The 249,736-nt window shown below is 32.7% G+C and overlaps 5 protein-coding genes and 2 long non-coding RNA genes across 9 annotated transcripts; 3 read left to right on the plus strand and 4 right to left on the minus strand.

Moving 5' to 3' along the window:
- The first annotated feature begins 5,790 nt into the window (after positions 1 to 5,790).
- LOC140435123 (probable enoyl-CoA hydratase echA8) lies at positions 5,791 to 18,737 on the plus strand. Its single transcript, XM_072523843.1, has 5 exons — positions 5,791 to 5,962; positions 6,213 to 6,463; positions 8,179 to 8,320; positions 9,432 to 9,581; positions 18,400 to 18,737. The coding sequence occupies exons 1-5, from the start codon at positions 5,884 to 5,886 to the stop codon at positions 18,696 to 18,698; spliced, it is 921 nt and encodes a 306-aa protein (XP_072379944.1). The 5' UTR covers positions 5,791 to 5,883; the 3' UTR covers positions 18,699 to 18,737.
- LOC140435125 (uncharacterized) lies at positions 13,232 to 14,117 on the minus strand. The gene is made up of 3 exons (XR_011950108.1): positions 13,891 to 14,117; positions 13,610 to 13,832; positions 13,232 to 13,375 (listed from the first exon to the last, which is right to left on the minus strand). It is a non-coding gene; the product is annotated as an uncharacterized lncRNA (long non-coding RNA).
- A 1,032-nt stretch (positions 18,738 to 19,769) lies between the features above and the next one.
- On the minus strand, positions 19,770 to 27,639 carry LOC140433528 (uncharacterized). Its single transcript, XM_072521514.1, has 5 exons — positions 27,427 to 27,639; positions 24,382 to 24,543; positions 21,709 to 21,828; positions 20,850 to 20,929; positions 19,770 to 20,092 (listed from the first exon to the last, which is right to left on the minus strand). The coding sequence occupies exons 1-5, from the start codon at positions 27,449 to 27,451 to the stop codon at positions 19,949 to 19,951; spliced, it is 531 nt and encodes a 176-aa protein (XP_072377615.1). The 5' UTR covers positions 27,452 to 27,639; the 3' UTR covers positions 19,770 to 19,948.
- A 4,486-nt stretch (positions 27,640 to 32,125) lies between these two features.
- Positions 32,126 to 186,460, plus strand: Cep290 (Centrosomal protein 290kDa). 2 transcript variants are annotated; one of them, XM_072523835.1, is made up of 21 exons: positions 32,126 to 32,327; positions 37,718 to 37,884; positions 38,276 to 38,361; positions 41,669 to 41,854; positions 42,374 to 42,509; positions 48,345 to 48,499; positions 48,554 to 48,940; positions 57,204 to 57,388; positions 57,466 to 59,403; positions 60,496 to 60,790; positions 63,605 to 64,189; positions 65,813 to 65,985; positions 67,379 to 67,588; positions 71,086 to 71,299; positions 73,536 to 73,717; positions 80,107 to 80,372; positions 90,159 to 90,430; positions 157,992 to 158,158; positions 163,050 to 163,245; positions 163,918 to 164,193; positions 186,323 to 186,460. In XM_072523835.1, exons 1-21 carry the CDS (start codon positions 32,191 to 32,193, stop codon positions 186,407 to 186,409), a joined length of 6,300 nt encoding a protein of 2,099 aa, XP_072379936.1. In that variant the 5' UTR covers positions 32,126 to 32,190; the 3' UTR covers positions 186,410 to 186,460. The 2 variants fall into 2 exon arrangements, with proteins under 2 accessions (XP_072379936.1, XP_072379937.1); XM_072523836.1 differs by having other exon boundaries at positions 48,363 to 48,499.
- On the minus strand, positions 91,693 to 147,089 carry LOC140435118 (probable cytochrome P450 6a14). Of its 2 annotated transcripts, none has more exons than XM_072523833.1 (8): positions 146,897 to 147,089; positions 136,843 to 137,068; positions 131,789 to 131,949; positions 126,450 to 126,745; positions 120,657 to 120,866; positions 116,527 to 116,761; positions 113,250 to 113,501; positions 91,693 to 92,036 (listed from the first exon to the last, which is right to left on the minus strand). In XM_072523833.1, the coding sequence occupies exons 2-8, from the start codon at positions 137,058 to 137,060 to the stop codon at positions 91,858 to 91,860; spliced, it is 1,551 nt and encodes a 516-aa protein (XP_072379934.1). In that variant the 5' UTR covers positions 137,061 to 137,068; positions 146,897 to 147,089; the 3' UTR covers positions 91,693 to 91,857. The 2 variants fall into 2 exon arrangements, with proteins under 2 accessions (XP_072379934.1, XP_072379935.1); XM_072523834.1 differs by having other exon boundaries at positions 146,970 to 147,085.
- A 9,887-nt stretch (positions 186,461 to 196,347) lies between the features above and the next one.
- BckdhB (Branched chain keto acid dehydrogenase E1 subunit beta) lies at positions 196,348 to 236,838 on the plus strand. The gene is made up of 7 exons (XM_072523842.1): positions 196,348 to 196,628; positions 205,974 to 206,254; positions 209,656 to 209,811; positions 213,422 to 213,593; positions 214,784 to 214,929; positions 227,245 to 227,331; positions 236,679 to 236,838. Exons 1-7 carry the CDS (start codon positions 196,499 to 196,501, stop codon positions 236,817 to 236,819), a joined length of 1,113 nt encoding a protein of 370 aa, XP_072379943.1. The 5' UTR covers positions 196,348 to 196,498; the 3' UTR covers positions 236,820 to 236,838.
- A 5,452-nt stretch (positions 236,839 to 242,290) lies between these two features.
- Positions 242,291 to 248,441, minus strand: LOC140433529 (uncharacterized). Its single transcript, XR_011950001.1, has 2 exons — positions 248,322 to 248,441; positions 242,291 to 242,477 (listed from the first exon to the last, which is right to left on the minus strand). It is a non-coding gene; the product is annotated as an uncharacterized lncRNA (long non-coding RNA).
- Between the last annotated feature and the right edge of the window lie 1,295 nt (positions 248,442 to 249,736).

Here is a 249,736-nt window from a genome sequence, read left to right on the forward strand (position 1 = left end):
TATCTGAGCGTCGCTGTGAGTCTTTCTTGGATTGTAATGGCTTTGCTCATGCGGGTGTCTTGTGTCAGTATGTATGGTGTTACCAACTCTAGCAATTGACAATAGGCTGAGATGTCCATTTGCAAATAATTGCGTCAGTCATCCGGTTCGCCAGTTTTTTCAGTAACGAGAGGTGAGAATACTTACTTCTTTTCAGAAACATCTTCCTTGACCATCTTATATTTTCTCTCTTCATTCTTTTACCCCTCAATTGTTGTACCTATTAGTTAAAAAAATAAAAGAACGCAGCCAGGGTTCACCCATAATTAAAAAAAAGTTTCTGAAAAATATTCACCAAACAAACTTCAAACAACTCAAGAATCTGGATTGGAACTGAGGTAGAAAGTGGAAGAGAAAACAGGTAATGTGTATACACTGGACGAAACGTACATTTTGTCGTACGTTTTGTATACCCGACAAAACGCAGCATGAAAACCGTCCTTAACGTTGGAATAACTCGTGTTCGCGCAATTCTTTGTGAGTCCATTGACTTAACAGGCATCTTTCTGACATTTGTTGCAAAATAGCAGGTCTGTACAACATGAAAAACACGCTTGGCTATTATTAATAAATCTGAGGCCAAAACGTTTATTGTAATATTTTACATGGAATTGTATATCTAAGTATAAGACGTAGCGAAAGTGATTCATTGTTTACTAAAAGACTAAGATATCCTCAAGAAAGTATAAACCATTTATAGAATAATTTGTTTAAAATTAAAAATATTTAAAATACTTTGAAATTGTAATATTTTGATATTGTAAGATTTATTAGGTAAAACAATTTCTATTAACAAAGTCTTCAACATTTTAAGGTTAAGATATTCTCAAGAAAGTATATAATATTGCTATAGTAGAATAATTAGTTTAAACTAAAAAGTAGTTGAAATAAGTAGGTATTTTTATATTGTAATGTTTTGTAATGGTTATAGTTATACGATTTATTAAAAAATTTCTACTTTTTATTAACAGTCATCATAATTTTAAGGTTAAGATATTCTCAAGAAAGTATAAATTATTTTATAAGGTATTTGAACTAAAAACCCGTTAAAATACTTTTACATTTTAATGGTTTGTGATTGTTGTACGATTTATTATTAATCTTTAGGTTAGGTGCATTTTATCGAGTATTAAACTATAGCGATCTAACTGCTTTTCGACAAAAAAAAAATATCTTGTTATCTAGTTTTGACTAGGGTGATACACATAATATATAGAAAATGTAGTGTGACCTAAGAAAAAATCCGCGTATGGAATAAAATTTATTATAATATAAATATACGTGTATTAATCGTAATATATATTTAATACTTAGGTACATTGTTAATCGGGTAAGCGTACGGTAAAAAAAAAAAAAAAAGCGATAGGTATCTAATGACGATACCTTTTGTCTTCTTTTATTGGTGGAAATTCTAAAACGTCGACAATTACTTTTATACATATTTATTTTTTTATTATTGGGGAATAATGATTTGGCGTTTTCCATACCATTAACATAAATTATATGGCTACAACAGGTGTTATTTTGTGGTCTAACATTTTTATTTTTTTTGTTTGATGGTATTTAGTACCAGTGTCTAACGTAAATCTGAGATTTAAATATGTCAAAGGAAGGGACAAATGAATACAGATAAAAAACGTGCATGATTTTTATTAGGTAGGACCGTTTACTGAGGTCTTACGATACTTAGACCACCTAAAGAGGATTATCCAGTGCATCATAAGACCCATATCTGCCAGTTCTCTTTTGTTTACTTACCTTTGATAGGTAAGTCCTCATCATTATATATGACATATTGGATTATTTACCAAACCGAGTGACTAATCATCATGCTGACCATTAGGGAACATTTCTTACCATTAAGTAGGATGAGATGGGGGTGGCTTGTGTCTCATATTCTGATTATCAATTCAATAATCAAAAACTGAGCTCTTAGAGGCTATCTTGATCATTATTCAAGACTATAATGGCTGGTTTGGAGCTCCCGTTCTTTAAAGCCATTTTGAACTGAAAACTAGCATAGAGGCAGCTCTGCGTGCTTCCAGGGAGCTATATGTGATTTTCGGGGTTTTCTCCGCGTTGAATAAATTCTGTTTGTAGAAAAACCATTGTTTTGCCGAAGTTTCGGCAAGGTCACACTGGCCATTGTCAAGTCAGATCAGGTCCGTTTCTTCTAGATGTTCAAAGAGAACATATCTAAGACGCCGTGTGCGCAGCAAAGTATTTAAGCGAAGCATATATATGTGTAGGTGAATTAATCACTGAGCATCGTTCTATGACTGTCTTTGTTCATGAGTAATGTCATACTTTGGTAAAGATCCATCGGATAGACTACTTAAGATTAGATCAAAGATAAGTTCTGACCATAAGTTGAATTGTTAAGGTTATAGTTAAAAATTTTGACGTTGTCCTCGAATTTTATAAAACTTTTTATGAAACTATTGTATTGTATTGTTCTTAATGTACGTTTCAATTGCCCGTATGATTAATTTTAAGGCTGAAAACTGGTTGTTTGTGATTTGATACATATAAAACGAAGGTATTGTGATAAAAGCATGAATCAGCTATTTTTATAAACATGTTATGTGATTTTTAACTAATAAAGGTATACTGTTTACCTTTATATTCATACTGGTTTAAAATAATATGTTATTTGTAAATTGTAAGTTAATTTTTTAAATACATACATATATAAATTGTTATTTTGTTTTATTTTATATTAACATTGACCACTTTAAAGGTACAAATGGTCTTCAGGATCAGAAGGTTTAAACTATCAACTCTTCAATATTGCCATATAAATCATTCTCATTTATTTTTGTCTACATAGAGAAAAGAATGCCAAGATCAATTAAAGATAATATAACAAAATGTGATTGGGGAGCATATCAATAAATTTATACTAGATCAATACCAAGTTAATTCCAGAACATATACCTACCAAATCAATCTTGGATTATGGTGGCTTCTGGGTTCAGTACCAAGATCTCACTTAACTAAAGTGGATCTCAGTCTCAGTTCAAATGAAATAAGCCTTCCTTGCACGTAAGACGTCTATTTCTGACGTAAAAGTATATACTTAAGTGTCAAGACTATATTCATAATCATTTACTATAAAGGTGTATGTATAAGTATTTGCCTACTTATTACAAGCCTGCATACTAAATTCAGTGAATTTCATGAAAACGCGATTGGGGCTGTCAATTGTCTAAGATGTCATGTCAAAAATAAAATAAATAAATGAATGGCACATTTTCTAATATCGTTCTGAAGCTATTTTCTTGTGGCATTTTAAAGTAATTACTATTTAAATGTGAATTAGCCATAATTAAAGGTTAAAGTAAGTTTATTGACGTTTCAATTTCCGAAGTGGAAATTGCAACGTCAATACACTTACTTTACCCTTTATTTGTGGCATATTCCCATTTAAATAGCACATTTTTTAGTTTTATACTGATTAAATGCTACAAGGTGACAGCTAGAAGATTTTAAAAAAATATTAATACTGTGTCCAAAAGCAAACATTACTATGTCGCAACTCGACATCTCCGATCGGTACTCGCCGATATGATACTCACCATTGCTAATGCAATTTCACCTGTATATCACATCCCTGCACCTAAATAGTTTTCCTTCAGACCAAATGATTGGGAAAAGTGGCATTTTAGATTTAGGAAGTTTAGATCCGCCTTGGGAGATACAATAATCCTAAAGAAAATCAAGTAAATTTCATAATTTATTTGTTGGGCCTCAGGCTGAAGCTGTTTTTTACTCGTCGAAAATGTCTGATAGAGAATCAAAGGACAATGATGTAGTCACTACTAAATTTCAAAATCATTTTTGCATCGAGAAAATGTCATTTATAAACGTTATCTGTTCTATAGTCGCTATCAACTAGAAGAGGAGACTGTGAAAGATTTGATACAAGCACTACATTTTAAGGCTAATGACTGAATTTCAAATTGGTTTTAAAGACGAAGCCATAAGGGACCAAGTTGTTGTAGGTATCCGTAACAGAACATTATCTGAAATACTTCAGGTTAGATTATGGGTTAGCTTTAAAAAAGGCGGTTACTTCAGCAAGACCGTCAGAATCAATAAAAAGACAACACTATGATTTAAGATGTAACTTAAGCTATATTGACATGCAAATCAAAGAAATAGAGTCGAAATAAACGCAGCAGTCATGTATTATATTAAAACCTGTTGTGTAATAATTGACTACAATGTATTGAGAGGAAGAAAAGGCACCATAGAAACATAAACGGAGAAAATAGAAATACATTGTTCAACTTAGATAGCCTAGACAATGAAAGCACACATCTGCTCTATTCCTGGATATTAACACAAAAATTTAATGAAGCCCAGAAATCGATGAAAATCCGAGAAGAAATAAAGCTAGGTAATAATATAACTAGGTTGAATATGAGTTTATAAAAAAAGCTATTATAAAAGAGGCAGCTGAAGCTCTAGGAAAACAAGATCCAAGAGCAACCAAACCTTGTTGGTGGAACAGGAAATGGAAGAGAAGATCAATAAAAGAAGAAACTATCAAAAGGTATTTGAAAAGGGAGATAGATGAACAAAAACAATATGTAGTTGAATAGAGAGGTAAAATAAGAAGTAAGCATAAAAAATAAGGCATTAGAACAAGTGCGAATAAATAGACAACCATCTAGGAGGCACAAAGAGTTCGAAGCATGGAGAGCCTTACAAACTGTTAGAACAACTGATAAAAAGCATTAGATTAAATATGGTATCTGACGAAACAATGGATAAAGCACTTTGAGGATCTGCTGACGGAGAAAGAGAAAAGTTTCTACAAACAAATGAACAAATACAAGCTGAAAAAAATAGAGCTAAAAACAGACTAGGTGAGAGCTGCAGTTAAGGGGATGGAATTTAAAACAATCCCAAATCCAGGTGGAATACATCCAAAGTTATATAGTTCACAGAAAATGTTTAAATGATTATTTGAAAGGCGTTTAAGCGGCGAAGTTCCAGAAGAAAGGAAATAGTGCTACATCTCTGCAATACATAAGAAATACACAGAATCTGCTTCAGCAAATTAACAAGTAATATCAACAATAGGCAGATTATACTCCAAAATATTACAAAACCTAGTAGAAGTAGACATTAAAGACAAACAATCTAAAGAACAAGCAGAGTTCAGAGCTGAACAATCTATCATAGATAATTTATTTACACTAAAAATCTGCATAAAAAAAAGAGTACCGGGAAATAGAGAAACTCATATAGCCTTAATAGACTTAGAAGACGCATATTATAGTCTGCCGATTATACAGTTGTGCAAGATAGTGACGAATTTGAAAGTAAATCCAGTTCTTATGAAATCCGGAAAAACGACGATGTCATAATTCTCCCGACAACAGTGTACAAAAGGTAGCGAATGAACATTTAAATCTAACTTAGATACGCAGAAAGGTACTACTTATGGGTCAAAACAGGTTCATACCATACTGAATGTCCACAGGATAGGCGTACGAATATGTTAAAATGGAAGGGAACTTGTTAAAGAAATAAAGGGAATTGTTAAAGAAATTACAAGAATAAGATAAAGTTGATAAAAATGCTTATTTACAGCTAATAAGAACAATAATTATAAATAGTGTAAAAGATGAGTATTTCAGTATTTGTCAAAGCGATTGCTCAAAGGTCGTGTCAAATACATAGGATAGACAAGACATCGTGAAAAACAAAAAAGAAGCAGGAAGCAGGATTACCTGTCAATTTTTTGACATATTATTTGAATTATTATTTTCTTTAAATCCAAAATATTGTTTTTAATTTACTATGTTATAATTTTAAAAAATATGATAATAAATGAGAGTAATGAATACATTAAAAATTTTAAATTTACGGCTTAATACATTGATTAGGAACATGTGTACGTCGAAAAATGGTGAGCTAGAACAAAACCTCTAAATTTATTTAAGTATACATTTTTTTTATTTATTCACAGAGATTATAAAAAATTTGAGGGAATATTTAAAATCCTGATCTAAATACTAAAATAAAAAAATTAGATGGACATATTCAAAAAATTAAAACAGTTCAAATATGTTGAGTGTTCCTTATATTAAATTCCTAGACCTTCACATACCTTTTTCGAAATCATATATGCGGTATTACAAATGTTGTCTCTATTTTAGTAATATTAATAGAAAAAATGGGTAGCATAACTACAATAGGCATAAACAGACCAGAAAAACGCAATTGTGTCGATTCTACAACAGCAAAACTTCTAAAAGATGCCATAGAAGAATTTGAAAATGATAATGATTCTTTAGTTGCTGTTCTTTATGGTACAGGTGGAAATTTTTGCTCAGGTTTTGATATGGAAGAATTAGGTAACTTAGAAAGTAATTCGAATGTATATAATGTGCAAGAAACAGGTTTAATGGTAAGTAAAATGAATATAAATATATATTTATATATTTAAAACATATATTTTAACTATTTTATATTACTTATCAATAAGTAACTATTAGAATAAAATTTCTCAAGAATATTTACTTTTTAACCTACGCTTAAGTACAATTATTATTATATAATGCAGCATGTTTTATATAACACAAATTACAATAAAACCAGATATCGAAGATGTGGATAGATAATCTTCAATAATTATTGGTTATACTTATAAGAAATTTTTACAACAGCAACCATCTCAAAATGAATGGAGAACTGAAAAGTTTATGATAAATGAATCCGCAAATCTAATGTTAATCTCTTCCATTTACTTATCTATAGTTCTTTCACAATCTTTTTTTCTGTGTCCCATTTCTTTCTAAAACATGTAACAGATAGCAACATAAAAATATTCAGAAAGAGTATTTATGCACATATATTTAATTGGTTGGCATTGAGAATATGTTAGTCCTTAACCAATCAAATCATGAGTATCTTCTTAGTGGATACCCAGTATTCATCAAGTCCCAATACTAGCTCTTGATTAAGAGAGGGAGCACTTGTGTCTCATCATCAAACCATTTTTCGTTGCTCAAGAGCTTACTGCTACTGCATCAATAGATCTTACATCCTAGCAAGATTAGACATTGAATATTACTTAACACACTATACAATTGAATGTATTGCCACTCAGAATCCTGATTCAGCACTCTACTTACTTGGGGATTATAATTTGCTGTAGGCTTCATAGGCTCAACCAGATGAAGATGTTTTATTAACACATTATCTAGTGGGATATTCTGCTACTGTTATATAAATATAAAATGTATATTTTAATAAAAAAACGAATATTTTAGGTTTAAAACAAGTTAACGGTATACACAACTCTCAGAATGTATCCTTAGATTTATTATTTTGTAATCATTCCCAATTAGTAACTATAGTTAAATCTTCTTTCCCATAGTGACCCTAATGAAATAGAAACTATAGTGACTTTTTTTTATTAGATGTTAAAGTATGGCAAATTATATGCCAGTGAAAAGTTTGTTTCTTCTAGCTTTTCCCAGATGGTACCTTCTCAATCTCAGGCATACAATATGGGATAAAAAGAGGGCTCACAAAAACTTCAAAACTCACTCTACCAAAATGACAATATTACCTTCCAAATAAATTCTGTCAATTCATTAAGGAAACACTATGGTATTCTCATGATATCTCATCTCATTTTCTCATAAGGTGTATTTATACTTTAAGTAAACTCATTTACATGCTGTTTAACCCATCACCAGCCAGTGAAAGTTTTTGTAATGTATGGAAAACAATTTTGTCATCCCAATAATAAATCTAGTGATAAGTCTAATGTAAAAAGCTATTGTCCCATCAGCAAGCTAAGTGTGATTCTCAAACTATTTGAATCACTTGTAACAAAATTCCTTTCATTTGAATCGCTTGTAAAAATATTATCATTGCTGAGAAGCATGGTTTTACAGCTGGTAAAAGTTGGTAGTGTGTCAGTGATCTCCATCGCCTTATTATTTACAATAAAAGTATATTCGTCATATGCTAAAATTGAAAACATTAATACATATGTAATTTTTACTTGATGGGCAAGAGTTTGTTTTAATTTTAATTTTAATTTGTTACTGTGTATATTATATAGATTATAGGTAAATAATTATATATCGATTTAGATGTCATTTGTTATAGGGGCTTCCATGTCATGTTAAAAAACCCACAGTAGCTGCAATAAATGGCTACGCTGTAGCTGGTGGATTAGAATTAGCCTTAATGTGTGATCTAAGAATTATGGAGGAAACAGCAGTAGTAGGATTATATGGTAGAAGATTTGGTAAATATTTTATTTTTTTACAAAATATGAATTTTTATTTAGGAAAGTTGTTTTAATGTTATAACAAGAGAATACATCCATATTCAATAAAATCTATAATACATTTATTGCTCTTTTGAAGATATCTAATGCAAAAAAGTAAAACGAATCATTAGCTTAACTAGACATTTACTCAAAATCTTCTTAAAATAATTCAAAAAAGAATTTATAGTTTCACATAACTATATAGTTTGTTTAAGGATGCTGTAGATACAAGGGAACAATTTTTTGTTACACAAGTTGTGTTCCAGGCTGTGGAGATGTCAACTATGATATATATGGATATTTGATAGATAAAATATGATAAAGTATTATTTATATTAAACAGCACTGGAATCGAGGACAGAGATCTTAGAATAATCAACAAACTGTATTATGGCCAAACAGAAAACATCAGGACAGACAATTAATGGGGCGAAAATTTTATGACAAAGAGAGGTGCCAGACAGAGGTGAGTCTTATCACCTCTCTTTTTAATATCTACTTTTGGAAGATATTAATGAGGGCATACTGATAAATTTGGAAAGTCTGAATATTTCAGATATGCAGATGACACATCTTCGCAGATATTAAGCAAGGTCTACAAACACTACTTACTAAGGTAGTAAAAACGAGTCAATAGTAAGACCTCAAATTTAACACTAAAAAAAAACAAGTTTATGATTGTTAGTAAAAACCAAACATTGCCACAACAGTTAATAATCAATTCATAGCCAATAACATAGCTTACATACATACAGCTAAGGTAACAGTTACATTTATTTCTGTACCAATATAAGCAGTCAGTGGGATCATTCACGTGAATAGCGTCTATAGATGGCTCATTAAGGAATGTGAATAGAATATCTGCTTCACATAATGAGAAATTAACAGTTATATGGTCTACTGTATAATAATACTGCAACAAAAAGTTCAAGGCAGAGGAGCACCGGACAGACAAAGAATTTCCTTACTCTATAATGTAATAATCTTAATAAAAAATGTGTAAAATTGTGTAAAAGGGAAAAACTATTATTTATTGATAATAAACACATTGTAATTTTTTATTCAACATTATATTTGTGCTATACAGGTGTACCTATAACAGATGGAGCAACAGTAAGGCTTCAAGCAATGATAGGTTTATCTAGGGCCTTAGATATGATACTTACTGGAAGATCTCTGAATGCCGAAGAAGCTTTCCAGTGGGGTATGGCGAATAGAATTGTTGCATGTGGTACAGGTTCGTACATAAATTTTATATTATATATTTTTTGAACACTCACCGGTAAAAAGTTATCATTAACCTGTTTTAGTCCACTGCAGGGCATAGGCCTCTCCTGTTTGTATCCTGAGTGCACATTCTTGTGCAGTATGGATCGAATTTTTCCGCCGAAAGGTGTGTCCACCTTTCATCCTTTATCCATGCTACGTGGCCAGCCCATCTCCATTTCAATCTGCAAGCTCTCTTCACAACATCTTTAACTCTTGTTCTGTTTCGTAGGTCTTAGTTTCTTGTCTTATTTTTACTCCAATCATTGAATGTTCCATCCTTCTTTGTGATTTTTTTAGTTTTGAGGCATTGTTTTTTGTTAGGGATAGTGTTTCCGCACTGTACGTTATTACTGGCAGAACACTGATTGTTTCACATTAATCTGTATGTAACCGCCTTTAAATATGTTTTTAAGAGCTCCCTATGCTGATATAGTATATATAGCAAAAGTAAAAGACATGATACAAGGAATTACGACACTAAAATGGAAGTGGACAGAACATGTTGCAAGATTTAAAGACAACAGGTGGTCATTAAGAATAATAAAGTATCCCGTGCAGACAAGTGAAGCAGAGGCAGATCACCAACATTGGAGTGACTATATAAAGAGTAGAGGGACATAGGATTAGTGCAGCTTAAGACAGAGCCTAGTGGAGCAGTTAAATGGAGGCCCATGTCCAGCAGTGGACTCAACACTAGGCTGGGAGTTGATGATATATATATATATATATATATATATATATATATATATATATATATATATATATATATATATATATACTCCTGGTAAAAAAATCGGGACACTTACATTTTGTATGTTTTTTTAATTTTGTCAGGGAGTGGTTATAATTTTTTTTATAACAGCAATCTATTAGTTATAAACATTGTAATAATAAGCGTCTTTGGGATTCGAAATAAAAATTGACTTGGGAGAGGTCAGTCCAATGACCGGATCTCTAGTATGGAAAAACATGACATTCCGATAATAGGGTATATACATACATTTTACGTTTACAAACAATACATATCGTCCCTTGAGAGCAGAACTATACTATGTCACAAAATGAAAATTTTACAGGAGAGGTTTTTTTTTGTTTTTGAGATCTCCTTACGTAAAATTGTAGTAATAAATTAAATTGAAATATTTTTTTAGTGCCCAGATACATGTTTCTTTACCTAACATTCTCTAAAATTACGAAATTATGAAATAAGTGGACATAGTATACTCACAAGTTTTTTAATAATTCTATGTAAAGTATCGGTATAGGTTACTACTTTTGTAATGTGACATAGAATAGTTCTGATGTAATAATAATAATTAATAATAAACAATACCCACTAGTTTAAATCTTTTATTTGAAATAAAACACATTTTTAAAAAGATCTTTACAATGAATAAAGAATTCGAACTTAAAAATAATCCAAAATACTGTTACTAGCGATAGAAATAAGAAAAATCCTAATTCAATTGTCATTGTCTGAATCTTTTGCTGTTTCTTTCTCAGAAAATGGTAAATTTTTAAAAAAATTGTGATAAGGATTCAATATAACTCTCTTGTCACACAGAAATTTTAAATGGTCATACTTTTTTTTGGATATGGGAAGTAATGTTGTATTAAGTGGTTTTAAGCAAAAGTCTCTGGCATTGACGTTGAGTGACTTTCTTCCTTTTTTAGATATAAATATTTTTTTAAATGGATCATCGTTACTGTTAGAATATTTTATGAAAACTACATTTGGGATATGAAAGTCTGTTTCAACAATTTTAATTTTATTCCACGTGACTTTTTCATTTTGTTCATCCTTGTCCCAGTTGATTGTCGTTTTTTCTTGTAGACTTTTTAAATTCAGTATGTTTGCTTGCTCTAGTTCAATTACAACGTAAGGTCTTTTCGCAGACCTAACGATTGTATACCATTGTTCAGGAGTATAAACAGATACATTCCTCGCAGCCTTCTCTATAACACTATGTACTGAGTCCCCTTCAGACTGTGTATGGCCTTTTTCTAAAAATGTATGGCGAATTTTTATTTTGTCTTTTTGGCACAGGTAATTGTATAACGAAAACAAATATTTGTTTCTGTTTTGACCAGAACAGTTGTCCGAATAGAACGAGAACTCTCTTACACCTTTTTGGATCTGATTTTTAATAAAAAGAAGGAGACAGCTGCCAATTTCTGAGGATCCCCTTTTTGCAATACATTCATACCACATGTAGCAAAATGAATCTTTAGTTGCTAAGTCGAAGACCGTGAAATTATACGTACTGAGTTTTAATTTATAGTACGCAAGACCAACGTCGGATTTCGGCGTTGAAAGCACCTGTTGTAGATCAAACGCGGCTGCGCAAAATGTCGTATTCTCTTTAGCTTTTTCTTTGTCGATATTTTTCAGATCCCTCGCCATGTTCTTGTTTCGAATATGCAATTGAAATGTTTCTTCTAGTTTTAATTTTTCTTCTGCAGATGAATGTTCGTAATCGTGACAAGTATCACACAAATCTTTTTTGGGGCGAAAAAAAGACATATTGAACTCGGTATTAAATATTGTTCTGTATAAACTTTCCATCGCTTTTTGTTCGATATTGTTATTTTGACAATATTCTTCATAGAGGCTATACATTTTGGATATATTTAAAGTCGCAGGTAAATACAAATGTGTTGTTTTTTACCGACAGTAGTGACTTTCAACAGTTTCGAAGCAGTTAATATGGTCGCGAATGGATTGTTTAACCGATTCATCTAACATTGAATTTTTACAAACTTTACCTCTTTTGTCTTCACGTACAACTCCCGTGGAACCAATCTTATTAATTACAGTCCTAATCATCTGAGCGCTAATACTTAAAGTATGAAGAAAGAAAAGTTTGCAGACTTGAACTTTCTTAGTGTCGACTTGAAGGTAATAGACGAATGTAAAATTTCGTCTGGAAGTTAGGTCCTCGGTTGTTTTATCTGCGTTATTTCGGATTCGTGTTCTTGCCTTATTGTTACATTGAACAAATTTTGAGATATAATCTCTTTGTCTGTTTATATCTGCAAGATTCCAATATTCCAAAAATATCTTTTCTCTGTCTCCTTCTTTTATTTTATCAGAACATTTCATCCTGCATTTACACGAAACCTTAATTTTTCTTTCAGGTACTAGATTTCCTTTCCAGTTTATGTAAGACTTGCCGCTGTTTCTCGATGCTTTGATTTCAGTTCTTCTCCAGGTGTTGTATTTGCGTTTTCGTTTACGGTATTTTTTTTCTTTTCCGCTTGTGTCTTCCACATCGGAACTATCAAATTCAGAGTCATTAATTGGAACTTGATTATGACGGCCAACAGTAGCTTTTAATTCATAATTGGGGTCATTATCTTCGTCATCTCCTCCAAACGGGTCCGATTCTGAAGAAGATAGACTTAAATCATCAAGCAATACATTTGAAGACGGACCAGGTAAATTCATTGTTAACTTATCTTCCATCATATTATGTGATGTACTAATTACATCAACTGTGGTTAGCAATGGCTCCTTCACTTGGCTGATATGAAATGAATCGGGATAAACTGATGACTCAGATGTACAAAACTGACTTGAAACAACGTGCATTGAAGACAACAATGACACATCTGATTCACTAGTAGATGTTTCCCTTAATAACAGATAAGATGGAGGTACCAAGTTTTCACACCTGGTCATTAAAGAACGGACATCTTTTACATAGTTTGCCACATCTGAAGTTGATTTGTAGGGAGAGTTTTGAACAGTTATTTTCTTATCTGAAATGAAAATAATATGTCAGTACCTACTATCTTTTAATTCATTTCAGATGAGATAAATTTTATGTTATGAAATAATTATAATTAAGTAATGAACGACGAAATAAAGTATGACTAAGAAACACATGCTATCTACTGAAAAAAGTATTTTTTATAATTATATAAATTCGCATTACAAAATATTTTTAGGTAATAGTTAATAGGCACGATTTTTTTATTATCGATTTTACTTACCTAAACACCTATTCTCCTTCCCTTTCATATTTTGAAACATTCGTTGAATCCTTGGATTATTCATATTTTACTACAGAAGAAATGTCGCAGAAAAAGTGTATCTCCAATGAAATCCTATACTAACATACCAAAACTAGGTCAGAACAAGTCGATCTCCATTAAAATTCTACTTTATTCATACAAAATATAGGCAGAACAAGTCTATCTCCACCACTGCAATATACTACTAAAATGAAAACAGATCAGAACAAGTATATGTCCATTAAAATTATTCAACGCACACTCATTAAGTATACCGTTGCCTACATAGCATCCTTCTGCACTGAACTGACGTCGCTTCAACACATAGACTAGTTAGTAAGGTGTATTTTTTACTGGTCTCCCCTCCCACTTGGACTTCGGCTGATTCTGCTGCAAATCAAGCATCCGTTAATGGATACGTTCGGCGTAAAATCGCATAAAATGAAATTTTGGACATACAATAGTTCTGCTCTCAGGGGACGATATATTATTTTACAATTGCGGTGAGTTAGAATACTTATTTATAAATCAGGTCTAATGTATTTTTACGTTTCAGTCTATGAATTTTTTTATTGTTATCAAGCAAGTTTATTGCCAGGGCATTTGGATGGTTTTCTTTACCGGATAGTCGATTTAATGGGGCGCGTGACCATGAAACAAAAATTTGACATTTGGCAAAAAAAGATTATTTATCGTGTTTAGTAGCAACAGAATTTTTGCATTTTTTATTGCATTTACGAATTTTCACGTTTATTCTGATAAATTCAAATCATTGTTGATTAGTGTTTTCAAACCATGTTAGTATGACTTCCGAAAATAATGCAAATGTTGTGGCATTAGATGAAGATGTGACAGTATAAGTTATATTGTAAATCAGCTGAATATTGCTAAAAGTACCGTATATGATGCTCTTACGAAGTATCGTCAGGATACAAAATACACTAGAAGCCCAGGATCAGACAGAAAAAGGTGCAGAGATAACGTTTTTAAAGATTTCCGCATTACGGACATGCTCTTTACCGTTAAGTGTTAGTTGTTTGTTAGAAACTCGAGGAACTCATATTTCTGCACGAACTGTAAGAAGAGTCCTGTATGAAATTAATTTACGTTCTCATAAGCCAGTAGCATGCCCTAAATTAACATCAGCTCATCGAGCTAAGAGGATGAGATTTACGAATGATCACAGAGACTGGACTGTTCAACAATGGAGTGTTGTAATGTTTTCTTACGAATCCCATTTTTTGCTTATGATCTTTAGACAGACGCGAACGTGTATGGAGGAGACCCGGAGAACGATTTGCACCTTGCTGTTTTTCACCCAGAATGCTGTTTGGCGACTGAGGTATTATGGTATGGGTGGGTATTTCTTTCAACAGACGCACCGAATTAATTTTCACCGAACATGGAACTCTAACAGCAGACAGATACATACGACAGAGTCAGGAGGACGCCCTACGCCCCTTTCGTTGGGGATAATTTCTTATTTATGCAGGATAATGCGCATCTATAATAATAATAATGACTGCATAGTACTAGGCGATTTCAATGTTTCAAGGTTTATAGATAATGATATGTCTGATTTCAAAACTTCTGTAGTTTTAAGTTTTGCGGGCTCTACTGGCCTTAGACAATTTAACAATGTTGTTAATCACTTGGGTAGACTGCTAGATTTGGTCTTATCGCATTTCAGTTGTGAAGTGAAGCATGATGACTCACCTTTGGTCTATGAAGACTCTCATCACCCAGCTCTTCTAATAACATTTACGGATATATTTGTAAAAGAGCCTAAATTTAGGTATGGTTTGGAGCAATTAACTTTAAAAAAGCAAATTTTCCTGCTTTATATCGAGAACTGTATGAAACGGATTGGAACTCTCTGGATACTTCTAATGACGTTAATGAAACTTTAAATAACTTTTATGATAAGATTTTTTCTGTGTTTAATAAGTATATTCCAGTTTACAAAAACTTTAGCCATAAATACCCACCCTGGTTCGATGCTGATATCATTCACAACATCAAATTAAAAGCAAAGTTTAGAAAAAAGTTTAAACGATTCAAAAATCAGTGTGATTTGCTTGAGTTTTAACGGTTAAGACACCTTGTCAAATGTATATGTCGAGAATATCCAAATTGCTTTATCCATCAACCCCAAGAAGTTTTGGTCGTACGTAAATTCGAAAAATAATATTTCCAGAATTCCTGGTGTGATGAAATATAATGATATTACTACCTCCGACCCACAAAATATTGTGAATATGTTTGCAGAATTTTTCAAGAATGTTTTTCTGTCATCAGATATTAATTTCAAGGTTAACTCTTCCTCAATTAACGCAGATTACTTAAATTTTTATCCCATTTTAGAGTCTGAGATAATTTTGGCTAGTAAGAAATTGAAAGACAAAATGACGTGTGGACCTGATAATATTCCATCCTTTTTGGTTAAGGATTGCATAGGTGCCTTAACTGTGCCACTATTAAAAATTTTTAATTTATGTCTTTTTAACAAGGAATATCCGAGTCTCTGGAAGGAGTCAAAAGTGTGCCCAATATTCAAAACTGGTGAAAAGGGTCAGGTAGAAAACTACAGACCAATTTCCATTATTTGCAATCTATCGAAAGTCTTTGAAATAGTTTTGTATAATCGTATTTACTCACGCACTCGTAATCAGCTGTCTCAATATCAACATGGTTTTGTCTCCAACCGGTCCACTGTGACAAACTTATTAATGGTCACACAATATATCTCAGCGGCCCTAGATAATAGAAGTCAAGTTGACGTCATATATACTGACTTTACGAAGGCGTTCGACAGAATTCACCACGGCGTATTACTTTCTAAATTGTGTCTCTTTGGTCTTTCTGAGGATGCCGTGACTTTTATGAGGTCTTACTTGTCAAATAGAACGCAGTTTGGTGCTTATAATGGTTACAAATCGGAAAAGTACCTAGCTTTTTCAGGGGTTCCACAAGGTTCTAATCTAGGTCCATTATTGTTCTTGTTATTTATTAACGATCTGTGTGAATCAATTATGCACCATGTTTATGTTATGCCGATGATTTAAAGATTTATTCATTGATAAGCGACCTTAATGATTGTCATTTTTTGCAGAGTGAACTGAATCGTGTACATGAATGGTGTAATGCAAATCATTTGAATCTTAATGCCAATAAGTGCAAAGTAGTTAGTTATTCTAGGAAACAGTCTAATTTATACCATCCTTATATTATCAACGGCAATGAACTTGAACGTTTAAATAAAATTAAAGACCTTGGAGTTACATTTGATTATAAACTCACCTTTGTTGAACATGTAAATTTAAAGGTTAAAGAAGCACTTAAATCTTATGGATTCATAATTAGAAATAGTCGAAATCTCACTAATACTAAGGCAATTAAATTACTTTATTACACTTTTGTACGCTGTAAACTGGAATATGCCTCTGTCATTTGGTCACCTTTTTATGATGTACATATCCAACTTATAGAGCAGGTGCAGCGTAAATTTTTAAAATTTTTGTCTTTCAAAATTAACGGGATATATCCTAAGAGGGGCATCAGCAATAGTGAGTTGTGTAGCGGTTTGGACGTAGTATTATTAGAATCTAGACTAATTAATGCCTCCCTAATATTCCTGTACAAGCTACTACATAATCTCATTGACTGCCCGGATATTCTTCGACAAATAAATTTTAACGTTCCATCTTATCCAGTGAGAAATTCGATTACGTTCAGAAATACACAAGCTAGAACTAATCTTATGTTAAATTCTCCTCTATTTCTCATGTGCAACTATTATAATTCCTTAAGTGCTTACTGCGATATATTTCACTGCAGTTTAAAGCAGCTTACTAGGATGGCTGAGATCTACCTAGGTGATTGAGTAGTTTCTTTATGTTAAGGTAAAATACTCGATAAATGTGTTATTTAATTAGTACTTATGAATTATTAATATATCATTTAACTTTAGTATTGTATTTTGTCCTATAAATGGATTCTGTTGGACAATAAACGCTATTATTATCTACATACTTCGCGAATCGTCATGTAATACCTAAATACTGTCAGAATTCCCGTTTTGGATTGGCCCGCTTGTAGTCCTGACATGAATCCATTAGAACATTTGTGGGACATTTTAGGAAAAAAGAGTAAACAGAGTGCCAGAAACGATTCAAGAGCTGAAAATAGCGTCAAATAAAGAATAGAAACATAGTCTGCAAGAACACATACAGCTATAACTAGGCGTATTGAAATCCTCCGCAGATGTAGGGGAGGCAATTAAAATTTTATTTTTTCTTTTGTTTAATTTTTTGAACAATGTTAATTTTGCGTTATAATTGTAATAACTTGCGTTAGTTATTACTTTCTTTTGGGTTACTTATTTCTCCTATTATTATTTTTTTAGTGTTTTCAATAAACAATTTCTATTATTAATGTTTACTTCCTCCCAATTTATCCAACAGATTTAAAAAAAAAAAAAACATAAAAAGTGCAAGTGTCCGGATTTTTTTAACCAGGAGTGTATTTGGCCACTTGAGACTTTGACTTAAAATTGATAAGGCAGCTATCTCAATTAACTTTATTTTATTCCTAGACCTTACTCCTTCTTCTTTTTATTCTTTACTGTGATTGATGATAATTATGGTTTATTCTATCAGCGGCTTCACACAAGAAAATTCATTACATTAACATTAGATTATTAGAGAAATTATTTTATTATTAACTTTTTTGTGTTATTATCTACAACCACATTGGTTTTTATTTTTTAGCTCTGGGCCAAGCCATAAACTTGGCAACATCATTGGTAAAGTTCCCTCAAGAATGTTTAAACGTTGATAGAACCTCAGCATATAATGCAGCCTATAACAACGTGTACCAACAATTATTGCATGAAGAACGCCAAAATTCACAGAAAGTTTCAGTAAGAAATATAGTGGACGGCGCCAAAAAGTTTTTATCGGGACTAGGAAGACACGGGAAGACCTATAATTTAACAGAAAAGACTATTTGTGATTGGGAAAAGGAATTCAGAGTTGATAATTACAGCAAACCAAAGAGTAAATTATAATATTTGTTATTTTTAATAAACGGTAAAGTGTTTTTGTTATTTGGTTTTTTATTCATTTCTTTCCACGAATTTCTGTTACTGTAGTTCAGTTTTCATAATGGTACAATTATTGGAAAGCCAATATTGTAGCACACCTTACGTTAGTTCAACCCATGATCTATTAACAGCATGATAACCATATGCTTTGGAGTATGCATGTGCCTCTCCTTATCGGGTACAAGGAATTTTAAATAATTGTTTGTGTAAATTGTTTATTAACCCACTTACTACACAAACACACTGTTACATAATCAAACCTCAGCAAAATAATACGTCCGAGACCCTGACCCATTAGTAGATATAAATTGAACACTGGCGTCCGATGAGGACGAATATATTTAGATTTAAATCATGATCATGAATGTGTTGCTTGTGGGAGTCCATTTCAAAAGGTAAAAGAAATAATAAGTTAGACTTACTCACAATCAATTTAATTTAACTAATCGGACGACCGGTTTCGCTTTCTATAATATGCAAAGCATCTTCAGGTCACGATACAAAGTTAAAATGCTGAAAATAATAATCCCATATTAGGGTGTTGTCTATATTTAGATTTGTCGATCTCAGTTAGGTGTCCGACCTAACTCAACAATTTCATATATATTGGAACGTAGCTGAAACCAAAATAAAACGTATTTTTTAAATGTGTTTGTCTTCTGAAAAGACGTTAAAAAGGTGTTTCTACCATCATGCCGCCCGGTCCGAATGTACTAAGAAGCTAGTTTCTAACATCGCAATGCATCGTAGGCTCACTCAGCATGGGAATATTTTTACAAAGTTATTGTCGGAAACAATACTAAATTTTGTACCACACCTTATTAATAGCAGGAATAAATTTACTGTTACAAAATGTTTTAATCATAATCATGAAATAATCATAATCAAGAATAAATAGAAGTTCATAGGTATTAATTTTGATTAAAACTGTACTGCAACTAGTCATTTCAGGTGCATTATTCACCCGTGGTGATCTTAACAAGGTAAGTGAGTCTGGGACTATTTATGCTTTTGTTCTTAGGTTTCCAGAATACACAAAGCATATCAATCGAGTCCAGAAATGTCACCAGACATCTTCTATGTCCTTCACGAGAATTTACAATACCACACACGTAGTGTTATCGAATAACTTTAAGAAATATCAAGGTTATTGTATATATTACAAAAATATAATATTCGTGAATAATTAACCACAAAATTTGAACGGCTTACTATCAAACCTTATTATTTTCAAGTTTTTTGTCTAGACTTTTGCTACTGGATCTCAAAGGAATAACTGATGCGGTTTTGTAACTTTTGTGAGATGTCTCATTGGTTTTTCTTGAGTTTTTGCTTAGAGCACTCAAAGTAGAAGATCTCTAAAAAAAATTTGTCATATATCTAATAATATATTAATTTATATTAATTATTATTATTAATTAATATTAATCTTATATATATATATATATATATATATATATATATATATATATATATATATATATATATATATATATATATATATATATATATATATATATATATATATATATATTAGATATATCATTATAAGTGAAAATAAGTACTTGGAACTGGTCAATAGGCTATGCCAAGGCCATAAAAAAAAAAAAAAAAGTACTTGGAAAATGAACTTCGCGTAGATTACCTAATTAATGAAGAGTTAAGGATTGGTACCTAGATCTGATTATGAAAGTGAATAATATAGTTTAACATCATGATATGATATAATTAGTTATTCTGGTACCTAGTAATACTAAAAATAATAACGGTTTGTAAATTTAAAGAAATCTTAATTAATGAATAATAATATTGTAGTACTTATGTAGGTATCTTGTTTTAAATACATAAAAATGTTGCCAAATATCTAATATTATCTTTTAATATATTGTGTCCACAGTTTTGTCTTTGTTAGGTTTGGCATCACTGCTCCGAGAAATTCTCGTCACTGCATTTGAAACCAGCTCTAATAGGTATACATTATATGCTAAGATAGAGAGAATAGAAGCACAGAGAGGGTGGCACAGTGAAATTGGTGTTAAAAACAAAAGTATTAAATTTATTATCTTAAATATAAGTAATAGACAAGTCCTAATACTATAGAACAATAAATCTTACCCTAGATCTTCTTTTCATCATAGTGAAAAATTCCTGATTTTTAGTAGTTCCAGGTGCTAAGAAAGGTATTATGTGGTGATCTACAGATAAAAAATAAACTTTTATTGTAAAACAATTACAGGATGGATTCTATGGAAACAATATACATAATAAAACAAAATCAAACGGATATTCTGAACGGATATTCAGTTCATTTCATAATTATCTTTTTTCAGGATCATCATATCTAAGTTTCCGTTATGGTAAGTTTGTTTTAGAAAATAGTTATTCTGGTTATTGTTTACGTTCATTATTTTACGCTATATTAGCGATTAAGCTTAGCAGTCTTTTCGCAAAGTTACCTCCTAAAAACGAATACTAAACATCCTAAAATATTTTTAAATTCTTAGTTTGCGTATATGACTAACAAGATAATCCTTACATTCAGCTTTTAATTTTCTATGTACCGTCCCGAATTTACTTGCAAAAATTGTTTAATTAAGTATTAAGAAAAAAAAAATGACGTGAACTTAAAGTAACTCATTACTATCAGGTCAATTTTAATACAATACTCATGCAATTGTCTACTACATAAATCAAAATATTTAATGGCGCAGTTCTAATTTGGCTCCTAGTGAACCCTGGGTAGAGGTAAAGAACTAGAACCAAAAGCCTCTCATACTATCTACGGTATCCTGGACCAACTACATACTCTTGACATAGCGCCATGTTGATGATTTTTTTTACCTACCTTTTTTTCTACTACAGATTTTATCCACCAAGTACGTACCTTGCCCTATTTTACGACTAGTATAGTGTGATCAGTAAAATAACTTAAAGTAACACCTTAATAGTAATAGCTTAAAGTAATAAAACTTACTTTCTTTATAGACTAAGTAATACTCCATTTTATTGTTAAATAGTTCTATACCTTCATAGTTTGGGCTGTATAAGTGAATATTTAAAAACTTCATTTTTTCGTCAAGCATGTCAATGTTTTCTGAAAATTTAAAAATATATTTTTTGTTAAATATATTAAAAAATGTCCAATTAAATAGTTTAGTTGAGAACATCACGAGCATCGACACGAAGCGAAACAAATCTGACTTGAGAATGGCAAGTGAGCCCTTGCCGAAACATCGACAAGAAAATGATTTGGATGAAAGTAAAAATTATTCAAGTCTGAGTCAAACTCAGGAAACAATGTTGCGATTTGCGCAGTAGATGTCACAACACCGCTTCAACTGAGGGAACAAGAAATGCACATAAACCACCTGTCTAAGCAAGAATAAACCTCTGCATGAGCAATATCTCAATGAAATCAGCCAAGTCAATATGTCAACAATACAGCATTGAACTCAGTCCAGGTGCTACGGTATAAGGTAACCGCTTGCGAAACTTGTATAATTGTCCTTCGTTTTTTTTAATTTAATTATATTTATTTATTAATAAATTATATTTATTTATCTTTTGGCAATCGTACAAAATTTAGTATTTAACTAAACGAAAATGATAACTTTAAAACAACAATTTTATGCTTGTGCAGTAATGTGAAACCGCAATTTAATAAAAGTAAGCAATATACAACCAGTAATAAAAATTAATCTTATGTGACAGATTGCAAATTAATTTTTGTTTTTCTCATTACCATAACAACGAAAAGTATACTGATCACAATCATAAATTCAACCATTTTACATTATTAGCTCTTATTTCAATTTTTTGTAGTAATAATACATGATTTTAAAGTGTACCAATAAAGAAAAAATAGCGTAAAGTATTCGTGGATAACTGGCTACGCCGTCGTGTTCGAAAAATCGCGATACATACAATACTAAATGCTTCTCATAAACTAAATTTTATATAAAATGTTTATTTTACTACAAATCATGCATTTACACTCCCTATCTGTTGACACAAAACCTTTAAACAACTTTGAAATTTGAAGGAAATGAATTTCAAATAAGTGCAAAGTTGTTTGCTTTTTGAAACATAATATATTTACCAATAAATTATATTATACTAAACCCTATTCATTTTACAAATTCCCAATCGTCAATAGAACCACGTGTAAGCCAAATAGGGTCGTACTAATGTACGACCTATGTATCATATGATTTTTAAAAATATTTACGTTTGAAACTGTTAGTGTAAGAATTTCTTAAAATTTAATCATTATATCACAATTAAACTAAACTCTAAAAAATAACATGACCAGTAAATAACTTAACAATAACTATAACATAAATATAACACAATATATTAACTTAAAAATCAACACGATACAATTTGAATTTAAAATGCTGGCAAGTCGGGATCTGTAACATGAGAATCTGTCTCGCTTAATTAGGAAAGATGTTTCCTAAAACGGTGTTCCCTTATCGCCATTCAGGATCATGCCAACCACAAATTATCTGAAAATATATCGTCAATGACCTTCAGATGCAAAAGAATATTGATGGCAGGCCAAGAAACTATCCAACATCTTATTAAGGGATGTCAGGCATTTACTTCAACTGCATGTAAGACACGGCACGACTCAGTATGAAAGATCCTTCATGAGGAGATAGCTAACTAACCAGGATTTCTCAAAACAAACTAGGTAACTCCCTTATAATCCATACATTCCTGATAGTATGCTTGATAATGATAACTACCAGCTATTTATACTGAGACCCACCAGTAGTGGCGCATAATAGAGCAGATCTTATATAAGTTAATAAACTAAACTAATTGATGTGGCTATATCTAACAATAATCTGCGTCCATAATTCTGGAAATTTAAATACTAGAAGACGATGTAGGATGAAAAATACCCAGACGATACCTATTAATCTCCCTACTACTAAATTTATTCCGCAGAATCTCCTAGAAAACATAAAAAAGTTGGGTCTGAACGAATATCTCTAGAAGGCCATGCAGAAAGGCCTACTACTCTCGGCATCCAGATGTGTACGAAAATGTTTGGGAGACACTCCAGCATATTAAGTCACCCAGGGCTCGATAACACAGAAAGAGCCCAACCAGAGCTCAATCCTTTTGATACCGTAGGTATTGTCACCTCGGGGGAACAAATAAGGGTCTAACCACCGCAGTCGAGAGCTCCTCTACCCAAGGCCATTTACTGGGTATGGACTTGTAAATATTTATCTTCGGTGTCTTGCCTTGAAAAAGGCAAGATATTTCTTACATGACAATTTCTTCTCCGAAATAAAAACACCAAGTTAAGTTGAAACAATTCTCAGCCACAGAGTATGGAAAATAAATGCAGGAAGCAGAGCCCCGAGAGCACTAAGCTCTCGGAGAGCCCGTGAGGGACTGACTTGGCTGACCTGAAAATCGCCAATATTTATATGCGCTGTTCGAGAGATAAATAGGGATTTCCAGGTCAAGAGCCAATGGGAAAATTCGAGGCGGGGCGATGCGCATCGAAATGCGTACTAGTCCACAGACTATCGCATTCGATGACAGTATCTGGGATGGGTGAATTTCGCCTTAAAGGAAATGAGAGCTGAATAGTTTAAATCTGGATAATAAAATAAAAATGAATTACCTTTTTGATCCCTTGGTATGCCAACAATTTCAAGAATATAGTCTAGAATAATTCCAACGAAACAGTCTGGATTAAATAGAAGTCGTTTGTTTTCTATAACTGCAGACACAGTATCTTCATCAGCTTTATAATTTTTACGAAATTGACAAAAGTCAGTGTAAGCTGAAAAATTATTATTTAAAAATCGTTAAAATCGTTCATAGGTCCTAAAAAAGTAAAATTTATTATTACTTTTTTAGGACTTATGGCATACTTTATCTTAAATCTTAATGTTCTGAATATAACTCTTACTTACACATCATTATATTCAATTTAATAACAATAATCTACAATTAATTTGTTGTCAAATTGAGTGAGTCGCTGTATTATTTTATTAAAACGGTGCTATCTGTACAAATTCAAAAATTCGTGAGTTGGCAATAAAAAATTATTACCGCAATAAAACAATCCTTGAAGTAGCTGATAAAATAAATATTCCTAAAACTACAATGTATAATATAATTAAGCATTATGAGGAAACATGAACCATCTAAGGTACGCTGATGACATCGCATTGATAACCGATAAAAAAGAAGAATTATTTGAAATAATGAAAGAACTGGACGTAGAAGCTGGAAAGATAGTCCTTAATATGAATTTCAGCAAGACCAAAATCATAAAAAATACAGATGAAGACATCACAATGAGGATCGGACAAGAATAAATAGAACAAGTTCAGGATTATATATATTTGGATCAAACTATAAAACTTATGGACAGACAAAGAGCAATGGAAAGACAAATGTTGCACATAAGACTAATGGATAAAAAGAGAAACGAGTGGATAAGAGAGAAAACAAAAGTGAGAGATGTTAGACAAGAAGTTGCAATATTGAAATGGAGATTTGCCGGACACAATATAAGATAAAAAGAAGACCGATGGAACAAAATTCTTATAAGTTGGAGACCGTGGGAATATAAACGAAGCAGAGGAAGGACCCAAATGAGATAAGCAGATGATATCAAGTAGCACGTGGGCTCTAGGTGGATGACTGTAGCAACAGACAGAGAAGAATGGAAAGGTTTGGGGAGACCAAAGATGGACCACCATGGATGGACCATCATTGGACTATGTCCAAAGATGGACTAAAGAAGGCTAATTAGATAGATAGATGAAGTATCTTAGATAAAAAAGGTAAAAGACTGGGTCGTCCAAAACTGTTGACCAAGTTACAGCTGAATGAAATCACGAAACTGGATTAAATATGTTAACTGAATGCTGTCGCAAGTGGAAGCATAACCGTTTTTTTGCTGGTTATAGCATTATTCTATACTTAGCATTCTAATATTTAATCTATGGATTAAACTTGGATAGCAAATAGATATTCTTCACTTTCTCAGAGAAATAATATTCTAACATACAAAATCCTATTAAATTGTCCAAACCTTCCTTGAATATTGTATTCACTTATGAGGGGCAGAAGCAATATCAGTACCATAATAAGGCGTATAGTCCTGGACTTGCTAATCGTTGGATAATCTGATCTATGTGTTGATGGTTACCGCAAACGAGTTAGTCGTATTAAGCATGAGGCTTTTTACTAAGACTATTTGAAACAAACCGTAAAACTTACTAAATGAATGATGACTTGGGGTTGCATGGCATTTTCAAGGTTAGGATATGTTTAATTTATTGAGGGTACCGTAAATTCTGCGAAATATCAACAAATACCTCAAAATAGCCTACTACCAAGTACTGTGAAATTAAATGCTGGCGGGAATTATGTTATTCAGCAAGAAAGCGGCCTGTCATGCCAGAATCACAAGCAACTGGTTTGGAAACCACAATATAAGTGCCCTTTCTTAGCTAAGCTCTAACAGTTCTGACTAAATGTCATTAAAACAGTATAGCATAAAATGAAACAGACACTAACGAATAACCCACAACAGACATTACATGTACGTAAAGCACAAATAAAGCAGATTTGCAATGAATTTACCTCTGAACAATGCAGATCCTTAGTCGAGTAAACGCTCAACCGAATTTGAGCGGATATAAAGTTCAAGGGCGATGCTATTCCGTTTTAAAAATAAATATTCTTTCTATGTCCCAATATTTAGTTGCCAACAAAATGAAAATTCTTTATTATTAATAAGTATAGTTATATATAGTTAATATAGTTATAATATTATAGTAGTTTACTTTGTTTTGTGTTGCTAATTAAACTTATTAGTAATTAACTAATTACATAGTAATACATTAAAAAATACGATTAGAAAAAATAAACTGTCAACTAGCTGAATTTTGTATGCACTTTAGTTTTTATTTCTATTATTATAGTTGTTAGAACTCGTATTGAAATGGACTAAAAACCGACACTTTGAACCCCTGTAACTCAAAAACAATTGATTTCTGAGTCTTGGGGTAGTGAGAACTTATAATCAGCATGGCCAAAGGCCAGCTGCAAAATTTAACCCAATTTAACTGAAGCCATTTTTACATAAGGAAAGTTCTGGGTTCCTTTATGTTTATTATATATAATTATTAATATTTATTAATTATTTTTAGCGGAAAAATTATTAGAAGGAAAGTCATCTCCTGAAAAAATGTGCGCTTTGTTGCTTACGATGTTTTGTCAAAAACCGAGAAATAGTTTAAGTTCATTAGAACCTATAATGGACATTTTTCACTAAGAAACAAATGGTTTAAAAAACTTGTCGATTGAGAAATAAATTGCAAACGATCAATATAAAGTTCTTTGAACGGTAAACTGTTCTGGTAACTATTAACAGAAAATAATGGCAAACTCCATTAACATCAATGGCTCTTGTACTTTTTCAGGCGTAAACGGAAGCAAAATACAGGAGAGGTATTTTTCAATCAGTCCAAAATTTTCAAAAAGTCGTAAATGTAAAAGTGTAAACGATTTTTATATTGACAGGAATTTATTTTGACAATTGGGATATACCTAATCTCGCATATGCTCAAAACAATGTTAAATATTAGACACTGATATTGATTGTATACTTTAGAATAAATTAATTTTTGTTACTTAAATTACTTACATATGTATTGGAGATAGCAAAACATTGTACACTATAAATTCCGTATTTATGTTTATAAAATTCTATTTAAAAACACCAAGTTTGCACTAGAAAAATATAGCTACAAACGTCAAAACGACAATTATTTAAACGTCGTGTTTAGCCGACTGTAAATAGGTTATCACTAAAAAATATTATTTAATTTAGTCACATGTCATCAGGAATTTCACGGCCAAGTCTCCCAGAATACTGTTAAGCCGGAATGGTACTTCTATACCAGGGCTTCTTAAACTTTTTTATATAGCTACCCCCCTCAAGCTTAGGAAATTTTAAACGACCCCCTCCTCCATATAATGAAATATATATTAACCGTAGATGTAGATGTAATATCGCACTATTTTACAATGTAAATAAAATAAGGATTAAAGAATACGTACCCATTCATTTCACATATATATATATATATATATATATATATATATATATATATATATATATATATATATATATATATATATATATATATATATATATATATATATATATATATATATATATATATAATTGGAAACGTTGACGGGATATCGGTCGTAATAAAACACAATAAATAGAATGACATAAAACTATATCTATATATTCAATAGAAAAAATAAACTTTTGTAACAATTTTTTTAATAAAAACATATTATTAACATCAAACTATCAAACAATATTAATGTGACGGATGTGATTGTTTATTTTTACACAAATAATTAAATCTAGGCTCAATTTGAGTTAGTGCAGATCGTAATAAATTTTCAACGTTTATTAAAGTTGAAAGGTATTTTAATTTTATGTAAGTTAATGTGGAAAAGGCTGATTCACATAAATATGTTGTACAAAATGGCAGTAATTTGTTCATTGCCATTTCCGATAGTAGGTGATATTCTGATTTGATTTCTATCCAAAATTCATGCACAGGCACTTGAGAAAATCTGAGTCGCAAGGTAGTATCACTTGTTAATTCGGCAAATACTTCTTGTGCTTTTAAGTTTAAAAAATTAATTTCTTCCATTTCAATTGAAAATGGATTGGAAATCCATTGTTGTGTATCGATATCATTGGGAAAATACCTATGCATGTAAACTTCCATATTCTTCAAATGATTAACTATAATTTTTGTTATAAGAGTATCTTTTTTTGAAATATTGTTACTAATTATATACTCGTCAGTAAATTGAAACATTTCGAGCGATCCACTTTCCACTCTGTTCTTCCATATAAGAATTTTTTTAACAAAGGCCTCAAGTTTATTTTTTAACATAAACATATTAACGCAGACTCCCTGCATTGATAAATTCATATCATTGATTTTATCAAAAATATCTGCCAAATAGCATAGCTTGAGAAGTCATAAATTATCGTGAAAATAATCGGCCAAATTAGAATTTTGCTGTTAGAAATATAAGAACTTCATCTTTTAAAGTTAATAATCGTTTAAAACTTCGACCTCTTGATAGCCACCTAACTTCAGCATGTAGCAATAAACTTGTATAATCCGAATCCATATCAATGCACAAATTTTTAAACAATCGACTATTAAGTGCTCGAATTTAATAAAGTTAATGATTTTGACTGCATCAAAAAACACAGTGTTTAATTCTGGTGCAATTTTTTTAACAACAAGTGCCTCTCGGTGAATCATACAATGTGTAAATGTAATATGATCATTTCCAGCTTTAACAAATGTTGTAAAACCAAGATCTTGTCCGGTCATTGCTGCAGTACCGTCCGTGCACACACCAACACAATTTTTCCAATTTAATCCTTCTTTTTCAAAAAACTCATTTACTTTTTTATATATATCTTTTCCACGAGTATGACCTTCCAGAGGACGACAAAACAGTATATCTTCATGGATGCTTCCCTCATAAATATATCTTACAAAAAGTAACAACTGTGCCATTTTTGAAATGTCTGTCGACTCGCCCAGTTGTATTGCAAACTTTGAGCTGTCTTTAAGCCTCATAAGAAGCTGTTGAAATTGATCATTGCTAATGTCTAAAATTCTTTTGGACACAGTGTCATTTTATAAGGGAATTTTACTAATTTCAGCAGCATACTGTTTTCCATGAACAATTTCAGACATTCTTATAGCTGCAGGAAGTAAAAGTTGCTCTCCAATAGTAAAAGGCTTTTTCGTTTTTGCTATCAAATACGAAACTTCATACGATGCCAATAGATATCTATCATTCAAAGTAACATACTTCTCCAAAGTGTTCTTTTCTTTATTTGATGTTTGCAAAAGACGCTCAAAATATTCTATTGGCTTTTTTGATAACGTTGCATGTTTAGTATTCAAATGTCGTTGCAGTTTTGACGGTTTCATGCTTTATGCGGCCAAAACTTCTTTGCAAATTAAGCACACTGGTTGTTCTTCATTGTTGTGAGAAGAGCATGTGAAGCCATACTGCAAATATGATTCGTCATATTTTCTTTTTTTTTGTTTTGCTAGAAGTCGGATTTGAAGCACTGCAATTTGGTTGTGACGGCGTGGCAGACTTATTAGTTGGAATTTTAATTAGCCATTTATCCATGATGGTTAAATAATCATAAATAATTAAACAAAATGTAGTTGAACTTTAACGTAATAATTAAAAACACCAACTGAAAATTACACAATAAATACACACATGTCACTACGAAGACAAAGCTGAGTCCAAACTGAAGTACAAACAGAAAAATAACTACACTCGAATCTTTACCAGTGCAATGACAACAAATTACGATCAGATCAACCCCGACGCATGGCGTGTTCAAAGTGTGCAGCGCACAAAGGCACCGTATCACAAAGACGCCGAAAAAGAAGCTTTCATTTAATTTTTTTTATTATTCTTTTATAAAAATAATATGCCGATTCACCTAGCCTAGATTGATTATGCTTCCGTATTGTATGTGTAAGCTGTAAGGCGACGCGGCGTCTGGGTAGTTATAATCACTAAGTTATCTTGCAAACACTGGCGCCGGCGGCCAGACATCAATGTCGAACGTTCAGTTGAAAATCGAGGAGCGCGTTGTATTTATTATTTTAAATGCTACTTCCATATTTTCATTTATAGGCCCTACATAACAGTTTTGCATTGCCACTTTTTTCAAAAAATAGTTATAATAAAACTACAATAGTATTTTGTATGATTTTTATTTGTATTTATATTTGTACGTAGTGTGTATACTAATTTTAAAATTTTAAAATTTTATTTATAATGATTGAAAAGTATCAGATCTCTGCGACCCCCTTTCAGTAGTCTCGGGACCCCCCTGGGGGTCGCGACCCACACTTTAAGAAGCCCTGTTCTATACCATCGCATAAAATGTAGTTACGTAATTAGCTGCCGCGTTGTTTGAGTGAGGGATGGTGCGAAGATTCTTGATAGTTGGAACTGAATTAATGGAACGAAGCGACAGCGTTTTACTGTGATAGATTAGGAGTGTCCAATCTAAGGGTACTCGGGTATAGTAATTTTTTTTATTAAGACAGATAGGACGTTTTTCTATCTCAATGACTTCTCGAATAATCCTTGATTTTCTCCATTCTTTGTCCTGTTTCTTAGTGGAAACCATCCATTCTTTTAATTTTTTACTTCTCATTTATTGTGAGCGCCTTCTACTCGTGGAGTTAGTTACGTTACGCTCGTCTCAACATTTTACTATTGAGAAAAAGTAATACAGCGCCAGTATAGAAGCTTCGCTTAAAAAAAATGGGTTTTTTTCCAGTTTCTGGTTCTTTTTGAATGGGTGTTTTTTAGAGCAATGCCAAGCAGAAAGGTGCAGAATTTTTGCAACTCAAACATCTTAATTAATCTTCTTCTGAATAAACTTACAAAGAACTGAGAAGCTTATAGTATAAAATGGTACATATTTAAGTATGCGAGGGGGGTTTTAGGGGGAAGCCCGGGGGTAAAAGTGGTAAACTTTTTTGCATCCTTTTTATGGTCCCAAAATTAATATTCTCGGCAAAATTCAGCTTGTTCGTGTGATTTCTAGAGATTCAGTGGCATTTTCCTCTCTGACGACTGGAGTAAATAGTGACTTATTGAGCCGAAAAGGTTATGGCTACTGTATTTTGGGATTTCAAAGTCATAATTTTAATTGGCTCTGTTGAAAAAGGTAAGTCTTTCAATAGCCAATATTGTTGTGCATTATTGGATAAATTGAAACAGGAACTCAATGAGAAACAGCCTTATTCGCAGAAGAAAAAATGAGGATACCGGATGAGAAAGCAATTCGAAGCCCAACTTAAAAATTTTTTGCTATTGTTATAACGCTCGTATGAGCCGCAACGCACCGGCTGATAAGAGCGTTATGAAAATAGCAAAAATTCATGAATTGGGCTTCAAATTGCTTTCTCATCCAGCTTATTTTCCTGATTTGGCCCTTTTCGATTATTATATTTTCCCAAATCTGAATAGACGATTGCAACGTCTCAAACTGAATATCAAATTTCAATTACAATTAATTGGTTAATTCTACCTTAGAAATATCATTATATATTTGCGCAGATATTAATTTAATATTTTCAATAACATTCCACCCTGTAATTGAGTCATTTTTGTTATAAACTTTTTTATTTTAACCCCCTATTCCAATTAAAGCTAACGCTGCACTGGTTGGCACCTTCATCCCCATTTGTTTGTATTTTTCTTGGTTTCTATGCAACGTATGAACTAATTGACCCCTTAATGTCGATGTACTGACAGATACAAATATTATAATTTCTTATACAGTTTTTCTTCAAAATATTTAAAAATGGACTGGAAATATTTGCAATCTGTTGATTTAGAAGACTTAAATGACGACGAAAAAGACGATTTGTATAACAATGTTACGTGGTTTGATGTTGATAGTGAAAATTTGGATGAGAACAGATATAAAGTTTTAGTTAGGTAAGTTTTGTGTTTTAGCTTTTGTAGATCAGTTTTATTGTAACATAATTAGTATTTAAAATACCAAATGATGTATATGTAAAATGCAAAAAACGGACTATTCCTAGACTGTTTGATGTCATGTATGCTTATAGTCAGGTAATTTTTTTCGATTATCAATCGCAGACTTTTTCAATTATATGTTTTTCTGTATCTGATATCCTACATTTTTAACGTTTGCCATATTATTCTTGGTCTACTCTGTTTCCTTTTTTTCCTGTTATTTTTAACGATATTATTATACTAACTTATTCATTTGTGCATCTCTCTCATCGGTTATCGTTATTTTGGCTTACTCTTCTTTGTTCATGATCTATACTTCGTACGTAAAATAATGTTGATCGTGTAACATCGATTTTTTTATATTTTAATTCCTTTAAACGGTTTAATAAGCAACTCGTAGAGAAAAATGTAGAATCGTTATGAAATATAGTAGGTTTTCAGTCTATCTTTTGCGCGGTCGTTTGATACTTCTTCTGCCGATTGGTGACTTATCTCTTGCTATTTTGACAGCACGGATCTCCTCCATTCTGCTTATGTGGTTATTCCATTCTTTTTTTCTATTTTGTGTCCATTCATTTATATACTGTACGGTACATTTTCTTCTAATGTCTTCACTTCTCTTTCGATCTCTCATCGTATTTCCTGTAATTTTTCTCAGAACTCTAATCTCTATAGTTTTCAGTAGCCTTTGCATTGTGGCTATATCGGGTCTTGTTTCTGAGGCATATGTCATTATTGATCTTACACTGGCTTTATAAATTCTTGACTTCCTCTCAGTGTTATGTGCCTGTTTCGCCATATCGCGTTATTAAGGCATCCTGTCAGTCTATTTGCTTTTTATACTTGATCTCTCACTTCTTTGTCCAGGTCTCCATAGCTAGACAGTGTAGGTATATTTTTAATCTTAGTAGTATAAAAGTATAAACATTCAAGATGAAGTAAACATATTTTTTAATTGATGCTTGTTTGAAGAAAAAATTCCACAAAGTTAGAATAACATCGCTACACTGTTACAATCTTTATTATCCTTAAATTCCTCTTCTAACTCGACCTGTCTTAATTTTAGTTACCAATTTGTATTTTTTTGTATCTTCTCATACCTTGGTTTTTTTTTTCTGCTACTTTTTCCCGTTCTTCATTTGTCAATCTGCTTGAAATCATGAGTAAACTATTGTTTTTTGTTTGTATTTTATTTTTATCTGTTTTGCTTCGTAGGTGTTTCGATAAAATAATTTTACATTTTTTTTGTTTTCCTCAACCTTTTAAAATTTTTCACAACTTTTATTTTTCTCATTTTGTCTAATCAACGTTTAAGCTCAGGAGATTGTATTGCTATCACTGTTGATCTTAAACTCGGACAAAGGAGAAAGGTTCACAGGTGAGGCTGGTAACCTACCTGTGGTATAGGAGGACTTTACTCACAGAACTGAATAGATCAGATCAGAACATCCTCGGAGAATGGACTGATAAAACATGACAAAATTACACGAAAACGGAAACGACTATGGAAAAATAATATACTAAGATTAGGAAAGTGGAATGTCATCCCCTGGAATACCAAAGACCAAAATCATCTTTTATTCTCCAGTAGAGTTGAGAAAGATGCTCAAGCTCAGGCAGGAGTAGCAATACTACTTCAAGAATATACTATATGTATATATATATATATATATATATATATATATATATATGTATATATATATATACTATATATATATATATATAGTAATAAAAATAAATATAACTTATTTGTTATCAAAAGTAAAATAAACTCCTTATATTACCTGTGTTCGATGGATTCAAAGATTTTCTAGTTGTCTTTTATCGGGATAGAGAAGAAAGGATAAGAATAAAAAAAATATTATATTACAAAAATTTACGTTTCTTTATTTTATATGAACGAATAAAACAATTATCAAATTCTGTCGTTGTTTTATCAATCAGCATACAAGAAAATAAATCAAATTTTTATAATAATAAGATTTTAAATCTACATACATTTATATTAAGTGAAAACCAATTTTACTTAAATTTTTCTTTACTTGAAACAAGAAAAAACAAAACTTTAAACTTTTGATTAGCCTAACAAAACCTCAGTTCTTAAATTTGAATGCTAATGACCATGATGTCAAAACGATCCTTCACAGATATAAAATTCAATTGTACAAAACACTTACAGCTTATTTTCTTATTGAGTTGTATGTTGGAACATACCCAGAAAAATCCAGTCTCCTCAACGATGTAGTCTCTCCTTTTTGGCACCTAGGCTCCTTCCTAACGTCTCTGCAAACCTGCTGCACTAACCAAAAACACCTGATGCACTTCACCAAAAACTCAACTACTTATTAATGACACAAGGACCTTTTGTCAACTTGATGCCGTAAAACTACTTTCACAAATCTTCACAAAATGCCAACGGTAGATACAAGGACCTCTTTCAATCTACTTGCTATCTCCTTCTGCAAAACTATTCAATTCTTTTCACAATGCCGGTATCCAACTCACGAACCACACCCTATCTTGAGACAAACGACTGTTTCCTTCGATGACCAAATTATAACTGACTTCTCCGGTTCTCATGATCGGCTCACAAATTCCCATTTAAAAACGACCGTCCAATCAAAAGCTCAAATTGTGTTTACCATGATTTTGGAAAAGCCTAATTTCGGTTTCAGAGAAAAAACTAAATAGCTTACTTTAAAATTGGTTTTGTCAATACACAATTTATACATATTTCAAAAGATTAGAATATGGTCATTTAATACTCGATTATACAAACAATGAAAACTCGAGTGGAAGTTCGAGTGGAACTTCCACTCGAACATCGACAAGAAGCAGACCATCCAGAGAGACTTGAAAATGGCAAGTGAGATCTTGCCGAAACGTCGTCAAAATGGTTTTTATCAAAACCAACAACATTTAACGCGGAGTCAAACCCGGAATACCATTGATGTAACATACAGCTCCCGCGGAAATATCAAAACTAACATATATATATATATATATATATATATATATATATATATATATATATATATATATATATTAAACCTAGAGCTAAGATTAATACTATTACAGGAATTACCCTCACCAGTGTTCCGGGTTGAAACGAGTTGATTATCATTACGCCGAGCTTTCGACATCCTCTTCGATGTCTTCTTCAGGGTTTCCGAGCTATGCTTTGATTAGTGATCAGTGTAGTAGTGTCTGGAGACTTGGGAGACTGAGACCTCGGAAGCCCTGAAGAAGACATCGAAGAGGATGTCGAAAGATCAACGCAATGATAATCAACGTTGTTCAACCCGGAAGACTAATCTTAGCTTTAAGTTAAATTGTGATTCTTAACAAGCTAGAGCACATACTAGACAACATTAATAATCAAGACAGTGTATTCGCAGTAGATGATATAAATTCAAGAATTGGAGAACCACCATACGAGGAATTATGCAGAGATTCAACGAACAAATAAATGTGATGTTAAATATACATCACCAGAGGCCAAAAGTCAATGATTCACTTTGTAATCACTAACAAAAAACTGCAACCTAGCCACATACTTGACGTAAGAATGTTAACGTCAATAAATGCTATCATACAACCTAGTTTGGTCTTATGCAAAGTTCGAATTATTGCATATAAATTTACCACAAGAAGGGAACCGAACTGTATTGACTAAATTGACAAAGATATTTCAAAAAATAATAGGGTATGTATATTACGACAACTATAAGAGAACTCCATAGAATTCAACAAACCCGTTTCCCTGTGTTTTGTGGATCTCACAAAAGCGTTTGACAGAGTCCAACTGAAAGACGCAATCCAAATCATGAAGTAGAAAACCATATAGCAATAAACGGGTAACTTAACAGTCATAAAAAAGCAATAATAAAAACGGAACATGGCAGGAATCAAGCAGGGGATAGCCTCAGTCCTAATCTCATTAACACGATTATGGACAAAATAATAGAAAGCGTAAATGAAACCAACATTGACTACAAAATAATAGACGTATGTATTAACATACATATGTACATAGACGTCTGTTAATATATACGTCTATGTACAAAATCGGAAACTGAGCTTTGAGTGTCTTCTGCTATGCGCATAGACATAATAAGATAGACAAGGTAAGGTATGGGCCCCTCTGTGAATATAGATGAAACTACAATATTCCCTTTCAGTGGTCTACTATCTTTGTCTGTCATACGCTTGTGATTAACCAAACTAATATAGGTGGGAGTAATGGAACGTTCGAGATGGAAGGTGCATTTATTATGCTAGGTGCCAAAGGGAGATAAATAAACCACCAATCGAATGCTCCGCGTTTCACTATTTTGCTCATGATGCCTAATCTATTCTTATTATGTCTATGGTTATGCGGATGATGCAGTAATCATGGCAGAAAATGAAAATGACCTCCAGAGCCTACTTTACAAAAGACTTAGTCAATGTTTATAGCCAAGAGTTCCATCAGATATAGACTCGACATCAGATGATTAATGAACACATAATAGCCAGAATATTAGAATACTTGAGAGAAATCATATGGAGAAACAAATATATGAGCATAGAGAACATATATACAAATCATAATAAGCCAACATTCGCAGCGGAAGCAAGAGCTGAAACGTCACTTACAACAAGATGACAACTACAGAAACGAAAGTGTTAAGAACCATAAGAGGAATGTCTCTCAGAGATCCAATTAGGAATGAGGATACATTAAGAGAAACTGAAGTCCAGGATAAAGTGAGATAGGCAAGAGCACGACGTAGTAAATGGAGAGATTATGTCGACAGAATAGACTAAGGATGAATCACGAAATGGGCATAACACATAAATCCAATAAAAAAACACTAGACAGGCCCCCGAAAAGGTGGTATTACAGCTCGACATCAACATCACAAGAGCTGAGATGACTGCACCACTGTCCTCTTAGGTATTACCTTAATAAGAATGACAAGTCAGAAATAATTATTGTTTCTGTAAAATAAAAAAAGAATCGGGAGAACATATTCTATCTGATTGCATCACATCATTCTACAAATGACTTAAGTTCGTAGAAAGGATTAATCATTCTAAAATAAGAACCAGTGCCTGTTATCGAACTGATCGATTTTGCTGGAAGTAATAAAATTCTACAATTTAAATAGATTAGGGTTATACACAAAAGATCTTCTCAAATCAATCTGCAGAGAAGGTTTCAAATCTTTTTAGTGAGCTAAACGTATCGACATTATAAGGATTACCTCACGGTGTTATATTTCATCTAGCATAACTTATAATCACAATTATTTCCTTACAGAATTTCCTCTAACTTAATAACTTACTAAATAAAATATATTTAGGGCCTGTCAGGAGATTTTAAAATACAAGGGAGAACAAGTAGAAACTCTTTTACACGAATTAGAGGAAATGGCTATTAAGCAAGCAGAAGAAGAGGCTAGAAGACAAGAAAGTGAAGCTGATGTGAAAAGCTCAAAATCGAAAAAATCGAGTTCGTTAGAATACGAAAGTAAGTAATTATTTTAAAATTGCTTTTAACATGAGTTTTGTTTCAGAAATATAAAATTTCCAATTTTGGCCATACACACAATAAAAGATATTTATTGCGAAAAACTTTTATGTTTAGAAATATATTGTAATAAAAAAATGATTAAAATTTCAGTTTATTCTTGTATTATCAATCTTTTAGGTGGTCGATATTTAATTTAGGCCATCTAGAATGGATTCGGAAAAAAATCAAGAGATAATTTAAAATATTTCAAGTCTTGAAATCCATTTTGGAATTTTGTTAATATTCCTTCTAGCTTTTTTGTATACTCGTTGAATTTTTCTTGCTTAATATTTAAAATAAAGATACAATTTATTTCTTTTTTAATTACGTTCACATATATTTTTTGTAGATTTAGAACACAAATATTTGGAACTAAAAGCGAAACATAAAAAGGCTGTTAAAATCAATGAAAAACACGAAGGTGAACTGACAAAGGTAAGTATAAATTTAAAAACAAATCAATAGAGGAGACGTGAGAAAGTTTTAAAGTTTTATTCCAAGACTTGGACTTTAATAACAAAAGGTAGTATATGTGATGCCGAGTGACGTGGATTCAGTTGCCACTACACAACAAAAAATCACAAAGTATTTTAAAAATTCTGTACCGATGTTCTACCAATATATGATTTAGGAATAATTGTTCACTTTTTGTTTTTATTAATTTTTCATGCAATAATGTTTGTAGTTTTAAATGGTATATTATAGAATTGAATATGTATGCTTGGGAGTCAGTACGGCTCTGTCTTTTGTACAAGAATTATGCAATATATTACAAACGGTGACTCACTCTCAAAAACGAATTTTGACACCGTAAATTATTGCAGAATTCCTCAATTTCAGTGGCGTGTTTACTCCATTTTTTTTTAAGGATTGAATTATTTTATTAAGAATTAATTCCACCGTGACGCCTTTGTAGGTACCTTTGTTATACCGTGAATTTATTACTTCTATATTTTACATTAGTTTTGACTTTCGACCCCCAATACGAAAATCTTTTTCAAAAAATTTATAAATTAAGATATTTTATTTATTTTTAATTATTTGTTAATAAAATAATTAGATCCCAAAAAATAATGAAACAAGGATGCCCCTGGAATTTGTCAATAGTTCTCATCACAATCCATTATAGGTTACCTAATTCCATAGAAATTTAATATTTAACTTAATCATGCCACTACCAAACAGTTTCAGAACCTCTTCTTCTTTTTTACTTCTCTTTATATTACATTTTGGTTAATGGTTGAAAATTAAATAAACTGGTATTACTTAATATTTTATTGCAAATTAAATATCGCATAAATGACCAACCGGCAACATTGTTAAACACAACACAGTGTTAAACTTACCATTAGTGTTAAAATATCGGTTGGAAAATTTGTTTATAATTGCTTCGTCTTGATAATTTTTTAATTCTTCATTTTAATAATTTCTCTTTTATTGTCAAGTAAGACTTAAAACCCAATCAAATATTGAACATGGGAATATGACACGTGAATAACGTGCATGCTGCATCTTATCACAGCCGCCTTGTTGAAGACATTATAACGATAAATAATAAAAAATTTGACAATCGGAGCTGACTAGGAGAAAAAATGCATTCCATTTACAGAGGGTATGGCCAAAATAGAATTAATGACAATAATCAAGGAGTATCGTAGTAGATATCTTCAATATACTGTTAATTCAATGTTGAATTCAATTGAAGTAAATTGGACTCAAATGAGGAGATATGTAGCATGCAAGAATTGGGAGAACGCTGTCTCCAAAGTATTAAAAGTAGATTAAAGTAATGATTTAATAGATTATTAATTATCTGCTAAAAAGAAAATCTAAATTAACACTGTACAAGTCGATTATTCGCCCAATTATTACATATGGCAGTGAAACATGGACTCTCAACCAGCGGGAAATCAATAAGCTTCTAGTATTTAAAAGAAAGGTTCTCAGAATAATATTTGGTCCTAAGGAGATGAATTCACAGGGGATTGGAGAAGACGCCGCAATGCTGAATTGGTGACTCTGTATGGAACTGAAAACATAGTTAGATATATCAAGGCAAACCGAATAAGATGGGCAGGTCACATGGTACGATCAGAGGATGACATAGTGTTAAAGACAGTGTTTTTTGAAAGATCAGTAGACCGACCGAGAAAAAGGTGGAAGGATTATGTTGAAGCCGATTTATCTAGAATTGGTGTATAACAATGGGAAATAGAAGCGCAAGATCGTAGAGAATGGAGGGCGATAATGGATGCGGCGAAGACTCACCCCGAGTTGTAAAGCCAGTGAAGTAGAAGAAGTCCATTGAAAGAGTGAGTAAATTTAAATACCTGGGATCGTGGCTTTTTGAAGACTGGGCATCGGACAGGGAAGTAAAATGTCGCATTGAGCAAGCTCGACAAGCTTTCGTAAAATTCAAGAAGGTACTGACTTATTCAGAGTTCGATCTTCAACTGAGACTAAGGTTTACTAAGTGCTACGTGTGGTCAGTGCTGTTATATGGCGTAGAGGGCTGGACACTCAAAACGAGGGATATAAACAGATTAGAAGCTTTCGAAATGTGGCTCTATCGCCGTATCCTAAAAATACCATGGACAGCGAAAATCACAAATATAGATGTCCTTAAAAGAATAAACCAAGAACGCCAACTTTTCGAAACCATCAAGAAAAGGAAAACGGCGTATCTAGGTCACATCATGCGAAATGAAAAATACCAGTTCCTCCAACTTATAATCGAGGGTAAAATTGAAGGCAAGAGAGGAATGGGACGCAAGAAAATGTCCTGGCTCCGAAACATAAGGCAATGGACAGGGATTAACGACATACAATCTCTGATACATATTGCAAGAAATAGAGAATTAATGGAAAATGTGATCGCTAACATCCATTAGTGGATTTGCATCTAAAGAAGAAGAAGAAGACTCACCCCGAGTTGTAAAGCCAGTGAAGAAGAAGAAGAATAATTAGCTACGTAATAATTAATAATTAATTAGATTTAAATAATTTAAATCACAAATTCATTTTTGGATTAATTATTTAACTATTTCTTTTTTTAACAGGACTATTTATGAGTAGAATAAAGATCGTTTTTACTAACAATGGGTGTATTTAGTATTTGACAATTAATTATCTAAATAAATTATTTCACATAATGTTATCTATCTATTTTCATTTTTTTTAAATAAATTTCTCAAATTAAATTTTTAATGTAGAAATTACTTTTAAGTTGTCCTCATGAAACGCCACTGATAATCCTAAGAATTTGGATAATTTGTGCTGACCAAATTTTAATTTGCTAAAATACATCGTGAATACGTCTGTTGTTACAGCTGGTTTGCTGTAAAGGACCTCATGTTACCTATTAAAATGTACGAGGAACTATAAAAGTGTTGTGAACCGATAGTATTTTGATTTTTTTATTAGCAAACGACGTATTTAATTTGCACCTCGTACAATTAGTAGATTCAGTTAAATTTATGGGCCACCCTCCACAATTTCCTGTCAAGGTATAGTCTATCATAGGGATAACATTAAAATTGTTCACGTGACTTTTACTTCAAAAGTCCAAAAAATAAATTTAAGTTTAACTTATTATCTCAAGCTACTTACCTCATACATGCATCAAACCTAAACCGCTGTGAATACGGTTAAAAATTAGCGAAATTAGGATGCAATATTCTTAGTTAGTATTATCAATTTCATTTAAAAATAATTCAAGTGAGAAAATTTTCTTTATTTACAGCTAAACAATAAGCTAAAAGTTCTGGAACAAGAGAACAAAAGATTACAAAATGAGTTACAAACGATGCCGCACGATGCTGGTAGCGAATCCGATTATTCAGAGAGTATTAGAGACCGTCAAAAGGAGTTGGTGGAAACTTTACACAATAAAAATATACAGATATCCGATTTACTTCGAGATATTGAGGTAAGACTATTTAACGTTTAGTTAGGGGTACAAAGAAATTCTTATCACTAACGCACAAAAAGAAATTTTTTCGGTTTTCACACAGTAACACGATTTTCGAAAATTCATATCTACTAACCAGTAGACAGTATTTTCGTAGAGATTTATCCTAAAAACGCATATCGCATTTATAGATTTTGAACAAGCGGATAGATGACACTTCAAACCAGTAGGGTTGCGCGTTAGCTGTCTTTTATTTTATCTTTGATACCTCGCCTTTTTAACAGCTGACAACCCTAATTTTAGACCATTTTTTCTAAGGTGAACTTATATCATCACATTAAGAAAAAATTAGCTTTAATTTGATATAAAAAACATGCATATACGTCATGAGCAGCGTATTTTGTTTAAAAAATAAATGAATTAAAATAAAATTTTTGTCAAAAAAGTAATTATTATTAATTGAATTAAAAATATTTGCGGCCACTTATTTTTAAAAATAATTATTTAATATTCTTAAATGTTTCCTACTTATTTCAGGAAGTAGAACAGGAGAATATAGTTTTACGAGAAAAATTAACTAGAGTCAAGGATGAGTTATCATTGGCAATGAAAGATTTAGAAAATCTCAAAGATTTGCTATCAGGAAAAGATGAGGAAATCAAAGATCAGGCGGGTAAGTATGACCAGTATGACCAGTATGGTCAGTTAAGAAATGTTTTTGTAACACACTCTCTAACACGCTTTAGGTCATAAGTAAAATACTTAGCTTTTCAGCGCTTACAGCTGCTTGAGAGTCCGATCGAAGATAGAAATTTTTCTCATGGATATCTGTCCTGAGCTTTTCTTATACTCTGATATGTGTATGGCGTATTCCCACCTGAAAATTAATTAAGGTTCTTTCCAGGGATTTTCTTTATTTAAAATTTAACCCCGATATTTTTACTTCAGTTATTTCATTTGTCTTGGATCCATCCGTATACCGTACAATTGAATTCTCCTCTAGTTTTTTCGGCGTGTCGAATATCGAACTTAAAGATGGATCCAGGCTTAAACATTTTAGCTCAAACGAACAGAACGAACTGAGTGCACAGGAACAAGCAGAACGAACAGTGCAAATAAAAAATCGTGTGGTTCACGAGAATTGCGTTCGCGTAAAAAGTTCCAATTTCTTATAGTGTTTGGAGTCTCTTCTTCTCAAAAATTAGAAGTTTACTAGATAAAAAAAAAATGAATACTGACTTAGCAGAAAATTTTAGCGCCTTTTTTATTATCTGTAAAATGGCAAAAAGAAGAACAAAGGACGTAGTCAGTCGGTACGAAAATTGTATCTACATCTTACTGATAATTTGTTATTACGAGAAATGAACCTAATCTACTTAAATAATATCACTAGAATGAGTTGTAAAGATTTGGGGCGGGAGCAGCCCGAATATGTTATTTTCCCGTTAACTGAATGATTTGGCGAACAATTATTATCCTTTGAGCAATTCCGATTTACCGACAGCTGTCAGAAAACGTTTGGCGCGTTTTGTTCGGCTGAGGCACAGGCACAGTATATTGCTTTATAATGCAATATACTGTGGCACAGGTCTAGACTTGACGAATTCTGGTCTGCGCGGCGCGCTCATTTCGTTCTGTTCGTTCGGGCTAGAATGTCTGAACTCAGCTTAACCCTATACTGCGCAATTTTTCATTTCGTTTTAAAAAAAATCTGGACAATGTAATCGTGTCTACAAAGCAAGGAAAAAAATAAATTTTTTTTTTGCAAAAATAGTTTATTACATACAAAAATGTTATTGTGATAGATATGTTACATTGCGCATCGAAGGGACAAACTTGATTCTCGTGAAAGTTGACAAAGCAGTTATTATTTCTGTTTAAACAAAGATGTACACCACATTTAGAACATTTCATGAAGGAAACTGACATTTACACCTTTGTCTGGCTTCATCATATGTAGGCCAGTGACCAATGGAGTCAGTACCGATGTCTTTTGGATTTACAAAACTTACAGTTGCCGATTTTCTTCTTTTTTGCAACAATTTCTCAATGCTTTTATCAGAAGGTTTTCCTCGTTTCAAGGAAAAATTAATACTGTTAGCCTTGTTATATTGGGCTATCTCGGCCCGAAATTTGGGCCAGCTAAACATTTCTTATTTTGAAGTACCTAACATCTATAGAGGAGCCAACTGTTGACAACAGTCATATCCAAGAGGTGACAAAATAACCGGAGATACCATTTTTTTGTCCGCATCTTTATCTTGTAACGACCAATATAACTGTTCATAACGTCAATTCCACCCATATGAGCGTTATATTCAGGAACCAAACTTAGACATTCAATGACGTACTTATGTTGCTTCCTGCCCCAACGTTTCGCTTCAGTTAGTAGCATTTATCTTTATATGTTGATTGGAATGTAACAGGTTTTTTATCCAGCCAAATTACTGAAGATAACTCAACACCATCAATATCACATAGAAGAATCTTTTTTGAGGCATAACTTCTTTAATCTGGGGAAATCCTAAAGCATCGTACCAGTAACTTCTAACGTTTGGCATTTGTACTTCTTCTTCTTATGGTGCCCTATCCAATTAGTGGTTGTTGGCGACAATTCTGGCATACTCCTCTCGGTCTTGTGTGCCTCTAAAGAGTGCATGGACATCGAGGTTTGTCCAATCCCCTATGTTTTTAAGCCATGAGTATTTCTTTCTTCCGATGCCCCGTTTTCCTTCTATCTTCCCTTCCATAATAAGCTTTAACATTACATGACAAGGAGAACAGTTCAAAAGATCCGTGTGTGTCAAAGGGCGATGGAGCGTGCTATGTTAGGCGTTTCACTACGAGACAAGATCCCAAATCGCCAGCTACGACAAAGAACAGGAGTGGCTGATGCAGTAGAGAGAGTAGCAACACTGAAATGGAACTGGGTAGGTCACGTGGCTCGAATGCCAGATAATAGATGGACAAAACGGATACTGGAATGGAGACCAAGAGATGATGCCTACCGAAGCAGAGGTCGTCCACCAACACGTTGGACTGACGATCTAAAACATTGTCATAGGAATTGGATGCAAGAGGCACAAGATCGAAATAGATGGAAAATTATGAGGGAGATCTATGTCCAGCAGCGGATAAGCGAAGATTGAATGATGATGATGATGATGACCCAGATAAGCAGTTTTTTTCTTTTTATTATTGGCAGCAATTCTCGTTCTCTGCCCATTCAATTTAATACTTCGACATTTGTTGTGTGATCTGTCCAGGGAATTTTAAGTAGTCTTCTAAATAACCACATTTCAAAGGCCTCCAATCGGTTCATCACATTGGCCTTTATGGTCCAGGTTTCTACACTATAATATAGCAGTATGGAGAAAATGTAACATTTTACAAAGCGATATCGAAGCGTTAAGTTAAGGGTGCTGTTGCTTAGCAAGGTTCTCATATTAGTATTAGCATTTTTACTAACGACATATATATATACATATATATATATATATATATATATATATATATATATATATATATATATATATATATATATATATATATATATATGTATATATATATACAGATGCCAACATATTGTTTTATATCATTAGTAGTAAGCATAGCATTTTTACTAGGATTAGTTTGTGTCGAATAGAAATTAGATTCCGTGGTGATTTTTGCAAAAAGATTCTCATCAAAGAAATACTTAAAGAAGCTATAAGGCGTTGAGAGGTTAAGAATATTTTCAAGAAGCTCAGATTTTCCTCTGAAAACTGAAAAGTCTTCATTCGGAATTAAATTTTTCTTATGCCATATTATTCTTGAATACTTTTCTTTCAATTCCTGTGCTTCCTTTTTTATATCTTGCAATGACACAGAGACAGATGGAGGATCGTCAGTATTATTGACGGAATTAATTTCATTATCTGAATACTGAATACTGGTTGATTCTTCTCTATCTTCCAGTTCTACTAGCATATGTGATACATTTAGGTCATGCAAAAAAGGTATATCTTGTTCAAGCACAAGCAATTCAAAAATAACCCACAGATATTTCAAATAGTTATTCTCATTAAAGAAAACATACCTACCTTATACTAAATAAATAAAAAAGGTAAAAGAAATAATAAGTTAGACTTACTCACAATCAATTTAATTTAACTAATCGGACGACCGGTTTCGCTTTCTATAATATGCAAAGCATCTTCAGGTCACGATACAAAGTTAAAATGCTGAAAATAATAATCCCATATTAGGGTGTTGTCCAATAAAGATAAAAACAAAGATAAAAACATAGGTAGGTGATATAAATTATATAAATTACAGTAATTATGCCAATATTACATGTCTGTGGCTTTATAAATGAATAAAAAGTTTAAGCAGACAAGGTACGACCCACAAATTGATAACATAGTCTATTAAACTGTATAAATAAAACAATAAATAAACATTACTTACATGCCGGTACTCTATTAGTTGCTGGTTGAAAGAACATGGTTCAAACTATCTTGGATTATAGATTGGATAGCTCAGGTCAACTATTGTAATTATTTAACAATAAACGGGGAAGTTCTTGAGGAGACAGATTGTATGATCTTCAAAGGATCATACAATCTGTCTCCTCAAGAACTTCCCCGTTTATTGTTAAATAATTACAATAGTTGACCTGAGCTATCCAATCTATAATCCAAGATAGTTTGAACCATGTTCTTTCAACCAGCAACTAATAGAGTACCGGCATGTAAGTAATGTTTATTTATTGTTTTATTTATACAGTTTAATAGACTATGTTATCAATTTGTGGGTCGTACCTTGTCTGCTTAAACTTTTTATTCATTTATAAAGCCACAGACATGTAATATTGGCATAATTACTGTAATTTATATAATTTATATCACCTACCTATGTTTTTATCTTTGTTTTTATCTTTATTGGACAACACCCTAATATGGGATTATTATTTTCAGCATTTTAACTTTGTATCGTGACCTGAAGATGCTTTGCATATTATAGAAAGCGAAACCGGTCGTCCGATTAGTTAAATTAAATTGATTGTGAGTAAGTCTAACTTATTATTTCTTTTACCTTTTGAAATGGACTCACACAAGCAACACATTCATGATTTAAATAAATAAAATTTCAACACAATAACTGGTAAATAAAACCCGCAAAACTAAATTATCTAGATAATAGACTGAGATAAGTGCATTTTTATCTAGAGGGAGTGAGAGTCATATGGCTAAATATGAACCAAAAGATTTACTTATTATACTTTCATAATTTTTGTTTGTTTCTGCATTCAATTCAACCGCTGAACTGTTGGAAATCTATTAAAAATACAGTTTCTGCTTTAATTGCGAGTAAATTTTTTAGATATTGGTCGAATATTTATTATAACGATCAAGCGAAATCTTGGATTGTTATGTGTTCCATTACAGTTTTACAGCTTCTTTTGCTTTGAGTTTAAGTGCGTTTATTAGTTTTTATTATAATCTGTAATTGTTATTGTTCTGAAGCTATTTTCTTGTGGCATTTTAAAGTAATTACTATTTAAATGGCAATAAGCCACAATTAAAGGTTAAAGTACGTTTATTGACGTTTCAATTTCCACTTTTGTTTTTTTGTTACTTAGTGAAAAATTCTTCTAATTATTTAATTTTATCTGACTCATTTATATTGACAATTCAGATATATATTATACATTTTAAAGTCGATGACTTTAAAATCATATTGCCAATATTGTTGAGTTGCGCTCCTGGGACGACTTTACTTATAAGATAGTTCATTCGATTACATGAAATTAACTTTAACTTGAGAATATCCATCAGAAAAGATCATAGCATGTAATTCGTCTTCAAAAAGACAAATACATGCCATGATGACAGTAAAATTCTCCTGTTAGTGATTCCATAGTAAATTATGAGGGTAAAAACAGGAAAAAACCTCATAATACTATCCTGGCATGGTAAGTATTTGGTCGTGCATTTAGTTTACCTTCAATAAACACCAAATTCTGATTTTATATGTTTGTTATTTAAAAAAACATAAATGATGTATCCTCTATATGTTACTGACTTACTAATAATTGTATTTTCCTTTTAATAACTTCCTCTTTCAATATGATCCTAATATGATGTAACCAGATCCTACTATATTCTGCCGAGGAATTTGCGACACAATTGGTCTCATTTAGCATAATTAGAGCCGCTTCTTTGATTTTTCTCTTTTTACCATCCGTTTCTTTTAGGAGTATATTTGAATCATTCTATTGAATCCTATGTTTATTATCCCATGCGTGTTTACATATTTGAGATCTATCTTTAACGTACTTTAACCTTTAATTGTGGCTTATTCCCATTTAAATAGTAATTAATCTGTAATTGATTATATATATTTCTTCCACTAAATCCATTTTTATGTCGGTTAGTGATTGTATGGCCCCATTTTTTGTTATTAATATTATTATGTATATACGTGTCATTTATATGCGTATAATGCCTATATTTATAATTTAAAGATATGGGTTTTCTTAAAGGACATTTAAACAAAATTAACCAAGAATATGAAGAACTTAAGAAAATATTTGAAACCTGCCAAGAAGAAAAATTACTGGCCGAAAAAAAATTGAGTGAGACTATTGAAGTCTTAAATAAAAAGGTTGAAGAATTTAAGGTAGTATTGAAAAAACAAAGTTGTAGTTTTACTTTATATTCAATTATGTTTTAGGGACAACTGCATGCTAAAAATGAAGTAATCGAAAACCTGAAACTACGTCTCAAAGAACCCAGCTTAAATTCCTCTTTATCTAGTCTTCCTAAAGACGATCCTGAACCTTCCCAAACCTTAATCCTCCAAAAGTCTTTAAACGATAAAGATCAACAACTTAGAAAACTTAACGATGTCTTAAGTAGATTACGGAGAGAAAAAGACGATTTCACAGATATTATTAATAAATTAAAAGCCCAGAAGAAACAAGAACAACAAAAATTAACAGGATTACAAGATAATACAGAAGAGTTGAAGAAACAACTCAAGACTGTACATGAGAGATGTCAAAAGCTACACGATGATTTAGTATTTGCAGAAAAAAATGCTAGATGCAAGGACGAAGAGGTAATATATAGTATATTCAAAATTTTAATACACGAAATATTTAAGTATTATGGGCTTTTTTTCCTACTAACTTCCCCGTACTTCCCCCCAAAAAACATAATATTTTATTTATGTGAAAGTATTCTGTCAAATACGGTTGTAGTTTGAAAAATAAAGGCAGATATCGAGCACAGTTTTATTTCTTAAATCTTGCCCAAGTACTTTCGCTCACTAGAGCATCCTCAGGAACATTTCGTCAGTTTCGGGCTATCCAACAATCCCAGAATGTTATAAACATAAAATTAACAATAAAGTTGAACATAACACTACAAGTAGTGTTGTAGTGTTATGTTCAACGTTATTGTTAATTTTCATCATCATTTTGGCTTTACAACCTAGCCTCCCCAAGAATTTTTTTCCAGTCGTCACTATCCATCGCCTTCCTCCGCCAAGCACGTATTTCCATATTGCTCATATCTTAGTCTATGTTATCTAGGAATCTTGTTCTGGGTCTTCCTCTTCTTCTTTGACCAATAGTTCTATCAAGGAGCGTTTTTCTAGCTGGGTCGGTTTGCTCCATCCGCATTACATGGCCTACCCACCTCAGACGTCCTATCTTAATGTGTTGTACGATATCTGGTTCCTGGTATATTCTATAGAGTTTGAAGTTGTATCGTCTTCCCCAGACACCATTTTAATGTACCGCTCCATAGATTCGCCTTATTATTTTTCTTTCGAAACATCCTAACATGTTTTCATTGCTTTTTGTTAAAGTCCAGGTTTCTGAACCATATGTTAGGACTGGACGTATTATTGTTTTGTAGAGTTTTACTTTTGTATTTCTTGAAATAACTGTAGATTTAAAAAGAAGATTAAGCCCAAAATAGCATGTATTAGCCGTGCAAATTCTGCGGTTTATCTCTGCGGTAGTGTCATTTTCAGTATTGACGAGCGTTCCCAGGTATACAAATTCGTTAACTGCTTCGATAACGTCGTTTTCTACAACAAGTGGCCGTAGTATTTGTGGTTGCGTACCTATTTTCATGTATTTTGTTTTATTGGTGTTTATTATTAAACCCATTTTTTTAGCCGCTTTCTTTAGTGCTACGTACGCCTCTCGATAATATTGATATCATCAGCATATGCTAGGATTTGTAGAGATTTGTTATATATTGAACCAGTAGTTGTGATTTGTGACCTACGTATTACTTTTTCCAGAGCTAGATTGAATAGTATACAGGAGAGTGGGTCTCCCTGACGTAGTCCGTTATTTGTTTTAAAAGGTTCAGAGAGTTCCCCCTGGATTCGTACTTTGCATTCAACTTTTTCAAGGGTTAGTTTGGTTAGACTTACCAACTGATTTGGTACTCCTAGGTCTATCATTGCTCTAAACAATTCTCTTCTATTTACAGAGTCGTACTCTGCATTGTAGTCTATAAATATGTAGTGCGTTTCTACACCGTATTCCAGTGTTTTCTCTAGAATTTGTCTCAGGGTTGAAATCTGATGAATTGTTGATTTACCACCTCTAAAACCAGCCTGGTATTGTCCTATTATTCGCTCTGCATATGGTGCCATACGATGGCACAGTATATTGGAGAATATTTTATACGCTGCATTTAGGAGCGTAATTCCTCGATGGTTAGAGCATTCAAAGATATCTTCCTTTTTGTGTATGGTGCAAAGTATTCCAATATTCCAATCATTGGGAAGGGACTTCTGTATCCATATTTTTTTAATAAGCTGCTGTAGCGCTATTATGATATCGTGGCCACCTTCTTTATATAATTCCGCTGGGAGATTATCTATTCCGGGTGATTTGTTTCTGGCTAGTTTGTTTACAGCGTCTTTAACTTTCAGGATCGTTGGTGGATCCTCCTCCCTCTCGTCCGCTTCGCTTACCTCACAGCTTTCGTCTTCCGGGTTTTCTTCTTCCTCTATATGAAGTATCTGGTTAAAATATTCCGTCCATCGGTTTAGTATGTCTGTTCTTGTTGTTAATAGATCGCCATTTAAACTTCTACATTGATTTGTGTTTGCCTTGTATTCTTTTCTGTTGATGTTAACTTTCATATAGAATGTTCTGAATTCTTTCTTTCTGTTGAGGTTTTCAATATATTGAAGTTCCTTTTTGAAGTGGTTTCGTTTCTTCATTTTGTGTATTTTCTTTTCTTCTCTTCTCTTTGTCTGGTAATTCTCCATACTTGTTCTAGTTCGGCGGGTAAGCATTTTTGCATAGGCTTCATTTTTTTTCTGTGTTGCGTCTTTGCATTCATCGTCAAACCAGTGATTTTTTCTGGTACAAGTTTCTGTTCCTATTTCATCTTGTGCTGCTGACTCAATATCTTCCTTTATCCTGTTCCAATAGGAGTCTATATCTCTCTGGTCTTCTTCGCCTAGACTTTGATTCCTTAACCTATTGGTAATATTTTCCCAGTACTGTATTGTTAATTTTATTTGCCTTTATTTTTCAAAGTTAATTTATTCGAGCATTCAACCTCATATCAAAATACGGTTGTACTGAGTTTATATATGCAATGATTTGCTGGCGCCAATACTCACGTCAGTTGAATTTTCACGGCAGCAAATGTTTACACATACAATGACATTTTGTCTAGCCAGTCTCATTTGTGTTAAGTGCAACGTGTTGTGGCTGTATGAAGCTCCTTTTTTAAACGGTGCTAAAGCAAAATGTCAAGTGAACTGGTTCGTAGAAGTTGTCGAATAGTAACAAATTTGGTGCTTAACGATATCATAGACAATTTACAACAGAAATATAATCATAAACGTAAAGATCTTATATAGATAAAATCATGGATAAGTCGGAAGCAAACGTTAGGTGCATCGCAGAATCTTGTTAGAGAACTTTTAATGGAAGACCTTTACGTATGACGAAGGAACATTTTCCCCGTAACTTCCCCGTATCAATAAAATTTTTTTGTTTTATTTCAGCTCGTCACACCTCACCCGTTCCAATGAGGAAAAAATAAATATTTGATGGGTGATTACCATAACGAATGTAGCTGACTTTGTTCTTTTCTCTTTTTAATGCTGCGACTTCTACAGGTATTATAAATAGTCGATATAAATGTCACATAAATAGTAATTTATAGTCCAACTGCTTTACCTATCTATATTTTTTATAGTTCTCGAGCAAGTTTCTCATTTGTAATTTTGGTAACTCCTCTTCACTGGTGCTAGATAGATGATCATCTTCTTTCTTGAAATCAAGTTTCCTTTTCACTAGTTGCTTTCCTTTTCCCGAAGAGATGTCTGGTGTGGAACCGCGACCACGGCTGCCGTTTTGACCTTGACCACGCCGACATTCTATCTTTTCTATATTTTTTTGATACAATTAGTTGCGCCTTGTACGGCGAAGCAGTAATGACTGTAGACTGACAAGCTTTCCGCCCCTAGTTAAAGTTTTTTTTTATTCTCGGGATAGAACATTTATTTTCTAGTGATGTGATACATAATAGTGGAGTCAACCCCAAAGATGTTAACGATTCGCCTGCCTGTGCTGCAGAAGATATCGATGGCTCGCCTGGTTTCAACAGTTGTCTATCACCGCTTTTATACAAAGGAGGTGATAGTTATTTGTTTGCCTCTTTAATATATTTCGTATTTGAGAACAAATTCCTGTTAAGGGGGTATATCCCCGTCACCTTAAATCCGTTGACAGCAATTTGAGCTGTTTGGCATTTAACACAGGCGGTCCCAAATAAGTCCATTATATCGTACGCGTAGAGAGCACGTTGATTTTGAGTCAGATACAACCTGACTTCTTCGCTATAGTAGGTTTTCAAAGGACTCATGAACGTCCTATCCAAAAGCTTCAATTTGCATGAACAATCTTCTTCTTACGGTGCCTAATTGTTCCGGATGTTGGCGATCAGCATAACTATCCTAACTTTGCTTGGAGCTATTCTCTAGTCTCTTTCTCTATATGGAATAGTCCGGTTGTAGACGTATTGAACTACTTCCTTAGGTTTTGAAGCCTAGATATTCTTCTTCTCTCTGGTCATCTCTTTCCAAATAGCTCGCCCTGAAGAATGAGTTACAGTAAGCCATATCTCTGTTCCTTTCTCATAACATGGCGGCCAAGATATTCTAATTTGCGTTCTATGATTGTGTTAGTGATCTCGCATTCCTTGACCATTCTACGTAGAACCTCAATATTAGTCACACGATCCATCTATGAAATTCGTAAGATGCGCCTGTAACACCACATCTCGAAGACCTAGAGCTTTCCTAAAGAAGCTTCCGAGAGCGTTCATGCCTCTACTCCGTATAATAATGTAGAAAATACATAGCATCTGATGATAGAGATTTTGGTACTAAGTGGTAAATCGTGACTTCTGAAAAGAGCCTTCATCTTTACGAACGCTGATCTTGCTTTCCCTATGCGTTGTTTTATTTTAGTAGAGTGTTTCCATTGAAGCTCAAACCGTGAGGCCTTCCAGGTCGTTATCAAGAGAAATCCTCACGAACCAAACTACATTCTAGATGATGGATCTCTAAGAGTATTGCGAACAGTACCTATCTAAAGATAGGTATATGGAACGTTAGAACAATGTTCGAGGCGGGAAAAATCTATAATGCCATTCAAGAAATGGAAAGACTTTCGATTAATATCATGGGAATAAGCGAAATGCGCTGGACAAATACGGGATACCGAGTTATCAAAGATCACAAAATATTCTACTCAGGAAATCTTAAGAACGAACATATAAATGGAGTGGGCCTAATTATGAATAATAAAATCGCCAACTGTGTCAGTCACTTTGTACCTGTATCAGAAAGGATGCTCTTAGTTCAGCTAAACACAACTCCCATAAAAACAAACATTATTCAAGTATACGCTTCTACAGCGGACGCCCCAGAAGAAATCATAGAAGAATTTTACAATGACCTTACTAATATTGTCAAAAGAATTCGGAAAAACGAAATAATACTAATAATGGGAGACTTTAATGCCAAAGTTGGCAAAGGACAAAGTGGAAATTTAGTGGGATCCTTTGGTCTAGGGGAACGAAATGAACGCGGAGACAGTTTGATTGAATTTGCAACTGAAGAACAGCTCGTAGTGACAAACACCTTTTATGATCTTCCTCCAAGACGACTATATACGTGAAAATCTCCCCAGGATACTCCAGATCACACAGTACGAAATCAAATAGACTATATTCTTATTAACAAACGATTTAGAAACTCTATAACATATGTTAAAGCGTACCCGGGATCCGACATAAATTCGGACCACAATCCACTTATCGCCAAAATGAAACTTAGTTTAAAGAAAGTTCAAAGACCAAAAATTATGAAGTACGATATTAACCAACTGAAAAATAAAACAGTAAAGGAAAAGGTACAAAAACGCCTAAAAGAAAAAACGTGGGCTCGTACAGAAAAACCATGGGCCCGTACAGAAACAGATAACACAGATGTAGAACTAGAAAATTTGCACAAAGTAAGTCAAGAAATAACAGAGAAATACTTAAAACCTGAAAGAACAAATAAAAAGGAATGGATGACAGAGGAGATTCTATGTATGACGGAAGACAGAAGAAACGCCAAAGATAATAAGAATTACTACAACAACATAAATAACGAAATAAAAAGGGCTATTAAAATAGCAAAAGAAAATTGGTTTAGCTCGAAGTGTACAGAGATTGAGTCATTACAACAAAAACATGATTCATTTAACCTCCATAAAAAGATTAAAGAAGCGGCAGGCTTATATAAACACAAGAACACTGGATTCCTGACAGATAATCAGCGAAACATAGTACTGGAAATAGAGCATAAAAGAGATATTTGGATTAAATACGTAGAAAAAACTTTTGAAGATATACGAAGTAACACTGGTATTACAACAAACACCAATTGCGAATCTGGACCACCATTTACAGTCGAAGAAGTAAAATATGCCATCAAAAGCACCAAAGATGGAAATGCAGTAGGCCCTGATAATTTTCACTCAGAATTCTTAAAACTTATGGACTATGATGGCATAAAATGGTTGACAAATATATTTAACAGTATATATGATACGGGCGTGGTTCCCCAAGAGTGGTTAGTGTCAACTTTTATAAATCTTCCAAAAAACCCAATTCGAGAAAGTGCGAAGACTATAGAATTATAAACCTTATAAGCCATTTACTTAAAACATTTCTAAAGGTCACTCACAAAAGAATATATACAAAATGTGAGAAACAACTAACAAGAACACAATTCGGATTTCGTGATGCTCTGGGAACACGGGAGGCCCTTTTTGCTGTACAGGTGCTATTTCAGAGATGCAGGGATGTGAATTGTGACATATACGTATGCTTTATAGATTACCAGAAGGCATTTGACAGAGTAAAACATGACAAATTAATGACTCTAATGCAAGAAATTGGAATTGACAACAAAGATCTTAGAATTATCAGAAACATTTACTACAATCAAACGGCCAAAATCAAAATAGAAGACCAGTTAACTGATAATATTGTAATAGAACGTGGAGTACGACAGGGCTGTATTTTGTCTCCATTGTTGTTCAACATTTATTCTGAATGGGTATTTAAGGAAGCTTTAAACGGTTGTGCGAAAGGAATACTAATAAACGGTGAATGGTTGAATAACATTAGATATGCAGATGACACTATAGTTTTTGCCGATAATCTGAATGACTTACAGATATTAACAAATCGCATTACAGAAGTCAGCAACAGATACGGACTAGCTCTTAACATAAAGAAAACCAAATTTATGACAATTAGTAAAAAACCAATACTAAACGCTCATCTTACAATCAACCAACAGAATATCGAAAGAGTCGAGCAATATACATATCTAGGCACCAATTTAAATAGCCAATGGGACCACTCAACAGAAATTAAACAGCGAATAATAAAAGCAAAAGCAGCATTCGTTAGAATGAGAACCATTTTCAACAGTCGAGACATATCATTAAAAACAAAATGCCGTCTATTGAACTGCTACATATTCACAGTTCTGCTCTACGGAATGGAAGCATGGACACTGACTGTTGCATCTATGAATCGGCTCGAAGCTTTCGAAATGTGGTGTTATAGGCGCATCTTACGTATATCCTGGGTTGACAGAGTTACTAATGTGGAGGTCCTGCGTAGAATGGGGAAAGAATGTGAAATTCTCATGACCGTCAAAACTAAAAAGTTGGAATATCTAGGACATGTCATGAGAAATCAAGAACGTTACGGCCTTCTCCAGCTGATTATCCAAGGGAAAGTAAATGGTAAGAGAGGACCGGGAAGAAGACGCATTTCCTGGCTTCAAAATTTACGAAAGTGGTATAACACGACTACCACTGAACTGTTCCGCGCTGCAATAAATAAAGTAAAGATAGCCGTGATGATCTCCAACATCCGGAACGGATAGGCACTTTAAGAAGAAGAAGAAAGTTTCCATTGACTGTTTATGTTAATTCCAAGATATATAGCTTTTTACCTGTCAAGTGGCTGTTGGTTTAATAAAAGATGTGTATTTAATATTTCGCGCTTACTAACTACCATGTACTCTGTTTTGTTCGTATTGAGATCCAGCCCATAGTATCGGCTTATATCTGATATGCGCAAAATTATTGTTTGTAAACCATCTAGGCTATCTGCAAAATCTACTGCGTCGTCAGCATATCTTATGTTGTTTAGACGCACTCCGTTAACTAAGACGCCTTCCTCTAGTTATCCCAGTACTTGATCGAAGATACGCTCCGAGTACATGTTAAATAGCACTGGAGACAGAATGCATCCTTGTCTCACTCCTCTATCTATCGAGATTGTCTCTGTCTGGTCATCCACTTTAATGCTGGCAGTTTGGTTATAATATAAATTATATATAATTCGCAAGTCTCTATCATCCAAACCCGTGTCTTTCAAGATGGATATGAGCCTGTCATATTTTACTCTATCATATGCCTTTTTATAGTCGATAAAACAAATATATACATCACAGTTGACATCTCTGCACCTCTGGATAAGCACTTGTATAGCGAATAGAGCTTGGCGAATATTGAGTGACACAAACGGTCCAATACATAGCGGCGAAAGCATAAATTAATGTTATGTGGTATTCATAACAGAGTGGCGTACATTGGAGAATCAGGAAGCCCCGCTTAGGGGCTAGGGTCCGAATTTAGGTACTTTCCTCTAATTATTTGACAAAAATGACTCGATATGTCTTCAGAGTAAACTCCTTGCCCATTCATTCCTTCATTTTTTGTCTTGTATATAATTTAAAATATAAAATTTGATTCTAGTTAAAAGATTTATTGAAACAACTTCATGAAGAAGGAAAAGACAAATTGGCTGTAAATATACAAACATTGTCGGAACTTAAATCAGAAAACCGCTGCAAAGAGAAACAAATTATTTCTCTGGTAAAGGCAACTAATAAATTACAAGAGGTATCTGATATTTTAGAAAAAGAAAATTGTTGTCTCAGGTATAAGTATATCAATAACAATAATTTTGATTATCACATTATCACAATAAAATGTTTTTTTGTCTTGTTTTTTTTAGAGAACTTGTTGGACTCTCTGAAGAAGACCAAGTTAATCTTTCGAGCTACACGTCTAAACAAAGAAAACTCAAAAAAGAAAATGACCATTTAAAACATCAAATGATAAATAAAGAAGAAACCATTTTACAACTTAAGACTGAATTTCAAAAATTAAATAGAACTAATTCGTCACTTACTAGTCAGTTATTAGAATTAGGCCACAAACCGTTACTTGAATCTAAAGTTTATGTACCAACATCAGACTTTGCCCCAAAAGAAGATAATAAAGCATTAGTTGAAGAGAACGAAGCATTACGAAAAGGTTTACATGAGGTAATGTCCTGTATAAACGAGAAGAAAACCCACCTAGAGATAAAATCTGAAACTTTTGAAAAACTTCTTCGAGCTCTAGATGTTAAGCATATTACTGGATGGTATCACCCAGCCATGAGACTTCAAGCTGAAGTTCACAATTTAGAAGGAATAAACTCCGAATTAAGAGAGCAGCTCAGACTGGCAAGAAAGGAAAATAAAAGTGCTAAAGTGTTTTCAAAAACAGAAGAAATACATGAAATTGAAAAGGACGATGTTGATTGCGTTACTTCAGATTCTGGAATACAAACAGAAGAAATTTCTTCGGATAATTTAGAGGAAAGTGTAAATGTTTTGTTTGCTAAAAGTAAAACTACAAAAGGTAAAGATCTTGAAATGATTCAGCAAAAAGTATCGACTTGGTTAAAGCAAATTTTGGATTCGAAAATTGAATTACAAGAAGCACTTCAGTCCGCACAAAAGAAATTTAACAACCTTAAAGATGAACACGAGCTTGTTCTTGAAAAATTGAAGATCTTAATTAGTGAAACGGATGAAGAAAAGGTTCATAAAATCAATGAAGTGATCGGCTCTAACGTTACGCTTAATCGAAAAGTTGTTTACTTAGAGAATGAAAGTAAAAAATTAGTAGATAAAATAGAGCTATTAGAGAATGACTTCAAAATGAAGGAAACTCTGTATTTAAAAAATATTCAAAACATTCGAAACGACAAAAAAACTTTAGAAAGCAAGGTAAATGAAGCGAAAAATTTAAATAGTACATCAATCAGTTTTGATAATTATAAAGATATGCAAAACCTATTAAATAAAATGACTGCAAAATACAGAGAATTAGCGGCTAACATTCAAAGACAAGAAGAAGATAAATCACTAGAATATACCATCCTTCTTGAAACTCAAAAATGTTTAGAATCAGATAAAGAAGAACTAAGAGCAAAATTAGTAACTTTAATGTCTAAACATACTATTGTTGAAATTAAAGGAACTGATGATAAAACTGAAAAATTATCACAGAAGTTAGCAGAAGCAGAAGTAAGAGAAATAACTGAAAGACAAAGGGCCAATCATATTAACAACCTGTATAAATTAGTAAAGGAACAATTAAATAAATCCGAAGAAAAGTTTAAAGAATTTTCTAAATTTAACGAAGAACTTTTAAAAAAGAATATTAGTTTTCAAGAACAGCTGAAGAAATTGGAAGAAACAACATGCGATTCTATTGATAGGTTACTTTACGAACAAGCCAAAAAAGAAAATAGCGAGCTGGTCAAAGAAAACGAAAACTTATCAATTAATTTAAATAATATAAAAACCGAGCTAGAAATAGAGAAACAAAATAAAGAATTCGAAAAAACTTGGAACAACTCCAAAGAACAGGAGCTATTGAATCTAAAACATCAAATCGTTGATCTAATATCAGTTTCTGATGAGAAAGTTATTATAGCCCAACTAAGTGGCGATGTTCTACAAAGCAGGAAAGCAGTGGAATATTACAAAGTTAGTGCGAATGGTTTGAATGAAGAGTTGAAAAAGATGAACGAATTGTTTCAAAATGAAAACAGGAAGTACCAGGACGGTTTCTCTATGGCAGAAGAAAGAGAGAAATTACTAAATGGGAAAATAAGGTAACATTTTAGCATTTAAAAATTCTTATTTAAAAAATCCTTTATAAAATGTGTAATAATATAAAAAAAACTCTTTCGGGCTACATCATAGAATTTTGTCGGAATGACTATTCCATCATCAGTGTTTTTTTCTAAAATAAGTATTACCACTTTAATTAAAGCAAACGTGAAAGTTTAATTTTGACTAGGATTATAAAAAAATGTGGTTTAATAATTAATAGGTTACATGTGTGAAGCCAATAAATATACGGGTAAAACCCTTCGAAGATAGTTAAACCAATTTGAAATTTTTGCTGATAATATTCTATAGTCTAAGATCTCACTAAAGGATCACTACGTTCATAACGTAGTTAATTAAACACACATTTTTACATACATTTAAAATTGAGAGAATACATTGATAATAGGTTACCAGTCAGAAAATGGCGGCAAATAATTTTAAATTAAATTATTAGTAATTTAGTAATGTTTTTTAATTTAAATTTAATCTAATTTTTTTGTTAATATGATAATATAAGATTGCCAGAGGAAAAATGGTCGTAAATTAGGGTTGTGAGCTGTTGAAAACGCGAGGTATAAAAGATAAAGTGACAGACAGCTAGCGCGCAAGGCTACTGGTTTAAAGTGTCAGTTATGTGATTTTTTAAAGTATACATCGATAGATATATTTTTATTTCTACAGGTTCCGTATGTTGTCCATCTATTCTGGCTTCCATTTTGTTGTTTTGGTAGATGTTTTCGATAGTTATAATATTTAGGGGAACTTCTCTATTATTATTAATCTGATTGTAAATACAATAAAGTTTGTATTAAAGTGAAAAGTAATATATACCTTTCTTTTGGTAAAAATGTTAATGTGAACCGCAGTTGGGACATAACGGTGGAGGCTTAACGCCGCATTGGAACTCATTTCCAAACAAACGATTTCTGAGCAAGAAGTTTAAACGCCACATAAATATTTCTAACTACTTTATATATGGTTAATTTCCAAAAAATACATAGAACAATCAAATTAAAAACTAACATGGTTACATATTTTTATGTACATTCACAAATACGCAGTTTAATATATTAAATCATATTTACTTTTAGGCAATTGCAAAACTTATTAAACAACCAAAAACTTCAATTTTTTGGTTATGTTCCTATCGCATCTGAAGAAACATATATCAATAACCTTATTACAGTAAATAAACAAAAACACGACACGTTTTTGGCTCTCCAAAGGGCCAAACAAGTGGAAAACGAAGCGGCTGTTTTAAAAGAAAAGCTTGATATTGACCTAGATTATCTAGCACAACAAAAGGAAATGGGAACAGATAATTGTAAACAAGCGTATAATAAAATGGCAAATTGGATGCAAGAAAAAAAGAACTTCCAAATAAATGTAAGTATAATTTTTATATGATCATTCCCATTTTAAGGGTCACAGCTACTGCACTTTTTCCTCTTTCTCCCTCTTTTATCTTTTTTAATCTTTTTTTATTTTTACCATTATCTTACTAAATTCTTTTATTTTTCTTTGTTTAATGTTAGTAGCTCATGCCGATTTCTTACCTGATCCATCCATTTATACAGTTATATTTCAAAAGGTTCGATCTTAGTGCAGATCGCATCGGAAAAAGTCCTAGATAGTACTGCTTACCAAGGTACCAGAAAAACATAGAATTTGACTTTTTTAAAATTGTGCCCTTACTTTTGCACTTGAGACTTAATTTTTATAAAATAGTCCCAATCGTAATTAAAAATTTTTCCAAAAAAACGTGTATGTCTTTATTCTTTCAAGCTGTTAATCTGCTACACATATTTCTCCAGGTTGGTTTCTGTTTTTAGATATTATCATATATTTTGCCTTCTTAGTATTTAACAATAGTCAGAATTTGTTACTAGTCTTGGCAACTATTCATATTCTTAAGAGTCTTTAAGACTCCTCTGGTGCCTCCTTGACTTAATAGTTTTTGACAGATTTTACTGAATATTGTTTAAATAATAGATGTGGCAGTACGCATGCTTGTATAACTGTGTATTCCATATTCATATATTTTATAATAGCCAGATATAGGTGGTTTCTAGATGTTTTATTAATTTTCTAGTTTTCTTTATATTCACACGCACACACATAATAGTAATCCCCGACCTGACTGAGACTTGCATATCAGTAGGAATATTTGGGCATACAATTCATTGGGGTGAGGAGGATTGGTCCTCAAGAACGAAATGCTCTCCAGGCACCCCTCCATGACCCCCCTCATAGCACACTGATACGCTATGAGAGGGTACTATCATAATAATGATTGTCATGTGAGAGTCTTGAGAAAAGAGACTCTCACTTAACGTCTTCTCCGCATAAAGTCCAGGAGAGCGTGAGGCGCTCTAATTTCGTAGTCTTCTTTTTTTGCCCTCTTTGTGTATCTGCGTGTCCGAGCGCTTCCTTAAGTCTGCGAGAGCCCTTCGGCTGAGCTCACTCCACAGTCGCAAAATTCGGATGGAAAAATGAGCCCCTCCGGGCCGGTTTTTAATGTTTTGTTAGTAGTTTTTTGGTGGTATGTGCAATTTTTTTAATGATTTTTTTATGATTTTTTTTTGGATCACCTGACGGAGTTAGTCGAGTGTTTAAGAGCTACTTACATGCTATCTCTTCTTAGTCATTGCAAAGCAGTTTCTGTTTGGGGCTTCTGTGTTTCCATCGGTGGAAGACATCATACCTTATGGATGTGCAGGATGTGGTTGGGATGGTCCACTAGTTCGGCAAATTTTGTTCTTGCTTTGTTGTCCATTTGGTCTAATACTATTTGTTGGGTATCTCTGAAAATAAATCTTTCCGCTACGTATCGAGAGACGTTCACTGCTTCTAGTAGTGCTTTGTTGTGGATAGCTTGGATCTTTTTTCTCTTCGTCTTGCAAGTCTGTTCCCATGCGAGAGATGGTTATGTCATTATGGGCAATATAATGCTGTTCATGAGCCTTGTCTTTGTTCTAAATGTTAATTTACTTTTTCTCCTAGTTCTTCTTATTCTTCTAATGACGCTACAACCCTTTGTGCACCTTGGCGTGCATAACAACATTTTCCCCTGTCAGATACTTTTCTTCGACACTGCCTGATGTTCATGGTTTTAATATCTTTCTTTATATCGTCTATTCACCTTTTACGGGATCTTCCTCTTATTCTACTTGCTTCGGGTTTCCATATCTGGATTGCTTTTACAGCTCGATAATCTGTCATTCGTTTTAGTTGGCCAAGACAGTTTAGTCTTTGCAACAATTATAAAGATATCTGCGCTCTGCATTAATTCATCCTGCGCACAGTTTATTTTTATTATCCACAAACCATCGCTACAGTAAGTTGGTCCAAATATATTTCCCAATATTTTGCACTTAAATAATATTATCAATTGATTTTCATCAGTGGTTGAAAGGGTTCAGGTTTAGTATCCATATGTGACTACTGGTCTTCTCCCAGTTATTCTTTTAATATTTGCTTGTATCATTTTTGCCTTCGGTACTGTTCTTGAAACATGTGAATCCTTATCCATGGTATCACGAAGGTACTTTGCTTCGTTTGACCATCCGATGGGAAAGTTAAACATCTCTAGTTATTCGGATTGTACGCTGCGTCTCTTCTTAAACTTCACTGCTTATGTCTTCTCGGGATTTACTGCAATTTTCACTGCGTGCACTATTCTTCAAGGGCGTTTAGTGCTTTTTGAAAATTCCTAGTTACAATGTTGTGGGTACTATGTTTGGCCAATATTGACATGTTGTCTACATAGGGGTTGATGATGTTGGTCATGTCTGGTATTCTGAAGGCATCGGCTGTGTATATATTATATAACAGCGGAGACAGAACAACCCCTGTGATACTTCTGCCTTCAGAATTTCGATTTCGGATAGGACTTCCCCAATGCGAATACTGAATTTTTGGTTTGCAAAGTACGAGGAGAATAGTTCTGTGAACCTGAGTACCTTGTGTTCACTTGAGTGTTTGGCTCCAAAACTTTTTTGTTTCGACTGTGTTCACCTTGTCTACTCTACTCAACGTTGTCTTAACTGCTTGAGTCGTGTTGTTGAAAGAAATTGAGTTTTATAACTCCTCTTTAAAGGGTCTTATCAATAATATTAAGTTTTTTTGTTAAAATTTTGCTCAGATTTCTTACTAAACTAAATGGTAATTTCTCTCTCATATATTTATTTATTTTTATAGGAGATTCGTCTAAAACGCCAGCTAGAATTTAAACAAAGTGAATTACAACACTATGTGGAAAGGGTTAAATTACAAGATGAACAAATATTAAAACTAGACCAAGAACTGTTACAGATTTACAAATATTTAGATGTACCAGATGGAGTCACACAAAAATCATTACAAGTGGAAACTCGAGAAAATATTTCACAGAAACCGTTAACTCCCGAACCTAAACCACGTACCCTAAAAGTTAGTCGACCGGTAACTGTTCAAACAGAAAATCTAGAACCGGTTTCACCTACATCTGATGAAAAACATAGTGTAAACAACTTAAAATCGGAACTATTAACTCTTCGGGAAGAGGTTAAAGTTAAGGAAACACAACTTGATCAACTGAAAAGTAAAATAACAGAGCACGAAATGACGATTAGTATGTTTCGAAAACAACTTGGAGATAAACAAAGTCAGATTACTTTTTACGAGAGACATATTATGGACCTGCAAAATAAGAAAACAGAAGTGACCTCTACCGGAGCCGGCGGAGATAATGTTAATGTTGGTACCGATTCTGTTAGCCAGACGCAAGAGCAAATAGTACTAAAGGTAAGTTCTATAATCGAATTAATATAAGGTATCCAATTTCAGGTAAAGTAATATTTGAAGTAGAGGACAAACTTAAAGAATGAGAAAATTACATAGACCATAGAATTAGTTCAGCTTCGGAGATTACTAACTGCGACGGACCCCTGATAACACGCTCTGCAGTAATAGCCATACAATCATCACAAACTTGCAAAGCAACAGATCCTGAAATTTCAAGTAAAATATACAACTTTATAAATGATAGCAATGTTTTAGAGGCTAAAACTTTTTCAATACCATTTATACCAACAGAACACTACCTAATGGTTGGTCCAATTCATTTTTCATAGCTCTACTTAAGAAGACAACAGCAAAAACCTAGGCTGATGATAGAACTATCAGTTTTTTTAAGCCATTTATTGAAAATTTTTGTAAAGGTAATACATGTCCGTATCTGTATGTGTTAAGCACTCTATATTGATAGAAGTTGTAAAAGCCATGGGCTTGGATGGCAGAGACGTTCACATAATTGCAAATCTGTATTGGAATCAAATAAAATCAAACAAATCAAAATCAGTTTTAGTAGACGGTTTGGAATCACAGGCTCTTAATAAGAAGAGTACAGCAGGGATGTCACTTGTCGCCCTTGCTTTTCAACGTTTGTGAATAATTTGTGAACTATAGAATACTTTTATAGAATACTTCTTCTAAAAGTGATCAACATCGCCTTTATAAGGTGGCAGTAAATAATATTAAGATAGCTATGATAGAAGAAGATCTAATTTCATATGAAACGTAACACAGCCTTCTATGCAGATGACATTGGATAGTTTCTGACCTTTCTGAAAATTTTCACATCAGAGTGATATACCACTTGGATTTTGCCTCTTAATATGGAAAAAGTTTAGTTCTTCATATGACTAAAAAAAACGATGCTGATTCGATAAAACATTGCTGAAGAAAACGATGACTTTTCTAGTCTATCTCGAACCTGTAAAAAATGGATATGGTAGTGTTACTAGTATCTGTACAAAAAATTCTTTCTTGTCATGGGGAGCTTGAAATCGGTGCAAATTTGGGGAATTTGGCGGAATACAAAATACTTTTGTAAAAATAAACATATTAGTATATAAATGAACCTTTTTTATCCCTAAGATCGCGGTTTAATTTATGACCAATCTTTTTTTCGGCACACTGTATTTGGGTTTGTATACTTGTAATAAATTTGATGATACTATCAAGGACGATACAGTTGATATCATATTTTACTTGTATCTATCTCAATGATCGCTAAAAACTCCCAGTTACAATACTAAATGATGATTTAAACGACAGATGGCAGTAGAGGGTTCTCTCATAACAGATAAAAAAGGAGAAATTGAAATGATATTATATGAAAAAAATATATAAGGTAAACGACGTGAGGCTAACAAAAAACTAAAATGTATCTCTATCAAAGAAACCGCGGAAAACCTGGACTGTAAAAAAACAGTTGGACATATTGATAAGCATAAAAAAATACAAAACTTACTTATACGTTAACTATATTATTTGTATAGTACCTATATCACATATCTTAAATGTTAGAAAAATCATCCCTTTCGTTTATTTGTTCTTTCCCAAAATTTATGCTTTTAATTTCAGAATTCATTGAAAAGTCTTCAAGAAGAAATAAAATCTAAAGACGAACAAATTATGAAGTACCAAACTTTGTTAAAGAATGATAGAGATAAACACAGCCTAGCAGCAGCAAGGTTGCAAGAAGAGCTACAAAATTTACAAAAACAATTGATGGAAGAATCCCAAAAGACCAAAAGGTAAGTAACTGTTTTATAATATCCTAGTGTCTATTAGCAAGTATTCTAATAGTGATTAATTTCCTGCGATAAAAGGAAACAGAAATAACAAACTGATTTTTCAGTACTCATCACCATCACTCTTGTACCTTTATTGACCTCGGTTTTATTATATTGCTATCTTAAGGTGCGTACTGACTTTAGCAAATTTATTCGCACGAACGCTGTGCTCGCTAAAATCCTCAGGTCTGTACGTGTGCCTAAATAAAGTTAACCTGCACGAATGCTATCCATCCGCAGTCGGTTTCTGGACGATGTCAAAGAATATTTACGCGTCAATTTGCTCAGTTTTTTACGGTATTTGTGAATGTATCGCTTGTGCCCGTACACTGTACAGATTGATTCTAGTTAAAAATTGTTTAATCCGAAATTTAAAAAAAATGGAGTGGAGTAACGAACAGTGCTTGCAGTTAATTGACAAATATGAACAACATCCAATTTTAAGGAATGCCAATCATCCGCAGTATTTTTTATGAAATGAGAAATTCGATGCATAGCAAAATATTGCAAATAATTTAGAAGTAAAAGAACATGAGCATACTTATGTTAAAAATTGTTTTTTTAAATGTAGCTTTTAAGTTTCTGAATTTAATCAGGTTCATTTATATTCACAATTTTCTAAATAAACATAATATGTGACAATATTACAAATTATTCTTACCTTTTCAGTAATAGTCACATAATAATTTGGATAATCACAAAGAGCCTTGCATGCTTCGGGAATGATGGAAGACATAAATTCTTTTGAAACTTTAGAAAGGTATTGCATACTTGTATACGAATCTCCAGTCGCTAAGAAACGTAGAGTTATAGCTAGTCGTTCTTTGACCGGAACAGCGGTTACAAATTTCGTATCCATGTTGCTTATTTTATCACCTATCATATTGATGCGACAGAAGGGAGATAAGTACAGATAAGTCTTAAGAAAAGAATTTGTAGAACATTATCAACAAGAATATTCCGACATAAACACAATTAATAAAGAAATGCAACGAAAGCTCTTGAAAGCAGGACTGTTACAAAGAAAATGAAAAATAAAGAAGACAGAATAAGCGATGGAACAAAACTGTTGGTGTAAAAGAGACGCACATTTATAAGCGAAGAAAAGCGAAACACCGATGGTTTCAAAGAATTGAATAAACAAATAAAGAAGGGGATCAGCTTTCGGAGACAAAACAAAAGATAATTGCAAAAGCTAATCAATCGATTAATGAAAATGAAAAAAAAATTACACTACGCATCTATTTTATTATATATAAGACCCAACAGACAGGGGGTTAAGACCTATAGTCTTATCTTATGTAATAATATTAGGTATATTAACTGTTATTTAAACTTGTTTATCTATTTTCAGTTTGGAGGAGATTTGTGCTAAAAATAGACCAAATAGAGCGGCTTTGGAGCAGTACGTAAGTCAAGTACATGCATTAGAAAAACACGCTTCTGAGCTGCATACCAAACTATCAACGTTAGAGGTGCAGCTACAGTCTAGTCGACAAGAATCTATAAGATGGAGAACTATGGCCAACGATAGATTAACTGCTATGGAAGACCTACGAAAAGAGTAAGATTCAGTTTATTTATTTTTGGGAACTCCACTCTATTCGAGATGGTACAGTGACGTTTACATAAAGAACCCTGTTCTATATGCATACTATACACAATTTACGATGTCTAATGTGCCTGTCGAGCAGTTTTCTGTGTCTTCAGTACACATGACATCATATATAATTTTTGTACAGAAGGTTTGTAGAAGTATTGAATATATATATATATATATATATATATATATATATATATATATATATATATATATATATATATATATATTGCTGTATACATATACTTATATTCTATACCTGCCACTATGCGGTATCAGTTTTGTCTTAGACTCAGGAAAGCGCATTTTGAAAAATTCTTTTTGCGTCTCTTTTTTTGGAGCGAGGAAGTACTTATCTGAGGATCTTTTAAAAGAACTTTATGGAACCTTATTTTTTGTATTTTGATATCTCCTCGCAATGCCATATTCGAAATTTTTTTGCTCTTCTCAGTTCCTTAGATTCAGTCAGAGCTTTGCGGTAATCGCCTCTGACTTTTGTCATTTTACCAAGGCCCCTTCCTATTGGATTTTCTCACTATTTCTGTATAAATGTCTTTAAACGCCAACATGATAACCTCTTGGAATTGTTTGGCAGCCATCTTTAGGTTTAATATATGCCTTATGGTCACTTTAACCAAAAAACAATATTCCAGTTCAGCTTCATATGCTTTTCAGTCTATTTTACGAGGGTTACCATAGGTTTTCTTGATAGGCTCATTACCTATTATTTTAGAACAGATGTAAGACACCTCGTCTGATACATGTCATTTTTAGCAGTTATAGCCCACTATATGTCATGTCCACTATTATATTAATTATTTCCGTTCGTTGTGAATCTACGAATATTAGTTTGTTTCATACGGTTAGTATGTATAAGTCATTATCCATAACAAACTGTAATAATGACTCACCTCTTACTGGTGTTTGTAATGCTCCATATAGAAGGTATGCTGATTCGATAATTATATCCTTTATATTTCCCCTCCCTGTGATCTTGATCCTTACCGTCATTAAATTCTACATTAAAATACAGAAGTGAAGGAAAAATGTAAAGAAAATAAAAAAGCTTACCTGAAATACATCTTAACCAAAACCCAAAGGCATACTATAATTACAAGAAAATTAGAAACGAAACACATGCACTTGTAAAAAAAAATAAAAAATGATTACTGGGAACGCTTTTCGAAAGAAATGGAAAATGATTTTTACAGTCTGCAAAAGGAAATATGGCGCTTAATAAGAGGTCAAAGAACGGAGGTAAAGGAACTAAAAGAACCAAAACACATAGAAAAGGATACGTGGATTCTTCTTCTTCATGTACCATGTCACGTTTCAGAACGTTGGTTACCATCATAGCTATCTTAATTTTATTCACTGCCACCCTAAATAGCATGCTTGTATCAACACCATACCAATCTCGCAAGTTCTTCAACCATGAGGTTCTTCTTCGTCCTGGACTGCGTTTGACTGCTATTATTCCTTGCATGATATTTTGTAGCAGCCTATATTTGGGACCTCTCATTACATGTCCGAAATACTTCAGCTTTCTCTGCGTGATGCTTTTTATGATCTCAGTAGTCTTGCTGAGACGTTCTAGTATTGTGGAGTTTCGAATCTTCCCCACCCAGGAAACTTTTAAAATTCTTCTATAGCAATGCAATACATTTCGAAAGCCTCAAGGCGATTTAGAAAGATTTTATTCACAGTCCAGGACTCGACACCATAAAGTAAGACCGAGAACACGTAGCAGCGAAGTAGGCGGATCTTCAATGCCAATTTTAGGTTTCTGTTACATAACACTTTGGACATTCTTCTAAAAGTCGCTCTAGCCTGCTCTATCCTAGATCTAATTTCGCCGTGACTTTCTGCGTCTAAGTTTGGTGTTATTTACATATATAGACGGTTTTATATGCTGTTGTTTACTTATTACGAGTGTTTTGGTTTTCAGTACGTTCAGATCCAGACCTGTCTTCCTAGAACTCTCAACGACACTATCAAGTAGTGTTTGCAGATCTTCTTGCCTAGAAGCTAGGAGTACTGTATCGTCCGCATGTCGCAAATTATTGATGACTTCGCCGTTCACAAGTATTCTTTCTTTTTTTTTTTTTCAGAAAGTGCTTTTCTGAAAATTCTTTCGGAGTAAACGTTGAAAAGCAGGGGTGACAAGAGGCATCCCTGCCTCCTCTTTTAATATTAAGAGCCTGTGATTCCGCACCATCTACTAAGACTGATGTTGTTTGATTCCAATATAAATTTGCAATTATTCGAACGCCTTAACACGATAAAATGCCTTTTGAAACTCAATAAAACAATAGTATATGTCAACAGATATATCTTGACATCTTTAAGCAAGTACGTTCACTCCAAACAGTGCCTCTCTTGTTCCAAACCCGTTACGGAAACCAAACTGTGTGTCTTCCAGGTATTCCTCGCATTTATTATAGATATGATCCATGTATTACCTTTAGAAAAATTTTCAATAAGTGTTTTAACAAACTGGTGGTTCTATAATCAACACAGGTTTTTGCTGTGGTCTTCTTAGGTACAGCTATAAACAGCGAATTAGACCAACCATTAGGTAGTTGTCCGCTGGTATAAATGGTATTGAAAAACGAAGTTTTAGCCTCTAAAACATTGCTATCATTTATAAGCTTGTATATTTCAGTTGGAATTTTATCAGGACCGGTCGCTCTGCCATATTTTGATGATTATATGGCCTTTATAACCTCAGAGCGTGTTATTAGGGGTCCGTCGCAGTTAGTATGCAAACCAAAATATGATTTTTAACGTATTTTTAACGTATAAAACATGCTAAAAGCAAAACATAAACGTTTTCATTATCATAAATCAATATTGTAAAATTCATTTTAACTTATTTAAAGTCTTCTTACACTCACACTAAAACACAATTAATTTATTATTTACTTTCTACAAATTTAGATTATCGACTGACTCTCAAATGTCAATTTATCTTTATCTATACTTCATGAAAGGCGAAGGCTTGAGAGGCGAAAGATACGAATTACTTCAAGTTATACTGGAAGGAAAAGTACAGGGCAAAAGATCAGTAGAAAGACGCCAGAAGTCGTGGCTGAAAGACCTGAGGAGATGTTCGACCGCTCATCCGCAGAAATCTTTCGCACAGTAGTTTCCAAAACTACAATTGCCATTTGGATAGCCAACCTTCCAAATTAGACGGCGCCATGAGAAGAAGATACTTCATGAAACGCTTCCAAAACCTCGTAGAACTTTCTCGGCGCCTTTAGAACACCTTGAGAGTATCTTGACAGCGGTAGTTTCTTCGAACATAATAAGCGAAGATTCGATCAGGGGCGTAGCAAGAACTTTTTATAACAATATATCAAAGCATTTCTTGTTTCTTGAAATCCTGCATTAGAATACTTATATATGATGTTTTTTTACTTTTTGTTTATCTTTTTAATGTAATGTTAATTTTATAGTTTAGATAAACAGCATCAAACAGAAATGGTACAATATAAGTCTGATATCGAAAAAATGAGAGACCTCGGAAACGATGAGATAAATACTTTAAGACAATTAATACTAAGGCAAAAAGGAGAATTAACTGGAAGACTAGATATGGATATACAACGACTAATAAGAGAAAAAGATGATAAAATACATGAAATGATTGTCAAGCTCCGACAAGTGAAGGTAATGGTGTTATTTTTATAAAATTAATATATTTTCTTTAAAAGGACCTATTTAATAATTTTTAACTTAATGTTTATACTATTCATATCTTTCCTAGTAATGACATATACTCAATAGAATAATTCGGCGTCAGGTCTTTCTCTATGAATAGAGCGTCCAATTAGTTACATACTAGCCATATATTTGTAGCTTCCTTTTTTTAGAAATATTTATTTTCGTGTTTTTGTTTTGTGATACTTTAAATGTCAAAAATATCGACAGGTGGGACGGGTGGTAGTGGAGTCCAGGAGACCTTTACCTAGAAACGGACTGGTAGGGGCATTGGTTCTGCCTAAAATAGAATAGTTATCGTATCGATACCAAAGCTTTAGCTCAAACTGCTTGCCTTTTCCTTAATGGTAGGTATGTGGTAACCTCGTGCTAGCACTTACCACAGGTTTATTATGTAGGGTTGAATCGTGTAAACATCCATTCTTGCTGATACGGTCTTCTTGAGTGACTATGGGGGTTGGTGAGTTCTTAAGTTAGACTAGCCTTCCAATCCCCTGCTACGTAATAGCTTTTTGTCTGGTCTACTACCATGTTAGAAGATCGCGGGGTGCATAATATTCATGGCTGCTCCTGGAAATCCAAGTTTTCCAAGAAACAAGCCAACATCTTACTGAGGCCTACTAGGTATTTGCTGCAACCGAATATAAGAAACGGCATAACTCAAGAGATAACTCGGTCAAGAGATAACTAACATAGTGGGACGTTTTCAAACCAACTATCTCCCATATTATTAATACATTCCTAAGGGTATGCTTGAAATTGACAATAACAAACTATAATAGGAGTGCACTGTTTTCAGGTCAGTCCCTCACGGGCTCTCTGAGAGCTTAGTGCTCTCGGGGCTCTGCTTCCTGCATTTATTTTCCATACTCTGTGGCTGAGAATTGTTTCAACTTAACTTGGTGTTTTTTATTTCGACGAAGAAATTGTCATGTAAGAAATATCTTGCCTTTTTCAAGGCAAGACACCGAAGATAAATATTTTCCAAGTCCATAACCCGAAAATGGACTTAAGTAGAGGAGCTCTGGACAGTATATTCGAAGCCCTCTACAGAGCACCCGGAGACAACAGAAGGTGTATAGACCCTTATTTGTTCCCCCGAGGTGACAATAGAGGCCCAACGTACAATGCTCGGCCAAAAAAAAACTAATGGGAGTTTAACCTGAAAAACTGTATTATTATATGTCCCATTACATTGTTTAAACAGTTAGTATTATAGACATACATACTCTGTGATTTAATTTATTATATCTCTAGACAGTAGAGTTAAAAAAGAAAATTACTTATCCTAGAAATACTTACTTTTCACGAAATAAAACACTATATTTTTACGAAAGCCACAACCGGTTTCTAATCACGTTCAACAACTAACCATAGAACATCGACGATTGTAGAAGAGCTTGACATAAGAAATGCGGACAGTTCGCGCGCCAAATTAAAAAAAAAATGAGGTGTTCCATGGTACAAACCGGCCCAAGGTACAAGCCTCTCCCCTAATATTGTTGAGATCTGTTATTATTGCTCCATCTTCAATTAAACTTATGTGAATATGGCTTGAATTTTCTGGACAAATACTTAACTTTGCTGTAAAGTTTGCGTGGTGTATTTATTTGCATGCCCAAGTTCTTCTTCTTTGTCTAGAATTTTCCTATTCTCTGAATATATTGTTTTTACCAATCTGTGTTGTTTGTGCGAGTCTAGTAAGTCATTACTATTTAAATGGGAATAAGCCACAATTAAAGGTTAAAGTACGTTTATTGACGTTTCAATTTCCACTTCGGAAATCGTTCTCAAAATTCTCCGAAGTGGAAATTGAAACATCAATAAACGTACTTTAACCTTTAATTGTAGCTTATTCCCATTTAAATAGTAATAACTTTAAAAATGCCACAAGAAAATAACTTCAGAACAATATCTAGTAAGTCAATCTTTCTTTCCGTCATCCAGTGTTTTTTGATTGTTATTCATTTTATTAATTTAATTAATTATAATTAATACCATAATACTTACATCCGAGGTTACGTTTAAATCACTTAAAATTGGAGATAGACCAGTGGCATGTAGTCTTTGTTAAAAAAACTGACCTATCGGATGATGGAAGCTGGTTTGGTTTAATAGAATTTAAAAAACAAATAGATTAAGTATCGAAATATTAAAAATATATTTTCTGTATTTTTTTGCACAGACGTTAAAGAAATCCGAACCCCTAGAATCGGAATCGACTACAAAGTTTTCCGAGATGGAATCTGCCAAAGATTTACTTACCAAAGAACACGATTTGCTGAAAAAACGATACGAACAGTTGCTGATAAAAGAAAAGAATGCTCGAGACGAGATAAGAGAGTTAAAAGCTCAACTGTTAAAAAAGTAAGATTACATGCACAAAATTATTAATGGGTACTGCACCATAATTAGGTAACTTTTTAGATTTTTAGCATTATTTAGCAATGTTGTTAGCATACGTTTTACTAAAATATCAAATATCAAAAGATAAATATAAAAATAACATTAAATGCCAAGTACTGAAACACTTAGTGTCTGAAAAAAATTTCATTAACCATAGAAATAATTTAAATTCTCTATTAAAAACTCTTTAAAAAGGTATTAATAAATATAACAGGATGTATAAATAAAAAAAATATCAATGTAATTTCACATAAAATAAAAAAACAATAGGAGCCTTAAATGCAATAATATAAATATTTCTTCATCCCACCAAAAAAGGTAAGATTCTACAAATTAACAAAAATAAGTATGTAATTAAAAAACCATAAAGCTCCAGGCAGATGTGCTTTTATTTATTTAATTAATTTGTTCACACCGTTATAAAAACCTTTATATAGAAGTGATGAAAATAATTCAATATATGAGTTCTACGAAAATGTTTGAAAGTGTGTTAGTCTTAACATATCATCAATAATCTATTACTCTTTCCTTTACCAAGTAAATACCAGTAAAAAGGTTTCGTTTTTACGATCACAACTGTCTTGAAATGTTTCTTCGTATTTAAAAAACAAAGTTAAAAAGTCTGTTTTTCCAACTAGACACCTTACTTGTAAAATTGTTATTTGACCTACTTACCTTCGCTTAAAGGCAGGCGTTATGTTAACCTGGAAGTGTGTCATTAGTTTTTTATTTTTCTGAATCCTTATTTAAAGGGCAATAAATCTGTTAGATATATAGCAAAATTTATTTTTACTAGCCCAAACTACACGAATCACCTCCTTAACCCTTCGGAGGTCGCGGTCATAAAGTGTACTATATAGGTCGCGGTGTTCTCAGAGATACATTCGTTTAAGTTTAATGTTTCAATAAGATTGAAAAAAAAGACAGATCGAGATCGGAAGAAACGTTTATTTTGAACATAACTAATAAAAAAATAAGCGAGTTTAAATTAATTTATTGTCAAGAAAAAATAAAATAAATGCAGTATTAAGAACATTACAAAATTAAAACATGTACTAACTATTATTATTGTTACTAATCTATAATATAAAAATTAATCGCAAAATGTGTTGGTAAGCGCATAACTCAACAACGCATGGACCAATCTCAACAATTTTTTTTTTAAATGTTCTTTGAAGTCTGAGGATGGTTTTAACGGTTAGAAAAATTTGAATAATTTCCGGGAAAATAATAAAACAGACCTTTTCTTTTTCCCATACAAATATTTTCTAACTAAATGTAGAGTCAATTTGAACTTTATTGCTATTCAATAAAGTTTATAATAAATTACCAGCACTCACTGTTGTCTAAACAATGTAGGTGTGTTCCTAACTTCGAAGAGTCAATTTGAGCTTTATTATCGCTGCACAAAGTTCAAATTCAATCAAATGTATGTGTGTGTGTGTGTGTTTGCGTTAGAGGATCTAATGCGTTCACACAAAAGTAATAATATCGTGAACCCGACCAAATTGAAAAGTCAAAAAATGTAAGAGCTATAGATTTGATTGGTCTCGGAATATTCTTTCTTTTCTTTTAGTTTCGGAAAGCGACATAAATTGCATCAGTTTTCACGTCGTTGCATCTGTCAAACAAACCGCGTTCACAGTTGTTGTTGTTTTTCTTGGATTTTCTGTTACCTTATCTACTCAGTTTTCTTTTGTCAACTTAATAAACGAAACAAATTCTCCAGTTTTCTTCGATTTATTTTTTATTTATTATTTTATATCGTGTTTTGTGAAAAGTGTTTTAATACCTGTGATTAATAATTATTAAGTATATTCGATATGCCTCCTATAAGAGGAGGTAATTTAGGTAAAAAAACCCGAAATGCTACAAACCAAACTAATTATCGATCTAATCACACTGCACAAGAACGTCACGACAGCAATGAACGTAAAAGAATTCGTATATCACGAACGCGGGGAGCGAGAGCGAAAGATTCAACTAATAATAACAAATTATATAAGCATACATAAGAAATACAAAAATTAAGCCAATGGATTTTGTTGCGCAATTTTGAAAGTGAAATTGATACCATTGCATCCACCACCAGAACGATTGTACTCATTGGTTTCAGGAATAGGACCAGATTCCATACACTTTTTGTCAAATATCCAACAATATAACAACTGCTTTCAAATGTCGTCATTTGTGGCAACAAACGTAGTTCGGGAAAATTTCATGCCAACTTTTAAGGTATGTATTATAGCAGTTAATCATTCAAAAGGTGTTTCAAGATGTTGCTCAAAATTACAGAAACCATGATTGGTTTAGCGAACGAGCTATATTGGCTGCCACAAACATAGATGTAAATGAATTAAATTTCAAAATTCAAGAACAAATTACAGGCGAATTTAGGATATATAAATCAGTTGATCCGGCTACTAACCAAGATGATATCGTCAACTATCCGCCTGAATTTTTAAACTCGCTGGATCCAGGATTGCCACCTCACAATCTTCAATTAAAGGTTGGATCGGTAGTTATAATGTTCAGAAATATCAACCAACCGCGTCTGTGCAACGGCACACAGTTAGCGATAAAAAATTATTGAACAACGTGATAGAAGCAACTATACTGAAAGGAAAGTATAAAGAAAAAGACGTTTTGATACCACGCATCCCAATGATTCCGACTGATGTACCATTTGAATTTAAACGACTACAGTTTCAAGTGCGGCTTGCTTTTGCTATGACCATAAATAAGTCACAGGGACAATCATTAGATGTTTGTGGTATTAACCTAGAAAACCCATATTTTTTACATGGTCAATTGTATGTTGCCTGTTCTCGTGTTGGAAAAACATTAGATTTGTTTGTATATTCACCAGGTAATCAAACAAAAAACATTGCGTCTCCATACCCAATCATCATGAGTATTTCAATTCTTTGCTTTACACTCAAATTCATTACTTAAAATTAATTCTAAGCAATAATACAGAACATTCACGAATTAATACAATTATTGTACTACTTAATTGTTATTGAACGTTACTAAAAATAATTCATCATCATCATTGGTGCTACAGCCCTATAAAAGAACCTCGACCTTCCCAAGTCTATTACGCCAGTCAGTTCTATCCATTGCCAACTGTTGCCAGTTTGCTGCGTCTATTTGTCTACCATCCTCATCTACACCATCCCTTCATCTGAGTTTTGGCCTACCCCTACTTCTACTTCCCACAGGTTGTGACATAAGGATTCTTCTAGGAGGTTTGTTCATTTATGTAAAAATTTTCAAATCGGTATGATGTAAGAACTACGTATAACGGGTTGCCTACCTTGATATGTAATTTATCTATATGTAAATGTAATTTTTAAGCTGTCTAAAATTAGGTGCCGTTTTCGCTTTTAGTTAGGTTATGTTATTGTATGTAATTTGTGGAAACAAGTTACTATTTTTTTATAATTATAATAAAATAAACTAATGGCTTCAATTAAAAAGAAAACAACCAGGAAACAATTGTAAGTGATGTTAGACTTCATAAAAATAAATAGTGCTTACTGGCAAAATAGTCAAGGAAAGCTAAGAAAGTAGCCCAATTGTGAGAGGAATTTGTTATCATGGTAAATACAGTAGATGGTGGCCCTAAAAAACAGGAGAACAATGAAGACATGTAAGAAGATTAATTTCTGTTACTATCAAATTTAATAAATGCTAAATTTTTAGGTGTTCAATGAGTGGAAGATTTTGCAACTCATTTCAAAGATTCATCTTGGGGAGCCCCAGATTATAAATACATTGGAGTTTAAAAGTAAAGATTAATTATTGATGTATTATGTTTATTATGGTGTATAATATTTTTTAGAAGGAAAAGGAAGTCAACCTGTAAAAATTAAAAATGCAATAGTTTTATTTAAAATTCTATAAACATATCCTTTATAAAATTATATCTCAATTATGGAATAAACTGAATACAAACATTTTTATTTAACAATTTTATAACTCAAAATTTTTTAGCCACTTTGTAATATGTTTCAGATTTTTGTTTTGTCTTGATCTTTGTGTTATTCTTTTTGATTTTGTAACTAATTGTAACATAAATACCTACATATCATTATGAAATATACTAATTATAAACACTTTTATTTATTTGGTTTTTTTTTATCTTACAACACCAAAGTTTGCAGCAATAATACTTCTTCATATTCTCTAAGGGTTATGAGCACATTTGGACCATTTTGTAATATATTTTAGTTTGTTTTACCATTATCATTAGTCAACATCAATGCAACACAGGAATATATGTTTCCAGCTTTAACAAGGCTATAATGTAAAACTCTGTGCTTGTGCAAATAATTCTTTAGGACAATCCTCCATTCACCCCTGTGTCTACCAACTCTTCTGTACATTCTAACTCCAATAGATTTTAAATCATCGTCTAAATTGTCTTGATACCTAAGTCTTGGTTTTCTTCTGGTTTATTGTCCCATCAATCCTTCTTCCTCTTCTGTTAAAAACCTTTCCGACTGTTGCACCTACCTCTTGCCTGATGAAATGCTCTGCTCTATCCATGTAAGGTATGCTACCTTAATGAATTTTATGTCAGGTTCTATACAACCCAAAGTTGTAATGTTTGTGCTACAAACCTTGTTCTTTGTAGTAGTATATTTTAGGTGTATTTGTAGGTTTACTTTGTGGTATATTTTAGGTTTGCGTTAATTTTTGAAATTGTATTTTTCACTTGTATGTTTTAATTTTCCAAGGGTTTTGACAAATTTTGGACTACTTTTTAATATACTTTAAATTTGTTTATTTTGAACTTTTTGCAATTAATTGTAACATACGGGTTTTATGTTTTTAAACATTTTTATTTAACAATTTTATAACACAAAGTTTGTATAAATATAAATCATATAATTATAAAATAAACTGAGGATAAACATTTTTATTTAAATATTTTATAACAACATTTGCAGCGATAACACTTCTTTATATTCTCTAAGGTTTTCAAAACTTTTGAGCCAGGTTGTAATATATTTTTATTTTGTTAGTGTTGTGTCATTTTTGTAATTAATTGTAACATACATGATTTATGTTTTTGTTTTTAACAATATATAAACATTTTTAATTTAATATGTTATAATACAGTGTGCAGCAATATAATATCTTCGTATTATCTAAACAGTTTAAAAAATTTTTGAGCCACTGAGTAATATGTTTTAGATTGTTTGTTTTGAGCTTTTTGTAATTAATTGAAATATTAACATTTATATCACTAAACTATACTAGATTATAAAACTTTATCATATATATTATAAGATGATGAAATATCACTAAATTGTAAAATTATATTACTAAACTATATTTGATTATAAAACTATATCACTATTTATCATTATGAAATAAATAAATTATGAAAATATTAATAAGTTTTTGTTTCACTACACAAAGTTTGCAGCAATAACACTTCTTATTCTCTGTGCTTCCAACACCCAACCATTGTTTTGATTTGCCTCCTTTGGAATCATTTCTATGAGAACTATGCTGTACTTCATCTTTTTCACCATTTTGGCACAAAGTGTTCCACTATCCCTGCAGCTATTTCTGTTAATACTTTACTAAATGTACTTTGTTCCATTGAAAATAACAGGTTGTTACCAGTACATTTTTGGTAACTTTCATTTCCTACAAAATTAAGTAGGGAGAGAACCTTTAATTCTATTGCAATTTAGTTAGAGTTGGTTATCTATTTCAAATGGGTTACTGGTGTCCCGTAACTGAAGTTGCTATACATTTACATAATTTCTTTCTGCCACATCATTCAATTCATTGAGTAATAACAAATTTATAATACAAAATCCATTTTTTCAAAAACAAACAAGAAGCCAAAAGTTAGGTTAATTTGAATTATCTGACAGATCTTCAGGATATGACAGAACCGAAAATAACGTTTTATGTAATTTTCTGCTGTGGCTTGGTCATTTTACGCATAGCAACGCAGGGCATGATACATCATACCGTTTTTACACATTATGTTTTGAGAACTGTAATCTGATGTACGTTTTCTGAATTTTACACTAGTATGTAATTATTTACGTAAATGATACATCATAGCCCCCAATGTCCTAAAATACAGGGTATTATATTTAAAAAAAGAGCCGATGACGTCATCAATGTAATGTGTATCACCTTGTATATTAAAATTTTATTGTAAAATGTAGAACATTAAATTTAAAAATCGACGTGTTTTAGATGTTTTTAAAAAAGGCTTTTCGTTTAGGAAATATCGAATTTATTCCATACTCTACGGACACACTGTATGTATTATTAATGAAACCTTAATTAATTAATAATAATTATTTTTCAAGACCCATAAGTGCCCGAAGCGATAAATCCGATAAATCCATTAAAGATCAACTCCAGAAAAAAGTTTCTACACTAGAAAATGAAATTATAGATCTCAAACAGAATCTCAGCGAACAAGTTGCCATCAATGAAGCTCACAGAGTACAAGCTAATGAAGATTTCGAAAAATGGAAGAAAATGAAATACTTTCAACAAACAGCCGAGAAGTTGAAAAACAAATTAAAAGAAAGGGACAATGAGTTTGAAAAGTTACAGCAAACTAATACAGGTAAGATTTTAACTTTAATTAGACGTTCCACGAACAAATGTCTATATTTTTAAATTAATGTTAAGTTTTAAAGTGCTTTTTTACTGTATTTAGTGTAAGGCCTGTTTGTGATAATACAGTATGTTTCTGATAATACACTTATTCCAATATACTACTAATAACGTTATACATAATATAATATCGTGGATATCTAAAAATGACATCAGGATTTTGAAACTTTTTCTTTGTGGAATTTCTATTTTATCTATTATATTTATTAATAATATATTGCAATTTTATAACAATCAAAGGAAAGGATAAATTCAAATACCTGGGGTTTATAATCACGAAAAAGGCAACAACAGAGGAAGAAATTACACAAAGATTAGGACAAACAAGAACAGCAATCCGACAACTTAACTCAGTATGGTGGGATAGACACCTAAATATGAAGACAAAAACGCAGATTTATAAAACATTAGTGGTATTATGACATATGGGGTAGAAAATTGGATCATAAACAAGAAAAACAGCAGTAAGATAATAGCAACAGAGATGGAATGCCTGCGAAGATGCTGCAGAGTAACAAGAATGGATAGGAGAAGTAATGACGAAATAAAGCAAAGAGCATCAATAGAAACAGACATACTAACATATATAGAACAAAAAAGACTAAAGTGGTATGGACATGTAAGAAGAGCTAGCGACAGCAGATGGATAAAAAGAATAACCGAATGGAGCCCCATAGGAAGGAGGAAAAGAGGACGACCCCGAAAATCCTGGAGGAACGAAGTAGACGACGCCATGAGTAAGAGAGGACTGAACGATGGAGAATGGAACAACAGAGAGAGATGGAAACGGTTGAGCGAGGGAAGGCAGTGAATACTGTAGAACCCCTAAATATATATATATATATATATATATATATATATATATATATATATATATATATATATATATATATATATATATATATATATATTGCAATTTTAATTGGAAATACGTTATATTCGACGCTTTGACTCCCACCTCGGTAATGGTTTCCAAAATACAAATACATTCCGTGTCCTGATCACTTCTTAATATCGGATACTGCCAATGTTTCTCCACTTGGATGGCATTATCATTAGCTGCCATTAGGAGAAGATGAATGCATGCCTAGGTCAAATCTGACAAAACCAATAGATGTTCGGGAATCTGCACTTCATTTTAATTTGACCTACACCGTGACGTGCCGGTTCTGAGACTATTTAAAAAATCTTCATGTGGGTAATTGATGGCCTGTAGCCATCTCTTCTTTTGATGTTAAAACACCACTAGCACCAGCAACCGACGCTGACGCGACATTGTTTAGACGTGGTTTCGAATGGAGACGTGGTACTCATGACGATCCTACGAGATTTCTACCTTGATGGATGCCTTCGCTGGCCAAACATAGGATGGCGTGAGTCACCCTCTTGCGACTTTTTCTTGGCTTCAAAAATCACTTTTCTTTCGATTTTTGGAGAAGTAATTCTGATCAACGGGTATACGTTATTAATTGGAGCAGGCTTCAATCATACGGATCTGGAGTGGTTCAAAATAGAACTGAATATTCTGCTGCCCCGAAATACAAAAATATAGCTGATGTTCTTAGATCACTTGACTGAACATTCTAACTTGTTCCAGTTAGCTTACGTATTGTTATTTCTTGAGAAAATTTTTGCCTTTTTGTCTTCGCAGTGAACTTTAAATGTGAGAGTGCGGTCCGATTTTACCACCAAGTACTTTGTTTCTATACAGTTCTCTAATAGTTCTCCTTGCCATGTCATGTTTAACTTTTTCTGGCTTGAAGATTGTTCAGACGATAGGTGCACACTAGAGTTTTCTTCGTGTTTGGTCTTAGCGATTATTTCCTGCAGTACTCTGCTAGTTTTTCCAGCGCAGTTGACAATTTGGTTTCTACGTTTGTAAAATCTCTTTCCTATGTAGACCCCGCCATATTATCATCAAGTGCCAACATCGCCAAGCTGCCTCGTATCAAAGTAATCTGGTAATTCGTTAGTGTAAATATTACAGCGAGGATCGCAAACTGGCTTCCTTGAGGCAGTTTATTTCTCTGATTTCCTTAGTAGCCCTTTCTAAATTGTAAAGTAACATGGAACCGACAATTATGAAGGATACATCTCAGAATTTAGAACTAAGACAAAGAATGGTTAAGTGTTATGTTTGATCCATACTTTTGTATAGTGCAGAAGTGTGGACGCTAAAAGTATCGATCATGAAAAAAATTGAAGCATTGGAAATGTGGGTTCATAAACGAATGCTGAAGATACCTTGGACAGCAAGGAAAACTAATGAAGAAGTACTAAGGAGCGTCAACAAAGATAGAGAACTGCTGAAGACCGCTAAACTTAAAAAAATGTCTTATCTGGGACATAGAGTAAGGGAAATTCGATATAAAATATTACAACTGATCCTTAAATGTAAAATAGAGGGCCGTAGAGGTGTAGGAAGAAAACAAGTTTCGTGGTTAAAAAACATTCGTGAATGGACATAGATAACAAATGCAGGACAATTATTCCATATTGTAGAAGATCGAGAAGCCTTTGCAATGGTGATCGCCAACGCCGGATAATTTTGATATGTCACGCGAAGAAGAAGAAGACATCTCAGAAGTACACCAGTCTGAAGTTCTTGGTGATTTTGTATACTTTACTAGCAATTTTTGGTGGTTAGCGGTGTCATACGCGGCGGGTAAGTCAAAGTATGCTACACCCATTATTTTGCTTTCTTCAAAGCCAATCTGAATTTGTCTGCAGCAAGACTTTCCAGCTCTGATATTACCTTCTTATCCAAGATGGGAGATTTTTTTGAGTATCTTTTTCTTAAAATTTAACAAGTCGATTTTCCGATATTGAGTTCTAACTTGTTCCAATGTAAACGAATAATGTTACTTGTTGTGTACCTCCAAGAACAGATCTAAGACCCCTTTATCACGGGTAAATAATTGTGTGTTGATATCAAATAAAAATGATAACGACATAATGATGATCCAAACGAAGTGGCTCTTCATACATTTACAGTAGTTAAAATGACGACAGAAAAATTGATACAAGCTTTCTTGGATATACTTGGGACTACTATACGTATTCTAAAACAAAGGTTTTTTAACAAATGTATCTTCACTGTATTAATAAAAGGCTATATATATATATATATATATATATATATATATATATATATATATATATATATATATATTGTTATGATGTGTTTTTTGTTTGAATGATGAGCAATGAGTATTTTTAATAATATAATATATAGGGTTTTTATCGCGGTTCTCAAAGAATTAGCTTGTAAGTACTTTTTTAAATTATCTTTATTATAACTATTATGAAACACACATATATATCTAACCTAGCCAATGTAAATTTAAAATAAACTATCTTTAAATTGATGTTCTTATAAAACTAATTAAATTCTATAGACAATGTTAAATTTAAACAAACTATCTTCAAAATTGAAATTGTTATAACACTAACTAAATTATATTAACAAAATTTTGTACCTTTCTTTCACTGAATGCCTAAATGAACTGTTTTCCACTATATATATTCTAATCACCACTGAATGTCTTCGTACTTCGGTTATCCTTGTTTTTGTGAAATTACTTTTTCCAATTATCAGCTTCTACCAATTTAAGATATAGTTTTCTTCACCAGCATTTATACACCACCAAGCAAACCAGCAAACACCATTTATATTTATTCTTCTTTTCAATATACCAATATCCAATTATTATAAGTTGATTTATACTAATCTCCAATCATAATATAATTTTAATTCCTTCCAATGTCCATCCAATATTCTTCTAATATACTTTTATAATCTTCAATAATTATTTGTGTATAATTATAAATGTGCATTAAATATATGCATAATTTTTAATCTTCATTTAACTCACTATATTAAACAATTGGACTATTTGTACTTGATTCACTGACTCCAACTAACTTTCATATTTCTTACTAAACTTTTCTGACTGACTTCTTGAAAATTCTGAACAATTTACTACACTAACTAAATGTGTCTACTAACTTTCATAATGAACTGGCCTGACTTCTGACTAAAAACTGCCATCTTGAATCCAAATCACGGGTATTTATATCTTTTTGGATATTCTAGAACCATCTGGTAAGAGATCATGTTCCAATTTCGTTCTATTTCTTCGATATGGATGTTCTCGAAAAAATATCTGTTCCATCCACCGACATAATCATTATTCCAGAATGTTCGACCGTAAACAATGGTCACACTCTGCACTCTGGAGAATTCGTTAATGTTCCATTGATAATTTTGTTGACATTTAGGCTTTTCAGATCAGAATAAACATTCAAATTAGTAACTAACACTCTAATTTAATAAAATTCACATTTCAAACAATATATTATTATAACCCCACTTTATATTCGTATTATGATTAATTTCTATCTGTCAATTCGAGAGTATTTTTGGTTGCCTATGCACATGGCTCACTTAAATATATTTACAACATTAAAATACAACTTTTTACAATTATTATATGAAAATTTCTTAAAAATACCCTCACATAAATAATTTTTATTAAATTCTCTAGTATATAACTTATTTAAAATAATCAAATACTTTTTTATATCTAATATTATGTAGTATATAACTTATAAATTATTTTCTATAAACCCCAATCGTCACAATATATATATATATATATATATATATATATATATATATATATATATATATATATATATATATATATATATTGTTATGATATGTAAAATCGAGAAAAATATTGGTTTGTTTAAAAATATTTCAAAGTTCAAAAACATTAAAATAATTCAGATAAGTAGGATAATATCCAACAAACATTTCGGAGAAGGAAAGTTATTAAATTCTTGGATTACCTGTACTAAACAAAATGTAAGCTTTGCATAAATTATTTCTTTGTTATACTTGAGTGACCCGCATAATTTTAAGTGAAATCCAAAGACAATTGAAATACATTAATGCAGTGATTAAAGACAATAGAAGGGATTATAGAAAGAGGTTTTTGTTAGTTTTTAAGAATTATAGAAAAATATTATTTGTAAATAAGTTTTAGGAAATTTATAATTATAGGTAAAAATTTGTTTGTTATCGAAATGAAAAAATGGGGGAATTGTGACGAGTTTTGATTGGCGGAGATTGAAAAAGGTGGGATAAGTATGTAGGAAAAAGTTTAGCGAGATTGAGGAGAGAGAAGAGAGGATCAGTTTTTTTCCAAATTTGTAAGACGAACGGGGATTGTTCTCTGGCAGTTCCTGAGAAGTAGCAAGCAGTAGTGTTGAATGTTAGTGAGTTTTTGTGGAGTTAGTGTATCTGACAGAAGCTGGAGCAGCAAAATATTGTAAGTCATATTTTCCTACTTATATTCCAAGAGTCACTGTTCAGGCCAACGAGAGATTCAGTTTATCGTAAAGAGAAGATATTCCAAGAGTCATTTTTCACTCGGGCCAACGAGAGATTCAGTTTATCGAGAGGAGAAAGGCTATCATAATTTGAATGATTGTTGCTTTTGAAGGAGATCATTAAGGACGATATACTTGCAACAATTTGTTGTAAGATTGCTGATTACATAGGGAGCGGTTGAGAGGAGATAATATAGTCTACAAGGAACAAGGATTTGGACCACTCATCATCAGAGAGAGATATTTTGTTTTCTGCAGTTTTTCTTTTATTGATAACACAATTTTTACACTTAATTTAGAAAGGATATAAATATTTTGATTAGGAGAGTTAGAATAGTTCGGAATTTTGAGATTTCAATTAATATTGTTGGTACCATTAATTTTGATTGTTCACGTACGTAGAACAAAATTTTTGAGAATCATTATATGAGATTTGTTTATTGAAAACTTTTGAGTGTGAATTATTTCATTATTCTTATTTCAATATATAGTGTTAGATCATATGTGTTTTTTATTATTCCGGTATTCTCTGGACCTTACCTTTCACATGTAATAGCATAGATATTGAAGCACGAATTTAACCCTGAGATAAAAGAATTAAAAATTGTGATAGAGTCATAATCATATCATCTAGATAATTTTAATTAATCAAAAAAATTAATTAGCTAATTATTGCTTGGCGCACCAAGACTTTAAATATCACAATAATATATACAGATTGAACCAATTTAAAACGGAACATACAATTTAATATATATCTGTTTGAACTCCATACCCGGTGATAGACATTGTATAAAATATAGTTCAACTATCAGTCTCCTTTAAAGGAAAGAGGAGCTTGCCTAATAGTCGGAGAGATAGAGCCGAAATTTTGAACTGATCAGTAATATGACATTTCTCTATTGGAATATATTCATTGTAACTGGGTTAAGACTTTGCCTTACAGGCGGACGACCCTCGTGGTACAGGGGTTGGCTATACAGGGATGAAGTTGTAATTTTTTTCGGAAAAATTAACGATCGATAATATGGCTAAAAATTTGCCCAGAGTAAGATCTTGGTATAACTAGACAAAATCCCAAAGGGCTGACGCGAGAGTGGATACATAAGGGGTGGCGGACAGGGGTGAAGTTGCAATTTTTTGGGAAAAATTAACGATAAGTAATATGTCCGCCATTTTCATGGCTCATTATTTAGCCCCTAAAAACTATAAATCCAAAAGGGCGGACAGCTGGGTTGGTACAGAGAGCCATAAAACGGGGTCAAATGTACCACTTGCCTGCGCATTTTAGGTCTCGGCAACAATTTTCAAACTGATTTTATTATGATATTTTTATACCGATTTATTTGAAAATTTGTATGCTCACTTCTGTTACTATACTGAAAAGCGTCAAGTAGAGTTTTCCTCAAAATTTTCCAAAAAAATTTCCGTAAATGAAAATTTTCGTAATTTTTTGAGGTAAAATCTAATTTGTAGAATTCTTTCGATTTTCTGTCAGTTATACCATGATTTTTTTCCAAAAATTTTCAAACGATTTTTCCGGTAAGAAAAAAAAATTTAGAAAAACTTTAAAAATTTCGTCATTTTTCTCACTCTCATTGATGTCATTACATTCATCATCTTCGTCACTTTCACTTTCAATAATATCACATTCATTATCTGCTTCATTTTCAATCACTACTTCTCGAACTGATTCTGGCATCTGAGGTCCACTAAACCATTTGAATTTATATGTTTCATCTTCAAACTCCCAACCATGTTCTTCAACAATCAATTCTGTTGGTACTTTTTTATGAGCATTTGTCCAAATATTTGAAATATAATGAGCTTGCAGTAGATGTTGGTGTAATTCATCTTGACATGGTGGTAAGCTTGAAGCATCGAAATTTTTTAGTTTTTTTTTTAAGGTTCGTTCACATCATGCAACTCATACTGCCGGTTAAATAGTGAAAATCTGACATCGTTTACTTTTCTTTTTGGAATTGTTCTCGTCAGTCCTGTTCCATATAAGTGATATACGAAAGTTTTTAAGGTTTCAAAAACTTTATTACAATCGAATTCAGTTTCACCAAGTTGAATAAAAGCATCTTGATACTTATTACATTTAGTGCATTAGTCTAGAATTACTGATCTAAATGAACGCGCATCATTATTATTTTAATATTTTAAAATAATAATGATGCAAAATTAATGTCCAAACAGAATTTGTAAAATTATAATTAACTAATGAAAAAAAAATTCAATCAATTTGAAAGTTAAAAAAAATATTGAAAATATCTACAAAGTAAATTTCAAAACTTAAAAAATTAATAATTCCACTATTAAATTGATTTTTATTAATAATTATTTGTAAAATGTTAAAGGAATTCTACAAATTGAATTTTATCTATTGATAAATAGAAATAATATATTTTTTATTTGATTATTAATGTAATAATAAATCAAATTTTTCTTATATCTGAACAATCATTATTTATGCAATATAAATTTAAAAACCTTTTTATTGTAATAAAAAATAAGTAAAATTACTATTTGTTATACCAAAAATATTTAATAATTAACATTATAAAATTACTTTAATTTAATAAAATATCAAATATCAAACATTTATTCAATTAAAAATTAATTCGTAAAATATTTATATTTAAGAAAAAAAAATGTGATTTGTAAAGTAAATATGACTTTAGTTTGGAAAAAAAAACATTATCATAATATCATTTTAATACTACAAAATATTCTATAAAAGATTCAGACGATGACGTAGAGTTTTATCAAATGTTTTAGGAAAGTTTTTCTAAATTTTTTTTTCTTATCGGAAAAATCGTTTGAAAATTTTTGGAAAAAAATCATGGTATAACTTACAGAAAATCGAAAGGATTCTACAAATTAGATTTTACTTTTACAAATTTTCAAATCAATCGGTATAAAAATATCATAATAAAATCAGTTTGAAAATTGTTGCCGAGACTCAAAATGCGCAGGCAAGTGATACATTTGACCCCGTTTTGTGGCTCTCTGTACCAACCCAGCTGTCCGCCCTTTTGGATTTAAAGTTTTTAGGGGCTAAATAATGAGCCATGAAAATGGCGGACATATTACTTATCGTTAATTTTTCCCCAAAAAATTGCAATTTCGCCCCTGTCCGCCACACCTTATGTATCTACTCTCGCGTCCGCCCTTTGGGATTTCTTCTAGTTATACCAAGATCTTACTCTGGGCAAATTTTCAGCCATATTATCGATCGTTAATTTTTCCGAAAAAAATGACAACTTCATCCCTGTATAGCCACTCCCTGTACCACGGGGGGCGTCCGCCTGTAAGGCAAAGTCTTAACCCAGTTACAATGAATATATTCCAATAGAGAAATGTCATATTACTGATCAGTTCAAAATTTCGGCTCTATCTCTTGGACTATAAGGAAGCGATAAGTGGTTTGACAGCATAATAACTGCTTGTTTAGTCTAGTTTTTTCAGTGATTCTAGACAACCTATTTGGGTGGAGTTTTGACTTGTTCTTGAATGAGTTCCGAATCCAGCAGCCCGCTGAAGTATTGGATTTTTATAATATAATTATTTGACAACCTTTTGTTGGCCAACCACCTAGAGCGGAGTTGAGGCGAAATACATTGATTTCGTATGTTCCGTTTTAAATTCGTTCAATCTGTATATATATATATATATATATATATATATATATATATATATATATATATATATATAATATATATTCATCATCATCATCATCATCCAGCCTTCATTTATCACGTCCACTGCTTTACATATGCTTCCCTTAAACTCCTCCAATTTTTACGATTTTGTGCTCTTTCCTGCCAATTTCTGGTGATGTCGTCAGCCCAACGTGTAAGTGGTCTTCCCCCACTACATTTGTCTACTATTAGCTGATAGGGAAGTTTCTATAGATAAGCAGTACAGGTACGAATAAGGCTTAGCCAAGTTGATTTAACCGGCTGTGATACTACGAATACTCACCAACCCGTCTGACAGACGTGGTGTTTTAATGCCATAATCCCTTTAAAACTGCGATGTCAGATTTTAAAACAAATGCAGATTTACCTCAGGTAGTTGGATTCCTCCAAAATCTGACTGATTTATCAGTCTGTCCCAAGGATTCTGGGGGACAAAAAACTAACTATACAGAAACCCAAAAACCCCATAAATATATATTATTGAGTAAGAAATATAAGAATAATGATTACAATTATTAGAGTATATATTTTCTCATAACATTTACTAACTCTTCAGTGACTATTGACTTGATTTTTTTTCTCGAAAATCCATATTTTCATATTTTATTACCATTCGGACCTTATTTTTTTAGGATATAGAATGGCGATAGAACGTTTGGAACGGGAAAAACGGAATCTTGAAAATAGGGTCAAGACACTAAAAACTTCTAACCTAAATATTAATTTAAATTCTGAATTAGAAACGTTAAGAACTGAAAATTTAAAATTGCTCAACGATGTAGACATATTAAAGCACAAACTAGAAATGCAACAACACCATGCGGGAGCTTTAGGAGCTACGATGTTGCAGGAAAAACTCGAAGGACAGGAAAGAAAGATTGCGATTTTAGAATTATCGGCTAAGGTAAGAATTTTTTAAGCATATGTTAAAATAAAAAATTAACCTTTTTATATTATCCCCAGTATTTAACAACATTATTCTTATTTGAATGGGAATAAGCCACAATTAAAGGTTAAAGTACGTTTATTAACGTTTCAATTTCCACTTCGGAAATCGTTCTCAAAATACAAACATTATTCTTTGTAGTAATTCTTTTGTGTAATAACTCCAGCGTTCTGGAGTTATTAAAAAAACTACTTACAAGGCGCCATCTTCAAATAGCTCTAGCTCCCTTGGGAAGCATTTTCGGACTAGGTGAATTGGAATAAAACATTTTATAATTCTCTGAGGAATCCGTGGTCTTCGTTTGTCAGGAGAATTTCTGGACACTCTGTATAGATATACATATTTGGAAAAATTTGATGGTGTCATCCATCCCAGCAACAAGGCAATATTGAATCTTCTTACAGCAATAAAGTAAGTTCCATGTAAGCTGTTTTACTTTAAAAAATGTTTACCTGGAAGATCCTGATTGGGGTCATTGAGACATATTAGGCGCGCAGATATAGTCCGCTAGCGGGATCGTTCATTTTCTCGTTTCCTTTATGTTTTTATTTTTGTATTTAAATGAATCACCTATTTCCACTTCTGGGTCACCTCTTTTTGTCCCGTGTTCATTTTATTTCCAAGAGTTGGGATGCAATGCTATTAGTGGTACGCAATGCTCTGGTAGTGCGTCCATATGGTACCAAGCTAGTAATTTCCCAGAATTGGGGAGTGCAGTAGTCACAGAAGACATCTCATCGTATGAGTCCGTATTTATGCGGCTCTCTGGTTATTTTGCCCACGTAGCATGATGTATGGGTGTATGTGTGTGCGTGTGTTTATGTTTGAATGAGTGTATTGTCATGTTTAATCAAAAAATCTACTGTGAAAGACATAGCTCTAATTTCTATTTTATGTTCTCAGTTAATCCGCAGATATTTTTTTAATATAATCTATTCACACCCTCCTGATGATCCTATAATAGCCTTAGGACGTTCCCTACTAGTAGTACAGTCTGTCCTGCGTGGAGTAGTCGAGACCAGACTCAGATTAGATAGAAAGGCACGACAATGACATATTAGTAGGAACCGGTTAAGTAATAAAAAGTAGTAAAAAAACACGAAAATTTAAAGAAATAAAGTTCTGTCATTAAAAAATGGATTTTATTTCATTTTAATGACATTTTGTTTTTTTAATGTATGTTTTAATATAAAAATATAAACATCAATAAAAATACCATATGAGGGTTTAAATCTAAAATTTATTATATACGATGGATTATGTACATTTTATTTTTATGTTCAAACTAATAAGTTCTTTCATATTTTATACATAAATTGTATCGTCACCTAATCTAGTTTTGAACTATATCACACACATTATTTGTAATTTCCGTATTCGTGATTTTAGTTTGGTTTATAGTCTCTTGGTTTTAATTTTAACCATAATCCACCTATGGGTGTTAAAATAATTCCTTTTTTTTCCATCTTCAAAGGTAATTTCGTCTTTTCACTAAGTTCAAAGAAGAAGTTTCTCAAAGTTAGGGATAGAGCAATTTTTGCCTGAATCATAGCAAACCTCATGCCTAAAATTAAAAAAATATATATAAGTATTGATATTTAATTATAATGGCATTTAATTTATTTTTGAAAAATGTCAATATTACTGTAGTTTATTAAAGTTTAAATTTAAGTAGTTATATTTTGCGACGGTCATTTAATAGTTTTATTACGGGGCATACCGAAGTAGGGGAAAACGAAATTAGGCCGACGAATCCTTGAAAAACTATTAGAGAAAGCAAGAAAAACGAGGACACAATAGATCTCTAATGGGCAGTATGACTTTGATCTAAAATAATTAGCAATTAAATGTTGCTATTCAAATTTACAAATGTATATTTGATAAAGCACTGACAAAGCAGGTTTTTAGTTTTTCTCGCACAAGAGCGATTAAGTTACGGTACTCAGTAATATCAACTTTTCAATTTCACTTTGAATTAGTGTTTTGTGTTGTAATTGATTTAGTGGGAAAAAATAACGTTGTCTAAAGATTCACACAGTCTATAAGTTTAATTTTTTTTTTATTTAAACACAAAACCATAAGTTTAAATATATAATTTTTATATAAGTTTAAATTTTATTTACACGAATTTACACGATGCGGTTGTGCATTGATATAATTCAATCATATATTATCTAGAATGATTAGGTACCTACTATATACTATTTTTATAATACAAAGTAAAAGGGAAAAATCTCAGTGGTTGGACTTCTGATGTATGATGATACATTTGAATATTAAAATATTTAAAATTTATTCAAAAGGAATACAAATCTTCAAAACGTTTTCAGTCCAGCCGGACCATCATCAGTGAAACCTAGAAATATTTCCACGTTAAAATGACATAAAATAAGGTTAAATTTTGACTAATTGATGGATTCGACCGTTACTTGATGGAAATTCAGCTGTTTTGGCTGATTGCCTCTCTCAAGTGATCTATTCATTAGAGACTATTTCATTAGAGACTATAAAGTGCAAACGCATGCCAAAAATAGATCACTTTAGAAAGACAATCAGCCGAAACAGCTGTAGTGATAAGAGCTTAAAATAAATTTTGTGGAAGTTTTGAAGACAAAGTTTTCAGTGTTTATTGTTACATAAATTTTGACTGTTAAATTATTAAACATGTGGAAAATTTATACTTATTAATACTATATATTATTTATACTATATAACTATTTATATTTTAAAAGTACATAGTTGAAACTAGCTACCAATATAGGTGTAAAAACCTGTAGTTTACATGAAAATCATATTATATTGTAAAATTATACTGACACAAGTTATATATATATATATATATATATATATATATATATATATATATATATATATATATATATATAAGAAAAAAGAAGTACTTGTGACTCGTTTGGAACAAATATATAACTGTTTTGGATGGGTTGGAGTCAATAATAGGGCTATTGGTTAACTATTTTTTTATTCTCGAGCTTTCAATTGTGTTTACAATTATTATCAAGAGCTAAAAAAGACAAAATACTTACAAGGTTGAACTAAAAAGAAAAAACAATTTTTGTTAACTTACCAAATAAAAATTAGTTTGGTAAGTAAAAATCACTGCTTACATCTTCAAAATATTTAATACAAAAATGTTTTAGTCTAATAAATGTTTCTCCGAAAATTTTTATAATTTTGAAAACATTTTTTTAATATAAAAATAATTGAATTTATAAATAAGTTCAAATAGCAACCAATTACAAATAGCCTCAATGTCATAAATGCCAACATAAAATTTTTATTTTTGACAATTATATTGCCAAAAGTAAAATTTCGTTTAAACATTCTTTTTTGTTTAGTAACAAAAAGAAGAAGATTTATTCACCGTTGACAGATGTCTGAAAGAATGTGACAGATATATGGAGAATTAAATATGACATTTTACAAGTTTTATATATAAATCATAAAGAAAGAATATAATTATAAATTTTGCTTAAATTTTGAATTTCAGATCTTTTGTTTAAACTATTATCATTTTTGCTAATACAAACCATTTCCAAAAAAGTCCTTTTAAATTTATTACTTTCAATACATAAAATTTTAATGTTATCAAAATCCATAATATGGTCTTTATCGATTACATGTTCTGCCAAAGCACAAGATGGTTTTTTAATTCTGCAATCACTTTTGTGAGAAATAATGCGATTTGAAAGATTTCTTCCGGTCTCACCAACATATTCAGCCTCACACTGAGTACAACTAATGCTGTATACTAAATTCGTTTTTTCAAAGATCATTTTTTAAATAAATACTATATGCAAACTAAACTTTTTCTTAAAAACCATCCTGAAATTTATATTGTTAAAAGCGATAAAGGCAACGTAACTGTTGTAATGTACAAAGAGGATTATCTACAAAAAACTGGAGAACTCTTAAATGATACTAAGTATTACACTACACTTAGAAGGAGTCCTGTTTGTACTTTGCAACAAAAAGCAAATTGTCTATAGAGCGTTTCACGTTAAGAAAATAACATTAGGCTTATGGAGATCAGTGTTGCCAAAACTCTCAGGAATGCGGTTTACTAGATTGTCGATATATTTTTCGAATTTCCATTTTCAATTAACATTTAACTGTAAAGTCAGAATAACAACTGAAGAACCACAAAGCCTTATTATCATTATGTAGTCTCAGAGAACGACATAAAATCGCTGACATACGCTCACCGTATTATTTTAAGTTGCAATTAGTAATTAGATATATGCATTCCAAGCGGTCCGTTTATTTGCTTTTAAATCTCTAATAGCCGGCAAAGTGCACGATTTAACTAAGCAATATTTTCTACTGATTTCTATGATTCATGGTATATGATATTCTTACCGAAAAACAAATAAACTGTCGTTACTATAATTAAAATAGATAAAATAAAATTATCTTTTGTAAATACTATTTATTTAATTAAAATCATTTTCCCTACTTTTCATCTCTTGTTTCGAATGGGCACTTTTGGTCAATTACGTTAAAAAACGTTAATTTAATTCATGTCTGTGAAAACGAAAATACAAATTATACAAGCCTGAATCGTGCTTGCGTTCATCGTGGCATCGCTGCGCTTCTATCGTCCATAAGAAATACATGGCCCTATCTCTGCAATGTTATTTTCTTAACGTGGAACGCTGTATAGTATCTAAATTAAACATAAAGAAATTTATTGATAATAAAAAAGCAAAAGAGCTCAAAATTTATAATTCTATTGCTCCACGGTTCTATGCTCTGCCAAAAATACATAAACCAACTTTATCTATGAGACCAATTGTTTCATCTTTATGCCCTCCTAATGGACCAATAGCACAGCTCCTCACTGACATCTTAACTAATGCTTATAATTTAAACAACAATTTTTACATTAAAGATTCATTTAAATATCCTATAGACAAATTTAAAAAAAACGAATTTAGTATACAGCATTAGTTGTACTCAGTGTGAGGCTGAATATGTTGGTGAGACCGGAAGAAATCTTTCAAATCGCATTATTTCTCACAAAAGTGATTGCAGAATTAAAAAACCATCTTGTGCTTTGGCAGAACATGTAATCGATAAAGACCATATTATGGATTTTGATAACATTAAAATTTTATGTATTGAAAGTAATAAATTTAAAAGGACTTTTTTGGAAATGGTTTGTATTAGCAAAAATGATAATAGTTTAAACAAAAGATCTGAAATTCAAAATTTAAGCAAAATTTATAATTATATTCTTTCTTTATGATTTATATATAAAACTTGTAAAATGTCATATTTAATTCTCCATATATCTGTCACATTCTTTCAGACATCTGTCAACGGTGAATAAATCTTCTTCTTTTTGTTACTAAACAAAAAAGAATGTTTAAACGAAATTTTACTTTTGGCAATATAATTGTCAAAAATAAAAATTTTATGTTGGCATTTATGACATTGAGGCTATTTGTAATTGGTTGCTATTTGAACTTATTTATAAATTCAATTATTTTTATATTAAAAAAATGTTTTCAAAATTATAAAAATTTTCGGAGAAACATTTATTAGACTAAAACATTTTTGTATTAAATATTTTGAAGATGTAAGCAGTGATTTTTACTTACCAAACTAATTTTTATTTGGTAAGTTAACAAAAATTGTTTTTTCTTTTTAGTTCAACCTTGTAAGTATTTTGTCTTTTTTAGCTCTTGATAATAATTGTAAACACAATTGAAAGCTCGAGAATAAAAAAATAGTTAACCAATAGCCCTATTATTGACTCCAACCCATCCAAAACAGTTATATATATATATATATATATATATATATATATATATATATATATATATATATATATATATATATATATATATATATATATATATATATATAACTTGTGTCAGTATAATTTTACAATATAATATGATTTTCATGTAAACTACAGGTTTTTACACCTATATTGGTAGCTAGTTTCAACTATGTACTTTTAAAATATAAATAGTTATATAGTATAAATAATATATAGTATTAATAAGTATAAATTTTCCACATGTTTAATAATTTAACAGTCAAAATTTATGTAACAATAAACACTGAAAACTTTGTCTTCAAAACTTCCACAAAATTTATTTTAAGCTCTTATCACTACAGCTGTTTCGGCTGATTGTCTTTCTAAAGTGATCTATTTTTGGCATGCGTTTGCACTTTATAGTCTCTAATGAAATAGTCTCTAATGAATAGATCACTTGAGAGAGGCAATCAGCCAAAACAGCTGAATTTCCATCAAGTAACGGTCGAATCCATATATATATATATATATATATATATATATATATATATATATATATATATATATTGAAGCATGTTCATAATTTCTTTAAATTATTCCCTTTAATAAACTATTTTCACGCCGCCCATGCCTGCATACCTTCGTTTTGTTACGCCTTTTTTTAACAAAGAAATAACTTCGCCAAATGTTTCTTCTTCTTTTTATCTTGTTTTGCTACATAAAAATCTTTCCTAATAACAAAGGAAAAAGGACCTATTGTGAAATCTCCGAGCTACCTTCTCAGAAAATCAGAAGAGTTGTTTTTCGTAGAAACTTTACTTTCTATTGGTAAACGCTACGAAAATGAACCCCAATATCCCGGTTATTTAATGTCAATTTCGCGTGGCATCCTTCAGCCAATATCCCTTCCCTATTTTCAACCTTCGCTTGTCTAAGCCCTTCTAGATTCACAATCCGATATTCATTTCCAAGTTGGTTCCTGTGGCAAGCGGTCTTATCTTCGACAATCGGCGGTAAGTGGATTTTCAATTCACCCTTATTTATCTTTACACAGTGAGTCCTATATTAAATATTTTCTCTTTTGTCCAACAGACGTGTTCCACTTCGAAGGAACGAGGTCACTTCTGTTTGCCGATTAACCATTAGCCATTAACGATTAGCCATTAGCCATTGGCCATTATTTAATATTCACCATTCATTGTGCATTATTCATCATTCATCTCTACTACCGATTATTACCTGTGCTATTCCTGTTTGGCTGTTTATCTTCTCGTCTGCCGAAATCAAACCGTAATTCGTTGCTGTAGCTACCTGTTGCCGAGGACCAAGTGTCAAGTGACTTTATTGAAGGCCTAACGCCACTATCTGTATCCACCTGTGGCATATTAATTGTGAGTAGTAAATTTTATTGACTAAAGCTCAACTTTGATACCTAAACCGTAAGAATTTGATTTACAACGTTTAGTTTAGTGACCTTGCTGTTTATGGTTAAACGGAACGAACTATTATGAGTTTGAACCTACGATATAATATATGTATAAATTACGGACCATTTCTTTTATATTAATGTAGGGTATATTTATGTTAAATTTCATATATAGATTTGAGGTGATCACATTCAATAAAAAAATTTTTGGTAAACGTTTAAGTGTTCTCAAGGCATAATAATAATTTGTTTGACGAATATTGACTATTATAATGTCCCTTGCTTTCTTCTATTCTTGAGAATACTACGTTATGCAGAATTATTTTCCCAAAAAAGATATTTTTTGTTTTTATTCGATTATAAATTAATCAATCACTTATCTCGTGTCATCTAACTGTGCCGTAAAGATTGTTATAGTGTATTTTTTTTATATACCTCAATATAATTTTGTTGACGAACCTTTTGCTTTTTATTTTTATTGTTATGATATGAATATATATTATTGTGCATGGTGTATCTCTTTCAGGCATTTTTACTGATTTATGTTATTTGTTTTATCGTATAATTAGTGTATCTGTGTCGAAATATTGAGTGTGTACCGCACGATCAAGATACCTTTTCTCTCACGGTTTATTTTATTCTCGCGTATCTTAACTGTATCTTATCTTTCTCATTATCGTATTCTCTATGCCTTAAGGTTTCCCTGTTCCTCTAAAAATAGGGTGGTGCCCAAATAACTTTTCTTCTCTTATCTCTTATCTTCTCTTCTAACTTCTTGTCTTTGTGTCGTAAGTACTTCCTTAATTGATCCGTGATATTTGAGCTGTAACAAGAACCCCGACCAAGATACCTCTACCAGACTGAAGCCCGAGCCTAGTACCGTTCTTTGTGTAACCTTCAATCGATCATCAAGAGGGTACACAGAAAAGAATGGCGCCCAACGTGGGGCTAACAGCAAGAAAATATCGTCCAATGTGGTAGCTAAATGGTAAAAAATAGCACCGCAACGCAGTCTTCAAATATAAGTATCTTCTCTTCTCTCGACTATTTTTTATCTAAACGAGTTTAAAAATGGATTCTTCTGTTATCTCTTATCTCAAGGTAAATCAGATCGATTACGAACTGAAAATCAGAGGTATTAAGTCAAATAGAACTCTTTCCGAAAAAAAATCTATCCTTAAGAAAGCCCTTCAGAAAGCCACTCCGATTATCGATCTAACGGAAAATCCCCTTATCTTTGAAGATGAATCAAGCCAGATCGAAACTATCTTTTCCGAAGTCGAAAATCTTATTTCTGAATTTGAAGGAAACCCTAGTGATTCTGTCTACAAAAGAACAAAGGCCCATTTATTGCATCTTTCCCTAAGACTACAACGTCTAACCCCAGATCCACAGAAACCTGTGGAATCGAATTTTAAAGACGAAGCTATCTCTACCTGCCTTCTGTTAGAAGCAAACCTAGATGATAAAATAATCACTACCGACTCGAATCCTGCATATATACCTTTAACTTCACAAGCTCCTATGCCAGCCATTAACCCTATCGTCCATGTTAATACTCCTGTCAATGTAGGTGATTGGAATATTAAATTTTCCGGTGATCCTAAGCATCTATTTAGTGTCTTGGAAAAAATTCAAAATCTTGCTGAATCGCGTGATATTCCCGATGCGATACTTTTCCGATCTGCCGTGGAATTTTTCTCAGGTAACGCAGCTAAATGGTTTAGCAGCGTTAAATCTAAACTTACCTCTTGGCCACAACTGGTCGAATTACTTAAATTCACATTCCTTCCGCATGGCTATGAAGACGAACTGTGGGATCAGATCAAAAGCCGTAAGCAAAGAAAAAATGAACCTTTCGTTCTGTATCAAGCAGACATACTTAATTTAATAAAGAGATTACCGAGACAGCCCTCCGAAAAAACCATAATCTCTTATATTCGTTCAAATCTCCTACCGGAATATTCTACTATGATAGCCACTAGTACGGTGGATACCGTAGACCAATTATCTTCTCTCATTAATACCGTCGAAATAAATGCTGCCTCAGTTTTCAAACGTGACTCTCCTTCTATTTCTAGCGTAGAAAACCAAAGGGATGCCCAGAGAAACCCTCCGAGACATTTTCAGTCTAGAAACAATTTTTCTAGTAATACCTTTCCCACGAACCGTTCTTTAGGCAAGAATTACGTACCTCCCTTAACTTCTAAGCCAAACTCTTCCACTGCGTGTTGGAATTGCCAAGGCAAAGGACACAGTCACCGTGAATGTCGTCGTCCGAGGAAAATATTTTGTTATCGATGTGGAAAATCTCAAGTTACCTTCCCACAATGTACAAATTGTAATCCTCCAAAAAACTAACGTACGGAATAAATACTATCGGCTATTCTATTCCCAGACATCCCAAAAAGTCCGATATCTCCCGATCCTCCAGTTATTCTTCAAATAGAATTCAGAATAATTTACCTCGAGATTACCGTTCTCCTACATCTCACCGAAGTACCTTTAACTCCCGTCAGCGAAAACAATGGAATAAGAACCGAGACTTTTCGCATAGAAACTCCTACCGCTTGACCGAAAATGAGTGGAAAAATTACCTTACGGAAGTTAGAAACTTCTATCGTCTTCCTTCTCATAATAAAGTCTGTCCCCTTGTGATCTCTAAAAAGACTGATAAAAGACCCTACATATCTGTAAATATCTACAATCAAGATTTTACTGTACTATTGGATACCGGTTGTTCCATTACGTGTGCCGGACAACAAGGTCTCGCTTTTCTTAATCAAAATAAAATTCCAATAAATAAATCCGTTAACTCGACAGTTTCTCTAGCAGACGGTTCCAATAAAAAAGTAACTGGTCTCATAGATTTACCTATTCTTGCCGATAATGTCTTTAGAGTAATTCAATGCCTTGTAGTGCCTTCTTTACCGTGTTCTTTTATCCTTGGAAGTAATTTTGCTGAACAATTTTGTCTCTCAATTGATTTTAATACCAACCAATGGAATACTAAGTCCGACAAACCAAATCATCCTTTTCCTATGGCCAATCCAGAAGCTATCTTCCCGCATCTTTGTTCGTTAGAATCTCTTAGTCCAACCGACCGTACCTTAGCGAACAAAATTATTAATAACTTTAACGAAGTTAGTAGCGCTGAAGGTATAGGCCGCACAAATAAAATTCAAATGACAATAGATACAGGCGACTCAAAACCATTCAAGCGACGTCCTTTCCCTATGTCTCCATATATGTCGAATATCTTAAATAAGGAACTAGATTCAATGCTCCAGCTAGGTGTGATAGAACCCAGTTGTAGTTCTTGGTGTTCACCCGTTTTGTTGGTTAGGAAGAAAAATGACGAATTTCGTTTTTGTTTTGATGGTCGTACTTTAAACGATGTCACTAAACATGACACCTACCCGCTTCCAAATATCGATAGGATCCTCTCTCTTTTACGAGGTGCAAAATTTATCTCGTCTATTGATCTTAAGAAAGCTTTCTGGCAAATCCCCTTGGAAAAATCATCTCGTGAAAAAACTGCTTTCGCCGTAGTAGGTCGAGGGTTATTCCAATTTACCGTTATGCCTTTCGGTTTGTGTAATTCAGCACAAACACAACAACGTCTAGTAGATGCAATTTTCGGACCTGAATTCGAACCCTTTATTTTTTGTTATCTTGACGATATAATAGTATGTTCCCCTACCTTTGAAGAACATATCTCTCTTCTTTCTAAAGTTAAAGAAAAGCTAAAGGACGCAAATCTTACCATTAACGTAGATAAATGCGAGTTCTTCAAAACTTCCCTTAAGTTTCTCGGTTATATCGTTGGTGATAATTCTCTTCGGTCGGACCCCGAAAAAATATCTGCTATGATAACCTATCCCAGACCTACAAACACTACCGAAATTAAACGCTTCATTGGACTTTGCTCTTGGTACCGCCGTTTTATTAAAAATTTCTCTACCCTTGTCTCTCCAATAAACGATCTCCTAAAGGGTAAAGGAAAAGAAAAGAAACAAACCATTACTTGGAATCCTGAAGCTGAAAAGTCTTTTATCTTAATCAAGCAAGCCTTAGTATCTGCCCCCGTACTGGTTCAACCAGATTTTTCGAAACCCTTCGTCGTTCAAGCCGACGCCAGTGATACTGGAGTTGGAGCTGTTTTGACGCAAAAATTAGATGATAGCGAACAAGTTATATGTTACGCTAGTCGATCTCTGACTAAAGCCGAGCGAAATTTCTCTGTCACAGAACGTGAGTGCCTTGCCGTCCTTTTCGCCATTGAAAAATTTCGTCCGTACGTTGAAGGAACCAAGTTCACCGTCATCACTGACCACTATTCCCTTCTCTGGTTGACTACCCTCAAAAATCCCTCTGGTCGTCTTTGTCGTTGGGCCATGCGCCTCAAACAACATAACTTTACTCTTGTTCACCGAAAGGGATCCTGCCATAAAGTACCGGATGCACTCAGTAGAATGCACGAACAAGTCCCTCTGGACGAAACTCCTGTAAGTCCCGAATTAGCTTCTCTCGATGTTGATCTAAATAGAATCGAGCCCTGGTATGATAACTTACGGTCAAAAATTATCGCTAATCCAGATAACTTCCCCCAATGGAAAGTAGAAAATGAATATGTTTATAAGTATGTACCTACCTGTCTACCTTTTAAATCTAACGAAATAGAATGGAAAATTTTAGTACCTTCTCCCCAGAAACACGACGTTCTCAAATCCTGTCATGAACCTCCTACTTGTAGCCATTTAGGCTATTTTAAAACTTTATCCCGGGTCAAAGAGAGATTTTACTGGCCGAAGATGAGGAGAGACGTCCTCAAATACGTTCGTTCTTGCCAAGTCTGTGGAGCACAGAAAGCTCCAAATGTTCCTCAAATGGGTTTAATGGGAAATCAGAAGAAAGCCGAGTTCCCGTGGCAAATAATTGCTATTGATTTTATCGGTCCCCTCACGCGCAGTAAAAAAGGTTTCTCTTGGTTACTCGTCGTGACTGACTGGTTCTCTAAATATACGTTAATACAACCCCTACGCAAAGCTACCGCTCAGAATGTCGCTAACTTCCTAGAAAATAATGTTTTCTTAACTTTCGGTGTTCCCCAACACATCATATGCGACAATGCCTCTAATTTTAATAGCAAAATTCTTAAGAATCTTTGTCATGAATACAGAGTTCAAAAAATCTGGTTCACTGCCGTTTATTCCCCCCAATGCAACTTCGTAGAAAGAAGTAATCGTACCATTTGTACCGCTATTCGCAGCTATATTACCGAACATTCCGAATGGGATAGAGAAATTTTTAAAATTCAACAAGCTATTAATACCGCCCGCCATGAAGTTACTCAACACTCCCCAGCTTTTCTGAATTTTGCCCGCAACGTTCCCTTATTAGGAGATTATTATAATCGTCCCTATGACCAGCTCCAAAATATCGAATTCTCTCCCGGTAACAGAGACGAATATGCCTCTGAAATAACTGGACTGTCAACTGTCTTCAAGGAAGTCCAAACCCACCTATCTAAAGCCTATGAAAGAAATGCCAAATACTATAATCTCCGCAAACGAGATGTTCAATTTTCTGTTGGTGATACCGTGTGGCGCAAAAATATTGTTCTTAGTAGTGCTCCAAAACGTTTCATGTCTAAGCTTGCTCCCAAGTATGTCAAGGGTACAATATCTAAAAAATTCTCTCGTCTGGTGTATCAAATAAAAAACGAAGATGGTACTAATGCTGGACGCTGGCATATAAAAGATTTAAAGCCGTGTTATAGTGACTCTTTTGATTCCGAAGTCTCAGAAAATGAGCAAGAATAACTATTTACCATGCTAGAAATATATATATTATACCTTTTGTAACTGTCGTCTAACGCCCACATCTAACTTTATTGACTAGGAACTTTTACCTCCCATATCTATATATGTTATAATACGTCTGTAGTAAAAACGGTTATTTTACTATTTCCTACTATTTCTTATCTGACACTCATACATACATTGTTGTAACAAGATTCGTGAAAACACCTCTCATGTCTTTCTACCGATGTATCTTACCTGTCCATGTAAATTGATGTTTGTTGAGACCCCTATAATTCATGGTTAGTCTTAATTGCTTTGATTTCTACCTATCTATGTCTTTATTTTTACTTTCGACGTCATGCGATTTACCTTAAATTTTTCGTCCTATCTTATAACACACCTTACCTCATTGCGTTGATAAAATAATCGTTATATAGGCTGTGCTGTAGTCCTTACAAGCGAAGAAATCTTATCGTGTGTTACCTTTATTTAAAAATTTTTACCTTATCTTCAAATAAAAATGGAAGGATATCTTACCTGTTGAAAATATACCTTATCTTCCAACAAAAATTGGAAAAGATTTACCTTACCTTCAAATGAAAATTGAAGGGTACCTTATCTGTTGAAAATATACCTTATCTTCCAACAAAAATTGGAAAAGATTTACCTTACCTTCAAATGAAAATTGAAGGGTACCTTATCTGTTAGAAACACACCTTACCTTCCAAAGAAAATTGGAAACATATCGTATCTTGAATAAAACTACCTTGACTCCAAATGGAATAATTAAGGACTACCTTATTTAAGAAAACCTAAGATTTTCTTGCCTTTACCTTCTAAAAAGTACAATTGCCTTATACCTTATCTTTACTGATACAGTGTTTCTAACAAGACTTCCCCTAAATCCCTAAACACACTGTCCGGCTGTGACATCTCTGTCGTGTTTAGAATTCCCAAATCGTGTAGTACTCTCTTTCCTACTTGGTTTAACTTTTGATGTGAGACCCAACATAGAAATAACATCTTCTCTACCCCTTTTCGTCATAGAGATCAGCATCTGCCAGAGATACTAGGCACTGAGGAAGGCTAGGACTGATGTTAGCGGACGTTCGCCAGTTGACTCGCCGAAAATAGTATCTGGATCCTAGTTTCTATTGACCATCTGTGGTAAGAATTCAGTCGTTCTTCAACCGGAATGAGGCCAATTAAATGACTCTCTTAGTGTTAATTTTGGTGCCTAAGAGGTTAGTCCCATCAATACCAGAATAAATACCCTATGTGCACCTGAAAAATTATGTACCATATGTACCCCCTGCTCCTAAACCTCGGGTTTTTGCAACCACATTACTGAAATATAATTTTTAACTCTATTAAATCTCAATCTCTTGTTAATACTGCATAGACTTTTGATAATCATTAAGAGATACTAAGTACGCAAATCCTCATTACAATTCTCCTTGTTAGTTACAAACTCCCTACCTACCTAACCAAAACTTAACATTAGTCTTATTACCTTTATGCCGGGTTACGAAAAACGTTGGCATATTAATCGTCTATTATTACCGCTTATATTTCAATAAGTACCGTTATATGGATTTTTAGCTATCTTCTTACACCACTGAAACTAGGTTAAGTCTATCTTTCTAGTGATGATATCTAAGCAAAATACTCGGACTATCTATTGATACAGTGTTATTTAAACCAAGGTGCCTCACGTTAACAATCTCGCGACGAACTCACTCTCTCGCTCATTGTTTAACGATCTCCATATTGCCTTGTTTGCCTTACGTGTCCTATTTTGCTGTAACAATATCGAGCGGATACCCTCTTATACCTTTTGACACATAAGTGTATATATTAACATAGTTGTATAAAAATATTATATAGGTTAAATAAATTCATTAAGCTTGTACTTTCATACCTTTTGTAAAAATTATAATTATTAAGCATATACCTTTATAACTTTTGTAAAACTTGTAGAATTACTTTTATGTTTTGTCTATTGTGTTAGATAGATACTATGTAGTGTATCGTTTATGTTATGTTATAATGTTACTTGGTCATATTGTACGTATGTGTTATCGTAGTAACGTAAACTTTCCTTGTTTTTCTCAACTTGTCTTTACGATAGTTCTCCCATGCTTCCTTGTTTCACAGTTCCGATGCAAACTCAGTACACCCAGTTTACATCGTGGAAAGGGCTGTGAAGCATGTTCATAATTTCTTTAAATTATTCCCTTTAATAAACTATTTTCACGCCGCCCATGCCTGCATACCTTCGTTTTGTTACGCCTTTTTTTAACAAAGAAATAACTTCGCCAAATGTTTCTTCTTCTTTTTATCTTGTTTTGCTACATAAAAATCTTTCCTAATAACAAAGGAAAAAGGACCTATTGTGAAATCTCCGAGCTACCTTCTCAGAAAATCAGAAGAGTTGTTTTTCGTAGAAACTTTACTTTCTATTGGTAAACGCTACGAAAATGAACCCCAATATCCCGGTTATTTAATGTCAATTTCGCGTGGCATCCTTCAGCCAATATCCCTTCCCTATTTTCAACCTTCGCTTGTCTAAGCCCTTCTAGATTCACAATCCGATATTCATTTCCAAGTTGGTTCCTGTGGCAAGCGGTCTTATCTTCGACAATCGGCGGTAAGTGGATTTTCAATTCACCCTTATTTATCTTTACACAGTGAGTCCTATATTAAATATTTTCTCTTTTGTCCAACAGACGTGTTCCACTTCGAAGGAACGAGGTCACTTCTGTTTGCCGATTAACCATTAGCCATTAACGATTAGCCATTAGCCATTGGCCATTATTTAATATTCACCATTCATTGTGCATTATTCATCATTCATCTCTACTACCGATTATTACCTGTGCTATTCCTGTTTGGCTGTTTATCTTCTCGTCTGCCGAAATCAAACCGTAATTCGTTGCTGTAGCTACCTGTTGCCGAGGACCAAGTGTCAAGTGACTTTATTGAAGGCCTAACGCCACTATCTGTATCCACCTGTGGCATATTAATTGTGAGTAGTAAATTTTATTGACTAAAGCTCAACTTTGATACCTAAACCGTAAGAATTTGATTTACAACGTTTAGTTTAGTGACCTTGCTGTTTATGGTTAAACGGAACGAACTATTATGAGTTTGAACCTACGATATAATATATGTATAAATTACGGACCATTTCTTTTATATTAATGTAGGGTATATTTATGTTAAATTTCATATATAGATTTGAGGTGATCACATTCAATAAAAAAATTTTTGGTAAACGTTTAAGTGTTCTCAAGGCATAATAATAATTTGTTTGACGAATATTGACTATTATAATGTCCCTTGCTTTCTTCTATTCTTGAGAATACTACGTTATGCAGAATTATTTTCCCAAAAAAGATATTTTTTGTTTTTATTCGATTATAAATTAATCAATCACTTATCTCGTGTCATCTAACTGTGCCGTAAAGATTGTTATAGTGTATTTTTTTTATATACCTCAATATAATTTTGTTGACGAACCTTTTGCTTTTTATTTTTATTGTTATGATATGAATATATATTATTGTGCATGGTGTATCTCTTTCAGGCATTTTTACTGATTTATGTTATTTGTTTTATCGTATAATTAGTGTATCTGTGTCGAAATATTGAGTGTGTACCGCACGATCAAGATACCTTTTCTCTCACGGTTTATTTTATTCTCGCGTATCTTAACTGTATCTTATCTTTCTCATTATCGTATTCTCTATGCCTTAAGGTTTCCCTGTTCCTCTAAAAATAGGGTGGTGCCCAAATAACTTTTCTTCTCTTATCTCTTATCTTCTCTTCTAACTTCTTGTCTTTGTGTCGTAAGTACTTCCTTAATTGATCCGTGATATTTGAGCTGTAACAAGAACCCCGACCAAGATACCTCTACCAGACTGAAGCCCGAGCCTAGTACCGTTCTTTGTGTAACCTTCAATCGATCATCAAGAGGGTACAATATATATATATTATAAGATGTCACTTTAAGGGAACGTACATTTTCCCTACTAAATATAAAAATCCCTAATGGTTGGATCCAGCCTGATTTTGATAAACTCATCAGGCTGACAAGTCAAAACTCATCACCTGCAAGCATCTCTTTGTACCTGGTCTTTTAGTAATAAAGACAAAAGTAGGCTGTAGCTCAGGTATGTGTCCAATTTTGGAAAAGGTGGTAAATAATTTGGCTAATATTAGTAAGTTTATGAGTTTTAGGAATTCTGGATAAATGGCGTCTGGCCTAGCTGCTTTACCATTTATTATCCCCTTCAGAACTTTCTCTATTTCTGATGTCATTATACTTAACCCCATTTTTATCTGATGTTGATTGTGAAAAGGGGGACCTCTGTCGTCAAAAACATCAGAAATATAGTTTGTCCACAGTTCTTCTATTTCTTGTGTGACTGTCTTATTATTATTATGAGTTTGTCTTTATCTTTTTCTTGGAGATCTTTCGATCTGTCCAATTCTGAAGCTGCCTCTGGTTAATTTCATGGGAGTTAGACTGCCAACTATCCCTCCATCTTTTAGGTGGTCTTGCGGGAGGTTTTGAACCGAGCGTTTATGAGAATTATTAGTTTGTATGTGTTGGAATTTAACTTTTTTGTGGATGTTACAGAAATTATATTTTTGGTATATTTCCTCTATTTACTTACTCCTTTCTGTATGATTCCTTGGCATATTTAATTTTTGTTCTGTTCTGATATGTTTATACTTTTATATAAAAGTATATTTATATATAATAATTTTAGTTTATACTTTTTATATACAGGGTGAGTCATGAGGAACTTTACATACTTCTACCATATGTAAAGTCCCTCAGGGAGCATATCATGTGGCCACTAAAAAATGTCAACTCCTCTTCTTTATTAATTAACAGGGTGATTTGTGTAATTGACCATTTATTTCATTTTACTGTAGTGTTTATACGGCTCATTTGATTTTTTTAATTTTTGCATGATACAGTACACTACTATCAAGCATTCGACTGGTATTAGCTAAACTAAAAAATTCCAGGACTGGCTTTGGAAAAATTAATTTAGGGATTCGTATTAAATATTACACCCTGTATAAATTTTTTTTAAAATGCAATAAGTGATTTTCAAACTACATAAATAGCCAATGAAAACGACATATGCGACAATGTTGTCGCACTTTTATTAAATTTTTAGTGAACGATCAAATCTTGCCAAAAATAGAACAACCATAATGAAGTATCAAATTATAAGGTATTAATTTAAACAAATGTTATAAATTTCAAACATTTTAATTAAAATGAGTTCCTACAACATAATCTAATACGTAGAAAATTAATATCTTTACTGTCACTTTGTATTATCTCTACGATAGAATCAATTGTTTTTCAATTTTAAATTTTTACTCATAGATCGTATTGGGGCATTATTTTCGATAAATAATAAATTAAATTGATTAAAAAAGCAAACCTCTTGTATGTGTTAGTTTTTGTTGATTGTAAATGATTAAAATTTTATGTCAAATAATAATACATTGCATCAACTGTACTAAATAAAAATAAATCTAAAAAAGTTTAAAATGAAGGTTGGCGTTGAAGCAACCGCCTTCTTAGATGTCAGTAAAGCCTTTGACAGAGTATGGCACGACGGATTGCTGTATAAAATGAACGAAATGGGGTACAGTGAAGCGATGACATGTCTCCTCTCCTCGTACCTAGCCAACAGAAGATTCAGAGTTCGAATAGGGCCCACCCTATCCGAAGTCGGAATCATGGAGGCTGGAGTGCCACAGGGAGCCGTGCTGTCGCCTTACCTGTACACCATATACACTTCAGATACCCCTGGTGGTGATCAACATACTATGCTCAGCCTTTACGCCGATGACACTGCTATAGCTGCTAGCAGCATAAATCCTGATCTGGCCACTAGATACTTGCAAACGGCACTAGACCATTTGCAATCTTGGTGTGTTACGTGGAAAATTGCCGTCAACCCGGACAAAACTCAGGCAGTCATGTACAAAAGACGGCACGGAATCCCCAACAGGGAACTATCTATCTTCGATACTCCGGTCGAATGGCAAGACGACGCCAAATATCTCGGAGTAACGCTAGATAAACGTCTCACCTTTACTAAACACATAAACAGAACAGTTCAAAAGGCAAAAATCCTTAAAAGTCAACTCTCCTCGCTTATAGGGAGGAAAAGTAATCTGAGGTTCAAAACGAAAATAAGAATGGCAAATGCCATCATTCTGCCAACCCTCACATACGCCTCAGCAGCGTGGGGGCATGCATGTGAAACAAACAGAAAGAAAATCCAAACTGTACAGAACTACATGATCAGAGAGGCTCTTAAAATTCCTAAATATGTGCCACTAAGGTACGTATATAGGGATTCGCAGCAAAAGAGCGTCCTGAACATGATGGTCGAACATGCATATGAGCTTTTTGAAAACCTCAGAAACCATCCGAACCGTTCGCTAAGAGAGTTGACAAACTACGATCCTAATATAAGGACAGTACATAGACGGCCAAAACAACAGCTGGCTGGATACAGGGGAAACCCTAATTGAACGTAAAGAAAGATATTCACATGAGAAGCCCTAATCTATGGCTTAGCAGATTTGGCCCATAAAAACACAAAAAGACAAAAAAAAATCAAAAAACAAAAAAGAGCTTAGCTCACCAAAAAAAAAAAAACCCTAAATCCCATCCCAATCCCCCAAACAAAAATCTGTATAGGCCAATAAAGTAAAATCAATAAACAGGACAAAATCCTAATAAGTAAAGCCACAAGGCTGAGGCCCCTCAGGCACGCCCCTAAGGAAAAAGACCCTTCAGGAATAGCCCTTCAGGACTAAGTTGCCACAGGCAACTCGCGAAAACTGAGCATCGAGGTCGTGTGCGACAAGCACGGGCTCGATGGCCAGGCCTATCGATCGCCCAGTCGGCAAGGAGACCAAAACTTGTTTTGCCAAATTGACGACTGTGTGACCGAGCACACAACAACCGAACAGGGGGCCGACAGTTTGCTGTCGACCCCCTGATCGGACACACATTTTTTAGGGTCACAGAGCCCAAAGTAAAGCCATAGTAAACTCAGTAAAGTAAATAGGGAGAAAAGCTACACTAAGCTACCCCTACAGATAGGTGGCCTAACCACAAGTCATGGAAAACGGAGGGTGTTTCTTTTCCCAAATCGCCCGACGTAACAGTTCAAGCCTCCTCTGCGTATGTCAGACGTAGAGGAGGGGTGGTGGAAAAACCTGGGGGTCAGATAGGTACCGAGCCAAAATGACTTGCTCTTTTGGAACGAGACCGGTCTGATCTTCGGACATGGGGGTCCCACTGTCTAGCAGTGGTACACTCATGTTCCATAGGGGTTGGGATGAACTCATGTGTGTGTGTGTGTGTGGTTGGCGTTGACCGTTTGACGTTTCTTGATATTTTATACCCATTGTCATTATTGTCATTATCAATTGTTATTTATGTGTACAAGAATACATATTTCTTCTGTCATATCTACGTTAAGTACATTGTGTTAGTTTTGGTAGAGCTTTTGTTACTTTCGTTCAAAATGCCACATCAGTTTTCGACCACAGAATATGCAGACATAATATTTGTTTATGGATTCTGTAATGGGAATGGTAGGGCTGCTAGTAGAGAATATCGCAGGAGATTTCCTAATCGTCGAACTCCCAGTCATCCAACATTTGGGTCAGTTTTTAATTATTTGCGAGAAAATGGCACTTTCCTAGTGGAACAACAGAGTGACATGTAGATGAAGCGCAGGAAGATGACATTATGGACGCCGTTACTATGAACCTTACAATAGGCACTAGACAAGTAAGTAAGTCGAGAACTCAATGTTACTCAATCAAAAGTAAGTAGAGTCTTACAAAAAAATAATCTATACCCATATCACATTCAAATGGTTCAGCGACTACATGCTGGAGATGAGATCGATAGGTTGGAATTTTGTAGATGGATTAACAATAATCGACCAACGCTATACAGGACACTATTTACAGATGAAGCCCAATTTACCAGAGACGGGATAAATAATTCACGAAATTCACATGTGTGGGCAGAAGAAAATCCCCATGCTATTCGAGAACGTCGTTCTCAGTTAAGGTTTTCGGTTAACGTGTGGATTGGTGTCATAAATAACCAATTAGTAGGTCCTCACTTTTTTGATGGTCCTTTAACAGGGCAGGTCTATTTGAACTTTCTACAAAATATTTTGACGAATTTGCTTGCCAACGCGAACGTTGCTATCCGAGGGATGTATTTTCAGCATGATGGGGCACCCCCACACTTTTTACTGGCAGTGAGACAACATCTCAATAATGTTTATGGCAACAGGTGGATAGGACGTGCAGGTTCTATTTCGTGGCCTTCAAGATCCCCTGATTTCAATCCCGTTGATTACCATATTTGGGGACGATTGAAGCAACTAGTTTACGCAGTGAATATTAATAACCGACAACAATTAATTGATAGAATTATACATTGTTGTAATACTATTAGAAACGATCCACAGAGTATCCGTAATTCAATACGTCAATTAACAATTCGGCAACAAAAATGTGTACAGGCTGCAGGGTTCCATTTCGAAAATCTATTTTGAATTATTTTTATTTTGTTACCATTATTGTATCTTTTCCAGTTCTAATTTCTGGGTTTATCATAACTATGTACATATTTTTAGTTTTTTTTTTAAATTGTTTTTCGTTATTGTTAGTAGTTACTGTTTTTTGTTGTGCAGTGACTCATTTCAAATAAAATGTTTGAAATTTATAACATTTGTTTAAATTAATTACCTTATAATTTGATACTTCATTATGGTTGTTCTATTTTTGGTAAGATTTGATCGTTCACTAAAAATTTAATAAAAGTGCGACAACATTGTCGCATATGTCGTTTTCATTGGCTATTTATGTAGTTTAAAAATCACTTATTGCATTTTAAAAAAAATATATACAGGGTGTAATATTTAATACGAATCCCCAAATTAATTTTTCCAAAGCCAGTCCTGGAATTTTTTAGTTTAGCTAATACCAGTCGAATGCTTGATAGTAGTGTACTGTATCATACAAAAATTAAAAAAATCAAATGAGCCGTATAAACACTACAGTAAAATGAAATAAATGGTCAATTACACAAATCACCCTGTTAATTAATAAAGAAGAGGAGTTGACATTTTTTAGTGGCCACATGATATGCTCCCTGAGGGACTCTACATATGGTAGAAGTATGTAAAGTTCCTCATGACTCACCCTGTATATTTTGTTTATACTTTTCTATATGCATATTTTTAAATGTTTGTCGTTATTCCGTTAAGTCTAATTTAATCTTATTCCATTCCTTACGTTGTTTTTTGATATTTGTAGGTATTAAATGCTCTTGTGCGTTCAGAATTACACTTTTAAGCTGATTACAAGCATGCTCTATAATTTCCTTAGTAGTGTATTAGGCCTCTTGATTATTTTCGGCTTTATTCATCTGTTCATTGAGTATGTTGGAGATAAGCAAATAATTTACCTCTTGTCTTTTAATTAATGCATTATGTTTTCTTAAAATTATAACTATTCATTTTCGTTTATTTTTCTTTGACGATAGTTTGTGCTTTACCTTGAGTTCAACCACTGTATCAATAGGCGCTTAAAAATCTTATCGGTTGCCGAAAGGTTGTACAGTTAAAATAAAACAAAGTTAAATTCCAAGAGAAAATATAGTTAAAAAAATGAACTCACCAATACAATTTCTAGGGCCGTCACCGAAAGGTATGTATGTACCTTCCCATATCTTCGACTTATTTTCTTCTGAAAAGCGGTCTGGGTCAAACAGTTCCGGTTCAGGAAAATACTCTGGATCTTTGTGTAGACCGTAACACGGTATAAGTACAGATAAACCTTTCTCTATGACTATATTACTGTTTGGTACTGGATATGCTTTTGTGCATTTTCTAAGAAATACAGGTGCTGGGGGATATTTCCGCATTGTTTCTGCAAATTAGTTAAACATTATTAGAAATCAACCTTAAATAAAATGTGAAATACTAAGAACTCAATCTAGTCCAGGTGAGATCTGTTTTGAATTGGACACTTTCCATAGGAGTCTATTTTTTTGCTGGAATTACTTTAGGATGTAACTTTAAATAATAATCACTATATGCCAATCGCAAATCTTTTCCTTAATTTTGTATTTAACAAAATCTAAAAAAAATCGAAAATTTTCAGTTTTTTCGTTTATAACTCAAAAGATATTGCTCCTACAAATAAAATTATAGATGGGTCAAATTTTGTTTTTAAATTTTACATACTATTGATAGGATCGGTTTAATAGTTTTGCATAATAATTTTGAAATGCAGCGTCCACAAAAAACTGCAAATTTGCAAAATTATTCTGCAAAATATATACACTCAGATGAAATAAAAAGGCAACGGAGAAAATTTTGGTCAAATTCAAAGTAGGTATTTCAGTTTTTTTATTTTTAGCCCTATTTTGATTTTTTTATATGCATGCTGTGTATAAATTTATAAATTTTAATTTGGTATAGTCAGTTTTTTGATAAAATTTTATATTTGACTTATTGTATGGGGTTAATTCAAACGTGGTTTTATTATCCTAACTTTGAAACTTCCTGTGGAATAATTCCGTTTGAAAATTTTCATAAAACCTTATTTTTAGGTTGCAACCGTGTCTCCTAAGTATTGTGTTTTTTGTTTTATGTCAAAATATGCCTTGGTTCATTTTTTAGAGCCAAATGAATTTGTCACCCACAATTTAGGACTTTTTTAATTATGATTGTTTTGGAGTTATTTTTTAATACGACGAGGTGGCTTTGATGACTGTTATCATTATGTCACATTGACACTTACATTTTGTTTACTTATGATTGATCATGGTTCTTAGTGTCGAAGATTGCGCGAAAGCCGGTGCTCTGGTTGAAGATGGGCGAAATAAAGAATAGGTGGCTAGAGTACTACACACTCCTCGTTTTACCATCCAAGGGGTAGTGGAACGTTTTATACGAACTGTACCAAATAAATGTAAAGCTGGAAGTGGCAGGAAGCGCAAAACTACCGCTTTAGATGATCCTTTTATACGAGTGAACGCTTTGCGGGATCATCATTTAACAGCGGTGCAAACAAGAAATCAGCTTCAAGAGGTTCGAAGCAATAATGTAAGTGTATTTACAGTTCGTCGAAGATTACATGAATTTGATTTGCAAAGTTGCAGACCAGCAACTGGACCCAAATTACTTCCACGGCACAGAGTGGCTAGACTACAATTTTACAGGGAACATTTACATTGGAATTTAGGACCATGTAGTAATGTTCTTTTTACGGATGAGTGGAGATACTGTCTTCACTCACCAGATGGGAGAGAACGATTATGGCGTCGAACTGGTTGCGGAGTGCGCTTTCAGTCCCCGAGTTAGCCATGGAGGGGGTTCGGTGACGGTATGGGCAGGAATATCCCGAGAGGCGCACACTGAATTGGTATTTATTGAGGGTTCGTTGACCGGTATATTGAGAAAATTTTAGCCAATCACTTAGTACCCTTTTCTGAATATATCGGCGATGATTTTCTATTAATGCAAGACAATGCGCGACCCCACTCTGCAATGTGTGTTATGCAATATTTAGAGGAAGTTGATATTAATAAAATGAACTGGCCACCGTGTTTGCCAGATCTGAAACCAATAGAACACGTTTGGGACATGTTTGGTAGAAATATTAGAAGTCGCGAAGTCCCACCAGCCTCAATTAACGAATTTCGCTTGGCGCTAGAAGAGGAATGGCAAAACATCCAGCAAGATGATATTCGCAACCTCATAGACAGCATGAGCCGACGTGTACAGGCAATTATAGATGCTAGGGGTGGCAATACAAAGTATTAAGTTATTTTTTAGTAGTTTTTCTTTGTTATTTGCATACTTAGGTTAAGTTAAATTTAAGTTGTTTTTTTATGTTTTGTTATTGTTATCATTGTTCATTAAAACCAAGATGGTCGTTGTCGTTGCTTTTAAGCATTATTTAAAAACTTTTAAACATTTATTTAATTATGCTTCTGGGATATCGATATGCCATTCCTTCGATATCAGTCACCAAAGCCCCCACCGTTGTATCACAAATTAATACAAAAGATAAATAGGAAAAGTCGTAAATTATGGGTGGCAAAGTCATTTCGCTTCTAAAAATAAATCAATCCATATTTACACATGAAACAAAAAATATAATACTAACAAGACATGGTTGCAACCGAAAAACAACGTTTTACGAAAATCCGCTAACGGAATTATTCCACACGATGTTTCAAAGTTAGGATAAAAAACCACCTTTCGATTAACCCCGTACAGTAAGTCAAATACCAAATTTTATTAAAAAACTCACTATATATATATATATATATATATATATATATATATATATATATATATATATATATATAATCAATAACCCTTCTACCCTAAGGTGTTGGGTGAAAAAAAAAAAACTCACTATACTAAATTAAAATTTATAAGTTTTTACACAGTGTGCTAAAAAATCATCAAAATACGGCTAAAAATACTTTGAATTTGACCAAAATTTTCTCCGTTGCGTTTTTTGCATTTAAGTGTATAATAAAGGCTTAGTATTTCAAAAGCAATTTGAAAAATTAAAATCGGTAAACCAGAAGAGCACAGGGAATTTTTTAAAGTAAAAAAACATTTTTTTTTCAAAAACTTTCAAAATTTGTCCACTTATAGAACTTTGAAGGACGCTTCTTTTAAAAAAAATTGTCCATTATGGTCTGCTTTTCGACAGATACCATCTGAACTAATCTGGACTAATGAAATACTTTAAAGTACTTGTTTTAATAATTTAAGTTTATCTCGCAAAAAATAATAAATTTACGTTAAATAGAAGACATATCAGGGAAGTACCATGATAACAGAAAGTAACGGATGCAATAAAATTCGAAAAAAAAAACAGTCAATTAAAGTTAAATATACTTATTTTATCTAAAATTAAATGTGTATACCAAATATAATTGTATCCAAATAATTCATTTCCATTATAGATTCATACGACAATTCCTGGTATTTCTCCATAAGCTCATCCACTTCTTTCCTTGCTCTGTTTTGAATCGATTTATTCACAGCCATTTCATATAAAGCAAAGCTTATGGTAGTTGAAGTAGTTTCAAAACCAGCGAGAAAGAAAATAAATGCTTGGGCTGCTGCCTCTTCTATGGTAAGAGCTGTTCCAGGAGGTGGCTAAAACAGATGTTGTACAACTAAATTATATGAGAGGTAATTTATTTATTTGCGAATAAATTATTTTACAAAATAGTTTATGTAATCATAATTTCTTGCAAATAAATACAATACCACTTGAAGCAGAATGCTTGCGACGTAATTAAATGAATTCATTGTAATGTAGAAATGTTCTGAACATACACTATCTTTTCACAATCAAAACAATCTTTTACTTATATTAATAATAAGAGAACAGAACACAAAAAGATTACATAGTTGTTTCATATATAATAAAAAAATATTTAAATTACAAAATCAAGAAAAATGCGTCATCCATACGATCTGCTTACTGAAAAATAACAGCAACAAATAAAAAAAAACAGTTTCAATAATTATTACTCGTATGAGTCTAATATCCACACACTTATTTTATTTCTTAATGTTAATTAAATTATGGATTACTGTAAGAGGCATGTCTGTAATAAATTTCTTTAATATAATTCTTAATTTTAAACTGTTTTATATTCCTGACATTCTGAATAAGTAAGTACGTACCATGGTACAATGAATACACAAGGTATGATATTGCGCATGACATTTGACAGCTGGCCCAGGAGTGTGACGTAGTTAAGATCGCCTGAACCACTATTACAGCTTAACGTACACATTAATTTTGAAATTATGGTTAAAAAGTGATCTAATTTTTTTTTAATGTTTTGTTTTGGTTATAATTGAATAAAAAATATATTTTCAGTAGCGTAAAACCTTTACTTCTCCTAGAGATTCAGGCGAAATATTTATTTTTGTTTTCATACATATACTAATAATATAAGTACTCTTTTTGTATGCAAATCCCTTGAAATTTAAAAATTTTCTGCAGAGGAAATACTGTGAATAGGTAAATAGTAGTAGATTTGCTTATTCTGATTCACTGTCACTCGCTTCCAAGTAGTTTTACTGAAATAAAAACAAAATAGAGTACAATAGAGAAAAATCTGTTTTAGAATTCAATATGGTATTTTAGATGAGTTATAATGAAATTTAGTAAAATAAAAAATATACACATTACTATAACCTACCGATTATTATATGCAAAATTTACTTATCAAACAATATAATAATATGAAAATAAGACACAAATTAGTTCAAACGCAAAACACAATAAATATCGACTTCAGACGACTTTACACCGGCAAGACAGAAAGCTTGTATACAAACAAAAGTTCAACAATTATATCGGTTATCAATGGTGACTATTGCAAATTGCAAATTATGAGATAATAAATATATTTTAAAGTATCTCAATACTGACTGATACTATTTTATAATAGAAAATTTAAAATACTATTTTATAATAGAAAAATAATTTAGATATATGCTTATATATGTGTCTTTATACAAATGGTGTTTAGTTACTATTTATTTATACAGTATAGTATTTCTTTGTAAAACTGAAAGTTTTTATTTGCCATTGTATATCTGGTTTTGTACCTTTTTCAAAGTAGGCTGTGCAATTGCTTGTTGCAATAGTGACAATGAAGATAAAATCTTTAGGTTTCATACATTTCCTAAAGATAGTGTGACCAGAAAATTGTGGATTATATCTTGTTGTAGATAGGATAATTTTAATTGTAATACTGCAAGAATTTGTTATACACATTTTAAAACTGAAGATTATTAAAGAAATCTACAACAGGAACTTTTAAATTACGTTTCTAAAAAGGGACTAAAACTCAAACCTGAGGCAGTACCTAGTCTTTATTTGTCTAAATCAACATCGGCTACCCTTTTAACCAACCAAAAGAAACGCGTACAAAGAGGCGAACACAGAGAGTCCAAAAAGTATGTTGAGCAGCTTCTTACTACTTCTAGGTCAACGACGTAAGTCTAAATCTTTATTTTTATTAATTATTAGTCATGAAACCTTAAATGGTTTTTTCATATTGATTTGTTAAGTAAGAAACTAGCCTCAGCCTGCTATGCAATTTGCAATAAGAACTGTTTCGGAGGAAATCAATTTAGCATCTTCCAAAATAACATATTTTTCTTTGTTAAATCATGTTATCATTATTAAAATATACAATGTTATCATTATTATAAACAATACCAAGATAATTTTATGTGTGAATATTACAAAAATGTCATTTTAAATGTTGTGCAATATTGTGTGCCCTCACTACACTCATATTCGATGGCCAGCTAGCTCATTCGATATAAATAAAGTTGACTTTGTCATTATTTATTTTGATTTTGTGTTTAGTTCAGTAGGTATATATACGTACAAATTTTGTGTACCTCCATTACCACTTTTCTGTATCTTTTTAAACATCTGAAATATCGAACTCTGGAGTATAAGTTAATTAACCTGTACCTACGTGTAATAAAAGATAATTAAAACTTGTCTTATAAATGATATTTTATCTATGTTTTATAAAGGATAAATATTATAATACCATAATTTTATCATCTCTTTATAATTACTATAATTAAATTAGCCAAATTATATAAAAAAACTTAAAATTAAAAGTCTTTCCTATACAACTACATTCAAATGTTGCGGGAATAAGCGTTCTTGACTACGTCATGCGTGAAAGCGAACCGATTTTGGAACATTATGTATCATACCTTGTGCATTCATTGTACCATGAGTACGTACGTAGGGTAAGTGAAACAACGCTGTTTAATTGGGGTAAACATTGCTCTATACCTGCTTCTTGTGGAGTATTTATGTAAGGAAAACTGTAGTTTATGTATATTTTTATATTAGTATATAGTAACAGTAAAAGGCATCACTGTTTTCTGTAGGTAAATAGATATTTTTTATGGACAACTTGTTCGGTTTGCTGTTTACTCTAATGTATGATATTTTTTCACTTATGGGTTTAAATTCCATAACTTTATGTCTCATTTTATCCTATCACCATAAATATCGTTCCTCCATATCACTGCTTTTCTTCGCCTGCGTACCATGCTGTACAATTTTTCTTTTCGATTTTTCCATGTCCCCCCCCCCATCTGATTTCCTGAATTCCTGCAATATCTATTTTGTATTGTTTTAACTTCGTCGCTAGTTCTTTCATTTTTCCTGTTTCCAGCAGCGTCCTCACGTTCCATGTTTCAATATTTTTTGTCATTCTCTTAATTCTCTTTCTCCTTTTTTTTTGTATTTTTCTTATTATTCTGAATATACCTAGACTCATTTTCCTATTCGTTTGCAATGTCTGTTTCCTTTTCATCCATCCATTCTTCTTTTTCTAGTTTTTTTCTATCAAATTCGTAAAGACGTATCCAGGTGCTGATGTAGATTCTGATCACAACCCAGTTGTTACTAAATTTAGGTTAAATCTTAAATACTCTAAACAAAGCCAAAATGGACAGAACTCTCCACACTAAGAAAGAATGGCGACTTTTATTAGCGAAACCTGGATGTTGAAAAAATCTGCATATATAGGAACGTAAAATATTATTTAAAAGAATTGATGGTGGGAAGAAAATAGATGATGGTTGAAAAAAAAGAGGTAACGATGAATCATATGACTCATGCCAAGAAATCCTTCACATAGCCATGTTTATGTATCGTAAAGGTCAAGAATGATGAATTATTATATATTATATTATTATTATATATTATATAATTATATTTGAAAAAGCACAGAAAATAAGATAATAAAACAAGTTTTAAACAAGGTAGTGCTAAGGAACAGAGGAAGAGAAAGATGAAAAATTAGATGACAAGACGAAGCATGGAAGGATCTAAAAATCCTAGAGTTAAAAACTGGAAAGTACTGCCAGATATACGAATAGATAAAGAGAAGTTGTACAACAAGCCTTGGATCAGTAGGCCTATTAAATCAACAATACTTTGACCAGTAGGCCTAATTGTTACATATTATTCTAATTTTAAAATTTATACCTTTTTAAACTCATCTGCAACATCCTCTTCTAGTTGTCCGTTACGTCTTAGCTGTATCAACAGCTGAAGAAAATCTGGTCTTGTTACATTATTCTTTTCCCTGAATTCTATAGTGTCTCTTACAACTCGGTTAAAAAAATCTGTTACATTTCCGGAAAATACACCGATACCTAATAAACCTGCTAGGGGTGGAAAACTGCGAATTACTACCTGTAAAACAAAAATAAAATGAGAAAATATAAAAGAGATTAACAAATGACCATAATCAAGTTATACAAAATATTTTAAATAAATTATTTTAAATAACAATATGGAATAACAGCAAGAAAAATTATATAAATACCAAAACAAGATAAAAAATATAATAAAAGAAAAGTTGTATTTGCTTTTTCTTCTTCTTCAAGTTCCTTCTCCTCTAAAAAATTGGAAATCTTAACCGGACTTATCTTATTTAGTGATATTTCTAAAGAATTCTAGTGAGTTTCAATTAAATCATTCTCCTAAATTTTATAGCAAAATCTTTTTCTATTCATGTTTTTCTTTCCTGATTTCTACCTTTATACAATCTTCTGCTTCTTCAAGTGCCATCTCCGTGCTATCATAGCTATTCGGACTTTTGAGACGGCTGCTCTGAAAAGTTTATTTGATGTACATCCGTACCACTCTCTTAGGTTGCGCAGTCATGACCTTCTACGCCTCCCTATGCTTCTCTTTCCTTGGATCTTTCCCTACATAATTAGTTGGAGCAAGGTGTATTTCTCTCTACGTGTAATATGTCCGAAATATTCAAATTTTCTTGTTTTTATTGTATTTAAAATTTCTATTTCTTTATTTATCCTTCTCAAAACCTCTTTGTTTGTGACGTGTTCTGTCCACGATATTTTCAGAATTCTTCTATACACCCACAGCTCGAATGATTCCAGTTTTTTCATTGATGATGCATTGAAGGTCCAAGATTCCGTTATATAAAATTCCATTCCATAAAAGTTGAAAAAACATAGCACCTCACCAACCTAACTCTTAGTTTCAATTTTAAATCTCTTATACATAACACTCTTCTCATTTTGTTGAAATTTGCTCTAGCCTTTTATATTCTGATTTTGATCTCCTGAATGTAATCATTTGTGGAGCTAATCATTGTTTCCAGATATGCATATTTGTCCACTTGTTCGACGTTGGTTCCGTTTATTAAAAGATTCTCGTTATTTCTTTGAGTTTTCGATATTCTCATAAATTTCGTATTCTTGACATTCATTGTTAGACCATACTCTTTTTCATACTCAGATCACAGTGTCGTCCGCATATCTAATGTTGTTAATGGGAACTCCGTTTACCTTAATTCCAGCTCTTTCACCCTCAAGAGCGTTTTTCAGGATCTCTTCAGAGTAGGAATTAAAAAGAATTGGCGACAATACGCATCCCTGTCTCACTCCACATCTTATTTAAATTTCTTCTGACAGCTGTTCGTTAACACGTACTTTTGCTCACTGTTTATAGTATAAATTTGATGTGATCCTGAGGTTGTTGTAGTCAATCTTCTTTGATTTCAGAACATTCATTAAGTTTTTATGTCGTAGTTTATCGAGTGCTTTATTATAGTCAATAAAACAGGCGTGTATATCTTGATTTATACAATACATGTAACATATTTTTCTGTTCTTATTACACTGGGCAAAAAAATACAATGCTTTGTCTCAAAAGTTTTATTGACTGATTCTTATATCCCGTATTTACAGCTATACGGGTATGGGTTTACTAAATTAAAAGATGGTCGTGAGGGATTTTCTTGAGTATTTTCCTTCTGGTGCATTTCTTTATAAGTGTCAGCCAGCATTCTCGGACTTCATTTATTATTGATATCATTTTTATATACTTGAAATACCTTGATAGAAACATTTTTCATGTTCCTCATTAACATTTCCAAGATTTTGTGAAAAAAATCCAAGTGGGAATCAAGAAATGTAAAAAACAGGTTGCATCCCAAATCAACATTAAGTCTGCTTTTGTAATTGTTATTTGTTAAAGTTGTTTAAAACTTTTGTTTTAAATATAAAAAAAAAATTTCTATTCTTTTCCATAGCTTTGACAGTTTTTTAATTAATCCTAACTTGATATGCAGTTGAAATAGGTATACCTTTTAGGATCAACCGAAGACGTGCTTGTAACACTTTTCTTACCAAGTTCAAGGGATTTTCGCTTAGGCCATGGTTTATTGTTATAATAGATTTTGTGATCGCGGTTGTCCTATTTACATAGGAAGTGGCAAAATGAATGTTAGGGGCTAGGGTCTAATACTCACAAACCGTGTTAGTTGTTGTAGATACAGTAGACTCCCTCTATAACGAGAACTGAAATGACAGACTAATTACCTCGTTATAAGCCGATCTCGTTATATCAGACAATAATAATACTGTGCATACATATGAATCTGTAGTTTTATAAACCATTAACTTCCTATAGTGAAGCCATTCGGAGCAATATAAGATGCTAATAAATATTGTTTGAATGGCGTTTTTGAAACAAAGTTATTTACTTTTATTGTCAATGAAATATATTAAAACATAAAAGAGTTGTTTCCTTTTATTATCAATGATATACGTTAAAACAAAAAATCTGTACTAATATTTTTTTCCAACGACATAATGTATAAAGCGTATTTTCAAGGATAACATAAACTATTGCTTCTGCAATTTTAAGAACTCTGTCATTTTTAACTGCTTTAAATGGTCCAGTATCATTCTATCATATTTTCTAAAGATGTGAAACAGTTGTATTTATTCATTGTAAAGAAGTTTATTGCGGGCTGCAGTTAAGTTTACTGAGGGGCTGTTTGAAAAGGTATTTATTTATAGCCACGACCGGACCAAAAACGTAAAAAACACGTTTTTGGATCTTATTTTCTCTCGTTATAACCAAATTTGCCTCGCTATAGACGGTTATAGTTCAATAGAAATTTCACGGGACATCTAATGTATCTGGTTATAAGCGAAATCTCGTAATAACCGTGTTCGTTATAGAGGGAGTATACTGTATATTTTAAGAGAAAGATTGGCCGACCGGTTTCGCTGTTTATAAGTTATACAGCATCATCAGTCCCTCAAGAAACTAAAGGCTGAAATAGATGATATATGTAAGCCAATATGTATACAACCAAAAAATTCATTAAAAGTGGTGTAAGAACTATAGGACTATATCAACAGTCAGTTATATAAAAATATAAAAAATATAAAAGGTGGTCAGCAATATACAACAATATATATGTGACATAGCTAACTACTGTTGTATTATTAACTGATTTGTTTGGACGTATTTGTATATGTTGAAGATAACGCTGGCTGTTATATCTGTGATCAATCCTAAATGCTTTTAAGACCTCAACATTATACACGTGTAACGTCTTCTTAGAATCTATGTATCGTTTTCACTAATACAAATTTATAATCATATTAGTATTGCTATTGAGACTAATTGGTCCATAATGCTCTATTACTTTTGCTTTTTTTTACTTCGTTTGGAAACCTTAATAGAATTTCCAGTCTATCTACCATTTCCTAACAAAATTACATAAAACCTATTAACGCCGAGAAAAGAAAATTCTTTTTATATGCAATAATTTTATTTAAAACTATGTGAAAACAACTTATTTTCCTTAAATTTATGCCGAAATAAAAAAAAAAAATCTTTTTTTTTTGGAAAAAAAAGGTGGTCCCATATGGAGCATTTTGGGGAGCTGCGTCAATGAGGCACCTACGTAAATATTGGCCAGTACCATTTTTTGGAATGAATACCGACTCCAAAACTAAATAAAATTACCCGTATATTTTAGTTTATAGAAATATTGCCCTTTATTTCTTACCGAAATATCTTACGGTCCATGAGATCAGTTCCTCCCATGTTGTTATTATACTGCGATAGAAGATAGGGCCTAGGTACTTGTATAGTATTGCTATTTTTTTAGAATATCTTTCTACATTTTTACTGGCTGAACACCAAAACATGTACTTGCAACAGTTACAAATTTGTTGTCCCTCCAACGAACGTATTGGAACAATATTCCCGTCGTGCCCTCTTTTCCATCGTCTTTTTGCTTTTTGGAAACAAGACGACAATTTCTAGGAATTCTATTATCACTCACAGTAGCCGTAACCTCGTACCCATTAGCTTTTAGAGTACTTAATTTAAGTTTGTATTGATAAATAAATTATCAACGAAAAACTTATATATCAGAGATCCTTTGTCACTCAATTCTTCGATCATCTGTACTACGGAAGCTGTAGCTTTTCCAAAATATTTTTGATATTTCTCATTAGATCTAGGGTTTTTTCCTAATATACTTCAAAGTTTATCATGATATACTTCAAAGTTTATCAAATATTCACTAGATGTATTCATACACCATACCTTATAGCCAAATCTTCAGGCTTTCCTCGGATAAACTGTTTGAGTCCATGGTCCCCAAAGTAGCGGATCATCGATTTATATCTACAAATCGTTATCATAACTTGCCTTTAGGTCTGATTGTACATCTCCTAGACGTTCAGAGTCTGCAAATACAACTTCCGTACCTGAAAGAATTTGATGAGCATTCAAATTCCAACATCTGGGTAACCACCTTCGTCTTCGTCACCTAAATCCTCATCCATAAGGAAATTTGATTCAGGCGTTTAAAATAAAATTTCTGTTACATAATCTTCTTCATATGCCAAGTCTAAAGCTTCCTTTCGTGCCAGTCCACTGAAATTATAAAAATATAAGTTTTGAAAACATAACTGCCTAGTCGGTCCATATGGGTAGAGCAATATTTACATGAATTTTTAACTGTCGCTTGTAATCCTGATACAAAAATATGTACACTAAGTTATGTTTTAAAAAATGTAAAATTGATTTGATCTAAGTATTCCCAAAAAAGGTACTGAAAATATATTTACATAAATCGGATGTCCATTATCAAACACTTTTTACTATTACACAATTTTCTAACTTCCTTTGTTTGAGAAATTTAATAAAACATTTGTGAGTATTCATCAACGTGGGTTCATACAAGTCTAAATAAAGTATTTATGCAGTAAACCTAATGTTGGTTGCTTATTTTATTATAATTTTATTGTGTTAAACCATACCTTTACAGCTGGGTCCATATGGTGACTGTAGGCGCTAATGGGGTGCAGTAGACGATTTCATTTCTTTTTAATTCAAGCTACATGATTATTCGTGTTTCGAGCTATTTACCTTTTATCAGGAAAAATTGCAGTAGCTCGACCAAATAATTGAGAACTGAAATGATATGATCATTTCAGTTCACGCTTCCACAAGTACTCCTGATGAGAAGTGAATACTTCAAAATACGTGTAAACCAAGGTTGGAACTTAAATTGAAAAGAAATGTAATCGTCTACTTTTATTTCAACGTCTTTTATCTATGTAAAAAGTGCAAAATATGGTGTTTGTCAAGGGTAAACTGTAGATTTATTGTCGAAATAAAAGGTTATTCCTAACATCGTTCAATAGCTTCCAGTAAGCTTGGATTTGCAGTTTATCTAATTCGCCATCGAAGAGAAGTCTCCTAATTTCTCGTTGCTTTAAAAACATTAAGGTATTTTTAAAAATATCCAGTCATCTCATTATACATCACATATGTATTTTTAGTAAAATTAGTGGCACTAATAAGCAATTGAGACTTGGTATTTTCCTTGTTAATTTACTTTGTTATAGTTTTTAAACTGTTGTGATGGTATTAATAAAACATTATTTACATATTGGTTTATAAAAGAAATTAAAAAAAAAAAATACTAACTATTTTTAAAACATCCCCGATAGTTTGAGTAAAAGCTCTTTTTCCCATTAATCTAAATTCCGCTTCGGGATCAGTCATACAATGACATTCTAGTCCAAATGCACACGAACCTATTACATCGGTCGTATATCTTGCTAGAATTTCTTTAATTTCCACTTCACCTTTCTCGTTGGCAATTTCTTGTAGCTTTCTTGTCATGGTATGTCCGCACTTATCTATGGTTCCAAACATGTATTTCAGTTTGCCGGGTGAGTACGCTGGAGTTAGTTTCGATCTCAAGTTTTTCCATTTTGTACCTACAATATACGAATTAAAGTATGTAAACAATATTAATAATATTTATAAATCAATTTTTGGTATATTTTCCATAGTTTACACCAAACAAATTTGTGGACATGTTGTATATTACAAATATACCCACACATCAAAAATATCTCAGACACACCACTCTTATTCCACTTTTTTTAATAAAAAAATTAACACTTTTTGGTTAATACGTATCATTTAATTTGAAAACTTGTTCTCTACAAATCAAGGTAAGGACCAGAAATGCGCATAAACCACTTTTCTAAGAAAGCAAAATGCGCACCTGTATGAGTAAATCTGTACATGGGCGAGATTCCAATGAAGTCAATCAAAACTATGTAGATATTCTATCATCCAATTTGACAATTGGTTGACATCAGGAAAGATATTTTCTGAACCAGGCTAAGATTCCATACTCATCATTCAAGATCAGCCAAAATTTACCTAAAAAATATCGTTTAAGAACCTCAGATCCAAAAAGATAAATTTCGATATAGATATCAAGCTCAAGAAACCAACCAACATATTAAGTGAGGCTGTCAGAAATTTACTACAATGGAGAATGGAAAAGACTCAGACGATATTTATTATTCTCTTTACTCCTCTTGTCATCTCAACAAATCTAGTAGAAAACATAAAACGGCTGGGACTGAATGATCATCTCTATAAGATCATGCAGAAAGCTGTACTACTCTCAAAGCGACGTCCAGGTGCGTACGAACATTTTTGGAAGATACTCAAGCGTACCAGGTCACCTAGATCTCGATAATACAGATAAAGTATATCCAGACCTCAATCCTTTTAATACCAGAGGCATCTGTCAAGTTGATTATCTTCTATCAATTTCAATATCTCAGCATATATTCCATCATATCCTGGCGCTTTGTTGTTTTTTAGACGACTTATAGCAGATCTTACTTCTGATTTTGTTATTGTTGGTTAATTCTCGACGTTGTCATATACTTCAATGTGTTGGTTGTCACTGAACAGTTCTGCTATATATTCCTGCCATCTGTCCAGTTTTTCTTGCGTATTAAATAGTATGTTTTCATCTTTATCAAACAGTGCAGTGGGCATTTTTGTTCTATATATTCCTGCTATTTCTTTAATCTTTCTGTGCATATTGAATATATCATGTTTTTTCTGTAGGATCTCTATTTCTAAGCATTTTTCTAACAGCCAGGATTCTTTTGCTAATTTTATTTCTTTAAGTACCTTTTTGTGGTGTTCCTTGTGCTTTTCTGCGTCTTTATTCTTAAACTCTCTTCTTTGCTCCATAAGCTCTAAAATCTGATGTGTCATCCATGGTTGTTTTATTTGTCTTATTTGTTTGATGTTGTTTATTGTTGTTGTTACTAATATATCTTTGATCTCGTTTCACATTGTATCTATATCTTTCCTATTATGTGTTGCAATGTCGTTAAATTTTGTGTTTATTTCTTCTTGCATTTGTTGTTTTAGCTTTGTTTCAGTTTTTGTATGTCCACCGTTCTTATAACGCCCGATTTTCGAGTTTTTTTCATCCCTACTCTCAGTTCAGCAAGCAATAAGTTATGGTCGGAGTTGATATCTGCTCCAGGATAGGTTTATATTAAAGTAACCGCATTACGAAACCTTTTATTTATTTGAAAATAATCTATTTGATTTATAATTATTCGTTGCGGGCTATCGGCGGCAGACCTCCAGGTATTTAGCCTTCTAGCTGGTAGTTTGAATTGGCTGTTCATGATTACATTATCTGTTTCTTGACAAAATTGTATTAGTCGTTCTCCTCTTTCATTCCGTATACCCAATCCATACGCTCCTATTCTGCCTTCTACTGTACCCTTTCCAATTTTGGCATTAATTTCTTGTTGTGCCTGATAATTATTTTTGGGTTTGTTAAAGAAGTCGAGAGACTGCTATTCGGTTAATAAAAAATTAGAAACTGACATTCCTTAATATTTTCAATATTTCACGAAATTTTGCAACGGCAACGCAACTATTTGGTCCATCTAAATTATCGACAACCTGTTACTACTTTATAGTTCTGTTTAAATCACATTTGTACAGAAATCCATTAAGTTGTGAAATCTTTACTTGCCGGTATTACATCCAGGTTACGCGTTTATTACGCAAAACTTTTTGCTAATCACGGACGTTGTATTATTCTTATTTTTATTGCTTAATCTTTTAACATTTTAATATTTGATGGTCTTCTGGCAGCATTGTTTAAACTTAATTACATTTAATATAATATTTAATTTCGCTTTTTGTTTACTTTAATTACTAATATTGTTTTACTACTAAGTTTTTCTATTTGTTTTTGAATATTTCGGCTATCGTCAGAGCCGATCCTAGGGAGTTGGCCGCCCGCTTGCGAAAACCTAATGTGCCGCCACCCTCTAGAGAATGTTTCACATTTTTATTAATTCTTAACGATGGCATAATTTATTTGTCCGTTTAAAAATACAAAGTAAAACATAATTGGTATACAAATACCAATAACATTTGAAACGTAAAAGTTTATTTTTTGGCAAGTGAAAAGTATGTTATTAAAATAGTAAAAAAAAAATCAAAAATTAAATCTCTTATAGTATTTTTCATATAAAAATGCGTGCACGTCATTCAAGATTTATGACGTCAGAACCTCCCAGCGTTGCCAAAACATCAGAATATTTAGTAAGTGAGGAATTTTTAAAATGTCAACTATTTGTCAAACTATTATATTAACAGTAAATACACTTAGTTTTAAGATTACTGCAACACACTTAAATACATAAGAAAACATTTTAATACAAAATTAAATATTCTAAATTTTAAACTTACCACTTTAAGAGCATTAATAATAAAAACGTCCCGCCATTATTTCTTGTTCAAAATAATGGCATAGCACAATCACAATACACAACAATAATTACTTTTTAACGCTATTATTCTAAATTTAATATGTATTTATAAATACAATTTGTTAATACATAATATATTATGATCAAATTGTGTAAGAAATCAAAACATAAACAAAATTCTAACTCTAAAGAAGCGGCAACACTTTAAACAATTTTACCACACGCTGAACTGTCAAAAAATTTGAAGTATTTTCGTACCAGTTGCGTACAATTGTCTAATATATTTAATTAAAATTATTATTTTGTGGAATATTAGACTTAAAGAGTTATTTTATAAAATTTATATTATTAATAATAACAAATGTTTTTGGTTATTGGTAATCAATATAATTCTAAAATTCCCAACATAACGATGATTACATTTTTCTGATTATTATACCATGTTGACGCCTATGAAAGATCGAGCAGTTCCGTATGGGTTTCGTATTATTAGCTGTGTTAGGAAAATATGAACTCTAACGTTGACGTTCTGGAAATTTTAAATATAAGTGACGTCACTTTATATAAATTGTGACGTGAACGCATTTTTATATGAAAAATACTATACGCGAAAATAGACATTTCATAATTAGAAATACAAAACAACAATATTCAGTCAGAAAAAACAATCTGGTAATAAAGAAAACATTTTCTAATAAATATTTATAAATTAAATTTTTTGGTCTTCTATCCGTTTTCGTGTCTCTGGTGGGATCTCCAATTAAGACATTTGATGCAGTAATAATGTTCTTTAGTTCTTGTTTTCAAATTCTTAAAATTCTTAAAGTTCTTAAAATTCAAACAATTGTTCTGTGACAAAAATCTGAATATTGCGCTGAGACTGAGGTTTGTTGAATGTTATGTCTGGTCGCAACTATTGTACGGGGTAGAAACATGGACACTAAAAGCGCAAATAGTTAAAAAGATTGAAGCCTTTGAACTTTGAATATACCGGAGAATGTTGAGAATCCCATGGACTGCCAGGGTCACCAATGAGGAAGTGCTGAGAAGAATGGGTCGAGACAAAAAATTGTTGAGAACGATAAAAGTACGCAAGACTGCATACCTTGAACACATACTAAGAAATAATAAATATAGCCTTCTGCAGGTCATCATGCAGGGTAGAGTCGATGGCAAAAAGGGAATAGGTAGAAACAGGAAGTCATGGCTGCGAAATATTCGAGACTGGACAAACATGACTGTAGACGAATTATTCCACGTTGCAAAAGACAGAGAAGCTTTTAAAAATGTGGTCGCCAACCTCCGTTAATGGGGACGGCATAGGAAGAAGAAGAAGTTCTTGTTTTAGAGGTCTAATAGTATTAAAACGAACTCCCCAGCTTGTTTCACTTGATGGTTTTAAAGTTATACTTTTTACGTGCTCTTTTAGTAAATCGCATCGACATGGGGACACAGACAAAGACACAGGCATAATCCACTTCATATTCCACATCATATTAAAAAACCCAAAGTTTCACTGCTAGACTTGGCAGTGTTATTAATGACTAGTTTTATTGTCTGAACCGCACAGAGCACGTATAATGCTCTAGGATTGACATTAGGAATCCGTTTTTGAAGCCCTATATGTTTCTCTTTGATGTTCCATCCATTGTCATAGCCCTGTATATCTTTAACTTCGAGCTTCTTTTTCATTCCTCTTCTAATGGCGCTACAACCCTTTGTGAGTCTTGGCCTGCTTAACAATGTTCTTCCATTCTGCCCTGTCGGATACTTTCCTTCGCCACTGCCTGATGTTGATGGTTTTAAGATCCCTCTCTACGTCGTCTATCCATCTTTTACAGGGATCTTCCTCTTGTTTTGTTTCCTTAGGGCTTCCATCTTTAACTTCGAGCTGCAGACTAAATAATAACTTGTCTAATAGAAAATTGCACAGGCTTTCTCTAGTAATATTAGTTACTGGAAAAAATTTAAGAAAAAATTCTAAAATATGCATTTTAGAATAGTATCTAGTTTAAAAAATACCGAAAACATAGCGTCAAGCTTCGTGCTAGTCTACTGTATCGCTTACTGTACCATCTTTTTTTTTCTTTAACAGACACGTAAGAAATAATTTAAATTATTATAAATTTTATGTGAATTTATTAATTTATATCTTATACTCATATCAACTCATATCAATTTTTAAACTATGTATATTTTACTTACCAGCGATGGAAAATAAATGAGCACTTAGAGGATCTTTCTTTTCGTTATAATAAATGCCTCTATCGGAAAAGTATTGGAAATCCTTATTGAGAATATCTTTAATTAATATTGGATCTAGTGGCAAAAATGCTTTCCGACTAAAGAAATATAGACCTACAAACCTAAAAATATAAAGAAAAATAATTGATTTATAAAGTAATCTACATCACTTATAAGCGGAGGAACTGGCAAAATAGTTAGACAACAAAAAACTAGTCCTTTTTTGTCAGTTCCTCTGCTTACAAGAGATGAATTAATACAAAGTGCCCCCTTTTTAATTAAATGTCTGTTGTGTCTTTTTGAATGTGTTCTGTTTGTTCTTAAGTGTCCTTAAGTGTTTTTTAATTTAAATTTAATTGACATCACAATAATTTTTGCCCAAATATAGACCAAAATCGGTGTATTATAATTTGATAATTACAGGGTGGAGATATTGCACACCCAAACTTATATCATAAATAGAACATCTACCTTTTTATACATTATAACAGTGCTGCTAAATAAATAATTTCAATAAATTAACACACATTTCCAAAATATACCTCTAGAATAAATATAAATAACTTTTAAATAATGTAATACATTACATTTAATTTCAACAATTTACACAATACCTACAACTGATTGTTCGGGCTGTTAGGCCGTTGTTTTATGAGATTAGTTCTCTCAACTAGGAGAATTGAATTAATTCTGAAAAAAATATATATAGTTCTTATATACAACGAATATGTTAATGCTATTTTAACTAATATATTACATCTAAAAATGTATACTCAATAAACCATAAATATTATTGTTGTATAAGCTTTGTTGACTCTATTTGATAATACAATTGATCAAATGTGTAAAGTTGACATTGACCCATTAGTAACAAATATTAACACTTCATTTCTTACTGATAACATAAACAAACACATCTAAACTTGATTATAAAAAGGAATTAGTCAAGGTAAAATGTGTATTCTCGTGAAGTGGCCGTGACCATTTAATAAGTGAAAACGTCTTCTGATACTTTTTCAGCACCATTTTTCTATGTTGTAACAGTTATCGCACCACCTTCTTCTTGAGGGTATAAGTAAACTCATGACCATTAGCATTAATGCACTCATAGATAGTAAAATCTCATCACCGCAATAAAACCAGTATTTTAAAATAGACCTGACGCGATTTGCAAACTGATTACTGGCCTACCTGCACTCTGTGGTAGGTAGACCATAAAATAACTCTTTACCATCTCTAAAAGTCAGGAAACTGCACTTGAGTTAACAATGATGCTACGAACTGCAGAGCTTTGCGCATGTAGGCAATTAAGTTTCTTTCATATTCTAGTAGGTACAAACACTCAAGTTTATAGCTTTATCTGGTTTTCAGATATTTTACACTTACAAACTTTAAATCGCCTACTGTTTCCAAAAAGTTATATAAAGACAAAATGGCAACACTTAGAAAGAATGTATGCTACTACTACTTTTTTCTTAGAGCATTACTTTGAGTATGAACTGCAGTATCGAATATCTGCTAGGTTTTATTATATGCCTAAAGTATAACAAAAGATAACTTGGTATAACTCCTGTTTCAATGAAAATTTCTTCTGTCTCAATATCGTCTACGAGAACAGAGGCTTTTTAGTCCAAGGTTTTTAACATTAGATGATCTCTTTCAACCATCTTTAGATACTTGAACAGTCTATCGTATTGGATCCTATCAAATGCTTATTCAAAATCTATAAAATATACCATTTCTTTAATCCTCAATACGTGTCTAAATCCAAATTGTCTTTCCCATAGTTTCGAAGCATTTATATTGAAGAAACAATTGAAGAGAGTAACTCTTGAGACTAATTGAAGAGTGAAAGTTTCAAATGAGCTGTATGCCAAAAGCAATATTTTGAAATATTTAGTAACAACGTTAAAAAACGCAAGGAATAATTTTGTTTGTTTATTTATACAAAAAATATGTATATAACAAGACGGAAAACTTAATCTAAAAGTATAATACTGTTATAAAGAAACGAAATAAAGAAAATTATTTTTTTTTTCTTTGTTAAATATGAAGGTGCTTAATGCCCACCTACTTTTCTTCAGTAATAAGATGGAATATATCATTATTTTGCATATCAATGTTTTCAGCAAGGGTCTTCTTGTGCAGTTTCAACTACTTCTAGTAAATTTTTGTAGAACTGTTGGTGCTGAGGATTGTTGAGGTGTGGTAGGTATCATTGATTGGAGGCTCTTCTTTTTGTTCGCTGATACTTTGTGTTCGGGTTCCATTATCACTAATTTATTTTTTTTTTCAAATCATTTAGCGTCTTGTTCCTTTTTAAAATGTTAGTTTCACGCAATGATTCAAATTCTGAAAATAAATGGGTGATTCCTTTCCCTGTAAAATAAATATAATTCTCTTTTTTAACACGTATTCTAACTGATTTGCTAACTTGTAGCTTAATGGTATTTAACATTTTCTCAGCAGCCTCTTTGATGTTCCAAAAACCAAAGCTATTCATGTCGATGAAATCGAAAAATGGAGTGTATCTTGCGGAAGTAATAACGTTGATCATATCCTGCGGCACGAATGTTTTCATAGTTTTTTTCTGTTTTTCTATTAGGGCCAAATACCTCTCACAAGGCGTAACACTGTGACCGCTTACCAAAAATCTTTGCTCTATAGAATCGTATATGCCATTAGAAACCAAAAACATCAACACATATAAAATAAATTTATTTTTATTTTGGCCACCACAGTTGTCGCTCCAAATAATAATGGTTTCCTTCTTGTTAGCAAAGCCCCTATTTAAAAAACGTAGCATTAGCGAAGTAATTTCGTTTACGCCACGTCCCGAGAATCCTTCGTGCCACAGAAAAAGTGGAAGCATTATTTGTGTCCCCTACATGTATTCCAAAGTTGAAACAGGAAAGCTGTGACAAGAAGAACATATCTGAGTGAACTAACGTTGGCACAAATATGACCTGTTTCATATTCATGGATAAGCAGCAAACTTTGCTACCATGTTGTTGTGAATCTACTGTATCTTGCTTGAGTAGTTCTCTTGCCTTTTCGGCTTTCGTTTGGTGAAGTTCTAGCTCACATTTTGACTGATGGCTACTACCTTTGGTTTGTAGGGATTTCACAGTACAATCTATCACATGTGTGACATGTATACATTCGAGGTCGTCGAAAAGATAAATTTGGAAATTCGCGTTTGAAAACAGATCTATAGAATTTATAAGTTTTAATATTTAAGTCCGAGCTTAGGTAATCTTTACTGGACTTTGACCTCGTATAATGACCAACATAGCGGGGTATTGAATTAATGTGCTGTTTCATAGCACAGCGATCATCTTCAGAATATAGCGATTTTTTATGAGACGTTCTATTATATGAGAAAGAAGTTTCGCCAAGGTTCTTTTTATTTACAAGAACTTCCAGCTTTTTGCTTGTTACAGCAAGGGTATTCATGAATGTATTCTTACACACTTGAGCAAAGGCTCCATCTTCATTGGGTAGGGTGTAGCTGTGTAGTTGTTTGACGTCTACTATCTTCCGGTACCACGTCGGCGCCTCCTAACCCACAGGAGCTGTATAAGACCCATCAGATAAGTAACTTGCGTTTTGGTGTTCTCTCGGTGAAACTTTTCAAACAAGGATTTTCTCCAGCGATAACTGATACTTGTACAATTAAATTTAAACTTACAAATCACCTAAAAATTAAAAATATATAGAGTAAGACAGAGTGCAACATGATAGGTTATGCTACAAACCTCCTGTGTTGGCAACAGTTTTGCTGCTATATCTTTACGTTTTCTAGTTTTATATGTTTTGCCAGCCTCCCTAAGTTATGTTTGTTTTTCGCCAAAACTGCCATTACCATTACTTCTTCGGGTTTTCACTTCACTCATTGCAACAAACTGTACGTTTTAATCAGAACAAAATTAATAACAATAAATTCGACAGCCTGGCACATAACCCCTTTGTAAAGCAACAGGTAAGCCACATATCGCTGGTGCCATCTTGCAGTCTCTATACAAAGATAATGGAAAGGAAAACTTATATTAGGAATGGCACCTAGCGCCTTTGTTAGATAAAGCATGACAAATACAACCTTTCTATAGCAATAACTCAAAATTAAAAGTTTTGGTACTTAGCACCTTTGAAACTTCCACTCTTCAATTAGTCTTAAGTTCAGACTACCAAAAATGCCATACAATTTGACGAGAAATTGAAAAATTTAATGCAAATAACGAAATTGCAGACTATTTCCGGTATAAACTTGTATTCTGGTATGCTCAAAAATATTTTTATTAAAAAGTTCAGTATTGAAACAATTTTCAGATCTCAAATCCATTTAGATTGGCAGATACGTCTAATAGGCCGTTTACTATGACACACCCGATATAAATATGTTAGTTAAATTTTAAAGCAATTTGATTAAAATAATTTCTAAAGGCAATAGTGGCTATTTCTTTGCTTTTTTTAAACATATTGAGTGTGTCACTTTTCGCGATTTTTATCTTTTGTTTCATTAATTTCTGTTTTTTCTTATCTTCCTCCCTATTATTTCCCTGTTGTCTTCTCTGCTCTATCTATTCAAGAATTTTGCTAGTAATCCATTGTTGTTTTTTGTTTTTGATTCATTATCGTATGTTTTTCTATTATTTGTAAGATATTATCTTCAAACATTTTTCATATTTTTACACCATTGTTTTCATATATTATTTTATTAAGCTTGTTATTTAGATCTTTTTCTATCTGTTTTTTTTTATCTTCCATTATATTAATTTTGTTGTTTTGGGACTTTTTGAATTTTTTTATGTTGGGTTAAAAGATTAGGGTGAGTTTTTAAAAACGGTACCGTTTCTATGTAAACTTTATCTATCTCAGAGAGTGGTTGACGAGGAAGATGAGTAAAATTTAACAAAATATTTTTGGGAGATGACCCAAGATCAAGAAGTTCTGATTGAAAGACAATTCTGATATAGATAGACAATAATGATATAAAAATTACACCTTACACTTACCTCTGTCCTTTCATTTTGTCATAAATTTCCTTTATTTTATCGCCCATATTCTGTTTTCTAAATATAGTATCGTACATATCTCCAAAGGGAAACTCCGGATCAAGTTGGGGCACTCCCATGTTTTTCCAGTATTTGTAGGCATTTTTGTAGTACATATATATTAAAACGAAAATTGTGAGGAATAATATTAAACCTAAATTTTCCTTGATAACCTCCATTTTGTAATCTAAAAGGAAAAATATGTTGAAATAATTAGAAATTCATTTTTTCTAAAATGTTCGATTTTAAACAAGTATCCCGACACAACTCGATTTTTATTTTTAAATTGATTTTTTTTGCATATATATCATATTAGTGACGTTATCCATCTGGGCGTGAGGACATAATCGAGGATTTTTTTAAATGAGAATAAGAATCGTGTGCTAGCGCTTTTGTAAAGTTATTAAATTCTCTATTCGACGATATTAACACTAACATAATTATTTAGACAGGGTAGCAAAAAAAAATATTTAATAATTTTTGAATTAGAATAATTTCCACAAGCATGTAAGTAATAGAGTAATGATCGTCGATAGAATCAGAAATAACCAGGCAGAGATAAAAATCATAGCAGGTTACGAAGTGGTGAGGCAATTTAATTACTAATATTACTAACAGTGGAGGATGCTAAGACGAGATCCGTCTACGCATCACAATGGCCATATCGGCAACAGTTAAACTCACAAAAATTTGGAAGAACACTGACATCACAAAAAACACAAAATTACTCCTTGTTCGAGCATTGATATTTCCTATCGCCACCTATGCTTCAGAAACTTGGACAATAAAAAAAGCCGATTCAAAGCGTATAATGGTATTTGAAATGTGGGTCTACCGTAGAATGTTGCCCATACCACGGACCGCCATCGCACAAATAACTTAATTCTAGCAGAACTTAACATAAAAACTAGACTTATCACAACTATCAACTAAAATATACTGAGATATTTTGGACATATAACTAGAAGAAGAGAAGGCATGGAGCGAATGATAGTTGAAAGTAACGTAGCGTATCTGAGTAAAAGATCCAGAGGAATATCTCCAGTACGATGGTCGGACCAAATAAAGGACATGAGTGGTTACTCATTCTCCGAAGCAAAAAAAAACACGCACAGGAGAGAGGTAGTTGGATAGAAATAGTCAAATAAATTACATGACGCCACTACATCCTTACGAAGGAGAAAATATTGAGTAGGAAGAGGTTTACATTATCATTTATTGGTAGACTACCATCATTTGCAACATTTTACATTTACACTGTATCTATAATGCTGCTCAAGTCAGTCTTATACGACGGAGAAGCTCAACGGTTTGGTTATCTTTTCCTATGCGAATCTCATGACCTAGGTATTTATAGGCCATTACCTGGTCTATGGATCTTGTTCCTACGCATGTATCTTCGCTGACTACAAGATTTGTCATCATCTGGGTTTTAGATATATTTATTTTCAATCCCCCTTCTAGCGAGGAAAGGTAGAGCTGATTTAAAAGTTCTTTGGCCTCATCTATCCTATAATATATGTATATATATTTAAAATTTCAGTTTTTAAATCTCTGACGGTCATTGCAGCTTCGAGATCTTCTCTACATGACAGTTTTGGTCTACCTCGTTTTCTTCTAGCGGACGAAGTCCTTTTTTTCTATCTCTTTTGGCCATCTATTTTCAAGCATTCTCTGTAGGTGTCCATACCAGTTTAGTCTTTTGGCTTTGATGGTATCTATTATGTCTAGGTCAATTTCCATTTCTCTCGTAATATCTACGTTCCTCACCCTATTAAGTCTAGTGTACGGACAACATCGTCTCCAATAGTCTATTTTGATAATTTCTATCACTGTTTTATAAATTCTTCTTTTATTTTCTTTTGTTATTTTATTATTCCACAATAGTCTGTGTTACTGTCTCTGGCTACTAATTTTGCTTGGTCTATCCTAGAATGTATTTCTTCATTACTTCTTGCTTCTGATGTTATTTAAACTCCCAAGTATTTGAAGGTTTCAGTTTATTTTATAGCTCCCATTTCAATTTGCAGGTTTTCTGGTTTTTCTCCTGTAACTAAATACTCGATTTTTTGTATATTAATTGGAAGTTATTCCTCTTCCAGTTTTCTAAGCATATAGTCTATATCACTCTCGTCTTCAGCTAGAATGGCTTGGTGGTCGGCGAAGTGTATCATGTACAACCTCTCGTCTTCAGTTGGAATGCCCATATTGCACTATTTTCTTCTCAGCACTAAGAGCGCCTCATTCAGATATATTTTGAAAAGTGTAAGTGCTATGGAGTAGCCTTGCTTTAGATCCTTACTAATAGGAATTTCTCTAGTTAATTTGTTTCCAGTTTTAATGTTTACCATCATATTTTTGTAAAGTTGTTGTACTGCTTTTATATATTTTTTATTTATTCCTTGTTTTTTCATTGTTAACCAGAGCATTAAACGTGGAACACTATTGTATGCCTTTGTCAGATTTATAAAGACTACATAAGTTAAAAGGTTGAGGGCTAATCTTTTCTCAATAACCTGCTGTAGAGAAAATATGCTGTCTATACAGGATCTGCCTGCACAAAAGTCATTTTGTTCTTCTACATCTGTCATCTCTTTTTCAATTTTATTTTTTATTATTTTTCCATAGAATCTTGAAAGTGAATTTATGATACATAGCCCCCTATAGTTTGAACAATTCTTTCTATCACCTTTTTTGTAGACTTTGTTAATATGTGCTTTTGTCCACTTTGGTGGTAAGCCATGTCCTTTATAGAATAAGGTGAAAACGTACCCAAATGTGACCAAAAAATTTGTTCAAATATTGCATTCAATGAAGACTAACAGTTCCTTTCAACGACTCTACAGCGCAAATTGAGGATTGTCCTCCTGTAATTTCTGTCTCCAATATACACAGACCTGCGCCGTTCGTTTCCAAGTCCTAACGTTCAGCAAACTGTGCGCATCTGCTCCCACTCTCCAATCTTGCACGTCGCCTTCCTTTTGCTCTTCTGCCCTGCATTTTACCACAGATTAACATGGTCTGTTAATCTGTGATTTTACCATCTAGAGCTCTTTTCAGTCGGATTGTTCATGGTCCATCCTCACTATATGATTAGCGCACCGAAGTTTCTGGAATCTAGCGAATTCTGAGATAGGTGGTTCTTTAAACAGTTGAAAAAGTTCATGATTATATTTAGATTTCTATATATCATTTTCGGTGATTAGTCCAAATATCTTTCTTAGAATTTTTTTTCTACAATTTCTAACTTTCTTTTTGTGTTTTCTGTCATTTTTTTCGATGTACGCTTTTGGGGCGGACTATATCAGTTAACCAGAAACTTTGACAGAAACATATGAAAGATTGCAAAAGCTAAAAATTCAGTAGATTGTCAAGAAAATATAGGAAATAACACGATTATTTATGATTCTCTTGCACAAAGATAACTCATATGCGGAGGTGGGGTTTGGAATTGAATTGGCGAAAAGAAAACAAACTACCCACTACAGAAATTGGAAATGAAGATATCAAAAGAATGCTCGTAATAGAAAGAACTGTCATTATTGATATACTTCAGTACTGGGAATCGGTAGAAAACGACATTCGCTATAAACCATGTTGTATATTATAATTTGATGAGTAGAAGACATCATATTAAATGGAGAAGCTAGGATACATTGTTAATACGGTGTTGATTGCGGACAGCTTAAATTATTAAGAGAATATACTAAAAAATACATCACAACTGCATTAACAATGGGTAAAATATGAATTAAAAGAAACTGAAATTAAAATCCTACGAAAACAATAGTACCCAGAATAACTCTAATAAATCTAATGCAATTAATGGAGAAATGGCATCAAATAAGTCACGTAATTTATAATATATATAAAATATTTTGTAGCATGGTCTATTAATCATTCATTGTGATGTTTTATTGTAGCTTTAAATAGGGAGATAAGTTTTAGACACATAATTAACAATTGCATAATTAATTTCACCTTTTTGAAAGAAAATAACGATTGTTTTACATCAAGCAAGCATAAAATATTTACTTGTCCTAATAAGTTTTATGTCCAGATTAAAAAGTCGTTAAAGCCTTTCCTTGCACTTTCAATAGTTTTAAGTATGTCAGTCACATTGCATTCGCACAATTGCATAATCTTCGAGTTGGGCAATGATTTTGTCGCATACCAGATGGATATTAGCCCACAAAAAATGATCAAAGTATGTTACACATGTTTAATTTATGGAACATTAAGGTAGCTGGATTCTATAAATCAAACCATAATGGAAGACGACGTTAAATTCACAATTTAAAATAATTAATACTATTTAAAATGTACATAATAAAATCGTAAATTTCAGATCTAGAAATATATACAGGATTATTAGTTTTACTTAAATTGTTTAATTTTAAGAATTGGAATAATTTAGTTTATAGGAGTTCAGTGAATTTTTTAAAGTGGTTGATGATATATAATATCCTTTTCTGACAAATATGCTATTACTTCAAACCAGACAAAGATAACCACCTAATCAGTTTAATGAGTAAAGTACTCAAGGCCTTTCTCCTTACTTATTTCCGTGCCCGGAACACCAACAAATTACATCCTATATTTTCAATGATGGTCCACGTAGATGGTCCTATCATTTGCTAAAACAATGGAGCCGATACCCACGGTATCGGCTTCCTGGTATCCCCATCTTCTCAGGCTACTAGCACAACGTGAGTCGCCAGTTCTTAATCTGCTTAGACTTAACGTAGGTTTATTCGGACGGATCTTGATTTTTTTAGAAAGCTTTTTCGAGACCTTAGTCTGCTTGGCTGAGTTTGGTAGTCATATAAGGAGTTTGTTTGATCTATCTACTACTTTTTTTCGTTCTACCTCTGATGTAACATGTCCTCTGATGAGTTGTGATAGACCTGGTCGATGGGTGGCGGTTTCAGGCAATTTGATATTATACGAACTGTTTCATTAAGACCCACGTCGACTTTTTAGCATGAATAAAGTTTTTTCACACTGGTGAGAAATTTTTTTCTAAATTCCGCGGAGGGAAAACACAATGCTAAGACAAAGGTGTGAAGAGTGTGTGGTTTCTGCATTTAATCTTGTGAAATTTAACAATCTCCTAGAAGATATAAACAGTCCAGAAAGACAGAAAACCATCGTACAAGACTATTACCAAGGAAAGACAAACCATAGAGGAATTAACGAAACAGAAATTTAAATCAAAAACACTATTACTGGAGAAGATTGAAAAATGATATAGACGAACATATTAATCTCTGCAATACTTGCCTAATAAACAAATACGACATAAATCCTGAAAAACCGAGGTTTATGTTAACCCCAGAACCAACAAAACCACTGGAAATTGTTCACATAGATACATTTCAAGCAGCAGGTCAAAAATTCCTTACCATCATTGACACATTTTCAATGTACGGTCATGAGCCATGTACTGAAAATATTTCTGAAAATTATACACTCTAGAGTACACAGAAAACTGGAAATGGACATCAATAATACCCAGTTTGGATTCCGAAATGGACTTGGAACAAGAGAGGCGTTGTTTGCACTGAACGTTATGTCTCAAAGATGTCTTGACATAAATCAAGATGTATTCATGTGTTTCATAGATTACAACAAGGCCTTTGATAAAGTGCGGCATGATCACCTAATCAGACTCCTGACAGAAAAGAATTTAGATAAACGAGACATCCGACTAATAGCAAATATGTACTACAATCAGAAAGCAGTAGTGCGAGTAGAGAATAATACCACTGAAGAAATCGAAATAAAGCGAGCAGTGAGACAAGGGTGTATACTGTCACCAACCCTGTTTAATCTCTATTCCGAAGACGTAATGAATAGAACACTCTCTGAGCAATCCGTAGGTATTAAAATAAATGGTGTTAGATTAAAAAACACCAAAATTTATATTTACACAATGAAATTATCGATCGAGTTAGCAAATACAAATATTTAGGCACTTTTATAAATGAAGACAACGATAGCTCAGCAGAAATCAAAATAAGAATAGAAAAAGCCAGATCCATATTCACTAAAATGAAGAGAGTGTTCTGCGGAAGAGATTTGAGCCTTGAAATGAAACTTCGCCTGATGAGATGTTACGTACTTTCTACGATCTATGCACTAGAGAACAACAGAGATACCACCACATGTCAAAACTTCTACGAACACCTTCAGACTGTAATAAACGAGACCCTAAGTGATGAATATATAATCATTATGGATGATTTTAACGCCTGTGTTGGCAATGATATAGTTCCAGGAATAAAACAGATATAATGAAAATATTAGAAATGAAAACAGATACCTTTTGACGGACCTCTGCAGCATAAACGAAATACGTATTAATAATTCATTTTTCCCTCACAAAGAACAATGTAAATACACGTTTGAAGACAGTAGAGGACAAAGATCTATGATAGACTATATTCTGTCGAATAGAGAGTTACACTCCTCTCAAATCTTGGATGTAAGAGCACTAACATCAGCAGGAATAGGAAGCGATCATAAATTGGTATTGTGCAAAATCCGAATAAAAACATATATGTGATAACAAAACACCACCATACAAAACAAAGTTAAGAATCGAAGGCTTACAAGATGAATCCACAGGATACCTAAGAATAACCGAAAAAAATCAGAAACACATATATAACAGAAAGTGATGGAGTCGAAGGAAGCTGGGCAAGAAAGTTTTTGGTGAAGGAAATATAAATGCAAATAAATTGTTCTCAAGCCGAAGAACTAAAACAAGGGGATTCATTGAGCCCCATGCTTTTCAACTTAATCATGGATGAAATCATCAAAAGCGTTAACAAAAGAAGAGGATACAGAATGGAAAACAAAGAAATAAAAATACTTTGAAGGAGACGACGCAATATTGATAGTCCGAGATGAAGATAGTCTGCAAAGACTGGTCCACAGATTTAACATAAGAGCAAAAGAATTTAATATGACAATCTCATCTCAGAAAACTAAAACAATAGTAGTCAGCAAAGAACCAACCAGATGTAAAATAGAAATTAATGGCATCAGTATTGAACAAGTAATGGAAATAAAATATCTGGGAATAACACTGTCTAGTTATGTAGACCTGGACAATGGAGCGAGAGATCAAAAAGCAAATAGACTGGCAGGGTGCTTTAATAACACTATATGGTGAAACATACACATTAACACTGAGATCAAGTCAAGAATTTATAAAGCCAGTATAAGACTAATAATGACATATGCCTCAGAAACAAGACCCGATACAGCAACAATACAAAGGCTACTAGAAATGGCAGAGATGAGAGTACTGAGAAGAATTACAAGAAATAGGATGAGAGATCGAAAGAGAAGTGAAGACATTAGAAGAAAATGTAACGTACAGTGTATAAATTAATGGACGCAAAATAGAAAAAAGAATGGAATAACCACATAAGCAGAATGGAGGAGACCCGTGCTGTCAAAATAGCAAGATATAAGTCACTAATCGGTAAAAGAAGTATCGGACGACCGTTCAAAAGATCGAGTGGCAACCTTCAATAGAGATATTAATCCGCCAATGAAAAAGCAGAATTGCTCATAAAGAGGAGGAAGAAGAAGAAGGAGCATAGATTAAAAACAAAATAGATGTATAAAGAAATAAATAAGAAATTTTGTAAAAGAGCAAACATATATAATAGAGAGCAAAAATATTAAACATCAACCACCAATAAAAACTAAACCCAAAAAATACTTTACAGATGTATCTCAGCAACAGCCCAAGCAGTGAAAATCCAAGATTTTCAAGACAATCCAGGGATCCTTCGTGTTAAGCTTGGAGAAACCAGAATCAAAATTAGCACCCATGATTTCATCCACTATTTCCAATTGGAACCCATAGCACAAGAAATCGAAATATTAGAATCTCAATATCATACTACAATCACGGCTATACATATTTAACTAAGTCAGCCGTACTTCGACAGTCTACAGAACTTCGACAAAACATTGCAATATCTTCTCAAAACAGCCCAAGTGAAACTCGATTAAGTTTATCCAGCAACCAGAAATAAAAGAGGTCTCATTGGATTAGGAAATATTATAGAATTTATCTCCGTAAACTTGGATCAATAAAACGCAGAAAGATACGATGCTGCAATGCAATCACTTGAACTTAATAAATAAAATATTATTTACAACATCAATAACCAATTAAGCCTTAATAAGAAAATAATGTTATAGTTTATTCGTCTTCCGGGTTTGGACCGTGTCATTTGTGAGTGACCCAAAAGTGGGTTCATCTCGACGTTTCGCTACAATTGTATGTAGCTTCTTCAGGAGAACAAAAAAGAAAAAGAAAAACAAGAGACAGGAAGATGGGTAGTTAGCAACGGTAACTCAGTTACTCAACGCAACCAGAGGCGAATACTAACTACCAAGATGGGCATTTGGTCACAGTAACTCAACTACTCAACGCAGCCAGAGGTGAAAACCAAATGCCAGGACAGGGATTCACGTCCAACAGCTCAGAACACTAACGCGTCGAGAGGCAGGGAGTGAATCCGACGATTACTCCGCTACCGCTCTATTTATAGTCGCGGTGACCTGTCGTGTCGGGACGTATCGGCACACTCCGTGGCGCGAACGTCAAGAAGCGCGCGCTGGCCAATCATGTGGCTGCATCGTGGTAGCGGGACCGGACGGCGGCTCTAGACTGAGATTCCAGATGGGAGACAAGTAGTATCCTTCCTCTCGATTGATATTATGTGGATTTTTTCTGGATCTCTAGAGATTCGCGGATTTTCCTGGAATAAAAGAAGGGGCTCTTAGAAATAATATGGGTTTTTTCGAATAATATGGAATGACCGATTTCTTGGCAGTGTTCTGCAACTGCAGAATGGGAGAAAAGACCTGATCGAATGCATCTTTGATGCTCTTGAATACGAGTTTTGACGGAACGACCAGTTTCGCCAATATACACTTGTCCACAGGAACAAGGAATAGAATAGACACCACAGGAAGATAGGGGCGGTAATGGGTCCTTAGGACCCATTACCTAACTATAAATAGAGCGGTAGCGGAGTAATCGTCGGATTCACTCCCTGCCTCTCGACGCGTTAGTGTTCTGAGCTGTTGGACGTGAATCCCTGTCCTGGCATTTGGTTTTCACCTCTGGCTGCGTTGAGTAGTTGAGTTACTGTGACCAAATGCCCATCTTGGTAGTTAGTATTCGCCTCTGGTTGCGTTGAGTAACTGAGTTACCGTTGCTAACTACCCATCTTCCTGTCTCTTGTTTTTCTATTTTTTCTTTTTTGTTCTCCTGAAGAAGCTACATACAATTGTAGCGAAACGTCGAGATGAACCCACTTTTGGGTCACTCACAAATGACACGGTCCAAACCCGGAAGACGAATAAACTATAATTCTGACTCTGGCCGTGGAAGCCTACGATTTCAAGAAAATAATGAACAACTATAACGAGACAGTGACGCTACTAACCCACAATCAAGATATAATAGCCACAGAATTCAACAAAATCCGAACAGATTTAAACCAATTCAAACAAGAATGACGATATACAAATAATACATTATAGAAAGAAAACTAGAATGGATATATCTAAAGTTACATCTAAATTCCACATACTTAAGAGCGGTTTCGATAGAATTGGCAGAAAACGAGGGTTACCTGTCTAATAAAGCTGCCCCATCTATAACGTATGCGAGTGAAGCATGGACATTACAGAAAATATACTTAACAAAAATAACAGCTATGGAAATTAAAAATCTTAGAAGGATTGCTGATTAGATCAAAAAAATTTTTACTCCAATAGAATAATTAAGCGTTTAAGTATCAATATTTTATTTTCCGTCTACTTTATAAATGTATTAACTTTATTATAATATGCATTGTTATCACAAAATAAGGAGTTGGATGCAACCATAAATATAATAATTATAAAACTCATACAATAGTAACATTCCGAGCAAGTATTGTTAATTTTTGTTATTATTTATAAAAAAACCTCTTACCTTTGTATATTAACTCTTTCACATTACACAAACCAAACAAGCAAGTAATTAAAAAATTTAAATTAAAACTCACGCAATGATTATATCGTTCGAGATATTGTGGACACCAATATCTGATATTATAACTACTATAAAGTGGTAGCGCGACTTCTCTTAACCGACAGCAGCACGACCTAGTTTACAGGGCACCACTGTTCTCGCAAGAAGACGAAGACTTTTTTATTTACGCATTTTCCAAGTACAAACTTAATGTGGGTAAGTTGTTGGTAATCATGGATATTACAAAACTAATATCGGAACAAGCCACGCGAGTTGCGAGGTTATATGGTTTTCTTTGCAGATAAGGATCGAAACATAATATTAAAACAATACAAGTTAACATTAAATAAATTACGTACAAATGTACAAGTCGGCATTAATAACCTAACGTTTTAGCAACGTGAATGTTTAAATATTAAGGAAATAACATTTTCCAATAGGAGGTAGGTATCATAAGCACCATTCTTTTTTCAATTAAAATTTGTGAGTTGGCGTCGAAATGGCTCTAGAAGTCATTCAACTAATAGTTCGGAATGCTAATGATCATAATGAGTGCATAAAAGAAATGCATAAAGATACCCTGCAGAGGTACAGCTGGTTCCTAAAAAAACTGGTACGACTCTTAAAGCGTATTTTATAGAAAATTAAGCAGTGTATTTTGAATGATAAATACTTATTATTTACATACTGTCACTGTCACTGTCACTGTCATTGTCAAATCTTAAAATTTGTTAGATAACTTATTCTGTTCAACCTCAGAAAATGGTTCCACATGCTAGCAAAGAACTAAAAGCAAGAATTGTAACGAAATTAGAAGATGGTTGGTCATTATCTGCCGTAGCGAATCATTTTAAAGCAAGCAGAACATTTTTTAATATTAACAAAAAAAGGAGAGAACAAGAAACTCTCGAAAGAAAGCAAGGTTCTGGAAGACCAAAAATATCTACCGCTCATGAAGATCATACGCTTTTGGAGAGATTAGAAGAGAATCCTTTTGAAGATGCGAAAACTACAAGAATTATGTCACAGTTTCCGGGAAGAAACACAACAACTTGGCGCAGAATTAAAGCATCGCCAAGCAATCAAGACTTGTATTTGCTTTAAACCATCAGCTACAAAATCAAGATTTTTGGGACAGGGTAATATTTACAGATGAGAAAGATTTCAATCTTCTAAAAAGGACAAAATTGGGGTGTATAGACCAGATAATAATAGATTTAATCCTCTATATGTTGATAGATATCGAGCAGGTGGTCATTTTAGCGCCAATGTATGGGGATGAATTTCATCTAGAGGAATACGAATGGTATGCCGTATTGGTGGCAGGTTTGTTGACGAGACATGTGAATATTCTAGAAAACGTCATATTTCTCAGTGTAGAATAGTTGTATCCAGAAAATAACAAGATACTTGTCCTGTTTACACTGCCAATATAATAAACCAGTGGCTCCAGAATAACAACATCGAAACCTTACCATGGCCCAACTACAGTCCAGATTTAAACCCAATCGATAATGTGTGGGAGGTTTTTATAAAACAGTTGTATCGGCGTAATTTTATACCTCAAAATGCTGAAGAGCTGTGCCACGGTATACAACAGGTTTGGGAAGAGCTCTCTAAAGAAGACAATTTCATAGTATTTTCACGCAGATGGACCGAATACTGCAAGCTGTTATCAATGCTGATGAAGATTTACAAAATATTATTTGTCTGTCATAAAAAATATAATATAATGTCACACCAATCAAATACACTGCTGAAAATAATCAAATCTTACTAAGAGTTGTATCAGTTTTTTTAGGAACCAGCTCGACCAGATCGACTGAGCAGCTTGTTTTCACAAGCTGCATCAGTCGATCCGGTCGATCGTTGTACAGTCGATCGTCCTCTATGCGGCACCAGTCTGGAGCGGGGCGGTAGAGATAACGGTCTATAGGGGGCTCATGACACGAGTGGACAGAACAAATCTGTTGCGAGTGGCATGTGCCTACTGGACTGTGTCTGCGGCAGCCTTGTGGACCATCACTGGATGTGTTCCGTTGCATGTTCTGGCGGTGGAAAGAAAAGAGCTTTATGAGAGAAGAGGCCCGAATCTTACTATGGCCGAGAGAAGACAGGTAAGGGAAAGGTCAATTGAAAGATGGCAAGACAAATGGCATAACACGGAGGATGTGGCGTTTTTTTACAATATACAAACAGAAAATTTGAGTGATTTTATATTAAAACTTTACCAAGATAAAGACAGAATTTTTTTTTTAATACTAATGCTTAGGTTGATAAGTACTTATACCCCTTTACATGCACTCGGTGATGCAAAACAATATCGTGTAATGTATTAATTAAATTATATAAATAATAGGAAAAAAACAAAAAACAAAAAAATAAATTAAAAACAAAAAGAACAAAAAAAAAAGCAAAAAACAAAAAGCAACAAAACAAAAAAAAAACAATAAAATAAAAGAATAAAAAAAAGAAAATAAAAATATGTATAATATATATAAAATATAAAAAATTTATGTATCCATAAAAATATTAGGTATATGTAGTACTAATATTTGACTATGAATCTGCAATCAATAATAATTAAAAATTCAGTCGATTTTAACAATAAACACAAATAAGTCTGGCTAATTGGCTCTGCCAAAGCCATTTTTCAGAAAAAAAAATTATATAAATATAATAGTGGATATAAAGTGAAATTAAAAGATAAAGTTGATTTAAATCTTTATGGTTGATGCGAACTAAAGAAGAAAAATTTAAACTTCAAATAGATTATACACTGCCGTTAAAGTATTTACGTTGTTTGACCAAATGTACAGTACATAAGGATGAATTAGAGACATTTATCTTTATGCAACTCCAGATAGGGAATACTCGCTACACAGCTAAATAACGACCATAAGCGATTTACTGCTCCCAATCGATGGTATTATTTTTTTTTTATCCTGAGGTCTATTTTATATAGGCTAACTTGTGTTTTTTCTATTTACTATAGTTTATTTTTATGAACGAGAGAGTAATTAGCATAATTTTAACTGGTAGCTCCGACCACTCCATGGGCGTGCTCAAGATTAATTGAAAAATTACTTTGAATAATTGTAAAAAATAAATGAATTATTTCAGTGTTATAAAGTGTTATGTGTATGTAAACAAAAGTGACCTCTTTTATCACACACTATATTAGAACTGACTGGCCTACATTAAAAAGGGTTTTAAAAAATTCACATTTTTTTTAATTTTTAAAAATTACAAAAGAGAAAAAGAGTTTTTAAAACCGTCTAAGGTATGTTAAATAGATGAATAAAAATATTAATATAAAACTTACAGCTACTTGTTACAAATCCAAATCAGATTCAGAAGATGAACTTTCAGAACCAAGATTTATAATAACTGGCTCGATCATTTTATCAGTAATATTGTCCAGCTTCCACATTTTTTCCTCTTCTTTAATAGTGTGATTTACTGCCTTTTCCCAGTTTTCAGGTTTTACATTATTTACGGCCTCCAAAAACAACTGTTTAACATCATGAATTTTAAAAGTGGTATTTTTTCTTGAAACTTCACTCTTTATCTGTGCCCATACCAGTTCAATCGGGTTTAATTCACAATGATATGGTGGGGATCTAAGTACTGTCATTCCACGATTTTTGGCAATTTCATCAATTTCGTATTTTTTAAATTTTTCTTTATGAAGGGCACACAACGAATAAAGTTCCTTTCTTATAGATCCGGGATGGTACGTAATATTTTTTGAACTCAGCCAATTCTGCAAGTCTTTTTTTAACCACTTGGTTGTGGGCAGTCCTTCTATAAGTCTGGAGTGATAACTTGCATTATCCATTACTATTACACAGTTCTTAGGAAGAAGATCTATCATTTGTTCGAACCATTCTTGAAAGACATCAGCGTTCATGTCTTCATGGTAGTCACCGGTACGAGTTGATTCAAAAGTTAATAAACCACCTTCAACAAAACCGTCTGAACTGCCAATGTGTACTATTATCAGCCTGCGTCCCTTTCCTGATGGTGGGTTTAAACCAGTAGATAAGTTATTTACAAAAGCGTGCCTTTGACTTGTAACAGTTTCATCCTGCCAAAATTTATTTGGTGTATGAACCTCGTTGATCCATGTTTCATCAAGATAAAATATTTTTCTTTTTTGGTTTCTCATTTCCTTTATGGTTCTTAGAAAATGTCTTCTCCATATGACAATATCGCTTCTTTCTAATAAAATAGACTTTCTGGGATTCTTTTTCCAGCGGAAGCCTATTTCTTTTAAAAGTTTCCATAACGTACTTCGACTCATTTCTGGGCAATCCTTATCATCTCGAACTGAGACAAGAACTTTATCCAATGTTGGAAATTCTTGTCTAAAGAAGAATTCATGCACTTTCCGTCGAAGTCCTTCTTTAAAATGATATTCTATTTGAAATTTTGGTTTCCCTGGAGCATTACGTGGCATTTGAAAGCTACCACATTTCTCTTCTTTAATAACTCTGTAAATTGTAGATTTCCCAACACCAAGTGTACTGCTAACTAACTCAACGGTCTCATCAACACTTTCACATAAACGTTTGTCTGTAAATGATTTAAAACAATTAAATATTAATGTTTTTTCATTAACTGTTAGAGGACCAATTTTTCGGCGTTTACACGGCACTTCCAAATTTTCCATAACACCAGTATACACAATAAACTGCACCTTGCAACTGAAGTACCTACTTTTAGTGAACTGTTAAGAATTTTGAATACGCCACTTGGACCTTCCTACAAAATGGAAAAACCCACTATCACATTTTCTGTGGAATAAGTTTAGAAGGTAATTATCTAGTCAATTACTGTCGTAGATTCCTGGAATTAAAGAATTAAATGTTTGATTGTTGAAACCCTTACTTCGTGGAATGCACTCATTTCAGATAAAATAAAACGTTTTATTTTATCTAAAGAATTAAACTTTATTTTGCAAATAGGTAGGTACTTATTAAACTTTTATTGGTTATGTATAACCAATAAAATAAACATCTTACATTTCTTGCAAATTCATTAGTACCTGTTAACCTCCATCACTCCGACACTGGCAACCTTATTTAGGGATTAGTAACCCTCACAACTATTGTATTCTATTCTGCTCCAACCTTTATATCTGGTGGTCATACTCAATTTAAAATTGTTTTCCTATATACTTCTGTAAACTTGTTGACAAATATCTGTTTTTCATTGAGTCACCCGTATCAACAGTTTAGGGATTTGCATACATAAGTTATTGTTTTATTACTCTCTCATACATAAAAATACACTATAGGTACGGCTAAAAAGAAGTTCTTATAAGTGTCTAGAAATATTTTCCGTGGATATAAGGTGAGACAGACCGGTTTATCAGATACTTAACGGTACTCTTCCACGCATATGGAATAATCACCCCACACAATAAAATCGAAAATAATATTTGAGTAATAAATTTCTAGCATTAGCTTCACTAAATTTGAATTATTATCAAATAAAATAAATGATTTATCTACATGCGGTTCCTAAATATTTAAACTGTACCAAAATTTTCTCACCAGACGACTGTTTTCATAGTTTTATTTAACTCGAGTTGGCTGAATTCTCATTTAAATATTTCATCATCATTATTTAATTCATTTTATTAATTGTGCCTCTCGTCTGCCGGTTTTGTTTTCTACTTAATATCGTTTGTGTTTATTCCCATCTAGTTCTGCTTCAAATCGCTTGCCAACTAGCACTGATTTTCAACCAACGTTCAGTTCAATAGTTAGTCCGTATAACTATGGTTTTTTTTGCTTGATACATTAATTGATATGGAATTGGCTAAGGTTACGGTAGCGTAGTGCTACATAGGGTTTTTAATTTTGCAAAAATCCTTTGCCCCTTTTTTTCTAAGATGGTCGCCTAGGGACAAGGGTAGCGACCCCAAAAACTTTTAATTTAAGCTTACACTAGCCACCTTCCACATATCAAAAAAATAAAATTGCGTCCTCTTAAAAATGTAATCTCAATGTAACTTTTCAATGGGCTATTTCCATTATTTGTTTTATTGTGTGTATAGCATCTATTATCTATTTTTGATTTTCCTTCTGGAAATCCACATTGCTATTATCCCACTTTATTCTTCGTGATCTTTGACAATCTTCTTAATTTTATCTTCTACAATTATTGATGTCAATATTTTATACGTTGTTCTTGGTAACGTTACTACTTATCGTCCTCTATAATTTTCACAAATTTGTGTTGGTCTCCCTTTTTATGTCTTGTTATTTGGATTTTATCAATCGTCCATTGTTGTTTGCCTTTATTAATAGTTTTTTAATTTTTGTTTTTTCTTGTATGATGGTTTTGGTCTGATTTCAATGGTCTTCAACGTTAGTCGATTGTTGATGTTTTACTTTTTTAAGTTTGAGTTTAACGTCACTGATCATTAAGTTCAGATCATTAAGCTGAGAACAAAACAAACTGCAATATATGATTGGTACACAGACATCATTTGAAATAAAAAATACTGTTATAATTTAAACATGATTCTTACGTCATTTTCATGGAGGCATAATTTACATAATTTGAAGGATTATAATAATTGTTTCTTTAACGTTGAGTATTACAAATAAATTTATCGCCATACATATAAAATACATTTTTGTTATAAATATTCATGATACTTTTATTATAAAATTAACAAACATTATGTGTCTTTTTTAGATGTAATGATTAATATTTCAACACTTCAAACTTTCGTAAAAATATAAATTTGACAATAATTTTAAATTGAATGTGTAGGTGAAAATATTTGTTAAAAAAGTAAATGCGTCATTAAATACACGAATTTGAATGTAAATCAAGACTTTCTTACGCATAGACGGGACCAGATTGTCGACAAACAAACAGGCGGAGGACTTAAAGGCGTATGAATTAAAGGTTAGAGAAAATAAAAACAAAAATAAATATTTTGTGTTTAAATGATAATTTAACATTTTTTTTTATTTTTGTGTGACATATTAGCTTAAATTGTAAGGTGCAACTTGTATTTTAAAAAAAAAAAACATCAAAGTAGAGGTAAAAAAATATTAAATAATTAAGACCTTAATTAAAATATATTGGAATCATGAATTCATTCTTAGTAAATTAAGTCCTTCAGTAACAGTAACCACATAAATAAAAACTAAACCATTAAAACGCTTTTTAGTGGTCCAAGAAGCACAACCCATAGGTTCAATAGTAATAATGGGTTTAATATCCAAATATTATATATATATATATATATATATATATATATATATATATATATATATATATATATATATATATATATATTCGGTTTTTTATAACGTCTTACGACGTTGTCCGACTCACAAACGCCACTGTATTCTGTCTTGAGTTAGGTCTTCGTCCAGATTTCGAGCGCTAATCGATTTCCTAACTCCCAGGGTCCAGCTCTGTGGTGGTCTTCCTCGTTTCCTCTTCTCTGGCGGTTGCCACACCATCGTTTTTTTAGGCAATCTTTCGTCCCCCATTCGGCTCACATGCCCATACCATATGAGCTGTTTTCTCTCAATATCCTCAACTATAGTGCCCTCTATACCCATTTGTTGTTTTATCACTTCATTTCGTATTCTGTCGGCTCTTGATATTCTCATCGATCTTCTGATGGCATCCATTTCCGTGGCTTCGACCTTTTTCTTATATTTTTCGGTTATTCTCCATGTCTCAGCTCCATAAAGTAGGCTAGTTTTAACCATTGTCTCATAGATGTTCCATTTTTTTTTCTTTGATATTTCTTTACTCCATAGAATTCCGTTCAAATATGCTATAGCTCTTCGTGCTTGTACAATTCGATGTTCTATTTCTCGTTCGTCTTTTCCACTACGGTCGAAGATGACGCCCAGGTATTTATATTCGTTGCATGGATTTATTTTTTGATTGTCATCGATATCGAGTTGTTCTGTCATATGCCTTCTCAAGATCTACAAAAGTCATATGTAACTCTCTATTTGTCACAATTTTCTTTTCTATAATTTGTTTAAGACAGAAGATGTTATCTGTACATAAACGACCTGCTCTAAATCCTCCTTGTTCTTCGTCTTCAAACGATTGATAATCTTCCTCTCTCTCCAAATATTAAAGATCTCGAATAAATAAATCTTTATTCATAATATCACTGACATATGATAAAAAAAGGTATACTGATTATGGTACTGGGACATCAAGATCCGACAGGAAAAGACAAGCCGTTATCCAGCGAAACACTTTTCCACTGGCAATATTTTTTTTTGTTAATAAAACACACACAGTAATCTGACCAGAAAGATTAGTGAGCTAATCTGTTCCGTCCTAAATTAGTACTAATAAATATTTAAAACTATAGATGCATTCAATCATATTTCTACAGGGTCTTTCTTACTTACAGTAATTATTTACACAAGCACTCGTGTACACTAAGCCGCACTATACTCTGCTTTTGAACTAATCACTACAATACCTCAAAATGCTTTACACTCCTCAGTCTTCCATATTTACCATAGAATTTTGAAATGTGCAGATCACTATGATTGTGACTGCTCATCCAAGTTGTCATATGTCAGATGAGACTTAAACATTTCCATTAAGACCAGGAACCATTCTCTATTCTGCTGTCACCTACAATGTAGCTTCTATAATTTTTGAAAATGTTTCTGAAAATGAGGCTTATAGCTTCTACATGAAGAGGTTTGTCTGGAGTTGTTTTTATGGTACCAAGACAACCACGTAGGACTGAGTTCTGCAAGATATTTATTTTATTTAAAAACTGTGAAATAGGAGAGCCGTACAAGATATATCCATAATCCAATATGGATCTGACATATAAAGCTCGCTATCGAGTCTTAGTAACCATTTTAAAAAAAATTAACCCTTTTATACATCGGTCTAACATGTAATTAATATGCATTTTCTATGTCAATTTCCTACGAAGTACCATGCCAAGATATTTGAGGAGTCTTTAAGGGAAAAATTATAAGAACCTAGGACAATGTAACTTAATTAAGGTATATTGCTGAAAACCCAAACTTTAGACTTGGAGTAGGACATCTGAAAACCATTTAATGTTAACCATTCATGAACAACACCAAAAATATCTTTGAGAGAATCCATAGCGGTAATAAATTTCTTGTTTTCAATATATATGCAAAGGTCATCTGTATACTACTTTAAACGGAATATCATTGATTAAAACTTAATTGACGTAAATCAACAATATGCGTATAAATTAAAGAGAAGGGCTTAAAACTGAGCCTTGTGGAAGTCCGTTTTTGTTATTTCTTGGACCTACAATTGTTTGATCAAAATTTGTTAAAAATATTTTTCTATTAGTATAGAATATAATAATCATGTTGACTACCTGATTTGGAATGTGAAATAGTTTCAACATCTTATCTCTTAAAATGGGAAGACATGTATTATCATAAGCACTTACTATGTCTACAAAAAGCGCAGAAAGGTAATTGTTTCTGCCAAAATTATTGTTTATGTCTACCACAAGAGTACTAAGAGCATCTAGAGAACCAACCCCTTTTTTAAAAGAGACTTGATTTTGACAAGCTAATTTATTATAAGTTATCCACCATTCTAAGCTAACTTTGATAAATTCTTTCCAAAGTCATAAAAACAGACGACATCCAAGAGATTGGCCTATATGATTGTACCAAGAAAAAAGATCTTTATTTGGTTTAAGGATTGGTATGACAATAACTGTTCTTTCTTAATATATTAATTTTTGCGTCTTTAAAAAGAAAATCATTAAAAATATTAAGTAATACATTTTTCGCTATATTTGGAAGTTTTTTAAGTATAGAATATTTAATATCATCGTAACCCGGAGCGGTGTTAGACCTGTTAGTTAGCGCAAAGTCAAGTTCTATGTAAATTGATTTAGAAGAAAGTGACTTAAAGTTGTAGGATTATTTTGAATATCTATAGCAGTATTAACTGATGGAGGTGCTATTTTCAAATTTTTTCAAATATAGGTCAAAAAATTCTTCAATCATTTGATCTTTAAGATGATTAATACTTGGAGTGTACTTTTTTTGCATTTTCCTTGCTTCATCCCAAACATTTTTAATAGGCATATTTTTATTTAAGGATGAACACTAGTTTTTCCAACTTTTTTCGGCTTTTTGTTTTAGAACTTTTTTGTTTTAGCCATTACTTCCTTACATCGTACATAACTAGCGAAACTAGAGTTAGTTTTTTATGTTTTTAAAGCATCTTTCCTGTCAGAAACAACTTGTTCACATTCGAAATTCCACCAAGGAGGAGGTGGTGGTTTAATAATTTTAAAAGGTTTATATGTCGGAATGGATTGAGAAGATGCATTATTAATACTTTCCATTAGGAAGTCATATTTCCCTGAGGTAGACAAGCTGTCCGAATAGTTAAGAAAATTTTGTTTAATTAGATCAGAGTATTGGGTAAAATTAGCTTTATTAACATTCCATTTGAACTTTGGAAGAATATATTCATTGCAAAAATTAACACAAGAAAGATTCATTTGAACTACATAATGATTCGATCCCAATATGTCATCTAAGACGTCTCAAGTAATTTCTTTTGCTAAATCAGGAGAGAACAACGTAATATGAACACTAGACTGTGTCACATCTGAGCGGGTCAGACAGGTTGGTTTGCCATTATTAAGAACAACATTACAAAAAACACTACAATTAAAAAAAAAAAACAAGCCAAATAAAATTAGTTTTAAATTACGCGATATTGCTTTAAATCGAACGAATTTAATTTTAAAATGGACAATTAAAAATGCGAATCCACACTTTGAAAGTTATTTGACAGCGGGGACAAACTTTATATTAAGTATTATGTTGCCTTTAATAATATACGCATACAAACTATTAAAATGACAAAACACTTTTACACAAAAGCTTTTACCGTTTGTGGTGATTCACAACATATATGTATTCAATTGAAAATATTTCTAATTAATTGGGCTTTATTTCGTCAGAATATATAACAGTGATTATGTTTGGTTTATCATCCACTATTTAATTTGCAGGGAGGTGTGGAAGTACGAACCGAATTAGACCGTCTTCAGACAGCGAATTCGAATTTGCAGAAAAGCAACTTGAGACTAGAAGCGGAGAACTTGGATCTGAAATTAGATCTGGAGAAATCTAATAAGGAAGTGCCTCATTTACATCAACAAATTCAACATCTGGAAAAGTAAGAAAAATATCGGAAATGCAATTTTAAAACAAGTTATGCGTCTCATATAATAAGGTTTAGATGATTAATTTTAAATCTCTTCCATTTTTTTTTCACAATAATAATATGTCTAATTTTATATATTTCTACTCCTTCGGTTCGGGGTTTAGACAGTTGTTGCATATTTCAGTATAAATCTTTGCTTTATTTCTTCAGGGGTTGTCCTATAATTCTTCTTCCAGTTTGTAACTTGGTATTTATTTAGTAAGTCGGTTTTCATCAATTTTCTTAATATTTTGTTTAAATTTTATTCTGTGTTCTTTTATTTTCTCATTATTCCGAAGATGAGGAACGCGTGCCGAAGATGAGGAAGGAATTTCGGTATGTCGGGTCTAAATCTCATTAAAAATCGGTAAAAAATGTTTAGAGTTTAGGGTCCTAATAACTTGAAAACATTGTTTTTTAAGGCACTTATACTGACGAGGATGAAGAGATACTTAAGCAAAAAAGCAGCATTATGTAGATTAATAGAACTGACTTACCTAGTTTTTATAAATCAAGTCGATCCTTTGGTCCCTTAGGGAGACAAATCTATCAATGATATACTCGTAAAAAGGATGCTTCTGCATAAGTTTAATCAATAGTTCTTTATGAAGTGCAATAATAGTTAAGCTGGATAGTCTTTCTTGTACAATAGTATTTCTTGTAAAAGTTTTTAACCTTTTTAAGCAGGAAAAACTTCTTTCTACGGACATGATTGTCGATGGAATTGTCAGAATTAAACAAAACAAATTAGAGGCTTTTGCAAAAATGTCTTTAATTGGCTGTAATTTTATAACCAATTTTTGCAAATTCACCTTTTTGTAATTTCCGTCGGCATAAAGAAGGCAGAGCTCACTTTTGAACTTTGATGTTTAGTAAATTTTGTGCCATAAAACTCAAATTTTAAAAAGCGTCGCGTCGCAAGGAAAGGTCAATATGTATGACTAAAGCTTTGTTGTATCTGCTAAGTTTATAAATTTTAATTTATTACAATCCTGAAAACGTACATCTAATTCCGTTAAAATATGATCATATATTTCAAAAAAGAATGCTCTATATTGAGTTGTTATCGCATTCCGGCTAATACAGAATTCATTATATTCTCAAAAACCTCTTTTAATTTTTGTCAGTCTTCAATAATTACACTGATTAATTTTGAATTAGATGACCATCGTTTCTCTGTAATTATTGGCATACGTCTAGCCGATGTACGATCAAAGCGTAGCCAAAAGCATACGATCGTTTTGCTGAACTATGAAAAAACGATGGTATTCCATTAACAGTTGTAAAAAAAAAATTTGATATTTTCTTAAATGTTGCAAAACAAGATTAAGTCGATGGGCTAATGCACAAAAATTGCTTGTGGAGCATGTGATTTAATTTTTTGTTGAAGTCCGTTTAAGTACCCTTACATCATACTGGCTCCATCGTAACACTGCCCTACAAACTTGTCGGTATTCCAAAGGTTCTAAAACTATCGCAGCCATAGTGAACAAATGCTGTTCATTCAGCTGTTCTACCGGCACTTACATTGTAAAATCCCATAAAACTCTCAATTAATAATCTTTGAGAATTTATACATCTTAATAATATTGAAGACTGAGATGCCTACGTTATATCAGTAGTACCATTAAGTAGTATGAGTAGTTATATCAGTAGTATCATGTACTGTTTTTAATTTTAGTTGTAATATGATCATTTATGTAACTAGAAATGCACTCAATCAATTAATTCATTTTAAATTGTTTTGATTCTCCACTAAAAACATTTTTGATTTTTTCGTAATGATTTTTAGTTTCCAAAGGGCTGTGAACAATTAACAAGTTTAATAACTGCTTAAAATTACCCCTGTTACTTGAGTCACTTTTCTCATCATGTCCCCTAAAAGGGAACTCTTGTTTGCTGAGGTACAAAACTGCGTCAATAACTGTCCGCAAACAAATCCTGTTTAGTCGAACATTTTTATTAAATTTTAATTTATATGATCTAGCGTTTTCTTTTTAGGCATCGGCAATCGTATCTTGATTTTGTTCTAAATTTCTAAACATTTTTTTCACAATTTTCTAAAGATTTTGTGGACAGAGTACGTGACCAAAAACGAGGTGCTGCAAAGAATGAGGACTGAGAGAAAACTCCGTAAATATTGTAAACGACAGAAAAACGAGTTATCTAGGACATATTTACAGAGGAGAAAAACATAACTTTCTAGAAGGAATGGAATGGAATTATAATGGAAGAGGAAGTAGAAGGAAAAAGAGGTCCAGGAAGAAGAAAATGATCCTGGCTGGAGAATGTAAGAGACTGGACAGGCATGGACAAACATTCGATAGTAAGAACAGCTCAAGATAGAGAGCAATTTGTTGTAGTTATAGCCACCCTTCCGTAATGAAGAAGGAACCTTAAGAAGAAGTCAAACAGCATTTTATTTAAATAAGTTTATTCAACAAAAAACATAATATAATTTAAGAATAGTTATTTCTATAATTAGGCATGTTTGGCTACAAGTGAGTGAAATAATTTTTTACTCGGTATTGAAATTTTTCTCACGAATTGTCAGCAACAACCGGCAACGAGTGGTAAATAAAAGTTCAGTGATTAAAAAGACTATGAGAATAAGATAAGTAAATATTATATTCCACAAGGAAACTAAGTTACTGTTAGTTGCTATCATCAAGTCCTCGTAGACACTTCGTCCCAGGACCAGCAACTTCATGTGAAGTCGTACGTTGCCATGTTATCATATCCACTGATAACTTTAACATCCTAATATATAAAACTAAATAATGTAAACTAAATTGTAACATATAACTTTTAACGGATTTTTACCCAGATATTTAGTAGCTCAAAACATGTACACCTAGACACTGATGTTGGAATATGGATGTCGAAAACGTTTTGTCTTCATGACATAGCCCGTTTGGGTTTTTTTTAATTTATATACCTTTTATAAAGGATTTTAACAAACATTTTTTTAATATTATATAATTTTATAAAATGTATTCCTTTCGCCATCCGATTTATCAAATCGCTCTATGATTGCATCAACATCTAGAGAAATTTCAGGATGCACATTGATTCGTGCTAAACCAGTTAACCTTTCCTCCGAAGTTCTATTTCTAAGCCAAGTCTTTAGACGCTTAAGCGTAGAAAAACTACGCTCTGCTGTTGCTGCAATGATTGGCACTGTAATTAATATTTGCAGAAATATTCTGATATTTCAATACATATGAATATCTCAGTTTTCTAATACTTCTAAAATAGAATCAGGAAGTTTTCCATTATTTTGCACGACTCTTTTCCACTTTTGAATCCACAGTAAAAACTCTTGTTTTATTGTGGAATATGCAATAGATAGCCCAATAATATCCTGGGAGGTGTCAACAATTTTTTTAATGCAACTTTATCTTATAGTGTGTTATCAGTTTTTGATAAAACAACTCGAAGATTAAATAGATTCATAACTTTCGGTAAAAGTCCTTCTAAATCAGTTAAGATATAGTCTAAAAGGGGTAAATAAATAGATCTTCGGAAATATTCTTCGCAAGAGTTAGCAGGTTGGTTTTGACGACAGGTTTGTTTGTTTAGCTATTTCCTTTACTTTATAGTAAAGTTTACCAAAAACAGATTCAACATTTTTTGATCTTTTATTCAGCAGCCTTCTTCAAATCTAATTTTGGTGATTAAAGAAGACGACTAAGTGATACAGTTGTACCTAAAACATCACTAAGACAAACTACTGAAATGTGAAGTTCTGGGTTCCTAATAGTTTGCATTAATGAAAATACATCAGCTGACATTTTACTGTCCTTCCACGTAGAAATTGTTTCAAGAGCGTTGTATATTTTGATGATTGGTTCGCCTTGGAACTGAAGATGACCTTCATGCCCTTCAACCTAACGAGTTTCACAAATACCTTGGACAGCAGCCCCCAATTACTTTATTTGTATTCACTAACGTATCAGACAGAGTAATGCAACAATAATATTCACTTTGATATTATTTATTATAGATAAATTATAAAATGTAGCATACAGTCTCAACAATATTATAATACATATTCAGATTACAAACAACCAATTCGTAGACAAAACTGAAAATAAGAAATACCTTATACAAAACAAAAATGTGCTGATTTCGTGCGAAAAGTCATATCATGTACATTGAACGAGCAATAATATGTGGGCGGTAATTTTATCTTATCGATAATCGAACTGGCACTCAAATGACGAATTGACAAAATTTGAAAATCGCGTAACTTTGAAGTCGGGGTAGCGTTAGTAGAGGTATTACTGTATTCAGAATTGTTGATTTTTTTAAAGAGCAATGTAAAAAGGCTTCCGCATAATTCTACACTTACTCCTAGAATAAATGAGTTTGAATCATTTCAACTCCTATTCCAACTTCCTGGTTATAGGGTTGATTGGTTTTAAATTATTTTTTTATCATTATTTGATTTATATTTAATTTTGTTTGGGGGGGGGGTCATGACCCACACCCCTAATGTATCTGCCACTGCAAGCATACTGGACAAGCTTGCAGTTGTGTCTGTAGCCTGTATTTGATGGTTTAAAATATATAAAAGCCAGGGAGGGAGCGTTTGCTAGTGAGCGTGTTGACCAAAATAAACACATCTACAAATTTTTAGTTTTGCCAGTGGCTGTCAATAATGTTTTTTACGGACATGTGTATCAAAAACAGAATAATAAAATTTAACTTTTCTTTTCTACAAAAAAAAGTTGTTAAAATAACTGAAAGAACAGTATAACAAAGTAATGTTTATTTTGACAAAAATGAAGTGTTTAATGAACAAACTGTTGTTTTCAATTTTTGATAATCATAGTGTTTGTAATTTTGAATTTACTTTTAGTTATATAGATGTCCTCAAGAGTGAAAATAGCAAACAGCAAGTTGACATTTCAAGTGATCCGCAAGCTTCTAGTCCTGGAACCAAAAAAGTTTCTGAGTTAGAACGAACTGTTTTTATATTAAAACGAGTTGTAGAGAAGCTTCAGGCAGAAAATAAAAGACTTGTTAGCGGAAAAAGGCCTCTTTCTGATCGATCAGTAAGTATTGAAATATTATGTAAGAATTTTGAATATTAGTTGATCAGCTTATTTCAGAAAGAGAGTAGAGTAGATTTTAGTATTTTTTATCAATTTTCTTCAAAGTTGGAACACGCTTTTCTCGATTATTACTGGATACAGAAAGGTGAAACAAAAATCAACGATTACAGAAAAAAAAACTCTTTTAAGTGATGGGCGTAAAAAGTTTGGTTATAATAGAACGTTAAACAGTATAATCTAATTTTTCAACAGAAGTTTCAAAAAAATAAAAAAAGTAAAACCATTATTTTAAAGGCAAGATAATTTAGAATAACGTGTCCAAATTTCGAGACATTTTGTCGGTAAATAACAAAGAAAACACTATCCCTAGGTTTTGGTGCACCGATAAAACAGCCTTAAGAATCAGCTGTAGAATTCTATATTTATTATCTCTCGGTATATAATTCAAATAGGATATTGTTTCATGTTGAATAGTTTTCACTCTTGCTCTTTCCTGAATACTTATTTGTTGGTCATATGAGCCGTTATTTATATTTTTGACAATTGCTTTCGTCCTACAATTTGTGACGTTGTCTTTCGCTATTTATAAGCAATGGTACTTAATTTTAACTGCATTTAAATTTTTCGGCAAATACTGATTAATAAATATTTCTTATCAAATATGTATTTTAGGCTTCTGCTGATAAACTGAAAAGAGACCACGTTCGCCTAAAAGAACAACATTCAGAATGCAAACAAAGAATCGAAGAACTAACAAAAGAATTAGAAGCAACCAAAAATACTCTGCACAGCCTTACTACATCTAGAAAAGAAGACGACAAATCAATTGTATTAGCGAGGGAACTATCCAACATTAAAGATCAATTGGAAATTAAATCATCACTATTGGATAAGGTTAAAATATTGTTGCATAGAGCCGCTGCGAAAGAAAAGGCACTCATACAAGAGGTAAGTTATACAAACATTTATAAAAGCGTTATTGTATTTATAATTTTTTAACAATGATGTTAATACGCGGGCGGGCAGTCCAGTAAGTGCTTGCTCTACAAAAGAAAAACGAAAATTTTGTGGCAATTTACAACAATTTTCAACTTCTTTAACCCATCTAACAAATACATTTTCTCGAATCCTGCAAAGTAGTCCTCCGTGGCGGCAATGACCTCCTCATTCGACTCAAATTTCTGCCCGGAAATGACTTTTTCAAGTTTGTAGACAAAAAGAAGTTGCACCTGGAGAATACCACGGCTGGGGTAGCAGTCGTATTATTCTAATTTGGACGTTGCGACGGTGGAGGTGAGAGACGGTGCGTTGACGATTTAGAAGAGCAACTGTTTCGAGATCTCTAGTGGATACCAGTGGATACATATTTCGTCGATGGCCACGAAGCTACGCAGAAACTCATTCGGATTGCACTTAAACAACGTCAAACACCGATCTGAAGTGGTGTCACGGTTATGCTTGTTGTTTGGAGTGAGCAAACGCGACTTGGATCTAGGGATCCCACCTTAAATTTTTACCTTTACCATGCGATCTGCGCGATGCTCCATTACGCATATTATGATTTTAAAATTTTGAGATAATAAATTGACAATTTATTTGAAAACTAGATTTAAGCTAGATATTTAATTAACCAATTATAATCTTTCATTTATGTAGTCTTATCGAAATTATGATTAAAATGATGACTAACAAATCTCATAAATAAAAAACTTACAACTAATTCTTAATTTAAAAGAAAATTTTATCCTTCATATCATTCATAATATATTATCTTAATTTCCAAAATTCTTTCTTTCCTCTTTCAAAAAGCCTATTTCTTGTTTTATTTGACAAACATTGAGTACTTCTACTGGTTTTTTGTATGTTTCTTTACATTTTATTCCCACTACTAAATAGCAAAATCTTTTACAATGAAACTTTTTTAAACTTCTTTTTTAATTTAAATATTATGTTTATATGGGATTAAGCCACAATTTATTGGTTGTAATGAAAATCACATTTTTTAATTAACCAAAGTTTGACGTTTTGAAATCGTTCTCAAAATATTTATAGAAATTTTGAACAACCTAAGAAAACGGCCAAGGATGGACCAAGGTTATTTTTATTGGTTATAATTGTGATGAGCATTGATCTCCTTTTTTAATCGGTAAAAGATACAGGATAGGTTAGGAGAAACAAAAATGTCAAAGTCTTAAAATCATCTGCGCAATGGTGCATAGCGCATCTCGCATGGTAAAGGTGAAAATTTAAGGTGGGATCCCTAGATCCTTGTGCAAACGCGTCACCCATCGCGACACCTTTTTCACACATTTTTTTTAGATTGTCACTGTCTCAGCTATCTCGCGCACCTTCGATAGGATATCTGCCAATACGAGGTCGTGATTTTTTTTCACGTTTTCCTTCGTTTTAGGAGAATATTGTTCGAAGGTCAATATCTTTGAGAAATTGTAGTAATTTCGTTACGGCGTTGTTGTTGTCAGGCCATTAGGCACAATTGCAAATCTGACAGGTTGAACGTCAGTAGTTTCTTGAAAAAGAGTGTATTATGGGGATAATAGCATATAATTTTTTAATGGAGGTAGTAATGAACGAGTTGTGTTAATTATGATAGGATTGTTAGGTTCATGTGATTTGGTTTTTTTGATGGTTTGTTTATAATTTGTGTTGGGTTTAGATCATCGGAGAGGGTTGTGTTTGGGTCTGGAAAGTTAAAGGATTTTAGGAGATATAGTGGGTGGAGTACCGAAAAAGCTGTAACTAGATTGAGGTCTTTATAATCAGGTTTTGGAAATGGTATAGTAGTTAAGATGGTAGAAGGATCTAGCCATCGATAAAAGTTTGAACATTGTTAGCTGAGCAGTCAACAAGAGAGAAGGTTAGAAGAGGATTATTGGATGTTTCTTTTAATGGTGAGGATGGAAAGTTAGTTAAGTGAGTTTAAGATTTAGTGGTGTGATCTGGTTGTTTACAATGAAAGCATTCCAATTTATCAATCGATATGAAAATTCAATGAGGAGTATTTTCATGTACGATGAGTAAGGAGGTTTGTAATGAAAATACATTATGTTCTGGTATTTTTTAAATTACAGAAATCAAAGAAAACTTTTTCAACTAATAAATAAAGAATAAAGGGGCTTACATGGGATATTAAAATTCATTTAGATGGTTAAATAAGTCTCTGAATGGGAATAACCTGATTATGCTGTGAATGGTTTTTAAAAGGTTTAATTGTTTTTTTTTTGGAAGATAAGTATATACAATTATATTCTATCTAATATAAATCAGTTAGGAATAGTTGGCATTATAATGGCATAATCAGGACACGGTGTAGAATGTGGGCAGCTTTTGTGAGAGCGGTGCAGCATAGAATCGATGGGTATGCTTGTAGCGGATGATCTCGTGTGGTTAAGATTAATATGTGTAATAGGGTTGGCTGGTGGTAGTAGAGTATATCGTGTGAAGTATTTGGTTTGATATGTTGCGATTCTGCTTACCAAAATCGCAAAAGTTTTGGGTTTGGAAAGATATTTAATATACATCGAATATACCATTATTCATTCAAAAAAGCTTACTTTTTCCTGGACTATTATTATTTCTAATAACAAACAATAATTAAACACTCGTTAATTATCAGCTCAACAAAAACATACATTATCGATAGTCAATTAAAACACGATTGCTCTGTTAGATAGCGTGAACGCAAATTATTTCAAACATGTTTTCCAAATTTGGATTTGGATGTGGTAAAATTGCCTGACAACTAAAATGTGCAGATTTTAATTCAGAAAACAAAAAAAAATTGGAAACATAAAATAAGCTTCACTTTTCTAAAACGGAATGTTTTTTTTTACTAAAAAATTAAAATTATGGCAAAAATTGTAGAATTACTTTGCATTTCTTTTGATTTTATGCGATTTTATTTGTCTCCTGCACAGATGCTATCTAATCCTGTGTTTTATAGCCTCTTCTCTTTCACTTATCAAACGGCCTTTACTATTGTTAATCATTTCGATCTTTGGGTGGAAACCCTTCTTAACTATTCTAACTCTGTTATAAAAAAGAGTCTTATATTTCCACCCATAGTCTTCCAACTCTTCTAAAAGTATTTTTTTAAAGCGAAGCTTTGATACGGGCCATGTATTAATTTTTTTTGTAGTAAAATTCAGAGCAGATCGTCACGCCACGGCAGAGCAGATTCGCACGACACGAAATAGTTGGAAGAGTCGATTTACTTTTATAGGAGAGTCCGTTATACAACATGTGAATATTTTATTTAATTATAAAACAAAACTATATCTTTCTATTATTATTTTATTTATATCATATTAGTGCGGAATATTTCATTATTTTTATTAGAATACTGGATTTATAATAGTATTTGATATCCACCAAAATAATCAATTTTGCTAATGAATATTGTGCTATCTTTATTATGACATTTGCATTGAATTATGGGGTCTGTGCAGGGTTGCCAATTTTTTTTGTTAGTTTTAAACTGTTTAATAAGATATACGATACTGGTCAAATTCCATCGGACTGATTGAAATCTACATTTGTGCCTCTTCCCAAGAAATCGAATTTTAAGACGTGTAGTGAATATCGCCTTATAAGTTTAATGAGTCACACCCTTAAAGTATTCTTGCGTATTATCCATTCCAGAATACGAGCAAAATTAGAACACAGCATAAGTAAAACACCGTTCGGTTTTAGATGCGGTTTTGAAACTCGAGAGTCGCTCTTTGCAATAAAAGTCTTGATTCAAAAATGTCTGGATCAACAGAAAGATGTTTACGCCTGTTTTATCGACTATGATAAAGCATTCGATACTATCAAACATGACGAACTCATAGAACTATTACATCTTGCAGGACTTGCCACTAAGGACATCCAGATTATAAAAAAATCTATATTGGAATCAAACAGCCCACATGAAGAATGGACATATGGTGAGTAACCATTTCGAGAGGGGTTAGACAGGGCTGTATTCTTTCACCACTGCTTTTCAACCTGTACACGGAACAAATATTTCTAGAGGCACTGGAAGAGTACAACGAGGGCATCAAGATTAATGGCGTACCAATAAGTAATTTTCAATATGCAGATGATACTGTTATACTGGCCGATAACATCGAAGATTTACAGATGATGCTAAATGGAGTAAATACAACTGGAAACCAATTTGGACTGAAGATCAATAGAAAGAAAACTAAATTTATGGTGATCAGTAAAAAAAACATTCAACATATCGACCTGAATATTGTGAATATTGAAGCCGAACGTATTGAAAGAGTACACCGATTTAAATATCTGGGATATACAGTAAATTATAAGTGGGACCCAGATGTAGAGATTAAGATCCGAGTTGAAATAGCAAGATCCAAATTAATCAAAATGAGAAAGCTCTTAAGCAACCGCCACTTAAGCGTTAACCTCCGATGGCGCGCCACGAAATGCTACGTACTCTCTACGCTACTTTACGGTGTTGAAGGGTGGACGTTAACAGCAGCAACTATAAAGAAGTTAGCGGCTCTAGAAATGTGGCTGTATCGACGCATACTGAGAATACCTTGGACAGACAGAGTGACCAACACAGAGGTATTAAGACGAATGGGTAAAGAGGTGGAATTGTTAACAACTGTTAAAAGGAGGAAAGCGTCATACCTGGGCCATGTGTTCCGTAATGATAAGTACAGTCTGCTACAGCTTATCGTGGAAGGCAAGATTGAAGGTAGAAGAGGTTTGGGCAGAAAGAAGAATTCCTGGCTGAGAAACTTGAGAGAATGGTTTCAAATAACAGAAGCTGCGAACATAATACATGCGGCACAAAACAGAGAAACCTATCGTTTGATGGTCGCCAACCTTCGGTAGAGGACGGCACATAAAGAAGAATAAGTTTTAAACATTTTAAATTATGTAATGTACAACTTTTTGACAACGTGAAACAATAATTTAAAATAAGTTTAGTTTAGTACCCTTTTTTTCTGACAAAATGGCAGTATTTTCTATTATTGATGTAACAAATATCACACAAACCATGCGGAATTAATCTAATATTTGCAAAATGTTGGATTCATTAAAGAACAATTTAAATGTAAAATAATTCGACATTGTTGACGTTTATGTGGAGTCAGACAAAAAAGGGTACAAATTAAACCATGGTTTTGGTGCAGTAAATGTAAGAAGATGTATCCCATATGCATTGGTACATTTTTTGAAGGACTGCTAGTAAAATTTCAATTTTAAAAATACAGGAAATATTCCACTTTTTTTCCATTTTTTTTTGTTTCCTTGAACACAGCTAGAGATTCTCTTGTTTTTTTGAATATGTAATCATTTGTCTCAATATAGTCATATATAGCCAGTACATATGTTTGAGTTTCAAATTCCATGTTTTCCTACACATCTTTCAACATGTCAGAAGGAAATGTGCTTTGTTTAATATTTTTACCAAATGGGCCTTTTCTGTAATCTTTCGCCTTATTCACCTCTTTAACAGTTTCTCCATACAGAGGGGACATCCAAATGTTATCTAGGTTCCGTCTCCTTATGAAACTGACTACTACTGTTTTACTAGGATTAACAGAAAGCGTTTGCTTGTCGCACCACCTAGTAAGGATATTTAATATTCTTTGGAGTATGCTGTATAGAACATTACCATATTTTCCTCTTGTCATAATTAGCCTATTATATATTAGAATCAGCGTATTTTCCAGCATTTCTTTGATTCAGCTTCATTTGGTAGCAGATATACCTATGGTGATGCTGCATCATAACGAGAATTTGGTAATGCATTATTAAATGCGCCTTCTCTATCTAGAAAGGCGGTTATGTAATCCCTCCATTATTCTGGCGATTTTCTGAACTAGTTTGTCCAGTTGATATTCCTGCTTGATTTGCATGCAGTTTGCCATTGAGAGTATGATCTCTCAATGGCCAATCCTTAATATGTATATCAAAATTTTTTCTATTGTCTTCAACAGAAATGACGTAAGACTGATCGGCCTGTAGAACTTAGGTAGAACGCTGTCTTGTCATCCTTTTTTGTGTTCACTAGCTTTACCTTAGTTGTCCAATTCTTTGGTATATAATCTAGTGCTATGGTAGCCCTAAAGATTTTTAATATTGTTCTGAAGCTAAAAAATAGAGAATTTGATAGATCTCAAATATGTAAACACGCATGGGATAATGAACATAGGGTTCAATGGAATGATTCAAATATAGTCCTAAAAGAAACGGTAAAAAGAGAAAAATCAAAGAAGCGGCTCTAATTATGCTAAATGAGACCAATTGTGTCGCGAATTCCTCGGCAGAATGTAGTAGGATCTGGTTACCCATATTGAAAGAGGAAGTTATTAAAAGGAAAATACCAGTATTGGTAAGTCAGTAACATATAGAGAATACATCATTTATGTTGTGTATTTTTTTGTTTTTTTTTTAATAACAAACATATAAAATCGGAATTTGGTGTTTATTGAAGGTAAACTAAATGCACGATCAAATACTTACCATGTCGGGATAGTATTATGAGGTTTTTTCCTGGTTTTTTCCTGGTTTTTCCCTCATAATTTACTATGGAATCACTAACAGGAGAATTTTACTGTCATCATGGCATGTATTTGTCTTTTTAAAGACGAATTACATGATATGATCTTTTCTGACGGATATTCTCAAGTTAAAGTTGATTTTATGTAATCGAATGAACTATCTTATAAGTAAAGTCGTCCCAGGAACGCAACTCAACAATATTTGCAATATCATTTTGAAGTCGTCTACTTTAAAATGTATAAGGTATGTCTGAATTGTCAATATGGATGAGTCAGATAAAATTAAATTATTAGAAGAATTTTTCACTAAGTAACAAAAAACAAAATTTGTTTAATTTACTAATGTTTGTATTTTGAGAACGATTTCCGAAGTGGAAATTGAAACGTCAATAAACGTGTTTTAACCTTTAATTGTGGCTTATTCCCATTTAAATAGTAATTAATCTAAAGATTTTTGTTAGGATAGTAAATAGGATGTCCAATTCTTTTTATAGTAGGATAATTTTTTTCCGGTTTAATGTTTATTGCATAGATTTCCCAGTATTTTTTCTAAAGACGTTTAGTCATTCTAGGTTTTCAGCCTGAATCTGCTTTTCAATTGTTGAACCTGGAAAGTGGTTCTGTAGTCAGAGCTGTAGAATTTCCCTTTTAGATTTGGCAATAAAGGTGCCATCAGATCTTTTAAGTAGGCTTGATACCTGTGCTGAAACCTTGAATAGAATCTTGTGGATTTTATGCTAGCAGGTATATCTGAAATACTCTGGCAAAATTTCCTCCAAGATTCCCTTTTTATTTATTATATTCTGTATTACAGCTTCATACAAATAATTTTTTCTGTAATTGATGGATTGATGAAATACCTCAGTATCATGAACCCACAGCCTCCTAAATTATACTCTTTCATTAAACTACACAAACCGAAGCACCATTTGTGTCCATTCATTTATATACTGTACGTTACATTTTCTTCTAATGTCTTCACTTCTCTTTCGATCTCTCATCGTATTTCCTGTAATTTTTCTCAGTACTCTAATCTCTGTAGTTTCCAGTAGCCTTTGCGTTGTGGCTGTGTCGGTCCTTGTTTGTAAGGCATATGTCATTATTGGTCTTACACTGGCTTTATAAATTCTTGACTTCATCTCAGTGTTGACGTGTATGTTTCGCCATATAGTGTTATTAAGACATCCTGCCAGTATATTTTCTTTTTGTACTTGATCTCTCACTACTTTGTCCAGGTCTCCATAGCTAGACAGTGTATATTTTTAATAATTGATGGATTCGACCGTTACTTGATGGAAATTCATTTTATGTAACAATAAAACACTGAAAACTTTGTTTTCAAAACTTCCACAAATTTTTATTTTAAATTCTTATCACTACAGCTGTTTCGGCTGATTGCCTTTCTCAAGTGATCTGTTTTTGGCATCGGTTTACACTTTATAGTCTCTAATGAAATAAGTTGAGGAGGGGAGAACTGTTTGTCTCAAGCTGGTCATTCAGAATTATATCTGTGTTTTTTAATTTGTTGATTTCCATAGATTCTAACAAAGATAGCTTAAGGCCTTTATTTTGAATGTGTATAATTTTAAATTCGTCATCAAAAGAATGATTATGATCTAGAAGGTGAAGTGCGTATGTAGAATCTGTTTTTCTATTATTGAAAGCCCTTTTATGTTCTGCTATTCGTTTATTGAAATTTCTACCTGTTTGACCAATGTAAGTTTTTGGGCAGTCGCCACATTTAAGTTTGTACACACCACTGTGTAAGTGTTTTTTATGTTGGCTCTTATTGTTTTTAATATATTTGCCTAGGTTGTTATTTGTTCTGAAAGCTGGTGTTATTCCTTTCTTTTTTATGTGTTTGGCTATTTTTGTTGATATTTTGCCTGTATATGTAATCGAGCAGAAGGTACTGGGTTTTTTCTCTGGTGGTGGAAATACTAAGTTCAGGGCTTTCTTGTGTAGTTTTTGATTTAACATTTTATTAATTGTTTGTTCGTTGTATCCATTGTTTACTGCTATTTGCTTAATGATATTTAATTCTGTCTCAAAATAGTAGTGTCTTTTTATACAGCTCCGTCATATAAACTTTCAAAAAAACTGTTAGAGATTATTTTAAAACACACTAAATTTTCACCTAAATTTACCATCAAAAATACAATAGAACTAGTTAATAAAATACAACATTTTCAGTTACCTAACAACTCCAGATTAATTTCATTTGACGTAAAAAATCTTTTTCCTAGTATCCCTCCTACAGAATCTTTTATTCTAGTAAAAAACCTTTTAGACCAAAATAGTACAAATCCAATCATTACATCTGAAATTTTACATCTTCTTGAAGTTTGCATAAACCAGGACTACTTTGAATTTAATAATGAATTATATACAAATAACAGTACAGGACTTATAATGGGCAATCCTCTAAGCCCATTGCTATCAGATATTTTTATGGATCATCTAGAGACAAAGATTTCAAAACATCCCATATTCAAACAGTTTTTATATTGGTAGAGATACGTAGACGACGTACTGGTATGTTTCACAGAAACTAACAGGCAACTCGACCAATTTTTATCGTATAATAAATCTCTTCATAGTCATATTGAATTTACAATAGAAACAGAACAAAATCAATCCATAAATTTTTTAGATTTAAAAATTACCAGACTTAAAAACAAACATGACTTCTCCATATTTCATAAACCTATCCATACTGACACGACTATTCACAATTCATCATCCCATCCCACACAACATAAACTGGCAGCCTATCATAGTATGTTACATAGATTAACAGCAATTCCTATGTCAAAATACAATTTTGAGACAGAATTAAATATCATTAAGCAAAGAGCAGTAAACAATGGATACAACGAACAAACAATTAATAAAATTTTAAATCAAAAACTACACAAGAAAGCCCTGAACTTAGTATTTCCACCACCAGAGAAAAAACCCAGTACCTTCTGCTCGATTACATATACAGGCAAAATATCAACAAAAATAGCCAAACACATAAAAAAGAAAGGAATAACACCAGCTTTCAGAACAAATAACAACCTAGGCAAATATATTAAAAACAACAAGAGCAACATAAAAAACACTTACACAGTGGTGTGTACAAACTTAAATGTGGCGACTGCCCAAAAACTTACATTGGTCAAACAGGTAGAAATTTTAATAAACGAATAGCAGAACATAAAACTTTCAATAATAGAAAAACAGATTCTACATACGTACTTCACCTTCTAGATCATAATCATTCTTTTAATGACGAATTTAAAATTCTACACATTCAAAATAAAGGCCTTAAGCTATCTTTGTTAGAATCTATGGAAATCAACAAATTAAAAAACACAGATATAATTCTGAATGACCAGCTTGAGACAAACAGTTCTCCCCTCTTCAACCTATTTCATTAGAGACTATAAAGTGTAAACCCATGCCAAAAACAGATCACTTGAGAAAGGCAATTAGCCGAAACAGCTGTAGTGATAAGAATTTAAAATAAATTTTGTGGAAGTTTTGAAAACAAAGTTTTCAGTGTTTTATTGTTACAATTTTTTCTGTATATTTCTGTCCCCCAATTCTGTGACTTTATTCGATAGCCTCCTTGCTTCTATTCTTAGTTTCAGTCTTTTACCCTTAGCAACTGATCAGCAGGGCTGCTCATTATAGTTAATAATCTCAGGTAATTTTTGATAAATTTGACTGCTAATTTTTGTTTCTGTTGACGTTTAAAACCTCAAAACACAAGCTCAGATAAATGTAAGTACTTATGAAACATGGCTTTAAGTTTAACAAGAATCCTTCATGTGTAATATAATCTATTCTAAAATAACTCTCGTTTGCGCCACATTTCATTGACTGCATCATTATTTATACAAATACAGTTTATGTAATGTTTGCATGAAATAGACAAACTCGAACTTGTAAAGTAGTAAGGACTTTCACCTGTTTGTTCGCTGCCTACAATAATATTGTGATTACCGTAAAACAGTTCATAATGAGCAATTGTTTGGTTTATTCATAAGTTTGGTATGTTATATGGTCTAATTTTTTTTATAAATTAAAGAAAGGAAATTATATTAATTATGGTAAACTTTAGAGAGAAAAAACATTTGATAAATGCTTTGGAAAACTAAAATTTAAGCACATTCATCCATTGAAATGAGTGTAATTTATGTATTTTTAATTTAAAGTTAAAATTATTAAACAATATCAATTAAGAGATTTGAGCCGCTCTTAAGGCTCTCACTCTCTTTATGGTGAAAATTCACTCATCTTAGATACCTATGGTATCAAAAGGATTGAACTTCGAGGAGAATATTTACGATTTTTCTTAAGATATCTGTACTTGGCGATCTTCTCGTTGTGTTGAACATGCAGAGTTAGCTGTTAGTTAGTTTATTAACTAAAAATAAAAATTTTAATATGATATTCAGTCTATAATGTGTCACTGGTTGGTCCGTGAGTACGGTCCCAGTACCATTGCTCCTTGCTACCGTATTGCTCAATATAAAAGGATTCTATAATTATTTAGTGGGAGGTTTAGTATTTATTATTTTTAATAACTGATATTATCGTTTTTTTTCTTGAGAATTGTTTATTTATTAGCATTAGTACTTTTGTGTCTGTAATTTTGTCGTTCAATGAAATTCGCAGTATATGCTGGTAGGTCCACAGTTCAAAGGCTTCCAGTTTCTTACACATGGCATCTGTGAATGCTCATACTTTCACTCCATATGTTAGTATAACGGAGAGATACTATCGGATATCGGAGAATACTGAATAGTTTCCTGAAATATAATATATATATATATATATATATATATATATATATATATATATATATATATATATATATAAGCGAGATTCCTACAGCCTTTGCCGCTTCTCGCATTTCGACACCCATCGCTTTCTGTCCATCCATTCGTCTTCTTTGATGGCTCTATCTCTCATTATCTGCCGTACATTTTCTTCCCAGGCAACTGAAGGCCTTTCCTTTCTTCTTCTTTGTTGTGGTATGTAATTTAAACCTTTCTTTGGCCATCTATCTTCATTCATTCGATTCACGTGACCATACCACACTAGTTGTCTCGTTTCAATTCTGTCTACACTGGAATATACAGTATTTGTACTCCTTCTAATATCTTCAATCGTGATATGATCTTTTTTGGATACACCACATGCCCTCCTTAGAAAATCCATTTCTACTACTTCTATTATTTTTTAATCTTTTTTCGTGATCTGCCAAACTTCTGCCCTATAAGTCATAATAGGCTCTACCAAGGTTCGATAGATTGTCAATTACGTTTCTTGTCTAATATCTTTAGACCATAATAGAGAGTTTAGAATGTTTACCGCTTTTTTCCCCTGCTGCATTCTGTTTTCGATACCTCTTTTGGTAGTGCCTTCTTTAGATATTATAGATCCGAGATATTTATATTCATTACATGTTTTTGTGTTTCTAATTTCTAACTATGGATCTTCTTCATCATCTCCTATTTCAAGATACTCTATCTTTGACATATTCATATTGAGGCCCCATTTTTCATATTCTTTCTTTAGTTTTCTAAACATGACATGTAGTACATGTCTTCCTCATCATTCGCTACGACTACCTGATCATCTGCGAAAAATAAACTTGTTAGACATTTACCACCGCCTATGTCTATTCCCATTCCGGATACTTGTTTCCTCCACTGCTCTAGCGATGATTGAATATATATTTTAAATAAGGTCGGAGATAGACAACATCCTTGTTTAAGCCCATTTGTTATTGGAAATGATTCAGATATAAAATTTCCTTCTTTAACGACACTTCTTGCATTTTTGTATATATTTGCGATGGCATTCACATACTCTCTACTAAGGCCTACTTTCGTCAATGTTTGAAACAGTTTTTTCAAAGGTACCGTATCGTATGCCTTCTCTAAATCTACAAACAATAGGTGGGTAGATAGATTCCTTGCCTTTCGTTTTTCGATTACCTGCTGCAGAACGAATATACGATCAGTGCACGAAATCCATTTTGTTCTTCTATGCCTTCGTATTCTGATTCTATTCTTTCTTTTATTATTCGACCGTACAACCTCCCCACTGAGCTAATAACAGTTATTCCCGCATAATTAGAGCATTTGTGTTTATCCCCTTTCTTGAATTTTGAGCTGATGTATCCAACATTCCAATCATCAGGGATATTTTGTCCTTTTAAGCATTTGTTAAATAGTTGAACCAACATCTCATGTAATATTTTTGGTCCATTCTTTACCAACTCAATTGGGATGTCTACAGGTCCTGCTGCTTTACCGTTTTTCGATCTTTTGAGGTCATCGCTTAACTCTCCGGTTGTTATCTCAATTATTTGTGTATGTTCGAATATTTCTTCCATTTCGATCTCTTGGAATTTACATCTATCCTCTGTCAGTAAGATCTCATAATGGTGTTTCCACTGTTTTAGATCTATTAACTGTAAGTTAGATTTTTTCTTTCCTACCCTCCGGACAGACTTTATCACCTTCCACGCTTGCTCAACTCTTTTTCCACCTATCCATATACGTATTCCATATACCTATCCACCTCTGCACATCTTTGATCCCACATCTCATTTGTCTTTTTACATCTCGATTTAATTTTTTATATATCTTGTAATCTTCCTCTTTCCTCGTTGACATCCATTTCTGATAAGCGGTGTTCTCTTTGTTTACTAACGTTTGCATATTCTCTGACCACCATTCTTGATTTTTTGTTTCATGTTTGTCTTTATACCCCAAAGCTTCACTTGCGGCCTCATAAATGCATTTTTTAAGTTGCTGGTATAATTATTCCGCTGATATATTTTCTCGATCCACATTTTGTAATACGGGTATATACAATATACAATACCTTTTTTACTTTTATATAAAGGTCTAGAGCTTGTTCTATTTGGAATATTATCTCTTATCTCTTGTCTCAGTTTAAATTAAATGTGACGCACTAATATTTGTACTACTGAACACACTGTATAGTTGTTTCGTCATATTCTAAAATATCAAATACCTATGCTTGCTTACTACGAGCCACTGTATCTTCTTGATATTCAACTTAAGTCCCACATCTCTACTTTTGTCTGCCACGTAGTTTAACAGTTTCTACAATTCTTTCAGTGTGTTCTTTAGAAGTACAGTATCTTCTTCTTCGTTTTCTTCTGCCTCAGCTTTTCCAAGGATCGTTGTTCCATACTCTTCTTCGCAAATTATTTTTGTTCATCGTGTCTTCCACATTTCAAACTTTTTTTCTCAAGTCCACTGCCACACAGCCCTTCCATCTTCTCCTGTTTTTTTGCTCTCTTTCCCTCAACTTCTAACAGCTCTATCCTTCGTCCCACATAATTCTCATTTCTACGTTTAAAGTGACCAAACCGTTGCAGTTTTTGTTGTTAAATCTTTTTGAGACTGTAGTCACCCTAGTTCTTTCCCCAATTACTTCTTTTCTGATTTTCTCCCTTTTAGTCTTTCTCAGCATCCACTGTATAATTTTCATTTCAACTACCTCCATCTTCTTTTCCTGAACCCTCTTTACAAGCCACACTTCATCGCCGCACATCAACGCCGTACGAATTTTCGTTCACAGAGTACCCCGACCATTCGCTTCCAGTTGAACCAACTAGCCTGTATTCTGTGGGAAATTTGTCGATCTGGTGTTCCATTTTCGGTTATGTAGGAGCCAAGGTGTTTAAATTCTCCTATTCGTCCTAGTTTTTCCTCAAACAATTCGCTGCCCCAACCATTTCTGTTCCTTCCAACCACAAACAACTCTGTTTTCCACATGCTAAACTTAGGTTATCTCTCCCTTCAATAACCCTTTTCAAGCCTCCAACTTCTCTAACATTTCTTTGCTCTACTCCCCTCTCTCTCTTGTTGTTTACCCATTACTGAGGATCGTGATTTCTTTCAATACTTCTAACACATTTTCTCCATTGGTTTCTATCTTCAGCTGCTCTGAGAGCTTCACAGAATGAGTTTCCAGCTGAATTCTTAGTTTGGTCGGAAGTTGGTGATCGTCCTCTTGATCTTTTTTCCGGAACGTTTCCAGAAACAATTAATATCTCCAAACTATCGTCACCTATGCAAACCACGTGACCGAAGAATTGCAGAATACAATGCAGACATATTATGGACAGTCTTTTTTAATCTTGAGTTGGTTTAGAATGGAAACGTTTGTCCTCTGAGCTGTCTAAGGTATGCGCAGCATTCTTCTCCAGCACCACATCCCAAAAGCATTAATTTTTTGGCGCTCGCGTCAGTGAAGGGTCCAAATCTTCAAAGCGACGTTAACTTTATTCCTCTATAGTTCTTACATCCCCGAACGTCTCCTTTACATTTATACAGTGATGCATATCATCATTCTCTCCCTCCATGCGTTGGGCATTTATTTCTTCGTCATATTTATATCCTACTCACCATTTACCACAACCGATCAACCCCTTCCTCTTCTATAGATTGTCTCAATGTGACTAGTCTGTACAGGGTAAATGCACAACATCGATGCCTACTTTGCAAACTTGTATTAAAATAAACGTCACTTCTTACTACTTAGCCTAGTCCATCTTTTGTGGTTCTCTCAGTGGTTCTCAAACATAAATAATATTTGCTACAACATACTTGGGTTAAATTAAAATAAAATAGAAATTAAGAAATGCCTTTTATTTATCTCACACAAGCAGTTTGTTTTTAATTTTACAGTATGTGCTAGCGATACAAATCATTTGTTTATAGATTTAAATAAAATCGAATAAATAAAACTAAAATATAAAGACACATTTTATTTATGTATTGTTCCGTTCAAAAGTTAAGAGGGGAAGGACATTTAAAAACCGCACTGTATATGTTGGCAGTAACAAAACGTTATCGCTATCACATTTAGTCTCTGCTTCACTATAATCATCATCATTATTATCGTCACTGTCATCATTATCTCCGTTATTTATATTTATAATAATTGGTTCGATATCATCCAACAAATTGTCAATTTCCCACATTTTTTTTTCTGTTGCTATTACGTGGTTTACGTAGTTTTTCCATTTCTCTGGCGTAATGACCTGGTACGCTGATGTAATTAAATTTCGCATTTCAACTTCTTTAAAATTAGCGTCGCGTCCAGCTATATACCGTTTCACTTCACTCCAAACCATTTCGATGGGATTGAGTTGACAGTGATAGGGTGACAGAAGCCATTCTTGAATATCTTTTTTAGTGTTGAACTGTTAGGAATTTGTTCTGACTTTCTGCTGTAATAGGAGGCATTGTTCATTACCGCAACAGTTTTTTCTGGCAAATTTAGCATTAAGTTATTTTCGAACCAATCTTCTAAGGTAGGTCCATCCATTACGTCGTGGTGGTCGTGAGTATTTTTCTTTACCAAAAACGTGAGCTCTGCTTCATCAACAAATCCACTGGTAAATCCTGCGTGCAATAAAACGAACCTTGCACCACGAGCTGTTTGAGCTTATAATCCTGTTGTCAGACCACGAACAAAAGCATCGCGATACGATGTAATTGTTTTATCAACCCATTCTTTTTTCACACTGTGCCGATATTTACCCATGATTCATCCAAATACACTATTGGTGAAATTCCATTCCACTTGATATTAATTTTTAACCATGACGATATTGAAATTCTTAGAAGGAATAAAGAAAGATATTTAACGGTACTTTTAGGGGTAGGAGCCCTGCGCTACCTGCCTACATAATTTGGATATTATCAATCAGTTCAGAGTTCAGAACGAGCTATTACAAAAGACGGTCGCAAAATCTCGTAAGCTAAACTCGCTATATATAGCTCGCAAATACTCTCTTCGCTTATTAATATATCATAGGTATTTGTAACTAAGTAGTTACATTCGCATCGCGTTATTCATAAAAATTATCAAGCCAATCATTTATAGTAACCAGTGTTTTCTAAAACCGCAGTTATAGTTTCATATAAATAGTTAATCTATTCAAACCAGCAGTATTGCCAGTAGTTCGCTTTAAACATAGAAACTACATTCCGCTAAGCAATTCTACTTGTAATTATATATAATAGTGAAAATAGCGTCAGTGTAAAGTGTAGTGAAGTATCCCATATTACAGTGTTTTCGGACGGCTAACAAACATTTCTCTTTAATCTTAGCATTAAATATAAGTTAGTGTTGAATCTGTTTTTCATTCCAGCCCCTGGGCTGGTGGTCCTTCGTCCTTTAATTCTTTAAACGAGTCTGTTTTCCATTCCAACTATGTTGTATCATTCTGCAGCGTATTTACGAATTGCACGTAAATAACGATGACGCTACGAGATGATTTCTGGTTTTTCAATCAAAATTGAATTTCTGCCACGTTTTATAAACACAAAATCCATATCACTCAGCAAGCGATGTAGCGTGGCCCATAAAAATTTGGGCAAAGTTTCTTCGAGATTAACAACAGCTAATATAGTGTTTATTGTTGGTGTTATGTTGTCACGAAAAAATTGATGAACTATTCTACGAATTTGGCCCCTGACACCTTCATCGTACTTATTGTCACGAGAATTAATAACCTTTTCCTTCTTGGGCCTGCTCCATTGAACGTTTCCATTGAACAATTTCCTCCATTTTGCGGTAAAAATTCGGCGTCAAATATAACAATAGGCAACAACAGAAAATAACAATAATTGCCAACCGCAAATCACAACAACAGCCACCAATAAATAATAACAATAACAAAACAGTAACAGTACATCCAAGATGGTACAAATAATCGTAAATCGAATATGTTTACGCGCTCCGAAGAACAAATAAAGACGAATTAAGGCCCTGGATGTATCAAGCTTTTAAACATATTCTGTACAAGAATTACTCTAATTGCTTCTTAATTACTGAACAACTTAGAAGAAAGTATTTGCAGTTGATATTAACCAAAAACAAATTCCTTACACATTATGGCAGTAATTAGCACCGCAGGGACATAAATAACATTTTAAATTTGGCAGTTAGTAGAAATTACCGGAATTATTTTAAACTTTGAAACAAATGTTTATTTAATGCACATTTTATTATACTACTGCTACTAATAAAAGATAAAAGTTGATAAGTTACTATTAAAAACAAATAATGTATAGTATTATGTAAAATTATTAGCAAACGATATTTGTAAATTACACAAAATTGTACGTGCGGACATGTTGAGAACTCCTGGTTTATTCCGTTTATTTTGAAAGATAGACAATACAGAACGCCATCATGTATAGAGCCTTCTAAACCTCGACAAATACTTCGTCAGGTCGTACTGCCTTCTACTATATTGATAATAAATGTTTTACTTTAAACTGATCTGAATTATTTGGTTCCTGTATGCATGTATGTTACTATCTGATCGGGCCAACTACTCCTAAGACAAGTTAGCTAGCTAGTAGGTCTCATATTTAAATTTATAGAGATTATAAAGACTCCATATATCTGGAACTACAGGTGACTCTCGCAAAACCACGTGTAGGTACTTAAGCTACTATTGTGTATTTTGTACGCACTAAGTAACTCATTTTTATCTCTTGTATAACAATATTGTTCTAAATACCTATTTCAATAGTTATTTGGAAATAAAAATAAGGTATTTATTAAATTTTAAAATTTGAATGGTCCTCGAATGATGTGCTTACTATTATATAATCATATTCTTTATTGATAATGGTATATTAAGATATACTGATTTTATGAAGGCCAAAATATTTAGATTTATATATTAGAATATTATTCTGAAGCTATTTGCGTGTGGGAGCTTAATAGAATTTACTGTTTTTACTGGTAATTAACCACAATTTTAGTTTATAAGTTTATTTTTACGTTTCAATTTCCAATGATGAGAATGATTACAAACAAAAATATACATTACAAACAAGTATTAGATATGCAGAGCCTAAGCTGACTTAACGAAGACATTTACCACATGTTGTGGTAGCCCTATATATTTTGACATTTTTCGTTTGAATTTTTAAGTCTTTTGCACCTGATATTATGACATATTATATATCTATTTTCAGTCGTTGGAGCTACTCTTAGTAGTGTCTAATAAATTCTCTATTTGACATCACGTTATAGACACTTAGAAACAAAACATACTTAGAATTAATTTTACGAAAATAATAACAATATAAAAAACATAAAAACAACAATATTTAACAAAGGAACAATTAGAATTTATTTTACAAAAATTTAAAAATTACAATAAATAATCAAAATGCCCCCGTTTTGTTATAATAATAATTGACACCGTTTTCTTACAGATCTTACTCAATTGAATATATGCATTGGCTTTATTTTTCTAAATGCTTGCTGAATGTTTTGGAATTATTCTTTCTTAGTATTAAAGCCAGTTTTATAAATATTGTTTTTCTTAATCGCCAAATAAAAAAATTTCATAATAAGTTTTCCAATCCACCAATTATGAAAATTTTCATTTAAATAATTTCCAACGAATTCGACATTATGAGTAGATGCTCCATCTTGTTAAAACAAAAATGTATTCACGTATTTCTCATTAAAAATGTTATTTAAATTCGTTTTTAAGATACCTATATATCCGGTTGCAGTTAGTTTATCATCAAATACAAGATAAACTAAATTATTATCTATGCTTAACAAAACACTAACGTTAAAACCGAATCTCTCAACCTTACCTCTCACCTTACCTATTAACCTTCTGAACTAAGTGAAGATTTGAGTCACTCCAATATAGTTCATTGTGTCAATTAAATATTCCCGTACTGGATATGCGAGCTTTATCACTAAATATTATCTTGACTATTACCTATTATATATATATTTAGGGATTCTACAGTATTCACTGCCTTCCCTCGCTCAACCGTTTCCATCTCTCTCTGTTGTTCCATTCTCCATCGTTTAGGCCTCTCTTACTCATGGCGTCGTCTACTTCGTTCCTCCAGGATTTTCGGGGTCGTCCTCTTTTCCTCCTTCCTATGGGGCTCCATTCGGTTATTCTCTTTATCCATCTGCTGTCGCTAGTTCTTCTTACATGTCCATACCACTTTAATCTTTTTTGTTCTATATATGTTAGTATGTCTGTTTCTAATGATGTTCTTTGCTTTATTTCGTCATTACTTCTCCTATCCATTCTTGTTACTCTGCAGCATCTTCGCAGGCATTCCATCTCTGTTGCTACTATCTTACTGCTGTTTTTCTTGTTTATGATCCAATTTTCAGCCCCATATGTCATAATACTTCGCACTAATTTTTTATAAATCTGCGTTTTTGTCTTCATATTTAGGTGTCTATCCCACCAGACTGAGTTAAGTTGTCGGATTGCTGTTCTTGTTTGTCCTAATCTTTGTGTAATTTCTTCCTCTTTTTCGTGATTATAAACCCCAGGTATTTGAATTTATCCTTTCCTTTGATTGTTACGTTGTCATCAATCTGTAGATCTTCTATGTCTTCTATTACTATTACCTATTACCTTATAATAATTTCACCTTATTAATATTACCTTATACCCTTATTACCCAATACGCAAAATTTCGGGCCAATGCTTTTTAAATGCATTCATTTTTTTCGAATCCTGAGGAAACTAACAAATATTTTTAAAAAATTTAAACGCAGAATCAAAGCTTACATTATTACCGAGGGACGAAAGTCCCTTAGAATAAACAAAAAGTTTTTTTGAACTAGATATTTGAAATTAAAAATCACAATAAATTTTCTATTCTTTTTCACCCCTGTAACTTATTAAAATAAACATCATAGATGTTTTCAGGGACTTTCGGCCCTCAGTAATAATGTATTCTTTCATTCTGCGTTTAAATTTTTCAAAAATATTTATTAGTTTTTTCAGGATTCGAAAAAAATGAATGCATTTAAAAAGCATTGGCCCGAAATTTTGCGCCTACGCTCTTCTACTCTACGAAATGAATATTAATACAAGATGTAATAATATGTTATTTTAGATAAAAAATAATGCAATTTACGGAAATGTCAATGTCAAAATAAACTTATTTTAAAGTAAAATTGTGGCTTATTCTCAATAAAACTAGTAAATTGTATTAAGATGTCACAAGAAAATACCTTCAAAACAATAATAAAAAAAATAGAAGACAATAATATTATATCGGATAACAAAATATAAATAGAAACAAAAATTGAATAAAATACAGTGTGTTCTATTTCGTGACAATTTTTTTTATCAAATATGGAAGCAATACTTTAAAAATAATAATTCACTTTGAACCAACAATTAGCAGTAAGTATTGACTTTACTTTCAAGTTAGATAGGCACTGATTTTATGTTTGTTAAATCAAACTGTCCTCATAATAAAATGTTAAAATGTGTTATTATTGTTGCGAGTGTTTTATTTTTTATTTTATTTTAAGTGCCTATAACATAACACCAACTATAAACATATTATCTGCATAGTAGCTTCAAAAACTGAAAATAGGTGTATAATATGTCATATCAGGTGAAAGAGAATTAAATATGTAATCGAAAAATGTCAAAATATATAGGGTGTTTCATATAAGAAAACATAAGTTGGTATTATATTTCTTAAGTGAGACCTCCTAAAAAAAATTTTTCGTACGCTACTAAACGCTTCCATAATATTTCTATCAAAAATTTTTATTAAATTTAATATTGAACCTTGACATCTTAACTACTTTTTTTCTTGTTTTCTTCATCACATAATAAGTAAAAATATGAGAAAATTGATTTAGTTTGTGTCGATCTCAAAAAATGTGATTACCCCTGCCAAAACCCTTAAGAACCGTGCAAAACATGGTTTTGGGAGGTTTAAAGGAGTTTCGCCCTATTTTTGAATGTTCTAAAGACCTTATTTAATTTAAAATGTATGCACCCTATAAAAGAAACATTGATTTGATCTATTTTGACGTAGAGAAAATGAAGAAAATCCCCCAAATCCCTAAAAAAAATCTGAAAAAATCAGAGATATATTTTTTAATAGAATACACACAAAAATAATTGGACCCGCAGCCACCCCAAAAAAAATTATACGCTTTTTTAAAAAAAAAAAAATGCATTTTTAGGTTATGTACACTCGGGTCTACTTAGAACCTACGGGCAAAGAATATCTATATTCTTTGCTAAGGGGACCTATAAAAATAGAAAAGTTTTGTAAAAGCCTTAACAATGCTTGTGAATTTTTTGAAATTTTTAAATTGATTGCATCTCACCTAAAAAAATAAAAACACAAAATTGACTTTTTTATTTGACGAACTTTATTTTTTAATTACGAAATATGATGTGTATAATTGAACGTAAAAAAAATTATCCTGAGAGTGAGGTCATTTTGGCTATCTTAACGGGGGTACCCTTTATTAAGCACTACTTTGAAATTATTAAGGAAAATAATAACAAATATGCCAACAAAATGGCGTAGTATATCAGACTAGCAACAATGCTTCCTTCGATAGCCGAAGATCACGTAACGATGCTGTCTTCGTAGTCTACTATTTATGTTGTACTTAAATATTTAAATACTTAATTATGGTTTGTCTTGTTTCAGATTGCAGAGTTAAGAAACGAAAAAGGACTAGGTATAAGTCCTATACCAGAAGAATCTGAAGAAACCAGCAGCAATTCTGAAATATAATGTTTTTATACTTTTATATGTTTATACATTAATTTAAGAATAAACTTTTAAAGGAATGTGATTTATGTGTGTCAATAATTTTGGATGATTATCACGGCTGTTGATTTTACCCTTTACGCTAACACTGAAATTACCCTAGTCTTCTTCTTCTTTTATGTAGACATTTAACTGTACCTCCAGTAAGTTGTCGTTCCATCGTTAACGTGGTCTTCCTACTGATCGTCTTCCTATTGGTGAACCGTCTCTTGCCCTCTTTACTACCCTATTTAATGTCATTCGGCTTATATGATCGTTTTATTCTACTCTTCTATTTCTTACCCAGTCCTTGATGTTCTCCATGTTGCATCTACGTCGTATATTTGTAGTTCCAGCTCTCTCCCATAGTGTTTTACTATTAATTTTTCTGAGTGTTGTTATCTCTGCTGTTTCATCATTTTTGTCCTCTTTGTGGTCAAAAATATTTTTTGGTATATGGTTTAAAATACTGCACATTGCTTGAAGGAACGAAGCGGTTTAAATGTTTTTCAAAAAGAGGTTTTTAAAGCTATGATTCAACCAATGGATCAGAATGTCATCCAGAACACAAAACTGTGCTATCGGAAAGCTTTACTCTCCAACATTCTTGCTGACGAGCAAAGTGTAATGGATCTTTTAGTAGCTTTGAAGAAAGTTAATCTCAAGGACGTCGTTTTCAATTTGGCAAGTTGTTGGTCATCCATTTCACAATGTTTGATTCAGCTTTCTTGGAAAAACTTGAGCCCAAATTTAGAGGCTGTTGACGACTCTTTATCCAACGAAAAAGACATCATTTTAAGCCCTATTGTCGCTCAGCTGGCTCAAGACAACACGACAATAATTACTGAATCTGAGGTTCGAGAATGGGCATCAGGTGGCTGTGACAAAGAAATTGACACCCAAGAAATGCTCACGGATAAAGAAATTGGAAGGGCCAATTTCTTCAAAATGAAGAAACGGAAGAAGAGGATGTCGATGATGAACCACCTGCTATAAAATCTTTTGCTGCTGAAGCTGTTAAAGCCCTGGACACCACTGTTGGTTGTATCAATGTAAATCTACCCGTTCTACATCAATATCGTTCGATGGAATAAAAGTCCAAAATTATCAACAATAACTTCTATTCAAAAAATTACAGGCAGTTTTAAAATGAAATATTTCTAAAGAATATATCGGTGGTAAGTTCACGAAGGTATTGATTTTACAATCTTTTAAATTAATATAAACATGCCACGGCTTCTCCGAAATAAAAATATAATCAAAGCGGGAAGTCGTTAAATTTAATCACACATTCTCGACGTGAGATATAAACATAAAAACCACGTCGCCCTAATATTTAGAATAAACATCTTTTGAGTGCGTCTTATGCTTAATAAGCAATAATACTCGACTTAAGCCATAAATAATAAAATAATCTACTAAGTGTCTCTGACAACCACCATCAGTTGGGCAGAAGACAACCTCAACAGCAGCGAGGAGATCATGATACTGAGGCGTATAAGAGACAGAGCGTTTGATCAGCACGTCGAGACTGGCGTCCAGAAAAAAATTACAGATTTTTTTACTACTCTCTATTGAAATTTAAGTAGATAATATGTATGTATTAAATATATTGTATATATATTTGTATAATATAATATTTTACTAATATACATAAAGCATTTTCAGTCATTTTTATTGTGTTTTTGCAGTTTTTCTTCTCCCAATAAAAAAGTCATAGGTAATCCAAACGATGCGATCACCCGAACAACCCGTTTCCTCGATTCCGTTCGGATTAACGTGACCGTAGTGTATATATAATAAAGTTATTGGCATAGCTCGCAACAAAGGGAGGAATATACTTTTCTTTACTGGCCTAAATCCTAAATCTCCATATTCTTTGCGGGTTGGATTGTTGGATATTAGAAGTGTTATAGAAGTATTATACTTACTGAATGTTTTCTTTACACAATAGTCAAAAATTTTGACCTGCGTGAACTACCTGCTATTCTATTGTCTGTGTTTGTGTTCAGAAAGAGAGGATGGAATTATATTAGGTAACCTTTTTGCCACAAATGTTTTAAAATTCTAAAATAAAATCTTTCGGTTTCGTTAATCTAAGAATAAAATATTAAATATATTTATTTTAGAGTCTTCACGGAACTGTGGGGTATTCATCAAGTTTACAATTAAGGATTATAATATGATTTACACTTGCGGTAGAGTTGTTGTCACATAAACAAAAAGAGTTGATACGCATTCCAATTTTAACTAAATGTGTAGGAAAGTTGCCATGGTTTAATCTTAAACGGCTTGGGGATGATAAGTTAAATCGACTAACGGATAATCAAATATATGTGGAATGTTTTGCAGAAGTTGTGAGCATAGGTATGTAAGTGTATGGATTCTTCGAGTTTTGTACAATATATATATATATATATATATATATATATATATATATATATATATATATATATATATATATATATATATATATATATATATATATATGTATGTATGTATATTCAGGGATTCTACAGTATTCTGCCTTCACTCGCTCAACTGTTTCCATCTCTCTCTGTTATCTATTCTCCATCATTTAGGCCTCTCTTACTCATGGCGTTGTCTACTTCGTTCCTCCAGGATCTTCGGGGTTGTCCTCTTTTGCTCCGTCCTATGGGACTCCATTCGGTTATTCGCTTTATTCATCTGCTGTGGCTAGTTCTTCTTACATGTCCATACCACTAGTCTTTTTTGTTGTATATATGTTAGTATGTCTGTTTCTATTGATATTCCCTATCCATTCTTGTTACTCTGCAACATCTTAGCAGGCATTCCATCTCTGTTGCTACTATCTTCCTGCTGTTTTTCTTCTTTATAATCTCATTTTCAGCCCCATATATCATAATACTTCGCACTAATGTTTTATAAATCTGTGTTTTTGTCTTCATACTTAGGTGTCTATCCCACCATACTGAGTTAAGTTGTCGGATTGCTGTTCTTGTTTGTCCTAATCTTTGCTTAATTTCTTCCTCTGTTGTTGCCTTTTTCGTGATTATAAACCCCAAGTATTTGAATTTATCCTTTCCTTTGATTGTTACGTTTTCGTCAATCTGTAGATCTTCTATGTCTTCTTCACTTGTAGATACGTACTCTGTTTTCGCGAGGTTAATATCTAGGCCAGCCTTGTATATGCTTCTTGTAGTTTTCTCATCATGGTAGTGAGGTCTTCTTGATCTTGTGCAATACTACTTGATCGTCTGCAAAGCTTAACGTATATAGGTATTCGTTTCGTACCGGTACTCCCATGCCTTGGTATTTTCTTTTCCATGTAGTCAAGGCTTTCTCTAAGTATATTTTGACTAGGATTGGAGATGTGGAACAAACCTGCACGAGCCCTTTTGTTGTGGTAAAGTCTCCTATGATTCATGTTCCCATTTTAATGGACACTTTATTTTCTTTATACAGAGTCAAATGTCAAATGTATATCTCTATTTCTTGCTTTTTTCTTTACCAACAATTCTTCCAGTGTGTATATGTGGTCTATGCATGATCTTCTTTCCGTGGAGCCTGCCTGATCCTCCCCGATTTTGCCTTTTATCGCTTGCTCTATCCTTTCTCACAGTATCTTCCCATACAATCTTACTATTGATGGTATTACGCTTATTCCCATGTAGTTTTCGCTGAAGATTATTAAATTTTCTATTTTATTTAAATTTACCGAATTTTTTGCCATTTTATCCACTACCTTATTATTTTTGAATCTGGCATGTCCTTTTACCCAGATAAAGACCAAGTGGTTGGTTGCTATTATATTTAAATCGAGCGAATAACTTCTTAATATGGAATAACAACTAATTGATATGTTTTTTGGTTATTGGTTGTGATATTGCCCCAAGAGCAGATAAAGAATCTGATCCTAAAGTCTCGAAAGGTCTGTTCAACCGCGTAAATTAGAGCTCTTTTAATGACATAAAGGTCGGCAGTAAAGATAGATGTAAAGATTGGTAGTTTAAAAGAATAATGAAGCCGCCATTGCTTTTGACTTCAGTATTTCAATTAATTCTAATATTTCTTGATAGAAAAAATTATATTATGATACCAAAACTGTCTCACTCGCGCTTGTGGAGTATGAAGGATAGGAGATATCGTTTTCCTGAAAACAAGCATAAGTAATTGTTCAACGAAACCGAGAACCGATTATCCTTTCCTAGAATATTCTTATTTTAAATGTAAACTATTATAATGTTGTACCGTTTTTAATCCCTAAGAGATTTAAATAGGTTGAATTAATCTTAATATTTGGACAACGAAAATCTGTCTGAGTATCTCTTCAAATACTATCTGCTCGCTTCGGGAATTATTTATATTCTGACTCTGTCGACAAAAACGGATATTCAAAAATTTTTATTACCGTAAGTAGTAAATCCGATTACGCATTCAAAGTCAAATGAAGTACGAGGGATCATCAATAAGGACTATTAGGAATACATTCAGAAATATGGAATATGGAAAGACAGGAGGGATCCAACCTTAATTGTTTTCTAGTATTACATACAGTCTACAGATAAGGTTTTACTTAATTATTTTATATCTGAGATATTTGCAGGATGTTTATACCTCGGCTAAATATGGATTTTGTGCTGTTGTATTATGGTATTTAGAAAGTACGTGAATATTTTTGATTCGACCACACTAAGACTATTTTGAAAGATGGAATGAAACAGAAACTCAAAGACAGAAATATTACCTATTCTGCACTACAAAGGTCGATAAAAGTATGAAGATGAAATCTTCCCTGAGTGTAATAAAACTGAACACATATTTGGATTTCCGAACCTATGTGCTATAGTGTATTTTTATGTATGAGAGAGTAATAAAACAATAAATTATGTATGGAAATCCCTAAACTGTTGATACGGGTGACTCAATGAAAAACAGATATTTGTCAACAAGTTTACAGAAGTATATAGGAAAACAATTTTAAATTGAGTATGACCACCAGGTATAAAGGTTGGAGCAGAATAGAATACAATAGTTGTGAGGGTTACTAATCCCTAAATAAGGTTGCCAGTGTCGGAGTGATGGAGGTTAACAGGTACTAATGAATTTGCAAGAAATGTAAGATGTTTATTTTATTGGTTATATATAACCAATAAAAGTTTAATAAGTACCTACCTATTTGCAAAATAAAGTTTAATTCTTTAGATAAAATAAAACGTTTTATTTTATCTGAAATGAGTGCATTCCACGAAGTAAGGGTTTCAACAATCAAACATTTAATTCTTTAATTCCAGGAATCTACGACAGTAATTGACTAGATAATTACCTTCTAAACTTATTCCACAGAAAATGTGATAGTGGGTTTTTCCATTTTGTATATAGGAAGGTCCAAGTGGCGTATTCAAAATTCTTAACAGTTCACTAAAAGTAGGTACTTCAGTTGCAAGGTGCAGTTTATTGTGTATACTAGTGTTATGGAAAATTTGGAAGTGCCGTGTAAACGCCGAAAAATTGGTCCTCTAACAGTTAATGAAAAAACATTAATATTTAATTGTTTTAAATCATTTACAGACAAACGTTTATGTGAAAGTGTTGACGAGACCGTTGAGTTAGTTAGCAGTACACTTGGTGTTGGGAAATCTACGATTTACAGAGTTATTAAAGAAGAGAAATGTGGTAGTTTTCAAATGCCACGTAATGCTCCAGGGAAACCAAAATTTCAAATAGAATATCATTTTAAAGAAGGACTTCGACGGAAAGTGCATGAATTCTTCTTTAGACAAGAATTTCCAACATTGGATAAAGTTCTTGTCTCAGTTCGAGATGATAAGGATTACCCAGAAATGAGTCGAAGTACGTTATGGAAACTTTTAAAAGAAATAGGCTTCCGCTGCAAAAAGAATCCCAGAAAGTCTATTTTATTAGAAAGAAGCGATATTGTCATATGGAGAAGACATTTTCTAAGAACCATAAAGGAAATGAGAAACCAAAAAAGAAAAATATTTTATCTTGATGAAACATGGATCAACGAGGGTCATACACCAAATAAATTTTGGCAGGATGAAACTGTTACAAGTCAAAGGCACGCTTTTGTAAATAACTTATCTACTGGTTTAAACCCACCATCAGGAAAGGGACGCAGGCTGATAATAGTACACATTGGCAGTTCAGACGGTTTTGTTGAAGGTGGTTTATTAACTTTTGAATCAACTCGTACCGGTGACTACCATGAAGACATGAACGCTGATGTCTTTCAAGAATGGTTCGAACAAATGATAGATCTTCTTCCTAAGAACTGTGTAATAGTAATGGATAATGCAAGTTATCACTCCAGACTTATAGAAGGACTGCCCACAACCAAGTGGTTAAAAAAAGACTTGCAGAATTGGCTGAGTTCAAAAAATATTACGTACCATCCCGGATCTATAAGAAAGGAACTTTATTCGTTGTGTGCCCTTCATAAAGAAAAATTTAAAAAATACGAAATTGATGAAATTGACAAAAATCGTGGAATGACAGTACTTAGATCCCCACCATATCATTGTGAATTAAACCCGATTGAACTGGTATGGGCACAGATAAAGAGTGAAGTTTCAAGAAAAAATACCACTTTTAAAATTCATGATGTTAAACAGTTGTTTTTGGAGGCCGTAAATAATGTAAAACCTGAAAACTGGGAAAAGGCAGTAAATCACACTATTAAAGAAGAGGAAAAAATGTGGAAGCTGGACAATATTACTGATAAAATGATCGAGCCAGTTATTATAAATCTTGGTTCTGAAAGTTCATCTTCTGAATCTGATTTGGATTTGTAACAAGTAGCTGTAAGTTTTATATTAATATTTTTATTCATCTATTTAACATACCTTAGACGGTTTTAAAAACTCCTTTTCTCTTTTGTAATTTTTAAAAATTAAAAAAAATGTGAATTTTTTAAAACCCTTTTTAATGTAGGCCAGTCAGTTCTAATATAGTGTGTGATAAAAGAGGTCACTTTTGTTTACATACACATAACACTTTATAACACTGAAATAATTCATTTATTTTTTACAATTATTCAAAGTAATTTTTCAATTAATCTTGAGCACGCCCATGGAGTGGTCGGAGCTACCAGTTAAAATTATGCTAATTACTCTCTCGTTCATAAAAATAAACTATAATCAATGCAATTTAAGAACTTCAAATCTTTATTACAATATTTGCCTTTAAAATTGAAGGCAGGGTAGCGTCATGTGTGTATAAAAAGAGGTGGATAGAAATGTACATTATTTAAGGTCGTCTAGGTTATTTATGCAAGGAACTAATCCAACTATACAGGGAAATATCAAGAAAAAAAGCAACATAGTCGTAATTTTCCAATCTTTAAAACTTACTGCATCCATGTCAGCGGAGTCACCAAAATTTGTTTTAAATTTATATCGTTTGTTTTCCAGAACTTTTGCATGAAGACATTTAAAGTCCTAAAATCGTTCATTTTTAAATTTTCGAGTACTTCTAAAGCTTTTTCTATTATCAATAGTTCCGATATTGGAATATTTGTAGTTTTGCAACAAGTCTTGCTGGTTTTTGGGAATTTCTGTTTTCGATTTGCATTAACGCCTTCTTCTTCAAAAAGTTTTTTATTTTTGAGAATATCATATCATTTTTTTAGTATAGGTACACTTTCTGGATAGTTTTTTGTCCACTAAATAAGATTTAGTCGGTCAAGGCCAGAAAATAGACGTTCGGGACCGGCAAAAGCTTTTTGTGATTCCTATTTTTCAATCGCTGTTTGATAATACAGTCTACTTTGATTTCATGATTATGATAACATCGTTCCGATATATCCGATATATTATGAAGGGACAGTTGATTTTTAATTTGTTGTTTATCAAGCTTATCAGTTGTATCCAGTATCTAGTTTTACTGTCTTAATCACTTTACTATATAAAATAACATAAAGAATTATGTTTACATCAAAATATCGGATTTAAAAAATATTGGTACGTCACGCGATCGAAAATTAGTGTGTCTTAGGTCTTCCCAGGTTTTCAGGACTCTGGAAGCTGCCTGCCTCGACCCGAAAACACCCCTTTCCAGTCTTGTAACGTAAATTAGTATTACTACTTGTACTACTATTGTGCTTGTGTTTAAACTTGTCCGCCAAGTATTGTGCGGTAGTTCCGTATTTTCCACTTTCCGTGATAATTTTCAAATTTTTCTGTAGAGTAACGTTTCAGAGACATCATTGCTGCTTTTTAAGAGACACAAATTTAACTAAAAAAAAACATAGAAAAATTAATAAATTGTAGGCCTTACATACAATGAAAACAAATTCTATAATTATATTCCCGTATTTAATTCTTAATCTTTATTTTATACCTGCCAAGAAAAAGTCCGACTATACATTATAAAATCATTCTAAGAAATGATAATCAGAAAGTTTACGAGAAAGTTTATGACCGATATTGAAGGTAGAAATTCTAGGTAATTTTGCCAAAAATGTTATTGTTGACATTGACTACTGACCATTTTTTAATGCTCTGCTATTAATAGTCCAGAATATAACGGTTTTCTGCTCAGGATTCTTTTTATATGCAAGGATTTGCTTGAAATTTTTACAGTAGGTAAAAAATAGCTCAAAGATCAAAATCTATCCTATGCCAATATGTGCTTTTCCTGTGGGGTTGGTTACCACTTCAACTCGGAGCCGGAGGGGGAAATTGTTTATAAACAACAACTAAATTGCTACATTGCTAGAATAGTAAATTCTAAGACAAAAATGTTCTTTAGAGTTTTTTCGAAAAGTCATTATTTTTTGAGTTACTCGTAACTGAATGTTTACAAATTACACAGCAAAAAATAATGACTTTGAACAGTTTTTCGCGAATGACTCCAAAAAAATTACATTTGATCGGGAAAACTGTTAAGATATAAAATGAAGTTTATAAAATAAAGAGATTGGTTTTTTTAGAATCAATATAAAATTATTAACAAGTTATGTCTATTTGAAAGTAGACTTTTATTCATCGAATACAAAAATCCAAACATATGATTAAGAAAACCTTTCAAACGATAAACCTATCGCTGGTAAAAGTGATTTGCATAAAAATTAAGTTAAGTTATAACAAAAATAAAGTCCACTTATATTTTTTGTGACCCAAAAAGTAACAAACTCACTCTTCCAAAATCACCCTGGTTGAAACTATTCGTTGTTTATTTACAAATTTTCTTCACTTATATATAAACATTACATTATAAGATTTAACTGGTTTATAAGGTTTAGTTTTGATAAGATCTTATAATCAAAAGATATCGAACTTTTACTGTCGAGTTGATACAAAATTAATTTCGTTTTGTTGAAACAACGAAAAGCATTGTTTCTGAGAGTACGATTTATTCTACACAAAAGTGGTAATAAACATTTTTGTTAAAAAGTATCTCAGCTACATTTTTTATTTGATCCATTTTTCCGTTTCCAAGCCTTAAGTTAAAAGTGGTAAACTTTTTTGACATTCTCAGCAAAATTTAGCTTGTTCGTACGATTTGTAAGGGTCAAATATCTGACGACTAGACTATATAAAAAATCTAAAAATAAGGAGTGAAATAATATTACCGTGTGTAATATGTTACACATATACATGTGTGTGTGTGTGTGTGTATGCCTGTATTAAAAATGTATTTAAGAAGGCATTCTAAGCACAATTTTCCCCATAAATTGAAAGTAATTAATAATAACTAGATTCCAATAAAATGACAGAAATATTTACAAGAATATTCTTACTTATCAAGTCTCCCTCGTAATTTACAACGATCTGCAGTAGGCATTTAGGACGAGAACAATGAAGTGCCTTCTTAATTATAATCCACTTTTACCTGCTAAAACAATAAACGGAGTATACCTACATAGGTACCGCACAAAAGTTAATTAAAATTTTTTATTAATTGGTATTATGATGATGAGTTTATCAAGGTTAATATAAGTAACTTGCTTGACAAAGCTTGTGTTATCAACTTGATAGTAGTAGTCGCTGCGTTTGGTAAGAGATTTCATTACAAGCGAGTTACTTGACATTTGAGCAGGGGACGCAGAGAGTTCTTATCTTAGTAAAAATGTCTTTGAATAAACTGTGTGTTAAGTGCTTAGGACCTTTGAAAACGGAAATTAGAGTTTTAAATGGGTTAGTGAATAAAAGAAGTAGTCATTTCGTTTACACGCCTGACGCAAATAGTCCAGTCAAAGGTAAGTTTAAATAATTTTTTATATATCTTAAAAATATTATACCTATCTTAAAAATATCTATCATCAATACTACGTCAATCTTAAGATGTTTGTGGATATTAATTAACAACGGTGAAATAAAAATTATTGTATGTATGTAATCATTATTTAACATGAAGTTAATAAAAATGTAGATTATTTATTGGTAACAACTATATACCTAACTACTAAGCTACTGTCTTGCATCTTTCAAAAATTGTTCCTCTGCATGTAATCTTCTCTTCTCTTTTATACACTTTTTTTCATTTCATTTGTTTCTTTATTTGTTTATCCAATCATCCTTGACTTAACATTTCTGGTTATTTAGCCTAATACTTAATCTAGAATACAAGTGATTCTGTTTGTTTATTTCTATTCTCTTACATTATTCTTATTCGTTGTGATTTCAGTATGTCTGACCTTTATTGTAACTATTTAATTTTTGTTACATGTAGTATATTGTCTATTGGTGTGTTTACCAATTATTAAAATCATAATAGAATTTGTTAATACAGCGGATACTAAATTGTTTATTTTCTGATAGCGTTACTTATTGCTTTGTTGATTTAAAATCTCTTAAAATAGTTAATATTATTATTCTGAAGCTACTTTCTTAGGGCATTTTAATTTATAATTATTTACTATTTCTATAAGTAAACAAAATTTTAGTCTAACAATTGGATCTCCTTTTCTTCCAATATTATCGAATATATTTGAAGCGTAAGGGGAAAAACAAACGATGTCACAAAAGTAACTTACAGAGAAAAGTTAATTAACGTTACCAAACTGCTTGTTACGATCTTAGAAATAAATAAAACTGCATGAAAATATTTTTAGGTAGTTTATTGCTATTTTGTTAATATCTAAATAAAATAATTTTAACTTAAGATTGTTAGATTGTAGTTGAATTAATAAAAAAACACTTTAACGTCACAAATAACTTGTTAAAAACCAACAATGTCCATTTTCGACAAAAGCTTACATAGAAATTTTTCATTTGTATAGCAATGTTTCATAAAATTATTTAGCATTTGAAAGACAAAACCGTTTTAACACTTGTAAATCGATAAATTTAGCTTGGGAAATTGGTAATCGTTCATAGTATGTTCGACTTGGTAGCTCAAATTCGCCATCTTACATTTTTCACCAGATTTTATTGATCTACTTGATATTTGATTGATTTCCCAAATGTCATTATAAGTTTTTTGGTAGTACAGGTTCGGTATACAGAGCTATTGGACACTTACGAATAAATTTTTCTTGCAGAAGAGTAGTCGCCTGTTTCGTTAATTTCTGATTCACGTCTATAACTTTGAACGGTTCCGGCTTTTTCCTTGCATCTTGTAACTTATTTATCCAATTTACTGGTAGTTCCATCTTACTCTTCAAATTTATCAAGCCCATATTTTTATCACATTCTAGATACGAATGTCCTCTGATGGGGAATGTGACTTGAATAGTATCTAGACGCTTTATATCGTGGACAATGTAATGAAGTAACCAAATAATCGTGAAATTTTTATTTTGTCTGCCAACTGAGTCGCAGAAAATGTAAAGATGACGGATTTCTGTTGGTAGTTCGTTGAAAATGAAGAATAACAGAAACGATGATACCTCGTCGGATGCTTTCCTTGACACATATTCAGGATATGTAAAAAAACAGGATTTTCCTGAAGATAGTACGTGAATGTTAAACGAAAACATAAAAAGTTGTATTCCATAATAAACATCATTAGTGCTGATGTTGGGTAGCAAAATGTTTTTCTGGTAGTCCATGGCGATTGATTCATATTCAAAAGTTCTCCTAACTTTTATTCGGGCAGCTCGTTTTCTCTCATAAAAAACTTGGGCACGAATTTTGTGCAATTTATTTTTTGTAGATAGAGCTTTTATCTGTGCTGCATCATCAATAGAATGAAGAGTCTTGATTTTTTCATTAAACTCATCACACTTGCTACAGGTATCTGTCCTAGGGTATCCAAATGAAATGTTGAACTTGCTATTAAAAATATTTTGGTAGGTGTCATACGAAACAGATGCAGCAGGATACTTTTTTTAAACGTTTGAAACATTTTCATAATATTCAACTCTTCACTTAAATACACTTTTTTGTCGTGAATGATATAATAACTCAACCTGCACCGAAATGAAGCAATATGTAGCTTAATCTGGGTACTCAAATCAGAAGTTAACTGACGATGTTTTGAAGAATGCTTTCCTTTTTTGTCAACAGGAGCAATTTCGGAAGTTTTCAGTGAGGTTTGAATATGAACCAACTTAGATCTAGTGATACCATGCATTGTAGTAATGGCACTACTGCAGACAGATATTTCTTCTACGTTTTCCCTCTTCACTCGTACTCTGTAGAGGTAGGTAGCATCATGATGTTGTTCTCCATCGATTTGTCGTGACCTTAGTCTTATAACTGGCAATACAGCAATCAAGCCAGCTAAATAAAAGTTGTGAGCATTTATTCATCGTAGTTGATTGAATGTGTTAAGCATGTTTTGCGTCTCTTGAGCAGTAGTGTTTTCAAAACACTTGTGAAACTGCAACCTCAACTTTTTCATTACATCTGCAGCTCGGCCAATTTTCTTTCGTTTCTTGTTTTTTTTAAAGATCGTCACACAAATACTCTTCACTCGAACTCATCTCGACACAAACTGCGGCGAAAAGAACCAAACATGGAAGATTATCAAGCCTGGTTAACGGTCGTTGCTAGACAACGTTGGTTTTTATTTAGTATAGGTATTTTCTAATGCTTTGTTATTTGGACACCGTTGATGTAATTCCCGTACAATTTAGCACGTATTTGGGACCGGATATTGTCAACATAATAAGCTGATTACCTGAAATTCTTATAAAATGGATATCGTTTGTTTTTTCCCCTTACCCATTATTTATGGAAGACAAATATTATTTCCAAACAAAATTTAAAACCTGCATTATGGTGGAGATATACACATGTGTTCTATTTATTCAAATAACACTTTATTTGTTTTTTGAACATCATTAACTCAGTCAAGTATTTTGTGTTCGTATATTATATGCTAATTTATGAAACGAAAAATTGCATATGTTAATAAGCTATAGTTGTTAACTCATTTAATGTTTCTGTAACTTACTGTTTTATCAGTAGTTATGACGTAGTTATCATAATTTCCCAATTGTTTTTACAAGTAATAACTATTTGGTTGTGAAAGGTTTTATAAATATATTAAAGATAGTTTAATTAGTGTTAATATTCAAACATAACCGAATAAACATAAAGGAATTGAAATTTTCTATATAATCGATCAAAATAATTGAATTATAATAGATTTTTATAATGCAATGTATGTAATATTTTGAAAGAGTCTATAAAATTAATCTCTTATTGCATGATTTTTTATTTTTAAAATTTTTTTTTAAATCTATGATTATAAACTTGACTTCAAGATTACGGTATAAATATTAAAAAAAATACTTGATTAATTTTTGACGTGACAACGTCTTAAATTAGGTTGTGGCTCGGAGTCACTCATGAAAAAGTGTAACGCCCGCTCACGTCTGTTACGATGAGTCACCGAACGAGAGAGAGGCCCGCCGGACCGGCGAATGCTTTGCGTCTCTCTCCCACTCAAACATGATCGGTCCGCTGCGCGCGCAGCACTAGAGAATTAGGCGCGTTGAATCGGTGCGTGCTTGTGTCTCTGTCTTTCTCAAGCGTTCTTGGCGTTGGAAAACCAAGAAAGCGTCATAATACAAGTTCACACGTGTGGTTAAAGTATCGTCAGCTGTGTCTGTAGTGAAAATGTGGAGTGCTTAGATTCGTCATTTACAACAACTACAACAATAAAGGTAAATAATTGTACACTAATATTTCATTATCGTAAACTATGATTGATTGATTAATTGTTAGATTGACACAAAAGTTGAGAAACTTGAGAAAAGTTGAGTTTATAGGTTATGTCATACTATTGACAAATGTTGATAGTGTTAAGTAAATTATTAGTTTAAATCACTCTGCAATCAATCGTAATTCAGTCGATTGAGAAGAAACAGCGCGTTTCAACTGCAAACAACTATTGTGCAATTTAATAATATTCATATCAATAAATATTCTACCGAGAAAAAGACGTTGTCACGTAAAATCTTCGCCCGTAAAACCGACTTAACAGGCAACCGATTTTTTTTAACTTTTTTTGTGTCATATATGTCACACTATGCATTAAAAAAGATTCAACAAGTAAAATAATTTAAAAAAATGACGTTCATTACGTTCTAATTAAAATAATTATTCAGTATAAAAGTTGTAAAAACAATTTCTATAATCGTTTAAGCAAAAAAAAATTACCCTTCTCGCATTTTATGAAGCTTTTTGAACCACAGGGATATTTGCATCTTTGCCTTTCACTACACCATAATGGAAGATTACCTGTAATGTATCAGCCACATACCCAAGGGAAACAACCCCACCCCCAAACGCAATCGTTAATCAGTTAGCCGATATGTACAAGTCAACATAGCAAGTAAATAAAAGACACAAAATAAGGGGTAGTTAGCCTAGAAAAGAATAATTAAAATTAATTAAATAATATTCCAATATCCAAATTAATAAGAATAAATTCGACACAGTTTAATGTATACATTTCAAATTAAAAATAAAGAATAACAATTGACCTAGTTTTGACACAAGCCCGAATGTTTAAAAAAATTACGACACTTTAGACCTTGTTGGAAAATAATACAAGGAACGAATTGTTAAGCAGTGATAAGAATTGAGCTGAGTAAGAAGTTTTTTTACATGGGTGATCCAGTTTAACACATGGAGTAGATGTCATAATCAGCGAAAACGTAGAAACAAAGCTCCACTTCGGACGTGACAAAGAATCTAGGGTACGAGTTGGCAGTAGATAAAAACAAAAAGAAGTTGGTCAAGAGGTAGGAAAGTTCTGGCGACCGAGCCAGGCAGTCAGAGTCGGAGTCGGCAGTCAGCGCGGGACAGAATATCTCTCGGCAAGCGTTCAGCTCAATTATCGTAATATTCGTGTTCGACGGAAGGTAGAGATTACAAAATACGAATTTTTCGTCTCGCTCAGTACCGTCATAACGTACAGTGAATTCCAGCATTTATCCAGACTGTTCCTGAGTTCCAGTTTGGACTACAAGGCGTATTCGTTAGCTAGGGCCTAAGTACGCTAAGGTAACGAACAATATTTACTAACCATTTGGGGAACAATTAATAGTAGGTTGTCCGCCTTTTAACTCCCTTAGTAAAATCTCTTCTCGTCTCCCTTCGCAAAAACTGATATCCAATACTAGCTTTCTTGTACATCTTGTGTAGTAGTTGTAAATTTACGTTTTTTTGAATACATAGTAAGTTGGAAGTGGCTTGTTTTTTTTACCGTTAGATAGAGACAAGAAGAGAACACATTTTTGCTTTGTACATCTTCCCGGCTTCTAACGCAAGTCAATAACCTCTGACTCTGTACAGGGCCTACATCGGAGTACCCTTCAGTCCCTATCCTGTTTGTTTTCCTACCCTCTTGTAAATCCGCGAATGCGAAATCACGACCTATTCGAACTAGTGGACCAGTATGCCTCAAATTCGCTCGGACAGCTAAATCTCCTTTAAACACAGGGGATATTGCAGTGGTGACAGTGCCAAGCCTCCCTTAGCTTCAATCCTCGTTTATTACAATATCCATCTGTTTGTACATCTTGCATTGAAATATCGGTTGCTGGACCACTTCTTTTTTGAATTTTGAAATCTGCCAGAGCTAAATTATTATGCTTATTGTCACTTCTTCTCCAAAGAATCTACGCATCGACAGTCATCAAATCAATAATATGGAAAAATATACGCAAGTACCATTTTTTGGATCTGAGTTTGATCCTATAATATGCCAACTTGAATCCAGGAGATCTACTCCCCCCATATATTTTTTTGTAGATCATTACAGCTTTTGAACATGGAACCATTATATGTGTCTTATCCTTTTTCAAAAACCGTTTAACTTCAACTGTTGGCATACTCCCAGCATATGTTGATAAAATGTTTACAAATTTGTTGTCACACCATATAACAGATATTTTTGTACCATCAATTGTGGCGACTTTTTCTACCATAGCTCCTCGGTCGTTCTTTTTTAATTCGGCCTCTTTTGCAACCATTATCAAATAATATTTTGTGATTTATAAGTCTTGGAACTGTTTGTGTTAGCCGAAGAACCACATTTGAACTTACCTCTAAATCAGGAAAACCATCGGGTACAACATAAGTTTGGCTTCCTACAAAATTTCATAATCGTAGGAAAATCCACTGACGCCACTAAGAACAAACGCCTTATATCCAGGATTACCGGCAGCAACAGCATAGTTATTGTTCGCAAAATGTAAAAAAACGTTTTATCTCTTCCCATCTATTGCATGACATAACATCTGAGATCAATGATGATTCATGAGTTTCAATAACTTCTAGCGTTCGGCAATTGCACTATTAACATATAAATACAGGGTCCTAAGAACTGTTTTAGCTCATTTTCAGAAAGTTTCAAAAGTTTTTGAGGTCTTTTTCCACTGAATATAATATAGTTTACCAACATTATCAATGCATGCCTTTTACTGAAGTACTTTTCTATTCCATGAAAAGTATCCAGTACAATCATGATTCCCAAACTAAGGAAACTTCTAAACAGCACTAAATCCTATAGACCAATATCACTTCTAAATAATCTAGGTAAAGTCTCCGAGACGATCCTTAAGGAAAGACTTATAGAATTCCTAGAAGAAAACCATATCATCCCTAACTTTCAATTTGGATTCAGTGCTGGACAGTCCACACAAAATGCATTGATTGAAGCAGCAAATGAAGAAGACAAAATTGTCAGGCATCTCCCTGGACGTTGAGGAAGTATTCGATCAGGTCTGGCATGCAGGCTTAATTGAAAAACACCGCTGTGCTGGACTGCCAACTACATTTCTAAGAACCATACATTCCTACCGGTCCAATCGGATCATCCGTGTTAAAATCGCAGATAAATTTATCACACTATTCACTACACAGGTTAGAGTACACCAGGGCACAATTTTAACTCCTATACTTTATACAGTTTACAACAGGGATCTCCATAACCCCGTAAATAATACCCAATTCGGCCTATTACAGACCGACGATATTGCACTGCTTTCCTCAGGCACCGTTGATGGTGCGTGGAGAATGCGCTCTGTATTTAATAAGGCCCAAGCTCAATTAGATAAAATAGTTAAATGGTGCAATACATGGAGAGTTACTCTCTATCCTTTAAAAACTTAAGTCATCCTCTTCAGATATCTAGGAACACTCTGATATAAGAGAAAGGCAACCAAATAGTGTTCTACGGAGAAAGACTCCCTTTCAGCTGGGACACTGATATAAAACACACCCTAGACTGGGTAAGAAGGAGAGCTAAGCTCCTAGAAGCAATGTCTGGTAAATTCGGTAGCACTCAACACAAAATCTCCTGCACACATTTAAGACACACATAAGGCCAATAATTGAGTAGAGGGCGATTCTCTATGTAATCCCTTAACCACTTTCAAATTATTGTAATAATGGCAACTAAACGAAAAATACTAAGAAGAATCATGGGAAAATGTGCAGATTATCCGTCGACATTAATCCACCAACTTGTCAACATCTCCACAATAGAGAGCAGAATCCGTTCTCTCGGCAAAACGTACGTTCAACGCAAAATAGAAAGCTCCAACACCAGAGCAAAAAAAGTCCTAAAGACTACATTCCATCGACTAGCGGAGATACTCACCAGGCTCCCCAAAAAGAAAGTTACATTCCTACCAGCCAAACTTCTCAACCTGACTGGAAACGAACTTCTTGATGCTCCTGAGAGTACTTCGACACCCTAGAAGTGGTTTCACTATGTTGCCGCAGATATTAATAAGCTTCATGCCAAAAATTCTGATCTGAGAGCCGTTCCCACAGTACAGCTAGTAACATGCAAAGGTACTTCCTCAATAAGCTATGGCTAACAACTTCTAACAAAATCCTAAAATTCTGACTTCCGCTTCTTAGCAATCCACTCGTCTTCCTACTCGACGGTATTTATTTTTCCCCAATTCAAACTGGCCCCCCAAAAAGGGAGGAACCATACCTTGAAGAGGCTTGCAAACGGGTTTTATAATTTGAAAGAATAATATAAGTTGAAATGCAAATAAAACAACGAAGTTGGGGACTTTTTCCAATATAACCGGAAATAGCACATGCTCAAAAATGTTTTCATTAAAATGTTCACTACCATAAATTTATGCAGCTGAATTTTCAAATCTCAAATCTGTTTACGTTGGTAGAAACGCCTAATAGGCCATTCACCGGGAGACACCCGATATAAATATATCAGTTAAATTTTAAAGCAATTTGCTTAAAATAATTACTGAATTTAATAGATTAACACTTTAACATGTAACAGGCAATTTTCCACATTAGGAACAATGGCCTTGGGGCAAAAATGCTGGTGATGAGTTCACTTATATGCGGTGATGAGTTTATAAGTCTCCAAAGGATACTGGTGATCAGTTTGCTATATCTCGGAGGATCTAATAATTTTATGGGGGGCTGTAAAGTTATGAGTTCGTACACGTTTAAATAGAAGACCCCTCTAAAGGCAAAAACAAAAAACAAAATCTATATTAAAAAAGAGAAAAAAAACTCAAAAAGATGAAAATATGCATGTTAAATATCAATAAATATAAAATCGGTTAAGCGGAAATTCGATTTATAATAACACCAGCATAGAGATATTATCACGTATGATCACAAACAGCAAGAATTAATAGCAATTTGAAAACATGAAAATAAAAGGATAAAAGGAGAACATTGAAATCTGTGTTATAATTCTTAATATCATTAGTATTAATTTCATTATTCATCATATTAATATTATTAATTTCATCATATTAATATCATTAGTAATAATAATTATTAGTACTAGAAAAATACGTGTTATTTCTTAGTTAAGTTATTTCAAGTTCTGCACGTACAACTTTTGTCAGTTTTCTGTATCTTGCATGCTTATGTCGTTCACTGCAGTTTATAAACTGTGGTGTTTTGCAACGGGTTTTAGGAGAAATTCATCCTGCAGATTTCTAATTGTCAACATATTTTAATACTTTAAGATAGATAGAAGAGGGAGGTAGAAAGATAGAGACATATAAATCGCAAAGTTTATAAGTTTCTAAACTTTGCGATCTTTCATATCCACATTTTCTGTTTTTTGATTTCCTTCTCAAATATTGCCCAACCTATGGTGGTTTATACCCTATATTAGAATTTGTTTAAATTTTTTTTAGGTGAAACTACGAAAATGAATATGTTCCAAGCTATCAATAACGCCCTAGACACTGCACTAAAGACTGATGACTCTGCCCTTATATTTGGAGAAGATATCGGATTCGGAGGTGTTTTTAGGTGTACAATGGGACTACGGGATAAATACGGAAAGGATAGAGTTTTTAATACCCCGCTTTGCGAGCAAGGAATAGCAGGGTTTGCGATAGGCGCTGCGGCAATGGGATCGACTGCAATAGCCGAGATACAGTTTGCCGATTATATATTTCCCGCCTTTGATCAGGTAAGAATACTTCGATGGTGTAGCACACAAATGTTGTAAGTGCTAAAGTTACTGTTTTGAGAAAAAGCGGTTTGAAGTTTAAACCTTTCTATTAAATCACGAATTCCTAAGAAAATCACAAATTATCTTCAATAACGTCAAAAGACCGTCAAATATAAGTTTAATTAATAACATTAAAAAAAATGACTTGTAATATTTTTGTTAAATACTTTGTTACTTACCACATTTGTGCATAACCATTACTTGGCAAACTGGTTAAAATTATGTTACGGTGAACAGATGATAAAACACAGGTTTTGATTCAAATAACAACAAACAATTAATCTTAACATTTTTCTTTAAATGAAATAACAAAATGTGTTAAAAAAAGAATTAAAACAAAATTTGTATATTAAAAAAACTATTCGTTGTCGTCCGGTAATAATGGTTCATTAGTAACAGGAATGTCATTGATAAAATGAGCGTAATCTTGTGGAATAATACCACAATTTAAAAGAGATAAGAGATCCTTCTTCTTTTTGTTGGGATACCGGCAATCTGTGAAAAGCTTCATCTTTCCTAGCACTTTTCTTTTTAACCTTGGTTGTCATTGTCTTCTTAGCAATAGATTTTCATTTATTTTTATTTGTTTTCTTAAAAGGCTCACATTTGTCTATTTTTAATTTCGGAATTCCCTTTGATATACTTTTATTTCTCTTCTCTTCTGACAAACTACTTTCTAAGGCATCTTTGTATGGTGTACTCGTAATCAAGTCAGCGGATCTTTTTCTGGACTTTCTTTCTTTAATAGTAGACTTGTAAAATGAAGTGGTGGGTAAAGGGCTAATATCTTGTGGCCGCACTGTTGAATCTCTATTATTAGAAATGTTCTTACATGATAAATCTTCCACACATTTGGTCGCATTAATACTTCTTGGAGGAGTTACGTGCTTCGGAGGAGTTACTTGGTTTTCTTGTTTAGCCTCTGGTAGATTTGGAACTGGAACTCGGTCACCTTCCGCTTGATGGTGAATGGCAAAGTCGTGTTCTCGAAAAATGTGTTTATTAAAATGGGCACATACCACTCTTTCGAAAACCATTTATAGCGATTTCAGCTGTAGCACATCTTACATAAGCTCTTCCAAGCAATTCGCACACTTGATAGCAGGTGACTACTCTTCCAGGGTTGTTCCTTAGTCAAGTTTCAATTTTTTACGAGTAGTAGGTTTTAAGAGGCCCCATGAAAGCAAAGTCAAGCGGCTGCATTTTGTGAGTAGAATGCGTCTGCAAATTAAGAATAACCACATGGTTTTGGCGCGCCAAATTTATCGAGTCAATGTTCCGCGTGTGGGAGAAGTGATCATCCAATTAATTAAAAATTAATACAACTGGATCAGCTTCACTTGGTTTAACGTGGCTAATGAAATGTTGTAACCAATTGGTGAAAATGTGACTCTGAATCCAGCCAGACACATGGTAGGCAGCCCTGGTGGAGCGCCGTTGAGCAATTCTGCCTTCATATTTTTTCGAGGAAATATGACCATAGGGCGCACACAACCACCAGCCGCATTCATACAGGTAACCACAGTCACTAGTGATCCTCTTTCTGCAGAAGTAACGGTCCCTACCTGCTTTTTACCTTTTAAGGTGATTATTTTGGTATGCTTTGATTGTACAGACGTTATACCTGTCTCATCTACATTATAGATTCGACAGGGAATATCACCTTCTCCATCACAGATTCCAAAATTTCTAAAAAATTATTTACTCTTATTTTCTGTGAATCCTTTAATTCTGACACTTGACAACCATGTGGTCTCCTAAACGTTAGTTCAGGATGCCTCTTTAAAAATGAACGCAACCATTTGTAACCTCCTTTTTTCTGATTAGTTGAAAACGGATGTTTTAAATTGTTCCGAATAGCTAATTGAAAGGCTAATCTTCGAATATCAGAAGATCGCAGTCCGTAAAATCTTCTATCAATTTCTAGGCAATAATCGACCAAATCCGCTTCAATTTCTTTGGAAAAAACTGGTGGACGTCCCATATTGGTTTGAATAAGTTCTTCAGGTGACTTTATTTTATTGCATGGCGTTACTATCCCATTTTTTTCGTTTTTGTTTGGATTTCGATGACATTTTATTTCTGAAATTTAAAAAAAAGTGTAAGAAATGAGATAAAATTAGCAGACATAGTGCAAAAATTATAGCATAATTCTTTCTTTTTGTCGACGAAAATATTAAAATGTAATTGTTAACACGACATTAACTACGTAGAAATGATAGTAGGTAGATATTCTATATAAAAACAATTAAGAAATATTTTGTGCTAATATCGGCTATCTGATATTAAGACAATGCGACCATCTGATATTAGGCAAATTATCACCTGTTGTGAAGGTTATGTTTATGGATTAAAAAAACCTTAGTAATCCACTGTCCACATGCACTTAATTAAAGTAGACATATTACATTGGACATAGGTTTCTTGTTAATTAAATTACAGGTTTCTTTAAAACAGAAATATCCGATAATAGGCAACTATCCGATATTATGGCACTTTACTCTACTTTAATTATCCTTAAACGACTGTTAATCATACTACTTTTGACTGGTTATAGTTAATCGCGCAATAGGTAACTCTTGATGAAGTCTGATCGGGGATGAAAGTACGGATTAGCGCTAATTAAAGTTATCGACCTAACAAAATTGTTCTATTAATCGGAGTTTAATCAGGACAAAAAGCACCGCGCAAAAAGGCCGCGGCCCTTCTAAAACTGTACTTGTGATTGAACTAACAGATTTTATTACAGGCCCATTGATATTGAATCACTACGATTGATTTTCTTTTTAATTTAAACACACAATATCACCCCATCCTATTAATTTAGATACTGACACTTAGAGTTAGGCAACTCTTTCGACATAATAGTGCTCGTATAGGTAGATGTTTATATAAAAAGATAAGGAATTACAATATATTATCTTTGCACTTTTTGGACAATAGTAATGACGAATAAATTTATTTTTGGAAAAAAGATCACTTTTTATTAACGAACTAAGTTATAAATAAAAATATCAGTTAAAAATGTTAGGAGAAAACTGTCAAACCGAGAACAATTAGCAAAACAACTTAAAAACTTTAATATGTTAAAGAGAACTTAATGTGTATATAGATACACACACACACACACACACATATATATATATATATATATATATATATATATATATATATATATATATATTCTATAATATTCTAAAAATATTCTATAAATAGAATCTTCGTTCAATATGCAGTAATTCTTATAAGTGAATAAGCGAGTTCTTGTTGTTAAGATGTATCTTTATTAATTGTTTTTTTGTGTAGATATGTATTATGTTTTTTTTTCTATTTATATATTTCAGTTAATTTATTTTTAGTTAGTAAATGAAGCAGCAAAATATCGATATAGATCAGGTGGAACATTCGACTGTGGTAAACTTACAGTAAGAGCACCATGTGGAGCTGTTGGTCACGGAGCTTTATATCATTCCCAGAGTCCAGAAGCCTATTTTGCCCACACACCAGGTTTGAAGGTGCGTTTACATTATAATTATTTTTTGATTTAATAATATTAAAAGAAAATAAAATATAAAACCACCTATTCGATACAATTAAAAGCTGTCTCGTAGTCAACCAGTGCTCGAAATATGGCTGTATGGTATTAATTCGACTTTCCTTATATGTATCCATTAATTTTTCGAAGTGAGAAATTCCATATTCTAAGATCATCATGGCTGTCTAATTTATCACAGATTGTATAAGTTAGTTACTCATTAAACATATTGAATTTACACTTTCCCAAATTAACAAAAGAGAAAAAAATAATAAACTTAACAGATATTTGCCATCACTTTTCGATTTCCAAATCTATTATAGGTATCTCTTTTATAGAAGTCCTTCTAATAGTTTATTTATTTAGCACAACAAACCTAGAAGACTTAGGAGTTAAACATTAAGGTTCAAATCATACAATCATATTTATTCTTTTCTATTTTCACTACTAATTGTACTATTATCCTATCAGACCTCTTCGCAATATGTCTTTATTTATTTTTCCATTTTCTTTTATTCTGGTCATCGTTTTTCCAACCTTTTACTTTTATGTTTTTTAAAATTTCATTTAATTATTATTTAACCTGCGTCGTGGTCTCGTTTTTTTCGTTAAACACTACTTTTCTCTGAAGTAGGTATACATTTTGATATTATTTGGCTTTGTCATTTAACTTTATAATGTACCCTTTGCGATTTTAGATTATTATTTTTACGTCGTCACATAGAATTTCTATTTTTTTATTTATTCTTTTTTCTTACCCCATTTCCGTTTAAATATCTCCATTAATTGAAATGTTAGTATTTTTTTCTCATGTTCCAAATATTTCAATTATCATCATCATCATTCTATTTTCTTTCTCTTTATTTAAGATAATCTTCCTTAATTTTATTTTTCCATAAGAGTCTATCTTAGGGTCATTTCAAGATCGATTCCATTTACATTATTGTTCTGACTGAGCGTCTGCCACCAGGTCTTCTTTGGTTTTACTTCTTTCAGGAACTTTTAACTTTAATTTTGGCATCAATTAGTGCCATCCATATGCTTCTACTAATATAATTATTCTTAATTTAATCCATTTTTGTCACTTCTCTCATCCACCAAGTTTTCTCATTTTCGCTACATGCATTTTTTTTTAATGTCTAACGTTCAGTTCCCTACATCATATAGCTGGTTTTATATCCGGTTTATAGAATTTTATTTTCAATTTCATTGAAAATTTTTCTTCACACAAGACACCACTCGCATTCTTCGATTTCACTCACCTATCCTGACTCTCCTCGACTGCAGATATCTCCACCTATTTTCTCCTTTCTCTGTAATACCGATCGTAGGTACTTAAAACTATTACTTTTTACAATAATTTCGTCATTGAAATCACATTCTTTTCGTGAACTAGCATTTTCGTCTCGGATACATCTAATCGGATTAATATATATTGCTTTCTTTGCTTTATCTTCATCTTTCCCCAATGCAAAGGTTATAAATTCGCTTATTATTTTTTGGTGGAATTAGTGAATTCAAATTCTCTTTAGGTTTATTTAATAACATCATACATATAAATTTAGCGCAATTTTAGGAAAGCATATGATAGTGTTTCGCTTGATAAATTATGGGAGGCAATGGGAAAACAAATATAAATATAGAATTGATTGAAGCGGTAAAAACGTTGTACTACCAACAAACAACCAGAATTAAAACAGAAATTCTGATAACACCGGGATTCAAAGTGACTAAACGACTAAGACAAGGATGCTGTATATCCCCAACATTATTCAAAATATACCTCGAAGCAGCACTTAACAAATGGAAGAAAAAATGAACTAATATGGGCATACCACTAATGGACTTAACTTTGTACACTCTGTGCTTTGCAGATGACCAGGTCATCATCACATAGGACTCTGAAGACCTTAGTTACATGATGCGAAAACTATTAGAAGAGTGGGGTTTGGAAGTGTAGGTACATGAGTATCGGAGGAGATCAACATAACCTTCTCGTAGAGGAAAATCAAGAGATCAACTATGTGAAGACTACAAATACCTAGGAGTAAAGGTCACTCAGGACGGAAAATTAGATGCAGCCATTAAGGAACGAAATACACAGGGAAGGAAAGGCATAGCCTTACTGAAGAGCGTACTGTTGGATAAAAACATCTCTAAGAAAAATAAAAGAAGAATATACAACACCATAATAAAAAGTATCACAACATATGGATGCGAAGTGTGGCCCCTAAAAGACAGAACAGAGAAAATGCTTAGAGCAACAGAAATGGACTTCTGGCGCCGCTCGGCGGGAATCTCCAGACGCGACAGAATAACAAACGAGAGAGTCCGAGAAATCATGGGGGTTACACATAATATTGTTGATGACATCAAAACGACACAACTCAGATGGTACGGAAACGTAAGGAGAATGCCGGAGAATAGAATACCAAGGCAAATTCTTGAATGGCAACCAAGAGGTAGGCGGAGACCAGAAAGGACTAGAAGAAGTTAGAGAGAAGGAGTTGATAAAAAAATCAGGGAAAGAGAACTGGAGGACGATCTATGGAACGATAGAATGAGATGGAGATTGGAAGTTGGAACGTTTTAAACCGACATAATATATATATATATATATATATATATATATATATACATATATATATATATATACATATATATATATATATATATATATATATATATATATATATATATATGTATATATATGTATATATATGTATATATATGTATATATATATATATATATATATATATATATATATATATATATATATATATATATATGTTACGAGCAATGTCCGAAATTGGACAATCCTAGCATTGTACAAAAAATCTTGTCCACTTCTAGCATTGTACCCCTTTACTGTACAATCTCCGAAATATATATAATCGGCGGACTTTGTATAAAAGAATTGCTGTACAATGTTCGAATTTCAATAAGTAGCCGTGCGTCAAAGTTTAAGATAATATATCAGATATCGATTCATATCGATTTTTACGATTATTCCCCATTTGTTATTAACGACAAACAAACATCAATTGAAGTTATAAATCCATAATTAACCAGCGTTTTTGACTTTTGGATTCGTAGAATTAAATTATTTTAAATTATCATACATCTCTCTTGAAAATCTAAAATGTTTTACAAACATCTTCCCTATATTATAGTGATGTATCTATCTCTTGAAGCACAAACCATACATACTCTTGTATGAGTATGTATGGTTTGTGTCTTGAAGCTTTGAAATGTTTCACTAACAATATCTCTATTGTAGAACAATTTCTTCTTCGATTCGATTTTTCAATTTTTGATTTGGTGTGTCGCTTGTCAATAATAATCGATTCGAACCGATGAGCGTTTCGACAATTATTTTGATTATTTCGGACATTGTACATTTTGGGGGTACAATGCTAGAAGTGGACAATAATTTGTGTACAATGTTAGGATTGTCCAATTTCGGGCTTTGCTCGTAACATATATATATATGTATATGTATAGGCAAAATACCACGTTGTGCATTATATATTATATTCCTTACAACTTAGCCTTGTGAAATGTATTTTAATAATCATTCTTTTTTTAGGTAGTAATACCTAGAGGACCAATAAAAGCCAAAGGACTCCTGCTTAGTTGTATTAGGGATCCAGATCCATGTTTAGTATTTGAACCAAAAATTTTATATAGACAAGCTGTAGAAGAAGTACCTGTTGATGATTATCAATTACCTATAGGAAAAGCTGATATTTTAGTGGAAGGTAAGACAAATCATTAACAAAGATTAATCGAATATAGTGTGAAAAATATCATTTTAGTATAGCATTTAGTATACATTTCTTTTGTAATATTCAATGAAATATTCATTAGCATATTCTTCTTTTTCATGCACCCTGTCCTTTCAGAACGTTGGATACCATCATAGCTATCTTAATTAATTTTATTCACTGCCACTCTAAATAGCATGGTTGTGTCAATACCATACCAATGCCAGAAGTTCTTTAACCATGAAGTTTTTTTTTTGTGCTGGACTGCGTTTTCCTGCTGTTTTCTCTTGCATAATATTTTGTAGCAATCTATATTTGGGAACTTATTACATGTCCGAAGTACTCCAGCTTTCTATTCTTGATGCTTCCAATAAGCATATTGATTATAAATGATCTTCTTCTTTAACGGTTAAAATGTGTCTTCTTTTTCTTCAACTGATGTGTGTTCAGACTTTGGTTAAACGCGGTCACGTGTTATAGGAATTTTACGAATACGAAATAGAATTCATATAGGCGGAATTTTACAATGGGACTTTAGAGTTCATAGCTAGAGCTTACTATCGATGAGAAACTAAATCAGGCGATGGAAAATTGAGAATAGCTGTCGTATTACTATATTCAATTAGACGAAAGGTGCTCCTTGTTAACTATAGGAAGACCAAAAGCATTTGTACTACTGTCGAGGTACAAACACCATTCAATCATTAAATAACATCAAAACTGGTTTAAATCGATGATTGGTCTGGAGAAATGTAAGAAAAAGTTAACTAATGTCACAAGAAGAAACTCCAGATTTCTTTTGTAGTTTATCAGCGGACTGGGACATTTTGATTATCACGGATGAAAAATGGGATTACAGAATAATCGACAATATATGTGGTATGAAGGATGGACCTACATATCCTTATCAACAGCCCATAATTTCGCTAGAGGACTTCTAGAGGCAAGCTCGATTACCTGAATGAGCAATCGAAAGAATGAGGCAATGAATTTATAGATTTTTACGTTAGGTGGCGGTGGTTTGAATCATTGAAACTGATTGCCATATCATAGATTTCTAAGATAATTTTATTTCTTGGGTTTGTTTCTATTTTGATAGTATTAACTTTTTTTAACAAGTCTTTTTATTAAGAGATTGTAGAAAAAATTGTAGTTCTCGCTAATACTACATTAATTAATTTTAGGTAACGATGTTACCTTAATAGGATGGGGAACGCAGGTCCATGTACTGAAAGAAGTAGCTCAGTTGGCCAAAGAAAAGTTGAAAGTATCCTGTGAAGTAATAGATTTGGTTTCTATTCTACCATGGGATACGGAGACAGTATTTAAGGTAACAATAATTTCATTTTTAAATATATAGGGTAGATTTTTATCACATCTTAGATTTTAGATGAACTAAACCCAAAACCAGCAATGAAAACAACTTATTTATACACTGCTGGTGCAACTATTTGTACTTGATGCCATGACCTTTATTTTGCTCTCATTGGTCATTAGACCAATATTATCTGCTACTTTTAATAATGTATCGAATATCCTCTTGGATATGTTGGATATACATTCGGGTCATTCGTCCGACAAGGTTCAAGTCATCTACATAGGTGGATTTACTAATATTATATCTCGGTTTTTCAATTCTGCATCTCTTTTAATTTTCTCTAGGGTAATGTTAAAAAGTAGGCATATCAGCGTATTTCTGTTTCAGTTTTCAGTCGATGCTGAATTTTTCAGAATAACTGTTTTGGATTTTAAAATTACGCATGAGTTTTGACATTATCATCTTCACCAATGTTATCATTTTAACAGGATTTTTTAAGTTTGGCATTTCTTGTTTTCTTGTTTTCTATTATCTTAGAGGAGTGTCGGTTATTAGTGCGGGCAAATTCAAGATTTTGTAAAAACGCCAGAATACTAGACGAAATAATACCAGGAATAAAACAAAGGTTTAATGAAAGAGTTATCAATGAAAACGGAAAGAGAATGGTGGAATTCTGCACATCAAACGAACTAAGGATAACCAACACATTTTTTGATTATAAAATTCAACACAAATATACGTTTGAAAATACAAGAGGACATAGATCAATGATAGATTATGTGGTCACAGACAGAAATATTCAACAGATTCAATGAAAGATGGAAAGAGAAGCTTAAACAAACCAATTCAGAGGAAATAATAAAAATAGAAAATTTAAGAGATGACTCCATAAAATCATTATATCAAAAAAGACTAGAACAGAACATACAAATGGAAAATATCGAAAATGAAAGCAATGTTCTGAATGCTGCCCGAGAAGCATTTGGAACAAAAATAATAAACAAAAAGTGGTCAACGAAAACACCATGGTTTACACTAGAGGTTAAACAAAAATGTTACCAAAAAAAGAAAGCTTTCCTAAAATATAAGTCAGAAAAAACGAATGAATCATATGAAGAATATAAAAGAATAAGAACTGAAACTCATCAAATGGTAAGAAAAATAAAAACAGATTACTGGGACAGATTCACAAAAGGGCTAGTGATGGATTTCTATGGACAACAGAAACAAGTATGACGCTTCATAAGACAACAAAGAAGCGAAATGAAAGAACTAGTTGAAATAGAACACATACAAGAGGATACATGGGTGGCCTTACTGACAGAAATGTTTAAAAAACAAAACGAAGAACCTTTACCAGAAACGCCAAATATAATAACTGAGGAAAAGACCGAAATCTCCCAAAACGATGTGAAAGAAGGAATAAACAAATTAAAAAACAGAAAGTCGCCAGGAGAAGATCAAATACCAAATGAACTCTTAAAATATGCAGGTGATCACCTTGTACAACAACTGTAACTTCTTATTAATAAAATAATCACCACGAACAGAATACCAGATGAATGGAGGAGAGCGATCATGGTAATGTTCTTCAAAAAAGGAGATAAGAAAGACCCCAATAATTATCGAGCAATAAATCTATTAAATACAATACTCAAATTGACAACAAGAATAATAGCGACAAAAATAAACGAACGAATATCTCTGCAAGAGGAACAGCAAAGATTTCGGACAGGAAGATCATGCACGAATGCGTTTTTTGTAATAAGACAAATAAAAGAAAAGTCGCTGGAATACAACAAACCAGCATATATGTGTCTGATAGATTTGAAGAAAGCGTTTGATAGAGTGAGAATTCGGGACGCGATACATTTATTATATGAAAAGGGAATATCACTGGATTTAGTAAAAACCATTGAGAATATATATAAAGATAACATAGCTATGGTAAGATGTAAAGGAAAACTATCGCAACCTATCAAATATGAAACAGGCATTAGACAAGGAGATTCGCTGAGCCCATTAATATCTAATCTGATAATGGATAAAATCATAAAGAAAGTTAAAAAAAAAAGAGGATATAGAATGGGAAAAAAGGAAATAAGGATAATATGCTACGCCGACGACGTAATAATACCGGCCGAAAATGAAGATGACCTACAAAGATTAATAAAAAAATGTGAAGATACGGCGCTCATATACAACATGGAGATCTCAACAGAGAAAACTAAAGCGATAATGATATCAGCGGAACCGAGACGATGTAAACTAGTCGTAAATAACAAAATAATAGAACAAGTGATGGAAACTGAATACTTTAGAATAAAACTGTCAAGCTGCGGAAAAGTGGAAGAAGAAGTACAAAAACAAGTGAACATGGCAAACAGAGCAGCAGGATGTCGCAACAACACAATCTGGAGAATACAACAACATCTGGAGAATTGCACAATCTGCAAATACCTCACAACGGAAACGAAAACCAGGATATATAAATCAACAATAAGACCGATAATGACGTACACAGCGGAAACAAGAGCAGATACGGCGAAAACACAACGACTATTGGAAACAACAGAAATGAAAGTCTTACGAAAAATAACAAACCAAACTCTAAGAGACAGAGTAAGAAGTAGGGAAATACGAGCGAGATGTGGTATAGAGGAAATAAACGAGTGGACCAAAAGAAGAAAAGTGGAATGGAATCACATCGAAAGAATGACAGAAAATAGAAGAGTACGAATAGCAAGAGACAAATCGCCAAATGGAAGAAGATCATTGGGACGACCGAGGAAAAGATGGTCAGACAACGTCAATTGAGGCTAAAAACCGAAGTAAAACAATTATAAATATAGGCATATAGAAATATAGGCATTTTGCCTATTTATAAAGTAGGAAGAAGAAGAAGAAGTAAAAACTTAAAAATAATTTCAGTTTCCAACTTTTTTGAAAATATGCTTTAAGTGCCTAGGTATATTGGTATGGACCGCTTTCAATGAATGGTTGAATAGTAGAATACTGAAAGGGAAATTTCCAATTAATGTAATGCGCACAATTTGGAACTGAGATGTTTTATTTATTTAAGACCTTCGTAATTACATAGATAAAATACCAAGTATTACATATGTTTAAACTCGTATTGAAGTAAGGATCATAATAATAATACGATGTACAGAGTGTTGTATCTAAAAAACCAAAGTGACCAACGATATCAGAAAAATCGTAAATATGGCAACATTGAAAGCATTAAATTTAGAATTTTCATATTGCACAATAGTTGTATCCTGGTTTTTGTACAATTCGGACCTTTCATTTAAGAGATAATTAGGTCCACTCTGTGTATATATAGATACAAAGTAAACAAATTAAAATCGTTTTTTAGAGAACTGCGTGGGATTGATTACATTGTCTTATAATTAATTGGAAGTTTCAGCAATTACTGGAGCTTGAGAAATTTCCAGAAACCCGTTTACTTTCAGTGACGGGGATGAGCGCTTTAAACCAGTCTCATCTTTAAAATCTTTCGTGAATTTTTAGTTAAGATTTTGCTTATACCTAATCTCTTGTAGTATTGAAAGTATATTGTATTGTAATTTTTTGAATCAACCATATGTAGGAATTAGTTTGTATCACAGTCATATATACCATACGATACACTTTTTTCTAAACTTAACCGTTTCCAAAAAAAAAAAATGACATTGTTTTCCATATACGTCAATTTTTATTTTCAGCAAATTAAATATTCTGGCAACATCATAAGCACTGAAAGCGCCTCTGAATAAAAACTCGTTTGTGACTTAGGATATTTAACATACCAACTTTGTCTATTTATTATTCAAGGTTGTTGAGGTTTTTATTTTTCATCAATTGGTTGATGTCAGGTTTGATAGAGGACATTTGAAGTCTCATCAGTTTCGGCGTCCAGCCTATTGCGGTATTTTGTTTTCGTGGCTGCATATGCTGAGAATCCTGTTTAGACAAATATGTTGTTGGGAACGGAAGATTGGATAATCATCACGGATTCTGCACCAAAAATCGTTGAGAGGCGTCGTTTTAAACAGTGACTCCATACATGTGTCTGATGACATTTCTAAAAGAGATTCGTATATCTCGTTTGACATCCTTTCGGGCTTTTATAAGTTGGGTAAAAAAGGATTATGAATCCATGAATTCAGTTTCATTTTTGTGTTCTGTTCTTCGGGAAAATACTTCTCAAAAGATGCACGCATCGAAGTGAGATATTTGACCAATTCTTCAAATACATCATCTTGGAACATTTCGTCGTTATCGCTAACAAACTCACTGAGTGACGTAAAGCTTCCTATTTCTCTCTTTCCGACGCAAATAATCCTGTGACACTAATATGGCTAATAAAAAAAGGAGTAAGTAATAGAGGGGTGAAAATTAAGGGCTGTAGGTATATGTAATTTTTATTACCATATCATAAAAACAGAAAAATACAAAATTTTGTTTAAAAAATAAAAATATTGTATGTGCTGAGCCACCCTTACCCTTTAGGAATATGAAAAATAGATAACAACCTATTTTTACACCTACAGAATACACATGTAAAATTTGATAAAAATCCGTTCAGCCATTTCGGAGAAGGAAGTTTTCTTGACGTCGGTGATCGAACAAGAGTGTGGTATATGACATAATATGACTGAATCCCAATCTATCAGTACTGACATTTATTTTCTTAACTTGTTAGTCATAGTATAGCGCCATCTATTAATTATATTGCGATTTAAAATGGGAGAAAACTGGTTTTGAAGTCTTTCCGTACAATTTTTAGGTATAATAACAAAGACAACAAAAAAACAATTATCTAATTTGGTGCAGTCATTCTGAAGTAATGCCCGTTTAAAGATTTCGGCGATTAATTTTTATTAATATAGATTTATATTTTGAAGCAGAATAAATTATGGTTTAAGTTTTTGTCAGCGCCGGGGTGAGTTTTTACATCTTTAATATTGTTTTGAAATCGTTGATTTATCAGAATGTGGTCTATTTGGTTCCGTACTATTCTGCCTTGATGTTAAGGTTCACCAAGTACTTGCAACGACCAAGCCGATTTCTTAACAGAATTCAATCAGACGTTCATCCGTTTAATTTCTCTCTACCAAACCAAAGTGTCCGGTTATGTTATGCGTTGCCGTCTGGCCAACTTTAGCATTAAAATATCCCAAACTTATGACCGATTTCACGGTTTGATGTGAATCTTCTCCTTAGATTTAAAAGAGCTATTGAAGAGAGGTTTTCTGATACTTGGTTGTAGTTTACTTTTGGCTACGAGTAGGTACTTTAATTAAGTACCTACGAGATGAGCAGGAGATATTACATTTTGTCAGTAGTCTAAAACTCACCAATCTTTGAAATGTTTCATATAAAATATCCATACCGATTTTGCGATGTGTGTTTTGGAAAATTTATAGAAAAAAAAGGGTTGCCATTAATTGATAACAAGGAAACAAGTATTTATACCAAAGTTAAACCGGTTAAACATAGAATAATTCTTTTAAAAATGTGATCTAAAGCTCTTTACACCCGCCCCTGAATATTACTATCGATGATAATAGGACGGATTACTCTTGCGCATTCCCTGAGAGATTTATTTATTCCCCAGTGTGGCGCAATTACGTGGGCGCGTGTGATAAAAAAGTTTCCTTCCATTACACATCCATTTCCCGGCTTATAAATTCAACTTTCCTTTCTCTTTATCTTTTTTCTTAGATATATTTACTTCAGGAAGTAGGTCATATGGAAAGGCCATTATGTAGCGTTTATTTATTACTGAAGCCTTACACATAAGGGTTTGTCAACAAAGTATGATACAAGTTTATAAAAAATAACTTACAGAAAATTTTAAAGGAAGTCTGATATCAACCACATAACCATTCTATGGTTAGTATTTATGGTCGCTTTTTACCGAATTATGCCTCAGTTTATGGAGGATATACACTAAAATGTCTTTTTTATGCTTAAGCATTTTTACATATTTTGTTGCCTCATTAATTTTTCGAGCAATATGAATAATAAATGAGGATTTTAAGGATTTTTTTTATTCCTTACACAAATGCAGATATTCACTGCACATCCCTTAACGATACTCTTTATCTATGCCGCTCTTAGACATTCAAAAATCTTTAATAAACGCTTTATAAAGTATTTGCACATCCCTTAGCGATACTGTTTATCTGTGCCGGTCTTAAACTGAATTGGGAGAAACAATAGGGAAGTTTTCAACCCCGACACGGCGTGTCCCAATCGGTAGTACGTTCCCTTAGGTATATACGTATATGGTATTAATGTGTAGAACAGACAGCTTTCAGAAAAACAAAAGAATAGTTCCTTGTAATAAAAAATACCGTTACTATTAATTTTCACTGCCGAAGTTTGCTATCGATCTTCAGAGATTGTGGACACTTTTTTTTGCATATAATGATATTTAGGTTTAAACACGTATGTTAGGTACGTACAAAGTAGATGTTTTGGCACTGCAGGAAATGTGATGGAGGTGAATCGGTAATCCTGACAAGAGCATACATTCCATATATTATAGTTGCAGTGAAAGTCAAGACATAGATTGAGTAGGATTTATTGTAAATTAAAGGTCTAAAAGCCTACAGTCAAAGAATGTGAAACTTACGCTTAAAAGGAAAATTCCTCAATTACAGTTTGATCAATGCATATAACCCGACTGATGACAAACCAGAAGGAATAAAAAACAGTTCTTCAAAGATCTAGAGCAAGCCTACAAATGATGTCCTAGAAATAACACTAAGATAGTGTTAGGTGACATGAATGCAAGAATAGGACAAGAGCGAGTTTTAATCCCCATATAAGAAGGCATAGCCTACAACGTCATTATCTAATGATTTAGTACTGAGCAGCTTAGCAGCAGCACTACATATGATAGTCGCTAGTACCTATTTTAATGAATCATGTTTTTATGTTTAACTAAAAACATGATTCATTTAACCTCCATAAAAAGATTAACGAAGCGGCAGGCTTATATAAACACAATAACACTGGATTCCTGACAGATAATCAGGGAAACATAGTACTGGAAATAGAGCATAAAAGGGATATTTGGATTAAATACGTGGAAAAAACTTTTGAAGATATACGAAGTAACACTGGTATTACAACAAACACCAATTGCTAATCTGGACCACCATTTACAATCGAAGAAGTAAAATATGCCATCAAAAGCACCAAAGATGGTAAAGCAGTAGGCCCTGATAATTTTCACTTAGAATTCTTAAAACTTATGGACTATGATGGCATAAAATGGTTGACAAATATATTTAACAATATATATGATACAGGCATAATTCCCCAACAATGGTTAGTGTCAACTTTTATAAATCTTCCAAAAAAACCCAATGCGAGAAAGTGCGAAGACTATAGAATTATAAGCCTTATGAGCCATTTACTTAAAACATTTCTAAAGGTCATTTACAAAAGAATAAGTATATACAAAATGTGAGGAACAACTAACAAGAACACAATTCGAATTTCGTGATGCTCTGGGAACACGGGAGGCCCTTTTTGCTCTATAGGTGCTATTTCAGAGATGCAGGGATGTGAATTGTGACATATACGTATGCTTTATAGATTACCAGAAGGCATTTGACAGAGTAAAACATGACAAATTAATGACTCTAATGCAAGAAATTGGAATTAACAACAAAGATCTTAGAATTATCAGAAACATTTACTACAATCAAACGGCCAAAATCAAAATAGAAGACCAGTTAACTGATAAAATTGCAATAGAACGTGGAGTACGACAGGGCTGTATTTTGTCTCCATTGTTGTTCAATATTTATTCTGAATGGGTATTTAAGGAAGCTTTAGACGGTTGTGCGAAAGGAATACTAATAAACGGTGAATGGTTGAATAACATTAGATATGCAGATGACACTATAGTTTTTGCCGATAATCTGAATGACTTACAGATATTAACAAATCGCATAACAGAAGTCAGCAACAGATACGGACTAGCTCTTAACATAAAGAAAACCAAATTTATGACAATTAGTAAAAAACCAATACTAAACGCTCAACTTACAATCAACCAACAGAATATCGAAAGAGTCAAGCAATATACATATCTAGGCACCAATTTAAATAGCCAATGGGACCACTCAACAGAAATTAAACAGCGAATAATAAAAGCAAAAGCAGCATTCGTTAGAATGAGAACCATTTTCAACAGTCGAGACATATCATTAAAAACAAAATGCCGTCTATTGAACTGCTACATATTCACAGTTCTGCTCTACGGAATGGAAGCGTGGACACTGACTGTTGCATCTATGAATCGGCTCGAAGCTTTCGAAATGTGGTGTTATAGGCGCATCTTACGTATATCCTGGGTTGACAGAGTTACTAATGTGGAGGTCCTGCGTAGAATGGGGAAAGAAATTCTCATGACCGTCAAAACTAAAAAGTTGGAATATCTCGGACACGTAATGAGAAATCAAGAACGTTACGGCCTTCTCCAGCTGATTCTCCAGGGGAGGGTAAATGGTAAGAGAGGACCGGGAAGAAGACGCATTTCCTGGCTTCAAAATTTACGAAAGTGGTATAACACGACTACCACTGAACTGTTCCGCGCTGCAATAAACAAAGTAAAGATAGCCGTGATGATCGCCAACATCCGGAACGGATAAGCACTTTAAGAAGAAGACCTATTTTAAATACAAGAATGTACACAAGGTGGCCTAGGCCACCCATGATAAAAGAGCAACGAGTCAGATTGTTAGATTTAAGAGACGGAACAAACGTAATAAACTGCAGAAATTATAGTGGAGCAAACATAGATTTAGTTCATTGCCTAGTGATCTCAACATTGAGCGATAAAATTTTAAACATCAGCAAAGAAAATAAAATGGCTCGAAAAAAAATGGAATGAGCAAAAGCTGAGAGATGCAACAGTTCCAAAACGGTAGTCGAAAAACATCACCAACAGGCTAAAGAATCAAAATGTTAATGTAGAAGGCCAGAAAGATATAGACTTCTACTGTACCAGAATAAAAGAAGATACTGAAGCAGCCGCAAAAGATGAAATAGGAACAGAAACTTGTGCCAGTTAAAATCATTGGTTTGACGATGAATGTCAGAATGTAACAGGAGAAAAAGGAAGCCCAAAGAAAAAAGCTTACCCAACGAACTATAACAATCAGAAAAGAGAAGAGAAGAAAAGAAAATACACAAAATGATGATACTTAGATTCTGATTTCTAATGATATAAGGCTTATCATCACATCAGTGATCATCTCATCAATATCAGATGCTTGCGGATGATTCAGCAACTTTCTAACACCTTGGACAATAACTATTCCTTTCAATAATTTTACTATGTGGATTTTTAATACACAACCCAACCCGTTATAAAATGCAAATCTACCATTTACTGCCTCTTAAACCCCATTAAAAGATGAAGACTTTTAATTATCGAACGCCGAATCCTGCTTACAGTAAAATTTAAAAGATACAACATTTTCTAAAAAGAAGTCCATAATATTTTAAATATCCTTACATTTATAAGGAGACAGCTCTTGGAACAGGAATTTGACCCAAAACAACATACTCAGGCAAAATTACAAAGCTCAAAATACTCTAAGATCGTTTTTCTGCCTTTTTTTTATTGCCGTATTGCCAGATTCCAATAAGAGCCTAAGCATGTATTCACTGAATTCTGGCAGGCAATGGTGGGGGAAATCTTTTTTAGATATCTAACGCCACGGAGCAAGACACCCTGGCATCTTTCAAACGAGTAGGATACCAGGCCAGAAGACCACAGGGTAGTTAAAATCTGTATGGTCACCGTTACCTTAAAAGAAGAATAACTCTATTATATTAAGGAAAAACTTACAAATAACCATACCTATCACCAGAAACGTATGTATATTTCAGTCATTTGAAACGTATGAGTAGACAGATCCAAAAATAAAAAGCTTCATCTACCATAAATCCTATTTGAACCGTACCTTCATTACCCAAATCCAAATTCCTTCCACGAACAGAAAAATATTGGTTTTTGTGGTTTCCCAATCTCATTGCACAATGAAAACTGTCCTTTTCTTGAAGAATAGCCGCAACTGTTTCTTCAATCACCCACTACTAAGAAATTCAACATCGAACATGAGATTTCGTTTTATTTTTTCTTGGCATAAAACGCAGTGAGATACCCGACAAAACTCTCAAAATCACCAACAAAAAGTTCTCAAACAGTCGTCAAGAATACAATCACAAAGCTCAACTCAAATAAACCCTACAGGATTAGGGTTCATTTGAGTAATAATATAATTACAAATAATACTCTTGTAGCATAGATTACTTACAAATTTATATTCAAGGCCAAGTTGCTCTTTGTCGGAGAGAGGTGGGCGTGGTTCTTTCAAACATATATAGAAACTGTGTATTAGTTTAGAATTTATTACTGGGCACCACCCCCTGGTTATTCTCGAAGGGGGTCGAGAAGAAAAAAATAAGAATTTAGAGAAAGTTTTACAACAAAACACTTTTATTTCTTAGTAATGAACAAAAAAAAACAATATTAAAAGATCTCACTTTAAAAGTTACGTCATTCCAGAAAGATATTAAAATATCACCTTATGTTTACATTATTCGGTTACCATGAGAAGTGTTTATACAAAACTAATTTTAAAATCGTATAGGTAAACAAACGTTCTATATCATGATGTTAAACTTAGAATGAATTTATGTATTATCCCAAATTTCGAAATTCGTTCACAAAGAAATATAGTTATTTATTAACTAAGAATATCTATTATAATTTTAGATAAAAATAAGGCACTGTGTATCTGCTTATACGTATTTCGCCCTAAAAGGGCTCTTCAGAACGACTATTCCCAGTCTCTCTGAACGTGAAAATAAATCTTTTCTGTCTTAGGAAGCAACTCTAACATGGCATTTGGTTTCGAAAATTAGGTTACGGATTTTAATAATTATTTATTCGTTGTATGATAATGTAATCGTTAATTCTTAATGGAGAAACATTTTTATCCTTATCACAGGTTTTACTAACAATTATATATTTAGTTGTTTGCATGTTCATGCTTAGTCCGTAGTGGTTGCTGGCTATATTTGTTCTTTTTAACAAGTCTTTTAGATCTTAATTATTATTTAATAAATTTTATATTTACAGAAATTTCAGCATCACTTGTGATTGAAACTTCGCTGAAAATATACTCGGAGTACAAATTAAACAGTAGTGGGAATAGTATGCAACCTTGTCTAACTCCTCGTTGGATTAGAATAGCTGCTCTTTGGTTCCAGTGAAGCTTTATTATTCTCCTATCGTTGCTGCCGATATTTTTATTCTCTAATATTTTCATTAGTTGATCATGCTTTATCGAACGCTTTTTGATAGCCATTAAAACTCATATAAATATCAACTTTCATGTCCATATACCTTCGTATTAGTACATTAATGGCCAATAGTGCTTGTCTGGTTCCCAAGTTATTTCTAAAACCAAATTGGGTTTCACTAATGTCATCGTATAATGACTGTCATATTTCATCTAGTTATTTTTTGGCCGTGTGATAAATATTGATTTAGGCCATTCTTTTAGGATAATTTCTGTGTTTAAATAGTCTCACGACCCACGATTAGTTTATCGTGGGATATATTTGCTATAAAATATTATTTTATTAAATTAAAATAATATACGACGACAATTTTCATAGAACTATTTATTGCTTACTATACATGTTTACAGAACTGAGTGTCGAGTGTTACTACTAAAAAATACATTACAAAACGTCTAACACAAGCCCCTAGGGGAGGGGAGGTCGTTTTTTAAAACTATAAAATTTTAACTTTTGGAAATTCATTCATATTGTCCTTATCAGAACCATCTACAGACGCAGCGGCTGCGACAACAATAGCCGACGGATTTACCGGTTACCTACTTTCTAAAGGGAGGGTTTAATCTACAAACTTTCACCAGAAATATGTAGAACTGACAAACATTTTAATCTTTTAATAGATTTCTGGAAGCTAATTTACCCAAACTTTAAGAATTACTGCTATGAATCTAAAATAATAAAATAAAATCGACAATAACATAAAGTGAATTATAACGGAACAATTGGTATTAAAGAAGTTTTTCTGTATCACTAAATTTTAGCAACTATGTGGCAATTTCGTCTGGCCCTACTACTTTGCGGCCTTTTGAATTTTTAATAGCATATTGGATTTCTCTCGTGATATCTCGTTCTTGAGGACTATTTATTTCATGTTTATTTACTCTGCTTGTGCTTGAATGCATTAAAAGTTTTTTTTGTTTACAGTCGGTGAAAAAGTCAAAACGTGTTCTTATAGCACACGAAGCTCCACTCACTTCTGGATTTGGTGCCGAAATTGCAGCTACAATTCAGGTAAGATCATATTTATTTTTTTTATTACCAGTGTTAACGATACATTTTTTTGGCAGTGATTACCATCTATTTTCATTAAGGTATCATTTTATTGACATTATTATTGATAACATCTGATTTTAAGAACATTTTGAATGTTGATTCATTGTATTTTTCCACAAACGTCATAATCTCCTCTATAGGGTTTGTGATGAATACGATATTGATCTGTATAGATAGGTTCAAGAAACCTCAGTGGTTGAATATGTAACACCAATATGCAAATTCTTAATTACTGTCGACAGTATTTGGATACACATTTGGGTCACCTTTTTGGTAATATAATTATTTTGCCAGTTTCTCTTATTTTCTGTGCCGTAGGGTGCTTTTAAATTTTGCTCGGGTGTGCTAAGGGGTAAATTTTTTTTTAATGATGCTTTTTTGATAAAATACATACGTAGTAGTAGAGTTATTCGCAAAAAACCGTTTAGAAAGGTGTTTTTTGACCCAAAAAATTGACATTTTCACTTGCGAAAAGTCAAAAAGTATTAACTTTCAGAAAAAAATGTATGAAATTGGTTAAATATGCATTGCCGGCATTATTATTAATAAAAAAAATTTACCCTCGAGAAGAGGTGACCCCCCAGTGTAAAGTACCGTACGGCACAGGGTCAAGTTTGAAGTTGAGGGCGGTAATTAGAACCTATAGCCAAATTTTCGAGGAAATCAGTGCAGGCTGAGAAAAGTATGGGAAAATAGTCATTGACTGGACTAAATACCTTTTTTTTTTTAAATTTCGGCGGTCTCAAAGTTGATTTTAGACCCATGGTTCGTTCAGAAATTTTACTCAGAATTACCTTCATACCCGATTTTGTGTCAAAAAATTTGACCCACGTTATCTTATAATATAATATAATCGTTTATTTTAGCCCTCTTAGCTCTAATCTGTACCTCGAAAGGATACAACACTGTCTATTTTCATAACTTTACAAGAGAGCAGTTTTAAACTTTTTCTCACTAGAAAGTGTTATTGCCGCAGCTATTTATTGAGATATTGAAACAATATTTTAATAGAACATCCTATATATTGTTATTTACATAATGTATTTATTATATTTAAAAAACATTTTTTTTGTGTTTTGAAACCGTTTTAATGGCCACGATGTTGTATTCCTCTAATAAAGTTATTGTAGTGTAAGACTTAGTTTGGGGCATTCCGTAACAACTACAATACTATATGACTTACAAATTATTTAACCATACAATTCAACTTTACAAATGCAAATAATACATCTATGTATTTAACCAAAATGGTATTTTACGTAAAAACCACTCAGTCATCCTCAAGTAAGTCTCTTTCTGGATAGCCACTATTAGTATTACTAGTATGCTTTAAATTTTTAAAAAAATCATGGCAAAATTTAGGAACAGATGGCAGTAATGGCAATAGATCATTATACTTTTGTTGTGATATAGGTATTGCACTTTGTGATACCAGTTACAAATCTGTTGGCAAGGTACGGTGTCGCCTTCGAAACCTAACAAGATCAATTTTCTGGTTTTCATCATGAAAATTACTTTTCAAAAATAGAGTTCCCATGCTGTTTTGTTTTACTTGCAGTTAAACACAGTTTGACAGAAGAACTTTTTGTTTGGTAATGTCTATTTTTATATTAATCAAAACATCTAAACATTTTTAGATGTTTTAACATATACAAAGACCTAAAATTTTTAAAATCTTCTAGTTCCATTTTATGTACAGTATATTTCATTGAGGTTTGTCTGACTAACTGCTGCCAGTCCCAGGCCGTTAAAACAGAAATTTTAATTTTTATTTTATTTCATGTCCGCCTTCATGTAGGTGTGATCCTTTAGTAGAAACTTCTGAGTGACTGATGATTCATTAAATGATCCACCTATTTCATTTAAATGAGTCATTTACACCAGGTTATTGGTTATTTACTTGGCCAATTACTTCCTGATATCGTCTATAATGCTTTCTATATGTGCTGTTGCCAACTAATTAAATTCAAGTATGTTATTCATTGTAAGTATTTGGTTAGAAGAATATTTGAAAGGTTGGACGTCTAAAATTACTGCTTTTTGTGATTAGTCGATAACGAACCTGTCTTTAAAATGTATAAACTATGTAAAAAGAAGAAAATAGAAACAGTTGTTTTATGTTTTGTATATTAATTAAAATAATTTATATTGTTCGGTTGTATTTGATATATTTTATAATTATAATATATGCAATTTAATATAATATAAGTTTCGGTAATAGGAATTTCCATTCTGTTGTATATAATTTTGTTTTTAATAATTTCGTTACAGATATTTACAAGATTTACTTTGGTAGTTATACATAGAAATTTGTAGTTTGTTTTTCTTAGATATTTCGAATTCTTATAGCTGTGTTTTTTTTTGATTAGAAAAGTTGTTTATATTAGTAAAGTATAACCATATCAAACATTAATAACATTGGATTGTGAGTACTTGTGTGTACTTTGCTAGTATAGTTATATGGCAACTCTATTTTATTGGATTATTTTTATCATAAACATTTTGGTTACTGATTTTCATTTATTGAAACAACAAATCCTGAAGATATTGTTGAAAATCGAATTGATATTCAACCGAGGCTCATACAATAATTGAATAAACTTGTGTGTGTGTGTGTGAGAGAGAGATGGTATTAGACAAAAAATCTTTTTGCCACAGAAAAATTGAATAAACTTCTGAGGAAATATTTTTATTTGAGGATACTTATTGAGTATCCAAAAGAAACACATAATAATGCTGACATTTTTATTCTGGCCGTACAGACCATAATATGATTTCTTCTATCTCACTGCCAGGAATGACAGCATTTGCCCATTTCAGTAATGCAGATCTGATTTCATTTCCACCACGAGTAGTTCATCATAACTTTTGTCTATTTCAGACTCATCTTCTTCATCAAAACTTAAGGCATCTCTAATAATATGCGCCTCATTTAAAACATCATTGCTTGGTGTATTATTTGATTCTGAAATGAAACTAGGCTTATAATATTGGCGTTAGAATATTTAATAATATTGCTAGTCTAAGGTTGGTATCAAATCACTACATTAACCTTTTGAGATTATGTTATTTATTAAATTTTAAAATATTGAGCAAAGAAGGTTGATTACCTCTAAATGCAGTAGAAGATTTTGCACAACTTTTCAGTAATTTAAGAATCTTTCTTCCACGAGAATTATGGTGCATAATTCGTATTGTTAGTAACAAACAACTGTAAAGACACCATAAATGGCAAAAGTATTATTACAGTATACTCCCTCTATAACGTACACGGTTATTACAAGGTTTCGCTTATAACGAGGTACATTAGATGTCCCTAGAAATTTGTACTGAACTGTAACCCTCTATAGCGAGGTAAATTTGCTTATAACGAGAGAAAAAAAGATTGAAAAACGTGTTTTTTACGTTTTGGCCCGGCCGTAGCTATAAATAAATACCCTTTTTAACTGCGGGCAGCCCGCAATAAACTGCTTACAATTTATGATTCTTAGTCGGAAATGTAAAATTTATGATTCACAAGTGTAATTGTATTGGGTTGACCATTCACACCTAATAATATGGGTCCTAATAGACAAGATGTGGAAAGTGTTTTAAAGGTTGTCAGAAACTTTATCCAATGACAAAACGCAAATGAAGAAGCATAAAACTGTTTCACATCTTTAGAAAATATGATACTGGACAATTTAAAGCAGTCAAAAATGACAAAATAACTTTATACGCTTTATACATATTTACAGAATACAGATTTTTTGTTTTAACGTATATCATTGACAGTAAAAGTAAACAACTCTTTTTTGTTTTAATGCATTTCATTGACAATAAAAGTAAACAACTTTGTTTTAAAAACGCCATTCAAACAATATTTATTAGCATCTTATATTGCTCCGAATGGCTTTCCTATAGAAAGTTTTAGAATGTATGTAGTTTTAGAAAACTACATATTCATATGTATGCACAGTATTATTGTTGTTGGATATAACGAGATCCGATTATAACGAGGTAATTAGTCTGCCATTTCAGTTCTCGTTATAGAGGGAGTCTACTGTATTAGATCACTAACAGTCTACCTGTCATCATAGAGTTATGCAACACTATGTGCGGCGGTAATTCACATGCGTAGAGCAATAAAATATTAAGTTCACATGGTGTTCTATCCCTTTAAGTGAAAATGGACTTGGTATTCTTTTAGAGGTTACTATCTCAATTAGCAAATGTCTTAGGACCTACTGCTCTATTCCTTTAAATAAAGTGATAAAAGTTAATAATTATTATGTAAAAATGTAAAAATCAGAAAAAAGGGACATAGTGTTGTATTCGTCCGAGGTACAGATATTAATACTATTACAAGAATTACTATTTAACTCAATAGTCTTTCGGATTGAACCGAATCGATTATCATTGCGCCGAGCTTTCGACACCATCTTTGATGTCTTTTTCAGGGTTGCGAGGTCTCGAGTCTCCCGAGCTCCCAGACACTACTAAAGTGATCATAATCAATGCATTCCTGCTACTGGGAACAGAGGACGGTTCATTTATACCGTCGATGGTGATGTGATTTAGGTAAAGGTTGGTGTGGGGGTTAGCGTAGAGATTGGCGCGGGGATTGACGCGGGTAGAGCGATGATTATTTCTTTATGAGATGTCTCCAGGTCGAAGGTAACCGTATGGCGTCATCTCTTTTATTGAGACAATTTGGCATTTTTTTAATTTCTATGGCTTCTCGGACAATTCTTGGTTTATAGAAGCGGATGGGGGCTATGCTTCTGGAGTTTTCAAAATCAATTTTGACCTGTATGAAGATGGTGTCGACTAGAGCTAAAATTGAATCGGAATTCCGAACAGAAATGGAATGTTCATAAATCATATTTTGGATTCTACGATTTGTTTGGCCTATATAAGATCGGGGCAGTCTGCGCAAAGAATTTCATAAACTCCGAGTTGTTCATTTGGAATTTTGTCTTTGATTGATCGGACATGAGATGAAAGTTTTTATTGGGGTGTAAATATTGTCTTTACTTCTCTTGATTTAAGAATTTTGTCGATTTTGTCAGTGACACCTTTGGTGTATGAAGAGAAGCTTTCGTATGTTAAGGGTCTGACTCTTTGGGTTGAGATTGAGTGGAAGATGGATTTCTGTGGATGCTCCAGTTTTGGATGAGGGCTTGTTTTAAACTAGAGAGCACAGCGGGTCTACTTGCATAATCGCAAAGGCGTATTGATCTGGAGACAAGGGTATTAATGACTGAAATAATTTATATGTTTATGAGATATATAGTATTATGAGAGTTGGCATAAAAGTAACGATTGGTATAGGTGAGTTTTCGATAAACAGAGTGATGAAAACCTTAAGATTGGTTTTCTTTATAATAACGTCGAGAAACGGTAAGAATCAGTTTTTACGTCCATCGTTTACCTTCAACTGGATACTAGGATGTATACCATTTGGGTTTAAAACGACACCAAAACATCCCTGCCATTGGGCCAAATGACGAATGCATCGTCAAAATCTCGTAGCCGACATAGTAATTCATAAATCTTAAATACCCCAAAACACAGTCCCCTGGTATATCTTTTTTCCAGAATTACAAATCTTGTCAGAATAATATGTAACATTAGTTGTTAATATAGATTACTTATAAATAACTACACACGAGAAATTTGAATAATAATAGAGAAAGGAAAGCAACAACTGTAACAACCGAAAATGGTCAGTTGCTTTTCAATTACCATTATATGTTCATTATCGTGTGCCGGCGTATAAATAAATGTCAGCAAGTTCAACTTTGTTGCATAAAATATACATTTACTTTAAACGAATAATTAATTTCTTAAATAATAATTAAAACTTTATTATACTGTTAAGTGACAAGAAATATTATTTTGATAAATAAACGCAATTAATATAAGCTCTGGAATTATAATAATCAATATAGCCATTATATAAAGCACTAGCGTATCATAAAGAATATCATTAAGTGTATCACAAAGGAAAAATAATAAATAGTCCAGTCGGAATGTATTTAGGGGGTGGATCGTATATATATATATATATATATATATATATATATATATATATATATATATATATCTTCTTCTTAAAGTGCCTATCCGTTCCGGATGTTGCCTATCATCACGGCTATCTTTACTTTGTTTATTACAGCGCGGAACAGTTCAGTGGTAGTCGTGTTATACCACTTTCGTAAATTTTGAAGCCAGGAAATGCGTCTTCTTCCCGGTCCTCTCTTACCATTTACCTTCCCTTGGAGAATCAGCTGGAGAAGGCCGTAACGTTCTTGATTTCTCATTACATGTCCTAGATATTCCAACTTTTTAGTTTTGACAGTCATGAAAATTACACATTCTTTCCCCATTCTACGCAGGACCTCCACATTAACTCTGTCAACCCAGATTTCAAAAGCTTTGAGTCGATTCATAGATGCAACAGTCAGTGTCCACGTTTCCATTCCGTAGAGCAGAACTGTGAATATATAGCAGTTCAATAGACGGCATTTTGTTTTTAATGATATGTCTCGACTGTTGAAAATGGTTCTCATTCTAACGAATGCTGCTTTTGCTTTTATTATTCACTGTTTAATTTCTGTTGAGTGGTCCCATTGGCTATTTAAATTAGTGCCTAGATATGTATATTGCTTGACTCTTTCGATATTCTGTTAATTGATTTTAAGTTGAGCGTTTTGTATTGGTTTTTTACTAATTGTCATAAATTTGGTTTTCTTTATATTAAGAGCTAGTCCGTATCTGTTGCTGACTTCTGTTATGCGATTTGTTAATATCTGTAAGTCATTTAGATTATCGGCAAAAACTATAGCGTCATCTGCATATCTAATGTTATTCAACCATTCACCTTTTATTAGTATTCCTTTCGCACAACCGTCTAAAGCTCCTTAAATACCCATTCAGAATAAATATTGAACAACAATGGAGACAAAATACAACCCTGTCGTACTCCACGTTCTATTGCAATTTTATCAGTTAACTGGTCTTCTATTTTGATTTTGGCCGTTTGATTGTAGTAAATATTTCTTATAATTCTAAGATCTTTGTTGTCAATTCCAATTTCTTGCATTAGAGTCATTAATTTGTCATGTTTTACTTTGTCAAATGCCTTCTGATAATCACAGTAAGCACAAAAAGGGCCTCCCGTGTTCCCAGAGCATCACGAAATCCGAATTGTGTTCTTGTTAGTTGTTCCTCACATTTTGTATATATTCTTTTGTGAATGACCTTTAGAAATGTTTTAAGTAAATGGCTCATAAGGCTTATAATTCTATAGTCTTCGCACTTTCTCGCATTGGGTTTTTTTGGAAGATTTATAAAAGTTAACACTAACCATTTTGGGGGAATTATGCCTGTATCATATATATTGTTAAATATATTTGTCAACCATTTTATGCCATCATAGTCCATAAGTTTAAAGAATTCTGAGTGAAAATTATCAGGGCCTATTGCTTTACCATCTTTGTATATATATATATATATATATATATATATATATATATATATATATACATATATATATATATTTCTTTTTATTTCTATTGATTCGTATATCTCCCTCTTCTTTTTGTTTTGTTCTGATTTTAAAACTTTGATGTTTTCAAAATCAAATTTATGCTTCTTCTCACTTTCATGTTTTGTGAGCGTAGTGACGTTGTTCTTGTCATATTTGTGAGAGCGAATTCTGGATTGAAGCAGTTGACTAGTTTGACCGATATAGACACCTATAGACATCTGCGCCTGCATATGTTTTTGTTGAAGTGAATAGATTCTAAACCTTTTGTTTATGTTGATAATATCAATTTGGTTTCTTATGATTTTCCCTGGGGTATCATCGGGTGCTTTCCATGTATAAAGCTTACTTGGGCGTAATTTAAAAAGTGTATTCGTCACAACTATATCCGTCTCTTGGCAGAATTGGATTAGTCTTTCTCCTCTTTCGTTTCTTATGCCAGGACCATATGACTCCACGTCATTCTCGACTGTACCTTGTAATATTTTGGCATTGAAATCGTCCATGATAATAGTTAGTTCATATTTTTTTGGTCAGTTTTAGAGAGTCTTTTAGAGTAGATATAACTCTTCAAGTCTTCAAGATATAATAGAAATCGTCTTCTTCTCATTGCACCGTCTCCTTTCGAAGGTTGGCGATCCAAATGGCAATTGTAGTTTTGGAAACTGCTGCGCGAAAGATATCTGCGGATGAGCGGTCGAACCATCTCCTCAGGTCTTTCAGCCACGAGTTCTGGCGTCTTCCTACTGATCTTTTGCCCTGTACTTTTCCTTCCAGTATAACTTAAAGTAATTCATATCTTTCGCCTCTCGGCACATGACCCAAGTATTGCATTTTCCTCTCGTTGATTATTCTTAGTAATTCTTTTTGTTTACACATGCGACGAAGTACCTCAACATTAGTAACTCTTTGTACCCATGGAATCCTCAACATTCGTCTGTATATATAATAGAAATAAGTAATCAAAATATCATTACTACTGTATTTACTACATATTTATTTCTCTACGTGTATTCACAACACGAGTTTGAGCGTGACTGCAAATTATTGGTATTATTGCATCGTCCGTATCACCGACATGCGCGCTGTATAGGAAAAACGCCTTTAGTCTTGGACTTATGGTGTTTCTCTAATACATCGCCAAATCACACCGCTATAGATAGGTTACGAATGCATTGACTGAAGGCGTTTTTTGGTGAAATTATGACTTATGGGGTTCCTCAAAATAAGCGATTCTTAATTAGAGGGTAAGACTTTTTCCTCTCACTGTATAAATATTATGACCAATGTATTACTTAAATATTTACTAAAATATATAATGAACCTGTATAATATATAGCTGTTATTAATATTCAGAAATATAATGAGTTTAAGAAATATATTATAAGAGTAACTTCAGTTCGGCTAATGGATTAAGTCTATCGTCAAAGGAAACCGATAGCACACATACAATATAATCTTACTTTAGGAGTATTATATATTTAGGTATTCCCACATTAAAACTCATCATATTTAAATTGTGTACCAACAAAACGAACACAAAATTACCGTAAACCAAACTGCCAAAAACCAAATTATTTTAAATGTCACGTTTAAAATTAGTTCTACTTTGTACGTCACTGGCTGTCAAGGCCCAAACGTCCTTGTCTGTACTTATTCTCGATTCGCCTTGCGGTTTACCAATTTGCCCACAACATCTCTAAATAAACTTGCAAGGAATTTAAAAACAAAGATATGAAAATTGTATTATTTTAATGAAACTTGTCTTTTGCAGGAGGAATGTTTTTTGCATCTTGAGGCGCCCATTCAGCGCGTCACGGGTTTCGACACGCCGTTCCCGCACGTTTTTGAGCCTTTTTATTTGCCAGATAAATGGAGATGCTTTGCCGCAGTACAAAAACTTGTAAATTTTTAAAATAAATTATAAATAAATATTTCAGTTTTTGTTTTCTTCTAATTTCATATGGGAAAATATATTTATTAAAAAAGTTTACAAAAAAATGGAAGAATTATAGAAAAGCACACACAGAAAAGAACATTATGAACTAAAAGTAACGAACATTACTTATATTAAATTCAATCATTTCTTTTCGAAAATTTGTGTCTTGGTGAAAAGTTTGGCGGTTAGGTTTTTGTTTTATTTTACAAAAGTAGTCGCATTAATCTCTGAGGTTAGCAACATATACAGTGCTAGTCAAAAGTCCCTTCCCCCCTCGTATCTTTTGAACGGTTATTGTTATAATATGTGAAAATAATAATAGGTGAAATTTGGAGGGAAGTAATAAACAGTCGTAGGCTTCTTTTAGCCGTTTAGCCGTTTAGCACATCAAGATGCACGATTATATGTTGATGGTCATATAATTCAAAGAGTGTCCAGTTTTAATTATCTTGGTTGCCATATTACTGAACAACTAGATCTAGATCAAGAGATAAAACGTAGAATGGAGATAGCCCGCACGACATTTTTAAAAATGAAGTCATTCTTCTGTAATGATAACTTGCAACTTCAACTTCGAAAGCGCATGGTTAAATGCTACATTTGGTCAGTCCTCTTATACGGTGTCGAAGCATGGACATTAAAAATATCCACCATTAATCGTCTGGAGGCCTTTGAAATGTGGCTGCACAGACGTATACTAAAAATTCCATGGACGGCTATGCTGACAAATGTGGCAGTCCTTGAGAGAGCAAATGCTGCTCGCGAGCTGCTTATTAACATCAAATGTAGAAAGATGGCCTATTTTGGACACGTAGTAAGGGGAGACCGATATAATATTCTTCAACTTATTATGATGGGTAAAATCGAAGGACGCAGAGGAATTGGTAGAAATCAGGCCTCTTGGTTGAAGAATATCAGGGAGTGGACAGGAATGGGGAAAGCTGAGCAACTCTTTAGAATAGCTCAAGACAGAGACAGTTTCGCCATGTTATCGCCAACGTCAAGGGGACTTGATAGAGCACGTTAAGAAGAAGGCTTCTTAACTAGTCATAGCAGGTGACGTAATAGTGACAGATGACGTTACAGAGCCATTGTGACAGATAATTTTAAATAGGATCTTATAGCAAGTGATACCTCGTTTGAAAGGTACTGCAAATACCTATTCAGTCATGGCAGTTTTGTTTGAGTTTAAGCTCATTTTGATGAATAAATTAAATAAATACTAAAATTGTAGCTTCCCATTTAATTACCAGTTTAACAACTAGTTATTGTATATAGTATATAGTAGTATATAGTAAGTGTTGAAAATGTGCTCCATCTACATCCTGACAGTAACGCATCCTATTTCTAAACTCCGTACTCCGTAAACTATTACTGTACTCGTTTAAATGTGTCGGGGGAAATTGGCCTACATTCTTCAACAATTTGTTGTTTTAAAATGTCAATATTGTCGGGTGCTGTACCGTAAACTTTAGATTTCAAGTATCCCCATAGAAAAAAATCCAATGGTGTGAGGTCTGGTGACCTAGTTGGCCATTGTATCGTACCTCGTCATCCAATTCATCTGCCACGATATTCCTCATCTAGGTAACGTCTTAATGCACCATAATGGTGTGCAGGAGCACCATCTTGTTGAAACGTTATTTCCAAGTTGCCGAATTCATCTGAATTAACCTCCAGAATTTCAAGTTTTAACGGTTCAATTGCATTTTGTAATATCTCGAGATACAGTTCACCGGTTAAGTTCGTATTGAGAAAAATAGGCCCAACTATTTGGTTTCCCAAAATACCTGCCAAAACATTTATTTTTTTTTGGAAATTGAGTATGTGTTTCACGAAAGACGTGAGGATTGCCACTCCAATACCTCACATTGTGTGTATTAACATTTCCATTGAGAGAAAAAGTACTGTCGTCACTAAAACAAATTGTTTTTATGTAATTGGGCTATGAGTTAATTTAATTGGACATATTTTCACAGAATTCTAGTCTTCGGTCGGGGTCATCATCTGAAAGTTAGAGCACAGTTTTTAATTTGTATGGATGAAATTTGTTTTCAGCCAACACTCGGTGTACTGTCTTTTGACTGATTCAATAGATAGATGCAACTTGGACTGTAGAAGAAGTGGGGTTCACTACCATTTCTGAAATTATGTCAATTTTTTTGTCATCACTAATTATTGGTCGAGCAGATCGTTTGACATCTTGAACACGGCATGCGACCACGTTGAAACTCGTCAAACCAATTTTTGACGGTTGCCATTGAGGAGAAGGGTCACCGTACACAGCGTCCAAGCGCTCTTTGATTTTGCTGCACGATTTTCCTTGAAAAAACAAAAATCGAATCACCGACCAATATTGTTCTTTTTCCATTTTTCGAAAATCTGCGGACACGCCCTCGATTCGTTGAAAGAGGGTTCCGGAATTGTTAAACCACTTGCATAAACTCCGTATTTGTAGACCCAATCGACATCCTATTAGATATCCTGCAATGAGCCCTACACTGTTGAAACTAAAATATAGAATATTTTTATTTAAGTTTTTAACCCTAAATAACACGTCACTGAGTTAAGGTTTAGCTTAAAATATTGTGCTGGTGGTGTGGTTGTTATTTCTCAATTTCAGTTTATAAATCTTAAGTAGTTTGTGAAAGACCCTGCGTTGTTGAGAAATCCATAAAGAAAGCGATATCTCTTACGCTAATTCGTTCAAATCGCCAAATCTACTGTTACTCCAAAGTATATCCCAGTCCTACCAAAAATACTCTGGAGAGTTTTATTTACTTCTAATGACATAAATATACAAAATATAACATTTACATATTATACAACATATTACATTTAAACGATTTGCAACTTTAGCCAATCTATAGATAAATGCAGATCAAAAATATAAGTTATCTAAAAATAATACTGGTATGAGTGGTACCTGAATTTTTATTCAACTGTTCACCAAAATCACTTACTCTCAATAACGTATATATATATATATATATATATATATATATATATATATATATATATATATATATATATATATATATATATACAACACAAAGGTTAAAAGGATGTTTATATTTGAATGATTACTGATAAACCTTAGCCCATTTACAGGGAATTACATACCAACAATATAAGCTATCTAAAAATAATATTGGTTTGAGTAGTACTTGAATGTATCATCAATTATTCATTAAAATCACTTACTCTAAATAACATTGTAACATAAAGTTAAATAGATGTTTACGTTTAAACGATTTGCAACTTTAGCCAATTTATAGATAAATGCAGATCAAAAATATAAGTTCTGAAGCTATAAAGTAATTACTATTTAAATGGGAATAAGCCACAATTAAAGGTTAAAGTACGTTTATTGACGTTTCAATTTCCACTTCGGAAATCGTTCTCAAAATACAAACATTAGTAAATTAAACAAATTTTGTTTTTTTGTTACTTGGTGAAAAATTCTTCTAAAAATTTAATTTTATCCGACTCATTTATATTGACAGTTCAGACATACATTATACATTTTAAAGTAGACAACTTGAAAAGGCCCTCTCCGACACCCTCTTCAAAAGTGAGCTTATCTTTCCAGGATACTGCACTTTGCACTGCCTCTGCAGCCAAGTATCACGTGGAATTGGCTTCCTTATCAAATATGGCATCCCTTTTCCCCCTCAAACCATTCCCCCTCACATTATACTAAATGATGAAGACTTCCTGGCAGTAGACATTCACCTCTATAACAACACCACACTCACACTAGTCTCTTATTACAAACACCCTATCCAACCCTTATCCGAAGCATTGCTTGATTATGTCTTCAGCCTGAATAAGGCCATCATACTTGGAGAGTTTAACGCCAGGAACACGCAACTTGGCGACACGGCAACTAACCGTGCAGGCATTGACCTTTCGGATCTGCTCCTTAACCTCCCTCTACACCTTATTGGTACCACCATTCCAATCGGCTTTAGAGAAGGTCTCTCCACCAAAACGACATTGACAGAAATCTTACCTTTTCCAAGGTAAGACACTTTTTTCAACTTTAAAACTTTTACAAGTCCATACCCAGTAAATGGACTTGGTTAGAGGAGCATTCGACTGTTATATTCGAAGCCCTCTAGAGAGTGTCCGAGGATCTGAAGGTGTTTAGGACCCTTTATTAATTCCCCCGAGATGACATAGTCGTGGCTCCTAATAACACTCATCCATAGCGCTCCAAATAAGACCCGGACCGGCCTTATTCGGCACACTTTAGTTTCTTTTCTTCTGTTCTTGCCACGCTGACGACTTCTTAGAGCATTTTGTAGTTTTAATTAAATTACAAACGTAGATATGTATCGAAGTCGGTAAAAATGGGATTTGCGTATTAAGGTTTATAAATTATTTTTAAATTTAGTCAAAAAGTTTAAAATTTCTACAATAACTCACAACACGAATCTTTATAAACACCGTCGCAATGTCAAAACTACAAAAATTAAGAAAATTTAGTCCATGTAACAAAAACACCTTTCCGAACTGGACAGCCAAACAAACAGGCCATTATTAAAAATAACGGCATGGTTGTTAATAGGGAGTTTTTGTAACTACCTAACGTAACGTATCTCCCTATACGTAAAGAACTAACGTATCGAAGAAGATGAACGTTAAATTGAGAGTTAAAGTTCTGCACGCAACGTAACGATGGTGTTGCCCTCATCGAATTAGTGATTAACTAATAAATTGTCAGTGCCAGTCTTGTCCTTGCCATTTAACCCTATTTTGATATTCAAAATACATAACAAATATTTTTTTGAACAATTTTTAATTTTGGAGATGGAGGCGATATTAAATGTAGGTGCCTTTATTGATGATGAAGAAGACGAAGACATAGAAGATGCCCTTCTTCTCCACATATTGCACGACTATACGGCCGCTTTAATTTTGATACCATGGTCGTAAGGGTTCTTGCCTACGACTTCCTTCAACAAGAACAAATCATCTTCATTGCTGAAGTGAAGTCGTTTTCTACTGCTTTCCATTATTTATAAAAATCAAAACAAATATACTTAACCACAAATGTGAAAAACCACGTACCACGTGTGCTTCTGAAATGTGAATGTTGAAATTTTGGTAATCGGGTAAGATCCCCTTGTGCATTCGGTTACCTTCGGCTCGATGGGGATGCGTATGAACATAACGTACCAGCCCGTAACGTAGGTTAGGTAATACGTATCTAGATACGTTAGTTCAACCATTAATGCGCATGCTTATATGTCAAAAAGATACGTTACGTATATGTACCTATTTGCTTGCACAAAAACTCTCTGACTTCCTGCGCACTATCAATGACCGTCTTAACGTTTCGTCAGCGCGAAATTTAAGTTGAGTTTTAAAAGGCGGTTTACTGTCTAATTTTGACATTGAAATCTATACAGTTTGTATATGGTAGTAAAAAAATAAAAAGATTTGGTATATTTAATAAAAATATTTATTATCTAAAAAACTAATCCCATACACAATAACAAACATTTTCAGAACAAAATCCGCTTATAATGGATGGATTTTTAGCAACACATGTTTTTCCACATTCATCGCAGTCGCAGTCTGCTCCAAGGCTTACTCCAAGTGGAAATTTTTTGAAGTGAGCTGGTGCTAAAATATAATATTGTATTATTTAATTAATAATTAAAAAGTAAATAATTACAAGAATATGTATGTATGTAAACATGTCACAATACACAACGTTTAATGCAAAAGTAATAAATTTAATAAAACAAGATCTGAATAAACACCAAGCAAACAGATTAAAAATATATGGAATTAAAACTAATCTCAAAAAAAAATCGTAGTCATACAAAATAGACACACCAACTAGAAAATGTGGCTTTATCGTCAAATCCTGAAGATATCTTATACAGACCACGTTACTAATCAGGACGTTTATTTAAGAATACAAAAATAAGAAGATTTGTTAACCACAATAAAAACAGCTAAAATAGAATTCTTTGATCATATCACGAAGAACAGCGAAAGATATGTGTCACTGCAATTCATTTTACAGAGAAAAGTAGAAGGAAAACGATGACCTGGAAGACGAAGGATTTCCTGGCTAAAACTACGTTAGTGGTTTAACAGAACAACTACAAATCTTTTTAGAGCAGTAGTTTGCAAAATACAGATTGCCATGATGGTCGCCAATATCCTAAATGGAAAGGTACTACAAAAATATGAACTAGAAAAGAGCAGAAGTCAAATAACTAAGATCATACAGAAATAAATATATGATTCTTCTTGTTCTAGTGCTGACTCCACAAATAAAGGTTAGACATTGCAAATTCAGCTCTATCTTCTGCTTTCCTTGGAAGTGTCTAATGTATTTAACCCGGTATTGCCGTGTTATTTACTGTAAATATGTCATAAATGAACTTTTACTTACGGTATAGCTGTTGTAAATATAAAGAAAATTGCGAATATTTAAAAATTTTTGCGAATAAATTAGATTTTTATTCTATAACTTTTTAAACCAACCTATCAAATATGAAACTGGCATTAGACAAGGAGATTCGCTGAGCCCATTAATATTTAATCTGATAATGGATGAAATCATAAAGAAAGTTAAAAAAAGAAGAGGATATAGAATGGGAGAAAAAGGAAATAAGGATAATATGCTACGCCGACGACGTCATAATAACAGCCGAAAATGAAGATGACCTACAAAGATTAATTAAAGAATTCAAAGATACGGCGCCCATATACAACATGGAGATCTCAACAGAGAAAACTAAAACGATAGTGATATCAGCCGAACCGAGACGATGTAAACTAGTCGGAAATAACAAAATAATAGAACAAGTGATGGAAACTAAATCTTCTTCTTATAGTGCCATATCCCTACGGAACGTCGGCGACTACCATGCTTATAATATTGTTATACTGATCTCGGTCTTGCGCTACGTGTAGCAATTGGTCCGCCGTCAAACCTGTCCACTGCCGCAAATTCCTCAACCAAGAGAGTTTCTTCCGTCCTATCCATTTCTTTCCTTCGATTTTACCGTTGAGAATTAGCCGAAGGAACTCATATCTTGGTCCTCTGATTATATGTCCAAAGTATTCTAGTTTACGCCTCTTAATAATATTTAATAGAGTTCGTTGATGTCCCATTCTTCGAAGAACTTCTTCGTTTCTGGTTCTGCTAGTCCATGGAATTTTTAGTATTCTTCGATACAACCACATCTCAAACGCCTCGATTTTATTCATGATATCGGCGTTTAAAGTTCCCTGGGAAACTAAATACTTGGGAATAAAACTGTCAAGCTACGATAAAGTGGAAGAAGAAGTACAAAAACAAGTGAACATGGCAAACAGAGCAGCAGGATGTCTCAACAACACAATCTGGAGAAACAAATACCTCACAACGGAAACGAAAACCAGGATATATAAATCAACAATAAGACCGATAATGACGTACACAGCGGAAACAAGAGCAGATACGGCGAAAACACAAAGACTACTGGAAACAACAGAAATGAAAGTCTTACGAAAAATAACAAACCAAACTCTAAGAGACAGAGTAAGAAGTGAGAAAATACGAGCGAGATATAGAGAGAGTGGTATAGAGGAAATAAACGCGTGGACCAAAAGAAGAAAAGTGAAATGGAATCAACACATCGAAAGAATGACAGAAAATAGAATAGTACGAATAGCAAGAGACAAATCGCCAAGTGGAAGAAGTTCATTGGAACGACCGAGGAAAAGATAGTCAGACAACGTCAATTGAAGCTAAAAACCGAAGTAAAACAGACATTAAGCCTATTTATAAAGTACGAAGAAGAAGAAGAACTTTTTGAACAAACTTTTTTAGACATGTACCCTTTGATTTTTTTATTCTTATGTTCAAATTTAATCTGATAATAGGCAAGTTACTGCAAGAATGTACAATAAAAGGTTACAAATATCTGCAGCGCATTTCCATCATCAGAACAGTATACTTTTTAAGTCAGTGGAAGAGTTCACAGACACCAAAACCTGAAAAAAAAAACCAGAAGACTTAAAATCCTATAGACCAATAAGTTTGCTGCCAATTCAATCAAAAATATTCGAAAAGCTTCTATTGATACTATTTATTTCAATCTTAGAAGAATAAGAAACTTATTCCGGACCACCAATTCGGCTGCAGGCTAAAGCATGGGACAATCGAGCAGGTGCACAGAATATTAAAAAAACTCTTACACACTAGGAAGTAAATCCTACCTATCAGTAGCCTTCCTAAACGTCAGTCAACCCTTCGATAAGGTTTAACATAAAGGCCTACTTTATAACATAAAGAAACAATTGCCATGTCCTTTCTTTCCACTCCTAAAATCCTACCTTACAGATAGATACTTCCTGGTAAAGCAGCAAGATGAATACTCTCAGCTCCACCCTATCAAAGCAGGTATTCTACAATGAAGCGTAGTGGGACCTATTTTATTTCTGATGTTCACTGCAGACCTTCCATCCAGTAGTAACACAATTTGCTACTTTTGCAGACGACACCGCAATACTGGCCATGGACTCTAATCCCACAAAAGCATCAGAACATTTACAAAAAAAAAACTAAATAATTTAGAAACTTGGCTAAAAAAATGGCGAATTAGAGTAAATGAGACTAAGTCAACACATGTAACCTTCACAATGAAACGAGGTGAATGCCTTTTGGTCACACTCAATGGCAAGCAATTAAGTAAGGTGAATTACATAAAATACCTCCAACCATCCATCTTGACAAACGATTAACCTGGCAGAAGCACATCTTTACCAAAAGAAAACAACTGGACATTAAATTTAGACATTTAACATTGAATAAAAAACTGCTTATATACAAGGTGATCCTCAAGCTAATATGGACAAGTTCAAATTTGGCTGATATTTTTACAAACACATTATATCAAATTTACAGATTTTTCCAGCTTATTAATTATATTTTTTAAACAATAATATATTACCAATTTATATATTTTATATTTATTATACCAATGTGTATATTTTAAGAGTTTATCTGTGCGAAAATAGAGTTTAAGTAATTATTTGAATAATGATTTTTTGAGATCCTAATCCTATCCTAATTTTTTTCCAATTGTAAAAACATACAATAAATTGTTCACAATTTTTCTTTTTTCACTTCTACTTTAATATCATCAAGCAGTAATAGTAATAACTGCATTTTTCTTTATGCTTTAATGCTGCAATCCACAGTTCACATTGATCCTTTTTATTATTTTCACGCAAGTCGATAAAAAGTGCAACCACTTTTACTATTACTATAGCAGTATGCATTGTAACAAATATTGCCTACCATCGTTTTAAATAATTATATATGTATGTATAATTATAAGTTACAAAAATCTTACGGTGATGACAAATTTGACCGATTCAGCTGCACAGAACGAATATGGTGCTTCTCTATCGATTATAGATAATATACGTACTTACGCGAAAATGGGCAAATAAATATAGCGCTGGGATTGATGATAAATAGTAAGAGGAAATTATGATTTGGCGCCAAATACAATTTGGTTGTGCCACAGTAAGCTAGATCCATCTTCAATCGGATGGGGGCCTTCTTCAAGAGTCACAAATTCTCTCTTGTTATAAAAGTAAGAATGCTGCGATGCTGTGTCTTCTCTGTCCTTTTTATGGTGTTGAATCGTGGACCTTGAACGAAGATATTTGCAGAAAACTGGAAGCATTTGTGATGTGGCTATATTTTAGAATGCTTAAGATCCCGTGGACTGACCGAGTCACAAATGAGTAGGTCCTCAGAAGAATGAATAAGAACCGAAAGGTACTGACCACCATCAAATCTCGAAAGTTACAGTTCTTCGGACATATTATGCGAAATGAATCCAGATGTACTCTCCTTCAAGCCATCCTGCAAGGAAAAATACTTGGAAAACGAGGTCCAGGAAGAAGAAGAATATCTTGGTTAAAGAACCTCAGAATCTGGTTCAATACAACATCTGTGCAGCTTTTCCGCGCTGCTGCAGATAAGATAAATATTGCCATGATGATCGGCAACATTCGTAACGGATAGGCACATCAAGAAGAAGAAGACAGTAAGTTGTTTCTAGATTTCTAATCGGCATTTGTTTAAAATCTTTTAGATATACAGTTTTTTACGTAGAATTCGATGGTATGGGTTGGATTTTTTCCAATATGATATTTTTTTGATAACTAGAGCAATTTGAAGGGAATACCATGTTCATTGTTTAACAAACTGTGAGATACTAACTCGAGACTAATTATGTGTAATATGCAATACTCTTTTTTAGTTTGGTCATTTTATTATACTGAAAAATATCAAATTTGGAAAAATATAGGTATCTTAACCACTGGACTTTGTAGGAAAACTATATAAATGTTTTTTTTTGTTAGAAAATAAGTGAAACTAACCTCCTTGGTTCCAAGAACAAAAAAAAATTAATTTCCCCCGGTTAGCAAAACTGCAGAGGACTAGGAAATTTTTGGATTTTGACTTCTTTAGTTTAAAAAAAAAGGAGCATAGAATTGCGCAAATCCCAAGTCTCTGATACCTACAGTACTCACAGCGCTACACAGCAAATACAAGGAACATATTTAGCACCCCGTTTAAGATATATAAAGGATAAAGAATTTTGTGATCCTAACTAGCGAAAAAATAAAACTCTATATAAAAATTTTTCTTATTTAGGACGACGTTTAAATTAAGACCAATTGGAGATTCGTATTTATTTTCTTATGCCGTACGTGTGGGATGCACCATATAGTGCGGCGCGCCGCTCGACGGCTTAATAATCGAGTGAACGCCCATAATTAACAATTAAAAAACAACGTTTCAAATTGAAATAAGCTCTAATTGCTTTTGAGAATCTTGAAAATAATGTTTAAACTTCAATTTAGGCACCTGCCAACCGCAAAAAGAATAATTTACATATGAGTTTTCAAGCCTCGAAAATGCGTATTTTCGTATTTTTCGGATTTTAAATCGCTTAATACTCAAAAACTGTAAACTTTTTTGCTTAAAATGACACAAGCAATCTAATACAAGATTTCCGAAGTAAAAAAAAATGATTTTTGGAATTTGTTAAAAAAAAATGGTTTCAACAATTTCTGCCCAATAATTTCGCCCGGCACCCTTCAGATTTGTTTAAAAATGACATTTTTAAACCAGAATCCGCAAAGAAACTGAATCAAAAACATTTTTTCTACGGGACCAATCTCACAACATGGACTAAAGAGGCAAACGAATAATAATAAAGGGTTATTAATGAATTTAAAAAAAATGATTGTGCAACAATAAAAATAAAAAAAAATCTAATTGCGCCATAACTCTAGGTATTTATTTTGTGTAAAAAATAAATAAATATATTAATAAATTTCATAATCGTTAATATAGATAATCAACAAATAATTAAAGAAATACGTATAGAAATAATATTAATAAGTACGTAGTATATATATTATTAATTTATTTATTACCTTCTACTAACTCGGTACTAACATCAGTTGTTGATAAGAATACAACGGCTGCTGCAGCCAAAAAAAAGAAAACAAATTTCGCCATTTTGTTGCCTAATTTTGATATAAAAAATACGGGGAAACATTGTATATATACTTTTTTAGGTGCACTTGACATTTATCTAATGTCACGTAAAATATAAATGTACTTAAGTTTTTTTTATCATGTCTTATTTTTGTTGAATCATTGATTATTTAACATTATTTTTTAAGTTTATGTAAACTTTATTGTTTTTTATTTACGAAATATAGCGATATTTTATTGTGAACTAAATGTTTTGGCCACTCGATAATAGCTGCATGAAAAATGTCATATGTTAGCTTTTTCTTTTATGTCGTACCAATGTTATTATGACCTTTTCTGTTCCAATTTTTTTTTCTAATCTACTGTTCAGTATTATTGTCGGTTTATCAGCATTTATTACAAAACACGGAATGTAACTTTGATCTCGAATAACATTGGCCCAACATCCATGGATAGGACTTGATTTGTTTAAATAAATAAATAAAATAAATAAATACATTATTTCCTTTTAGACAAGCATAGTTTGTGAAGAATTGATCAGCTAATTAAATAAATCAAACAAGTAAACAAACACACTAAACAAACTAACAACAAAATAAGTAACATTTAAAATTAAAGAAATTCTTCAATTCAATAGACAATACGCGTAGTCAAAATTCATTTAAATTTAGTTTAAAGCTTGTCATTTCCCCTGTATATTGGGACACGTAAGGTATCTTTATATCTAGTATTTAAGTTTCAGAACTTGCTCATTGGTTTTAAAATTTTCGAGGTTATTAAATACAAATATACCAGAATATATACCAAAAGTCTCCAGAATATATAGACAGGCCAAAGGCAGTATTATGAATTTTTAAAAATATTGTCTGCAACTAGTATTATGAGGGATATCAGCAATAGACCGTATTATTCTTTTTTGTGCAATAAAGACTTCAGGAATATGGCTACTTGTTCCCCAAAAACAAATCCCTTATCTTATACGGGATTTGGTCTATATATTGCTGTAATACCTTACAATTACAGTAACCTATATTTTTAGCAATATTATTAAAACTAATTAAAATATGTAATTAATACAGTATTATTAATTAAACGTATTTCAAGAACAAAATATGATTTAATATGGTAGTTCGCATTTCTTTCCTAGATCGCGTCGTTACATTACTGGACAAACTGTGTCACCTGTCATCATAGCCTTTTATATAGATAGATATTTATCTGAGTTAACCGAGACAACATCGTTGACGTAAATAAGATATAGAATGGGTCCTAAAATTGAGCCTTGTGGTACACCTATATTACTATCGAGACAGTTATATTTACGACTCGCATTTAATTTTTTGCCTTTCTC

This window comes from Diabrotica undecimpunctata, chromosome 2 (genome assembly GCF_040954645.1).
Source record: "Diabrotica undecimpunctata isolate CICGRU chromosome 2, icDiaUnde3, whole genome shotgun sequence".
In the NCBI taxonomy this organism is placed as follows: Eukaryota; Metazoa; Arthropoda; class Insecta; order Coleoptera; family Chrysomelidae; genus Diabrotica; species Diabrotica undecimpunctata.

Excerpts from the sequence above, each read along its gene's own strand:
- LOC140435123 (XM_072523843.1), top strand. The coding sequence starts at position 5,884 with ATGAGAGTAATGAATACATTAAAAATTTTAAATTTACGGCTTAATACA. Across the intron at positions 8,321-9,431 it reads ATTATATGGTAGAAGATTTG|GTGTACCTATAACAGATGGA; the intron begins GTAAATATTTTA and ends TGTGCTATACAG. Across the intron at positions 9,582-18,399 it reads AATTGTTGCATGTGGTACAG|CTCTGGGCCAAGCCATAAAC; the intron begins GTTCGTACATAA and ends TTTATTTTTTAG.
- LOC140433528 (XM_072521514.1), bottom strand. The coding sequence starts at position 27,451 with ATGTTTTGCTATCTCCAATACATAT. Across the intron at positions 21,829-24,381 it reads CATACCAAGGGATCAAAAAG|AAAACATTGACATGCTTGAC; the intron begins GTAATTCATTTT and ends TTAAATTTTCAG. Across the intron at positions 20,930-21,708 it reads TTACTTAGTCTATAAAGAAA|ATCACCACATAATACCTTTC; the intron begins GTAAGTTTTATT and ends TTTTATCTGTAG.
- Cep290 (XM_072523835.1), top strand. The coding sequence starts at position 32,191 with ATGGACTGGAAATATTTGCAATCTGTTGATTTAGAAGACTTAAATGAC. Across the intron at positions 32,328-37,717 it reads AGATATAAAGTTTTAGTTAG|GGCCTGTCAGGAGATTTTAA; the intron begins GTAAGTTTTGTG and ends AAATATATTTAG. Across the intron at positions 80,373-90,158 it reads GTTACAGCAAACTAATACAG|GATATAGAATGGCGATAGAA; the intron begins GTAAGATTTTAA and ends TTATTTTTTTAG.
- LOC140435118 (XM_072523833.1), bottom strand. The coding sequence starts at position 137,060 with ATGGAGGTTATCAAGGAAAATTTAGGTTTAATATTATTCCTCACAATT. Across the intron at positions 131,950-136,842 it reads GACAAAATGAAAGGACAGAG|GTTTGTAGGTCTATATTTCT; the intron begins GTAAGTGTAAGG and ends TTATATTTTTAG. Across the intron at positions 92,037-113,249 it reads CGGCCCTAGAAATTGTATTG|GCATGAGGTTTGCTATGATT; the intron begins GTGAGTTCATTT and ends TTTTAATTTTAG.
- BckdhB (XM_072523842.1), top strand. The coding sequence starts at position 196,499 with ATGTCTTTGAATAAACTGTGTGTTAAGTGCTTAGGACCTTTGAAAACG. Across the intron at positions 209,812-213,421 it reads CCCACACACCAGGTTTGAAG|GTAGTAATACCTAGAGGACC; the intron begins GTGCGTTTACAT and ends TTCTTTTTTTAG. Across the intron at positions 214,930-227,244 it reads ATACGGAGACAGTATTTAAG|TCGGTGAAAAAGTCAAAACG; the intron begins GTAACAATAATT and ends TTTTGTTTACAG.